At 44.7% G+C, this 281,567-nt stretch overlaps 24 protein-coding genes and 2 long non-coding RNA genes across 33 annotated transcripts; 17 read left to right on the forward strand and 9 right to left on the reverse strand.

Moving 5' to 3' along the window:
• Positions 1 to 5,978: 5,978 nt before the first annotated feature.
• LOC129597214 (uncharacterized) lies at positions 5,979 to 7,005 on the forward strand. Its single transcript, XR_008691540.1, has 3 exons — positions 5,979 to 6,042; positions 6,508 to 6,814; positions 6,972 to 7,005. It is a non-coding gene; the product is annotated as an uncharacterized LOC129597214 (long non-coding RNA).
• A 4-nt stretch (positions 7,006 to 7,009) lies between these two features.
• Positions 7,010 to 11,103, forward strand: LOC129597186 (atrial natriuretic peptide receptor 1-like). Its single transcript, XM_055494653.1, has 17 exons — positions 7,010 to 7,015; positions 7,086 to 7,124; positions 7,259 to 7,465; positions 7,537 to 7,587; positions 7,742 to 7,924; positions 8,003 to 8,135; positions 8,252 to 8,327; positions 8,443 to 8,509; positions 8,701 to 8,865; positions 8,945 to 9,115; positions 9,185 to 9,461; positions 9,555 to 9,858; positions 9,967 to 10,041; positions 10,121 to 10,190; positions 10,263 to 10,337; positions 10,399 to 10,613; positions 10,743 to 11,103. The coding sequence occupies exons 1-17, from the start codon at positions 7,010 to 7,012 to the stop codon at positions 10,945 to 10,947; spliced, it is 2,319 nt and encodes a 772-aa protein (XP_055350628.1). The 3' UTR covers positions 10,948 to 11,103.
• Positions 11,104 to 12,707: 1,604 nt separating this feature from the next.
• Positions 12,708 to 17,383, forward strand: LOC129597187 (atrial natriuretic peptide receptor 1-like). Its single transcript, XM_055494654.1, has 13 exons — positions 12,708 to 12,724; positions 13,128 to 13,166; positions 13,231 to 13,428; positions 14,102 to 14,164; positions 14,612 to 14,922; positions 15,151 to 15,194; positions 15,258 to 15,296; positions 15,383 to 15,622; positions 15,697 to 15,747; positions 16,031 to 16,213; positions 16,285 to 16,417; positions 17,090 to 17,162; positions 17,275 to 17,383. The coding sequence occupies exons 1-13, from the start codon at positions 12,708 to 12,710 to the stop codon at positions 17,381 to 17,383; spliced, it is 1,500 nt and encodes a 499-aa protein (XP_055350629.1).
• A 678-nt stretch (positions 17,384 to 18,061) lies between these two features.
• On the forward strand, positions 18,062 to 29,775 carry LOC129597188 (guanylate cyclase 2D-like). The gene is made up of 13 exons (XM_055494655.1): positions 18,062 to 18,293; positions 18,422 to 18,725; positions 18,807 to 18,881; positions 18,976 to 19,045; positions 19,138 to 19,212; positions 19,276 to 19,469; positions 19,594 to 19,736; positions 26,895 to 26,938; positions 27,001 to 27,039; positions 27,120 to 27,259; positions 27,975 to 28,107; positions 29,345 to 29,401; positions 29,635 to 29,775. Exons 1-13 carry the CDS (start codon positions 18,242 to 18,244, stop codon positions 29,773 to 29,775), a joined length of 1,467 nt encoding a protein of 488 aa, XP_055350630.1. The 5' UTR covers positions 18,062 to 18,241.
• An 805-nt stretch (positions 29,776 to 30,580) lies between these two features.
• LOC129597189 (atrial natriuretic peptide receptor 2-like) lies at positions 30,581 to 31,581 on the forward strand. Its single transcript, XM_055494656.1, has 5 exons — positions 30,581 to 30,675; positions 30,775 to 30,844; positions 30,916 to 30,990; positions 31,066 to 31,259; positions 31,380 to 31,581. Exons 1-5 carry the CDS (start codon positions 30,668 to 30,670, stop codon positions 31,579 to 31,581), a joined length of 549 nt encoding a protein of 182 aa, XP_055350631.1. The 5' UTR covers positions 30,581 to 30,667.
• Positions 31,582 to 32,692: 1,111 nt separating this feature from the next.
• Positions 32,693 to 37,616, forward strand: LOC129597161 (atrial natriuretic peptide receptor 1-like). The gene is made up of 20 exons (XM_055494611.1): positions 32,693 to 32,996; positions 33,198 to 33,261; positions 33,408 to 33,709; positions 33,809 to 33,852; positions 33,992 to 34,030; positions 34,101 to 34,340; positions 34,425 to 34,475; positions 34,557 to 34,739; positions 34,805 to 34,925; positions 35,007 to 35,082; positions 35,175 to 35,241; positions 35,314 to 35,478; positions 35,541 to 35,711; positions 35,777 to 36,053; positions 36,145 to 36,448; positions 36,507 to 36,581; positions 36,661 to 36,730; positions 36,802 to 36,876; positions 36,941 to 37,134; positions 37,194 to 37,616. The coding sequence occupies exons 1-20, from the start codon at positions 32,753 to 32,755 to the stop codon at positions 37,387 to 37,389; spliced, it is 2,958 nt and encodes a 985-aa protein (XP_055350586.1). The 5' UTR covers positions 32,693 to 32,752; the 3' UTR covers positions 37,390 to 37,616.
• Positions 37,617 to 38,262: 646 nt separating this feature from the next.
• On the reverse strand, positions 38,263 to 60,965 carry LOC129597162 (titin-like). Its single transcript, XM_055494612.1, is given in 17 exon segments — positions 38,263 to 38,768; positions 39,010 to 39,159; positions 39,235 to 39,310; positions 39,375 to 39,835; positions 40,009 to 41,045; positions 41,121 to 41,369; positions 41,425 to 44,468; positions 44,554 to 45,654; positions 45,776 to 48,388; positions 48,588 to 49,211; positions 49,286 to 51,826; positions 51,922 to 53,692; positions 53,695 to 55,484; positions 55,562 to 55,837; positions 56,156 to 56,473; positions 56,534 to 58,909; positions 59,102 to 60,965. Coding segments are annotated over 17 exon segments (20,391 nt in total). The 5' UTR covers positions 60,837 to 60,965; the 3' UTR covers positions 38,263 to 38,539.
• Positions 60,966 to 61,030: 65 nt separating this feature from the next.
• Positions 61,031 to 61,667, forward strand: LOC129597190 (uncharacterized; the record flags this gene model as incomplete). Its single annotated transcript, XM_055494657.1, has 3 exons — positions 61,031 to 61,124; positions 61,509 to 61,591; positions 61,635 to 61,667. Coding segments are annotated over 3 exons (210 nt in total), but the record flags the coding sequence as incomplete, so codon positions are not given.
• Positions 61,668 to 63,480: 1,813 nt separating this feature from the next.
• Positions 63,481 to 64,624, forward strand: LOC129597191 (uncharacterized). The gene is made up of 2 exons (XM_055494658.1): positions 63,481 to 63,667; positions 64,391 to 64,624. The coding sequence occupies exons 1-2, from the start codon at positions 63,482 to 63,484 to the stop codon at positions 64,622 to 64,624; spliced, it is 420 nt and encodes a 139-aa protein (XP_055350633.1). The 5' UTR covers position 63,481.
• Positions 64,625 to 65,196: 572 nt separating this feature from the next.
• On the reverse strand, positions 65,197 to 109,939 carry LOC129597192 (titin-like). Its single transcript, XM_055494659.1, has 17 exons — positions 109,933 to 109,939; positions 106,190 to 109,718; positions 105,333 to 105,487; positions 96,775 to 102,770; positions 95,770 to 96,277; positions 90,068 to 95,104; positions 86,548 to 89,347; positions 85,348 to 86,236; positions 81,150 to 84,986; positions 74,596 to 80,806; positions 74,093 to 74,121; positions 73,894 to 73,927; positions 73,648 to 73,727; positions 73,402 to 73,576; positions 71,337 to 73,034; positions 67,242 to 71,029; positions 65,197 to 67,025 (listed from the first exon to the last, which is right to left on the reverse strand). The coding sequence occupies exons 1-17, from the start codon at positions 109,937 to 109,939 to the stop codon at positions 65,325 to 65,327; spliced, it is 36,474 nt and encodes a 12,157-aa protein (XP_055350634.1). The 3' UTR covers positions 65,197 to 65,324.
• A 224-nt stretch (positions 109,940 to 110,163) lies between these two features.
• Positions 110,164 to 134,268, reverse strand: LOC129597193 (titin-like). The gene is made up of 28 exons (XM_055494660.1): positions 134,146 to 134,268; positions 133,103 to 133,225; positions 132,803 to 132,994; positions 132,301 to 132,397; positions 131,831 to 132,207; positions 130,652 to 131,191; positions 130,226 to 130,597; positions 129,936 to 130,148; positions 129,325 to 129,651; positions 129,163 to 129,255; positions 128,948 to 129,100; positions 127,665 to 128,154; positions 123,658 to 124,064; positions 122,350 to 122,686; positions 121,171 to 121,560; positions 120,215 to 120,723; positions 119,777 to 119,988; positions 119,303 to 119,552; positions 117,350 to 117,423; positions 116,996 to 117,303; positions 116,385 to 116,507; positions 115,485 to 116,098; positions 114,523 to 115,081; positions 113,539 to 113,994; positions 112,748 to 112,936; positions 112,463 to 112,684; positions 111,427 to 111,984; positions 110,164 to 110,741 (listed from the first exon to the last, which is right to left on the reverse strand). The coding sequence occupies exons 1-28, from the start codon at positions 134,266 to 134,268 to the stop codon at positions 110,242 to 110,244; spliced, it is 8,808 nt and encodes a 2,935-aa protein (XP_055350635.1). The 3' UTR covers positions 110,164 to 110,241.
• A 12,520-nt stretch (positions 134,269 to 146,788) lies between these two features.
• LOC129597171 (receptor-type guanylate cyclase Gyc76C-like) lies at positions 146,789 to 158,091 on the reverse strand. 2 transcript variants are annotated; one of them, XM_055494629.1, is made up of 18 exons: positions 157,770 to 158,091; positions 157,227 to 157,359; positions 156,812 to 157,157; positions 156,677 to 156,740; positions 156,514 to 156,591; positions 150,912 to 150,989; positions 150,255 to 150,745; positions 149,969 to 150,165; positions 149,353 to 149,674; positions 149,132 to 149,302; positions 148,569 to 149,071; positions 148,365 to 148,505; positions 148,135 to 148,258; positions 147,978 to 148,073; positions 147,761 to 147,925; positions 147,545 to 147,576; positions 147,349 to 147,398; positions 146,789 to 147,262 (listed from the first exon to the last, which is right to left on the reverse strand). In XM_055494629.1, the coding sequence occupies exons 7-18, from the start codon at positions 150,732 to 150,734 to the stop codon at positions 146,946 to 146,948; spliced, it is 2,598 nt and encodes an 865-aa protein (XP_055350604.1). In that variant the 5' UTR covers positions 150,735 to 150,745; positions 150,912 to 150,989; positions 156,514 to 156,591; positions 156,677 to 156,740; positions 156,812 to 157,157; positions 157,227 to 157,359; positions 157,770 to 158,091; the 3' UTR covers positions 146,789 to 146,945. The 2 variants fall into 2 exon arrangements, with proteins under 2 accessions (XP_055350604.1, XP_055350605.1); XM_055494630.1 differs by lacking the exon at positions 150,912 to 150,989 and having other exon boundaries at positions 149,374 to 149,674; positions 150,255 to 150,736; positions 155,760 to 156,591.
• A 3,112-nt stretch (positions 158,092 to 161,203) lies between these two features.
• Positions 161,204 to 170,613, reverse strand: LOC129597158 (receptor-type guanylate cyclase Gyc76C-like). 2 transcript variants are annotated; one of them, XM_055494604.1, is made up of 17 exons: positions 169,707 to 170,613; positions 168,400 to 168,529; positions 167,997 to 168,303; positions 167,462 to 167,552; positions 167,222 to 167,374; positions 166,134 to 166,612; positions 164,641 to 164,840; positions 164,240 to 164,540; positions 163,917 to 164,087; positions 163,330 to 163,832; positions 162,931 to 163,071; positions 162,708 to 162,831; positions 162,518 to 162,613; positions 162,285 to 162,449; positions 162,125 to 162,156; positions 161,952 to 162,001; positions 161,204 to 161,879 (listed from the first exon to the last, which is right to left on the reverse strand). In XM_055494604.1, exons 1-17 carry the CDS (start codon positions 169,900 to 169,902, stop codon positions 161,317 to 161,319), a joined length of 3,702 nt encoding a protein of 1,233 aa, XP_055350579.1. In that variant the 5' UTR covers positions 169,903 to 170,613; the 3' UTR covers positions 161,204 to 161,316. The 2 variants fall into 2 exon arrangements, with proteins under 2 accessions (XP_055350579.1, XP_055350580.1); XM_055494605.1 differs by having other exon boundaries at positions 167,462 to 167,534; positions 169,707 to 170,609.
• A 3,946-nt stretch (positions 170,614 to 174,559) lies between these two features.
• LOC129597216 (uncharacterized) lies at positions 174,560 to 175,471 on the reverse strand. The gene is made up of 4 exons (XR_008691541.1): positions 175,361 to 175,471; positions 175,164 to 175,282; positions 174,990 to 175,076; positions 174,560 to 174,681 (listed from the first exon to the last, which is right to left on the reverse strand). It is a non-coding gene; the product is annotated as an uncharacterized LOC129597216 (long non-coding RNA).
• A 1,295-nt stretch (positions 175,472 to 176,766) lies between these two features.
• On the forward strand, positions 176,767 to 179,181 carry LOC129597177 (zinc metalloproteinase nas-14-like). 2 transcript variants are annotated; one of them, XM_055494637.1, is made up of 6 exons: positions 176,767 to 176,954; positions 177,069 to 177,196; positions 177,290 to 177,374; positions 177,482 to 177,614; positions 177,877 to 178,058; positions 178,134 to 179,176. In XM_055494637.1, the coding sequence occupies exons 1-6, from the start codon at positions 176,867 to 176,869 to the stop codon at positions 178,796 to 178,798; spliced, it is 1,281 nt and encodes a 426-aa protein (XP_055350612.1). In that variant the 5' UTR covers positions 176,767 to 176,866; the 3' UTR covers positions 178,799 to 179,176. The 2 variants fall into 2 exon arrangements, with proteins under 2 accessions (XP_055350612.1, XP_055350613.1); XM_055494638.1 differs by lacking the exons at positions 177,069 to 177,196; positions 177,290 to 177,374 and having other exon boundaries at positions 178,134 to 179,181.
• A 5,908-nt stretch (positions 179,182 to 185,089) lies between these two features.
• Positions 185,090 to 187,211, forward strand: LOC129597206 (uncharacterized). The gene is made up of 5 exons (XM_055494673.1): positions 185,090 to 185,246; positions 185,331 to 185,602; positions 185,820 to 185,912; positions 185,991 to 186,491; positions 186,807 to 187,211. Exons 2-5 carry the CDS (start codon positions 185,377 to 185,379, stop codon positions 186,908 to 186,910), a joined length of 924 nt encoding a protein of 307 aa, XP_055350648.1. The 5' UTR covers positions 185,090 to 185,246; positions 185,331 to 185,376; the 3' UTR covers positions 186,911 to 187,211.
• A 212-nt stretch (positions 187,212 to 187,423) lies between these two features.
• Positions 187,424 to 192,005, reverse strand: LOC129597175 (uncharacterized). The gene is made up of 15 exons (XM_055494636.1): positions 191,776 to 192,005; positions 191,594 to 191,642; positions 191,391 to 191,505; positions 191,281 to 191,324; positions 190,536 to 190,625; positions 190,351 to 190,442; positions 190,146 to 190,279; positions 189,943 to 190,082; positions 189,716 to 189,797; positions 189,449 to 189,646; positions 188,887 to 189,044; positions 188,730 to 188,829; positions 188,209 to 188,348; positions 188,059 to 188,150; positions 187,424 to 187,986 (listed from the first exon to the last, which is right to left on the reverse strand). The coding sequence occupies exons 1-15, from the start codon at positions 191,821 to 191,823 to the stop codon at positions 187,744 to 187,746; spliced, it is 1,725 nt and encodes a 574-aa protein (XP_055350611.1). The 5' UTR covers positions 191,824 to 192,005; the 3' UTR covers positions 187,424 to 187,743.
• Positions 192,006 to 192,186: 181 nt separating this feature from the next.
• LOC129597185 (uncharacterized) lies at positions 192,187 to 194,939 on the forward strand. The gene is made up of 7 exons (XM_055494652.1): positions 192,187 to 192,635; positions 192,699 to 192,872; positions 193,199 to 193,299; positions 193,358 to 193,631; positions 193,707 to 193,826; positions 193,904 to 194,334; positions 194,399 to 194,939. Exons 1-7 carry the CDS (start codon positions 192,330 to 192,332, stop codon positions 194,697 to 194,699), a joined length of 1,707 nt encoding a protein of 568 aa, XP_055350627.1. The 5' UTR covers positions 192,187 to 192,329; the 3' UTR covers positions 194,700 to 194,939.
• Positions 194,940 to 199,000: 4,061 nt separating this feature from the next.
• On the forward strand, positions 199,001 to 202,588 carry LOC129597204 (uncharacterized). 2 transcript variants are annotated; one of them, XM_055494671.1, is made up of 5 exons: positions 199,001 to 199,130; positions 199,884 to 200,114; positions 200,182 to 200,283; positions 200,928 to 201,389; positions 201,752 to 202,588. In XM_055494671.1, exons 1-5 carry the CDS (start codon positions 199,097 to 199,099, stop codon positions 202,264 to 202,266), a joined length of 1,344 nt encoding a protein of 447 aa, XP_055350646.1. In that variant the 5' UTR covers positions 199,001 to 199,096; the 3' UTR covers positions 202,267 to 202,588. The 2 variants fall into 2 exon arrangements, with proteins under 2 accessions (XP_055350646.1, XP_055350647.1); XM_055494672.1 differs by lacking the exon at positions 199,001 to 199,130 and adding an exon at positions 199,458 to 199,563.
• A 908-nt stretch (positions 202,589 to 203,496) lies between these two features.
• On the forward strand, positions 203,497 to 211,276 carry LOC129597173 (sodium-dependent dopamine transporter-like). The gene is made up of 12 exons (XM_055494632.1): positions 203,497 to 204,184; positions 205,168 to 205,302; positions 205,472 to 205,523; positions 205,597 to 205,776; positions 206,101 to 206,239; positions 206,304 to 206,438; positions 207,076 to 207,304; positions 208,716 to 208,828; positions 208,919 to 209,059; positions 209,937 to 210,305; positions 210,397 to 210,471; positions 210,929 to 211,276. Exons 1-12 carry the CDS (start codon positions 203,770 to 203,772, stop codon positions 210,950 to 210,952), a joined length of 2,007 nt encoding a protein of 668 aa, XP_055350607.1. The 5' UTR covers positions 203,497 to 203,769; the 3' UTR covers positions 210,953 to 211,276.
• A 5,991-nt stretch (positions 211,277 to 217,267) lies between these two features.
• On the forward strand, positions 217,268 to 220,387 carry LOC129597174 (golgin subfamily A member 7B-like). Of its 3 annotated transcripts, none has more exons than XM_055494634.1 (5): positions 217,268 to 217,672; positions 218,532 to 218,681; positions 218,769 to 218,921; positions 219,472 to 219,570; positions 220,038 to 220,387. In XM_055494634.1, exons 1-5 carry the CDS (start codon positions 217,655 to 217,657, stop codon positions 220,056 to 220,058), a joined length of 441 nt encoding a protein of 146 aa, XP_055350609.1. In that variant the 5' UTR covers positions 217,268 to 217,654; the 3' UTR covers positions 220,059 to 220,387. The 3 variants fall into 3 exon arrangements, with proteins under 3 accessions (XP_055350609.1, XP_055350608.1, XP_055350610.1); XM_055494633.1 differs by lacking the exon at positions 217,268 to 217,672 and adding an exon at positions 218,060 to 218,377; XM_055494635.1 differs by lacking the exon at positions 217,268 to 217,672 and adding an exon at positions 218,063 to 218,422.
• A 5,748-nt stretch (positions 220,388 to 226,135) lies between these two features.
• On the forward strand, positions 226,136 to 227,967 carry LOC129597194 (uncharacterized). The gene is made up of 4 exons (XM_055494661.1): positions 226,136 to 226,163; positions 226,832 to 227,000; positions 227,075 to 227,201; positions 227,476 to 227,967. The coding sequence occupies exons 1-4, from the start codon at positions 226,136 to 226,138 to the stop codon at positions 227,839 to 227,841; spliced, it is 690 nt and encodes a 229-aa protein (XP_055350636.1). The 3' UTR covers positions 227,842 to 227,967.
• Positions 227,968 to 262,168: 34,201 nt separating this feature from the next.
• Positions 262,169 to 267,624, reverse strand: LOC129597208 (uncharacterized). Of its 2 annotated transcripts, none has more exons than XM_055494676.1 (4): positions 266,393 to 267,624; positions 265,855 to 265,957; positions 262,935 to 263,399; positions 262,169 to 262,688 (listed from the first exon to the last, which is right to left on the reverse strand). In XM_055494676.1, the coding sequence occupies exons 1-4, from the start codon at positions 267,240 to 267,242 to the stop codon at positions 262,370 to 262,372; spliced, it is 1,737 nt and encodes a 578-aa protein (XP_055350651.1). In that variant the 5' UTR covers positions 267,243 to 267,624; the 3' UTR covers positions 262,169 to 262,369. The 2 variants fall into 2 exon arrangements, with proteins under 2 accessions (XP_055350651.1, XP_055350650.1); XM_055494675.1 differs by having other exon boundaries at positions 262,935 to 263,642.
• Positions 267,625 to 268,397: 773 nt separating this feature from the next.
• Positions 268,398 to 271,131, reverse strand: LOC129597212 (nucleotide exchange factor SIL1-like; the record flags this gene model as incomplete). The annotated part of the gene is made up of 3 exons (XM_055494680.1): positions 268,398 to 268,992; positions 269,426 to 269,866; positions 270,430 to 271,131. Coding segments are annotated over 3 exons (1,536 nt in total), but the record flags the coding sequence as incomplete, so codon positions are not given.
• Positions 271,132 to 271,643: 512 nt separating this feature from the next.
• LOC129597210 (uncharacterized) lies at positions 271,644 to 274,195 on the forward strand. The gene is made up of 3 exons (XM_055494678.1): positions 271,644 to 272,216; positions 272,756 to 273,200; positions 273,649 to 274,195. Exons 1-3 carry the CDS (start codon positions 272,072 to 272,074, stop codon positions 274,193 to 274,195), a joined length of 1,137 nt encoding a protein of 378 aa, XP_055350653.1. The 5' UTR covers positions 271,644 to 272,071.
• Positions 274,067 to 276,534, forward strand: LOC129597211 (uncharacterized). The gene is made up of 3 exons (XM_055494679.1): positions 274,067 to 274,413; positions 274,982 to 275,626; positions 276,053 to 276,534. The coding sequence occupies exons 1-3, from the start codon at positions 274,197 to 274,199 to the stop codon at positions 276,151 to 276,153; spliced, it is 963 nt and encodes a 320-aa protein (XP_055350654.1). The 5' UTR covers positions 274,067 to 274,196; the 3' UTR covers positions 276,154 to 276,534.
• The last annotated feature ends 5,033 nt before the right edge of the window (positions 276,535 to 281,567 follow it).

The raw sequence follows: 281,567 nt of genomic DNA on the forward strand, positions 1-281,567 counted from the left end.
GTTTATCCAGTTATTCAGGTGTTGATACGTCACACTACTTCCGTCAAATGCACTACAGTAGTCAAGTGTACGACCAGTATCAAACCATGCTGGTATCGTAGAACTTGGACGGGCACCGGGGTTCAGAACCGGTTTAAAACTATGCTGTTGCACAAAATCCAACATTTTTAAATGTACTCTTGAATGATATCGGGGATAACCCGGTTCCGTACGAGTAGGCCTGAACGCCATCGTACTAAAATCAAACACTACCGGCTTACCAGTCCAAAAGTCGGTACCCAGTAATACAAAATCAACCTTTGTATTTGGATCAATTAGAACGGCATGTTCATAACCAATGCCGAACAATTCGATACGCACAATACCACACAATGGATCAATATCGGTAATATCATTTGCCGCAGTATTTAATGTTACATCTGCTACATGTGCTGGGCATTTTAAAAATGCTTATATTCAACTTTTCCGCTATGTGCATAGGCATAATGGAGATGCTTGCGCCAGTATCCACCAACGTTTTCACTTCATCATTGTCGTTCATAGACAATAACACGTATACGGCTTGTGCGTCCAGAGTCGGTAACGCGACATCAAACCCTTTCTCCACAGCATCTGGATACTGTGAGAGCTGCTGTATTCGCTCTACGGATAGTGCATTCAATTGTACATCCTTGCTAAGTTTGCACACTTCCATTGCTCGAGCTTCCGCTCTTCGACTGTTGTGCCGGGCTAACACGTCCGCGGGCGGTTCACGTGTCGCCTCTTTGAATTTGCCCTTTGAAAGTACAAAACTTTGCTGGGTGCAGCTCGTGGCACTTAAAGCAAATCAGCTGACCGGCATCATTTTTCCACTTATTTAGGTCAATTTCTACATTGCCAATCATGAACGGCCGTCGGCCGCTATTCTGTTGATTTTCAGTTTTTATACTTTCTTCCTTTCCGTACGTGCTTGCAGACTGTTCGTACGAGTTCTGGCGATAATTACCATATCCGCCTCGGCCACCGCGGCCACGATTATTATTACCGCGGTATCCACCGCGTCCACGGTTACCATTATTACCGTAACTGTTGTTGTTTTGATTCCTGGTGTTATTGTATTCAACTTGTTGCGACTTCAAGCTGTAAAAAGTCTTCAGCTGAGTACACACTTCTTCAACTGTTTTTGGTTTGGACTCAGTTAACTTTTCAAACCAGCGCCATCTATGCGGTTTTAATCCTTGAATAAGGATTGACACCCGCTCTTCTTCACTTGTACCTAACGTGTTGAACCAATTAAGGTAACCATCCACATACGAGTTCACTGTATGCGCGTCAGTAAATACACGGGCATACATTGCCTGCCGTATTTCGGCTGGATCACTCTCCGAAGAGAAGTGACTAAGAAGTACTTCCTTCCAGTACTTCCAGTCCTTATCTGGATTCTTCTTTTTGTGGTCTGCGTACCACAAATACGCATCGTCTTTTAATGAATTTGACAAACCCTTATCGATAAGCTGTTTGTCATCCCAACTGTTTAAGTCTTGACAGCGTTCACAGTCAAGAATGAACTTCTCAACTTTTCCACTTTCCTGCGTGCCCTTATAGTTTTGTGGATAGTGAGTTTTTTCTTTCGTACCTTTACCACTCTTCTCAAACTTTTCCATCAGCGCTATACTGCGCTCAATCAACTCGTTTGTACGAGTATTTTCACGCGGTTGTTCATGTACATCGTACTGTGCATCATCCCACTGTGCGTCTTCCGCTCTTCGAATATCGTTCTCATATTCGTAGCCATTATCACGCACAGGTACGTAATCCCGATTTCGGTGAGTTTCGCTGAAATCAACCCGACGGCCGGCATACGCCTGCGACTGTTGACCAGAGGTCAGCTTCGGTGCTGCCTCGAAAGCCGCTTCCCGTTCAGTAGTACTTACATGTAGCCGGGATTCAGCCTGTTCACTGACAGCTCTATTTTTATTTTTCAAACTGTCTTCCCACTGCTGCAGCCTGGCCTCCCACTCGGCCAGCTGTTTTTCACGCGTTTTCGCTTTATCGAATTCATCTTCAATGCATATCCATTGACCTTGCAGATCGTCACGTTCTTTTTTCAGTTCTGCATCGACTCGAGATTCTTCTGCTTTTAATTTAATACGCAGATCATCTCTTTCTTTCTGCGCACGTATAAGGTCACGTTGCAGTTTACCACTGTTGACCATTGAATCATGGCACTGCTTTTCCAGATTTTTGTTTGTATTACGTACACGGTCCACTTCATCTTTGTTTTTGTCATGTTGAGTACGTAAATCAAAGATGTCAGTATTCAACTTTTTCACGTTTTCTTTGCACTGTTCATCGTGCTTCTTAATTTTTTCTTTCAAATCATTTATTTCATCGTCACGCTTTTTCACATCCTCCTTCAAGGCATCGTTGTCATCACTTAACGTATGACACCACGTATTAGCCTTTACAAACTTCATATGCATTTCTTCCGTTGCGTTTAAACCGGCTTTGGCCATTTCTTTCATTTCGCCAAATTCTTTTTCATTTTCTATTCTGCCTTCCCATGCCAGTACAGTATTGTCAAACTGTTCTTGATCAAGAGCAAACTGCTTCACTGCAGCATGTAACGGATGGATCACGTCCATCGTTTTATTCTGTTCGTCGCTCTGACCGGGAGCAACTGTACTACGCTGAAAGAACGGCTGTGCTGATAGTGGTTCAACGCCACCAGTTGGCACATCTTCATCAATGATACTCGCATTCATATCTTTTTCGATATTGGTAGCAGCTGTGTTATCAACTTTCTGCTCCTTATTATGCTGTACAAAAGCAAAAGGGGAAACAACCTTTTCCACAGTTTCACCAGCATTTTCATACGCATCTGCAGCTGCACTTTGAACAGCTTGCACTTGCACGGTAAACTTTTGCATTGCAGCTTTGTACGCTTCAACAGTGAACAGTTTCGTAATATTAGTCGGCAGCTCTCTGTGTTCCAACCACACTCGCCAACCTGTCGGTGGCTTTCCCATTTTGGCTTCATCGTTGTCATATGTAACGAAATCTTTGCCACATATTCCTGATTTAGGGACTGCAACATTCAGTTCATTCAGGAATGCTTCGATTTTAACGCCAATTGGCACGATAAACTTATCCGGTATCAGCTCTGCTGCACCTTACTTTACTGCCTGTCGCGTAAACTTCGGTTGCACTACCGGCTGTGACGCCGCGCTTTTCGAATTTTCCATTGTTAGGTTTTTTCGCTTTTACCTTCGCTTCTTTGTTCAGCGCTCGTTGCACTGACTTCTTTTGTCTAAATCCGAGAAACTTCTTTTGTTTCACCCGGATACTTCAGCTATGTCTTTTGTTCTCCGTGTTCGTTAACACTGGCTTCTTTTGTACAGCTCAAGCACTGCTTTGGCTGTCTACGCTTTAGCTACGCTCAAGATTGTGTGCACACTTGTATGCTTCGGCACTGCTCTCAGCATACGTACTTTAGCTTAAAAATACTGCTTTCGACTCTGTCTACTCGCAGTTTCGTTGCGCAACTTTCACTTTAGATTTACCAGGAACACGTCTGTTCGCTGGCTAAGAATTATTCGGGAACATCAATCTCTGGCCAGGAGAATTGAGTCCCTACTTTAATCAGATTTTACCCAATTTTGTGCTCAGGATCGATCTACAGGTTAACCCTGCATCGATCAGCTGGCAGGACAAACTGCACAGCGTCCAGACAGAGCAAAGCTCCCGGACAATTAGGTTTTCGTCCGGGTCGCAGGCACAGGAGAATTCTCACCACCAACCCACCTGTCGCCAGTACCCGGACTACTTTACTAAGGCGTCCAGTCGGCAGTTACTGCCCGGACATCCGTCCAGTCGGTACCGAAGCACCCGGACTGAGCACCGGGAAATGTTAATTCGCACAATTTCACATGTTTACTTAGCTAGGCCTTAGGAAAGGTTCTTGAACTGACGGTGGGCGCCATGACGGAGAGATGAGTACGATAGGATAATACCGTAATATCAATCCTACCGACCTGACTCAACGACAGAGAATGAGCTGATAATTTCAATGTGGTAGCCAAGAAATATGTGTAAGCTACGAACTACGCGAAGCGAGAATCTCACACTGCATTCCGACGATATTTAATCGAAAACCTGACACTGCCAAACTTGAATGCCCCAACCGATACCCAAATACTGCAACTCTCGGACTTATATAGGCGTGAAGCGCGTCCGGTTAGAAAAGCCAAAAGTATAACCGAAACAAAAGAGAAACTGCGAGAAAGTACAAAAATATAGCCGTAAACGGTAAAGTACGAGTACATATATCTAGAAGTACGTACATCGCTGCTACTGTACACCATATTCCGTCACTACACACAGAAACTATAAAAAACCGGGAAATTTTGCGTATGCTTTGTTTAGTTTTTGTCAGTGTGGAAACTTCTTGCGAGCTACACCGCGTTCGGGTTTCAAACCTCATGTTACCATATTTGTTAGTTTCACGGGCAGGTGACACGGAACGACACGACACGTGCGGCTCTCGAGGAACAACAAGCAAGCATTCTGCGTAGTGCTTCACAATTCCGTGGCACAGTAAAGGCCAAATGGTTCACGATTCACGACTGATCGTTTCGTTTGGTTCACGACCGATCTCACTACGTTCCGGCCCGCGCTCGCGCTCAATCTCTGACTCTGACTGCAAAAAGTCTGACTACTCAAAGTCGGACTCTAACCGCTCAAAGAAGCTAAACGCTATTAGGTCCTAATAAAACCTAGTGACGTAAGAAACCTAAAAACAACCTCAAAAACGTAGGTTATTCTTAGGTTTCTTAGGTTATTCTGAGGTTAACGTTTCTTAGGTTTCTCTGGTTATTCTTAGATTTTTGAGTTTTTTTAAGTTTTTTAGGTGATTCTTAAGAAACCTAAAAAAACCTAAGAAACCTAGGAACCTAAGAGTAACCTAAGAATTACAGAATAAACCTAATAACCTGTTTGAATTAGGTTGGATCAGAGTTTCGGTGGTCAAAGAAGCTGAGGTCAGAGTCAGACTTTGAGCAGTCAGAGTCATAGTTTGAATGGTCAGAATCAGAGTCAGAGCTTGAGCGTGGGCCCTACTTTTACCCCGTGCACTACATGCACATGGTGTATGTAAAGAGCACAATTTACCGGTAAACTACCTTTTCGATTTTCGCCTTTTACCGTCCCTTAAGGTCCGACGTGGGAAAACATTTTTGCAGTGTATCTCCTGCACAATAATTTTGCTATGTTTGAAAAGATGTACGCATTACTGTAACATATTACTGAATTCCGGAAATTATTATTCTTATCAATTCCAGCAATAAATTCTTCTGAAATTCAGAAATTGCTCCAAATTGTATGCCCAGAAATTCACAGCGCGACAACGTAATTGGTATTTTGTCGGACTTTTTAAAGTAGCAGCATGTTTCGGACATTTACGAAAATTATACTTTAGAAATATCTTGACAAATGAAAGTGAATGTACGAGTACAGTACAGCACTATTTTGAAAACAAGCAAGTGTGGTGAAAGCAAATGCAAATGTCGAGCGAAGGAAATTTTGACTTGAACCGTTGGGCCAGGCAGTAAACGGAATGAACGGAGGGAAAAGTAGTACGAGTACCGAAACTCCGAAAGTTTCAAAGCTTTTTTGTGTATTGTACAGAAATACGAGTACGATTGAAAGGCAATGAAAAGGTCAAAAGTGGTGAACTGAGTGGTCAAATTAATAAGTTATTCTCAAATGTTCTAAACGGTGCCACCGCGAAAGTGGTTTTTGGTTGTTCCCCTGACTGGTCATTAGCACTGACTGCTGATAAGTACGTATTTATTACGAACGTAGTGTATTAACGAAAATTAATAAGTATTGTGCGAGTAGATCTCCATAGTTGAATGTTCGTGTAGTTATCAGCCGCTGATTTACTTCGCGCAATTTGCGCGGGGTCCACTAGTATAAATATATTTGTGATGTTTTTTCAAGATGTAACGAACTCTGGGAGGTTTATCCACTGGCCGCTCAGCTGGATTTTCTGATGATTACCAGGTACCTGAAACAGTAGATGGCAGCATTCGTTAAAGTAAACAACAAGAGCCTCGTAATTAATTGTATTCGGGTTTCGACCCAGTGATTTAGCAGCAGGTTAGTAATTACTTGTGTTAGGATTTGGATATTAATTTCCGGTACTATGGAAGCTCTATTGATACTACATACAGCGATCCTGCACGATCTTCTCAACGTTAACCTTTAGCCTTGAATTGTATAGATATTACAAAATGGTGATAGTATTACGAGCTCGAAATTCCATTGGCGGGCTCTGACTTTTAAAGTAATACGTAACAAGATATTAGGCTTAGTATTTAATATGCAGATCTTTAGGTTTGCTACTGGCCCGGTAAAATCCTTAGCCGGAGGCACTACGCTATTCAGCGCAATGTTGTACCCGGCTTGTGTTGCTTGAACGGGAATACCTTGCTCCTGTTGTCGATGGTAATGACAGTGTTTTCACAGTATGGCCGGACATACGCCCATAGTCGGCAGCAAAGCTCCGACGTGGATCGCAACGTCCTCCAGTGCCGTGACCGCCTACATCCGTTTGTTCGGTATTTCCAGTTGACAAACATGTTCGCTTGGCGGTCATTAGTTCTCCTCAGAGACATGAATTCTAACCCGTTCTTTCCCGAGTTCTGGAAGATGCTGTCCGCAGATTTTGCTGTTCGAAATAGCGGCTACCAAATTCATGCAGAAACCGTCAACTCCAGACCTGGGCCAGTTAATTACACACAGCTTCTCACACGTCTCGACGCAGTATCACGCGGTAGGCTAATGGTATTCACGTTTGCAGTAACTCTTTCCCAACACGTCGGGAGCAAATATCAAAACAATGCTATTTCGTTATTATTTTATACACAAGTGTCTTTAAAGAAGTCATGCACCGCAACGATAATGCTACTAAAAACTCAGTTTATCTTCAGTGTACTTCTATTTTGGCGATCCAGTGGAATTCCGGAAGATGATGGTAAGCGGCGTAAAATTACGCACATGTGAATCTAACCCATGTCAGCTATGTCTGTTGGTTGTCCTTTTAGATCAAGGCCTGCGAACTCAATATGACCAATGGCGAACATGTATGTCTATTCCCAAAAATTGCAATATAGCTGTCGCTCCAAGCTTGACATACGTTAATTTACTATAATAATTTCACTGTCCTGATGTTGTAGGTATACATTGTCCATGACCACCTTCAGATTCGACCAATAAGCCGGCATCAGACTACCTCACTTGGGAAAACCGCGATCAGTTTGACAGTATCGCTAAACTTGCGTACCGATCGGTGCTCATTATAGAGCCAGATGATTCGGTGTACGGCAGAACGGGAGCGGATGCCAAGCATCCGTTTTATGCTTACATGCTAAATCGTTCCCGAGTTGAATACAACTATAGATATACGTACGGACCTTTTGAACCGGTAACTTCCAGAAAGTCAGAATTGCATTATAAAACCGCTGATGCGTTCATGAACCTTCATTAAATTTACAGTTCGCACCTCACATGGCGGCTACGTATAATTCGATGCTCATGCTGGCTGAGGTAAACCCGCACTTTGTTTAGAATAAAATTTAAAAACGACACCACTTTTTATTGTAACACCGTAGTTATGATGTGACATATAATTACAGAGTATGTGATTCAAACAAATCCGTCAAATAAGAAACAAAATGGCTTAGGTAGTTTCTGTGATTAGGTAGTAGAAGAACTGCGCACGTCTGGCTTAGAAAAAATATGGCAGTCTGGGAAACAGTTGGCTAAATTGTTCATGAATCGGACCTTTGTAAATGACTTGGGCGAAATATATATGGACCCAACGGGACAGCGCGAGCCTACAATTAATATTAACCAGTTGGACTGGAATACGTCCCAGATCAGAGTAACAACATCTAAATTGTCTTCTTAACATTTTGTTCAAAATCCAATAACGTACTGTACGTATCATTAATCGGTTTAGACTGTGCTTGTTCAAAGAGCCGGTAGCTCGAAGTTGGAAATCGCTCAAAAACTGCAATGGCCCGGCGTTTGGCCACCTGTTACCGAACCGAAATGTGGATTCCGAGGGGACGCTTCTGTTTGTAATTCACAAGGTGAATTTCTAGAACAACTCTTTTCTAGTCCTCATGCATCTAACAGCGATAAACTGAATTTAGTGGCCAAGCCTTTGTACGTAATACACCATGTAATGTACGTGTAACCTTTGCAGACAACATGAGCACGATTGCCGTTTCCGTCACAACCGTAGTGCTTGTGGTGGTCAGCCTTATGACTCTGCTTAGAGGGTACGTACAGATAATCATGAAGTTTTATGCCGCATGGAATTAAAGTATAAGTATGCAGCCTAAATGACCTCGCTCAGAATTATCAGAATGTTTTTTATTATGTTTGTTGCATTAGCTATGTCAAATACGGGAGCCTGCTTTTGGAGTTTTCATGGGAAATTCCATCCGATCAGTTGCAACCGGTATACGAAATAATAAAAGTTCTCGTTAGTGCTGCAATGCAAGCAGAAGCTTCAGTTTTAATTAATTAACCCATGCAGCGAGCAGTATGCACTGCACATTTAGTTTTTCTTTATTCAAGTGGAGAATATAAAAGGGCTAAGTAAATGCCAAAAGACTGCATTAAAATAAATGTGCATCTGAATGGTTTCAGAATGAAAATTCATCGAAAAAGCAAGATAAAGTGTTGTTATACACCAAAGAGCTGCGCATGGTGTACCTCGTTCCATTGGAAAAAAGGCCGTCAGTAATACTGGCCAGTAAGCAGCATTCTCATCAGGTACAGTTCAGTGAGCCGGGACTCAGGATTCTCAGAGAGGTACGACAAGGCGCAATAATGAGGCAGTTTAACCGCAGTTCACAAACTTTGAACTTGTAAAATCCTTTTAATTTCGAAGGTCATGAAGGTGGATCATCCCAATATAAATCGCCTAAATGGAATAACAATAATGCAGATGTCCGGATATTTTGTTTCGGATTACTGCACCCGTGGTTCCCTGCCAGCTTTGTTAAACAAGATGACCTTGGATGCTAATTTCCAAGCCAGTTTGATGCTCGATGTTCTAAAGGTACAGTGTTTGCTTTAATGCTATTAGTTTTACAAAAATTTATCTGTATCCTCTTACCCCTTGTTACAGGGGTTACGTGCTGTGCATCGGTCTGTTTTAAAGTGCCACGGAAATCTCAGCGCTTACTCCTGCTTGATTGATAGGAATTTCACTCTTAAGCTAGGCAAAGTTGGATTCGCACAAATACGCCTCCAACATGTTCATGACATTTCGCAAAAAGGGACTCAAAATGAGAAAGGAAAGCAAGCATTCGCCTCTGGAGCGAAAAAAGACGTGCGGGACATAGCCCATATAATGCTTCAGATCATTTTTCAAGACAACGCCAAGGAATGCGTATTAAATTCAGGTGTGAAACTGTAACGAGCACTTGGACAGCGCTGCATAGTAAAACTCACCAATAGCTCCAGGAAATTCGCATAGAGGATGTTCGTTTTGTCAGAGCCGGTAAACGATTTCACGGCGCAAAGAGCAGGCGCGTTGACAGGACCATTTGCCAATCTTCTGCCATTACTAATTTCCTGCCAAAGCATAGACATGTCCAACCTTCCAGACATCGATCAACTGCTGAAGAATGTCCAACCTGCGTTACGTCCGTTCACCAAAGCAGCATCTCTAGCAGAACAAATCCTTGGTCGCCTTGCAACGTACACCGATGAATTAGACTACCAAGTAGCGCAGCGTACTATTGACCTCATGGAGGAGCGAAAGCGCTGTGACAATTTACTATGGGCTATGTTGCCAAGGTCAGACAGAACTCTCGGCAATTGGTCAACGCCGCAGTGCGATGCGCAGTCTTCCATGTGTACCCGTAAAAGACGTCCATAACAGAAGCATTACTGGTTTTTTTGTAGTGACGTTGTCAACGACCTTCGAAAAGGGCACACACCAGAAGCGGAATATTACCTATCCACATCGATCATGTTTGTGTGAGTGCAAGCGATATTTTTAAGCAATTCCTAATAACCAACCACACTTAAAAGAAAAAAAGTTTGCCGTGTTACCTAGAGAAGTTTCTGGATTTGGTATTCTCCTTGGCCAAATTACACCCGAAGAAGCAATGGTATTTTTGAACGAGGTGCGCCCTGGTTCTTGTAATCATTTAACAATCATAAGCAGTCGCTCTTGTTTTAACATTTAAATCGTGCAGGTTTTTTCCAAATTTGATGGACTTCTTAACAACCATGACGTGTACAAAGTGGAAACCATCAAGGAATCATATCTAGTACGCAAATGATAAAAAGATAACCAGATCTAGGTTGGACTGTACTGCGATTCCACGACAGGTTGCAAGCGGTGTACCAAGGCGAAATGAAAGTCGCCATGTTTATGAAGTGTGTCGCTTGGCCGCTTCTATGGTGAACGCCTATTTGGCGACCTTTGCGCTGCGCTTTAACGGAACGACAACACTGCGAGCTGGAATACACAGTGGAGCTGTTGCCGCCGGGGCTGTTGCCGCCGGAGCTGTTGTCGTCGGCCGCAAAGCGCCTCGTTACTTTTTGTAAGCTATAAGCCTATACCTACAGTAAACAATTGCACTACAACGGGTCTTTCTACTCTAGTACTTTTTTGCGTACTCACTTTATAGTCTACGTTAAAAGAGTCTTTTATGTTAATTAATTGTTTGCAGGTTTGGTGACACTATCAACACAGCCAGCAGAATGATGAGCACCGGCGCGGATGGTAGAATCCACATTAGCCATAGCACAGCGGACCAACTGAAAGATTATTCTGAATTTGTAGCAGAGCCACGAGGTGTCATCGAAGTTAAGGGCAAAGGAATGCTGCCGACGTATTGGCTCTGTACTGTAACAACTGCTAACTGTTCAACCTGAAACGTTTCCGATGTTTATACGTTACTTGTACATAACTCATGGTGTCTGTGCATACGGTCATCGCCACCACATGACCATTAATTAACGGCATTTTGTTTACCAAATGTAGTGTGAATTTTGGATTTGATAATGCTGGTGACAGTTCCCGTGCGAATCCTTGATGTCACCAACACGATTAAATGGTTACTTGTATCGTTTGTGGTAAAGCTGGGAGGGGAACACTGCCAAAACGTCCGCGGGGACATTTTTTGCCAGTCACAAGCGATGGTTTTTGTTACCATTATCAGAATGGGTAGTTCATAATGACAATATCAGCAGAATATACCCGTTTTTGCTTAACATTTTAGAATCTGTGTCATAACTGGATGTTGCGAACAACGTTCAGTTTCATATACGGCTGCTTGACACTTCTGGCAGGACATCCACTTCGGCCATCAGAAATTTGTGCCACCTATGAAAAACTAAGAAACCTAAGAAAATTAGAAAGATCGGCATTTGTGACATGTTCCCACGGACGTTTTTGTCGTACTCCTTGCCACTGTCACCTAAGTATGTAAATGGTAACCGTTTGGCTAGATTCATGACATAAAGGACCTATAAACAAAAGTTGCTTTTTAGGTCAATCAGTTTCCTTTTAAAAACGGTCAACGGTCAAAGGTTTAATCGGTTTCCTGCCATTGGCGTTACCACAACCAACAACTTAGACCGCATTGGGTAGCAAACACCACCGTGCTTATGTGCATTTGTGGGGGTGATCGCGCACAGCACTGCATAAAGAGACATTAAATTATCCACAAGAGCCGAATAAAATATGTTTTTACGGTTTAAAACATTTATTCACAAATTCTACGTACAGACATGCAGACCGGGGCCAAAGACCAGGTGTTCCACTTGTCATTATGCTATCAGTTCTACCAACCGGAATGCGATCATTAAATAATCGAAAAGGACTGCCTGCAGTAAAACGGAGTAACAAGAAATGCCCTGCCAGTCACCCTTTCCAATATTACTCGTACAGTAGTCCTGCTACGCTTTAAATGGTTATGCAGAGCCCGCAAAAAGCGAGTGCACTTTTCTCGTTAATAAAGTAACTGAGTGGTTATTGTGTGTACAGACTTTTCATACACGTACATTTGTACGACCATAATAACAATATTATTATGGTGTTGTGTACGACTGTACGAGTAGCCAAAAACACCGCGAGCTGCGCAAGCCAAAAAGGAGCACAATGATTCCTAATCGCACTCTGCTGTTATAACTCTGATTGTGAGCTGGATCCCGTGCAGAATAACGTAATTATATTCTAGAAATGCGATGACGGGTGGTGTTACGTGACAGGAGGAATGTAGTATTCATGGTCAGACCGGTTTGGCTTCGAAAGGACAGCGCGAACGGTTGCGGGCGGTTCATGAATACACGGATCCCGACATCCATTCCAACCATTCCTTGGAAATATATGTACTTCCGTCACCTTTGGGCGCTCATTTAATTTGTGGTATTACTGTATATCGCATTGCCATCTTGTGGATTAAGGAGAAAGTTATTCAAGAATTCATTTCAAACTGATATAGCTACATACGGAGTGGTCTTTTTTTAACTGCAACATTTTTCAAATACAATGATAAACAAATGAGTGAAAAAAAACTGAAAGGGCTTATAATGCCTATATCTTCACATCTGTAAAACAACACTGTGGACAATTACTTTCCGTTTTACGGTAATTGTTTTCGCGCGTTTTGCATGGGGGTGGATCGAAAGTAATGGCGGCGCACCGGAGGTAACTGAAATCGATCTTTCGTCTTTCGCAAAATTAGGTCAGGTTACTGCGGCGCCTTGTGTTAGTGCCGTAACATATTAGTGGTCGCGTCCAAATTTTCTGATATAATGTGCTAGCTTTAGCATCTCTGAATTGCGACTTGCGCATAATGTCACACTTGTGCCAGCATTCACTAATTGAAGATGCCGTCACTTGCACGGGTATTTTACATATAAACCTGACGTGTCAGCGAGGGCAAACATCTAAGCCGAGTGATTAAAGCTTAACCTACAGATTAAGTCAAAAGTAAACTTAGCCGGTAAGTAATTACGGCACTTCTACGTTATATTTGCCTAATTTCCGAATTACACCTTTTTCAGTTGTTGTCTCAAATTCTGCCTTAATCAAAATTATTTTTTTGTAGAGAAGTGTTCTTTGCCACGGTGAAGAATATCCATGGCCGGTATTTCCGGCACCAACTTAACTGACGTTATATCTGGCGTATCGTTAAACGAACCGCGGTGCAGTGAGGTGCGCTTAAATGTCCTAACGATGATCCTGCTGCGCACCGTGATAATAGGATCTCTGCCACGTCTCGGGCCAGCATATAAACTCTCCCTGCAACGCATCGCTGAGCTCTATCCGCAACTAAAGGTCCAACAAAGTATGCTGGTGGATGACAGTCCCCGTGATTGCTGGGATATGGCTGCCAACTCTGTCCGGTGGTCAGCTGAAACCGTTTTCAACCTTTCACTACAGTCGCAGGGGGATCCGTGTGCTTTAATCGTTTTCCAGTATCCAGATAAGTGCATTCATGCATTACGCTGTCTTGTATCTCAAGCCGTGTACTTCACTTAATTGCCGTCTTCTGCTTATCATATCAGTCCGTATAATATAGTACTATATACTGAAAAAGTACCCTAGTTGCTAGCATTGGGAAGAAACTAAATTTTGGTGGTTGTAGTAGGGGGGGGGGTTGGGATAGAGGGTATATACAGTAATTACTTCGTTGGGGTGGCCGGACAAAATGAGGAGATGCAGCATTGGAACACGTTATGCATGTAACGCAGTAAATTTTCCGGATACCAAAAGATTATTTGTACAATCTTAAGAAAACAAAAACAGCGTACTATCTAAAACAAGTTTTAACTAGCTAATCGTTATCCCGAGAAGAGAATACAAGGGGGAATCTATAACTTTGTAAGGACAAGGGACAGCGAGGGATGCATTAGGTGCCGTGGACATAAACCCATACAATACGGAAAGTGCGACCTAGCCGAACCTGGTTTGCTTATGCTTACATTAAAATTTAAACCTGATTTGCTTATTGTTACAGTTAAAACGCGCGCGTATCAGTAAACTTAAACATGTTTCACGCCGTTTCTGACGTTTTTTAAGGTGTGATGATTTTCCGGAAGTGTATCCTATGACCAATGAGCTGGATCTACTAACGATTACAAGGTATCTGACAGATGGATTCAAGCGTACATGTACATGTAAAACAGCACTCTGTTTGCAGTGGTTAGTTGATAATTACGAGTATGATACTTTATAAATACTTAATTTCATGGCCGGCCAGTTGTTACTCATGGAAGAACCTTTGATAAAAATAATAATACTTATGTTGCCGACTTATGTACTTATGTTACTTATGTTGCCGACTTTTACTAATACATATTTGTGGAAATTTTACGGTAGATTATAACAGTAATAATGTTACATGGTGTCTGTGCTGATGATGTGGAGCCGCACACGTACTCTACTGCTCGACAACCTTCGGGTTTGCTTGTACCCTGTAAATACAAAATGTCGGTTCAGTTTTCAGCGTATTGATGAACGGGCTGCGTGCGCTGCTTGAATACAAATACCGTTATACTATTGTCTATTGCTAATATTGTATTGTTTTAGTGTTCGCGGTATGGACAAGTTTGCGAGCCTAGCCAGCAGCAAGGGACCGACCTGGGTCACATTATCCAGCCAGCCCACGCCCGCTTACATTCGTTTTTATGTACAGCTGACAAACATGTTTTCTTGGCGGTCATTAGTTCTGGTCTTAGACATAAGTTTCAACGGGTTCTTCAACGAGTTCTGGAATAAGCTATCCATAGAGTTTACCATGAACAAGGACGGCTATCAAATTCATGCAGAAACGATCGATTCCAAAGCTGGACCTATTAACTACACAGAGCTCCTCACTCGTTTCAACGCAGTGTCACGTGGTAGGCTGCTGCTAAACTATCTAAAATATGATCGCAGCTCCAGTACGGGTAGTTATTCTCTAGTTTTTGGATTAGAACGCTGCCATTCCTTGTACTTCTGTCGATAGTGACATTACTGACATACATAATTTTCTTACCTTTTAACTTGCACTCGTACAACATACCGGTAAAGTGTCAAGACACAATTGAATCGATAAATCGATAATGCTGCTTAAAATGCAATTCTAGTGTACTTCTACTTTGGCCCTACGTTGGAATTTCGGAAAATGATGGTGGGTGGGTAGGTTACGTAAAACTTTACTCAAATCTACTAATCTGGTGACATGCCATTTCAGATCAAGGCCTGGGAACTCAACATGACCAATGGCGAACATGTAAGGCTGCGTGCGGTCCCACTCACAGCGAAAAGGGACTCCAAGCTTGATCTAGGGCCAATTACGTCATCACTACCGTGTTGCAGGTGTACATTATTCTGTCGACTTTAAGACCCACAAATAAGCCAGCGTCAGGCTACCTTACTTGGGAAAACCGCGATCAGTTTGACAGTGTCGCTAAACTTGCGTACCGATCGGTGCTCATTATGGAGCCAGATGACTCAATGTATGGCAGAACGGGAACAGACACCGAGCATCAGTTTTATGATTATATGCGGAATCACTCTCGAATGGATTACAACTACACGTACGGACCTTTCGAAACGGTAATTTCCTGAAAGTTAGAATTACGTTTGAAAGCCGCTGATGGATACGGAAACCGAGGGTGAACTAATTTTAGTTCTCACCGCACATTTCCGCTACGTACAATTCAATGCTCATGCTGGCTGAGGTACGTACAATGCATTTAGAAAAAAAATATACTTTTTATGCTTTGCTAACCGTAAGAAAGTGAAGATAAAAACCGTCTTGTTGTAATAATAATATGAATGTACGTGAGTAAACCTTATCAAAACCAGAGGAAACTTCTGTATTCAAGCAACCATTTCGTCGTTTCCTTATGAAATCTGCGTTAGTCGATTCTGGCAAACTCCCTCTTTATGAGAGCACAATTCCTTCTTTATGAGAGGAGCATTTGCACGTACGTAGCAGAAACTGTATGCGCGTGTGGCCAGGTGATAGAAGAACTGCGCTTATCTGGTTCCGAAAATGTCTGGCAGTCTGGGCGACAATTGGCTAAACTATTTACGAACCGGACCTTTGCAACTGACCTGGGCGAAATATATATGGACCCAACTGGACAGCGCCAAATTATAATTAATGTAAACCAGTTGGATTGGAACACATCTCGAATTCGAGTATGAAATCACTATTATAAATTATTTAGAATGTCAATAATCGGTATGTTATAAATTTAATCGTTTGTTAGACTGTGTTCGCTCAAAGACCAGGCAGTGCGAAGGTGGAAATTGTTCGAAAAATACAATGGCCCGGCGTTTGGCCACCTCCCGACGAACCGAAATGTGGATTCCGAGGGGACGCTCATGATTGTCGTCCACATGGTGAGTGATTGAAATCCGTATGGAATGCTTGTTGCACTTTGCTTGAAATCAAGGCAAAACTATTGCCGGACCAGGTCGTCATCATGGATTGCGGATTAGGGAACTTTCCGAAACTCTGGTATAAGTCAGACATTCGGCAAACGGGGCACAATGGGACCCATTACCGCTAAGGGATGAGCACGTTTGATGTCTGTTTGTAAATCTGTAAATGCGTACTGCACTACAGTATCTGTACATGGGCATAAATATTGCAATCTCATTTTCTCGAGTTTTTGGCAACACAGTGTTGTGAAGCGCAAACCTCATCCATCATATATCATCCAGAAATGAATTCATGGAGAAAGAGAGTGCAAAATGCTGCACATGCTGTATAAGGAAATGGTCCAGTGCACTGCAGCCGGGTGCTGTGCGCACAAACGATTGTCGGGCCAATGCGTACAAGTTAATAGTCGTGAAATCCTACAAAATTCTTAATTCAAAAAAGTGTTTCGGAGTGCACGAAACACCGCCCGATACCGATATCACCCGCGCCATTTTCACTATTTGGCCGTGATTATTCAGGCAGATGAAATGTTATTTAGGTATATCTGGTACCCGGTTACTCTGTCTTCCTGCAAACGCTGTCTTATTGCTATGTCAGTCTATATCTTAATTTGTATATAACCTTTGCAGACAGCATGGTCACGATTGCTGTTTCTATCACAGTCACGCTTGTGGCGGCTACTGTTGCAGCTATCTGTACAAGGTAAATACATATACAAATTAATTTCTTACCGGTGAAATTTTAAAATACTCTGAAGGGCCAAATGAAAGCTCTTACACGGAATTATAAGAATATCCATATTTTCTTGCTCTAGCTATGTCAGATATGGAAATTTGCTTCTGCGTTTGTGTTGGGAAATCCCATCCGATCAGCTACAACCGGTACACGAAATTTTTATAGTTTTATTGAAAGCTGAAGTGTAATTAAAACCTGATGTCAGTATATACGATTACGGACATACGGTATAGTCTCTGGTGATGTGAAGCGCATTCTGTATATGTCTCAGATAAAACGCATATTCCAAACGGAGGATTGTATTAATTAATATCATTATAAGAAACATATTTAATGTGGTGCTGAATGGTTCTAGCCAGAGAATTTATTGAAAAAGCAAGACAATGTGAGGGTGTATATCAAAGAGCAGCGCATGGTATATCTGGTTCCATTGGATGGAGTGCCTTCTGGGCTTAATAAGCAGTATCCTCGTCAAATTCAGTTTAGTGAAAAGGGAATCGGGATTCTGAGAGAAGTACGAATACCCGTAACAACAAGACAAGCTCATATCATCAAATCCGCTAAGCCATTTTCTTTTCCCAGGTCATGGGACTCGATCATCCAAATATAAATCGCCTTGATGGATTAACCATAATACAGATGTGTTGGTATTTTGTTTCGGATTACTGCACTCGTGGTTCCCTGCCGGAGTTATTAAACAAGATGACCTTAGATGCTGATTTCCAAGCCAGTTTAATGCTCGATGCCCTAAAGGCAAAATATTTGCTTCAGCGCCTTCAATCTTATGAAACGTTACGATAACGTTCAGCGTTTTGTTACAGGGACTACGTGCTGTGCATCGGTCCACTTTAAAATATCACGGAAATCTCAATGTAGACTCCTGCTTAATTGATAAAAACTTTACCCTTAAACTTGGGGAAGTTGGGTTCGCGCAAATCCGTCTTCATCATGCTCATGACATTCAACAGAAAGGAGATCCGACAGCAAACGAAAAGACTGCGTCAATACCTGGAGCGAAAGCAGACGTGCGGGACATCGCTCACGTCATGCTTAAGATCATCGTTCAAGACGACAACGTGGGAGATTTTGCGAATCCAGGTTTACGATTGTAACAAGGCGTTAGACATCACTGGTGTTGCCATTGTTTTGCTGAAGATTAGCAAAGCTAAGGCCACAAACCAGAAAATTTAACAATTATGTGCTAGATAGACTTCTTGTGTTGACAGAGTCAGTAAACGATCCCACGAGTCGGAAAGCGAGCGTCTTGACGGGTCCATTTGCCGACCTTCTACCACTATTAACACCTTGTCGGGGAGGTGACCCGTCCGAACTTCCAGAATTCGATCAACTGCGGAAAAATGTTAAACTAATTTTACGTCCATACGCCAAAGCATCATCTTTAACAGAAAAAATCCTTCGTCGCCTCGAAGCATACACTGACGAATTGGACAGCCAAGTAGCGCAGCGCACCATTGACCTAGAAGAGGAGCGAAAACGCTGTGACAACTTGCTATGGGCTATGTTACCAAGGTCAGGGCTGTCGGCGGTGATAAATTTTTCAGCATCGTCTAAAGTTTTTTATTGCACAGCTTTTACCGGTCTGGTTTATAGTGGCGTTGTTAATGACCTTCGAAGAGGTCATACACCAGATGCGGAGTATTATCTGTCCACATCGATCATGTTTGTGTGAGTTTTATTTATAAATGCAATTTTCTAACAATAAGCGGTGACCACTATTGTCAACCGAATTTATGTGAAGGACGGTTTTGCGTTACTGTAGGGAGGTTACTGGGCTTGGTGCACTCATGTGCCAGATTGAACCCGAAGAATCGATGGCATTCCTTAACGAAGTGCGCTCTGGTTACTGCAATTGAGTTCCATAATAAACGCCAAAAGAATTAGTGAGTCGCTTGGCTTGTGATTTGACATTTAAATTAAACAGGTTTTCTGCAAGTTCGATGGACTTCTTAACAATCATGACGTTTACAAAGTCGAGACCATCAAAGAATCGTATCTGGTAGGTATTCAAACATAAGCATGAGCAGTTCTGAACGGAATTGAAGCTCTGCTTCTACAACAGGTTGCCAGTGGTGTGCCAAGACGAAATGAAAGTCGCCATGTTTATGAAGTGTGTGGTCTTGCTGTTTCTATGATGACCGCTTATTTGAAGACCTTTGCGCTGCGTTTTGACGGAACGACAACACTGCGAGCTGGAATACATAGCGGATCGGTTGCCGCCGGCGTGGTCGGGCGAAAAGCACCTCGCTACTGTTTGTAAGCTGCTCTAAGTACTCGTAATTATATGTACAGACGGCACCGTACCACGGACATGACTGTACTCGTTGAACATTAACAGCCTAATGTTGAAAGCGTTTTTCTTGATAATTCCTTTTTGTAGGTTTGGTGACACCATTAATACAGCCAGTAGAATGATGAGCACCGGTGAGGATGGTAAAATCCACATTAGTCACAACGCGGCGGACCAGCTGAAAAATAATTCTAAATTTGTGATCGAGCCGCGCGGGGTCATCGAAGTCAAAGGCAAAGGAATGCTGCAAACATACTGGCTGATTTTGATCCCGAAAACCAATGCTAACCGAAATTTTTTTTAAGAAAGTAGAATCGCGCTTATAATTTTATTGTTCTTTGATATGTACTGGGAACCGGTGAATTGCTGAAAATGCTATCCTTTGCAGTGTTAAGTAGGTACTTACATTAAAAAATACCTTGACCGCGCATGCATTCGGCCTTTTGCAGACAAAGCTAGACTGGTGCGATTTCTCGTATCCAAACTTCTCTTTGAAAGTTTATACTGAAAAGCGGAGTATTAACTCCATGATTGTGTCATTTATCTATTTTCTTTACAGTTAACCTACCGAAGTCAGGCACCCGAAGGAGTGCGAATATCAAATTGAAAATTTGCAGTTCATAGTAAAATATTTCAATTAAGAAAAATTAATTTTTTGGGAATTTCCGTGACCATAGGTCAAGCAGGGCGATAGCCTGCCAAACTGACAGGGATGGGCATCCTGCCATTTGGCAGGTCACGCGCCGAAATTTGTAGAAAATTACCGGAAGAGGGCACTGAGGAACACGACCACTTAAACAAAACGTTTTAGAACGCCCTACACTTCTCTGACATTAATGTGGTCATCGAGATGACCAGTGGTCAGTAACGCAGAAAATTGTGAAAATATATATTTCTTGGCGGCTAGTTGTTGAAAAAGGTACAGTGTCTACTTTGTTTACATAGAAAACCTTTTAGAATGATCTTAAGTCAGAAAAGAAGCGACAGAATGCAATTTTTTCCAGTGAATTTGCGGTGGTTGTCGCTTAAGCACGCGTTTACATGCGTGTTGAGAACCTGTTGTTCTCTTCGTTGTTGCCGTTTACTTTTGGTGCTGACTAAGCTGACTTTTGGTGGACTTCTAAGTGAGTAAAGGGTACATCAGTAACAGTCTACGCAGCCTACAAGAAGTCTTTGAGCGATAACCAGAGCGACAATCCGCACCGCACAACTAACAGTGAATGGTGTATAGCACACTGGCGGATAATTCATTTCCGCATGGTCATTTCCGGTACCAACCGCTATAGCTCGGCAACTCCACAAAACCGATACGCCGGCAGCATGCAGCAACTAAGTACAATTTCAAAAAGCTGTATAACTACGTTTATACCTAAATTACGTTCACATTAATTAAATGATACTGTTCCGCCGTATGCCGGGCTAGGTAAAGTGCGCATATCATTCACTTTCTGAATGTAAATTCGGACTAGTCTCTGAAATTTCGATACCAAAAAAACAAAAAACAGTTATCTCTCGGTAATTCGCGTTAACTTCTATTATTTACACTGTGTTCGTATATAGTGGTACAAGTTTTTGACCATCAAAACACTAGAGTTTGTCCTACTCTTTTTTCTCAATTTTCTGATTACATGTCCGGTTTCCTATTATGTTTCTAAGATTTTATGTAGAATTTGTAAAATTTATTGTTAAAGTAACACCGTGCCCATCCCTGTCAAACGTGGCAGGAAATTTTTAAATGACCATCCTTGTCCACTGTCTAGCTATTTTGCAGACCATGCAATACTTTTGCAATGTCTGCCACAGGGCTGGCTTAAATGAATTATATGTGAATTATTGGTTGCTCGGGTGGTCGTGTGTACGGCCAAGACCTCCGCGAACCCCAAAAGTGCCATTTTGGTGACATTTGGTCACTTGCTGTGTGCCCCAACCATACTGCATATGATAGCCAAATTTTTAAAATGGCTGACAACATCCCTACTGTGGAATAAAATCACTAACTACGAGGTTTCTGCGTTGTGGGTTGCTACAGGAATTAAGTCCGCCACCCTGCCATTTGACAGGGATGGTCGGGAACGGGTTAAGCATAAAATTGATTAATACAATGAAATTTGCCCGTGTACATTTACGTACACTGTACGGAACTAAGCGATCGTGGTAAAAAATAAAAAAATGCTTTTGATAAAATACAATGTGCATTCTATAACCTTTGAATACTCGACTCAGACCTCTGGAAAATGCTTTCCTTTTTGCCCTTTTGTTGCTAACTGGTAAGTGTCTAATTTTAATATTTGAGCTGCTTAGCAGAGTGACTGCGCTTTCGATACAATTTTGTTATTTGTCATGGAAGTCAGAGTACCGACCACGATACAATCAGAAAAGGAGCAGACTCCTCTTAAACTGGTTGGAGTCCTGGGGATGGCCCAGCAGCCCAGCTAACTACGAAGAAGATCAGGAGCAAGACAGGAGCTGCTGAACCTCAGGAATCCCTACTGAAAACATGAGACATACACAAGAATACGTGCTATACTTACCTGCTCCGAAACGCTAGACGAAAACAGAAGCGATAGACAATACTGGAAATAAAGGGCGAAGCAAGAGCATGGTCAAGTGAGAAACAGAGATCATCACGTTACACGGCTAGATAGTCCGACAGGTGACTGCGCAATGCCCGTGAAAAAATGCATATGGGAACCGAACAGTTGAGTAAAAGCTATCAAAGATCTAAAGTTGTACGATGTACCTCACTCGAAAGCGTAGACCAAAGCAACCGGTGAGTCTAAGTAATCACACCGTGAGATCAGAGCTTGCTGGAATAACAAAACGTTTATCCTACCCTAGTGCTCCGCTGAGCTTGAAATACCATCCAGAACACGAACAACAGCCGTTTGTTACACTACGTGTACCTATCATACATAATAAAAACTATCATACCGAATTACAGATATACAGTAACTGTAAGAGATCGCGAGAGGAGACTTAGACAGACAGTGAGAAGTAGAGAAGGAAAGTACGTACAAGCTTGTCCGGTAATTTCCTACGTAAAGGTACTGACAGCACATATTTAGCGCGTAGTTAGCGCTATGGCAATTGTCACTACACTACGTCATGAATTTGTATATTTCGCTGTATTGATTCGTCAGAAATTACCGGACAAGCTTGTACAAGATGTGTATGTACATATAGAGGGATGCCCTATGCACGTCAGTGGCTAATACCTGCAAAGATTTCCACACGCGCACATTATCGGGCTTTATACAACGCACCCGCATCCATAACAACAAAAAATAGGTGCACAAGACAACAAGGAAGATTCAATAATTCCTCCGCTCTGGAAGTAGATACCCGTGTAGACGAACGTAATTATACAGACGAACCCTCGATTCACGCTACTCAAACACTTTGTTTACCGGTTACTGCCGCATTTAGCAAGAGTTGACGCAACGGATCACGTGGCCCTTTGTAGATACTTGTATGACGACGCATTGCCTCCTTTGCCCGAAAGCCAACACCTGCAACGCGAATGGGATGCCCCGCACTGTTTACCCGAGCAGGCAACCATGCTGCACGAGGCTCTAAATCCCGTCCGGAAAGCCCGACTTATGGCTGTTTCAACCCGGAGACAGGTATTTGGACACACGCACTTGCATCGGCCTCAATCGGTAACCTGTTGGATGACGAATCGTTTCGGATTGTGGTCGCTATTCGGCTTGGCGCACCGGCAGCATCCGACTACCAGTGCAGGTGTGGAAGCGATGTCACCGCAGACGGTCATCATGCTTTGAGTTGGAAGTTTTCGGCGGGAAGACGACCTAGACACGACTGCATCAACGACACCCTGCGCCGGGCACTGGTTTCGGCACGTATCCCCACTCGAACGGAACCAAGAGGCATGCACCACGATACCGAAACACGCCCTGACGAAATCACTACCTTCCCATGGTCAAGGGGACTCTGTTTGGCATGGGATGCAACAGTTGTCGACACGGTCGCTCGCTCTTACTTGGATCATACAAGTGTAAAGGCCGGAGCGGCCGCTGACCAGGCTGAAGCCGAGAAAACAAGGAAATACAGCTTCCTGTCAGGACGATACGAGTTTGCTGATGTCGGCTTCGAAACTTTTGGCAGTTGGGGTACATCGGGAAAGATGATTTTAAGGAGATCGGAAAGAGAATGTCGCTACAAATCGGCGAGATTCGTAGTCGCGAGTATTTGAAACCGAATATTTCCTTAGCAATTCAACGTGGTAATGCCGCTTCTGTAATTGGTACTGTTGAAAATGTTGTTTTGTTTAATCGTAACTAGACCCCGATATTGTTATTGAGCTACTGAAATAAAGGATATGGCGAGTGGCGTTATGTGGCAACAGGAAAAGTAACACTCATGCCGGTTGGCTTCGAAAGGTCACTGCGAATGGTTGCAGGCGGTTCCTGTGTACATGTATACCGATTACCGATATCCATCCTTTATACTCCTCGGAATTAAACTCCCGTTAACCTTTGGGTGCATATTTGCGGTATTACGGGATATCACCGCATTATATTTTGGATTAAAAAGAAAGTGTAGAATTCAGTCCAAATTACCAAATGAATTGCCCATGTTTTGAAGATATTACATGACAAATCTTGGTTTTGATTTTCAAACGAAATAATAAACAAACGGAAAAACCGTTTAAGTGGCTTATAATGCCACTTCGTATTCGTAAAATAAGATTGGTAACTAGAGTTAGGTAGCGCACCTGGGGAGATTTAAATCGATCTCTGGTCCGATTTTAGCAAAATTATGTCAGGTTACTGCGGTGTCTGGTGGGTCACGTTCTAACATGTTATTGGCTGGTTCCGACATTGAACTAGGATTTAGGCATAGTGCTACATCAGCGCCAACATTCTTCACTGATTCAAAATTCGCTACTTGCACGCGCGTCTTACTTTCTTTTATGAAATTCCTGTGCGGGGCAAAAATATATGCCAAGTAATTGAAGCTTAACTGACAGAAGTAAGCTTACCTGTAAGTAAGCTTAACCGGTAAGTGATTACGGTGCTAGTGCTTCTGCAAATACGGTACGAGTACTGTATCCGTCCGCACAAGATAGACCACTGCTTGGTTAGGCTGTTGTCTTGCATTGCACAAGCTACAAGGCACACGAGCAATGAGGCCCGTGGGAGTATATATCCGTACACCACACTCTGTGGTCTAACTTGTGCGGACGGTTACAGTACTTGCGCAGATATTTCCCAGATTCCCTTCTCTTCATGTGCTGTCGCTAACTTTGCATTATCAAACGTTTTCTACGCAGAAATGTTCTGTCCATGACCATCGAAAATGTCTATGACCGGTATTTCCAGCGTCAACTTTACTAAAATTATTGCATCTGGCATATCGCTAAACCAACCACGGTGCAATGAGGTGCACCTAAATGTCCTTACGATGATCCTGCTGCGCGCCGTAATAGTCGGATCTCTGCCACGTCTCGGCCCAGCATATAAGCTCTCCTTGCAACGCATCGCTGAGCTCTACCCGCAACTTAAGGTTCAGCAAAGTATGCTCGCGGATAGCAGTCCCTTTGATTGCTGGGATATGGCTGCCAACTCTGTCCGGTGGTCAGCTGAATCCATTTACAACCTCTCACTACAGTCACACGGTGATCCGTGTGCTTTAACCGTCTTTCATTATCCAGATAAGTCCTTTCACAGATTTACGCTGTCTTGAACATCAACCGTACGTGTAATTCTCCGCTTCTGCATATCGTATACTCGTAAAATCCGTGTATGTTTACTGAAAAAGTGATTGCTGGAATCTTTTTATCGCTATACAGTATACCTTACGGCTTACGGGATAATTAGTCCCCAGAGTTTCTAAATTTTTGCCTTCGTGAGGGGACTATAATGCATAGTGATTGTATTACGGGGGATAGGAAGGACAGTATAGATTTCGTTAGGATTTTCGATGAAAGTCCCGATGCAACCGCAAATAGCGTCAAAGACACAAGAATTACATCGATCGATAAAGAATGTGGGTTGAAATTACGCTTTGTATGCAGCAACAGTAATTTTTTTGGATACCGAGTAAAAATTGTCCGAAAAAGCTTCAACAAACAAAAAAATACACTATTTAAAATAATTTTTAAACAGCTAATTTCGACCCCACAGATAAAAGTTCAGGGGACTCTATGACTTTGTAAGGGTATGGGACTAGGAGACTGTATTAAGCCGACATAAATGGATCGAAGACGATTACTGCATCTTCTGAATATCGTATATACTCGTATGGGACTAGGAGACAAATCAAATCTGACTTAATCAATCTGATTTGTTTTAAATCAACTTATTTTACAGTTAAACTGTGTCTATCAATAATGATTACTTAGACATGTTCCATGCAGTTTCGGAATTTTTTTAAGGTGCCGCGATTTTCCGGAAGTGTATCCTCTGACAAATGAGCTGGATCTGCTTACTATAACCAGGTACCTGCCACAGTGTATCCATTTAAGTGTTCTCGTACACGATGTAAAGGGAGTAACGTAAAACATCACTGCGTATGCAGTGATTGATAGTTACTGTAAAATAATCGATGTCATAACCAATTAATTTCGCAACCGGCCAGTTATTACTGATGGAAGGACTTTTGGATAGTATTATGTGAATATTTATGTTAATACCGATACTTCTAATAATACTTCATGGAAATTTTACGGTAGATTATAACACTAGTAATGTGATATGGTGCTGATGGTGCCGAGTCACATACGTGCCGCTCGACGACCTTTGGATTTGCTATCCGGTAAAATTACGAGCCCGGTAAAATGCTGGTGGAGTTTTCAGCGTATTGAGTGGTGTACGGGCTGCGGTACTTAAATGCAATGCCATGGCACTATTGCTGATGATATAATTTTTCAGTGTCCGCGGTTTTGAAAATTTTGCGACCCTAGTCAACAGTAAGGGACCGACCTGGATCACATTGTCCAGCCAGCCCGTGTCCGCTTACATTCGCTTCTATGTGCAATTGACGAAGATGTTCGGTTGGCGGTCACTAGTTCTGGTCAGAGACATGAACTTTAATGGGTTCTTCCTCGAATTCTGGAGGTCGCTATCCATGGAGTTTACCAGAGAAAATACCGGCTATCAAATCTATGCAGAAACGGTCGACTCTAAACCGGGACCTCTTAACTACACAGAGCTCCTCACTCGGTTCAACGCAGTGTCACGTGGTAGGCGGTTGAAAAACTTTTTTAAAGTTAAAGTTCTCACAACTACGATATAAGTACGCTAGTTCCTCAATTAGGACGTTGCTTACTTCCATGGATTGTGATGTAATTTCTTTATTTCATAGCTTGTATTAACAGTAAAGCAGTCAAACACTCTGAATTGATAATGCTGCTTAAAATTTAATTCTAGTGTATTTCTATTTCGGCGATTCGTTGGAATTTCGGAAAATGATGGTAGGTAATCACTTATACAAAAACATATTTACACCTGCTAATGTAGTGAGGTGCCCTTTTAGATAAAGGCCTGGGAACTCAACATGACTAACGGCGAACACGTAAGGTTGCGTGCGGTCGCACCTGCAGGAAAAAGGCACCGCATGCTTGACCCAGGGAACATATCACTGTGATGTTGCAGGTGTTCATTATCCTGGCGACTTTAAGACCTACAAATAAGCCGGCGTCAGGCTACCTCACCTGGGAAAACCACGATCGGTTTGACAGTATCGCTAAACTTGCGTACCGATCGGTGCTCATTATGGAGCCAGATGACTCGATGTACGGCAGAACGGGAACGGACACCGAGCATCAGTTTTATGCTTATATGCGAACTCGCTCTCTAATGGATTACAATTATACGTACGGACAGTTTGAAACGGTAATTTCTAGAAATCTAAGTTGTTTCAAAGAGCTGATAAATACAAAAACCGAGACAAACTAATTTTAGTTCTCACCTCACATCGCCGCTACATACAATTCGATGCTCATGTTGGCTGAGGTACGTACAATGCATATGCTTTGCTAACCGTAAGAAAGTGAAGATAAAAACCGTCTTGTTGTAATAATAATGTGGATATACGGGAGTAAACCTGATCAAAGCCAGAGGAAATTTCTATATTCGAGCAACCATTTCGTCGTTTCCTTATAAAATCTGCGTTAATCGATTCTGGCGAATTCCGTTATGAGGGCACAATACCTTCTTTATGAGAGGGGCATTTGCTCGTACGTAACAGAAACTGTTTGCGCGTGTGACCAGGTGATAGAAGAACTGCGCTTATCTGGTTCCGAAAATGTCTGGCAGTCTGGGCGACAATTGGCTAAACTATTTACGAACCGGACCTTTGCAACTGACCTGGGCGAAATATATATGGACCCATCTGGACAGCGCCAGATTATAATTAATGTAAACCAGTTGGACTGGAACACATCCCGAATTCGAGTATGAAATCCTTGGTAAAAAGTCACTGTTATGTAATAATCGACCGCTTTGTAGACTGTATTTGCTCAACGATTCGGCAGTTCAAAGGTGGAAATTATCCAAGGAATCCAGTGGCCTGGCGTCTGGCCACCTCTCGACGAACCGAGATGTGGATTCCGAGGGGACGCTCCTGTTTGTAACCCACAGGGTGAGTACGTGCAATCCACACGCAAGTAACAGAACTACGATTCGTTGGTAATTCAGACAAAACTATTGCCCGACCTGGTCGGGTTGCAGTTTGCTGTTCATCGACCGATATGAGAGGGATACGTGATTAAGGAACGGTCGATCATGAAGACATAGTAATCACTGGATGCTCCTCCGATCACAAAAATCTTTCGTCTGCTACGGCCAAAGGGGTGTGACCATTCAGAATTTTAAATGGCAAAACGGCATATCCTTGCAAATTTTTTGCTCCAGTAATCCGAGTTTTCCGTTTCCATTCATTCCATTTCTTTTCTTGTTTTTTCTGTTTATTTTCTTCTTCAAATGCAATTTTTCCGTCCATAATGTTTTAGTAAAAAAAACGGAATCCATTTCCGTTAACAAATAGCAAATCACCGAAAACTGTATTACGTACAAAAAGGATGAACATTTCACTGCTGCTTCCCTTAAGAAAGGGTACTCGCTACGTGCATACGGCAACCGGATGTTATGCTCCAAGTTATGCGAACAGAAAGTTGTCAGGTCAATACCTATCAATCACTAGTTTGCAGAATGATGAATATAAAAAAAGTATTTTTGTATGCGCGAAAGCAACAGTTCTGTGATTGTGTTGATTACTGGTTTCGTGTACCGGGTCGTCCCTTTGAATTTCCGTTTAGCCGCACCTATTCCATGGCAGATGTTTTTACAACTACCGGTATATCCAACGGATATTCTGTTTTCTTGCAAATGCAATTTTTCTGAGCAAATGATCCTCCTGAGATTTATAGTTAAGCCTGAATAAATGTACAACCTTTGCAGATATGGTCACGATTGCCGTCTCTGTGACAGTCGCAACACTTGTGGCGTTTATTGTTGCAGCGCTCCGTTTAAGGTACAGTACTAATAATATTATAAAATTTATTATCCGCTGAGCAGTGAATGTGAATTTGTAAAAATATCTATATTCCATATTTGTTGCTTAGCTATGTCAAATATGGGAACCTGCTTCTCTGTTGGGAAATATCAGCCGATCAGCTCCAACCGGTATATGAAACTTTTATTATTTTAATGGAACCGAAGCTTAATTTACGCGATACACGTCTGGGAATGCGGAATTAAACGAGCACGACGACGCTTATTCGCTGGTCATGTGGAGTGCATAATATACCATTTGCTAAATATGTAAATTGTTAACAACGAATGAATGCAATAACAAATGTGGCGGTGCATGATTCTAGGCGGAGAATTTACCGAAAAAGCAAGAAGTGAGGGTGTACATCAAAGAGCAACGCATGGTATATCTCGTTCCACTGCAAGGAATTCCTTCTGGGGTCGATATCTTCTGCAGGCCGCACTCTCGTCCGGTTCAGTTTAGTGAGCGGGGAACCGGGATTCTGAGAGATGTATGAAGAAGCTTAAAAATCAAACAATGTCACACCATAAAACTCGCAAAACCATTTTGTTTTCCAAGGTCATGGGACTCGATCATCCAAATATAAATCGCCTTGATGGATTAACCATAATACAGACGTGCTGGTATTTTGTCTCGGAATACTGCACCCGTGGCTCCCTGCCGGAGTTGTTGAACAAGATGGCTTTAGATGCTGATTTCCAAGCCAGTTTAATGCTTGATGCCCTGAAGGCAAAATATTTACTTAAGCGCTTTTAGTCTTAAGAAACGTTACAATAACGCTCAGAATCTTGTTACAGGGACTACGGGCTGTGCATCGGTCCAATTTAAAATATCATGGAAATCTTAACGTTGGCTCCTGCTTGATTGACAAAAACTTTACCCTTAAGCTAGGGGAAGTTGGGTTCGCGCAAATTCGTCTTTATCATGCTCAGGGCATTCAGCAGAAAGTTGGTCAGGCAAAAAACGAAAAGCATGCGTCTATCCCCGGAGCGAAAGCAGACGTGCGAGACATCGCCCACATAATGCTTAACATCATCTTTCAGCACGACATCATGGAAGACGCAACGAATCCAGGTTGACGATTGTAGCAAGACGCTGGACATCACCTGTGTTACCATTACCTTGTTGAAAATTAGCAAAGATGTGGCCACAAACCCCCAAGCATAACAATTACATACATATCTTTCTTGTGTTAACAGAGTCGGTAAACGATCCACAGAAAGCGAGCGTCTTGACGGGTCCATTTGCCGATCTTGTACCATTATTAACTTCCTGTCGGAGAAGTGACCCGTCCGAACTTCCAGATTTCGATCAACTGCGGAAAACTGCTAAACTGGTTTTACGTCCATTCGCCAAAGCATCATCTTTAGCTGAAAAAATCCTTTGCCGCCTCGAGGTATACACTATTGAGCTGGACAGCCAAGTAGCGCAGCGCACCATTGACCTCATGGAGGAGCGAAAGCGCTGTGACAACCTGTTATGGGCGATGTTACCGAGGTCGGAGTTGTCAGTGCTGATCAGATCTACAGAGCCCAGAATTGTAGTGTTCCATAACACAATTTCTGTTGGCCTTTAATATAGTGATGTTGTGAACGACCTTCGAAGAGGTCACACACCAGCTGCCGAGTACTATCAGTCCACATCGATCATGTTTGTGTGAGTAAAGAAGTCAGAATCTGTATTTCATATCAGTGGCTCTTACGGTATTGTTAACCAGCCCACATGTATACATGAAAGACTGCTACGTTACTTTAGGGAAGTTGCTGGGTTTGGTGCACTCATGAGCCAGATCGATCCCGAAGAAGCGATGACATTTCTTAACGAAGTGCGCTCTGGTGACTATATATAATTAGTTTCTATGATTAGCAGCTTGCGGTTTGACATTCAATCAAACAGGTTTTCTACAAATTTGATGGACTTCTTAACAACGTCGATGTGTACAAGGTTGAAACCATCAAAGAATCGTATCTGGTACGCACTCAAAATATGTACGTGTTGGGACAAATCCATCTGGACTGAATTAGATTTTTATAATTATGACAACAGGTTGCCAGTGGTGTGCCAAGACGGAATCAAAATCGTCATGTTTATGAAGTATGTGGCCTAGCTGTTTCTATGATGACGGCTTATTTGAAGACCTTTGCGATGCGTTATAACGGATCAACAACACTGCGGGCTGGAATACACAGTGGAGCTGCTGCAGCCGGCGTTGTCGGCCTTAAAGCACCTCGCTACTGCTTGTAAGCTGTTCTTTGTGCGCACAATACCCCGAGCGTGTGTAGTTTTTCGTGATTCTACAGTCTGCGCATTTATGGTCCATGCATGTTGCAAGCATCACTCATGACAGTTAAGTTTTGCAGGTTTGGTGACACTATTAACACAGCCAGCAGAATGATGAGCACAGGCGAGGATGGTAAAATCCACATCAGTCACAACGTAGCTGACCAGCTGAAGAATCATTCTAAATTTTTGATCGAGCCGCGTGGGTTCATCGAAGTCAAGGGCAAAGGAATACTGCAGACCTACTGGCTGATTTTCCTTCCAAAAACCAGTGCTAAATAAAATTTTTTGATAAAAGTGTCATCGCAATTATAGTTTTCTGAATAGTTTTCTTATTCTTTGGTATGTATTGTACTGGGAGCCGGTGAATTGCTGAAAATGCTGTCATTTACAGTTTTGTGTTCAGAAATGGACTTCGCATAAATTCGACCCCTGACAAACGAAGCTAGGTTGTTGCAATATTGGTGCATAAACTTGTTTGAAAATTAATACTGAAAAGCAGTGGATTACTTCCATAATTGTGTTATTTATTCCTCGTTAAACTTATAGTTGATTATTACAATACAATGTACGGGCACGTATACTGTACATAGCAGCATTACTGGGCTGTGGTACGGGTATTACGCGCACGGAGTACTTAAACTACAATCATTACAATGTGTGGAATTCAACGATGTTGTAAAAAATAATGAAGCTTCTTTGATAAAAAAAATAATATACAATTCATCATAATAGGATGTAGCGCATTTTCTTTTTCAAGATGATCCTATAACCCTTTTGAATACGCCGTTCAGACCCCGCACCTAAGCCTTCCTTCGACACAATCAGCGCAGATAGCAAACATCCGTAGCTCTTAACTGTGAATACCAGAAAATTGCTTTCCCGTGATGCTGCGTGGGTTGTAAAAGAAAACAATGCTGCAGTTACACGGTGGAGAGAACATAGTTCCTTTTTAAATGCGTCGATCGATCCGGGATACTTTCCGGACTTGTTCGCTTGACGCTAATCATCTCAGTCAGTGCTTCCCACTTCAGTCAAAAGCACCTATGGTTTTGTAAATAATTAAAAAAGTGCTGATACTTAACGGATCATATTATTCGTATCATAAGTATGATGTCAACATATCTAACGGCTTTTGGATTGCATTTCATTAACGTTCCACATGCATAGTGCATACCTATATATGATGACATTGTCAGACAACTCCGCTGTTCCTGTTGCGCTAGTCGTCCACGCGGGATTTGTCAGGAATCCGCTTGCGCTTAGACTCATTACTAATAAATGCGTTGCCGAATTTATTACAATTGTCGCAACTACAACAATTATTTTTGAAAGTCAATTAGCTTAAAATATGGGCCCAGACGTCACACCAAGTTTAGCAGTTGACATCGCGGCACTGAATAGCTTCCAGCCTCGCTGCAGCGAAGTGCACATTGATATCCTAACGTTAATCATGCTGCCTCCGGTAATATTGGGATCTCGGACATACCTGGGACCAGCCTATGATTTGGCTTTATTGAAAATAGATCAAGTGTACCCACGAGTGACGGTTAATCAGATCTTCTTGACTGGTAAAAAATATCGTGACTGCATGGATCTGGCGGCCGATAGTGTCGACTGGTCGGCTGCCGTTCTGAAAAATTTATCTCTGGATTCCTCCAGCCGACGCTGTCGTGCAACCGTTTTTGTCTTACCAGGTACATACTTAATACACAAATGGATTGGCTTATGAAATCTGAAATTTTGTTGCTTAAATGTTAACATGGTTGCGCCGTTGTGCTCGAATTAGGCCTATTAACCATTTTTGATCAATTCCCGTAATCTTTTACCACACAATTTCGCTTCCACATTGTAAGAGAAGGCAAAATTGCTTATACATCATTGGTTTTGCTTCTCAGGATGCATGGAAATGTGGGAAATTTATCCTTTGGCGACTCAACTGGATTTACTCATAATCAGCAGGTGAACGCATTCAAGCGACGGCATCGTAAACAGATGCCGAAAACCCGTGAATCGTAATAGCTACGAGTATATTGTTTTCTTTGTACAATAAAATGTTTTTAGTACAAATCTTACAGTACATCTACAAACTTAAGTTCTTTGTGTAGCGTGGCGGGGCACACGCCGGTAATTGGCAAAAAGGCGCCAACATGGATTTCCACTTCCTGTAACTCCCTTACAGCCTACAGTCACCTGTACATCCGATTAACAGAGAAATTTCTCTGGCAAACGCTGGTCATCATTACAGATCTGGGCGCCAATATATTTTTTTCAGAATTTTCCAGAACTCTGTATGGCGATTTTATCAGGAGAAACAGTGGATACCAGATCTATCAGGAAAATTTCAATACCAGAACGGGAGCACCGGATTATGCTCAAATACTCAATAGAATCAATGCGTTGTCCCGAGGCATGTGCTCAATGGTCATTAAATAACTATGTAACCAAGGCCAGGGAACTTATGTACATCGATAGCATACCGCCTAAGTTATCAATCTGCTTTTTTCAGTGTATCTGTACTTTGGCGATCCTGTCGAGTTTCGCAGAATGCTGGTAAGGAGCAGAAAACAGTGGCCTATAAAATAACACCATGAGGAAAAATGCGTAATACCGTACATACCAATTTTATTTTCAGTTTGCTTTTGTAAAGCACACGTGAACAAAATCTGGAAGACGAAATTCTGTTTTGCAGGTAAAAGCGTGGGAACTGGACATGGTTAAAGGGGAACACGTAAGGGCTTAATTAAGATGAATGCTCAAAGAAATTATTCGAAAAAATCAAATTGTCCAGGTCTTAATAGGTGTATGTCGTCATGACGCCCTTTAGATTTACTAACAGACCGGGCGCCGGCTACCTGACATGGGAAAACCGTGATAAGGATGACAATATGGCGCGAGCCGCTTATCGATCCGTCCTGATCATCGAGCCGGATAACTCGGTGTACGGCAGTACGACATCGGATGTACAGGAAAAGTATTATGCGGACGTACTTAACCGTTCCCAAGTGGACTACAATTACACTTATAAACCCTTCGAGCCGGTAAAAGCTAATTACTGTAAATTTGTAATTGAAGCTTTTCATCACAGTACTACGCTTATAAAAGTTTTGGAATTTCAATTGCAGGTAACGCCGCATGTAGCGGGAACCTATAACTCCTTGACTATACTGGCGCAGGTAAATAATTGGGATCGACCCACAAACTATGTAGTGTGCCTTTCAGATCTTTTTAATTTTGCTACTATAACGTTTCCCCAGGTGATGGAAGATTTGCGCATATCGGATAAAGAAGAAGTATGGCAGTCAGGGAAAGAGCTGGCCAGGCAGTTCATGAACCGCTCATTTCTTACTGACCTGGGAGAGACATACATCGATCCCAGTGGACAGCGCGATCCTACGATCAACGTCAATCACTTAGACTGGAACAGTTCTGCCATTCGGGTACATAGGTAGTTCGCTATTTTATCATCTGTGATCACTTTAAGTGGTCAACAATTTGTGTCTAGACGCTTTTCGTACAACGAGCCGGCAGCATGACACTGGATGTCGTCGCAGAGCCACAATGGCCCAGCCGTTGGCCTCCTCCTGACGTACCTGGATGTGGATTTCGAGGATGCCTACCTCAAGGTATGGTTAATATTCTGCACAAAAAGCAGTTCTTGTTTCCACAGGATTTATTGCAGACTGTTGATGCTGTCTTTCTTTCAGGTAGATTAGCAACGATTAACGGTTCCGTTCTGATGTCGCTTCTGGTCGTGATCACTGTCACCACGATTTATCTAAGGTGCGTTTACGTCGCCCTTCCTGCTCCAAAAAGATATGACACAATGCGTTTTTCAGCAATAATTAGCGTAAGATTCATATTACTTAAAACAGGCGAGCCAGACTTCGAGATCTGATGAATGCCTTCTCATGGGAGATTCCAGATGATCATTTGCAGCAAGTATGAGAACAACAGTTACTGGCAGTTGTTGTTCCGTACCCTTTGGTTTATGGGGAAATTTTGATTTTTTAGCCAGAAATTAAAAACCAACACGAAGAAGTCCTCCTGTACATCGCAGAGCACCGCCTGGTGTATTTGTCCGCGTTGGGTGCAATGCCATTAATATCGGACAACCGTGGCCATCAAACTTCTACTCGACTTGTTCTAAATCGATCAATGTTCAGATTGTTGAAAAACGTACGTACAAAAACGCATCGTCCAGCACAAAATGTTCCGATGGTTGCAATGTGGCACTGAAGGTAATGGCGATACACTACCCCAACATTAACCGTCTAATCGGCGTGACCGCAACACCGACATTTTGCTATCTGGTATCGGAATACTGTACTCGTGGAAGTCTACCAGAACTGCTCAGCAGGATGACCTTAGATGTAGATTTTCAAGCCAGTTTGATACTGGATGCGCTGAAGGTAGGTATATTGATCAGGGAGGTACAGAGTACGTTACGAATATGCTAAGTGACGTTATCGTACAGGGCCTGCAGGCAGTTCACCGATCGGCCCTTCAATGTCACGGCCACCTCAGCGCTCGCTGTTGCTTGATCGACAGTCACTTCACTCTGAAACTCGGAGCCGTTGGCTTCCATCAGTTACGATATTCTTATTCCCGGGATATGTTGAAAAATGGAACTCTCATCCAGGGAAAAAAGGATAAGCCGACTGCACAGGCGAAAAATGATGTAACAGTGATTGCGCGTATTGCACTGGAGATCATATTTCAAGATGAAAGTTTCGAGACCATTACGAATTTAGGTTAGCGTTACTATTCTGCGCAATTGGTGCTGTGTATTTTTGACTAGTAAAGTCGATACTCAATACTAACCTGTTGGATTTGTGCCGCTAGTGTCAGTGGAAAAATCTCTGACCCAGAGAAAAAGCTTTCCCATAGGACGGTTGGCTGCCCTGTTGCCAATCTTCTCGTCATGCTGGAGCGACGACCCAACGCGCCGGCCTGACATCCACCGTCTGGTTAATCGGGTTACCACTGTCCTACGAAGTTATGCCAAAGGATCCTCCTTGACGCAGCGAATTATTCGGCGTCTGGAAGCCTACACCGACGAACTGGACCACCAAGTGGCAATGCGCACGCACGACCTCTTGGAAGAACGAAAGCGATGCGATTACTTATTGTGGGCCATGCTTCCAAGGTCAGTTGCAATGGAGTTAGCATAATTTACAAAAGATGTCACAAGTGCCGGTTTGTAGTGAGGTCGTGGATGAACTTAGAAAAGGCAACACACCGGAAGCAGCATATTACACTTCTACAACGATTATGTTCGTGTAAGTGACCTACAGTATTTGTAACAATACAAGTAATACGCACAAACTGTATTTTCTTCTGCGATCGTTTTAAATGCAGCGAAATTGCTGGATTCGGCACTCTTCTTTACCAGACTGAGCCTGAAGAAGCTATGGTATTTCTAAATGAGGTACTCGAACAAATATAAATCGCCGCTGCATATCACGTTACTCGTTACACGTTGCCAATCATCTGATGCAGGTGTTTATGAAATTCGACGAGTTGCTGGATCAGTACGATGTGTACAAAGTGGAAACGATCAAAGAATCGTACCTGGTAAATGCAGAGTTGCAGATTGAATAATCATCGGAGTAGGCTTTTGGTCATGACCTTTACGTAGGTGTCCAGCGGCGTGCCGAGGAGGAACGAAGAGCGGCATGCCAATGAAATATGCTGTTTGGTCGTGTCGATGATGGCCGCGTACTCTACGATGTTTGCACTGTGCTTTAACGCAACTACCACTTTGCGGGCGGGGATACATAGCGGAGCTGTGGCTGCCGGCGTTGTGGGTCGCAAAGCTCCACGATATTGTTTGTAAGCGAATCCGTTGTTCTGGTGTTGCGGAAGGTTTAAAACGGATTCGATGCGGTTAGGTTTGGTGACACCATAAACACCGCCAGCAGAATGATGAGCAGTGGCGAAGACGGGAGAGTGCATATTAGCAAATCTTGCGCGGATTTGCTAAGAAAGTACTCCAGGTTGCACACCGAAGAACGCGGCACCATCCATGTCAAAGGCAAAGGAATGTTGCAGACCTACTGGCTCCGGACGACTGCTAATGCAAAATGATGCTTTCTTACATTTCCAATCAAAGCTTCAGAGGTGCTCTGTAGTTTAAGCAGCAAAAATTAACGTTCTTGCTTGAACATTATTAGACGGGATGTTTTGGTGCTTTGTGTCAGCTGCAGCATTCGCAACGGCAACTCACAGCGGACAACGTACGCTACAAACGACCATTGCAAAGGTTGCAGGCACACCAAAGTAGTGCAGTAACTTTGTATCATCTTGTGGACGACGCAAATACCTACATTTCTGCTCAGGCTGCGGCCGCTGCCTACTTAAAATGCAGACAAGACGGTCAAAAAATTTCACGAAATAAAGGTGTGGTAATGGCGCGGCAAACATTTAAACCCGTTCTTGCTAGCTTTGACCGAACACCCAACGGCTATTCTGCCGCACAAAGGATTTTAATCTTAATTATCTCGCAAGACGGTGTTTTGGCATAATTAATTCCGAAATGCGTTTACCGGTGCGCATTGTGCAGTCTACCGAGAAACACGTTTCGGAAACATTTACTCGTATAATTTACCTATATATTAAGTGGTACTCATGATACTACATACGAGTATTATGACAATGATTCTGCAGAATCTGATAATATTTTCCAGATAATGGGTCGCAAAGCCGGGTCGATTTCGGGTTTCAAAAATGTCGAGTTTTAGAAATATTCGGTTTTAAAAAGGTAATTAAATTCGCTTTCTTTAAAGTACCCTTGTACTTCATGTTACGTACTGTAGTATAATGCGTAATATGAGAGCGCTTTCTGATAGAATGATATGAACGTTGTTGCATGAATTTTTCAAAATGGCTGATTCATTGGAATCCAAAGTCAATATGGTATGCTCGATTCGACTATTAAATTACGGTAATCGACTGTATTGATTGTATTATATTAGTTTTATTGCATAATAAACAAGCTATAAAATTAGGCAAATTAAGCGGATAAAAATTCCATGATACATAAATTACAATAGCTCTTTACAACACATACAGCCTCTAGAATTCTTCCAAGCCAACAAAAATGGCCGGAAATTGCAGCATAGCAAGCAAACAAAAACACTAATTTTATGCAAGGGTTGCAATGAGAATAAGCCAGCATTCTATTGGTTGCATTTTAACGGTTCGGAGTTTGTAAGAATGAGCACTTCCAGGATTCAGTTTACAGACGGACACTTTCGCTAACGGCACTGCTCGGCGGACTGGACGGGCGGAACAGTTGTGCGATGGTGTCCGAGGCCAGTTGCCGGCGCTGGCGATGCATCTCGTAGTCGCGACGGAACTGCGACAATCGCATTACATTGAAGACGGTCTTCTCGCGTTTAATCACGTTGAGCTCGGTTGGGGTGATCCAGCGATGCTCCAGACATTCGTCCACCGTCAGACGATTTCTAACAATGTTATAACGCTTGTATAAACAATCATCCGAGTAATAATAATAAAAAAAATTACTCCTATGTATAAATACTAGCGCACAATTTGTTTGGCGGATTAGAAGAATCAGTTATGCATAATCACTGATTATCGTAATATATGCACATAAGAATTTAATCGGTACAACACGTAAAGTAGACGACACCAAGACGTCACAAACTTCGGCTATCATTGGCCGAAAGTTACGGTGTTGCTTACCCAGGAATTGCTTTGAGAACTTGCATTATGAAGCGAGAAGCTTCCGCCGTCAGACCATGATACAATTCAGCAATTCGGTATCGAACAAATCGGATATTCATCGTAGTCTCTTCGTCATCCTCTCCGCGGAAAGGTGACACACCACTTAACCTTTAGAAACATGACAAAAAATGAGAAACCCATTTTGAATTAACCATCGGCGGATTATAATGTTGTATTACTTACAGAATGAAAACAAGAACGCCCATGCTCCAAATGTCCGCTTGGACGCCGGTCAAACGGTCGCTAACAATCTCAGGAGCTAAAAAAGATGAATCAGTGAAAAACTGCAACACAAGCTTGATATATGATATGTAGTCAAGTACCTCGGTATTCTAATGGTGTCGTCAGGTTGTGCACAATGACGCCCTCCACCGGTACACGTCGGGCTGAGCCGAAGTCAATCAGTTTAATGCTAGCTTTCCACGGTGTCTCCAGTACAATGTTGTCCGGCTGCAGGTTGAGATGCGCAATGCCCAGAAGGTGGAGATACTGCAGGGCATCTAGCGTTTGACGCATCATAACGGAGACGTCCTCTTCCGAATACTGGTCACGCTGGCACAGATAGGTTAAGATGTCCATGCCGTCAAGTTTGTCCATGATCAGCACCATGTACTCGTTGTTGATGCGCATGGCTCGGTACAGCTCGGCGATACGGTCGTGTTTGAGGGAACGCAAGGTTTCGTATTCATTTAGAGCGTCCGGCGCGAAGGAATCGATGACCTTGGCGGCGTATATACTGGCGGTTTTGCGGTCCATACATCGGAATATTACGGAATATTGACCGCTGTTGGGAAAACAAATTTTATTTTTTAAACATTTTACCTTAAATAAATTTAAATTGTATAATACTTCTCAATTAAATAATAACCTTGGTGAAATAATAACTTTTTAATCAGGAAAATTAGCTGGTGTTTCATGAGTATTGCTCGAGAACATTATTTTTGTATGACGGCTTACCGTGCAATTTCCTTTCGGAAATCGTAAACTTCATTCGGATCGCCTTCGCTCATCGAGACCGAAACTTTCTCGAACGATCCGGGCATTCTCTCCACCGGTTTCCGACCAACCGGGGAAGCCGTTTCCGTTCCCGACGGCCGCCGAATATGCGTGTGGTGCGGAACAACTTGGGGCGAGGCCAGACTGGTACTGGCTTGCAGATCCAAATCGTGTCCATGGAGATCATCCGGTCGCAGTGTGCGGATCTCTTCCGACGAATAACTAGAATTACTCCAGCCAAAGATGTTATGCGCTGCCACCCGGAAGCGGTAGAATGTTCCCGGCTGGAGATTCCGCACGGTGACCTTTTCGTTAATCAGCTCTTCACTGTACGTATTCCAGCTGTTATCGTTACGACTGCGGTATTCCACTTTATACGCCAGGACCTCGCTGTTACCATCGAAAGACGGATACTCCCAATGAATGTGCACGTGATCATGGCCAACCTTCTCGACAATCGGCCAGCCCGGTGGATCGGGTGGCGTGCCCACTTCGATACGGGCACGGCAAGCTACTTCGCCGAGGCGGTTGCGGGCAATACATTTGTATTCACCGGCATCACTGGCCAGTGCCGGTGACACGTTCAACGTGTAGACGCCGGTTTCCGCGGAATGATGGAGACTGGTGCGGGGATTGCGCTCCAGGGGCGCTTCGTTGCGGTACCAGGTGATCTTCGGTTCCGGGTTGCCGTCGATGACTACCCGCAGAACGAGGGATTTGTTTTCAGCGAAAGCGAGATCCTTGAGTTTCTCCCGGAAGACCGGCGGGAAGTTCTCGGTTTGTTCCATCTGCACGCGTTTCTGTTTACGTCGGGCGGCGAACCGTTCGGCAGCGTATTCTTGCACGGCGGCCGTGCCTTCCTCGTCAACGACATCGTGCATGCGACGACGTTCTTTCACGGCGGGTTTGTAGCCCCACATCTTAAACTCCATCTGACTTTTGACGCTGGCGATGCCCTTTGGATCCATTGCCATACGACGATACTGACGAATACGAACCTACAAAAATCGTTTCTATATCTTTGTACCTCGCTTACGCCATATGAGTACAGTGCTTGAGGATTGTGCGCATACCGGTAAATCAGGGTCACGAAGCTGCAGTAACTCCGAATCCGGACCTTGTTGGTAGTTAGAATCGGTGGCCGTTTTCAAACCACCGCTGCCAGTGGAACTGACGGAAATCTCATCTGGTGCGCCTCCGAAAGGCGTGGATCCTCGGCGGGAACGTTGCATATCTGTCCATGTTACCGGTTCAGGTGATGGTGACCGCATGCGGGTATCGAACTCATCATACGTCTCGACTTCCGGTGGATACAGTATTCCCTACGAAACAATGCATTAGCAAGCGAAACAGCATATAAATCGTATCAGCTTTTACCTGTGGATGGATTAATGCGGCATGGATCGGTCTGAAGCGAGCGAATTTATGTACAACCGCTCGCATCAACTTCTCGCGTCGTTGTAATTGGTACTGTTTTAACCGACCACTGTCCACTTTGATGTAACCCTGATCCGCACGGTCAATCAACCAGGGATGACTCAGCGCATTATCAGCTGACATTCTCTGTCCGGGATCCATCTTTAGCAGTTGTGATATGAAATCTTTTCCTTCCTGACTGATATTACTGAAAGCATGATCGAAATTCCAAGTGCCGGTTTGTACGTTGAAAAGCGTGTCGCGGTCGGTCTCTCCTAAGAAAGGCGATCGGCCTGATAACAGCAAGTACGTTAACGTTCCGACACTCCACATATCCGAGGCGGCGGTCACTGGCTGCTTATTCACGATCTCCGGCGAGATGAATTCGGGGTGACCGAATTCACTGATGTACCGCTCACCGGGGCGCAGTTTGTGCGCCAGACCGAAATCCACCAGGCGGATGCGGTCACCGTCCGGTGTGGCGAAGATGATGTCTTCGGGTTTAATGTCCAAATGGAGAATGTCTTTGCTGTGCATGTGTTCCAGTGCTTCCACCACCTGCCGGATGATCGCCGCGACTTGTCGCTCGGTGTAAGCTTTGCGGCTGGTCAACCGATTGACAATGTTACCACCGCGTGCATAATCCATGATAACCGTCATCGATTTTGTGCCTTCGAAGGCATCGTGTACCGCAATGATATTAGGATGACTGAGCTCGTTAAGGATATGTAATTCATTTTCCAGCATGGGGAAGTCTTTCTGTTCGGCAAACGAGATCTTTGCGGCGTACGCTTTGCCGGACGATTTCTCCACAACCCGTTTAACCACACCCTGGGTACCGCGCATAATCTCTTCATGGAGATCGTAGAAGTCGGTTAGGCGTTTGCGTTTGGGCCGAATACGTCGGATGAACACGTCCGTGTCGGCGTAGGTCGTGGCATGCTGCTCGACATGGACGCTGATGGTGCAGAGCGCGGTGCCGGCGGCATTCTTCGCTTCGCACGTGTACAATCCGGCATCGCGTGCCAACACGTCGGTGATGATTAAAGACGTGTATCCGCCCGGTGCGTGTTCGATTTTAATCCGGGCGCTGTCGACCACCGTCGCCCAGTCTTTCATCCAGCGGATCTCCGGGAACGGCGTCCCATCCACGCGGCAGTCGAATCGCGCCGAGCGTTTCGCGACAATGGTGGTATCGATCATCGGCTCGATGAAGACCGGTGGATCGGCCACGTCGATGCGGATGGGATGGACGTGGTGACCGGATTTGTTCTGGGCCAGAACAAGATACTCCCCGGCATCGGCTAAGGTCATACGGTCAATCAACAGTTGCACGTGACCGCTAGCGTTGACACGGGTGGTGTAGCGGCCGCCGGTGGTGATTTCCTTTCCTTTGAACAACCACTTGACCAACGGTGTCGGATGCCCGGATACCCAGGCTTCCAGCATGACTGGATGATTCTCCGGGACGTACTGGATTTCCGGGGCTTTGGAGAAGATCTTGGGCGGCTGACCGAATTCTTCATGCTCGAACTGCGCGGAAAAGTCGGCGTGGAGATGTTCATGGTACGGGATGTAGATGGGATGGGCTGCCCGCACCGGTGCTTTCTTTTCCGTGCCGAAGAGGACGAACTTGGTGCGTGTGTCCACATCAGCTTCGTGTTTGGTAAACGCCACCGGGGAGGGTTCGCTGGTGCCGTGGATGTTCTCTGCGCGGATGCGGAAGAAATAATCTTCATCGGGACGTTGCACTTGCACCGTAATCAGGTTTGACGTGATGCCTTGCTGGACTCGTACCCAGTCCGCATCCGCTTTACTGCGCATCTCAATGACGTAGAACGTCGGAACGTGCGGTTCAAACTCGGAGGGACGCGGTTCCCATGCGACATTGTAGTAGCCCGGAGCGTGACTGACGACCTGTGGGGCTTCTTCAATGGGTTGCGGCGGCATGCCGTGGATGCGTTGTATACGGCGCCGCAGGCGGTCTTCTAACCGAATCTCGTCAATACTACGTCGCGGTTCGGCGGCAAAGCGTGGCGCATCAATGGTGACCTGTGCGGATGATGTAGCTTTGCCGGCACCGTTATAAACCGTCACGCTATAGTAACCGGTGTCTTTCAGCGTGGAATCGCGGATCTCCAGACTGACTTTTCCATTGGGCAGCTGGTAGCGGTTGATACGGTGATCTTCGTAACCAAGTTCAATACCGTCTTTATACCAGTGAACGTAATATTCGGAATCGCATTGTACGCGACAGTCTAGCTGGAGACTTTCTCCTTTGATGACCTCCGTGTCCCGTAGACCGCGGGTGATATGTGGGGCGCTGATGGGTGCATGTTTGTCAGTCATCTCGATGAAGCGCTCACCGGCTAAGACATTCAGGAACGCCGATGTAGTTGCCTCTCCGTGCTCGTTAGTCGCTTTGCACGAATAGATGCCGAGGTCAGCCGGCGTGACGTTCTTGATAACCAGCATAAAGGTCTTGCCGTGCTCCGTGCTGACCATCTGGATCCGTTCGGAGAAGCTGGTTATGGGTTTCCGATCGAACAGCCACTGAACCTTGGGCTGCGGGTCGCCTGTAATCTTGCAACTGAGACTGATATCAAAGCCCTCCATGATCTCCACATCGGCCAGGCGTTCGATGACCCGCGGGGCGGCACCTTCTATCTTAGGCGGCTCCCGAGGTAGGGCTGGTCGGACGGTCAGTTTGCCGGCGGTCTTCTTCGTACCGGCCGGATTGCGGATGTCCACAGTATATTCACCGGCATCGTTAAGGGTCGCTTCGAGAATCGTTAGTTTCGTGTGGGTGGTTTCCGAGACGATGCGCCGCGTGGTGCTGTTGTAGATCTTCCGGCCTTGGAAGTACCAAGTTACTTCAGGGATGGGGACTCCACGGAAGTCGCATTCCAAAGTCACGGAGTCGCCTTCGCGGACTTGAGTGTCTTCCAATGGTCGGATAAAGGTTGGAGGTTCTTGAGTAACTTCTGCTTTCTTTGCCGGTAATGCTGTAATGGCAAAAATATTTCAAACGTCAAGACATAAAACTTTTTTATAGCAACAGTTCTTCAGGAAATCATGAAATTACCATACCTTGAACTGTGACACTGGCAGAAGTATTGGCATTTCCGGATACATTCTGTGCGGTACACATATATCGTCCCGTATCAACGGATTTTGAGTTATTGATAACCAGGTACGATATCCGTCCAATGGTTTTAATGCTATATTTCGTATCGGTCTCTGAAATCTCCTGCCCGTCTTTTGACCATTTGAATGTGACAAAACTCTGCGATTCTACTTTGACCTCCAGATAGATCTGGTCCCGTTCGCTAACGACCTTATCGACCAACGGCTGCACGATCTTCGGCGGTTTTCCGGCGCCACGGTCCTCCACCTGCTCGCGGTGTTTGACTTTTAGCTTACAACTAGATTCGGCCTTTCCGGCGGCATTGAGTGCCACCACTTTGTATGTTCCACTATCCTCCACGAAGGCCTCTCGAATGAGAAGCTTGTGGACCTTCTCGTTGGCGATCTGCTGGTATCCCATATTCTCCCGGATGACTTCACCATCCTTATACCACAGGGTAGTGGGCGCCGGGTTGCCGATGATCTCGCAAGTCAGGGCGACCATCTCCCCTTCCGTGCAACGGACGTCCTCCAGCAGCCGGGTGAACTGTGGCCGGCTCATGTTCTCCTCGAATTCCGGCATTTCCGCTTCTTCATCTGACATGTCGAGATCCGAGCCGATGGTCTCACTGAGTTCGCGTTCACGTGACGGTGCTCGGCTTGACAATTCGGAAGGTGCACGGAAGTCGCGGCGACCGGGTGCGGGCGATGCGCTGACTCGTGGTCTGAGCAGTCCCTCCGGTTTCGGTGGTTTGCGTTCCACCGGAGCCGCCGGAATCTTGACACGTTCACTCGGTTCACTGGGTTGGCTAAGGCCTTTCTTGTTCTCGGCAATAACGCGGAATTCGTACTGTTCCCCTTCGACTACTTCGGTGACTTCGTGCGTGGTCACGGTAACGGTGGTCTTGGTTATTCGGCGCCAGTAGGTGGATTTGCCGGCGCGCTGTTCGATGTGATAACCAGTGATGGGACTACCGCCGTCTTTAAAAGGTGGTTCCCAGGATAAGGATACGGATTTCGGTGTAATGTTGGTGACCTTTGGTGGAGCGGGAGCCGATGGCACATCTGTAAATACAACACAGTTTATTGCGCACTCGTTGTAAAACCAACTAACGCAACATATAAAATAAGGTTGGATCATAAACGTGACCATTCCAAAACGGGACCATTTGCAAATGTCTCTTACCGAATGAATAATCAGCAACCACCGGCCCCACTTCCGCTGGTTCGCCTTCGCCCTGGTCGGTCTCGGCCTTGACGCGGAATTCAAATTTACTTCCCTGGATCAAATCCTTGACGGTACACTGCGTCTCCTTAACCGTCGTGACCTTCATCCACGTCGTCCGCCCGGCGCTCCTCTTCTCCACGATATACTGCGTCACCGGGCTGCCACCATCGTTCAACGGGGCATCCCACTTCAGGTCGGCGGTCTTTGGAGAAATATCCGTGATAACTAAATTTGTTGGTGGTCCCGCTTTAGTGAGGACTTTCAAAGTCAACTGGGTACTGGCTTCTCCGGCGCTGTTGCTAGCCGTGATAGTATACACACCGGAATCCGATAATTCCGTCTTTTTAATCGAGAACGTCGCCACCATCTCCGAGCGGCGCTCTTCCACGCGCATCCGCCGGGATTCCACCAACGGGCGCCCGTTGAATGTCCATGTTATTTTGGGGCGTGGCTGTCCGGTAAACGTAACGTCCACCTGCATGACTTGGTTGCTGCCCACCTGGATGTCGCCTTTACTGATCTTGATGGTGGGGCCGACGGCTTCCGGTTCCGCTTTACCGGCTTTCTTATCGACCGGTGATTTCTCCTTGGATCTTGGTGTAACACAGCCCACTTCCGCCGGTTCACCCTCGCCTTGGTCGGTTTCCGCTTTAACGCGGAATTCGTATCCGGTGTTCTCCGTTAGTTCCATAATGGTGATCGTGGTGTCGGTGGTCGTTACCACTTTCAGCCAGGTTTGCCGGCCGGTAACGCGCTTTTCGATGATGTAGTGCTTGATCGGTGTACCACCTGTCTCTTTCGGTGGCTTCCAGTTTAGATTCACCGACGTGCTGGTTACTTCGGACAAAGTCAGATCCACTGGTGGCCCCGATTTCGTTGCGATCTTGATCGTTAATTCCGCACTGGCTTCGCCGGTCTCATTCTTAGCGGTCACTCTGTACGTGCCGCTATCTGTCAGTTCAGTGCGCGCAATATTTAACGTAGACACCATATCGTGCTTGCGCTCCTCGATGTAGACATGCCGGGTTTCTGTGATGACTTCATCGTTGCGGTACCAGGTAACGGTCGGACGTGGCTCACCGGTGAACGTGGCGGTTACTTGCACCAGTTGATTGATATTCGATGTAACCGTCGTCTTGTCAACTTTGATGGTCGGTTTGGTAGCCACTGGTTTGGCAGCTTCCTTCACCGGCGCTTCTTCCACCATACCGGGTCGCACTGGTTTAGGTGGTTTACCTTCTTCCGGTGCCGGCGCCGCTGTCCGTACAGCGATCAGCTCCACTCCCTCTCCTTCGCCTTGATCGGTTGTAGCAGTAACCCGGAAATCGTTTAAAGAGTTCGGCAGAAGTTCGGTGACTGTTGTCGTCACCGTGGTGGATTTGGTGGTCGTCACTTTCTGCCACGACTGCCGTCCGGAGACACGTTTATAAATATTGTACTGCGTGACCGGTCGACCGCCATCCGACGCCGGCGGTGACCAGGTCAAGGTGACGGATGTCGACTTGATTTCCTCGGTTACCAGTTTTTCCGGTGGTCCTGGCTTGGTTAGTACCTTCAGTGTAAACTCTTCACTGACTTCCCCGGCAGTATTCGTGGCGGTGACCGTATACGTCGCGGAGTCTTCTATATCGACTTTCCTCAAAGAAAACGTGACGCGCAAATCGCGTTGATATTCCTCAATGCGCAGCTTTCGGGATTCGGTAAGTGGCTGACCGTTGCGGAAAAATGCCACGGACGGGCGTGGCTCGCCGGTAAAGGTCACATCGACGTTCACGGTCGATCCGGCTGGGACCTCTTCCAGGGGTTTGCGAATGCGCAGTGTCGGGATGGTGGCTACTTTCTCAGGCTTCTTCTTCGGTTCCTCTACCGTGACCTCGTCTCGGACACTTGGTTTCCGTTTGGGCGGAGCCTCTTTCAACGTCACCGGTCCCGCTTCGGCGGCTTCTCCATCACCCTGATCGGTGACCGGGACGATTTTCGCTTCGTATCGCGTGTTCTGCGTAAAATCAGTAAATGTGTAGGTGGTTTCCTTCGTTGTCACTACGCGTTGCCACGACTTCCCGACAATCCGTTTATACACGACATAATTCTTGATCGGCGCACCGCCATCATTCTCCGGTTTATCCCAAGTGATGGTTGCGCTGGTCTCAGTAATCTCCGTGAATTCAGCGTTGCGAGGTGGTCCAGACTTTGTTAAGACTTTCAGCGTGAATTCGGCTGTGGCGGTGCCGGCGGGGCTGGTGGCGGTCACAACGTACGTGCCGGAGTCGGTCAACTCGGTTTTGGTGATTGTGAACGTGGACTTCATCTCTCGCTTGGGTTCGTCTGTGCGGATGCGACGCGATGGGAGAATGGCTTCACCGTTGACAGAATAAGAGATAGTGGGACGCGGTTCGCCGGTGAATGTCACCTCTACCTCAACGGGCTGACCCAAGGTGACTTCCTGGGCCGGTTTGCGGATCTTAATCGTGGGCGTCGTTCCGGCAGCTTCAGGTGCCTCTTCTTTAGGAGTTTCCGTGGTTTTTCCTGCTTCCGGCTTCAGACTAGGTTTACGCTCTTTCGCTTCTGGCACTACAAGAAAAGCCAATATATTTAATTTTATTAATTTGTAATTTAATTTACTAAATGTTATTTGTGCATTTTAATTTATTTATTTTGTTTAGTTATATCTCAGCATTTCTAATTTTATTTATTGCCTTCAAGTTAGGCCGCATTTATATTCTGGCAGCATAAAATCATTTTAAAAATGCGATACCTATTTTAGTTTTACCTTGCAATGTTACTGGGCCCACTTCGGCCGCTTCGCCTTCCCCTTGGTCCGTCACCGGTGTAACCTTAACGTTATATTTCGTATCTTTCATGAAATCCGTAAAAGTGAACGTGGTTTCTCGCGTCGTTGTAACCCTGGTCCACGTGCGACCTACCACCTGCTTGTGAATGATATAGTGCGTCACTGGCGTACCACCATCACTCTCCGGCGCATCCCATGTAATGGTCGCCGAAGTGTTGGTCACCTCCGTAACTTCGAGGTTTTGTGGAGCGGTTGCCTTGGTCAAAACTTTCAGCGTGAATTCTTCACTGACGGTGCCGGCTGGATTAGTCGCGGTCACGGTGTACGTTCCCGAATCAGATATTTCCGTTTTAGGGATGGTAAAGGTCACCTTCATATCTCGCCGGGCTTCCTCGATTTTCACGTGACGCGATGGCTCAATTACGGTGCCGTTGACGCTAAAGGTCACCGTGGGACGTGGCTCACCGGTGAACGTCACCTCCACATCGACGGATTGACCCACTGGGATTTCTTGCTGAGGTTTGCGGATTTTGATGGTCGGTTTCACTTCAGGTTTGGTTACTTCAGGTTTCAAACTGGGTTTACGTTCTTCGCGTTTTTGTTCTGAAAAGTATTTGTCCGAAACGAAATTAGTAAGATATATTTTGCGACATCAATTGTTCTGCATTGCAGCTTACCTTTTGGAGTTACTGGACCAACTTCAGCCGCTTCACCCTCACCTTGCTCCGTTATCGGTATCACTCTAACGTTGTACTTCGTATTTTGCAACAAGTCAGTGATCGTCACTGTCTTGTCCGTAATTGTGGTGACTTTTGTCCACGATCGTCCGATAACCTGCTTTTGTATTAAATAGTGTTTAACAGGACTGCCACCGTCGTCTTTTGGCTCGCCCCATGTAATCGTCGCGCTGGTATCCGTCACTTCCGTCACCGTTACGTCTTGTGGTGGGCCGGCTTTTCGTAGAACCTTCAGCGTGAACTCTGCCGATACGGTTCCGGTTTCGTTCTTCGCTGTCACCGTATAGGTCCCGGAATCCGTCGGCTCGGTCTTCGTGATGATAAAGGTCGCTTTGGGCTCCCGTCGCGATTCGTCCACTTTAATGCGACGTGATGGAACAATCGCTTGTCCATCCACGGCAAAGGTCAGCGTCGGACGAGGCTCACCTGTGAAAGTTACTTCAACCTCAACAGGCTGTCCAACCGGTATCTCCTGTACTGGCTTCTTGATGGTAACTGTTGGTAACGCGACAGTCTTAGCGGTTACCGGCTGTTCCTTCTCCTTGCCGGTAGTGACCGGTCCCACTTCGACCGGCGCGCCTTCTCCTTGGTCGGTTTCCGCTGATACACGGAAATCGTAGGTCACACCTCTCTCCAAATCTTTGACAACCACGGTTGTGTCGGTGGTGGTAGTCACTTTGGTCCAGGTTGTGCGATTTGACTGCTTCTTGCGAATAACGTAGTGTTTAATCGGTGAGCCTCCGTCGTTGGTAGGAGCGTCCCATTTGATGGTGGCGCCGGTGGTGGTGACATCGGTGACGGTGCAGTTCTGTGGTGCACCGGGTTTGGTAACGATCTTCAAACTACAATCTGCCGTTTCTTCCCCAGCTTCATTTCTAACAACTACTGTATACGTTCCTGAATCGTCAGGGTTAGTGTTAGTAATTGTTAGTGTTGCCGTGTTAGTTCGGGTGTTGACGTCGGTTCGAATTCGGGCGTTGGTCGGCAGCGGCTTGCCGTTAAGCAACCAGGTGACTTCGGGTTTCGGTTCACCGGAAAACTTGGCAGTGAAGGTCACGCTCTGCCCATCGGGTAATGTAATGGACTGTTTGTCAACGGTAACCGATGGCACTGTCTTCGGTTTTTCTTCAACCGGTTTCTTGGCGACCGGCTTCTCTTCGAGCGTCTCTTTGACCTTTTCCGGTTCTTTCAACGAGGGCTTTCGTTCTTCGCGTTCAGGAATGGAGACGGGTCCGACTTCCGCGTTGTCCCCTTCGCCTTGCGATGTTTCCGGCCGCACACGGAAATGATACTTGGTTCCCGGTTGCAGATCTTCCACCGTGCACGTCTCCTCGGTAACCGTTGTCACTTTCTGCCATACGGTCCTGGTAACCGGCTTCTTCTCGACGATATACCGTTTGACCGCTGCACCGCCGTTATCTTTCGGTTTCTTCCATTCGAGCGTTGCGGATGTTGGAGTAACTTCTGTAACTGTGACTTCTTCCGGTGGACCGGCTTTCCCGATCACGGTCACCGGGACACTCGCGGTTTCCGTTCCCGATGGGTTCGTGACGGTCACAGTGTATTCGCCAGTGTCTTCCTTTTCCGGTTTCGGGATAGTAAGAATGACCTTTTCTTCTTTGGGAATTTCCTCGATACGAACATGTCGTGATGGTGTAACCGGAGTGCCGTTGATTGACCAGGTAACCGTCGGGAAAGGCGTTCCGGTAACTTTCGCCACGAGTTTAATTGGTTGTCCGGCTGGGGTTTCAACAGGTGTCTGATCCAGTGTTACAGAAGGTGCAACGGGTTTCTCCTTCTGTTCTACCGGTTTGGGCTTCGGTGGCTCTTCGACTTTAATCGGGCCAACTTCCGCCGGCGGACCTTCACCCTGATCAGTTTCCGCCTTAATACGGACATCAAATTCCGTTCCTTTCGTCTCTTTGAGAGTGACTCGGGTTTCTTTGGTTGTTGTCACTTTCGTCCAGATGGTTTTGCCCTTGAGTCGTTTTTCGATGACATACTGTTTGATTGGATGGCCTCCGGTATCCTCGGGTGCATCCCAACTGATGGTCTGCGATGTCGGCTTCACTTCTTCAATCATGGCGTCCCGTGGTGCTCCCGGTTTTGTTAGGATGACCACAGTGACCTCCGCGTCAGTAACACCGGCTGGGTTTTCCGCGGTAACGGTGTAGACTCCGGTGTCGGTGGTTTCCGCGGATGTAAGGGTCAGCGTAGTGGTTTTGGATCGATCATCGACGGTAATCTTGGTGCGACGGGTCTCCGTTACTGTGGTGTTGTTGAAAGTCCACGTGATCGTGGGCTTGGGTTCGCCGGTGAATTTGGCGGAAAGCTCCACTTTCTTTGCCGGTGGGGTTTCGACCTTGGGCTTGTCAACTGTGAGAGTGGGTGCAGTGGCAGCTTTTTCGGGCGACGGCTTCTTTTCTTCTGGCGTCGGCTTCCTAACCTTCTCTTCAATTACAGATGGTTTTCGGGATGGCACTAATTCATCAAAACTCGAATTGTAACTGCATTCCCAAATATTTTAATAGGTGAGAAAATTTGCACGTTTACATTAAATATTTCGCGTGTATTACCTTTTTCGTCGGGAATACTTATCGGACCAATTTCCGCATTCTCTCCTTCGCCCTGCGTCGTTTCGGGACGAATCCGGAAGTAGTATTTTGTACCAGGTATCAGTTCCTCCACAGTGCAACTCTCTTCGGTCACCGTCGTGACCTTCTGCCACACCGTCCTCGTCACCGGTCGTTTCTCCACAATATACCGTTTCACTGGCGATCCTCCATCATCCTTCGGCTTCTTCCACTCGATCGTCGCCTGCTTTGGCAGAACTTCAATCACTTGGACATCGGTTGGCGAGCTAGCCGGACCGAGGACTTTCACGCTGACTTTGGCGGTTTCCTCACCCGCTGGATTCTTCACCGTCACCGCATATTCGCCGGTATCGGTTTTCTCTGGTTTCGGGATGGTCAAGATGACCTTACCCTCTTTCGGAACTTCTTCGATTCGGACATGCCGAGACGGAGTGATGGGTGTGTCATTCACGGACCATAACACGGTAGGGAACGGCGTCCCGCTAACATTGGCAACCAGTTTAATGGGCTGACCAACCGGTACCTCGACGCTTTCTTCCTGTAGCGTAACCGTTGGCGCTTTCGCTGGGGCCTTCTGTGGTTCTTCAGGCGCCGGTTTCTTGGGCTCCTCCACTTTGATGGGTCCCACTTCGACCGGGGCGCCTTCGCCTTGGTCGGTTTCCGCTTTGATCCTGACGTCGAACTCCGTTCCCTTCGGCTCCTTGAGCTTGACCTTTGTTTCTTTGGTTGTGGTTACCCTGGTCCAAACGGTTTTACCCTTCAATCGCTTCTCCACAATGTACTGTTGAATGGGATGGCCACCGGTGTCTTCCGGTGCATCCCAGCTAATTGTCTGGGAAGTCGGCGTTACTTCCTCGATCATGGCATCTCGTGGTGCGCTGGGCTTTGTTAGTATAACTAATGAGACTTCGGCATCGGCCACACCAGCCGGATTCTCCACAGTTACCGTGTAGGTACCGGCATCTGTAGTCTCTGCCGACGTAATGGTCAGAGTGGTTGTTTTAGTCTTGTCGTCCACTGTGATTTTCGTTCGTCGAGTTTCCGTCACAGTGACGCTGTTGTGGCTCCACGCTACGGTTGGTTTCGGCTGTCCAGTAAGAGTCGCTGATAATTCAACTTTCTTGGTTGGCTGGGTCTCCACTTTCGGCTTGGTCACTTTCACTGTCGGCGCTTCCATGAGTAGTTCTTTCTTTTCTTCCACAGGCTTCGTGACCTTTTCTGGCGACACCTTCGATGGTTTTCGTTCTGCTGGCTTTTCAGGCGTGGGCTCTCGTTTTTCTTCAGGGATGGTGATCGGACCAATCTCCGCATTATCACCTTCTCCTTGCGACGTTTCCGGTCGCACACGGAAGTAATACTTTGTTCCGGGTATCAGCTCAGCCACGGTACAGGTCTCCTCGGTGACCGTGGTAACTTTTTGCCAGACAGTGCGTGTCACTGGGCGTTTCTCCACGATGTAACGTTTAATGGGGGCGCCACCGTCGTCAGTTGGCTTCTTCCATTCGATCGTTGCCTGGGTTGGCGTAACTTCCGTCACTTCTACAGCGGTTGGTGGTCCCGCTGTACCCAACACCTTGACTTCAGCCATAACCGATTCTTCACCGGATGGGTTTTTCACTGTAACCGCGTAAGTTCCGCTGTCGCTCTTCTCTGGTTTCGGGATAGTTAGCGTGACCTTTCCATCTTTTGGTACTTCCTCAATGCGAACGTGGCGAGACGGCGTAATGGGTGTATCGTTCACGGACCATGTTACGCTGGGGAACGGTGTCCCGGTGACCTTAGCGACGAGTTGTATTGGTTGGTTTGTCGGCATTTCCACAGTTTCTTGATCAAGTTTGACAGTGGGTGGCGTGGGCGGGGCTTTGTGCTCTGCGGTTCCTCTACCGGTTTCTTCGGCTCTTCAACTTTGATAGGTCCAACTTCCACCGGTGCACCTTCACCCTGGTCTGTCTCGGCTTTGATGCGGACATCGAACTCGGAGCCTTTCGGTTCTTTCAGCTTGACTTTCGTCTCCTTTGTGGTGGTCACACGCGTCCAGTTTGTCTTTCCTTTCAACCGCTTTTCAATAACATACTGTTTAACCGGATGTCCACCGGTGTCCTCTGGTTCTTCCCAACTGATCGTTTGTGATGTCGGAGTAACTTCCTCGATCATGGCGTCTTTGGGCGCACCTGGCTTAGTTAAAACAACAAGACTGACTTCCGCATCGGTCACGCCCAGCGGGTTCTCGGCAGTCACGGTGTAAACACCGGCATCTGTTGCTTCGACCGATGAAATGGTGACTGTGGTCGTCGAAGTCTTCTCATCTGTTACGACCTTCACTCGTTTCATGCTTTCCACGGTCGTATTATTAACCGTCCATGTGATTGTAGGCTTCGGTTCACCGGTGAATTTAGCGGATAATTCCACCTTTTTATTCGGCTGACTTTCGATCTTCGGTTTGTCAACCTTGAGGGTCGGCGCCACTCCCGGCTTTTCCTCCTTCGGCTTCATCTTTTCCGGCACCGACTCGACCACTTCCGGCTTCTTGACTACCACTTCCGGAGAAGGCGCTTTCTCCACTTTCACCTCCGGTTTTGGCTTCTCTTTCTCCTTGGGTTTTTCTTCCTCTTTGGGCTTCTCCTCCAGTCCAACTGGCCCCACTTCCACGTTGGTGCTGTCACCCTGATCGGTCACTGCCCGGACGCGGACATCATATTTCGTGCCTTTTGTCAGATCACTAATCACCACCCTGGTGTCGGTGGTGGTGGTAACCTTGGCCCACGCCGTCTTACCGACGATTCGTTTCTCGATGACGTAATGCTTGACCGGATGTCCGCCGGTCTCGGTTGGTTCCTCCCACGCAACCGTCACCGCTTCCTTGGTCACTTCTTCAACCTTGACTTCCGTTGGTGGCTCGGGCTTCGTCAATACCTGCAGTTTAACATCCGCGGTCGCCTCACCGGCCGGATTCGTCACTTTTACCGTGTACGTTTGCGTATCCTTCGTTTCGGTTTTCGAGAATGATAAAGTCGTTGTCTTAGTAGTTTTTCGTTCTTCGATCTTAATACGACGATCTTCCGTCACTTTGGTCTCTTGGATAAACCATTCGACTTTCGGGTACGGTTCGCCGGTGAATGTGGCTTCCAATTTGGCTGGACTGCCCACTGGGCTTTCGACCAAGGGCTTCGTGACGGTCACCGTGGGGGGTGTGCCTTTTTCAGTCTTCACCGGTTTTTCTTCCTTCTTCTCTGGTTTTTCCTCAGGCTTCTCGGGAAGCGATACCGGTACTGGTGGTTTACTGGGCTCACTCTCGCCCTTCTCGTTAATGGCCACAACGTGGGCGTCGAAATGATCGCCCGGTTTCAGTTCTTTCAGGACATAACGGCATTTTCGCACGATTTCCTTGGTGATACGTGTCCAGGACGTGTGACCCTTTTTACGTAGTTCGACATGGTAGCCGATAACCTCGGCGCCACCGTCCGTCGCGGGTTCCACCCAGGTTAAGGCCGGGAAGCCGCTTTCGTCAACGGTTAATGTGGCTTGTTGTGGTTCAGATGGAACAGCTAATTTTAAACAAATAAAATTGAATTACGCACCGTAATTTCACAAGCTACGAGTAAGTATTTTTTGCACAACTTACACGTATCCTTAGTATGGACTTCGGTGACTTCGAACAGCGGAGACTCCTTCTCTTCGACGATGGAAGCGATCTTGAAGTCATAATCCGTATTCTTTGTTAGCTCCTTTACCTTGACCTTCCTTGCCCTGGTTTCTGTGACCTTTGTCCACGTGGATCGACCGGTGTTGCGTTTATATACGCAGTACGTGGGCTCCTGGTCCGTCTCATATTCTTCCCATTCTAAGGTCACCGAGTCAGTGGTGGTGTCCACGACATGCAGAAGATCACCTGGTGGCGCTGTAATAACACCTTTGTGAAAAGTAAAGCAAGCAGAGCAATCAGCAAACCATAAACTTAAAAAAAATACTTTTACGAGTATATAACGTAGAATACTCATTTTTCGACAGCGAAACCACTTTTCGGAATCATAAAATTATGATTCCCGTACAAACGAGTGTTAATTTTTAGCGAAAATAAAAATAAAAATAATGAAGCTGTTTTAGCAAAGCATAGTTTTTACGAATCTCAACAACATTTTCAAAAGAATAAATTTTTAATTTAGATCTGACTAACATTGTTTGTTAAAAAAGCGAAGAAATGGTATGGAGTAATTACCCTCTGGTTTTGGCTTGCCCATTCGGACCGGCTCTTCACTTTCTAATGGCTTGCTAATACCAACAGGATTTTGTGCCGACACTCGGAAGAGGTAGTCGCGGTCAGGCTGGAGAGATTTGGCATCATGTTGCGGAGTATCTGGTTGCGGCTCTGACAGCATACGCCATTTCTTTGTAACGCTATCGTGCATCTCCAGGACGTAGTTGGTCAGCGGCACACCGCCGTCATCCAGTGGTGGCTGCCAGGAGACCGTCAGAGTAGAGTCAACCGGTGTACCGGGTTCGGCACGAAGCGGTCCAACTGGTGACGATGGTGGACCTAAAGATATTTAATTTTTTTTACCTAGGTACGCGATATATCCCGTTTTTTTACTCATACCGGTTTTTGGTGGGATTTTGGTCGGTGTCGAGGAATTCGTTGGACCAGCATCGATTTTATTGACCGCACACACTTCCAGCACATACTCGTGATCCACGGTGACATCGGTCGTCTCGTAGCTGGTCTCGTACGGTTTCGATGTCCGGGTCTTCTTCGTATTACTCGTTGTATCGATCAGCGTTAACCGGTATTCCGTCAGCGGTGCGCCACCATTGTCTTTGGGTGGCAGCCATTCGAAGGATATGATGCTGGACGTGACCTTGCTGACAGTCACTTCCTGCGGCTGACTGGGTGGATTGATCAATCGGCCAGTCTTGATCGGTTTCTCCGTCTGCAACGGCTCACTCGTTCCACGCGGATTGATGGCATATACGCGGAATTCATATTCCGTGTCTTCCGTCAATTTCGTCACGGTTGTGGTGGTATTAGTGGCATCGATCACGGTGACCTTTGTCCATGCACGTTTCAAATACTCCTTCTTTTCGATACTGTACGATAATAAAGGCTGGCCACCGTCGTTTTCGGGTGGCTGCCACTGGATTGTGATGGAATCGGGTTTGACCTCGGTGGCTTCCAAGGGGCCTTGCGGTGCCGAAGGAACACTGAACGGGCTCTTGGGTGAGACCGGTTTATCGGTCTCCAGCGGCTCACTGGGCCCGATCTTATTGACCGCACTGACGCGCACCATATAGTCATTGCCTTCCACTAATCCCTCCACGGTAGCGGTGGTCACGTCACTCTTAACGGTGGTAGCGCGGACCCACGTCGATTTCTTGACATCGCGTCGTTCAATAAGATACTCGGTTATGGGTTCGCCCCCGTCAAATTTCGGAGGGATCCAACTGATCTGGCACGATGATTGTTGGATATTGGTGACTTGAATCGGACCGGTGGGTTGGTCGGGTTGCGAGACCACGGTCAACTCCACTGTCTTGGATACCTCGGCCACTTCGTTGGTCGCCGTTACGGTGTATACACCGGAATCACTGGATGTTGGTTTGCGAATGGTTAATTTTGTCGCGGCACCGTTCGTGTCGAGCACTGCGTCTTTTGTCGGTGTCACTGGTTGGTCGTTCTTCGTCCATGTGATCGTCGGCGTTGGGGTACCGGTGAATTTTGCTTTGAGCGTAGTGGAATCGCCCTTGTGCACCCGGACCACCGGTTGATCAACGTCCAGTTTCGGTGGAGATTTGACATTAATAACGAATTCCGCGGTGTCTTTACCCAGATCGTTCACCGCTTCGACTGTGTAAGTTGCGGTGTGGGTCGGTTCCGCTTTCGGTAAGGTCAACGTAGCGACATTATCTTCCACCGCCATTACCCGGTCTCCGTTTGTCTTGATTATTTTACCAGCTTTTCTCCAGAAAATGTCCGGCACCGGTATTCCGGTTATTTCGAAGCGGACCACGACTTCGTCGCCTTCCACAGCCGGTACGGTTTTATCTTGTTTGGGAGTGATCTTCGGTGGCTCACCCGGCGGTTTTGGCTCTTCCAGTGTCACCGGCTGTGATGCGGCTTTATCGCTAGGACCCATTTTGTTGACAGCCTGCACGCGAAATATATACTCGTTCTTTGGTTTCAGATCTTCAAAGGTGTAGGTCGTCTCCGTGACGTCAGTTGGTACCGGTTTCCAGGTGAGGTCCACGCTGTTCTTCCGTTCCACAAGATAATGCGTGATCGGCGTGCCGCCGTCGTTAACAGGTGGCGTCCACGTAAGGATCACCGAATTCGGACTGTTCACTTCCATAGCGACGTTTTGCGGTGGAGACGGTTTCTCGTACAACGGCTTAATCTTGATGGGACTGGTGCCGACACTGGGCGGTCCCAAGCCGGCTTTATTTTCCGCCACCACCCGGAATTCGTACTCTTGGTGTTCCAGCAACGACGTCACGGTGGTGGTGGTCTCGGTGACCATCGTGTCACTATCCCGTACCCATTTCTTATTCGGCAGCTGCCGGCGTTCCACGTAGTAGCCGGTGATGGGGGCCCCACCGTCGGAGGTTGGCGGGGTCCAGGAGAGCGTTACTTCGGGACCAGCCACTTTGTCAATGGTCGGTTTGGAGGGCGCGCCGGGTACGTCGAAGGGTTTCTTGGCAACGACTTCTTTCGGGGTTTCCAGCGGCTCACTCAATCCCACCTTGTTCTCAGCGAAGACGCGGAATTTGTACGCTTGACCCTCGATTAAATTGATGACGGTACTGCGTGTTTCAATGGTGGTAGCGGAACGTTTCCAGTTGCGGCGTTGCATGTCCAAGCGCTCGACAACGTAACCGGTTATGGGAGAGCCGCCGTCGTCTTCAGGTGGCGACCAGTTTAAGGTTACGCTGTCGGCTGTTACTTCCGTTATTTGTAGATTAGTTGGCGGGAATGGCTTATCTGTACAGCGCAAACATGCAATTATTGTTCCAAGTACAGTAAATCATTTACGTATTACTTATTTTTAGTTAATTTTAGTATTACTGATTTACTTTAAATGCGTCAAGAGAAAGTACTGTAAAACAGAAGTTCATCTCAATATAATTATTACAAAATTTAGATTAATCGATAAAGTTAACTTATGCCGCTTACCCAATACTGTAACTTTAAAATCGAATGTATCCTCTCCCAGCTCATTATAAATGCGCAGCCGGTACGTTCCTTCATCCTTCTTCTCCGTTTTCTTAAGTACGATCATCACATTGGTCTCCTCAATGCGGTATGTCACGCGCTCGGACGGCTTTACCGGCTGCTCATTAACCGTCAATTCCGCCACCGGCTCCGGCGAGCCAACAAACGGGATCTGGAAACGGTGGATCTGTCCCTGATCTAACGAAATCTCCGTTGGCAGTCCTTCAGGGAACAACTTAGCCGGGGCCTGAACTGCCACCTTGCAGGTAGTCGTCTCCTCTTCCACCTGGCACGTGTACACACCACTGTCTTCCACCGTCGCGTCTTTAACGGTCAGTGTGTGCGTCTCGGTGTCCTCGCTCTCGGTCATAACATATTTGCTGGACGCGGTGAGCGTTTTGCGCAGCTTTTTCCACGTAACTTTGACGCCTTTGCGGGTTAACACCGTCTGCAGGACAATATCTTGCCCCACGATGACCTTTTGATCTTCCAACACTTCCGTGAACTTCACCGGTGTTTCTTTGATCACCAATGTTCCGGTCGTTTCCACTGTGTCCACTCTGCACGTGTACTTCCCGGCATCCGTTTTCTTGACCTTTCGAATGATCAGTTTGTGCACCATGCCGTCGTTGATAACTTCGTACCGATCGGTGGATTCGGTTATCGTGAAATTAGCGAAGATCCACTGCACCGGTTTCTCCGTGTTGGTGATCACCAGGATCTCGACGTCTTCCTCTTCTTCGAATACCATGCGTTCGGTAATGCCGCGGGTGAAGACGGTTTCTTCAACTGTCGGCATTTCTTCCTCTGCGGGTTTCGGTGCCGGAACCAGTTCCAACGTTTCGGCAGCCACAGCTTCCTTCATCTCTTCGTCCAGTGATCGTCGTTTCGGACGTTTGATGATGCTCTTTTCGGAGACTTCTTCCTCTTCTGTTTCGGCTGCCGTGGGAATCACAAACTCGGTCTCGACGGGCTTGGCCTCTTCCTTTACGGGAACAGGCTTTTTCTTTAACGCAAATTCGGCAGTTAGCTCTTCCGGCGCTTCACTTTCGACAACCGGCTTCTTTACTGGTTTACGAATTGTTGCAGCTTTTTCGGCCTCTTCGGGTGCGGTTTCCGCGACCGGTTTTTCCGGGATCTTAAATTCCGCTTCAGACACTGGCGCTTCTTCTTTCAGTTTTTCCACGGGCTTTTTCAGTGGCATCTGAGCTTTGTCTTCGACCGGCGTTTCCTTTTTCTTTGGTTTAAATTTCTTGACTTCCTCTTCTTCGACCGGTTTAATTACTTCAGGCTTCTCTTCCGGCTGTACCAGTTCGATGTACTCAGGCAGTTCTTCCGGCTTGATTTCTTCGACCTTCTCAACCGGCTTGGCTTCTTCCACCTTTTCCGTTATTTTGCGTTTTTGCGCGCGTAACTCTTCTTCGGTTACGATGGTCTCTTCTTCTTCGGTTTTGTCCGTTCGGCGTCGAATTGTTTCTCGCAGGTCACGCTCTTTCCGCAAGCGTTCTTCCTCGGTTTCGGTTGCCTCTTCCACAACCGGCTGAATTTCGGCTTCTACCGTAACGGGTGCCTCTTCGACCGGCTTCGGAATTTCTTTCGCTAACGAGATACTTAGCGCTTCCGAAGTGTCCGGTGATTCGGTGACCTCACGCGGTTTCGGTTTCTTCTTTAGCGCCAGTCCCGCTTCTTCCGGCATCACGATTTCCTCTTTGTCAACCGGTGCCGGTATGATAACTTCTGCTTCAGGGGCTTCGATGACCTTTTCAGCCGGTTTCTTCGGTTGGAATTTGGCCTCGGGCGGTGGGCTTCTCTTCTTCCACTTTAGCTTTCGGTTTGGGTTTCTTGGCCACGGTCGCAACTTCCTCGATCACTTCTTCTTTTGGCTTCTCTTTAGGCAGCTCCACTACGGTCTCCGGTACCGCTTCCTTCTCCTTTGGAACCTCGAACACGGCGGTTGGCGTTTCTTCTACCGGTTTCGGTTTTGGTTTGAACGTAACCGGTTTCTCCTCTTCAGGCCACGCAAACTCTTCCTCTTCTGCGGGTTTTTCTTCGACGGGTTTGACCTCTTCCGGCTTTTTAGCTGGTTTCAGTTCTTCTTCCGTGACCTTTGTTTCCACTTCTTCTGTCTTTTCAGTTCGGGTTCGTTTTGTTACCCGCTCACGTTTCAAGCGCTCTGCTTCGGTTTCCTCGATCGGTTTCTCCTCGGGGGATTCGACAACCGTTGTGGGCGTCTCTTTCGGTTTCGTGACAATCGACACCTCTTCAGCTACTTCTTCCGGGGCAGGTGCAGCTTCACGTTTCGGAGCATCTTTTGGCAACGTAAAGGCTGCTTCCTCAGGAGCAACTTCTTTTCCGGTTTCCTTGACAGGTGCAAATGCGACCTCTGTAGTCACGTCCTCGGTTACAGCTTCCTTTTCTTTCGGTTTCGCTGGTTTCAGCTGCACCTCGGCGGCTGGCTGTTCTTCGGTGACGATTTTGGGTTTTGGCTTCTTAGCGATCTTTTCCACCGTTTCCTCCACCGGTTTGACTTCGGGGGCTTTTTCTTCCGGTAACGTCGGCTTTCGAACCGGTTTGGGAGCTTCCTCCTCTGGCCACCGGAATTCTTCCTCTTTTTCTTCCACGGTTTCTTCAACCACCGTTGATATCACCTCAGGAACAATGATTTCTTCCACTACTGGAATTTTTGGAACCGGCTTTTCCGGCTTCTCTTTTTTCACTGTCACTTCTTCCTTCACTTCCTCGATGGTTTCTTCTTCTTTCGTGGGTTTCGGTTTTTCAAATACCGCTTCGACCTCTTTAGTTTCCGGTACCTGTTGTTGCTCTAATTCAGCGGAAACTTCGACTTCTTCGATTTCTTCCTTAACCGGTATTTTTGGTTTCAACACCATTGCCGCAATTGGCTGTTCCTCTTCTTCGGCAACTGGTTTCGGTTTGCGCTTCTTAATAACGGCCGCTTCTTCCGCGACCTCTGGTTTAGTCGGCAGTTCCTCTTTCGCCTCGAAGAACTCTTCCACTTCCTCCTCCGGTTTCTCTTCCGGAACAGTGAGCTTTTGAAGTACCTGCACGGTTTCCACTTCTTCCGGTTTCTCTTCCGGTTTCGGTCGGGGTTTCAGTTTAACGGACTCTTCTTCCGCGGATTCCGACGTCTCCTCAACGGGTGTTTCGGGCTTTGCCGGTACCGTGACCATCTCCGTTTCCTCTACCGTGGCTTCTTCGACTTCATGTTCTTGGCGTAACGACACCTTTCGTTCGGTGGCACTAACGGACAGTGTCTCTGGAACCTGCTCAACTGACTCTTTTTCGGGGACTTCAACTTTTTCAGTGGTTTCAGAAGGCAACGGTTTCCCGGTGGTGGTTTCCAGTTCCTTGACTGGTTTCTCCGTCGGTCTCGCTTCCTCTTCCGGTGACGGGAGCTCTTCGGTGCTGGCCAGCTGCTCTTTTTCCGTTCCCGCCGCAAACGATTCGTAGAAATTCAGGTCGATCTGTGGGGCTTCGTCTTCCGGGATCTCAACGATTTCCTCCGTCATCGACACATCTTCGGTGTCAAATTTCGACTCGGAGACAGAAAACTGTTGGTAGTCTTCAATGATCACCGGCACTTCTTCGATGCGCACCCGGCGTCGGGCACGTTGTTCTTCAGGTATGTCCACACCGACCAACGTGTCCTGAGAAACACGGCGCAGATCTTCAGCGGCGGAAGTGGTCTCCCAAATGTTGTCCTCGATCTCTGCCAGACTATCTTCTTCGCGTTCGTACTCGATTTCTTCTTCTTCACCGACTTTCGAGTCAAGTTCAATAGCGGCTTCAATGCTGGTGGAGACTTCTGGCGCCGGGGTCTTCGGTGCGGCTAAGAATAACTTCTCTTCAGCTTCCTCTTCTTCTTGCGGTTTGGGTGCCGGTTTTGGCTTCCGACCCAAACTGACCGCCGCTTCTTCTACAATTTCCGGGACAGTTTCCTCAGGTTTCGTGGGGATTTCCATAACGGCCTCCGTGGTCTTTTCTTCCGGCACAGATGGTTTGCGTTTGCGAAGCTTGACCTTTTGTTCTTCCACAATTTCCGGTTTTTCCTCCTGAACCACGGTCTCAGTTGGCTTCTGCACCGTAACTTCTTCCGTAACCGGTTGAGCTAACTCGCTGGTTGCAGATTCGGTGACAGATTCCTTGTAAGCCGGCTTTTGTTCTTCGACCGTAAACTGTTCTTCTACGACCGTCTCCGTAATCGCCGTAGTGGTTTCTGCAGAAATCTCGGCCGTTTCCTGCGTGACCTCTTCAATAGTCACGCTTTCCCGTTCTTCCACTGTCTCTTCCGTTACGGCTTCCTTAACCGGCTTATCTTCCCGCATGACTGCTTCTTCTGTGACTTTTGACCGTGCAAAAGTGACCTCCTCTTCCACCGTTTCTTCAGTAACTTCTTGTGGCAGCTTCTTTGGTTTGAACACAGCGACTTCTTCGACGGACTCCTGCACCACTTCCTCCTTAGTTGTCTTCTTCTGCTTGAACACCGCTTCTTCTTCAACTGTCTTCTCGGTCACTTCTTCTGTAACAGTCATTTTTGGCTTAAAAACAGCCTCCTCCGAAACCGTTTCTGTTTCTTCTTTGACCGGTTTCTTGGGTTTCAAGATGGCCTGCTCTTCAACCGTCTCCTCCACTGTCTCTTTTTTAACCGGCCTTTTCGGTTTAAATACTGTTTCTTCTTCCGTTATCTCTTCGGTGACTTCTTCTTTCGTAACCGTCTTTGGTTTGAAAACCGCCGTTTCTTCAGCTACTTCGTCTGTGACCTCTTCTTCAATCGGTTTCTTCGGTTTGAATACCGCCTCTTCTGTGACGGTTTCTTCGACCATCTCTTCCGGTACTCGTTTAACCGGCTTAAAAACGGCTTCTTCTTCCACCGTCTCCTCGGTTACTTCTTCGGTCACCTTCTTTTTCGGCTTTAACACCGCTTTTTCTCCCACAACTTCTTCGACCACTTCTTCTTTAACAGGTTTCCTTGGCTTAAAGACGGCTTCTTCTTCGATAACTTCAGGCGTGATTTCCTCTTCTGCCGGTTTCTTTGGTTTCAGAATAACCTCTTCTTCGACAATTTCTTCCGTTACGGTTTCTTCAACCGTTTTCTTAGGCTTAAAGAGGGCCGTTTCTTCAACGATCTCTTCGGTGAGCTCGGTTTTCCCTTCCTTTTTCGGTTTGAAAACGGCTTTTTCTTCTACGATTTCCTCAACAACCTCTTCGGTTACCGGCTTTTTCGGTTTAAAGACTGCTTCTTCGACGACCGTTTCTTCAACTTCTTCCTTGGGAGCTTTCGGCTTAAGCACAACTTGCTCTTCCACTACTTCTTCGGTGACCTCTTCTTTTACAGGTTTCTTCCGTTTAAAGACCGCTTCTTCTTCCACAATCTCCTCCGTGATCTCTTCTTTCACTTCCTTCTTGGGCTTAAACACTGCCTCTTCAACGACTTCCTCTGTGATTTCCTCCGTCACCGGTTTTTGAGGCTTGAACACCACTTCTTCAGTGACCTCTTCGATGGTCTCCTCTGTCACCTCTTTTTTCGGTTTGATTACGACTTCCTCTTGAACAGTTTCTTCGAGTACCTCTTTCTTGACCGGCTTCTTGGGTTTTAACACGGCTTCTTCTTCGACAGTTTCCTCTGCTACCTCTTCGGCTACCGGTTTCTTGGGCTTGAAAATAGCGTGTTCTTCAACAGTCTCCTCGGTGACCTCTTCTTTTAGTGGTTTTTTCGGTTTAAACACGGCTTCTTCAACGGTTTCTTCCGTTGTTTCTTCGGTTACCGGTTTCTTCGGTTTAAAAACAACCTCCTCTTCAACAATCTCTTCAGTGACCTCTTCCTTTACTGGCTTTTTCGGCTTGAATACCGCTTCTTCTACCACAGTTTCTTCCGTGACCTCTTCGGTTACCGGCTTCTTGGGCTTGAAAACAGCGTGTTCTTCAACAATTTCTTCTGTGATCTCCTCTTTCACAGGCTTTTTAGGTTTGAAGACCGCTTCTTCTTCAATGACTTCTTCTGGGTTTTTGGCCAACGATATTTTTGTTTCTTGAATAGATTCTTCCAAAAGCTCTTCCTCTGGTACTTCTCTCGAGGGAAGCTCCAAAATTTCCAGTTCAACGGCTAAATCCTTCGGTCGCTGCGGTTTCTTAACAACCTTCGTTTCTTCCGGTTGTACAGTGGTCACTATCGGCATGATTTCTTCCGTAACCTCGGGCATTGCCTTTTCCTCAATTTTTCCGTAATAATTTCGTTAATCGTCGTTTCTTCTGGTACCACGGTGGATTCCGGTGACTGCACCACCTGCTTTTCAGCAACCGCTTCGCCCAGTTGTTCGGTAGTGCCCTTTGGTGTAATTTCTTCTTTTTCTTCAGACCGAACTTCTGTCACTGTTGTTTCTTCCGTCACCATGGTCATTCCTGGTGTCTCCGCCGGTATCGTTTCGGTAACAGCGGTGGGGAGCTCTTCCTCCGTTACTTCCGGTTTCACCTCTTCTTTCTTGGTAATAATATCCGCAATTGTCTCTTCCTCAGTAACTAACGACGTTATCGGGGTTTCTGCCGGTTTCTTCTCCAAGGAGATTTTCGTTTCCGGTACTTCGACGGTTTCAGGAGCAACTTTTTCCTTTTCGGGCTGTTCCACTTGGACAAAACCGACGGTCTCAACATGTTCCTCGGTAACCGCCGGTACACCGGTCTTCTCAATCGACACATCAAAGGCCGTCTCGATTTCCGTCGTCTCTACCGGCTTCTTGAAGAAGGCTTCGGCTGTGGTGTCTTCCGGTACTTCTTCCTTCATCCTGAGTTTCGGCTTCGGCCGCTTTACGGTTTCTTCGGTGGGAATTTCGAACGGGATCTCTTCAATTTCCCCTTTGGTAATTTTCTCAATCAATTCCTCCACATCGATTTCGACTGTTTCTGGCACTTCTTCTACGGGCTTCTTTTCTTCCGTCGCTTCCGTCAGTGGTTTCTGCGGAACTGTTTCCACCGCGACCTCTTCGGTAACCGGTTGCTCTTTCTCGTAAACCGTGGTAACATCTGTCTCGGTTGTGGTGAACGCTTCTCTCGGAACGGTAACCTTGACAGACTTTTCTTCCGTCGTAACCGTTGAAACGGACTGGTCAAGCGGTGCTTTCTCCGTAACTTCGACGGTTGCGGTTTCTTCAACCGGCGTTTCTTTCTCATAAGCGGTAGTCACTTCCGTCTCGGTTGCTGTCACCTGTTCCTTCGGGACCGTAACGGTGAACGGTTGCTCCTCACTCGTCACCGTCGTTACCGGCCGACCGAACCCCTCCGTCTCGATTACAGTGGTTGCCTCCGTTTCCGTAACCGGCACTCCTTCCTCGGCGGTGGTCACATACGTCTCCGTGGTTTCCTTTAATTCAATCTCCGCAGTCTCCTCTTCGACCACCGGTTTCTTCGGCCGAATAAACAACGCTTCCGCCTCCGGTTGTTCAAGCTCGATTTCTACCGGTTTCTCGGGTTTGGGTTTGACGGCGAATTCCGCTTCCGGTACTTCTTCCTCCACCGTGATCTTCTTCTTGGGTTTCAGCTTGACCTTTTCTTCGATTTCCTCTTTTACAACGGTTTCTTCGATCTGTTCCTCTACGATTTCTTCTTTGACCGGAACGACGACTGTCGACGTCTCTTCGGTAACGGTTTCAGTAGGCTGCGCGGTTACCAGAGTCTCCTCGATTCGCGTTTCTTCGGCGGTTACCTCGGGCTTTTCGGGAGCGGTGATTTCGCCGGCACTGACAGATGGTGTTTCTTCCGTTGCTGTTTCCGGTTTTGATAGCTCGACCGTGGTTACCGTTTTCTCTATGTGTTCTTCTTCGGGTTTCTTTGGTTTGAATACGAATTCTTCTTCGGTTTCAATCGTCTTCTCAACCTAATCAAAAACATTAAAATTTAAATTTATTTTAGATTGATAAAAATATCAATTTCTTTTAAATTAAATGGCGACAAAAACTCTTTTGCGCCCGTGATTATAAAAACCGGTGACCTTTAATAACACTATTTTATAAATAATTTAAACTCTCTTATTGAAAAAAATTGATAAAAATAGTATTATTAATTAGAGTATTATGCTGAGATTAATGATTACCTTAAATTCAGCAGTTTCTTCAGTAATTTCCTCCACCCGTTCTTTCGGTTTGGTGATGGCGAATTCCGCTTCTGGCGCCGCTTCCTCCTGTGCCTTCGGCTTCTTGCGGCGAATCGCCACTTTCTCCTCTTCGGTCACTTCCTCCACGGTAACACTGGGTTTCTCCGGCGCGACAACGCTCGTCGATTCCAGCACCAACGGCGCAACCGGCACTGCTGGTTGCAGCGCTTCCGGCGTTTCGGTTACCTCCACAGTCTCTGGTTTATCTTCCTCCACTACCACCTCTTCGACCGTTGTAGTCTCCGCTTCGGTTATACGCGTCTCGGCAGTCTGCTGTGGTAGTTGGGGTACTTCCGGAACTGTTGGTACTTCCCGCGTCTCGCCTTCATGGACGATGGCGGCTATGGGAACGGCCGGTTGCATAACGTCAGGGATTTCTGAAGGCTGCGCGATTTCTTTGGTTACTGCTTCCTGTGTGATTTCTTCCGTGGTTACTGTTTCGGGTACCACGGTTTCACTCTCGGCGCTCTTTTCTGGGACTTCCTCGACCGGCTTCTCCACTTTCGGTATTTCCGGTGCGGTGACCTTTTCACTTTCGTGGACGACCGGAACGATGGGCACCGCTGGTTGCAGCATCTCCGGCGTTTCGGATGGAACCGCTTCTTCGGTTTCCGCTACATCAGATGATACTTCGGTTACCGACGGCAATTCCGGTGCCTCGGTTACGTCAAGTTCGGCAGTCTTTTCTTCCAATGTAACCGGCTTTTCGGGAGCGGTTATCGTCGTCGTTTCCAGAACTGTCGGTGCTACCGGCACCGCTGGTTGCAGTCGCTCCGGAATTTCCAACCGCTGAATTTGTTCTTCGACTGGCTTTTCTGGTACGACTTCGTCCACCGTTGGTGCTTCTTCCGCTTCCGTTACCAACATTTCCGCAGTCTTTTCGGGAATCTCCTCTTTTACCGGTTTCTTTTTAGCTATCTTTATTTGTTCTTCTACGCCGAAAGTCTCAGTTACCGTTGTTTCTTCAGTGACCTCGGTAGCTTTCCGTTTCATTAATGCGGTTTCCGTTACCACCTCCTCTTCTTCCGTTACCTTCATTCGTGGCTTAAGTTTCGCTTTCTTGACTTCTTCGATTTCCACTTTCTCTTCGGTTACTGGTTGCACGATAGTTTCCGTCTCGGCTGCTTCCGTTACCGATGGTGTTGCCGTTACAGTTTCCTCGATAACTTCGGTGGTGGTAGTCGCTTCCGGCTGCTCCGGCATCACAATTTCTTTAACGACCGTCTCAGTGATCGTTTCAGTTTCTTCTTCCGATTTCTTGGTTTCGAGCGGTACAACGGTCTCCGCTTCAACTTCTTCAACCGGCTTCGGTTTGGGCTTAAACATAATTTCTTCCTCCACTTCACTCGGCTGGACTTCGAATTCTACGGTTTCCGGTTTCTTTGAAATTTCAAACGCGGCCTCCGTCGGCGCTTCAACCGGCTTCAGCGGTTTCTTTTTCTTAATTGCTACCGCGGTTTCCTCAACGGTTTCAACGTCTTCGGTCACAGTGGTCTCCGTCTCAACGGTAATAGTTTCCGTTTCTAAAGCCTCAGTCGTCGTGGGAACGCCGCGTTGAATTTCTTCAACAGTTTCTTGTATTTCCACTTGTTCCGGTTTTGTTTCTTTGGTAGTGACTTCTCTTACTGTGGTTTCCGTGATTTTCTCCTCAGTTTCTTCCGGTTGCTTCATTAAATTTTCCACTGTTATCACTTCCACCGGCTTCTCTTTCGGTTTCATAGAGACTTTTTCTTCCGTTACCGTTTCTGTGATTTCAAACTCGGAAACTTCCGGTTTGCGCTGCACTTCAAAGGTCACTTCTTCCGGTGTTTCCTGTGGTTTGAGCGGTTTCTTGCGCCGAACTGCCGTCACCTCTTCGGCTTCCGTTGTCTCTTCGATTATTTCTTTGACCGGTACCACTACAGTTTCTGTTTCAAGTGTTGAAGTTTCGCTTGGAATACCAACTCCGATTTCTTCCGTTACTTCTGTAATCACGGTTTCGGCGGGCTGGACACTCGGTGTTTCGGCTTCCGTGACGCTGGTCTCGGTGACCGTTTCCGACACTTCCTCGGGTTTCTTAGTTTCCAGCGGAACTACAACTTCAGCTTCTTCTTCGACCGGCTTCTTCTTTGGTTTCAGTGTAATTTCTCCTTCTGTCGGTTGCGGCATTTCCAGTTCGACTGTTTCCGGTTTCCGGGGTATTTCAAAAGCCGCCTCCGGTGCTTCTTCGATAACCTTTGGTTTCTTTTTCTTCAACATCACTTCCTCTTTGATCTCTTCGGTCGTCTCCACGACTTCGGTCACTTTCGGAACTTCTGTTACAACGGTTTCAGTCTCCAGTGTCTCGGTTTCGGCAGGTACACCTTGTCCAGTTTCTTCTGTTACTTCGGTCAATGTCGCTTCCGTTGGTGCCATCGGTGTGGTCTCGTATTCTTCCGTTATTGAAGTTGTAACTGTGGTTTCTTTTTCTTCTGGCTTTTGCGTTTCGAGTGGTACTTTCGGGACTTCCACAACGACTGTCTCGGTCTCCATGGTTTTTGTCTCTGTTGGCACACCGTGCTCAATCTCCTCAGCAATCTCAGTCACAGTGGTTTTAGAGGGTGCCACCGGCTTTACTTCATACTCTTCAACGGTTATTGTTTCGGTTTCTTCCTTCGTTTCGGGTTTCGGCACGGTAACAACCGTCGTCTGTGCGGTTGTAACGGTCTCTGCAGTGGACATGCCAAATTCTTCCGTGACCTTTTCGGCGATGGTTTCTGTTTCTGGTAACGGCGCCGTAACCGTTGTTGTCATCTCCTCTTGTGTCACTTCCGTCACCGTCTCTTCGGGCTTCTCAACCGGGATCTCTGATGGCTTGCGCTCTACGGCGCGCATCACCACCTGCTCTTCAATGTCCATGCTCGGCTTCGACAGTTCCACGCTGATCTCTTCCACGGTCTCCTTCAGTTTCTGAACAGTTACCACGGTCTCTTCCATGATTTCCTTTTTCCGGGGTTTCTTCAGTGGCACAACTTCTTCGGTTTCACTGACCGGTAGCTCGACGGTTTCGGTCTCAGCGACTTCCACCGGTACTGGTGCCACCGTTTCCATAATCTCTTCGACTTCTGTAACGGTCGTTTCTTCTGTAACCACCGGGGTAATTTCTTCCACAACCGGTTTTTCTATAATTTCCTCACGCTCTTCCGGAATTTCCTCTTTCGGCGCTTCTTCCTTCGGTACCGTATGCACAAACGTGGTCTCTTCAACCGTTTCCGTTACGGTGATCTCCGCCTGCGTGACCTCTTCCGGTTTCGGAGCAACGAACACCATTTCCTCCTGGACTTCCTCCACGACCTTTGGTTTCTTCTTCAGCTTTACCTGCTCTTCGGCCACTTCTTCCACAGTGGTAACGGTCTCGGTCGACTCGGTTACCTTTTCGGGTGTTTCCGGGATTTCGATGCGGAAGGTTTCGTTGATGATGGGCACGATTGGGACGGCTGGTTGTGCCAGTTCCGGAAGGGTTTCCTCCGTGACCTTCTCCAGAGCCGGCTGCTCACCGGTCACTTCTTCTGGAGTTTCTTTGGACATTTCGGGTACTGCTGATTGTTCCGGCACCCTTGGGGCGGTGCTAACGCGACGCGCTTCTATCGCTTCGGCTGTCGGCAGGTCCTCGTCGCGGCGTTCGACAACCGTCAAAATTTCCGGCACCGGTGCAATTACGTCTTCGGCTGCGCTAGTCACGACGGTAACTTCCTCTGTAGTAGCAGTTTCTGAAACAAATATTCCAATTTAGTCAGACTTCAATTTAAAAAAATTAATTTATAAAATTAAGCAAATTATTTAGAAAAAATAAGAACGGTAAATTTAGTCACAAATTTAAATAAAAATTTGATTAAAAAATTTAATTTTTCCCAAAAACATTTAAAATAAATCTGAAATACCGGTATTTGTTCTTGAAAAAACTGATTTTTTGAAAGTTTAGAAAACGAGTACGCAGATAAAGATGTTAAACTAAAACTCATATTATATAAGTGATTTTATTTTAACAATTTATTTTGGTTGAATTCGGTTTCTTACCTTCGGTTGGTTGGACTTTCTTTTCTAGCGTAATAATCTCTTCCACAACTTCCGGCTTCAATTCGAATCGCTCCGTCACCACTTGCTCTTCGACTTTCTGTTCCAAAGTAACTGTAGTGACCTCTTCGGTAACCTTCGGCTGCAGCGTTACCACCTCTTCCACTGGTTTCGGTTTACGCGCGATCTTCACGCTTTCTACTTCTTCCTCAACCGGAACCGGGACTTCCGGTGCCTCTTCCACCGTAACCTGGACGGTATCGGCAAACTCCATCGGCGCAATGATCTCGGCCTTCTCCAACGGCAGCGACTCCACCGGGGCGGCGACATCGGCGTGCACAGGCGCCGGCACCACTTCGGTGACGTCCACCGTTGTTACGGTCGTCTCTTCTTCACCCGGTACCTTCTCCTCCGATTCTGGTTTCAGTGTAACCACTTCATCCACCTTCTCTTCGGTGGTAATTTGAAACTCTACCGTCTCCGGTTTTGTCGGGATGACCAACTGTTCCGTCACTTCTTCTTCGGTGACAATCGTCTTGGGCTTCGGTTTCACCTTTGTCACCACTTCGGTGATCTCTTCCTTGGTCACGGTCTCGGTTCCTTGTTCGGTTACTTCGGGACCGACTTCCACTGTAACCATTTCCGGGAGCTGCACCCCCGTGGCGGTTTCCGTTTCCACAGCCGGCACCGATTTCTTGCGCGTTTCTTCGGTTTCTAATTTTGTAATCATTTCTGGTAACAGCGCTGGAGTGACACCTTTCTCGTGCGTCACCAGTTCCGGTTGTTCGACCGGGACGGGCTGCTCGGTAACAATCTCTGTCGGCGCCACTTCCTCGACGACGGTTGTCTCGGTGGGTGCGATTTCCTTCGGCGCCACCACTTCTTCCACCGGTTTCTCCGGTACTTCTTCCCGGACGACGGTTTCCAGTAGCTGCTCCACTTCCGTGACGGTAACAATCTCTTCGACCTTCTCCACCGGTTTTTCTTGAGATTCTTCCACGACCGTCTCGGTGACCGTTTCGGTGATCTCCGTAGTAATCTTCTCCACTGGCGCCGTTTCCGGTAAGGTCTCAATGACCTTTTCTTCCGGTACTTCCTCTTTCGGCTGTTCCGCCACGACCACCTGGGTGACCTCCACGGGGACCTCTACTTCGGAGATCTTGGCGACATCCTCATCGCGTGGAACGATGATATCCACGTCCGGGACGGTCACTTCCAGTTTATCCTCGGTAATGTCGTGTGTCGCTATGATATGTTTTTCTTCAATCGGTACCGGCTGTTCGATGACGGCGGTTACCGTCTCCATGACACTGACCGCCGGCACCATTTCAGCGGTGAACTTCTCCGGCACTTCTTCCTCGGTAAAGGTCTCCGTTACCACCGTCTCGGTTACGGTCTCGGTAATGGTTTCCACGGTGGGTGTTTCTTCGGTAACGGTGGGAACAGCTTCTTTCGGCGCTTCTTGCGGAACGGTGGGAACAGTTTCCGCTGGTTTGACAACGGTCTCAGTTCCTTCGAAAGGTGTCTGGGTCGGTACGGCTTCGGAGAGTTCGAATTCCTCGGTGATGATGATTTCCTCCTCGGTGATGGTGGTGGCTTGGCTGAATTCGGTTTCGGTTTCTTCCGGTAACTGCAGGATCTCCACTTGCGCGCTGGACATGGCCATACCCAGGTCGTTTCGGGCGGTGCATGTTACCACGCCTGAAACGAGAACAAGTCGGCTTGAAAGGCCGGGCAATGTTCGATGGAGAAGCAAGAAAAGCACTCAAAAATATGAAATTAAAATGTCTGTTAAATTAACTTTAAAACTAATAATATATATATTGCTTGGTATTATGACTGTATAATAATAATTTGAAATACCAGAAACGTTTTCATACTCAAGATATAGTTATTTACTAAACTTTATACAATATTAATTTTGTTTGAATATCTTTTCATAGCAACAATATTCTTATTTGAAATTTTACTGGCCGAATTCATTAAGTATTTTATTATCAAGTTTTTATTATTAATGTATTGGCAGAATTTTATTTGTAATAAATTCGGTTTAGTTTAATTTGCTGACCAGTGAAATCGCCGTGCACATCACGGATGGTCAACGTCGTCAGATCGCGAATGTGCGTAATCTCGATGATCTGCGATTCGTGCAGTATATGGTCATCCAAACTCCACGTCACCACGGGACGCGGAATGCCCTTGACCTCCGCGGTGAACTTCACCACATCCATTTCCGCTGTTTCCTGTCATCAGCCAATTGAATATAATGTACAATAGAGCGATATAACGAATAAAATGTTAAAGGCCACCATACCACATTTTCCACTGGAACAGTGAAGACGGGCGGCCCGCTTTCTTCGAACGTTGGAATGACCATTGGGACAGACATGAAGGCTGCAGCAACAAGTACATGAATACAGTAATACATATACAATAAAACAAATAATATCAGTTATATATATCAAGTACATACTGTATGTACTCTACTGTAAATACATCATGAAACTTCATGCAAAACCAAGCGGAATTAGTGACTGAGAAAAAACTGTATACCACTTACCTTCTGCTTCCTTAACCGGCTTCTTTGGGCGGATCTACACAAAACATTTGCACATTTGTCATATTTTTAGAAATGTTTGGTTTTTGATTGTACCGAAACCGCGTTGCAAAGTAAATAAAACTTATTTATATACTCGTATATCACATAACTTTTTAATTTAAACATTACGTGAAATTATTTCGTAAACTTTAATAATTACCTGCTGCACAACAGCTTCTTCCGTAACTTCTGAAAAATAATATAAAATCCGATTAATATATAATACGAAGATAATAAATAAATCGATTATAAACAGAGAAGCATGCAGACACAAAATGTGATTAAGGGATTTCGTGGCGCTGTTAGATCTGCAAAGCAAACTGGTTAAACAAACACAAGCCGGTTAAGATCCCCACGTTTAGTGACCACGGAATGCTACAGGAACGTATAAACGCCGAGTACCAACATGTAACCGCACCCCCACACTCGCTAACGACGACGTAACCACCCGCAAAACGGTGAATCCACCAGGTGACATGTAACACAGTGGGACGCTGTCAACATTGAGTCACGGCATAATTGTGTAAGACAACGTGTTTTTAGCCAGCACATGAAGCACCCTCAACCGCGCACGCTTGGACGTTTTTTTGGTTTTAGTAGAAGCAGCAGCAGCAGCGGACACGGTGTGCAGCGGTCACATTTAAACGGTCAACTTCCTCTCACCATCCTTTCTCGGACGCAGTACACCCTCCGCCACCTCCTCTTTGACGCGTTTCTTTAGTTTCACCAGCTGCTCCTCCTCGGTTACAACGGTTTCTTCTTCCGTTACGACCGCTTGTTCTTCGGTTACCACCGTAACTTCTTCCGTTACTGTTGTCACCGTCGGCTTTTCTTCCATTACAACGGTTGTCACCTGCTCTTCGACGATCTCTTCAGGGAATTCTTCCAGTTTCTCCAAGATATCCTCGACGATACTGGTGTCCATTTCACTGACGACGAAATCCAGAATCTCCGAGCGGTCTTCCTCCGTGGAGAACACCTCGACGATGCTGTGCTCCTCGATGAGAATGGGGACCTCGTGGACCTCCGGTGGGAAGTCCACCCGGTACTTCTGCCGAATGAGCTCTTCATGCTCCACCTGTTCTACGGGGATCTCGGTGATGGTCGGACCCTGTGGCACCGGTCGCTCCGGTTGAAAGGTCACATCCGTGGTCAGGTCGGCCGTGTACGACACTCGCCGTTTCACCGTGGCCTGCGCGGTGCGCTCTTCGATGTCGATGGGAACGGTGAACTCGGTAGTGGCCACGGCAATCTCCGGTGCTTTGTACTCCACTTCCGTGGTGAACAGCGGCGCCCCCACCGCTTCCTGGGGCTTCTCATACCGCGTTTCTTCCACCGCATGTTCCGGTAACGCGCCGAATTTCAACGGGACTTCCACCAGAACCGCGGTGGCGGTGGTCTCCTTGGTAATGTGGGTGGTGTCCGAGGTGGTCATGGTGGTTTCTCGCAGCGGGACGAACTCTGCTTCCGCGTGTTCCACGGGAAGCGGTGACGCGGTCCGCGTGTCCAGGGGCGTCTCGATAAGCAACGGTTGCGTTACATGGGCCACCGTCTCGATTTCTTCAAACAGCGCCGGAGTCACGGGACGTTCCGGCACCGTCAGCGTTTCAATGGTCAGCGTTTCCTTTCCAGTGACCTCGAAGGTCGTTTCAATGGTGGGAATTTCCGGTTTCCAGACAATCTCGGTGGTTTCTTCCGGCACCGGTTTGCTGACCACGAATTCCGTCTCGCTGACCTCCGTGGTCGTTGGTTTCTTGCGCAGTTTGACGGTTTCGTCCGTCTCCACCAGGACGATTTCCACTGGTCCCTCTTGCTCCATGACCTCTTCCAGTTTCTCAATCAGCATGGTTACCTCTTCTTTGGTCGGCTGCTTGAGTTCTTTGACTTCCGGTTGCGCGGTCTCGATCTCCGTCGGTTTGGCCATTTCCATAATGACCTCCTGAATTTCTTTGGTTACCGCGGTGTCCGTAACCGTTTCGGTAATGAATTCTTCCGGTTGTTCTAAGGGCACCTCTTTTTCTGGTTTTTCTTTGACGACTGTTGTACTCTTTAGCGTTTCCACTTCGCTGATGTCCGCTTTGTCTAGCGGCAGTTCTTCCGTTTCACTCGTAACGACGGCTTCAGTGACCGTTTCGATTATTTCTTTTTCAGGTACTTCAATAGCCGCCGGCATCACAATTTCGCTGATGTCCTCTTTTTCCGGTTTTACCTGAGTAATGGTAACCGTTTCTTCCGTTATCTCCTGTTTCTTCGGTTGTTCAAAAGAAACCGTGGTGACCTCTTCAACAACAAATTCCGTTTCAACTTTTTCCTCTTCTTTGGGTTTTCGTTTGATGACCTCCTTGGTTACCACTTCTTCGATTACCACTTCTTCTTTTGGTTTAACGGTGACACGTTTAACGGTTTCTTCAAGCAGCACTTGTTCGGTCACTGTTTCCAGGACTTCCGGTTGCGCTGGAACTGTGGCTTTTTCCATCGTAATTTCCGGCACCGGCTGCTCTTCTAATTTATCTGTAGTTACCTCCGGAAGTGTGACTTCTTCGACAACCTTTTCCGGCACTTCTTCCGTTGGTTTCGGTTGGGGCACGGTTACCTCGAACAGCGTCTCGGTGATTGTTTCCTGGACAGTAGCGACCGGTTGTTCCGGTGCGTGTTCTACCGCAACGGCTTCTGGTCGTTCCGAAACGGTTTCCTCAATAGTTTCGACGACTGTTGTGGTTTCGGACGGTAGCGCTTCTTTTTCCTCGATTACCGGCTTCTCTAGGACCGTTTCTTCCGGTTTCGTTACAACTTCTTGAGGCTTGGCAATAACCTCCGTAACCGTTTCTTCTGTAGTGGTTTCCTGTGGTACAGAGTTCAACAGTTCTGTTTCTTCCATGGTAACCATGACGGTCTCCGTCACCACAGACGAGGGAACGTATTCACTGACGTCTTCTTTCGATGGAACCGTTGTCTCTTCCGGCTGCGGGACCGTTACGGTGACGCCTTCCATGAGGCGTTCCGGGGCAGTCGACACAGCGGTGACCTCTTGCGGAGTTTCCTCTTCGGTGACCTTTTCTAGTTCTGGCATTTCGGTAACGGCGATTTCAGTTTCCGCTTTGGTAACCGTTTCTTCGCTTTCCATAGGTTTCAGCTGCTCTTTCGGTGCCACTTCCGTAACTTCGCGGACAACTGTTTCAATCTCTTCTGTCACCGGTGTTTCAATATGAGCCATGTCCAACGGTTTCCGCTCTTCTTCCATGGCAGTTGTTACCGTTTCGGTAATGATTTCGATCTCTTCGATCAAAGATTGCTTTGGTTTCTCTTCGGCTTCTTCCGGCATCTGCTTTTCGAAGACTTTTTCCGGTTTCGGTTTTTCTATGGTCGTGGTGACCTCTTCAATGGTTTCCCGGACAATCGCCTCGGTAACGGCTTCTTCACTCTGGATGATTGCAGTTTCCGTTACCTCTTCTGGTTTCTTTGGCCGTTTCAGCATGGCAGTGATTTCCGTTTCTTCCACGGTTTCTGGAACCGTTTCTTGGATAACCGTACGTGTGATGGTTTCTTCGGTGACCACTTCTTCCATCTCCGACTTCGGCGCCTCTAGTGTCACGGTCGCCACTTCTTGCCGTGTAACGACGGTTTCTTCAATTTCTACCGGCTTTTCAACAACAACTTCCGTGATGGTTTCAGCTATCGTTTCCGGTTGTGTCTCGGTAACCAATTCCACAATAGTCTCCGTTACCGTTTTCTCTACTTCCATTATTTTTTCTTCTTTTTCTTCTGGTAACGTTACGGAGAATTCCACCGGTTTCTCTTCTTTAACAACTTCCAAGCCGGCTTCATAAATTTCAGTAGTTTCTGCTGGAATGGTTTCTTGCATAGTAATTTCCATGAGCTCTCTCTGAATGGTTTCACTTGTCGCAGGAACCGGCGCCGACACTTCTGTTGCTTTTTCTGTAACCTCCGTTGTTTCGGTTTCCGTCGGTTGTTCCCTCATACTGGGTGCAACCGGAAACTCCTCAGTGACCTTTTCTTCCGTCTCTTCAACGGTTTGTTTGGGTACGGTTGCTTTCTTGGCCTCGCGGATTTCCATAGTGTCCAAAGGAACCGCTGTGGTCAATTCAGTTACCACCGTTTCACCTGTAACCTCTTCAGTTACTGTGGGCACCGTCTCCAGACCCTCCGTAACGGTTACGTCCAATACCGCCTCTTCTGTTTCCGGTTTCTTTTCTTCAAGCGGAACTGTCGGGACTAATTCCAGCTCTTCATGTTCCGTAATCACAGTTGTTGGAACGACTTCTTCTATGATTGTTTCCACTACGGTTTCAACCTTTTTTTCCGTCACCGGTTTCGGCTTTTCTATCGTGGTCTCCACAATTTCTTCAGTTACAATGGTAACCGTTTCTTTGGCGGTTACTTCCTCTTCCGGAAGGGTCATGGTCACTTCGACCGGTTGCTCTTTCTTAACTTCCAGTGTTACCTCAGCGGTTTGTGTGACCTCAGTTTCGGCCGGTTTCTCCAAAATAATTTCCACTTTTTCTAATGGTTGCACTTTGGTTTCTGTGGTTTCAGCTATGGGAATTTCCTCCTTTGTAGCCGTTTCAAGTGACACGGTTTCAACCGTTTCGCTAACGGTCTCCACGGCTTGTTCCGGTTTCACATATTCTTCGGGGTGTTCTTCGGAGACAGTGGTGACGGTTTCACCCGGAACGTGCACTGGAGCGGTCACTTCCGATACGACCTCACTGCTAAAGGCGGTGACCAGCGTTTCCTTAGTTTCCTCCACCACCGGGGTCACTTCCGGGACCTTTTCACTGGGCAGTTCTTCCACCACCACGCTCTCCACCAACGTCTCGGTTTCCGTTGGTTTCTGCTCCCTGACCTCTTTGGTAACGATCTGCACCTGTGTTTCTTCCGTGGTTTCAATAGTCACTGCCGGTATCAGTCCCGCGACAAACTTCTCCACGGAGACCACTTCGAACGTTTCAAGCTCCAGTGGCTTGGTTCCGACCATCGTCTTGGCCTCTTCGATGATCACCGTTCCAGCGACCGGTGTGAATTCTTCCACGGTCTCGGTTTCGCCGATTGTCACCGTTGTTGTCTTTTCCGGTCCGACTTCTTCGGTGTCATGGTACTTGACATGGTACTCCACTGGCTGGAAATCCAGGAGCGGCTGTTCGATCTCCAAGGTGATTTCCGCTTCCGACCGTCGACGCGGCCGCTCCGCGGTCATTGTCACCTCCTCGGTGATGGTTTCTTCAACCGTTATTTCACTCTCTGGTTTCCTCACCACGGTAACCACTTCTTCAAATATTTCTTCTTTATTTTCCGGTCGCGTTATGAGGACGTCGGTTTCCAGTGGCGCGAACTCTGGGCGTGGCAAGGTCACTTCGGAGACTTCCTTTTGGATGGTTACTGTCTCTTCCGGTTTTTCTTCGGTAAAGGTCACTTCTTCAATAACAACTTCTTCTTGGCGTGGCTGCTCGTACGTAACAGTAGTGACAGTTATCTCTTCGGTAACCGTGGTTTCAGCTTGAGGGACTGGTTGATATGCGATTTCGGCGAACTCAGGTTGCAGTTCTTCCTTGGTAACCTCTGTTATGACTTCTTCGGAGACGACCGTTTCCGTTGGTACTTCAGCCGGTTGGAATGCGATTTCCGCAAACTCCGGCTTTTCTTCCACCGGCACAGCTTCTTCCGGTACGGACGGCCGAACTTCCCGTTTTACTTCGGTAACGATGGTTTCCGTTATCAGCACTGTCTCTTCTTGGGGCTTCGCTTCGGTCACCGTAATTTCTTCCGTGATCGTGGCCACCAGCTGAACTTGTTCGGCCGGCTGAAACTCGATTTCTGCAAATTCTGGCTTTTCTTTTTTCGGAATGACAGCCTCTTCCGGAACCGTTTCTTTTGGTATCTCTTCAGTTGTGGTTACCGTTGTCACCACAGTTTCTTCCGTGGCCACGGTCGTCTCGGCCGGCTGATACGCGATTTCAGCGAACTCCGGTTTTTCTTCGCGTGGGACCACCATTATTTCCTCAGTGACAATGGTTTCCGTTTCCGGTCGTGTTTCCGTTACGATGGTAACCGTGAGCTCTTCCACGGCAACGGCCTCCGGTTGCGGCTGGAAGTCCATCTCTGCAAACTCCGGCTTTTCTTCGGTCACCTTAGTAATCACCGTTTCTTCCACGACAACCGGCTGTTCCGCTGGTTGGAACGCAATCTCCGCAAATTCCGGTCTTTCTTCCTGTGGCACGGTTTCTTCCAAAGTTTGCTCGGTAACCGTTACCTCCGTCGAGGGTTTTTGTTCCGTAACGATCTCCGTGACGGTAATTTCTTCAGTAACAGTGGTCACCGACAGCGGGATGACAATTTCTGCCAGTTCCGGTTTTTCCTCCATCGGTACCACCGGTTGCGGCCGCTCTTCGACTACGGTCGCTTCCAGCAACGTGGGCGCAACAGGCTGGAATTCCACTTCCGCAAATTCCGGTCTTTCTTCTTTTCGGACAATGGTGACCTCTTCGGTGACCACCGTCTCGATTTGCGGTTTCGTTTCCGGTTGGAACGATATTTCCGCATATTCCGGTTTCTCCTCTTCCGGTGCTACTTCGGTAACCACGGTTTCCACAATAGTTTCAGTGGTCTCAGGTTGGAATGCGATTTCCGCAAACTCCGGCTGTTCCTTCACTTCTTTGGTAATGGTAACTTCTTCAACGACGATTTCTTCGTGTTTGGGTTGCGGCTGCGGTTGAAATGCGATTTCAGCGAATTCTGGTTTCTCTTCTTCGGTGATGACGGACGTGACGGTGATTTCTTCGATAACAGTGGTTTCCGGTGCTGCCGGTTGGTATTCGATCTGGGCAAACTCCGGTTGCAACCGTTCTTCAGGCACAACCTTTAAAGTAGCAAATACAATAATTACTATAAATGTGGATATTTATATAAAAATGTATATATGTCTATAAAAATTATTAGTATTCTAAACAACAATGCATACTCGTAATAATCTATTGAATCAATTACTTCCTGAACAGAAAGTCATATATATTAAGTATTTGTAACTTATTAATAAAAACTTATTGAATAAGTTCGAATTTCGATTAATTTCTTTAATACCGTGGTTAATACACATATTAACTGGCCGAAATAAAACGTTTTCGATTTCTAAAAAACGGAAAAATTTAAGTTAATAATAATTTCCTAAAAATAAAAATTAAGTTTAGTAAAAAATTTCGTACCTCAGAAGTGACGGTTTGCGAGATTTCAGTAACAACGGTTGGCACAACCTCCACTGTCTTCTCTACCACCGGCATTTGTTCCGGCTGCACATATTCCACGATTCGCTCGACAATGGTCTCTTCCGTCACCAATTCCTCCGGTTGAATGGTCTCTTTCGTGACCGTTACCACTTCCGTCACCGTTTCTTCCTCTTTCGGTCGCCGTTGAAGTACCACGGCCGCTTCCAATGGCGCGAATTCCGGCTGTCCCAACGAAACATCGAATTCTGCAAACTCCTTCTCCGGCAGAGAGGGTTTCCGAAGTACCACCTCGGTCACTTCCGGCCGCTCTTCCTCCATGACCACTTCTCGGGTCACAGTCTCCGTTATGGTAACGGTCTCCGTGATCTCCTCGGTTTCCGGTACAGTTTCCGTAACCGTCGTCACCACTTGCTCGGTGACGGTTTCGAACGTTTCCGGTGCCGACGGGATCTCCACGGTAATCATTTCAACCGGCGCGAACTCGGGTTTCCCGAGGGAGATGTCGATTTCGGCGTATTCCGGTTTGGTGACCTCCAGAGGTGCAAGTTCCGGTCGGCTGACGTCGATCTCGGCGAATTCCGGTTGTCGGATAATCTCTTTCGTAACGGTCTCAATTACCGTTGTTACGACCTCTTCCGGCTGTTTGGGGGCTATTTCCAGTTGAGCGATTTCCGGTTTCGACATTTCAATCTCTGCGAACTCGGGTTTCGGAGACTCCGGTTTGATTACTTCTTCCGTAACCCTTTCTCCTACGGTTTCCTTGAAGACCGGTGCAAATTCAATTTCCGCTATTTCCGGTTTGACTTCTTCCGTTTCTCGGGTAATAGTGGTAACCGTGGTAACAGTTTCAATGATTTCTTCCACTTCCGATTGCCGTTCAGGAGCGAACTCGATTTCCGCTCGTTCCGGTTGACCCAGCGAGATATCGATCTCCGCAAATTCGGGTTTCGGTGACTCTGGTTTCTTGGTTTCGATTACGGTGACAATCTGCTCGGTTATCTTGGTTTCCTCAACCGGTTTGCGGATCTCGACAATTTCTACCGGCTGCTCCACCTCCTCAGTTTCTTGGGTGACTGTCGTCACCCTGGTAACCGTTTCGATTATCTCTTCAATTTCCGGTTGCTGTTGGGGAGCAAATTCTATTTCCGCCATTTCCGGTTTGCCCAGGGAAATGTCCATTTCGGCAAATTCCGGTTTCGGGGACTCCGGTTTTCCGGTTTTCGTCACGGTTACAACGGTCTCCGTTATTTGGGTCTCTTCCGATGGTTTCGGAGTCTCAATAATTTCTTCCTCTTCTTCAGTTGTAACCTTAGTTATGGTTACAATTTCCGTGATTTCTTCCACTTCCGGTTGTTCTTCCGGTGCGAACTCGATTTCAGCGATTTCCGGTTTGCCCAAGGAAATGTCGATCTCGGCAAATTCGGGTTTGGGAAATTCTTGCTCCCTGATTATCTCAGTACCCGTGGTGACCTTTTCAATGACCTCAGTTTCTTCAACCGGCTTCGTGAAAGTGACGATCTCCACGGGCTGGGGTTGCTCGACTTCTTCTTTCACCGTTTTGACTGTCGTAATAACTTCTATCGTTTCTTCCACGAATTCTTTCTCCTCCGGTGCAAACTCAATCTGCGCCATTTCCGGTTGACCCAGTGAAATGTCAATCTCCGCAAACTCCGGCTTGGGTGACTCGGGTTTTTTCCCTTCGACTATGGTAACCGTGGTTTTCAGCGCTTCCGTCTCTTGGAACGGTTTCGGTACCGTGACAATTTCCACAGGTTGCACGGGTTGTTCCCGCTGCTCCGTAACGGTCGTCACAGTGGTCACGGTTTCGATGATTTCCTCCGTTTCCGATTTATCTTCCGGGGCAAACTCGATTTGCGCCATTTCCGGTTTTCCCAAGGAGAAATCGATCTCCGCCAATTCCGGTTTCGGCCACTCGGGTTTCTTGACCTCTTCAATGACAGATACTACGGTCTCTGTGATTTCCACTTCCTCGACTGGTTTGCTGGTTTGTGTGACCTCAATGATTTCAGTCATCGGTTGTTCGACAATTTCCGTGACCTTTGTCACTGGTTCTTCAATTGGTTTCGGAGCTTCCACGAACTCGACCGGTGCGTACTCAGGTTTACCGAGCGAAATGTCGATTTCTGCAAACTCCGGCTTCGGCGATTCTGGCTTTGTAACTGTTACCATGGTTTCAATGCTTTCAATTCTCTCCTCGATGTGCGGTATTTCGATGACCTCCAGTGGTGCCTTTTCCGGCTGACCAAGCGAGATGTCGATTTCGGCGTATTCTGGTTTGATCACTTCCTGCACGGTTTCCGTTACCGTGGTCACAATGGTCTTGGTTTCTGTTATCTCCTCAACAGGTTGCGGCACTTCCGCCACTTCCACCGGAGCGAATTCCGGTCGACCCAGAGCGACATCAATCTCGGCGAATTCCGGTTTTGGCTGCTCTACTTGTTCCGTGATTTTCTTAGCAGTGACAATTGTCTCTTTCTCCTCGGTAACCATTGGTTTTTCTTCTTCGGGCTTGGTAACGGTCTGCGTCACCGTAGATACAATCGTTTCGACCTCGGTGATTTCGTGCTCTCGGGGTACCTGTACCACTTCATACGGCGCGTATTCCGGCTGACCGAGCGATACGTCAAACTCCGCGAATTCCGGTTTCGGAGACTCTCGCTTAACGGTCTCCATCACCACCGTCGTCACGGTCTGTTCTTCTTCGACCGTTGGTTTCGGTTTCGGTTTGACGACGGTCGCGATCTCAATTGGAGCGATTTCCGGTTGCACGATGTCCAGCTGGGCAAACTCGGGTTTCTTAATGATTTCTACCACTTCCGTGGGTGCGAATTCCGGCCGACCGAGAGACACATCGATCTCGGCGAATTCCGGCTTCGGAGATTCCGGTTTAACGACGGTTTCAGTGACAACTTCCACCGTGGTTTCTTTCACTTCCACCGGGGAGATCTCAATCACTGCCATTTCTGGTTTCGGCGATTCCGGTTTCGGAGCGATCTCGATTTCGGCAAACTCGGGTTTTGGAGATTCTGGCTTGACGATGGTGTCGGTGGTTACTTCGACCACGGTTTCTTCAACGATTACCGGTGAGATTTCAATCTCGGCTTTTTCCGGTTTAGGCGACTCCGGTTTAGCAAACTCAATTTCAGCAAACTCGGGTTTGGGCGACTCTGGTTTTGGAGCGAATTCCACCTCGGCGAACTCAGGTTTCGGGGACTCCGGCTTGACGATAGTTTCGGTGATCACTTCGACTACGGTTTCCTCGACGGTCACCGGTGACACCTCGATCTCGGCCATCTCCGGCTTGGGCGCTTCCGGTTTCTTCACCGGCGCGAACTCGATTTCGGCCAGTTCCGGTTGGCCGAGCGCAATGTCGAACTCGGCGAATTCCGGACGGATGACCACCTCCTGGGTCACGGTCTCCGACGGCCGGCGTCGAATGGTGACCTGTCCTTCGAACTGCGCATACTCCGGGCGTTGCAACCGGATGACCTCCTCCGTGGTCTGTAGTTCGCGGATGTCGTGTTCGATCGCCGGGATCTCCTGGGGCATGATGCGCTCTTCGTAGGTGACGCGGGTCTCTTCGATGGTTTCATGGACTGGTGCCGTTGAGAGTTCGAAGATGACCTCATCGCGCTGGGTAACCACGGGTTGCGGGTGCAGTTGCGGCATGACGGCGTATTCGGTGGAGTAGCGACGGGTAACCGTCGTCACTTCGGTAACGGTTTCCTCTTCCACTTCCGGTTGGCTGGGCTGGATATGGTATTCGATCTCGGGACGTTCGAACGTTAATTTAACCTGCATAACGCACAGTAACTGGAGAACACAGTACTCGTCCTGGTCCATATTGTTTCCGTTCCGTTCAATTAAGGCAAATATTATTAATAAAAAGAATAAAAACATTAGTTGATTAAATAGACTTATATCTAGTTGCATATTACATACATGTGCCACTAATACCATGGATATACAAATGTAATATTAAGTATTAGCACATTTTTACGGTAAAAGTACGATATAAAAAAATAAATACAGTGCTACAATTTACAGCTTGCTGCTTAAATTGAAGGTCTAAATTATTTTCGCAATTATTTATACGTTTGAATTTTTTACTTTTGGTATATGCGCGTTCTCGTTTACACATGTACAATGTACTTACCTCTTCGTATTGCGGTTTCTGCGGCATCTCGACTTCGTTCAAAAACGTCTCTTTAGTGACTTGGACCATTTCAATCTCCGGGAACTCCGGTCCCTCCAGCACCGGTTGCCGTTCAAAGTAGACTTCCACTCGTTCTTCTTTAGGCGCAACCTCCATGGTGACCTGTTCCACTGCCTGACGAACTTGCGTGACAAACTCTACCGGCTGAGGTTCCACTGGCCGCGGTCTCTCTATACTGGTACGCCTAACTACCGTCTCAATAATAGTCTCTTCCTCGTACTCGGGTACCTGCGGCTGACCGCGTGACTCCACTACCACCTCACGCTGCTCGGTGACCTCCATGATATACTCAGGCTGCTCAATGGTCTCGGTTACGACTACCGTCTCGGTTATAGTTTCCTCTACTTCCTCAGGTTTCTGTACCGTTACCGTTGTCTGTATGGGTGCATACTCCACCGGGGCGAACTCCGGTCGCAGTGTGACCGTCTCCTCGAAGGGTGCCACTTCGATACTCGCAAACTCGGGTCTTTCCTCAAACGGCACCACTTCTACGCTAGCGAACTCGGGACGACCGAGCGTCACCATCTCCTCAAACGGCGCAAACTCGGGTACCGCGCGTATTTCTTCGGTCACTCGGGTGACCGTCTCGGTTACCGATTGCGCCTGTTCATGCACCACCCAGGTCGTGGTCTCGGTGACCGACTCAAGCTGCTCCGTCGGTCGTGCCACATCCAGGAGCTCCTCGTCGGCAGCAGGCCATGCTGGGGTTGGTTGACTAACAAATGACGTCACTTCCTTACCTTCCGTCACGGTCACTTCGACCCGTTCGGTGGGGGTCTTTCCTGTGGTAGCTCCGCGGAGACTACCACCTCGGCCGGCTGTACTAGACCTGAAGGCACAGAAACGGTTGACGTCTCCAACGGTCGCACCGCATGCGCGAGGAGCTGCTCACGTTCATGCCAATCCGGAAGTGTCTCACCAGGGGAAATCAGAGTGGAAAGAGGAAACGATAGATCAACATGCTCATGCAGTGCCGCCGGTTTTTCGTCTACCGGCCTTACCGTTACCGTATCTTCTTGCGTTACCGTTAAATATTCTTTTTGGTTTACCGGCTTTACGACTTCCTGCACGCCCGTTACCGTTTCTGTTACTTGTTCTAATGGTAACAACGGTACCGCTTCTTTCTGTTCAGTTACCAACGTTTCCGCTTCGTGAATTATTTCTCGCAGCCGCATTTCGGTCTCTTCAGCGGACGCTTCCGCTATCCGTTCAATGAACTCAAAAATCTTAGACTGTACCAGCTCAACGTGACCTTCCGGAAGCGAAACCGTTTCTTCTAAGACGCTCAATTCTTCCACAACTTTCTGCAATACCGTTTCTACTTCCTGTGGACTCGACACCGGTAATTTCTTAATGATTTCATTTAACTCTTCGACGATGGTTTCGCTCACTGAAACTGTTTCCGATTTCCTTACAATTATATCAGTTACCATTACTTCCTCGACCATCGGTTGCATTTCGGCACTGACCTCTTCCACTGGTTTTTTCGGTAATATTAAGCTGACGTCTTCGCTGATTTCACTAGCGATTTCTTTTAACCGCGTTTCCACTTCCTCGACAGTCAGCGTTTTAATTTGTTCCGATAAGTCAAATATCTGTGAAGCCGTTATTTCAGCGTGACCTTTGACTTCTTCGTTGATTTGTTCCGTAGCAACGGCTTCCTGTATCTGCTCATAAATTTCTTTCAACTTGACTTCCGCTTCTTCGACTGCTAATTCTCTGATTTCTTCAGATAGTTCAAACACTCGTTCGACCAACGTTACCGGTTTCTGGACAGGAAGCGCTTTAAGTTCTGTCTGCTCTGTCAATTTTTCAACGGCTTTTGCTCGTACCAGTTCCTCAAGAATTTCTTCGGAAACTTTGCCGATTTCACTTTTAATCTGATCGAGCGGTGCTACTTCCACTTTTTCAACGATTTCTTCGAGACTAGCGATGATGTGCTCTGCTATATGCAGCTGCACAGCAGAAACCCCGGCTGTGAACAATTCCCCTTTTACAGGAACTTCCCTGTATTCTGCTTCGAAAACTTTCATTTCCTCGATGATATCATGCAGCACGTCTTCGACATCACTCGGTTTTAAAGTCTGTAGATATTCGTACAGCTTTTTTAACTGCGCCACAGCCGTTTTCGGTCCGACGACCACCGTGACCTTTTCTTCAGATGTCTCAGGCTGCATTATGGCGAACTTAACAGTCTCTCTCGCAACTTCTTTCAACTTTTCTTCCGTCTCAGACGGTAAGGTCATCACCGCTTCATCCGCAATTTTACCGACCTTTTCAACAATTTCTTCGATTTGCGGAACCTCTCGAACGCTTTCGGTACCGACTTCTCGCATGACTTCTTTCAACTTCACGGTGACCTCGTCGGTCGTCATGCTTTTCACGTTTTCCGCAACTTCGAAGAGCTTCGTTGCAAGTTGTTCCGCAACACCGCGCTCTACTGGTAGCGCTTCCAGAACTTCGAGCGGCGAGGGCGTTACACCGGTTACCATTGTTGTCACCTCTGTGACCTTAGTTTCTTCAAGCGGCGTCTCAGTCATTGTAATGTATTCTACCGATTCAAGTAACTTTTGCACAAGTTCCATCTCGCCTTCACTTATAACCTCTTCCATCGCTTTCGGTTTTGTTACATTAACCGTTACCGTTGTAACGGTTTCCTGTTCTTCTTGAGTCTCAACCGGTACTTGTGGCGTTACGGTGCTAACTTTTCTAACCACAGTTTCCGTGGTCTCAATTATTTCGCTGGTTTCCGGAATAAACTCTTCATACTTGACAGTCTGCATTTGTCGAACAGGCTGAGTAAGTGTCACCTCCGTCGTCACCTCTGTCGTCACCCGCTCTACTTCTCTTTTATCTTCCGGTTTCGTTGGTACTGTTACGGTAAGTTCGTATGGCTTTTGTTCTTTTACGACAGCAAAACTCGTTTCCGAGATTTCGGTTTTCTTAGCTTTAGCCGGTTTTCTGAAAGTAATTTCGCTGATGCCATGCTCAGGCTTTTCCGTCGCAGTTTCAGTGACCTCAGTTTCCTTTGGTTTTTCAACTTTTTCTTTGACCTCCGTAGCTTCAACTGAAATCTCGCTTGCCACTTCCCGCAGTCTGGTTTCGACTTCTTCCACATTTAATGTACGTACATCTTCGATTAAAGCGAACACTTTGGTATACACTTGCTCAGCGAAACCTTCGCTGGTTTCTTCCGTAACCGACTGTTCTAAAATTTTATCGGCGATTTCCGTTAACCTGCTTTCCACTTCCTCAACTGAAACCGTTCGAAATTCTTCAGCTAAGTCAAGAACCGCTGACGCCAACTGCTCCAAATGCACAGTTTCTACTAGTTCTGTTTCTTGCGGTTGCTCCACGCTTTCAACCGCTTGAGCATGTTCTGCCGGTGCAACCGTTTGCCTTGTAATTTCCTCGATTTGCGGTCTACCTGCTGTTACAAGCTCCTGAAATCTGTCACTAGTAGTCGTCACCTGGGCAAGGTCTTGCACGATGTCTCGAATGGTCGTTGCAGTTTCTTCGGTCGGTATCGTTTCAACGCGTTCAGCCAGTTTCAACAAGCGCTCAACAACCTGTCGCCGAAGTTCCGCGGTTTCTGCTGGTACCGGTTTCAACAAAACAGCTCGCTCTAAAACATGCGCCACTTCTGACAACGTCACCTGAACATCTTCCACCGGTAAATCTGGGATTTTCTCTGCCAATGTCTCAAGCGCCTGTACAGCAGTTTCCTCTGGCTTTGACAGCTGGTAAATTTCTTCCGCTGTTTCCTTGAGCTTTTTGACCACTTCCTCGGTACTTAGTTCCTTTACTTCCTCAATCAAACTAAGCATCTTGGACGCTACGATCTGCGCTTTAGCTTTCGCTTCCGGTACCTGCCCAATTTCGCCGACCTCTTCAACTGGGTGTTCAAAGACCTTTTCCTCCGACAATTCGTTGATAAGCTCTACTAACTTAACTTCGATTTCCTCCGCCGACAGATCTGTCACACTTTCCGATAAATCGTAAATTCTGGAGGCTACAAGTTCCGCTGTACCGAGTTCTTCGACCGTTTCCGTTATTCGCACTTCTACCGGTACAATTCTGGGCTGCTCAGAAACCGGCGCCTCCTCTACTTGGGTCGTGGTACCGATAGGCTTTTCTTCAGGAACTTCCTTTCCGATCTGCTCTGTTTCCGCAATTACCGGCTGCGTAAAAACTCGTGCTTCCGCCACTTCTCGAATGATCTCCCTAACTGCCACAGCTGTCTCCTCTACTGCTAGGACCTCCACTTTCTCCGCTAACTCCATTATGTGCCGCGCAATTAACTCCACCTGACCAGTGTCCATCGAGGTTTCTGGTACCTCTTCTGACACAAGCGTTTTGACTGCTTCAATCAGCTTCGACTCGACCACTTCCGGTGTTAATCTGGGCAGCTCTTCAACAAGTTCTTCAAGTAACGTTACCGCTTCCTCAACCCTTTCCGGTACCCTCTCCGGCTTGACAATAACCGCCTCGGAGACCTGTTTGCTGAGATCAATAATTTCTGTGATTATTTCCTGTAGTGCTTCAGCAGTTTCTTCTCTGGTCTTCTGTGGAACCCTTTTCTCCACATCAAGTATTTCCTCAGCAATCTGCTTAGCGTACGAAATACTAAGGCATACTTCCGCCGATTCAGTAGGCACGCTCTTCAGTACTTCCGCTTTGACCATTATGTCAGCCATTTCGGTGAGCTGCGGCTGAAATTCTTCAGTGACCTTGAGCTTTACGTCCTCGACTAGATCTTGCAGTAAAGTGACCACATTGACCTCTTCGGGTTTTGAGAGAGACGCTATCTCTTTTGCAGTTTCTTTTAATTTTAGTTCCGCTTCTTCACTGGTCAGACTCTTTACTTGCTCGACTAAACTAAGCACCTTTGCAGCCACGATTTCCGCTTGTGCGGTTTCTTTTGGGATCAGGGGCGAGACCTCTTCTACCGGTGCTTGCATAATTCCCTCCGCCACGAGTTCACTCACAAGTTCAGTCAATTTCGTGCTAACCTCTTCAGCTGTGAGCGTTCGAACACTTTCCGAGATGTCATAGACCTTGGTCGCAACCTGTTCAATGGTCTCAACGGTTTTGCTTTCTGGGAATACTTCGACTTTCTTGGACATTACTTTCGTTTCTGTCTCTTTAATTTCCATAACTTTAGGCGTAACTTCCTCAACACTCACGACAGATTTAATCGATTCTAACTCCGGCATTACGCTTTCTAGCTGAACCAATGTGGTACTACTGGGAATTTGCTGTCGTCGCTCGATTACAACCTCCGTTACATGATCCGTTACAACGCGCTCCGCCTTTTCTGGCTGAGCTACTGAAACGCCAACCTCTTCCGGCACAGTCATGACCACTTCGAAAGGCTTACTTTCTGCAACAACCTTAGTTTCCGCCTTAGTTTTAAAGGTCTCTTCAGCCGGTACCGTAGGTTTCACCAGTAGCTCTGCTTCGTACGTTTTCGCAACAACGTCTTCGATCGCTCTAGAAATTTCCCTGATTACGGTAACGGTTTCTTCTACCGGTATCTCTTCGACAACTTCCCCCAGTTCAACCAAGCGATCAATAATCTGCCTCCTGATTTCAGCAATTTTTGTCGGTACCGGGATAAGTACATCTGCCTTCTCGAGGACACGGGTCACTTCATACAGCGTGGCTTGCACCTCCTTAACCTTAATCTCCGGAGCTCTATCTGCCAGTGTTTCAAGAATCTGCACCACATTTTCTTCCGGTTTCGACAAACGATAAATTTCCTTTGCCACTTCTTTGAGCCTTACTTCAGCTTCCTCAACGGTTAAGCTCGTCATTTCCTCAACGAGGCTGATTAATTTCGATGCGACGACCTCGGCTTCAGCCCTCTCTTCTGCGAGCAAAATAACCGGCACTTCCTCTTCCGGTTGCGCGATCAAACGTTCGGCCGTGAGCTCCTTGACAACTTCTGCTAACTTCACCTGAATCTCTTCGGTCGTCAACTCTGGTGCACTTTCTGATAATTCATACACTTTAGATGAAATGAGTTCCACGACAGCGCGCGGTGTCACGACCACTGTTTCCGATACTAACTCAGTCACCTCTGCTTCGAGTTTGCCGGGTTGCGGCGCCTCTTCTCCAACGCTAGTCACTCTTTCGACGGATTCTAACTCTGGGATAGTTCTGCCTAAATGAACAATCGTATCAGTGACTGGAACTTGCTCGGTTCGCTTAACCGTGATTTCTGTAACGTGCTCCGTAACAGTGCGCTCTGGCTTTTGAGATTCCGCTATCGAAACGCTGACCTCTTCAGGTACACTCAAGACCACTTCGTACGGTTTCTTTTCTTTGACAACCTTCACTTCCGCATACGTTTCGAAAGTCTGCGCGGCCAGCACTTTCGGTTTGACTTTCAGTTGTGCCTCGTAAGACCTTTCGACATCTTCAATCTCCTGAGCGATCTCTCGGATGATGGACGCTGTTTCTTCTACCGGTAATTGTTGAGCGTTTTCAACGAGCTTCACGATACGATCTAAAACTTCAGTAGTTTCCAAGGGAGCTGGTTTGAAAGCGGTTGATTTTTCTAGATATTTCGCCACTTCAGACAGCGACGCTTGTACTTCCTCAACCTTCATCTCTGTCACCTGGTCTGCTAGGGTTTGGAGAGTTTCGACAACATTTTCCTCGGGCTGCGATAAGTTATAAAGTTCTTTAGCGGCCTCCTTAAGTTTCAGCTCAGCTTCCTCGGTAGACAGTCTTTTCACTTCCTCAATTAAGCTGAATATTTTAGACGCAACGACTTCAACTTCTGGCCTTTCTTCGGAAATTAAAGCAGTGGGCAGCTCTTCTGGCTGTTCCCGTATTTTCTCAGCAACCAGCTCATTGACCACCTCAGTTAGTTTCGCCTGCATTTCTTCTGTCGTTAACGTCCGTACGCTTTCAGAAAGCTGGTAAATCTTGGACGCTACGATCTCAGCCGTGCCACTGGGAACTTCTTCCACTGGAAGTTCAACTGACTCAGACACCAATTCCATTATCTGGGTTTCTTCTTCTTCCTCTTCGGATTTTGATACTAATTCTTCCACACTGACTACCGACTCCAGGGATTCTAGCTGTGGCACGGTTTTTTCTAAGCGAACTACGGTTTCGGTGACCGGCACCTGCTCTCTTCGTTCGACAGCTATTTCCGTAATCTCCTCGGTTACAATTCGTTCCGCTTTTTGAGAATCCGGGAACGAGACACTGACTTGTTCCGGCACAGTCATGATCACCTCAAACGGCTTTTTCTCTTGTTCTACTTTCACTTCAGCGTGTGTTTCGAAGGTGACTTCGGCCGGCGCCACTGGTTGCACTGTTAATTCAGCTATCCCATACGGCTTCTCTGAGGTAACACTGATTACTTCAGAAACCTGCTCTGCCATTTCTCGAACTAGAGTTGCGGTTTCTTCCGCTGGCATCGTCTGAACGACCTCGGAAAGCTTCCTCAAGCGAGTTACGACCTGCTGCCTAAGTTCCGCGGTTTCCGCTGGTACCGGTTTTAATACTGATGCCCTTTCAAGAACCTGTGCTATTTCCGACAACGTAACCTGTATCTCCTCAACCTGAATCTCCGGAATTTTTTCTGCCAAAGTTTCAAGCGTCTGCACAGCAGCTACTTCCGGTTTCGACAGCTGATAAATTTCTCCTGCACTTTCTTTTAATTTCTTCACCAGTTCCTCAGTATGCAGTTCTTTCACTTCTTCAATCAAGTTGAAGACTTTGGAAGCTACAATTTTCGCTTCGGCCATTTTCATCACCGTATCCTGAATTTTACTGCTTTCTTCGACTGGCTGCTGGATGACCTTTTCTTCGGCTATCTCATTAAATAACTCAGTGAGCTTGGTCTCGACTTCTTCCGCTGACAAAGTTCTCACAATTTCCGATAGCTCATAAATTCTAGAAGCGACAAGCTCCGCCGTACCGCGTTCTTCTTTTACTCTGACAATTTCCGGAGTTTCAACGACAAGGGGATGCTCAGATACTCGTTTCTCTTTTGGTGCTTTTTCTACCACGCTCGGTTTCACTTTCCTTACCTCAGCAACAGTCTCAACTAGTTCTTGTGGTGCGACTACTATTTCTTCCGTAATTTCGTTAAGAATGTCCGTAAGTTTCAACTTCAGTTCCTCGATACTAAATTCGGCAACGTGTTCGCCTAAATCGATAATCTTTGACGACAGCTGTTCCGCATGACCATAATCAAGAACAATCGTGAAAGCCTTTTCTTCCGTGCCCGGACGCTTAGCCACCGCAGTAGCATAAATTACTTCTTCAGCGATTTCCTTCAGTTTTGCCTGGACGGTTTGCACCGGCAGTTCGCTCAAATGTTCGGTCAGCTCGTTTAGTTCGGAAGCAATATGCTCAATGGTTTCTTTCGCTTCTTCGGACACAATTTCTGCAATTTCTCGTACTGTTTCTGTTAACCTTGTTTCGATTTCCTCTATCGATAACTCCTTGACCTTTTCGTTCAATTCAAAAACCTTCATGTACACCTGTTCGGCCGTTCCCACATCAGGTTTATGTGGAACTGCCGTTTGGTCAACCGGCAACATTTCTGCTTCGACAATGTCTTGCGGTTTCATGGTGGCGACTATTTCTTCCAGTTTCGCTTCAATCTCTTCTACACTCAACGTTCGTACTTCCGCAGCAATGTCGTAAATCCGCGAAATAATTTGTTCAACATACGTTAGATTATCCTGCGGACGAACTACGGTTTCTGTGACAGTCACTTTCGAGACACTTTCAACTGCATCAGAAATCTCTTTCAATTTAAACTGAATTTCCTCAGGCGCCAGTTCAGGCACTTGGTTCTTCAGCTCAACCAATTTTGTTATTACTTCTTCCGGCGCTTTTTCGGTCTTAACTTCCTCAACTAATTCTTCCAATTTTGTTACGACTTCATCGGCAGTTAGCGCTGTCACTTGCTCCGTCAGTTCGACAATTTCTTTCACCAAAATCTCAGCGTGACCTTTCTCTTCTGGTCTTATTTCCGCTACCACCGTTTGTGTTTCCGGTTTAACTACTTGTACCAGAATTTCTTCCCGATCTATGGGAGCTTTTAACGCTTCAAAGGTGACTGACGACGTCGGGGATAATAGAGCCTCTGCCTGTTCGACATGCTCTAAAAACACCTGATCACCCAGAAGGTGATCACCCACGTCAATATCTGACACATCACTCATCGTCACCGAGCCTTCTTGTACCGGTAGATACTCGGTTAGACTAGCCAGATTAGAGTACGACGGCCGGCTCTCCATGACCGACATGTCTTCGGTGGAGGCCACGGACGCCAGATCGAACGCAATAGTAACCGGTGCCGCTACCTCGCCCATACTGTCCGGCACACGTGGTGCGGATTCGACTACCTGCTCGACGAGCATCTGTTCATGCTGCAGTGGTGTGACATGCTCGAGTGTCTCATGCGTCTCATACGCAGGAATATCAGGCCGCACTGCAAACAGTTCAGGGCGTTCAATCTGACCTTGCTCGCTGGTTTCCACTTCCTCCTCCATGAGCTCCACGATGGGCATCATCTCTTCCTCCTCCAGCGGTGTCTCCGAGATGTCCGGCATGGTGGAGTCCCATTCCTTGGAGACGGTGCGCTCCACCACCAGCTCCGAGCGTCCGGTGGTGTGGATCTGGCTGAGTGACGCCTCCTCGCTGTCGGGAGTGTACTCGTACTCTGTTAATAAAAGCAAGATACGCATTACCTCCGCACTACCAATTTTTGGCACTATCCTTCGCAGTCGCAGTTTACACAGACTGCTTCCAGGTTTTTGGGCCGAATGACTGTACTTTACCGCATCATCATTATTGTTACGAATTTCGATCAGCAGAATTCTATCCGTTTTCAGAAATACCGAAACAAACCGAAATTATCAAGCCACTGATGTTACTACAGTGATTTCGTAATTACAGTGAGCTGTCAAGGCCTTTTCTGTTAGCATTTATTTTATAGAAAATAAAAGCTGAACAAAAGCGTTGCTAATTTAGGTTAGGAAAAATTATCATCTTTACAAATCGAAGCATTTGCATCGGCAATTAACGAATACCGCTGCATCACTTGTCTTATATGACGGACAGGATTTCGAAAGTGAGCCCTGGCTCTACGATTCATCGTACGCTTAAAATCACACAAATTCATCTCCATTGTGCAGACAAAGCGTAATATTGTGTGTCATGCGTAAAAAGATTAAGAGTTCAACCGTCGACCACAATGCTAATTTATTAGCACAAGCCAGTCAAGACGGACCTACATTTATTAAGAGCTACATCCTTATTTCGGTCCGTATATTACAAAAATTAATAAAACAGCTGTTTTCCCTCATAGTTAAGTTGAGCCCTTACCTTCCACAACAACCATGGATCGTGTCTCCACGACGCCATATTCCGTCTCCAACCGGCAGACATACAGCCCGGCATCCGTGGGAAAGACTTCCGCTACGCGCAGTTCACACAAGCCCGTCTCGTCCTGATAAATAGTGATATCCTCGTTCTCCTGGACCACCTGGTCCTCGTGCAGCCAGATGGCCTCCTGGATCTCCCGCATGGAGAACTGGCACTGCAGCAGCATGGACTGCCCGTCCATGACCCGGACCACCGGGGCCAGTGGCTTAACCACCACCGGCGTATACTCGGCGACAGCCTCCGTGATTTCGGTGATGACCTCCGCTTCCTCTGGCTGCAGCTCCGTAGCCTGCACGGTGATGGCGGTCGTCTCAATGGTTTCCCTGATCTGCTCGATCGGGATGAATTCCAGAGAAAGGTCCAGCTTCTCTTCGTGGCGTTCTTCCGTGGTGACCTTCTCTTCTACCACTTCCGGTAGGACTTCAATTACGACACCAGCTTTCTCGATCTGCCCAAGCGTAAATGTTTGATTCCACCACACTCTTAAGTCAACAATAATCAATTTTTCAAACCGTCCCTACCGTTGCTTCTGTTAGATCCTGATTCTTAGATTAGCGAGAAAATTTTACAAACTCCACCGATCATTTTTATAAAATGTAATAAATCATAAAGACCAGAACTGCGCTGCGCTTTATTACATATTGCAGGAGTACAATACTGTTAGTAAAACAGTAATAGTTGCATGAGGCGTAGATAAAAAATACATCGTCAATAAAAAACTATAAAAAGTTATTAAAGACGAAATGAAAACCCTCACGTATTTAACAAACCGCAGCACCCATTAAAAGGATACTTTTTCTCAAATGCCATTACTCTACGTTTAGCACTCATTCGTTGTTTAAAACTGGCTTCGCGCGGGGCAGATGCCTGATAACTGCTATCTATTTGCGAGTAGGTTTATGCAGTTCTGCGTTAAAATTAAAAGGTAAAAACGCATTCACTTGCCTGGGTTTGGGTAGTGACTGTCAATTCCGTAATCTCCTTCACGTGAAATTTCTTTTCCTCTGTGACTTCTTCCGGCTTCTCTTCCGGTACAGTAAATACCACTTCCATTGGCTTCTCTTCCTTCTTAATCACCATTTCTGCTAGTGTCTCTACCGTTTCCTCGGCAGTAACCGGCTTCACCACGGTGACGTCCGCAATAAATTGTTCCCTCGTAATGATTTCCGTCTCTTTCGGTGTCTCTTCGGTAACCGTTGCCGTGAACTCTTCAACGATTTCTTCGGTAACAATGGTCTGTTCGGTCTCCGGTTTCGGCACGTCCAATTCGTGGATCACCTTTTCTTCACGCTCCTCTTTACGGTCCACCACCGCCACCTGTGTCTCCGGTTGCAGCCGGGTCGGGACGATCTCCTCGGGACCAGTGACTTCCTCCACTGGTGCCGTGACGTCTTCTCGAACAACAGTTTCTTCTGTCAAAATTTCCTCTTCCATTGGCTGGCGTTCGGCTTCAGTCGGTTGGAAGGTGGTGATCCCTTTTACCGTTTCCGTTATTATTTCTTTGGGTCTCTCTTCGACAACGGTGATCTCTTCCTTCTTGACCGTTACTGTCTCAGTGGATGGTTGCTCCGTAAAGGTTATTTCTAGGCGCTCCTCCACTTCCATTGTTTCCGCTGGTTTTTCCTCAACCGGTTTCTCCACTTCCAGCGTTTCTGTTGTCTTTTGTTCGAACGTTTCTTGGCGTTCCGTAGTGGACACGAGCGTTTCCGTGGTCACCGGTTTTGGTACGATTTCTTCCGGTCCCTCCACTTCGTGAACCGGAGCAGTGACACCTTCTTCTACAACAATTTCTTCGATTACTTTCTCCTCTGTTGGAGCGACGGAGACGCCTTCTTCTTCCGTCTTTGTAACCACTTGTGTAACGGTTTCGACGATGGTCTCGGTTTCGACCATCTCCGTTTTCGTAGGTTTAGTCGCTTCAATTGTAACGGCTTCGCTGGTGACACCTTCCGTGATCACCGCGGTTCCTTCTTCGACTGTTTCTTCCGATGGAACACCTTGCTCTTCCGCAGGTTTTTCAGTGACCTTTTCTTCCGGTACGTGCTCTTCGCGCGTTTCTTTCTTATCCGTCAAAGCGACAAAAGTCTCCACTTCCAGTCGTTTAGGGACGATTTCTTCCGGTCCTTCGAAGGTTTCCACCGGTGCGGTTTTCTTTTCCTCGGTGACCACTTCTTCAATAATAATGTCTTCCGTAACCGGTTTTTCAGCGACTTCTTCCGGTTGTTTAGCCGGCACTTCTTCCCGCACCTCAGTCACCGTGGTCACCGTCTCGGTGATGGTTTCCACTTCGATTTCCGGTTGTTTGATCAACATTTCTACGATGGTCTCTTGGGCAACGAGAGCTTCTTGCGCCGTAATCGTCAGCTCGGTCTTTTCCTCCGTGACAACGGTTTTAATCTCCTTTTCTTCCACAATCTCTTGGGGTACTGTAGCCACAATCTCGATCGGCTTAATTTCCTTGACAACGTCAATACCGATTTCCGAAACCGCTCTGGGAACGATTTCGATTTCTTCTTTGACAACCGTTTCTGTAATAACTTCTTGCGGGATTTCCACGACTTCCGTGACAGTTTTCGTTATTTCCAGGTGTTCCCGTTCCCGCACTTTTTCTCCTTCAACTGTAACCGCTTCGCTTGTGACTTCCGACGTCGTCGTTACCACGGGCTGCTCTTGCACTTCTTCGGTAACGGACGGTTGTTCGGGACGCGGCTGTTCCAGCGCCACTTCTTCCGTGACCTTTTCCTCGTATGTCTCCTTGCGGTCCGTGGACGCCACCAGCGTCTCCGTTTTTATCCGCTTCGGGACGATCTCCTCGGGCGCTTCCACCTCCTGCACCGGCGCGGTAACATCCTCCCGGACGGTGGTTACTTCTTCGACCAACATCTCTTCCGGTCGCACCACGGTTTCTTCCTTCTGGGTGGGGACAATCTCGAAGGATTCTTCCACCGTGGTCACCTCGGTCTTCTCCGTTTCGGTGATGACGTCGTACGTCTCCAGTTCGGTCGTCTCCTGGACCATCTCGAATTCCTCCGAGCTGACCGATTCCATATCGGACACCGGCGCTTTGATCACTTCCAGCTCGGAGACTTCCACCGGCACCGGTTGACCTTGGCTAATCTCCATTTCCACCACGCTCTCCGTGACGGTTTCGGACGGTAGTGTCGGTTTCTCGTGGGTTACATCGGCCAAGGGAGCGACACCCGTGTCCACCGCGCTGACGAACTGTTCGGGTTTTGGAGTGATTTGGACGACGCCTTCTTCGGATGGAACCAGTTTCTCCGTCGCTTGTGTGATTTCCATCTTAAAATCTTCCATTTCTTGAAACGCGGACACTTCCGGTGCGACCGTCGTCCCTTCCGGGGCTTCCTTTGTGGCGACTTGCGCGACCGTCACTTCTTCGGTTACTTTTGTTATTTCTTCGGTCTTTGTGATTTCTTCAGTTACCGTCGCGGTTTCCATGACTTTCTCTTCGGTCACCGTGACCTTTGTTTCCGGCGCCTCCGACACTTGTCGTTCTTGCGCCGCGGCCATTTCCCGGTCAATCTGCATGACGAGCTCCATCAGTTGCCGCTCATCCAGCTGCTCTTCGCTGATTTTCTCTTGCAGCGTCCGCAGTAACTGTTCCGGAATTTCCACTTGCATAACTTCTTTCCCGGGGGCGGTTTCTCTCACGGCTTCAAACGATTCCGCCGGTAACGCGGCCACCGCTTGCTGGTCGATAGCGTGCGTGATATCTTCCGGTTGCGTCTCTTCCGTCACAGTGGTAACGGTCGTCGTCTCCACTTCCTCCAACGTTGTCACGCCGGTTTCTTTGGCTGACGGCACCACGGCGCTAACGTCCATTGCCATCAGCGGACCAATTTCCGCTGCTTGTAGCTGCTCCAGCTCCGCCTCCGCAACCATCTTCTCCTCGGTGGGCGCCACCATCTCCACATCGATTATTTCGTAACTCTCCTCCACGGTTTCCGTCTCGCCTTCTTTCGTTACCACGGTCTCGGTGACCGGAACTTCCGGGACAATTTCGAACGATTCCTCCATAACTTCTGTTACTTGTTTGCGCACCGCTTCCGCTTCGAGTGTTTCTTCCGGTTTCACCACGGTTACCGTCTGTCCGGTGATCTCTTCGTACTCTTCCATTGTGGTGGTCATGGCGGTGTCCGTTACTACCTCCGTTCCGGTTTCGTGCTCTTCCACCGGGAGTTCTGTCTTCGGTTTGATCAGCGCCACACTGGTTTCGGTTTCCAGTGTCGGTCTGCGTTCCGCCACGGTTTCCTCGATCTCCGTCACGGTCGTCTGCTCGGAGATGGTCTCGATCGTCGCCCCCTCGACGACCTCGATCAGTTCCGGGTGTTCCGTTGGCTTCGCGGGGACGTGTGTGAAACTCGGTTGAGTTGGGACACCGGGTCCGATTTCCGCTGTTGCCAGTCCCGTCTCCGTTGGGATCAGTTGTTCGCTGGGAGCGGTCTCTTTCGTCAGCTCCTCAATATCGGTTGTCGGGACTTCCGGTGCCAGTGACGGCGCGATAACCGCTGCACCGACATCCTTGGGAACCGTGGGAGTAATTTCCGCGCTGACCAATTCGCCTTTGACGCCTTCGGTGAACTCTTTGGACACGTCGTACTGGAAACCTGGGAGTTCTTCCATTTCGCCGGGAAACGGAACCGGCGCGGTCGGAGCACTAGGCATCGCTGTACTGAAATCCGTCGCTACCGGTAATTTTTCCGCGGCTAGCAGTTCATGTGTAATTTCCTCTTCGCGAGTTTCCTCTCGTGTGACGTCCGTCACCACGGTGATTTCCTCTTCTTCATGGATCAGTTCTTCGCCTTCCGGTTGGTACACCGGTTTTTCTGGTTGATTCACTTCTTTTACTTCAGTCACTGTGGTTACTTCTTCCACTACCATTTCGTCGCGTGGCGCCGGCTTGGTCACCACCTCCGCCTGAAACGGCACCTCCGCTGCCGTGACGACGGTTTCCGTAATGATCTCCTCGGTAATTTCTTCCTCTGCAGGGACAAACGTGGCTTCTTCCTTATCCGCTTGGGCAACGTGTAGTATATCAATGGCAGCCGTCTCCGGTGCCACCAACGCGTGGCTAACATCTGTAACCGGTCGCTCCGGTTGTGCGATCATTGTGGTGATTTCCTCCATCTCCGCTTGCTGGGAGATCGTCACAATGGTGGCACCTTCCGTGACCTCGTGTGTTTCCACCGGTCTGGTGTCCGTTGGCAGCACTCTGGCGACACTGGTCTCACGAGGGACTTCCGGCAGCGCTTCCGCCACCTGTGGCACCGCCCCCGGGATCTGTGCGGACTCAGTCGCCGGCTGAACGGGAACATACTCTTCGGCTTCCATCTTTTCCGTTTCCGGGGCTTCGTGCGAAGGTACCACGGCGGCACCGATATCGGTCACTTGAGTCGGTCCGATTTCAATGGTTTTCAACTCTTGTGGGAGCTCTTCGATAAACTCTTTCGGTTGAGACGGTACTTCGGTGGGAGCTACCACCTGCCCTTCTTCAAACTCCGCAACCACCGTGGGCGTTTCTTTGGGGATCGCGGCGCTGATGTCACTAGGTAACTTTGACGGTACGGCCGTAATCAGTTCTTCCGTGTCGTACGGTTGCGCCTGTTCCATGGTCACTTCCGTGGTTACGTGTTCAGTTTCTCGTTCTTCTTCAGTAACGTCGTTTACTGCTTCCTTCGACGGTCGCTCCACCACTTCCGTTACCGTTGTAATCGTTTCCGTGACTGATGTGATTTCTTCCTGAAACGGCGCAGTTTTTTCCACCGTGGTGATGGTTTTGGTGACCGTCTCGTGGTACTCCTTTTCCGGTGCCATTTCCGCTTTCTTCTCCTCCCATTCCTCCATGATCTGAGCGAACTTATTCTCTTCGTATTCGCCGGCTACTTCCTGAGCTTCGAAGACATGGGTGACGGCCTCCGGGTAGCCGGGAAAAGCCACACCCTGGTCGGTGCTGACCTTTGGCGCCACACCCTGGTCGGTGATGAGTCCCTGTTCAATCATTGCTTCTGCCTGATCCAGCAGTTTCTCCAGCTGGAACGGTCCGCCTTCTTCTTCGTACTTGGTCTCCGTGGTTTTGGAGATGAGGTAGCTGGTGTCCACCGGGACGCCGGGTCCCCTTTGGGCGCTGTCTAGACCAAACTCACTCAACTGACTTACCTCCAGCACCGGCTGTTCCGGCGCTAGTTGCTCTTCTTCACCCGTCACCGGCACCTCCTCACCGGAAACGGAGGTGCGGAAAGTGGCCACCAGCCCCGTGAGCGGCTGCTCTTTCGGCGCCGCTTGGCCGAAGGTCTCCAGTTCGCTGGGGACGGCTTCCTGTGAGGGTAGGTATTCACTAACAATTTCCTTACCTTCTGTGACCATCGCCTGTTCCGACGGTCGTTCCTGGGTAAAGGTCACCGGCCGCTCTCGAATTCCCATCTGGATTTCTAGCTCCTCGACCGTTTCTTCCCGAATATCTTCTTCCGGCATCGGTGAGAGATTCACCGGGGAGACGACGTCTTCCTCGCGCTCTTCCAGACTGTGGAAGCTAAACGCGGCCAAACTAGCCAGGCTGCCGCGCGACGGCGTGTAGAACTTATCCGTATCCGAGGTGTAGATTTCAGAATGCGCGTCGAAGAAGATGTCTTCGGAGATCTCGCTCTCGGCGTACTCCGCGGGGAGCTCGCGGGCCGGGGTTTCCGTGGCCTCGGTGACAAGGGGACCGCGTGTGACTTCCGGTTGGAACAGGTATTCTTCGGGAATCTCCCGCGCCATCTGCGGTCCCCGGGGCGTTACCGGGTACTCTTCGGTGGTGGTTACCGTGACCCGTTCGTGAGTCACCCGTTCGGGTGCGCCGGGGAACTGGCGCGTAGTGACCGCTTCGATTAGCGTGGTCACTGTCTCCTCGGTAAACGGTCTCTCGGGGGCGACAACAAAATCTACCGGCGTAACGCTGGTCAGAGTAATATCTTCCTGTGGATACTCAGGGCGCAGTGTTTCGTGCCGGGTGACCGTGATCAAGGTTTCCTCAAAGCGCGGTTGTGGTGCCTCTATCGTCACTCGCGTCTCCATCGTGCGTTCCACCACCGTGGCTTCATGCGGTGCTTCGTGCAGTACGATTTCTTCTTGCTCTCGCACTGGTTGCGCTTTGCGTGGTGCGACTATGGGTACCGGTTTCGGCGTAATTTCTACATACTCTGATTTTGGTACTTCAGGCAAAGATGCTGGTTGTGGCTGGTAAAAGTCCAGCTCAGCCATTTCGCGCTTAAGCTCAACAGTTTCAACCGATTCAACACGCTCAGTCACAGGCGCCGTGCTTTCAATGCGCGTTTCCAGAGTAACTTCGGTTACCGTTTGCTGCGGCTGAAAGAGCTCTAACTCCGCCACTTCCCGTTTGGGTTGCGGCTTTACCGGTACCTCAGGTGCCACTTTCTTTTCAATAGTAAGTTCTGCGCGTCCGCGCTTTAGCTCAACCGTTTCCTGCTCTGGCATCTCTTCTCGTGTCGTCTTAGTAATCGTTACGGTTTCGACAAACTCTTCTTGCTTTTCGGGCGCAGTTGTAACCACCGAAACCGGTTGCGGGGCGTAATAGTCAAACTCGGGAGATTCTCTCTCAGGGAACGTTATTTCGACCTGCTGTATCGTTTCCGGCGCTGTCTCCTTTATAACTGTCACCGTTTCCGTGACCTTTGTCGTTATCTCTGGTTGCGGCTCGTAAAAATCAAATTCTGGCGACTCACGCTGAGGCCCAACTGCCTCTTCGTAAACGACTGTGGTAACTGTCTCTGTAACCTTAGGTTTCGGTGCAACGTCCGGCACTTTACCGATCGTTTCAAACGTTTCAACGGACTTCGTTATTTCCGACAGTACCGGTTGCGGCTGATAGATCTCGAACTCAGCTGCTTCTTGTGTCAAACTGGTGAACTTCGGTTTTTCCGGTATTTCCGGTTGCTTAACCACCGTCTCAAATCTACCGGTTTCGCGAGTGACCTCAGTTATCGGCTGATAGTACTCTTCCGTTGCGATTTCTCGTTCTGGCAACGGCTGCAGCTCGATCTCGTCCCGACCTTTCTGAACCTGCTGGTATTCAGTTATTGTGACCTTTTCTGTTATCGTCGGCTGCGGCCGAAAGTACTCTTCTTCCGCTACTTCGCGGACTAAGGTGGTAACCACTGGGGTTTCCTCGGTTACAACGGTAATTCTCTCTGTCTCAGTCGTCAATTCTCGAACTTGCGGCACCGGCTTTTCGAGCACTGCGGGTGCGACCTCTTCTTCCGTTATCACAGTAAACGTATCACGTTCCATAACTTTTGGCTGCGGCTGATAAAACTCGACCTCGGCTATTTCTTTAGTCAGCTCAGTTAATTTCGGTTTCTGTGGAATTTCTGGTTGCAGTTTACGCTCTTCGATCGTTACGCTAGCCGTGACGTCCCTAATTTCTGGTTGCGGCTGATAAAACTCCACGTCGGCTATTTCTTTCGTCAACTCGCGTACTGTCGGTTTTTCAGGCATGACCTTTCGCTCTTCGATAGTAACAGCAGCAGTAACGTCCCTAATCTCCGGCTGCGGCTGATAAAAGTCTACCTCCGCTACTTCCCGCGTTAATTCAGTGAGTCTGGGTTTCATTGGAACTTCCGGTTGTTTCTTCTCTTCTTTTATTTCCGGCTGATAGAACTCAATTTTCGCCATTTCTCGAGTTAGTTCCTTAATTTCTAAAGGCTTTTCCTCAGGCATTATCTGCTCTTCTTCGGTTACCACCCTACGCGTTTCTGTTACTCTTGTTGTTTCTGTAACCTCTGGAGCGGGTTGATAGAAATCAACCTCGGCTATTTCTTTGGTTAACTCAGTAACACGAGGTCTCGCCGGGATTTCGGAAGCTACTTTCTCTTCCTCAGTCACAACGGCACGAGTTTCCGTTACTCTAGTTATCTCAGTAACCTCCGGTGCTGGCTGGTAAAAATCGATTTCCGCAACTTCCCTGACTACTTCCGCAACCGGTTTCGGTTTCTCAACGACCGCTTCCTTCACAACCGTCGTGGTGGTGGTTTCCCGCAAAACCTCAGTAATTTCCGGTTGGTAGAAATCAAACTCGGGACTTTCCCGTGCCACCTCAATCACCGGTTGCTCCGGCACCTGAGGTCCCTCTTCCTCCCTAGTAACCGTCACCACCGTGCTTTCGGTAACGACATCCCTAACGGTCGGTTGCGGCTGGTACACCTCAACCTCCGCCACCTCCCGTGTGACATTTTTCAACACCGGTTTCGGCCCGGGTTGCGGCATCTGTCTGCTGTCATAATCAATCACATGCACCACATCCGTAACCTGCGGCAGCGGCTGGTAGAAGTCCAGTTCCGCCGCCTCATGCGTCACCTCCGTAACCGTCGACTGGGGGGCTGCCGGTGCAGCGAAGTCAAGCTGGGCCGTTTCATGCTGAAGGGGCGGGGCATGCGGAAGCAGCGATTGTTGTTCCACGCGGGCGGCAGTCGGCACAGGCTGCTCACCTTGTAAGCGGGTGACCTCTTCGATGGGGACCTGCGGCATGGGCACGGAGACCTTCCGTTGGGGAATGATCTGGTCGGCGGCGCGGAATGCTTGGTCCTGCTCGATGGCGGCGGTGCGCTCGTTGATGCGCACCTCGGGAAGCTCGTCGGGTTGTCTGCAATCGCAGCGATCGCTGAATCACGCCTTATTAACTTGCAGATCTTATAGAAATACTGAAGTGCACCATTCTGTTACTAATTTTTATCTGACTACTATCGTTACTGCATTACATATGTAGTTCTGCTTAATAAAAGTGAGCCACATTTGCGTTAGAAATTTTTATTTTTGCTATTTGGGTAACTCTTAATTCAAATCAGAAACAGTGTGTAAAATAGTTTGTTAAAATATGCTATACTTCGTAGACCTTTTGTGCTATTCTGCTAGCTTCTGTTCTTTTAAATGCCAGGCATCAATTTATTCCAATTTACGTTTTTTGATTAATCATTTTAAAACACTTTTATCCGTTTTTTGGAGCTGCTGATTACGGAGGCATCGTAGTAAAGTGGCTGTAACAAGAGGGCAAATAATCGTTCCGTTCATTTACATACGAAAGCCCACTTGAATTAACCAACTTGCTAAAAAAATAAAACATTCACGATGTAAAAACCTCCAAGAAATTACTGGTTTGTACGGCCAGCATCGACAGCACTATCCCGTTTGGTTCTGCGGATTACTTTTTATTTATTTCCATACTTTTGTGGATTGTGCAAGGCCCCTTAATTTATAGCATCTATCTCGAGGAATTTCCTTTTGGGAGAAATTTTTGCCAGATAATTAATCCGTTAACGTCGACATATTACACAAAATTTTGCCTTACCTGGAATATTCCCGGCGACGCACGGTCTGCTCCAGTAAGTTTACGCTTTCTTCGATTTCGTACTTAAACGGAACTTCCGGCAGTTCTTCCGGCTGTTTGGAAAATTCTCTCCTGCGAATGCGCTGCTCCAGAATATTGGAATCCTCACTAACTTCATACTTATACCTTTGCCGTTCCATCTCCTCAACATCTTCTGCTGACCACTGTGTGACCTCCTTCCGTTCCTCTCCCCGAATATACTGGGACACCACTTTCTGTTCACTGGCAATCATCTCAAACTGTGACCGTTCCGGGGCGAATTCAACCTCCGCCATTTCGGGTTTCGGTGAGACTTCCGGCGCGAATTCAATCTCCGCGCGTTCCGGTTTGGGTGCCACTTCCGGAGCGAAATCAAGCTCCGCTCGCTCCGGCTTCATCGGGACTTCCGGCGCGAAATCCAGTTCTGCCACTTCCCGTTTCAGCGTGGTAATCTTTGTAACTTCCGTCACTTCGCGCTGCGGTTGCGTCTGCGTCACCGTGACGGTCTCAGTGACCTTGGTGACTTGCTCCGGAGCGTAAAAATCCAGCTCTGCAGTTTCGCGTTTCAGTGTGGTGACTTCCATCTGGGGTTTCGGAGCGACCGCTGGTTTTTCTGACTGCGGCGCAAAATGCTCACCCACCGTCATTTCTCGTTCTTCTTCGGTCAGTCGCAGTGTCCGTTCGTCGGTCGCGCGGCTCGTGGCCTCGACGATATGGGGAAACTCCACGGTGCTGGTGACCTCAACCTGTGTTCCGTCCGGCAACTGTGAAAACGTGCGTTTCCGGACAGTCTGCTCAAGAATATTAAAATCCTCGGAGATCTCGTAACGGAGCTCCGGTTGCGGTGCTTCTTGGACGGTGGTCACCGTCTCGGTTCGCTTTGTCAGGGTCGATGTTCGGGAGCGCGGTTTCACATCCACCACGGCTTCAATGCGTTCCGTGATTCCCGCTCGTTCAATGGGGAAATAGTCCAGTTCCGCGGTCTCGCGTTTGGTGGAGACAATTTCGGTAACGGTTATGGGTTGCGGCTGATAAAAGTCCAGTTGTGGACTTTCGCGTTCCGGCATCGGTGTCATAACAATTTCCGTTCGCTCCGGTTTCTTTGCCGGTTGCAGTTCCAGTTGTGCGGTTTCTCGCTGGACACTGGTGACCTCGGTTGTGACGGAGCGTCGCCGGGTCGGTTTCGGGGATTCCACAACCGCTTGGATGATATCCGTAACTTGCGGTTGATAGAAATCTTCTTCCGCAGTTTCACGTTGTAAAGTGGTCACTTCCGTTGTCTGTGGCTGGTAAAAGTCGACTTCAGCGGTTTCCCGCTGGACAGTGGTCACTTCCGACACCAACGGTTTCCGACTGGGTTTCGGTGATTCCACAACGGCTTGAATAGTCTGGGTGACCTGCTCCGTTAATTGGTAGTCCGCACCCGTTGTCCGGTCGGTCACTACTGGTTGTGGTTGCGGTGCCGGTTGGTAAAAATCGATTTCGGCAGTTTCCTTTTGAACAGTCTCCTGTACCATTGGTTTCCGAGAAGGCTTCGGTGATTCCACTATCGCTTGAACCGATGTCGTTATTTGCTCCACCAACTGGTAATCCGCACCACTAGTCCGATCGGTAACCGTTGGTTTCGGTGCGGGTTGTGGTGCCGGTTGATAGAAATCAACCTCCGCTGTCTCTTTCTGAATCGTCTCTTGAACCATCGGTTTGCGTGCTGGTTTGGGCGATTCAACGATCGCCTGAATCGACGTCGTTGTCTGCTCCACTAACTGATAATCCGCACCGGTGGTACGGTCGGTTAAGGTAGGTTTCGGTGCCGGTTGTGGTGCCGGCTGGAAATAGTCAATCTCAGCGGTTTCTTTCTGTAAAGTCTCCGTCACCATTGGTTTCCGCGTCGGTTGAGGCGATTCCACTAGCGCCTGGATAGATTGCGCCGTCGTTTCGGTTAAGCGATAGTCCGCACCGGTGGCTGTCTCCGTCACCGTCGGAGCCGGTTGGAAGTAGTCCAGTTCCGCCGCTTCCCGTTGGACCGTTGTCGTCTCCTTTACTTGGACCTTTCTTGACGGTTTCGGCGACTCTACAATGGCTTGGATCTCCGTAACCGTTTGCTGACGTTCGGCCAGCTGGTAATCCGCACCCGTGACCTCTTCTCTAGGAAGTGGCTGAAAATCCAGCTCCGTGACCTCTCGCCGCACGGTGGTCGTTTCTGAGACCATCGGCTTGCGCGGGATTTTCGGCGACTTGACAACCGCTTGGATGGACGTCTGCTGTTGCTCCACCAGCTCATAATCCGCCGTGGTGGCCTTCCGTGACAGCGTTGGCGACACCGGCGTCTCAAACGGCAACACCACTTCCGACCTACCAGGCTGCTTCGGCTGGTAGTAATCAATCTCGGCCTTTTCCGGCTGCATTTTAGGTGCTTCGACCACCGGTTTTCTTGCCGGTTTCGGCGACTCTGGCATCACGCGACTGACCTCTGTGCGTTTTTCCACCGTCTGGTAGTCCGCACCCGTCGTCCGTCGGGTCAACGTCGGTGACGGGGTTTTGTGTCGCAACTCCCCGGTTTCCTTCATTGTGGTGGTCGTTTCCACTTGCGCTTTGCGCGGCTGTTTTGGCGATTCGACAAGTGCCTGGATTTGCGTGACCGATCGCTCAGCCAGCCGGTAATCGGCTTGGCTAGTGTCTTCCCGGAACACTGGTTCAGGTCGCGGGGCCAGCACCACTTCGGTCCGCTGCGGTGGTTTCGGCTGGTAGTAATCCAGTTCCGCCGTCTCCCGTTCTAATTCCGGTTGTGTCGGGATCAGTTTTTCCATCTCATGGAGAATGGCTTCCGCTTGATCGGCCGCCGCGGTATGGGTGGTTAAAATGCTCTCCGGTTGTTCCGGACCGAAGCGGCGTTTTCGCACTTGTTGTTCCAGGATACTCCGGTCTTCCGACGTCTGGTAGTCGTAGTAGTGCTGCTGTTCGACTTGTCGCTTTCGAACTTGCTGCTCTAATAAATTCTTGTCCTCTTCTGTTTGGTAGTCATAGTATTCCGGCTGCGGTTGCGGTTCGGGTTGGCCGAACCGTTTCTTCCGCACGCTCTGCTCCAAGAATTTACTATCTTCCGATGTCTCGTAATCCCGATATTCTTGTTGTTCAAAGCGACGTTTGCGGATATCTTGTTCCAAAAGACTTTTATCTTCAGACACTTCGTATTGGTATGGGACCTCTTCCGGACCGGCAGATTGCCGGTATTGTCGGGTACGTAGTTGGCGTTCGAGAAGACTGCGGTCTTCCGATGTCTCGTAGTCGTAATATGCTGGTTGCGGGATTTCCGGTGTGGGGATTAATTCGTCGCGTACCCGCACGTTCTGCTGGGTACGGAAACGCTGGTCAATTCGCTGTTGATTGAGGAATGACTGGGTGCTCGTGGACTCGGATTTGGTACTGGTCAGAATTTCACGAGCGGTGCCGGGACGCTCGTAGATGGGACGCTGCTCGGTCGGGCCACGCCGGGCTTCTTGTGCTTCTTTGGCTGTTAAAATAGTTAATTGTAACACAGAGTACTTTAATGGCTGCAATAATAAGGTAATAATATTATTAGCCTCTAAAAAGTTACCAATGATTTGTTTGAGGAAAATGTAAACTGCAGTTATCGCAAAAATTGTACCCCGTACATAAACTGATAAGCATATGGATATGTTGTACTAACGAGGGAGCTAAATTTGACGCCTGCGAATTTGGCATACAAGCCATTCCACTACGATGCTGCACATAAACTGGATTACTATTTTGTGGGACATTCATTCAGTAGAAGTACAGTATGTTAAATGTTAAGCTCAGTATGTTAAACCATGAAATGTTTTAAACCATCGGGTTAATCTTAATAATCCCCATGATAATAAGTACACGACGCCGAAGAATTAATCCAAGTTTCCGGTATGTACACCGACAAAACCACCGGTAACGAACGATGAATTTGTTTTGTTACGCGAAGAAAGCTTTCACAGTGCTTCGGACAGAAGGCACAAAGACAGGACAAGAGGCAAGAGAGCTTTTTAGAAGCAGCCATACAACAGCACCAGACCAACCAGAAAGACAATCCACCAGAAGATCACACAACAATCGCAGCGGGACTTACGAATCACATGGAGTTTGGTGGTAGTGGACTTCTCCCCGGCATCGGAGATGGCATAGCACGTGTACCGGCCCTGGTCTTCCATCGTCGTGATGGTGATATTCAACACCGAGATCTTCTCTCCGCTGACCACATACAGTCGATCCGTCGACTGGGTAATGGCTACACCGTCGCGCTCCCACTCAAAGGCCACCGGCTCCTTGGAGCGGACCTCCACTTCCATTTCCACCCGTTCACCTTCGTAGACGGTCATGGAACTGGCCAGTGCTTTGGTGAAGCGAGGTACAACCGGTCGGATGCGGCGTACAGATTCCTTCATGATGTTTTCTGAGCGCTCTTCTTCGTACGTTGTATCGTAGACTTCGAAGGTGGGCACCGGGCTGGGAGGTTTGATCGCTTGCTGGGTGTCCGCTGCCGCAGCTAGAAAAACGTTAATGCATTTAATTCAAGCTCAGAAGTTCACAATCTCAAAACCGGATGGTTATGGCACTTTTCCGAAATTTAAGGGAATTTAATTTTAAATAAATAAGCGTTTTTTTTTGTTTTAAAAAAATAATTGGTTTCATAATTGCGATTACTGGTACCTTTATTGCAAACCCTCGAACAAACGGATTGTGAGAACCGCATGTACAAATCAGCTCTAACGACAAAAAGAAACGAGTTTCGAATATTTCACAATTCGAAATTAGGGTTCTCGCCCGTTTCTGAATTCTACAATATCCAATCTTAAGCAGTAAGCAGCCCTTCCACTACAAAATTCTACATTTCGCTGGTTAATGCAGGCGCGTCTGATTCAAACCACTCAGTGCGGGTTTTAACAATTCTGCTTCCGTAACCGCATATTGTTCTTTGCCGCTATCCAAAATGTTCTTGTGCTTCAATTAGAGAAGATTTATTAGTTTAAACTGTTTACACTGTCCAGTTTGCCGCTTTTGTTTGAACAAATTGAAACACAGACAGTGAAAAGCTAACCCTAATTATTTACAACGCTAGTCAAGGAAGTTTCTAACAATGAGCGGTACCATTGAAATATTATATTTTTTTATATAAAGTGAAATCGTGTATGAAGCTATCCCAGTTCAAACGATTTGATATTATCACTTACTTCGGGTTTTAACGTTCACGTCCACCCGGCTGACTTGTTCACCCTGATCCGTTCTGGCCCGCACGACATAGTGCCCACTATCCAGCCGGGACGCACTGGTCACGGTCAGCGTCGATCCTTCCGGACCCACTTGAATCTGGTAGTCCGGTGAATGGCGGATCTCCCGTCCATCCACCTGCCAGTCGTACGTCGTCGGCAGATCACTGACGGTTTGAGCGTGCAGTTCATACTGCTTCCCTTCCACCACGTTCATCCGCTCCGGCAGTGCTTGTGTGAACGTGGGAAGGTTCTTGCGGAAGCGGCGAATGGTTTCTTGCATCAGACTGCTGGTCTCTTCGACGGCGTATGTCTCTTCGACAAACGTGTACTCGGGCTCTTCCGGACTGGGAGCCTTAGGAGGCGGCGGTGGGGGTTCGGTGACGGTGATGGATGTTGTGCTCTTCACTAGCCCGAATTCGTTCCAAATGACGCAGGTGTACTGGCTGGCGTCGTCCGGGTAGGCTTCTTTGATGGTCAGTGAGTAGGTCCATTTGTCACCGAAAACCGTAAAATCTCCCGCTGTCAAAGGTCATTACATGTCAGAATTAATTCATTACGGAACGAGCTCAGTATACTGAACCGCTCTCAACATTGGTGGTTTGCAGCAGATCATAGCGCGTCGATACTCTGCCCGCAAAAAAGTTTCCGTTATTTATTAAAAAGTAATACGAAATACGTGCAACAATAGTACTATTAAAATTATTTCACAGTTTGCATGCCGAAGTCGCGATGTTCAAAATGGCTTGAACAGCTTTTCACAGTTTGTCGGAAGTGCAGATTAAGCAAAACGGTAGGTGGTAGCGCAAAAGTGTAGAACACAGGCTCAGTGCCCACTGTGGTGTAATGGTTGTAGAGTCCACCATTTACAGCAAAATAGTGCTTGCTCACAAAAAATAATGTTTGCTCACTAAAAACTTTTAAGGTTTTTTTTAAGTCAAACAAAGTGTAAAACATTCATCGGTTAACTGGTACGTAGCTACTGTACGATCCTTTTTACCTGGATGAATCATTTGATCGCCTTTGTACCAAGCAAACGATGGATGCGGCAGAACATGTTTAACCGAGCAACTCAGTTTGATCTCCTCTCCGCGGTAAGCTTCCACTGTAGGCGGTAAAGGAACATCGATTTCCGGTCCGGCAAAGGGTAAATCTTCCCCTATCGCCACGCGGCGCTCGCCGAGTTTTTCCCCGACTAACTGCACCGCTTCTGATGGAACATCTAAAATATAAAACATTTCATGCACTGAAACATTACATTTTCAAGTTGAAGACCGAGAATTACCTAATATTCGAATGTATGCAGAATCTTCTGCTTGTCCAAACGGATTCTTCCCCACACATCGATACTCTCCTTCGTCAGCGTGCAGCGCTTCGCGGATAACCAGTGTACACACGTTATCCGTCACGAATGTGCGGTAGTATTTGGAATTGCGGACAAGGTGGGGACCTTTATACCAGCGCATTTCCGGTTCTATGAGAAGTAAAAAAAAAACAACATGAGTATGCACCGGGCACCCAATCAACTAAAGTGAGGACTAATGGATAACTTTAACGAAAAACTGGCACCGCTACCGAATTTAAGGCACATATTCATTTTTACTAATTTATAACGCAGAGCATGTGTGATAAATCGCAACCTTGGTAATTGCCCTTAAACTACGCTTACTATCGTGACAAATCTTTCGCTCGAACCAGAGATATCCCACAGAATAGCATAATGAATTACTATGATCCGTTTAATTAGCTACTATTGAAAAGGAACTAAATTTTTCTAATTAAAATAAATTTATGAGAATGCAGAATAAATTTATAGAAATTATTTTTTTAACATTAAATTTATGGCACAAAAAAATTTAACTATCTAAACTTTATAGCTGGTGTTCTCAGTGCGCGCGAACTGACACTACAGATAGATACTTAAATGCTTTCGATAATAAATTTTAATTGTGAAGTACTGTAGTGTGCCCGCGCTTGCAGTTTAATCGTTTCGATAATAAAATGACAGGATTTACCACACCATGCTTTTAAAAAAAACCATCTTCTGCAAATCTCGGTCTATTTAACTTTACTTACTTGGATTGCCTTCAATAGTACACCGCATGGTCACCGCTTCTCCTTCGAACGCTGTCGTATCGGACGGCGGCTTGATGACCTTTGGGGGCTTGTTTTCCTGCTTGACCGGGATCGGTTCCTGTGGCACGGTAAAGGCGCTGATCCCTTCCACCGTGAGAAAAGCTTCCGATCGAGCTTCTCCTGTCTCGTTGGACACGACGCACTGGTACGACCCGGTATCTTCCGGGATGGCATCGCGAATCAATAACCGGCACTGGTCACCAATGCGGAAGATGTTGGTGCGGTCACTATCGTGCAGTGGCTGGCCATTGCGCAGCCAGGTAACCGTAATCGGCTCGGTGCCGTGGATTTTCGCCTCGAAGCGGGCCAGTTGTCCGCCCTTGACGCGGGTGTCGCGTAGTGTGTCCACAAAACTCGGGGCAATGGGCCGACCAATAGCAGATGGTGTCCGAGGTTCTGCAAAGATGACCGATAGTTTGCTCAACGCTGTATACAAAAATACGTAAAAAATCTGCAAACTGAAGTTATACTCCCCCGTTGACCTGCCTGACTACTCTAAAGCAGTTAATCCAAAATATGTACATGTGTTTCTGGTATATAGATATTAACATGTGTTTCTGGTATATAGATATTATGTTATCCGTGGGGTGATTTTTGCCACTTTCGTTAAAAAAAATTTTAAGTTACTTAATTTTAATTGAAGTCGTAACTTTTGTAGGAAGGTCAGCAACTACTACGTATACAGCTTGGGTTGGGGTGTCAATGCCACTGCACTACAAGACGCGCTCATTCTGCTAATTCGATAGAAGTATCTGGCGAGATTTCATTATCTGCCCTTCCATTACACAGTGATCGAAATAGAAAACAAATAATACTGAGTACGAATTTCGGCGAATACCGAAAGCCAGTACTACATTCGTACATTGTTGGTAATCCACAGTTTTGTATTTGTACTGATCATAATTATAAAGATTTCTTCCTTACCTTCTATGATCAGTGTCGCCGTGCTTTCCGTCTCTCCAAATTCATTAATAATCTTCACCGTAAAATTACCACTATCCTCCACAAACGCCTGTGGAATAACCAGTCTAGATGACCGTTCCGTCGTCTCAATATGAAAATCCGTGGACGCCTCAATCAGCGTCTGCTCCCGGTACCATTCCACCCGCGTCTCCGTCGTACTCTGGAATTCACAGAAGAATGTCGCCGGTTGCCCGGATGGTGTCCGGAACGGCTGCAGTCGCTGCGTGAACACTGGTTGGTGGTCGTGAACACTGGTGGAGGGACGACGCCGTGTGGGAGGGGATATTGGAGGTGGCTGGGGCGCCGGAGGGGCCCGCCGTTGAGAGGTAGGGGAGGACGGGACGGAACGTGGCGGCGGCGGTGGTTCTTTGTGTGGCGCTACTGTTAGGCGCGCGCGCGCCGTGCTGGTGCCTTCGCTATTCTCCGCTATGACCGTGATTTCGCCGGTATCGTACTGGCGAGTATGGAGAATCTCCAGACTGCTGGTGAAGTTGTCCGTTGTTATGCGGTAGCGATCGCCCTATATAATTCGAATTTATTGCTAAGTATTAAAAGAGACGAGGAGTTGTCTACATATGTCCGTATTTTTTCTGCAGACCACATAATTTATGCGTGAAAGCACTCCCCAAAAAGTAGATCAATTCTTTGTTTTGCCACCACTAAAAAGGTGCTGGTCAGTAAAATTGGTTTTATTGGTGAACCAGTTCAGCCAGTTCTAAATGTCATGCTCTTCCTGTTCCGCATCAAAATCCTAACTACAGTACATAGTCAAATCGTAGAGTAGTGGAATGGCTGTGTCCCAGAAGTACTAGTAATCAAAGCATTTGCTTCCTGCGCCAGATTACAGAACAAAAATAAATTGGAGTAATTAATTCAAAATATTTTTTGGCCCAAAATATTTCACTGCCTTGCGATTTACTAACCGAAGTCACAAACTGTCCGTTAATTCTCCAGCTGACCCTCGGCCTCGGCGCTCCACCCACCGTACAGTAAAACCTGGCCGGTGTGCCTTCGTCTACTCTAGCATCCAGCGGGGCAATTTGCACACTGGGAATGGTGGCGCGATGCACCGGCTCCAGGGCTTTGACATCCACATTGAACGTCGTATCCACCGTGCCCAACGACGTCGTAGCCCGGCATGTGTACGCTCCTGTATCCTCCCTGCCAGCCACATTGATCTCCAGGATTCCGTAGCCGCCTGAAGTGACGGTCTTGATGTGGGATGAATCCCGCACCACTTGTCCATCCTTCAAGAATTCCACCATCGCGTCGTGGGGAGTGATGCGGAATTCGATGAAGATGGTGTTATTCTCGTGCTCGACCAGTGTATCGGTTTGTGGGTGAATGACAAAGGTCGGCGGGCTGGGTGGCCCTTTGGGGCGCTGGTCCGTGGACGAGATGTGGATGCTAGTAGCGCTGCGGCTTTCGCCGAAACGGTTTGTGACCTTTATTACCCAGACACCTTCGTCGGTGGGCTGGGCATTAGTAATCCGCAGGGTGACTCGCCCGTTTAAATATTCGACGCGAATTCGATCATCTATGAAAAGCATTAATCTAGCAATTATCAACACAAAATAATTATGATAACTGAATACCCTGTCGGTACTCTAAACAAATACAAAAACACAAGCTTGGCCATGCCGAAATTTTCGTATACGCGATGTCTAGGGCCTAAATAAAAAGTAATATTTGCAAATAAAAACATGATGTTCTATTTATATATCGTGCGCGAATAAAATATAACAAGAATAAAACCGTTTGCTATCAACTGATGACAAATGTCATAAAATATTTATAAATACTCTATCGAAAAAGACACTTACCGAGTTTCAGAGGTACTCCATCCTTAAACCATTCGATGGCCAAATCAGGATCGGCAACTAAGTTCACTAAGCATTCAAAATGTGCCCGGTGACCCTCATCGCAGTCAACATTTTTCAACGGTGCTGTGAAAACCGGTCGTTGTGGTTCTATTTGCCGGCGCGAAACATACGGGGATGAGGTCGAGCTAATGCCGGTTGCACTGGATGCGCGGGGATGCTTCGTTACATGACGTAATTCCACTGTTTCGTGTTCTAGCACTCGTTCGGTCGAACGAGAGCGATCTGGAGAAAATCGTCGCTTGTGGCTTTCGCGAATGGAGCCAGTGTAATGTGCAGCTGATGCAGTTTGTTGAATTAGTCTTGGTTTAGCTATAAAGAAGTAATTCGGTTATTTCCGTGTAAAAGCAACTACTACCCTATCAAAAAGTAATAAAAAATAAAAAAAAAACAAAAGCTGTTTTGATCAGTGCGGTTTAGGCATTTTTTCGGTAAAGTTTTTAAAATACAGAGTGCAATATGCAGAGCACACAGTTGCAGGCCAGCTACGCTTCCATCGTACTACGACACTTATGAAGACGAAAGCCGTTCTAAATGAAAAGTCCGACCCTTACGTTCAACAGTCAGTTTGGCTTTGGCAGACGCGACACCGGCGGAATTCCTGGCGGTACACAAGTACCAATCGGCATCCTCCATCATTACGTTGTGAATGGTCAGTGTGGAAGCTCCTTGTTTCGTCTCAATGTGAATTCGATCACTAGGCTGCAGTTCGGTAGCGCCTTTCAACCAACTAATAATCGGCATCGGCACACCGACGGCACGAGCAAAAAACTGGACAGTGGTCTCCTCTTGAGCGGTCATATTGTAGAAGCGTTGCACGAACGTGGGAGCAATGAGCTTATCAGCTTCCTCGACAATCAGACTGAAGTCGATCGACGTTTCCGCTGTGTAGTTTTTTGGCGACACACTGATACTGGCCGGTGTCGTCCAAGCTGGCGTGGGTGATCATCAGCGAGTGCTCCCCCGATTCGTTCACGATTATCTGTGGACAATCATTGAAACTTGAAAGCGATAAATTAGAGCGCTATTAAAAAGGAATTTTATTTACTTATTTATAATTTTTTATTGGTCACTTCTATGCGCCCGGAAACTTTCCGGGCGCATAGTTAATTTGCTATGCGCCCGGAAAATTCTTGGCGCGTAGTCAGTGTGCTATGCGCGCCCGGAATTCCGTCGCCGAAATTTGCTACAGGTAATGCAGATTTGTTATTCTAGCACCCAGTGCCCTTGCAAATATATTCTATAATTTTACTATTTTATTTTAAGGTAATGTGCGATGAATACATATGTTTTGTTTGCGAAACTGCAGATTACTACGAAGTTCCGAAATTGTTAGTGCTTACTAATTTTCACTTTCAAACTTTAAAGCAAGCAGCAAAATCAAAAGATAACCTGAAATCGAGATACGCACAACACCCCGTTAAGCACCGGCCAAAATTCCGTTTTGCGATTATGGTCACTAAAGCGTCAGCCTCAAAAGCGAATTCAGAATTCGAATTCAGAAGCGTATCTGGGCCGTTATAGCAAGCAGTTTTGCGCAAAATGGTTGATTTTCTTGGTGACACTTAGAAGCGCACCGGAAGTTCAGAACCAGCAAACCAGGTATAACAGAAGCTTTCTTCTACATATGCTTGATAAGTCGATTTGTCAGCTTTGAGGCTCTATGGAAGCAAAAATTTCGCGTTGGCTTTTTAAATCTTTCATGATCTTGATTTCTTTGATGTACCCGATTTTATTCCAGAAAAAAAGTTCATATTTTCAGCATCCAAAAGATGTTTTCAGGATGGGTGTTTTTTAAGCACAATAAGTACCAAAATTTTGGTCTTTAAAGACCCTTATATAGTTCCGTAACCATGTACTTTAAACGTGAAAATGCACCTAAAAATGGACTCCATAAGTATTGTACACTGAAACTTGCGTTTTAAGGACGGCGTGTTGTGATCCCACGATTGTTAAGGCAGGTCAACAATTTGTTTGCCGTAGAACCGTGCTGTACGTTGAATATTCCAGAAGGTTGGTAACATATAATATTGTACAACATCACAATTCTGGACTTCCGGTTGCACCGACAATTGTGAGCGCATTTAATTACAGTATTAGTGCATAACAGACGTTTTCCATCGCACAGCTCATTAACTGTTATTAACAGATTTTCAAAATTTATGTCTGAATTAGTAACCTTACTAATAGTGTTAGCAGCGAGGCGCCGAAAAAACCATACAAAAATCATTCCTGTCAGGCCTGTGCGCAAATAACGTGCAGGTGTAGTGCTTCTAATTTTATCTAACTAATAATTTACGCTAGGTGGACATAAACAGCGGGTTAAGAATTATGAATATTGGATGGATTATTACGAATAATAATGTGTATACGTTATTATTCATAATAATCCATTTGCATATGGAAGTTTCAGTTCTGTTTTTGTTTTTTGTTGTAGGAAGGTCTGTGTGCGTGTAATTAAAACATAAACAAACACCCATTTCACAACGAGCCTGGAACTTTCCGGGCGCATAGCAAATTAACTATGCGGCCGGAAAATTTCCGGGCGCATAGCACTTTCGTTTTTTATTTATTTCTCCAGGCGTCGGTAGACTCTGCACACATTATTCTTTTGCATTTCGTAAAGCATGCCTGCTGCTATTATATATAGATAATCCGTACTGCAGTTAATAACTGAAAAATGCAATGAAAAATAATACGAATAATTTTTTAACACTATAATACAATGACCCATTTTTATCATTGAAAATAGTATTTTTGATTGCAATCGTTCACTGTGTAGTGACTGTAGTCTAAGAACTAAGAAGCGGTTCAGCATGGATCGTTCACTGTACAGCCGTTGGACTACGTTCAATCAGTACCTTATGTGTAAAATCGTCGTAAATTGGTTGTCCGTTCCGATACCACAGTACTTCCGGATAGGGTCTGCCGCTAACGCGACAATCAAAGCGCACTAATTGTCCCTCTTTGATGATTTTATCAGGTGGGCAGTGCAAAAACTGCGGTCCTAAACTTCCCTGACTGGATTCCAGCTCCCGGGAAGGCGTGTACGCGCGAACGGGTGAGCTGATACGGTGAGACGGCGACGATAAAATATTGGGCTGAGAAGAGCTGCAAACATAGTACCCGTTTCCGCTTGAATTCTTCTTTAAAATTATATTAACATTATTCTGAAAAATTTAAATGTTATTTATGCTGCTGCTGCTTAATTTGCCACATTATATCTTCACCCTTTGTACAGACGATTTCTCTGGTAACTGCCAGGATCTACGCCACTACACTACAACGCTCTTATTAGTCACCGCCAAAAAAACAGCGGCCCGGTTTTAACCCACCTCTTTCCCTGCTGCCGTCGAAAACTCGGATCAACGGTCAGCGATGCGGAGCACGTTTGCTGTCCAGCGGTATTCTCCGCAACAATGGTGTAATGACCGGTGTCCTCTTGCATGGCCATTCGAATTCTCATAATCACAAATTCTCCATCATACAAAAGCTGTAATCGCGCCGATGGCGACTGTAATCTTGTTCCATTTTTCAACCATGTAATCTGCAAACAAAATCAAAATAGGATTCAGCAAACAATAAAACTTATTACATAAGCATTTGATTGCAGTAAATCGTAAGCTGTTACCGGTATATTCACTTAAGCGCGTTAAATCTAATAAAATAAAGCCAATAAAAGTTTCAAATTAAAATCCGACCTGTCCAGTAAATATTACCAAATTTTGAAAACAATGGGAAAAGTTAAGTTAGATAAAAAACTTTTAACTCACCCTTGGTTTGGGATGCCCGGAAACTTTAGCTCTAAGCTGCACCTGATCCCCCTCAGCACATCTGACAGACGCCAGACTCTGGGTGAACCGCGGCGGATGCGGTGAGGCTTGTTCCGAAAATGCTTCCACCGTCGGTTCGGGCGTGGCAAAACCCATACTGTAGTCAAACTGTGGCGATTCCAGGCCTTCTTGCCACGATTCATCCAAGCCGGTCAGACTGTAATCCAGTTGGCCGAATTCATTGGTGGGCACACGCTGTGGTTTCCGCGAAGTCGGCGGTGCAGATTGTGGTCGAAAAGGTCGTGGTGGTAATGCCCGCAAACTGCGTTCTTCCATAACATCGATCTCCATTTCTTCGGACACACCGCGTTCCGAACTGGCTGGACGTTGGGTGCGAAGACGCTTCGTCCGGTACTCAGGGACGGGGGACTGTTGGGGAGACGGTGAGAGGCCGCGGGGTACGGAAGGCCGGCGTTTCCGCTCTTGTTGTAGCCACTCGGAAAATTTTTCTGTAATGGTTCAATATCCTGAATCAAGTCACGTAAAGAAATATACAAAGCATCCGTAGAATACTACCGACCTTTCAACAAAAACTATAAAGGCTGTTCATAACAGGCCACTTTTTTTAGAAAAAATTCAACATTGAATTATTGCATTTCACCGTGCGGTCTGTTTCTACTGTTTACATCACTACATGTACCGACATGACGCAAGAGTCCCAAAATGCGAAGCCAATATTCTACAATCCACTACTATCACTTCATTAATATGCGTTTCAATATGTTCTTCCAGTTTATCGTACAGATTTTTTAATTTCCGATCGGATTTGAATTCATCGCAGTCCAAATGAAGGTTTACTTTTTTTCTATTTTATTTTTTAATTTCTTTGAATTTTAAATTCTGACCGCATCCGGCAAGCATGTGATTCAGTTAATCCAATCCGCGCAATGACTTACCGGCACTGAGAAGAAACGCCGACGTGGAATCCTCGCCAAACTCATTAAAGGCCGTACACGTATACTCCCCTTCATCCTCCTCCTGCACCCCCTGAATCTGCAGACTATGCACACCGTTACTGGAATTAACGCCCACCGTCCGTCGGGCCGACGTGTACACCGGTTGGCCGTTGTGGCTCCAGACGACGGTCGGCGGCGGAACACCGCTGACCTTGCATTCAAAGTAGGCCGTACTGCCGACCACCAGCTGGGCTGTGCGTAATTGGTTGAGAAAGCGGGGTTTCATGCCGCTTTTGGGCATGGCCAGGGAGACGTGCTTGGTCGGATAGGCTGGCACCGTCACCACTTGCCGCTCGGCGACGGCCGCCGCGTGACTCAAATCGGAAGTGGCTAAAAATTGCAAGCATTTTAACAATCGCGGCTATATGAAGATGTGCTGGCTTACCGCATGTGTACACTTTAGAACGTTGAGGAATGTGTCAGATGCGACTAATTAACGCGACAGACCACCACACAGCTACGTGCATTACCCAGAGAATCACTACAAATAACTTCCTTTATCTCAAAGCTTTCGATAAATTTATTGCTCTGCTTCAAGAAGTTTTGACGCAGCAAACGGATTAAAATGTCGCAATACTTGCATAATACAGCAGAAGTTTGCAGTAAGTATTAATTCCATCCATTTTGCAAGGTTTCTGTATGTAGCATATAGCACAGAAATTTAAAATATATTTCCGTTTACAAATTTCCTCCCTCTTTTCCACGTCTTCTTTTGAAATTTAAAAAAGTAGCAGTTTGTCACGAGGCAAACAGCATTCCAAGTTTTTTTTTTTAAAATCCGTAATTACCCCTTGCCTAGAGTAATTCAGAGCGGAAACCGTCATGATTAGGCGATAGCCACAATTCTACACTTTTTTATTGTAACCGAAAAGTTTGTCACGCCAGTCAAATCTTTCTTTATTGTTTTAGCTCAGACGGTTTTTGAAGCAATCCTGCAAAAAACGTCTTTCACTTTTGCTTCTCGGTTTAAAGAATATTAATGCCTTACGATTTTCGTTTCCCATATATTTATATACAAATTATTTCAAAATTGTCGTTACCTGTGGCCACAATATTGTCGAGACAATTTAGTAAGGAAACTACAGAAAATCAGAGAAACACACTGATTACGCAACCAACCTTCAACAACAACAAACGTCGTGGTCTGGCGCTTGCCGACGGCATTACTGGCATGGCAGACATACTGTCCGGCATCGCTGATCTGGGCATCGCGGATAATCAGCGTGCATGTGCCATTTTGGGAGAAGGTCATCTGCATTCTTGAACTGTCGGCGTCCGTTAACTCCGCGCCGTTATGCAACCAACGAATAACTGGCAGGGGATGCGCCTGTACACTGCACTCCAGGATAATGCTGTCGTGCTCCGTCACGGTGGTGGGATGCAGCGTGCGCGTGAAAAACGGCGGGGCCCGCATCAGGGGCTGGTGGGTAGGGGATGGCGAATGCTGGCGTAAAGCCTGTCGAGGTAACAACGGTAGAAAAGCGCCAATTCGGTTATTTCCCTACACTAGTTTTCCAATCAACAAATATTTTCCAAATTTTAAAAAAAGGTTCTAATGAATTCGATTATTTTATTACGGAGTGCTCGCCTGTTTTTTTAACGCACATTAGTAAATGTAAACTAACCGGTATGCTGAATGTGGATTACTGAATGTGGATATTTCAGTATTGGCTACTCTTAGTATCTGTACTCTAGTGATAAACAAACGAAATCGCTTTTAATGTGGCGTATCGTATTCGTAGTGTAGTGGATCGGCTGCCATAGTAGCAGAATACTTGCTTGAAGTTACGCAGAATATCTTACATGAAACTACTGACGTCAGTGAAATCCACTGGTAAAATAGAAAGCACAAACTTTTTTATACTTTTCAGGATTTCACTACTACACTTATAAACTTTTAAATTCAAAATAATTAGTATGTCGAAAACAACACATATTAGTAAAATTCTGCAAGTGCCGAAAGGCAGTGTTTCCATACAGCTTATAAGACCCGTTTTAATTATGAGACTGCAAATCATGCGGTGTTTTCGTGTTACAAGACCAATAAATACGAGTTTGGGATTTACAAGACTGAAAACTTTTCATGCATTTCTCAAATTCAACTCCAAGCTACTATTTGAACAACATAAATTTTTTGATTAGAAATGCCGAAACAGATGCTGATAGCGGAATGTGGTTAGGAAGTTCGATGTCAGATCACGTAATAAGCAAATAAAGCTATATTTAGGACACTCCTACATGGCAGATTCATATCATTCGGTCTTCAAAGCAAACAACGATAATTTAGTTCCACAAAAAAAACACAACAAATTATAAAAATATTTGTAATGTTATTATCCGTATATATGAGAAAATGTAGAGTAAAATACAAGGAATACACGCCCACCTAAAATTCTTTCAAAACGCAATAAAATTTTAATAACTTACCATGCTGCTGGTTGTGGCTGTTATTTCCTCGGTATGAGTAACCTGTCGGTAGTCCCTCTGCAGGGCTCCTTGCGAAATACGCGGACTCGCGGGGGCAACCAGTAGATCCGCAATACAAATGGCTTCCCCGCCGGCATTGACTGCCGTTATCTTAACAGCACCGGCGTCCAGTCGGTTCACCGAACTGATCACCAACTGGCACAGATCACCGGTGTGAATAATTTGACAGCGGTCACTTCCGCTGGACAGAATCTGATTATTCCGAAACCACGTAATATGCGGGAGCGGTGATCCGGCTACCCGCGCTTCGAACAACACACTCTCGCCTTCCCGAATAACCTTCGATAATAGCTTCTGCGTGAACGACGGGGGGATCAGGGAGGCCTCCTCCCCGGGATGGGCAGAGCCTGTAACAACATCATATATTCCGCTTGAACAGGGTTAAGCAACGATCAATCACGAAGCTTATGAAAATCCGACCAAAACAAAATGAAGGGCAACAGCGTTGGGGATCTGCTGTGATGTGAGCCTGTCCGGGCTAATATCGTGTTACGTATGGGTTGTGCGTTTGGAACGCAGTAAATCTGGCAGCTAAAGAGATGAGTAAGAAGAACCGCGCTGAGATCGATGGCGGTGTCGAAAAAAACTGCATAATGTGTTGTGGCCGGCAGCTGTATGTACGGCGGCGCGGTGACTGGTTAAGGGAGAAACTATTTCCGTCCTGTCGACCTTCCGGTTCTTAAACTACTCATCCCAAAACGAGGCCCGCTTTAATCTCTTGTGTGCTTATATTAAATCATGCGGATGCCTAATATTGTCTACTAATACCGCATCACAAACACGATCATCCTCACGGAGAATGTGCTACACCAGTGAAAATCTCAACCCAAATCTCGGATCCATGAACTAAGCAAAACCTGTACTACTGGTCAAAACTTTTCACTTATTTTACCTGCATGTATTGTAGTCCTTTAGACGGTTGTATTAATTAACACAATACAGCAGTTGCCTGAGTAATCAATGATACCATTGCATTTAATAAAACTGAAAACATCTTGTAACAGAGTTGCAACAGAAAGAAAACATCTCAAATGCCAACGGTCCTAATCTCATTTGCACGAACGTTCGTCCTTAATTAAAACGGCATAGTTGTTGTTGATGTTTGGCTCGTTAGAGTAGTTTAAATACCCTTGTTGGTTTATTATTTACTGCAAGTGTGCAACACATCCACCATCTATGTTCAAAAAGACCAGAACTATAAGTGATAAAAATCTGCTCTTGCACGGCTGGTAATAAGTAAAAAAGTCCTTAATTTTTTTCACTTTTTTAGCGACTAACTAACTGGTAAGTATGGTAGTACTTAGTTCAAGCCATGGAAGCGTCGACTTAATGGCGTGAACGTAGTGCATGCGTTCCTCTATAATTACAGGTACCTTATCAACTTTAGTGTCTTATTTTGAATAAAAGAATGAAAAACGCTTTATTTGTAACTCCTGCTAGGTCAAGTAACTGTTAAGTATTACGTAACAATAGGGCGCAGAGTCGCCGCAGATGCAGTGTAAAACCAACGGCGCAATGGCAGTTCTATCCTACGAGTGTATGTAAAATAAGGTTAAAGAGCGCCTACAAAGCATCACTAGTTTTTTTTGCTTGGCTCATTTTGAATGTATGGGGCACCCACAATGCGGATACAAACGGAGTACAGTAATTAAGCCATAAGGTGACATTTGCATTATGTAGTTTGTAAAAGTAAGTAGGGAAAGCTTCTAACAGCCTACGTGCGCCCGAGCAGACAACTGACAAATCACAGAATGCAAATCCAGGACCAAAACCGTAAAATACCCTCCGTTTACACATTTTTGCTGTTTTCCCCAGTCAACTTAAGCATACAAAAATGAGAAATCCGCCCCTAGTTAAACTTAGTTTTATGCTTCTATGGATAGTACCGCTTGTACCGTTTGCGTAGCGTAGCTTAACCATGTGAGTAAGCGAAGCGGTCAGTATTTTGAAGATTACACAATCACGTTGCTCAGTTTAACAGACGAACAGTAAGTTAAACAAACCGCCAAGAGCCTATTTACAACGGAAGCGACCTGATCACGCTTACATCCACATGGTTTACCCCGAAAGCGTTCATCGGGCGCCATTATTATCATTTTAGCAGCAAGCAGCTGTTAATTGGAAAGGTTACATGACAATAGCAAAAGAACGCACCATGCGCAACATAGAACGGCAGCAGCACCACCGGCGTCGTATCGCTGTCATCACTACTCTGCGAATCATCGGAGGAAAAAGCATTACCGGCGAACTGGCCAAACATTTCCCCCGCCAAAATACTTGCACACTACAGCCGAAAAATGATGAGACACTTTTTCCCCTTCTGTTTACGCGAAACAACCGCGCGCAGCGTTATCCCTCCGAATATCCGCGGTAATTAAGCGTCAGCAGCGATGATATTTCCGGTCAAGTCTCATCTGCATATACGCATAATAATATGACGCGGCGCCCGCAGTGGGGCGCATAGCGATGGCTTATTAGTCAACAACTCGTCAAAAACGGTAACAAAAATAAGATCCAGCTGAAATGGCCGGTTCCCCGTGTATGTAACCGTCATATTGCAACTGTGGAGATGAATAAGAAACACCATGTGGCTAAAAATTCCACCATCAAGTGTAGTGCATGAGAGAACCGGCGACTGATGAACGCGTGCTGTGCGCCGTAAAAAGGCTTGGACGTTGGCAAGAAAAAAATAGCAGTTGTGGACGTCGACGGCGTTGTGCCACACTGTACGGACTTATTTTTATGACCATCCGTATGGCGCGGATTAGGAAAATTCAAACTCGACGGTATGTCAACCTCCTTCTGCAGCGCGACCGTCTTAATTCCGAACCGGCGTATGGGAGCAAAGTGCACTATGTCACATCAGAGTACTACTGCACGACGCAGTTAAATTACGAAAGATGCCATCCTTTGGCACCAGATACGAGTATCTAATTTGCATTACGTCCATAGAAATTCCTAACTTAAAAAATATTGAGTTGCTCATCTTAGAATATTAATCGACGCTTACATAAAACCAATTCAGTGATAGGAATGGGTACTACAGGTGCTTCATGTTGTTTATGACAAAACCCATAATTTCCTGCAAAAAAGCCGGGTGTTCGGCAGCTAGTGTGGTTAATTATTTGAATTAATTTTAGATTTGCTGTCTTGTACTCGTATATATGAGAATGCCTTTATTAAGGCTTTGCCATAAAAATGTTGCCGTCGATTCATCGGCACATCCATATGACAAATTTGGCGATATTTATAAAGAAACACGACACACGATCGTTTGCGTTAAAAGCCAGCAGTTCATTTCATCTATCAAGCACGCGGCTCCAAACAGACTACAGGCGGCTATAAATAACGCGTTCGGGTTATGTTGTAATCCACAGCATTCATCTTCCGGCTAAATCGGCTATACACAACCGTGCAACGCCGTTGCGCGTCGCACTGGCGCAGAACGAGAGAGAGAGAAAGGGCGAATGGATGATCGACGGTCCGCGAACACCAACACTTTTCGCTACTGTCTGGTGGGGAAGCCGTGTTTCCGCCGCTTTAACGTGATGTTGCCACCACCAACAAACAAACCACGTAGGCGTTCTGCGGGCCACTTTGCCGGTTTGCGGAGGCGGATACGCGCGCGCCACTCTGACACACATTTTTCCCGGCCGTCTCGCGCAGCCCGCATGCCACTGACCTAGCCGGCGTGCACGCCAAAAACCCGGTCACGATAACGCCGGGAACCCCCGGCGTGGGAAAACCCCCACAAAATAGCCAAAATATTTTATTTTCTTCAGATTGCGCACCAAAATCTTCTGAGTTTGTGCATTTGGGATACTTGAAAGGTCCAACATTTATCTTATTAAATGGCTATATTTTTAATGCGTTATTTTTGCATGAGATAGTTAAGCAGCTGAGCTGAAAATGTGGTTTGATATAAGACAAAATTATTCGCAACGGACCTGTTTCTTCTCCACGGCTGATAATCGTGCACCGTCCAATGATCGGTGGACTTTTCACACCGGCTATCCGTTCCATCTCCATTTCTTTGGCGAAGGCTTCCGCAAATCCCGGTGCTGTTTTCGCTTCAACGATGGCTTCTGTCAAGGTCTCTTCGCTGTCCTCTTCCTCGATAATCTCGGCAAATGACTCCACATGGACATGACACGTCCACGTGGCCACGCCCACATCGTTACTGGCGGTGCAGACGATCTTGCCGGCATCTTCCTGGCCGGTGATACGGACAATCAGAACATTCTGGGCATTGTGAACCAAGACTTGGTGTTTGGACGGATTGGGTGGGAGATCGTTGATTAGCCAAGAAATCGTCGGTGGCGGTGCACCGCGCACCTGGCACTCGATGACGGCCAGCTGACCCTGGCGGACGGTAATATCGTGGAAAACGTTGAGAAATTCCGGTTTAACTGCACCTATGGAGTCGTCATCTCCACTCTGAAAACAAAAAAATATATTTAGAAACTTTGTAAGAAATCGTTTGTTGTGCAGAGCTTGGACTACAGTGTATTTAATGATTAATGCGTAATTCAGTGGTCAAAGTAGTGAAAGTATGCCAACTAGACCATCGTATTACGATTTACTCGCTGCCGATTCCACATCGTTACCGTTGTAACTTGTCACCTAAATTGTCACAGCGATCACCGCAATGAATGCAGTAAATAACGCTAGCCAACACTTTATGTGTGATATTTGTATCTTCCGGTCATCATACAGTATTATAGTATGTTCTTACTCGTACATCTAATGATCATCATAATTTTACTCATCGTGCAAAGCCTGTAAGTAAGTACGTCTATCTCGATAAATATTTTGCCTATTACTGAAACTGCATTTTAAAAATTTTTAGTATACGTATCTGGTAATTCACTGCATACTCTTCAACAGATATACCTCTGTTCAACAACTCCATTATTGTTATGCCGTGATCCCGGAAACGTATTAAAGAAAAAGTTGTTCAAAATTAAAATTTTTAATACGACTAGAATAAGGATACTTAATACAGAGGACAAGGGCCCGGGGTTAGGTTTAACCCGCATTATAAGCGAAGTTGAATTCACTGAAGTAACTTTCGCACCTATACTTGATGTTTATACAACAAAAACGGTCCAAAGCAAAACTTTCCAAAATTAAATCTGCATGCAAAATGGCATAATTATCTTGTACCTAGAGTAGTGACCCTACTGCAGTTAGTTCAGTGTACAGACTGTAATACAGTATTACTGCCCACCTCGGACGGCACTGCCTCATACAGCCCTTGGCTAGGAGCCCTGGTAAAGCCAGAAGAAAGTACATTCGGTAGGGAATCAAATAGGCGATCTGAATGGTCCTCGATGAAGGCTTGGAATAAAGACTTGAACTTTTGTAGCTCACCGGAAACAAGCTAAAAAGAAGGAATTTAATACTTTCCAAGCAACCGGATCAATGATACTTTCAACAACATACCACAAATGTTTCGCTGAACGTTTCTGGTTCTGCCACTTTTGGAGGTTCAAATTTCCTCAGCTCTTTTCGAATGAGATTAACTTTTCGGTGCACCTGTTGAACGAAAATTGCCATTATGTAAATTTCAAAGCCATAGTTTGGGTTTGCAATTGCATAGCATACCTCTTGGCTTTGCCAGTTGAAATCCGCTAGAACGTTCAAAACTCGCGCCAGATTTACGGGCTTTTCTTGAGTAATGCCTGCTTCGGAAGAGGGTGGGCTGCCGTTGGTCCCACTGGTGACCGGTTCTTCGGTAATTCGCTCCAAAGGTCGTGCATCGGGTGGCAGCAGTCCGGCACCGACGGCTTCAATGCGGAGAAATGTGGACAGCATCTTGTCCAAGGAGGACGAAAGACGATGGATAAACTGCGATTGCTCTGTGTTCTTTAGAGAATTGTAGACGTCCGTCGGTCCTGCGGCGGTTAATTTGTTGGTCAATGAGTCGTTCATCTGCAAAATTACAAACGAAACATCATCATCGTTCAGGGGAAAATGTATGTAGTATGTACTGTGTTTAAGGTGTAAGGTAAGCGGAAAATGTAGTGTAAGGGTTAATCAAAAACCACATCAGTATTCTGAGATTAACTTCCTGTTCAAGAAAGGTTTACTGTACAACAGGTCGCTTTTTTAAACTCGGATTTCACATTGCAAACAGCAAGGTGAAAATTTCCGCATGTATACCAACCCCTTCTTTGCTCAACACAGAATGGCAAAGCGGTGCAGAACTTTCTTACCTGCTCTAAGCGCGACACAAAGTCCACGACCGATCGGCTCATTACGGCTGCAAATTCTTCATCGGTCTTTTGAGGCATCATTTCCACATCAGCGTCATGCTCATCGACTTCCATTGGAATGGTACGAAGCTCGTTAACATCCCAACCGAGCTCTTCACACGTAAGACGCACTGCTTCCCTTAAATTAGCTGTTTGTAGAATATCCTCCGGAATCTAAACCACAATCAACTCAAATGCAACCTAGTGAATAAAATTAACGGCAATATTTCCCAACACAACAGTATCCTTACATCGCTAACCGACACGAACAAATCATGGCAAGCTTTCCTTAACTCCGGCAGTCCCTCCGACTGCAACGGTAACTCCGTTCGCGGAATCTCGCGAATCTGCTCCAGGGTCAGCAGGACATTGCGCAACTGTCCACCAATTAGCAACCGTATATTGACCGCCGCAATCAGCTCATTCCACTCTTCCATGAGAATGCCCACTTCCACCGAGAGTGCACCGACTTGTTCCCGTTCCGGCGATGTCTCTCTGACATCCTGCATGGCCTCTACCATTGTGTCCAACATCTCTTGATGCTCACCGATCTCTTGCACAAACAGATCGTGCTTGCAGAGGAATGTGTCGACAGCGTACAGTTGCGTCTCAATCTTGTTATCCTATAAACGAGAATTTCCCGCAACCGCTATAACATTCACATGAACCACGCCTACCTCGCGTAAATCATGCATTCGTCGTGCAACCCATGATCGCAACAAACGGCAGGTGGAGAACAGTCCATGGAATCCCGTTTCATCTTGCACTTCCATCGGTTGCACACTCAACAAGCCATCCAGCGCTTCTTGACACTCATCCTGAAAGCGATTGACCTCTTCCAGCAACTCCGTGATATCCACACCTACTGGATTCTCCGCTAGGAAGTTGGATTGGTGGAGTGGTGTGCTGGTCAGACCCAGGATATCCTGCACAGCCATCTCGATGCGCTCGTCCATGCCGATGTCACTGTCGCGCACATTCCAGCTGTTGAGACTACGGTCCAGATCAGTGACGATGGTCTTCAGCTCGTGCCGTCCACGCTGGAGTGACTGGAAGGTGTCGACGCACATGTCAACGGTGAAAAGTTGTTGTTCCCATAGTTGACGAGATGTTGAGAGGTTCTGAAAGAGCGTGGCTATGCGCTGGCTCAGTTCGGGATGACCGACGAGGGCGGTGTGGGATTGTTGGGATAATAACGCACAGCGTTCGATCAAGTTCTACGAAAACCAACGATTCCGTTATTCAAGACATTCCATCGGTGTTAAATATTTATCCGACACAAACCACAAAAAAATTAAACTTATGAATGTTTACAATTATGAGAGCTTTAGCAAGTTTATATCTGTCGGATATGGCAACACAGTTGGCAACCTTTGGCAGCTGTGTCGCAAAACCGGCAGGTCCAGAATTATAGAGAATTTCCACAACGGCTTGAAGTGGACTTTGAACTTACGTCAACGATGAAGTGTAAAAAATAAAGGCTTTGTATTCTAATATTGACAACGTTTTGTTCATTTGGCAATAATTAATAATTATCGTAAATGCGCATGTATTGTACAGATAGACTTTTGCAAACAGATAATGGTACTATAATTACGAAGGTCACTCGTTTAAAGACACTGTCAACACTTAGCAGAACTTACTCGTATTTAAAAAGGCACCATGACTCGATTCCGGCTGATTAAAATTTTCACAATTTTTTTCGTCAGTAAACTGATAATTAAGCTTTTGAATTTTTTTTGCTGTACATATTCTGTTTAGCAAAAGCCACTTCATTGACAAAAAGGGCAAGTACCGGCACACCATTTGACAGTTTAACAGTTTTAGCAACAACATATGGAAGCGAGTAGGCTTACTTGGCAGATATCCAATATGTTTTGCAGTTCTTGTTTGACAACCGGGCCCTTCTCGGGTGTAACTGCCCTTGACATAATTCGACCGGCGCGGGCCTTGGCGTTCTCGTAGATGGTGACGATATCTTCGAATTCCATGATTAGCATGCTGCCATCCGCATCCGGCATGCGTGACAGGGATTTCATTTCATGCAGCAGAGCCTTCAACCGGCGCCGCTTATCGCTGAGCTTTTCCAGCATTTGATTGATTTGATTGGTGGCCGGGTACAGATCGCACGCTAATCCGTATGACACTGCATTGTACTGCACGATAAACTCCTCCATAAAGGTTATCAGTTCCTGGCTGTACGTTAAGGTGTCCTTAATGCTTTCCAGATTTTCTGTCAGCGAAAAACAGGACACTGTTTTTTTTAAAACAAGGCACATTGTAGGAAGATAATGGCGCGATAACAATGATTATGCTCTCCAGTTACCTTTTTGAATTTTGCTAATATCAGTCAACGATCGGGCTTCCGGATCATGTTTCGCTTTCTCCAAGTTTTGCACGGCAGTGTCCATATACTCCATGCACTGAAAATGGTTCAGTCTATCATAGCTTGTTAACGATAATATGCAGCATTATCAAATGGGTAAATGAATTTAAGCAAAGCATTAACTTAAAAAAGCGCCGGACGTTGTTAAAAACAAAATTTATGCTTTTTTTATCACAAAGCCCATATCCAACAAAGTTACGATAACTGTTCGATTTCCTCATTTTACTGCAGGTTTGAATTTTGCTTTTAATTCTAATATTATTCGTCATCTCTGTATAACCACTGTGCCATAATGTTTGTTTCAAAAAGTAATTAAGTATAGTTCTATTTGTGCACATCTAATTGTCAAATAAAAATGATATCAGTCAACACAATGTGTCACACATGTTTCCCTGCTATGGACTGATTATTGTTGAAATGGGTAAACATACGTCTGACGTACCCAGTCATACTGCTGATGGAATGAGAAGGCAATATCGAGAATGTGAGCGCGTGCTGTGAGCATGTCGAAGAAGAGCATCCACGCTTTGCCCAGACTGTCGGCCATGGCACGGTGCAGTTCCGGTCGTAAACCTTGGGCCACCACCAGATCGTCGCTCTGCTCCAGGGCCTCCTCCACCGCCATTTCCTTCGCCTTTACGGCGAAAAAGACAATTTAAAAGAGCGTAAATTCGTAATCACTAAGCAAAAGCGTATTTCTAAACCGATACAGTAGTTTCGTGAAACGGAAGAAAATATGTACCTGCAGTTTTACTAAACATTCGTTCAGTTCGATTTGTTGCTCCAGAGTGTCACGTAATGTACGACCGAAATCGTACAATGAAGGCTCCATTTCTTGCAGACGAAGCTCTAGTCGGTCTCCATGCTAAACAATGATAGCAGGCAGAACATTTATTGGATAATTTGACCAGTCCTATTATCTGCCAGTTAACTGGTTAGTCCAGATTTTTTGCGTTACATTTGTTTTCGAAGTACATACTGGATCTTGCTGGGCCGAATTAATTATGCTTACTAATAAATACTTACATCTACGTTCTCCCTAGGTCGCTGAGTAGGTAAAAAAAGCAGAACATGTGTCGTAAAGAAAATCCATTAATAAATCCATATATTTATTAATCTTCATATGCACAGTTAAAATTGCCGGTTTTTTCCAACTTAAAATTGCCGGTTTTTTCCTACTGAAAATTGCCGGTTTTGTACTGTCGAAAATTTTGTCTACATTTTCTGTTTTTTTCTGCATTTTGCTGGCGCATAAGGCAGCCATTCTCATTATCAGTAATACTTGTAGCGAAAGCATAAAAAGCCAACAGAGTCATAGTTAAAACCAAATTCAGCAAAATACACTCTACCAATTACGAGCTACTATTTTCCACTTTGCAGTACAGTAGCCTTGATTTTTGTGGATAACGATTGTAAAGAAATGTGAATACAAGACGACGCGTCGTTGGATACGCAATCATAAAAATATCGATTCTATATTTATCAGTTCAGCGATCCATATCTGATGAGACAGCAAGATTCTGTTGAAACTTTGCGTAACCGGTCGCGGCGTACACGTCTCGTGCAAATATCACTTTACATTAGTTAATTATCAGCAAGTATTCTGCACTCCAGGAGCAACATTCTTACGGTAGATACGATTATTCATTAATCATTACCATAATACAAGTAATTAAAAAACTACTTGTATGGTTTAATTAATCCAGTTTGGAAATTTCAGCTTTGAACTATTGAGAGCCTTAGTTTTTTGTGACACTTATAAATCATCGAAATGTAGCAATTTACCGTTAGGACCGCAACAACTATTCGGGTCCGTCCCACTTGTGCCGCAATAACGCTGATGGTACTGGCCGGAACCTGCGACGCCGTCTCCGGTGTCGGCTGGATAACTTGCAATTCCTGCTCCATGACCCAGTTTGTTTACTGCAGTTTTTCAAATAACAATTCAATCCATCTCCAGGAAAATCCGACACATTTAATTATTATTCCACACACTAATATAATCCAGCGTCATGTAAGTAATAAATTTTTTCAACATTATCGCCATGCATTTGGGCAATAAAATTTGGTTCCCGGCAGCGATATGGCGCTTTTGATAATCGCGACAGACCGCAAAATTTAGATTGAAAGTCGTAAGGAAAAATTACGCTGTAATGACACGCTTGATTATACTTGCATGCTGGATGCATATATGCAATCGCGGTAAGGAAGCTGTGTGTGTATTTTGATCTGGATTTGAACACTTTGCTCTCTGTTTGGCTCCGTAGCGTTTTTCTTACATGTTCTAAAATTAAATTCCCATATGCGAGTCAGAAGCATTACACGGGCTGCTGCTCTGTGAGACAGGCTCTATGAAACCAGGACGGCAAAATTTAAGAAATGCCGGTTGCCGCTACATACGAGTACATGAAAACGGCTAGTGACAAGTGTTCGTATACTTAACATGTAAACTGACCTTCCACCAGGCGGCTTGATAGATTCTTATGAAAAGTGGATCAAAAGATAACAACATGTTCTCCCTGCAATTCGCATCTAATTGTAAGACTAGTTTTTTATCATGAATGTTACATTTTTCGTAGTCCTTACATTCTACTGTTGTAATAGCCCAACTTTTTAAAACACTGGTTTCACAAACGTGACACAACACTTGAATACAATTAGAGTCTACCATAATCTGAATACTAGTACAATTTCGTAAAAATAACCAGTGACATAAACCCATTTAGTTGTGTTCTGTCATGATAGGAATAAAGAGGCAAAAGAGCTAAAATGTTAGGCATGCAAGAATTTTATAAAATTTAAAAATAAATGGATGTAGTTCAGCGTTAATTTTTACATGTATCTTTCCATGATAATTTGGGTTTGGGCTACTCTCCTTCCATTGCGCGCTGCAGAAATCGCCATTGCGATGCCATTGAAATTGTAACATGTGTTTAAATACTAGAACAAGCGAACTCGGAAGCAAAAACTAATGCTCAGCAAGCAATGCTGGTTGCAAGTTGTTACAGACTATCAGTGTTCAAGCCGTATTTCGATAGGTCAAGTCGATTCCTTTATTACGGTACAAAGTAAGGCGATTGTCAAACACGCAGCGACGAACTAGCATTTGTCACGGGAAGAATATTTGTTTTTATGTTTTCCTTGTCCCATGTCAAAAGGGTATATGTGATGAATAATCCCGTCAGCTGAAAAGCAAGAAATTATTAGCACTACATTAGCGGATAAGTGGGACACGTAGGTATGTACATATGGAGCCACTTACACCGATAACAAAATCCCGGTTGATGTTCAGCAATCCGCCAACACTCATCCCAGTGTGTTCCCTGTCCATTAACTGTACTCGCATAAAAGCGTTTCTTTTGTACTCTCCCAGTTTCATCTCCAGAATACGTGTAGCAATAGCTTCAGTCATCGCGGTAGCCTACATGACAACTTGAGTTAATCGACTGGGATTCTCAAAAATTCGTGCTTGGAGAATGCTTCGTTTACTGTACATGTATGACTAATCAGCATACTCTCGATGTTTAATTTGTTAATACAAGTATTCCACCTTTGCTTACCGAATTATTCAACAACACGAAAGCAACAGTTTGGATAACAACCATGACAAGCAGATAAACTGCGAAGATAATGTGGTACTGAGACGTGGCTTCTAGTTTTCCCTCGCGAAGAACAGAAACGGCTGACATGGCCCAGGAAAAGTCCGCTAGGTACTGCGCGAGCAGAAAAGCGTTCATTTTTGTGCTAAGGCTTTTCACGATGGCACTCAGAGCAGCATGGTTGTGCAAAACGATTTCACTATCCTTCTCAGTGGCGCTCTGATAAGACTTGCTCATGCTTGAAAAGGTCACACTGAGTGTTATGGAAATAAACACCAGAAAACCCTGCGATTAGACAGCCAGATTGTCGCTGATTCGGGTACATAAAAACGACAGTCCAAGCATGCAACCTTTCCATAGATAAAAGTTCATACTCTCCATGGAATGTGTTACTTCACGAACCGTTTGGTACAGCGAATGGACAAAAAGAAAAAACAGAGTGATTCCCAGTGCAACGAGTTGTTTTTTATTAGCGGGATTTAAATACGCCACTTGGCCACCTCTTAAAAATTGTTCCAGCCATTTCGAGAAATCCCAAAATCCAATAATTATACCAATATGCATCAAAGGAGGCCATAGTGTATTCGTAACAGCAATAAACGCTTTCATCAATAATGAAGGCGACTGCAGTGCGTAGTCAATCTTGTACGTACTAATCTGATACAAATACTGAAGCACAGTTCTCATCAGAACCAAGGAAGACCAAACTGTTAACACCCGATCCAAGATATAATTACTTTTTGACTGAATTTCCTTTTGCTTCGGTTTACTGACACATCCAAAGCAACGCAGAAGTACCAGCCAAAACTTGCAAATTCTTTTAATATAAGTGTAGGTGCTTCCGTCGGAAAAACCGGTGTCGGTATTCATTTGTCGCGTAACTAAAGGTTCTGATCGACTCGGTGGATATGACCTTTATCTACCACTAACTACAACGCTAAACAACAGCGGCTGATCCGACCCGATGACCTTTAATGCAGATTAGCAGACAACTCGAATGCTAACAAAATGGCATGCAAAGATAAAGGCAGATATTCCAAGAGAAGTTGTTCCGAGGCTGGATGGAGATGTACTAAATCATTTGACAACTTCATCGCACACTACTTTTTTAGCCAGGCACTTAATACATGTTACGAGAGATAAAACATTGCAGACAACAAAGACACACTATTGGTTCACACAATGATTCATTCCTTTCTTCACGCTCAATCATTTGCTTGTTATCGTCAAACCACAACCTTTGACTTGCTCACAATAACAAACTATCCTGCACTCAACCACAACAACCAACCGCATTCAACCGCATCCGCAACTGTATCCATTTTAAGCACGCCCGTTATGATGATGAATATGTATGTGATTCATGATGCATGCTGCTCATGACCCACAGAACACGCTTGCGCTATATACTCGCGCAACACGCCTCTCCTATGGATCATGACGTCCTCGTCATGGGTCGCTTTAACACTCACTCCCGCTCCGAAATCCGTCCAGACACTCGAGTCCGACCGTCCCAGAAGGTGACCACCATCCCTTAACTCGGATGGCACTTGCCCCCTTCCGGTACGGCATCCACCGAATCTGTGCCCATCTCCTCTACCGGTGCAGACTGCATTGTTACCGCATTCGCACTTGACTCAGCCGGCGTTTGGTGATAACCGGCATCATCGTCTAGTTCGCTCACAACTTCCGGCGCGCTCCCTCCTCGCACTAGCAGATCCGCGAAGTCCAGCGTTTTCATTATGCCAGTATAGTCTGCCGCCGCATCCGCTGCGACTTGCGCTCTCCGCTCCGTCACCTCCCGCGTGATGTGTTGAAGGCGCATCTCCGGGAGTGTACTGTGATACAAGCGCGGTCCGTACGTATCGCGAATGGCCTCTTCCACGAACCATTTAAATGGATTGAAGAATCGTGGATGTTCTCCCACTAACACTAGCTCCTTCTGGGCGCCACACTCCTTGTACACAAAGCCGTATTTGCTCTCATAACGCATCGCTCCGTCGTCTCCACGGTAGTAAAGAAACTGTCCATAGATGAACTTATCCAAATCGTACACTACGTGGCGTCCGTAGCAGATGTCGGTTGGTGACTCCAGGGTAAACCGCGCTCCATGTGGGACTAATGCTCTTAACTGCACGCGAATCCGGGCCAACTCATCCGCCATCCATGCAAACTCCGCCGGAAATGGTAATGAGTCTCCCATCCGGTCTACGTATCCGGTTAACAACTCCTGACACGTCCGCAACATATCGTCATGTTTGTTGATGTTCTCTGTATCTGTATTTCCCACGCACACACACTCGCCAATGCCACTACTCGCACTGACCACTCTGCTGCCAATAGCACCACTCGCATTGACACCGCACTCGCCAATGTCACCACTCACATTGGCACCACACTCGCCAATGTCACCACTCACATTGACACCACACTGACCACTTGCGCCGCTCACTCCGATGCCATCCTCGCCAGTACTGCCACTCACACTAACATTGCACTCGCTAGTGTTGGCACTTGTACTGACCGGCATCATCTCCGCAAAACCACCGCTCACACTGGATATCGACTTTCCAGTGTCACAACTGTCACCATTAACCAACTTGCCCGCGCCATAACTCACGCCGGACACATCTACCGCTGTACACTGATTCGCACAGGGTTCTCCTCTCGTCCGCGCCATCACTCACGCCGGACACACGCTACTGTGCACTGACTCGCACAGGACTTCACCTCGCCCATACCACAACTCGCATGGACACTCTCAGTGCTAACACTTGCACTGAATACGCGCTCGCTTATGCCAACACTCGCACAAGCACTCGCAATGCTGTCACCTGCATTGCATGCTCCAACGTCACTACTCACACAATTTTAAAAGATACCGCACCTGCACCAGCACTCGCACAAGTCAAGTTTTATCAGCGCTCTTACTCGAACAAATCACGGCACTCAATATCCCGCGCATGCTGTTACTTGCACTGGCTCACGTCTCTTTAGTGCTGCAACTCGCACTAGACGTGGACACCGCAGCAGCACTCCTTCCGCTGGCACCGCCGGTAGATACTCCTTCCGTCTGGCCACGCTAGTTGGCTGTGCGCTGGTGCGACAAAACAGCTGTGCAGCTTCTTCCGGCTAGGGCGCTGCTGAATGAAACGTTTAAACCGCAGACTATGCAGAATCTTGTTAGCCGGCTTTCCCGTTGTCGTAGGCTGTCCGCTGACAAGTTCTTCTACCAAGTACCTCCCATGCAAGCATAACATTCACCTACTCACATAAGAATTACACCATTACTAGACCCTCACACTGAGAACTAACATCTCCTAGACTTATTGTTGTTACGAGTATCATTTGCACATTGCGCAATCTGTACGAGTATCATAAGCATAATGATTGTTAGTACAAGATAAGCCTCGCGCTTTCATGCTCGCCACGTTTGTATTGGAAAGTTCAGGTTTGAATTTATAGACTGTTCCGGCAGTTGCCGGCTGTTTAGAATTTGAACTACGTAAAAATCCACATTACCCTTTCTGCTGTACTGACAAAAGTGTACTTACAGATCCATATCCACGGTTACAGTACCGTATGTACTTTTTACATACTGTGCTTCACAATAGTAAGTATTCTTGGTACTGCACTTGCTTTTCGCCATACTTAAAACCAACTCCTACAATTTTCTGACCAGAACGTTTTAAAAAAAAATCAAAATTCAGGATAAGTTGGTCAGGAAAATATTGATTTTTTAAGACCAAGTTTGACTTAAACTGACCACACTTTGACGAATCCATAAAAAAAAATTGACTACGTTTTGGACGGTAGGATTGTATGAATATAAAGATACGAGTTGACGTAGTGAATTTGGCACGTTGTACTCTACAAAATTCAATAATAATACAGATCCCGATAATTCCCAATACCAACAACTGTACAGCTGAGGTAGACAATTATTCAAACACTGATTATATAAAAATATAATATATTTAATGCAGTGTAAAGCTTATGAAAGCATATAAAAGTATTACGGCCGAAAGTAAACTTTATTTTGCATTTTTATTGCATCTTGACCAGCAAGTAACATGAAGAAAGTGAAAAAGGAAAGTTAAGTGCTGATGTAAAGTTAAGTGCCGATGTACTAAATATTGAGGCCAATATTTTACGTTAATAAGCGCAGAGCAATATGATATGATTTAGAGCGTACTTAACAATGGGGTGTGGTTCGGGTGCGACAATAGAAATCAAGCATATATGAGGAATCATATGCAACTCGTGCATTGAGCTTTAATGGGTGATGGCAACAATGAAAGGTAGCTATTAATATCTTTAGCTGTTTTAAAAGTTTCGATGGTCAGAAAACTATGCAACAATATTTTACCTTCAATAGCTAAAGCCTAAATAAACGAGCACAACGCAACCAATGTAAACGTACAAAAAAATGCCGCATTTTATCAGATAATTTTCCGATTAGAAAAAAACAAATCGTGGTCCCGACTTCGTGCAATTTAATGAACATGATTTTTTCAATTTCCATTTTCCGCTAATTACCCTGCGCTTTTTTGATTGCAGTGCACCAAATTTGCAAACTGGTGTTTTCATACAGAATTTAGAATTAACCCATACGCTGATTTTGAATCGCTTTTTTTTACTGCGTAATAAGACAGGATCTTTTAGCCGAATGAGCGACAATGTTTTGGAATTTATATACTAATGTACTGTAATCTGAACCCTGAGCACCAAATTCTTCTCTTCTTTTTTTTTAATGTTTCTACAGCCGCTATGAAACAATTTTCTTGAGTGGGCTGCCGGCAAGCTTGCACAAAAGAATATTTGTAGTTGAAAATTGTCTGCCGATTTTTTCATGAATAACCCGAACATATGCAGAGGCGTCCCAGTGCATAAGTAATTGCGATTCATGTTATTAAAGCGTTCTAGTGTAAAACATAACGCATGGTGGATATTTTACCTGAGCAGACAAAAGGTACCAAAACATGATGATATCTTAAAAAACGATGTGAAAATGTTCTCGAATTTTCTGATATGCTGTTATTTAAGCGACAGTGCTTGCGCAAGCTGGAACAACAATAAAAGTGTGCTCAAAATATTGACCCATTTCATTTACTCATCTTTCTCTCACAACATCCTCATTTATTTCTCTTTTCAGCTTTGTTTCACAACTTTAAAACATTCAACTAAATTCCAAACAGAAGTCAGCGATTCCAAAAACAAAATTGTAAAAAAAAAGTCATCACTAACGGCTTATACGCTGTCAAAGATTTTACCTACGGCGATTGTACGGTGCGAATCAATTATTAGACCCGAATTTCAAAATTTTTTATTAAGAAAATTAGTTTTTTTTCATTTAATTTTGACAAACGCTGTTGATAAACCACGACTAGATATTTATGAAAATGCACCCCTTAAACGTCTACAAAGAAAACACTTTGGCACAAATCAGCAAAACTGTTAGAATTAAGCAAAGCGACTGAATCATTCACAGCGCTAAAGTACATAAAGGTTTTACTCTCTTGCATTATTGGTGTACCGATAATTGCGCCACCTCCAAAAGAACATTACTTGCATAATTACAATTTAATTGATTCATACTTAGACTAGTGTTTATGAATTATTAGCTAACTGAGCTAGGAATTATTTCTGTTTTTTTGAATTATTTTTTTTAAGCGAACAACTAGTTGGAAATTCCAGTAGCACGTCAAAACATCTTAGAAAGCGGGAAAATTTTACAATCATCGGGCACCTCCCCATCAGCTTTTAGATATTGACACTTCTTACGAACTTCCTGCAGCCTTTCAGTAAATAACTCGACTGTTTTGGGACGATTTTGTATCATATCTGCTTTGAGCTGCATCGGCAAATTTTCGAAAAGAATTCTGACCTTTTCTTCTTCTCCAGCGCTGACATGGGTTGCAGCAATGTAATCCAACACACCGTATACGTACGTCAAGGGTTCGTCAACTGCGGAATTTTTTGACATGAATTTACTGATATCTAAGTCTAACAGATTTCTACCGAAGATTTTTAAAATACCTGCTCTGCGTCGCAAAATTTTTTCAGTTTGGATTCGCTGTTCTTGAACCATTTTAAGGCAGCATTTGTCAAGCACAAACCGAAATGCACCAAAGACTGTTCATCGCTCCACGAAAAATAGTTCTTAATTCTGTTAAACCTGTCCATAAAATCTTCTGCAGATTCGGTGGACTGTCCACCAAATACTGGTAAATCTCTAAGGCGAATTCCTGCCATCTCACGTACAAGCACTTTTTTTAAACATAAATTTATGCAATCAGAGATTTTTTAATCATCAGCAACAAAAAAATTCAAGAATCGCATTTTAAAGGGGCATGTCAAAACGATCGGTTACGACGATTTACAGATTCGCTCTTTCTGGTACGTCAGCAGGACTTTTGACTTGCGCAGATAAAAAACTTAATTATTCTACAAATCGAGATATTTAAGAGTTAATTAAATTTTTTTCCAAAATTAATGGCATGAAAAGACGGCATCGAAATATACCTAAATACGTACTTAAGTATTACTGTTTCTACTCTGCTGGTCCTGCTTATAAATATTTCCTTCCAAGCGGGTCTCACCATATACGCTGTATTTTTTACATGCAAAAGAAATCGAAAGAATACAGGGAAAATCCGCAAACAATCTAGAGCACACACTGTTAAAATGATCGAAATCCCTTATAGTAAGCTGATGATTTACGATTCTAGTAATATTAGGACTATCTTCTAAGGTCAACTTAATCATAAGATCAATTTTCATCATTAACCAGTTAATAACAAACATTCGTCCGAAGTCAACTAAATGACTATTTTTGACACAAACTTTATTTTAAAAAAACAAACTGAAAGCAACTGCACATCATTATTAACTTATCCTGTTTAAAATATGTCATGAACAAAAGGACCCACGAAAAGAAAGCAAAAATGATAAGTTGCCATACGACTTACAGAGGAATGCCGTTATGTTGCTCCCGTTAGTTGTCGACCACCTGCACCCGCTTCCGCTCCAACACACCTATCGTTGTACGCTCCGACAAAAGAACCGCAGAACACCGGCACCAACTTATGCACTAACGAGCCTTAAAACATTCACCGACGTCGTTTGTAAGCAGTGCAAAGTATTCTTACTTGATATCGCTCTCCCACTCGCTCATACAACGCGTGGCTTGCTGTAAGCGACACTTGTGACCTTTCACAATCCGCACTCGTCGCTCGTCTCACAGCGTCCACAATGACACAATATCAATCAGCAAATATAGCACCAGAATAACTCTCACTGTTGCCGCACAATTAGCACTCATAGTGGTATTGCGCTCACCACTACTAATAAACTCTCACTTGCAACAGGACACACTCACTGCTGCTAGCAAAACTGCTTCTCTAAAAAATCTTGCAGTGGTCATAAACTCACCACTACTAAAATATGCTGACCTTTCCTCGCAGCTCCACACCTTCAGCTACCTTTACTTGCTACGCACACATGCCCTCCATGTCGCGTAACTAAAGGTTCTGATCGACTCGGTGGATATAACCTTTATCTACCACTAACTACAACGCTAAACAACAGCGGCTGATCCGACCCGATGACCTTTAATGCAGATTAGCAGACAACAACTCGAATGCTAACAAAATGGCATGCAAAGATAAAGGCAGATATTCCAAGAGAAGTTGTTCCGAGGCTGGATGGAGATGTACTAAATCATTTGACAACTTCATCGCACACTACTTTTTTAGCCAGGCACTTAATACATGTTACGAGAGATAAAACATTGCAGACAACAAAGACACACTATTGGTTCACACAATGATTCATTCCTTTCTTCACGCTCAATCATTTGCTTGTTATCGTCAAACCACAACCTTTGACTTGCTCACAATAACAAACTATCCTGCACTCAACCACAACAACCAACCGCATTCAACCGCATCCGCAACTGTATCCATTTTAAGCACGCCCGTTATGATGATGAATATGTATGTGATTCATGATGCATGCTGCTCATGACCCACAGAACACGCTTGCGCTATATACTCGCGCAACACATTGTTTTTAAAATTCCACAAAAATTATCAAACTTTAGTGCTGGTCCTGCTGGATCGAAATATGGGGTGCGGAGGGAACACCGTTCGCGGCGCCGCGCTGTAATGTTGTTACGGGGCTTACACCGCCAGGCATTCTCGCAGTGTCGGCCTATTTTGCCCATGTAAGTGTTATAATCCCCGGTGCAGGAAAATACCGGGTATGCAAGCTACTCTTCTGGGAACATCATGTACCTATTGTGTTTACGTACCTCCGTTCTCTTTCGATTCTCCCTGTGGTAAACCTGGTAACAGGTGAAGGATCCACTGTGTATGGTTGTTGCAGTTAACAGCTTGCGGTAATTCATAATATTCATTGAATTGTCCCTCAAGCTTACGCAAGCCCATAGCGGACGACAGCTTTATTAAACAGTTTCACTCTCGAATTTTAGCTGCAGCTACTGTCGCATTAGCACAGTTACTCGTAGTGACGGCGAACTGCTTGGTACATGTTAACTACCAGCAGCTTACAATAAAATAAATTTAAACCTACATAAGAGCGAGCGGGTAGCGCTCGACAGTGGATGACATTGTGAAACATAGGTGACTTTTCACAACGCAGAATCTTATTCCGGCTTCTTGGTTAAGAAATGCATATCGTACAACTGGCGTTTTTAATTTCAGTGCAGACTATTCCTTTATTCTTTTCATCGTCCCATGTCAGAAGGGTGTAGGCAATAAAAACTCCAATGAGCTAAAATTACAAGACGCAATAATTATTATTTACTGATATTCATTATTGTTGAAACCGTAAGTGGTAGCCGACGGGCAATGCCAAGAGGAACCTACGCCTATAACGAATTCCCGGTTAATGTCCAACAGTCCACCAAGGCTCAGGCCGATGTGTTCCCTGTCCATTAACTGCACTCTTACTGCCGCATTTCTTTTGTATTCTCCCAATGGCATGTCCAGAATGCGTGCAGAAATTACTTCACTCATCGCTGCCGCCTAGCGCCAAAAATCGCGCAAACATTAAATTAATAATTCCCTGTCAGACATTCGGAATTATATATACCGGCTACGCACTACAATGGGTGCTACGGTAGTATACAAAAATCCATTGAAATTATTTTGTTACGGAAGTGCTGACGAGAACGCAAGATGCGATCTACGGATGCAGAAGGTACCACACTATTATGCGCTAGCCGTTCCATGAGCCGCGAATACTTACCCGATGATGAGTTAATACAAAAGCAAGTGTCCTAATAATCGCAAGCAGTAACTGATATGCAACAAAGAAAACATATTCATGTGTTTTCATTTTTATAGTACCATCGCTCAGTATGCTGTTCAGAGACATAGCCCATGTAAAATCCGAAAGATACTGTAGCAAGAGGTACATATTCATTCTGTTCCGAAGTTCCTTAACGCGACTGCAGAGCACTGCATGCTGTTTGAGTGCAGTTTCACTGTCTACAAGGCTGGAATCCTCATACGTTTTGCAGAGATTCGAAAAGGTCAGCCCAAGTACGACAGTAAGGAAAATCAAGAAGCACTGCGCCAGTGCGGCCAAACAGTCGGTAATACCAGAGCACGCCAAAAGCATCCATAATGCCTTATCTTTCCAGCTCAAACGGAGCACTCGGGCGGTACTCATTAGTCCGTCTACTGTTGGGTACCAAGAAAACCCAAATAGGCAGAATAATATTAATACTGCGGCACGGAGCTGTTTTCTGTTCCCGCTGCTCAGACGAAGCTCGCATAAAGGCAACGATCGCTGTATCCAGATTTCAAAATCCCAGAAGGCGATTATTAAGCAGAGATACCCCAGAAAAGGCCAAATTCGACTGACAACCTTGATAAAGCTTTTCATTAGCAAAGCAGGCGACTCCAGAGCGAAGCCGATCTCCAATGTCACAAGGTTGTATAGAAAATAAATCATGGTTCCGATCAGAATTAAAGCAGAACAAATCGTCAACGCCCAGTCAAAGAAACACACAATTTTCGGATGCCCTTCCTGTCTCCGTTTTGGCCTTGCTACACTTCCCAGACATCGCATAATAAACAGACATAGAAAACAAATTTTCTCTAGATACGAGTAACTACAGTTATCAGGGATGTTGGTGTTCAACATTTTGGCAAAGGGCATTGTTTGACTGACGTTAACTGAGTCTTACAGCTTTGGCGCAACTATCCAGTCCTTGCAAAAACGCATACATATACTCGTATGATGGCGCATGCTCTCACGCTTTACGCGTAAGGATATTGTTAGCTTTGGTATGTAAATATTTACGGTTGCGGCGAGCAGACCTTTGGGAATTCACCCCATCCCCTCTTGTCAACTGATACAAAGCGACCCAGCGACACTAACTGGGTAATCAAAGCACATTCGAATCGCTACTGTAAGACATGTTGCATGTACTGCATTCTTGTTTGTTTCCTATTCCCGATAAAGATTCAGTCGATTCTGGAATGAGACTGGGCTAATGTACAGTATTTCTTATTATGGGTATAACGTTGTAAAATGGCCCTAGGCCTAAAATAAGCATAAACCTGCCGTGACATTAGAAATGTAGGAGCACCGTTTTACCACCAAAATACAGTACGAGTACTTACTGGTTAGAGCTTTATATAACAGCACGACATATACCTGTTGTACAGTACCTGCATATATACAATACAGAGTACTGTATCACACCGTATGAACGAATTTATGCCAGCATACATGACGGCGCTGAATTCTTCCACAAAGAATATTATTTTCATTATCAGTAGAAATTTGGCAGCATGTTGCGTGCAAAGGAAACCATAAAAAACTTTGTTTTATTTTTGTGTGTAGCAGCTGTGTAGCACAATGCTTCGAGCTTACCAATCCAAAAAGATTGGAGTTCCTGAACAGCAAATAAGCTATAAAAAATAGTACGTACACAAAACTCGTCGCTGCTCATTTTTTCAGATCATCTTGTACAATAGAGTTGCGGAGCGAACTGGTGGTTGATGGATCCTTTTTTAACCGGCTAAATTGCCGCTTAAAGCGATTCCCCCACCTTTGTAGAATCGGGCTGGGAATATTGGGATCGTTTGATAAAGAGATACTTTTTGTTCGACGAGCATCTTTGCGGATTTGATCTTCATCAACGAGCCAATAGGTCAAAAGGTCACCTTTGCCTTTCATGTGCACCACCCCTCGAGGCTCCAGCTGATAGCCTCCTAGACTATCTAGGAGGACCTTACACTGGGGACTGCAGTGAATCTTTTGAGCTGTAATTTACGGACATTGTGGATAAACGAGGTACTGCAAATAGTCTACTCACAAACTTTTGTATTTGCATCCACGGAAAACTTACGTAGACCAGTAGATTCATATCGGGAAGTCGTGTTTACGGTATCCCCAAACCTGCAGCAATATTAAGTAATCAACGGTGTACCTCGTGCAATCTTTGTAATAAATCTTTTACTTGCGATACACAGACAAAGCTTTCAGTGTCCGTACCAGTCTTTACAAATAATCAGATGTATCTAATCAACTTTAATATTACTTACAAGCAATATCGTGGCATTTTGCGCCCGATTACCTGTAAATAAAGTCAGCGCTTCAGTGAAGGGTCAATTGACGACCAACGTCGCTAGCTACAGTATTACACGTTTGCCGCCGTTTGCATTACACGTTTGCCGCTGCCAGTACAAAACCATATCCATTTCTCAGTCTTCTTTTAACAAATGGCAAAGTTCCAAAATTCAACCAACTTAGAGACGTACTCCAGTAACAACAGGACCACTGTGGATCCCGATCCGTAACAGAAGCGGCTGGTCAGGTCTGTGCTGAATACGAAAATGTTGAATTTCTTCCAGGAGATGTAGGGACATGCTGGCCACAACCCCAGCATGAGCATCACCGTTGCGTATAGGTAGCCCACTGCAAACCTAAATTTTGATGTCATTACGTTTTATTCACCATAAACTCGCTCAATCCTACCATGTAGCTATCTCCAATAGTTTCCACTTTGTATGCATCGTAATGCTCCAACAGAGAATCGAACAACGTGTAAAGGTCATTTAAAAACGCCACAACCTACAAAAGACAGAGACTTAAAACATGTGTCTTTTGCTCTTCTGTTAGGGAACTGACTCACCTCCATAGGAGTGCTCTCAGCGCTCATGGCAGTAAAACCCACTAAATCAGAGAAAAATATCGTCACGCTTTCGTATTGCTCGGCTTCCACTTTTCCCTGCTTTATAAGTTGCTCAGCCACCGGCCTGCAAAATATCACTGTTAAACGCTTACCCACAAACGATAAACTCTTATCCACAAACCAAAAATCTAGTAGTAATAAACTGCTATGCCATTTTTTCGATTGAGTACCTTGGCAGTATTTCGAACAAAAGCGTTTCCGTTTTCGTTTTCTCCTTTTCCAGTTCTGTCGTTCTTTCCGCCACTAACCCTTCCAGATTATTTGAATAGCGCTGCAAGAGCGCTAATACATTGTCCATAATGGTGGGCTTCCTACAAAAAGCCACGAAGAATGTTTCTCGTTTGTAAGGTATAGAAGCAAATGCGTTCTCTCACACTTGCAGCCGTTTTTTAATAGTTTGGAAATCTGGCCGCTGTGCAGGATCTTCACTCCAGCAATCAGTCATCACACTGACAACGTAATCCGGAACGTCCGATATTTCTATGAGATCCGCCGGTCGCGGTCGCAACGGTGCTCCAGGTCTTCCCGTTCTTAGAGCATTGATCAAATCTTGAGAGGTTAAACGGATTCTTTCAAACGGACCCTCGCGTGCATAAATTTCATAGAGTATTAGTGAGAACGAATACACATCGCCAGCTGGTGTGCCTGCTGGTGGACGATGCGGATCGCGGAGCAATTCGGGCGCAGTCCAAACCAGACGGTCAAAGTATTGGCGAAACTCGCACAGCTCAAATAGCGGATCGTAACTCGCACCGCGTCGGAATTCGTGCAGACCGTAATCTGAGATTTTCACGGTGAAACGGCTGTCTACCAAACATTTAGTTGGCTTTAGATTACCGTGGCTTTTTATTGGACTCATATGGAGATAGCACATTCCCTAAAAAGTAGCACACTGATGAATAAACGGTCAACCACCCATGGAACGGCTTGACTTTACCCTAACTATATCGCCAACCATAGATTCCATAAAGAGGCAATCTAAAACGGTCTTCTCATCGTACAGTACATCGTGCAAACTTCCTCGTGGACAAAACTCGGTTACAACACACACTGGCTCCAAGCTGGCACCAATAAAATTGCACAGGTTGTCATTGCGTAAACTATGTGCCTAAAAAATGAAACAGTAAGTCTTGACTTTTTTGTATTTTGTAATCTAACCTTTCTCTTTTCCTTGAGTACCTGTATAAGCTCTTTAATGGCTTCCGATGTCAACGTTACCTGCGGTTTCTTCAGTAACTTTACCGCAACAACACGATTATTGTAGAAGCCCAGTTCGGTATTGAGCTTTTTGGGTACCCGTACGTCAACAAAAACCGCATCCAGAAGCCGCGTCACCGAGGTCACACTGGTGGATATGGCGCATTCGCAACCGTCCTGATCCAATCCGTGTTCCATGTATTTTTGCATCTTCTCGACATTCAACTGTTCCCATTCAATCTTCCATATCCACATTGCGGCTTCCCGTTTGGCCAACTGATATCTGCGGCAAAACCCAGTAAAAAAGTAACTATTATGTTATTTATGTACAGTGGTTGCACGTAACCTGCACCAGTACAGTACGTTATTAATTAACTCATTTTCTTGTAACGTTATTAGTTAACTCACAAGCTTCTTGATTACTTGTGGCTTATTCAGCTATAGATATACTTACTCAACTTTTAAATTTAGCGTTTCAAATTTGCGAATTTAGAGTTGTACGGTAACAGAAACAAAGCGAATGATTTATGAAAGCGGGTTCTCTCGAAATGCTGTATAATACACTGCGACTACACACCTGTACAAGATCATTCCCGCAATCAGAGCAAAAACCACCAATACAAAGATACCGGCAATTCCCAGAATAAGGTACCAATGTGAGTATTTTTCGCCTTTAGACTGGCATTTCTGCATATCGAATCCACAAGCCGGTTCGTCAAGGGGAGCACGACCAAATGGGAAAGAAAACGTTTCGTTGTTTTTGTAGGCTAGAATCTGAAACAAAGTTATGCTTTGGTTATTAAACAAAGATACTAAAGTCGCAAACATTTTACGAGCATTTAGCGGCAACTGTGTTGACTGACCGGTAAGTCGCTTCTGTTGCGGTCATTCAGTCGAAAGAAAGCAACATCATACAATCCAAATTCGGAATGGCTCGCATTGACAACATGTTCTTTTAGCGCAAGCAGAGAATAATTCCCCTGGGCGGTCCCATTCCGTCCGATGTAACTACCGAATCCCATGTAACTCTGAAACGGTCGATCCAGAATGTAGTTTACTAATGCCGTTCCGCGTTTCGGGTTCCGACAACCGGTGGGATTAGACAGGCACTCGTTCAGGGCTCGCGCATACATCATCACCGCATCGTACAAATGAAACGCCGGCTCTTTCACGTTGAAATCGTGCGCAGCGCCCAAGGTGAAATTAAATGGCTCCTTCTGTAAATAATAGTTGACCTTTTCGGTAAACTCCGCATGATGCTGGGCTGAGATTGGCGTGGGAATGACGCCCAGAAAGGATTTGAATATGTCAATGGATGTATTCGAGATGGTGTCTTCAAACATACCTGTGGATTCTGAGTTTAGACAGGTAATCAGTATAAATAAGTGTATTAGTTCAACATGCAGCAAAAATGTTAGGCAAACACAAAATTAACAACCGTCGAAACCAGGCACACGATATACTCTAGTACTTGTAATAACATACGATTTTATTTTGTCAGTAATTTTGTGTACAAGTACCTCGTATGTATCTAGGCGCGTCAAATTTAGCACTGGAAATATATCTGTCTAAATAAACTCCAACCACAAAGTATTCTCCTTTGTGTCAGATAGGGTAAAGCTACTGATGGTTTATGGTGGTGAATGACCTTTACTAAACAGCTAACTCAGGCACGACGCTAACCCAATCGTTCTGCTAACGGTGACCTTTATACAGACTCATTCAGACTAACAGTGCAACAACATCTAGGACAAGAAGATATGCCAGAGAACACTTCCCAAGACCAGATATTCCAGAGCTGCTAGCTATGCAAGATGACATTAATTCATTCACAAGGAGTTCTTCTCCTCAAGCACTCAGAAGCGATTTCTGATCCAAAATATGAAAGATGACAGAACACGCCTTCAACTTAAAACACTCATAGACAAACCATGAGACAACATTTTATTGATTGTTTTATGAGAGATCAAAGTACACTTAACACTTTACTAATTGGCTGATACTTTCTGGCCACTTCCTTCCGTTGCAAACCACATCAAAGTATAACTGTCCATACAAAATGTACTTCAACCAGTCGTACTCGTGACACGCTCCTTCTTTGGACCGTGACGTCCTCGGCACGAACGTCCACAGGATCCATCCGAACATCCATTGCTGACGAAACTTAAGACAGCTGACTTACAGCCACGAGAACCGTTGGCTACATGGAGGCCCCGGGTAAAACTCCTGGCGTAATACAGCTGACAGGTGGTGGCACGTGGTCAGGTCAGGAACATAATACGATGTTGAAATTTGAAATAAGATTAGGACAGGAAATGTCCATTGATGGCACCACAGTTAACATCAGGAAAGGTCACGAAAAAATAACGTCAGGTAGTACCACAACAGGTAGCGGTACAGACTCAGACCATCCATAGGTGTAAAAGCGATAGCAATAACTGATGAGAGAACTTCCGCGGCACATGATATGCCGCAGCGCATTCACAAAATACCAGGCGCCGACAGCCAACCTGATATCTCTCCCAAAACATATACGCACTTCAACATGGGCGCTAATGACCACCCTGTTTCCATACTACGGGCGCTCTCGACCAACCCGTTAACCAAATCCAATCCCACTTCGCAATCAGCATCAGCTGTCACTCCGTATCCACATCATGCTGTCCTCCGCATCCACACTGCATCTACTGCAAAGATCACGCGCACCTTCTTAGGCTTTGGTGAATTCCGCTTTGGCAAAAGTTAGTGTCCGCAGACGCTGGACCAATCTGCGCTGAATTATTCGACAAAACATCCCTTATCGGTCCATTCACGGTCAGAACAGCACGCTTCAGTAGCGGATAAAGCTGCATAATTGTGTTGCATCCAGTATATTTACTGCACGTGGCATGTCGCGATTTATCCAGTTCATTATCGACGAACGCATCTCACATTGAACAGCAGGGCTCTTTACTTATGCTGTCCTCGCTGCAGGTCATTGATCTGCTGGCTCATTCTCATCTGCGGTGACTGCAAAAACATTCCACCCAACCTTGGCGCTTCGGCCCGCACAAGGCGCTCATACGAAAAATCGATCGATATAGCCGTGCATGCAAAACTAGGGAAACGGAAACCAATAAAACTGCAGTCCTGCAACTCAAAGAAAACAGACAAAGAAAACAGAAATGTACACTGTATTGAACATGAATACATGCGACAACACAACACATGGTGCAAACCAAACGAAGATGCAATTTTCACTTTGAAAAAAAACGCAAAATGAAACAGAAGAAAATGCCATCTTAACCAAAATGTGGTTGATGTAACTTGAAACCAACATTTAACCAAGCATAATGCGCCCGCGTTAAAACCAAGGAAACAGAAAGGTTTATTAATGCAACATGAGTAATCGAACTTTAGTCACATGCCGGCAACTTGGTGGTTCAGTGCGTTACGCTTCAATGCGTAACGTCTGAGTCAGTGCAGACATCTGACAACATACGAGCGCATTGCACCGCATTTACTGCTGCCGCTGTAATATATTCGCACAAGCCTGTTTTTTTATTTTGTGCGTCCTACACGCAGTTTTGGATGCATGGAACATACAGACAGTTCCGCGTGTTTGGAAAAGTGAGAAATAGACCACTGTATTATAGTCAGTTACACAAATCATTAAAAGGTTAGTCGTACAATTGCGCTGTCTGTGAATTTTAATTTCTAACCATAGATTTATACAGATCACAAATTTTGACATTTTTATTTGTTTTAGGTGAATAAATTCTAGTTCTATTGACAATAATCACCGATTAAATAAATACAAGTAATTGTTCCACTTTGCTTGGCAAATTGCAAATTTTAGAGCCTTCCAATATACAATTTGTTGAAAGCAGGTATACAATAAACTATGACTAAAGTAACTGACTATTAGGGCTTCCCCATGGCCAGTTAAAACGATTGGATAACTAAACAGGAACTTACTTGTACCTTAGTTTCAGTGAAAGTAACGGTATTTTACCACAGTTTTTCAAAAATTTGTAGCAACATTCTGAATTAGCTGATGTTTAGACTGCAAAATCATTACTGACAGATAAAAATTTATAGACAACAGGCGGCAAAATAAATCATTAATTTAACACTATCAACTCTCTAAATTCCTCACAAAAATCTCATTTCTTACATCATCATCATACACAATTTTGTTTGTATATTTTTGAAAATGCACCATTTACAGACCAGGGCCCTGACTGTCCATGGCTAAAATGAATAATACAACTTTATTCACTCAAAGAAAAATTTTATTTTCAACACACAGCTATAACTAATATACTCCATACTGTCCGCCTGTTGCCTTACTGTCATAGTTTTATTTTTAAAGGCTTTGAACTAACACGCAAAAAATTGATCGACGATCATTAATTATTATTATTATTCTTTAGTTTTACACCTGCGCTACTTTGTATACCGTACTTTCTCATTACATTTCGGACTTATTGCCACGTTAGTTTTTTATCGATGTATCATGTTTACCGACAACCGACAAGTACTGTTGTTTTCTTTTAATGTCTTTAAGCCTCTCAACAAACCTATCAACAGTATCTGGTCTGTCTTCGATAACTGCTGCTTTCAGTTCAGGTGGCATGTGCTCAAAAATCACGCGTACTTTTTCCTGCTCTGTTGCAAGAGGGTTTGTTATGCGAAGGTAATCGAGAATCTCGAAAACGTAACCCAGAGGATTTTGTAATGGATTATTAGAAAAGCTTAGTGATTGCAGATCAAGGTCGTACGCACTTTGCCAAACACTTTAAGAAACTCTTTCTCAGTTTCATCCCAGTCTGGTAGCTTAGTTTTATTCGTAATAAACCATTTTAAAGCGTCTTTGTTTAACCGCATCGGAAACATTTCTTTCAACTTTTCATTATCCCATTCGAAATATTCACCAAAAAGTTTGAATTTTATCAGAAAATCTGCCGCCGATTCTGAGTCTTGCCCAGAAAATGACGGCAAATCTGCAAGGTTAACCTTCCGGTCGACTTTGGCAGGATTTAATTTATTTAAAGCATCAGCTAATTTGTTTACTGCAGCTGCATCCATTTTGTTCTGTACAACTGCACCAACAAATTTTCTCTCCTCAAACAACTCTAGGTTTGCAGTAACCGGCAAAATATCGTTATCCTGAGAATTAAGAAACTCGTTGTTATTCCCAGTAACCGTACTATTCAGATCATTGGTTGTAACCTTGCTCGCGCCTGTAACCGGCTCTTTACTGGTAATCGGCTTCACTTTGTTACTTCTACTTTTTATGGCTTTTCGCTTTTATCAACAAGCTCCCTTTCACTCACATGTGTTAACGGTAAGGTGCTTCTTGTAGCAGGCATAGCTTATTGCTATTATTAGCCATTGTAATTCAAGGTTAACAGTTACAATTATCATTAGAATTATTACTTAAAGCAGAGCTAAATTATCATTACAACTGGTACGAGTATATTGGCATTGCCGTGCATGTTAATAAATCACATGTACAGAGTACACAACAAAGGTATGTACCCGTTGTACCGGTATTTATGTACCAACAACAGCTACGAGATTGCGCCGCGCGTGTACATGTGCACAAGCCAGGATGAACACGGCAGTACAGACTTACACAGTGAACAGAAATACAGAGGAAACTCAGCTTTTTTTTTTGCTCAACAAAAGTTATCACTTACATAAGCAAGTGCCGGTAACTGACACTGTTTACTATAAAGTTGATGCATTAAACAAAACGCTGCCCAACAATGCTGAAACGTGTACTTGCATGCTGTTAACTACATCAGGTTACCGGCAAATAATATTGCCGGTCACGCCCAAATAAAATACCGGCCGCGAACGTTACGAAAGCAACAACGAGGCCACAAGAGTTTCATCACATCTACGGTACAAGCCGATAAACAACAGCTGACAAACGCATGGTATGTCGGCGGGTTACACAGACTAGCACAGCTATTGTAGTTAAACGAAAGTTATGATTAGCATAATAATTACTGTTCGTTGACCTTGTACCTCTTTCTATCTCAATGGGTATATCGTTCCCACACTTCCGTCTGGGTTAAAAACTTCGACTCTTTGTACACATGGGACATAAGAACAAATATTACCTACGTAATGCACCAACTGCTGTATCCCATTACTTTTAACACTGACTTCTATCTTACTGAATCGTAACCTGGTATCAAGAACAAAAGTTAACCGATACCATTCACGCTGGTGTTCCATTAAAAGTCACGTAGTAACCACATTCCATGCAATATCGTGCAAAACGGAACAATTTTTTTAACGCAGGGAGAAATGACTCATCGCAACAAAATTAAACAGCATGCTTCACTAGACACGGCTATCGATCTGCCACTTACAAAATCCGTGTGGTTCTTCAACCGCGAATTCACCCGCGTCACCCGGTTGGCACCGTGCTCGCCGGCATCCAGCTGCATCCAATCCGCAAGAACAAACACAAAGGTATCCCACTGTAGACCGGTAACAGGCAGGCGATCCGGGTTCACAGGTAAAATCGCACAGGTGAAATCGGACAGGTAACAATGACTATTGCATTTAGTCGACTCGATAAACCACACAACCGCGCGTAAAAACACATAGAATGACTTTCACCACCAAATGCCCTCCATGTCAGATAGGGTAAAGCTACTGATGGTTTATGGTGGTGAATGACCTTTACTAAACAGCTAACTCAGGCACGACGCTAACCCAATCGTTCTGCTAACGGTGACCTTTATACAGACTCATTCAGACTAACAGTGCAACAACATCTAGGACAAGAAGATATGCCAGAGAACACTTCCCAAGACCAGATATTCCAGAGCTGCTAGCTATGCAAGATGACATTAATTCATTCACAAGGAGTTCTTCTCCTCAAGCACTCAGAAGCGATTTCTGATCCAAAATATGAAAGATGACAGAACACGCCTTCAACTTAAAAACACTCATAGACAAACCATGAGACAACATTTTATTGATTGTTTTATGAGAGATCAAAGTACACTTAACACTTTACTAATTGGCTGATACTTTCTGGCCACTTCCTTCCGTTGCAAACCACATCAAAGTATAACTGTCCATACAAAATGTACTTCAACCAGTCGTACTCGTGACATTTGTCAAGCAGTCCCTCTCGGGCCATATCCCTCATAAACGCTACATGGCTGTCAATGTATCCAACCACCACCACAACTAAAAATAGCGGTAGTTTATTTATCGGTGTCTGTCAAGTGAAAAACAAGCGGCAACGTACTGACAGCTAGATAAACCTACGCACTTCGGGAGGCATTCTTGATGTCTTGCACAATTTGCTTAAACGGTGTAGCGTCAGGGTCCAGTCCCTATGTAAAAACTGCAACTGCAACACGAGCTTTACGAGCCATTCATAAAGTTAACTGCAGCATTACTGTACCACATAAATGTATTTTCTATACATCCGGCTGAGCAGAATTTGTATTCCATTTTCTTCTAAGACACCTCGGATGTTTTCGCCCGCCTTCTCCTCGTCGAGTTCGTAAACGTTGTACACAAACGCGACTTTCTTCCAGTTGTAATGGAGTAGAAGAGAAGCCACGGCTCGACCGATATTGTGTACACGAGGCTGCATTAAGATCAAGGTTGAATATTCCTGCTTGGTATGGTCGTGGTTCACCCAGCGTCCGCGTTCATCCAGCAGAGAAATCGCCTCAGGTTTTGGACAGCCATACGACAGCATCAGTTTATTCACTCTCGATGCAAGGTTGGCTTCATCCAGACATCTGTGGTGCATAACCAAAATTCAGTTCAAAATTTTATTCTATAGTAACCTATTGCTAAAGTATTCCTACGTTTCATAAGGACCAATTATTACGTCCATCGGCTCGGACATCGTCCATTTGCCGGTGATGTTGATACTGTCAATATTGGAACCGAACGTATCTTCGTAAAAGAATTCCAAGGTGTCATTAAGCAGTAGATGATCTGGAACAAATATGCCGGTCAGTTATGCTAACTATGTGCACTTATTTCAGAATGTCAGGATCAGCGAGTAATCATCAGGTTGCAACGCTTGCTGCTGTTTTTTAACTGTTCAGCATCTAAACCTCGGAATTCTGTACAGATACAGTACTGTTATGCTGCACCTCCATTATTAAAAACTTCACGTGGCTCTGAAGATCTTCTAGTACCGCAAAAACTGGACGATTACTTGTTAGGAAATTCAATTCAAGAAATATACCTACATTTTTGAACTGGCGATACTTCGTGGTTTCAGAATTTTTTGTACAAAAACCTGCTCGGGTCTGTCGATACACGCCAACGTGCATTTTCTTAGCATATTTTCTATTCAAGCGTATTAAATAATGCATCAGTTCATTAAGAGCGGTACATACCAGGATGATTTTGATTGATCTCGTTAACCGCCAACGAAATTGCTCCGCTAATCCGATGGCCAATTCGGTCGTATATGATCGGGAAGGGTTTAGCGTACTGGGCTCCAGTGATGTATCCTATTTTAAACACTTTGCCTTCGGCAAGTTTCCAGCATATGGCAATTATGCAGGCACATATACAAACATGAAATGGCATGCGGCTTAACGATAAAGTTGACGGTTGAGAAGTCATGTTGCAACCGGAAATACCTAATTAAATTAGCATTTTCAATCGATAAAACCCACAAAAACTAAAATAACAGAGTCTGGAAGAATAAATAACACGTACTGTAGCATGCGTTTCACTCCAGTTGCTTGAAAATCACGGGGAAGGCAGTTCACATATATACAGATAAAAGATTCTTATCGCGCATTAAAATTACTCTTCGGTACAAAATGCAACACACATGAACTTTTAACTACCGCTGTGTTAAATGTGCGCAGCGACGGTTTGCCTGCGTACGACAGAAGCCAAAAAGTTGTACAACTTAAGCCCACATTCGCGCCCCGACTGTTAACAAGTCACGAACATCTTATGCCGCTTCCGCTTGTTCCATATGCAAGCGTCACTCATAAACCATAGCCACTGCTGGATTCCGGTGAGTATCAATCGAATATCGGCTTTCCAATGTTGTTCATCAACAAGCCGCTAAAGTTATTTATCGTCACTGTGTACGACGCCGACAGGGAAGAGATTGCCGTGGATGCGGTATAGTTGGCAGCCAACAGACCGCTTGGGAACGCCTAATACACCCGATCCGTGATCTATAGAGCCTAATTTCTGTGGTGCACAACCGTTTCTTCGTAGAGCTAATTGCGGTATCAGAGTTTCATGAAGGAACACAAGTACTATTAAGCAAAGCGTTTACACTTTAAATTAACATAAGAGTTTTTCGTTATCCGCAGATTCTGTGTTTTCCGCTCAGTTACAGCATATTGCAGATATTACGATGTTTTAGTGACTTACGATATCCTAGCGTAGTGAAAGGCGAAAATCGATTGCAAACATGATTTTGTTATTCAAGTTTAAGCGGCGTCTTGGATCATTTGTAGTGCTTTTTGGCGATGTACCAGACAGCCCTCTTTGATAGACGGCAACGTCAAATCCAGCACTTTTCGGAGCATTAATTTCCGCATTTTGAGCATTTGCTGCTGTACAGGTTACATACAGTGAATTGCGCGTGTTAATATTCAGCTCTATTCTAATCATATAATTATTAAGTTAAAGATCCAAACACAGATGTAGTTTGAACAATAATTAAACAACACGTAAATTAAAAACTTAAAAATATCTTTGTTTTGTGCGGCCTTCAAAAATATGTGTTGCCGGTGTTTGTTTTGTTTATAAAAAAATTCTGTGGTACGTGGTCGAAAGTATACTTTATCCTCAAACAGAAACTCCGCCCGGACAACGGTTTTGTGACAAGCAGAAAATTTTGTGCGGGCTTTAAATACCGCATGGCGACAGTCGCCCTTATTGCTAGAAAGGGCCTAATTGCTTTTTGCAGTTCTTAATATTTCTGTTTGTTTTTCTTTCCTGTCAGTTGTTAGTTGTTACTCGTACATCATTGCGATCGCACGGCTGATATGGAGTTTACAGTACAAAGTGCGATCAAAAGAATCAAAATTATGCAAAGGCAGATGGTCGCGGCATGTCGAGTTAAACAATGAGGTCAAGCGAGGACTAGAAATTGCGGGTTATCCTTGTCAAAACGAACCGTTGGGATTGTCTGCACGCAACAACAAGCGGCCGGACGGTATGACGTTGATTCCGGTGCGCGATGGTAAGGCGCTTGTATGGGACGCGACTTGCTGGGACACGGTGGCTGTATCTCATGTGCATGCTAGCTCGAAGAAAGCGGGAAGTGTAGCACAAATGGCGGAAGCAAGCAAGCGTCGGACGTACGATTTTATCGAAGATATGGGTTTTCTGTTTTACCCGCTGGCAGTCGAGACGTTCGGGACTTTCGGAACGCCTTTCGCCGAGCTGATCCGTTTCGTCGGCAGAAAGATTCGTGAAGTTACCGGAGAACCTCGGTCTACCGCCTTTTTAAGACAACGTTTCAGTCTAGCGGTAGTCCGTGGAAATGCAGCAGCTGTTTTGGGTTCACTTAACGCACGTCCCAAGATCATGCGTGACACTAACGATTTTGGATGTTTTTTTAATGTTTAAAAATTTGATGCTTTTAATTAGTGTAAACCTGCGCAGGCGATTTATTATGTATGCTGGCCGAAGCCGAATAAAAGTACAGTTTACAAATTATGCAAATAAGTATCAGCTGTGAACTAGTCCATATAATATATTTAGGTGGTGAACGAGTATATACAGCGAAATGGATCGATATTGATGGTTTTGTAATGTCTTGTTTATGTGCGTACTTTTGGGTTGCAAGCCTGATTAATGCAGTATTCAAAGCCTGATTAATTCAAATCCCAAATACAGTACATACGTTGACGATCAGCCAGTACTGTGCTTGTTGCGCTTTGGCAAGGTTATAACCCTGCAGGATTACAACGTGAAATAAAGATTGCAGTCGCAGACTTGTCCCAGACCTAGCTCATCGATATCCCCTTTTGCAAACCGCTACCGTAACAACACACATTGATACTACGTACAATAACAAAATACTCTAATTCAGGATGAACGGCTAATTGGAATCCTTTGGATGCATTGAACGTTTGCTCGGAAGCTAATCGTCCAAAGTGTGGTTTGTCCCGCCCCCTAATATCGAGGTGGGTAAATGGCAATTTGTCCCTAAAGGGTAGTAGTTGTTTCCGTACCGTTATTTTCATTTTACTGGGATACTTCAAGTGAATTCTTAGTATTCATCATCCTGCCCTGCCCTATGATCATGATAATGCACTATTTAAGCAGGTATGCTCTGGGACTGCACTGGAAAGTACTATAGAAGTACCGAAAGGTCCGAAAGTATAGATTGCAAGGTTCCAGATACGGTAATATTCAAGCTGATTTTTACTGGCAGTAGTTGCAAGCTCTGGCGCGCTACTTGATGGTTAAATCTAAATATAAAAAAAAAACAAAATCTATCTTCTCTCTGGTCGAAATCAAAGCAACATACAGAGTACTCAGAATAGCCCAGTACCAACAGCTTCACTTCGCTTGTTGAGAAAACAGTAGAATGCGCTGGAAGACTGGAAGTCCCTAATCCCTCGAAACAGCATTAAGATACACTGTGTATTTGCAGCTGCAAGTACAGCCACAGTTGGACACACATAGCTGCGCTTACAGGTTACTATAAAATGCAATGACTTGTATTACAATAGTACCTAGACATTTTCACTAACGTTTACAACAGAGCACTGTAACCGTGATGTGCCCATCTCTGCTAGTATATCGGCTGAAAGTCGCCAAAGGTCAAACCGGCAGCTTTCGAACAGTTTTTTAATGAGCCCGGGGAAAAAAGCAGGCAACAAAGCCAAATGTTTGTAATACAGCAAATTCCATAAAGCCATAAAAATCACGAAAAGGCGATATTTATTCGGCAAATCATAGAACCATTATGACGTCACCGTTCAGCCGTTCACGACTGTTAGCGCGCGAACACGCTGCCGATAAGCTGCCTTGTCGTTCCAGCTTGGTCAGCAGCGGCATCCCCTGTGTAACATCACCGTTCTGATACTTGGTGCACTGCAACCTCAGATCCTTGGTGAAGGTGGTGATGATATCCTGCAGTGATCCACAGTTGTTGGCTGACACCTCATCCCGCACCGGTGTATGGTTGGCACTTGTGGGTAAATCGTTGACGTCCAACTTGCGGTTGGAACCGCGCGGCGAATCGGCGGGAGACATTTGTTTCTTGAAGCAGCTCAGCCGCCGTTTGGCCTGCATCATGCCCCAGCGTGCCAGGATCGGACTGGGATTCTGGTCGCTGAACATGGACAGATCCTTGGAACGGCGCGCCTCCTTGCGCCATTCATCTTCATCCACCAACCAATAGGTCAGCAGATCACCTTTCCCTTTCATGTGGACTTTTCCCCGGGGCTCCACTATGTAGCCGCCGAGGCTGTCCAAAAGGGCTTTGCATTGCGGACTGCAGTGAATCTTCTGAGCTATAAAGGTCATATTCGGCTTGTTTTTGTATAGTCAGTCTGATGTGCGATAGTAGGAAATCATGCACTTACGCGAACCAGTCGATTCGTATCGCGAAGTTGTGTTAACCGTATCACCAAATCTGCAATTCAAGCTTGTAGCTTTTATATCACACCTCAAATGTACAATGGTGATTATGGTGTATGTGCCTGTTCCAAATAATATTATCTGTTGCAAAAACTGTATTGGCACAATTTTAACTTACAGGCAATAACGCGGCATCTTTCTCCCGACAACCTGTAAAATAATACGATAAAAATGGTGTAATAAGCCAATTGTCAGTATAAGTACACCTGCATGCAGCCGAATGTTTTTCTTAACAATAATTTTGCGACTCTTGGTTGACATGGTATTACGATTCTTACCCCAGCCACAACAGGACCACTGTGGATCCCAACACGCAGTAATAACTGCTGATTAGGTCTGTGCTGAATGCGAAAATACTGAATAGCATCTAATAGATGAAGCGCCATACTGGCTATCACACCGGCATGTGTATCACCGTTACGTATGGGAAGTCCACTGCAAACCTATATAATGCAAATCAGACTAAGTCAATAATACATCGATTTTCACGAATATACAACGAAATCTTTACCATGTAACTGTCTCCAATCGTTTCCACTTTGTACGCATCATAATGCTCCAATAAAGAATCGAACAGTGTGTAAAGGTCATTGAGAAATGCGACAACCTGTACATCGAAAATTGGTAATTAGATCAGTCATCAATTCTCGGCTTTTCTTGGTAGCTCTCGCAAAGCCTTCAGATGTTTTTTTCAGCGTTACCTCGAAAGGCGTGCTTTCGGCACTCAGTGCAGTAAAACCAACAATATCCGAGAAAAATATAGTGACGCTGTTAAACTGTTCGGCTTCCACTCGTTCTTGTTTGATAAGCTGTTCAGCAACTGGCCTACAACAAAATTCAAATCATCACATTTTAGTTCATTTAAAGCTCACATTATTGCTAGAACTGCTTTCTCAAGAACTAACATTTACGATTATAACATACCTTGGTAAAATTTCATACAAAAGCGATTCTGTTTTCTTTTTCTCTTCCTCAAGTGCAGTTGTCCGTTCAGCCACCAGGTCTTCCAGATTGTTGGCGTACCGCTGAAGAAGGCCGAGGACGTTGTCCATAATTGTGGGTTTTCTGCAAACATTCTCGCACATATTTTACTACGTCTTGCTAGGTTGAAAATAAAACTATAGATAGGACAGGCAGCAATCCCCAGTAAAAATACTCCAACGGTTACATTTTTACGCAAATTCTGCATTTAACCTGACAGATTAGTTTTTCATGCATTTGCTAAAGTTCTCGCATTTTCGATCATGTAATGCCACTATTCTACGGTGCACTCCTTGAAATGAAGTTTATCTACGCCCGTTTACTGCGCAGTAAAACACTTACACCTTGAGTCGTATCTTAATCGTCTGAAAATCTGGCCGCGCCGCGGGGTTCTCATTCCAGCAGTCAATCATGACACTCAGTACGTAATCCGGCACATCGGTGACCTCCATCAATTCCGCCTGATTTGGTCGGAACGGCTCTTTCTCCCGGCCCAGTCGCAGCTCGGTGACAATCTCCTGCGCTGTCATATTGACCCGCCCAAACGGCCCATGTCGTCCGTACACTTCGTAGACAATCAGCGAGAAGGAGTACACATCGCCGGCGGGTGTCCCGGCCGGCGGAGGATACGGATCTCGTAACAGTTCCGGTGCCGTCCACAACAGCTGCTCAAAATACTGTTGATACTCGGATACTTTGAGGAGGGGGTCGTAGTTGACATTGCGCTTGAATTCGTGCAGGCCGTAATCGGTTATCTTCACCGTAAACCGGCTATCCACTAAGCAGTTGGTTGGCTTAAGAGTCCCGTGGCTCTTTAACGAGCTCATGTGCAGATAGCACATGCCCTGCCGAAGAATTAGTGTATCCGTAATGCACCAATAAAATTCCAGGTTTTATTGCTAATGTGATCATTGTGATGTGAATCTTACTCGCACAATATCGCCCAGCATTGCTTCCATGAACATAGAGTCAAGTGACACATTCTCGTCGTAAATGACATCCTTCAAGCTGCCCCGCGAACAGAATTCGGTGACAATACACACTGGTGCCAGACAAGCGCCAATAAAACTGCACAGATTGTCATTGCGAATTTCCCGAAGCTACAAACCAAAATGATGAAGGAAAGCAGAAAGTAATGAAACCCAATGAACAATTATCAAATAGGCATACGTCCAGTGTGCAAATGCAAGTGTAAACGTCGGTATTTCAAGGGAAATTCCGCTTCTTCAGGCTATCAGCAACGAGTCCTTACCAATTTTAATTCCTTCAGGATTTCTAGTGTCAGGCTAACGTGGGTTTTCCTCAAGTGCTTAACCGCCACAACCTGGTTTTTATAAAATCCCAGCTCGGTCTGCAGCGGCTTAGGTATACGCAAATCAGCAAAGACCACATCAAAAACCCGATATAACGATGTTAGACTGACGGACGTCGCACGACACGCCACCTCCGGCTCCAACATCGCGCGTAAATACGCCTGCAGCTTCTCCACATTCAGTTCTTTCCATTCAATCTTCCACAGAAAGCTGGCTTGATCGCGTTTACTTTGCTGACTTCTAGAAGATACGAACTAACACCACTGCAGTTTCTTGCCAGGCCAGTGACCTTTTCAAAATTCTATTTCAGACATCTAATTTGAGGTTTGCCTTTCGATACCTGTAGCAAAGTAACCCCGTGATCGCCGCAATCACCACCAAGACCACACCACCGATGGCGCCCAGCGTGACATAGAAGCGAAAATCCTTCTCGGCATTGACCTCTTTGCACTTGGAGTTATCGAATCCGCATGGTGGTTCATCCGCCGGAACGCGGTTAAACGGCCATTGAAGCTTTTCTTGTGGCTTGAGTACTAGCGTCTGAAAGCATTAAGTACAGTACGTATAACGTATAAAGACTAAGGTTGTTTAATACAACTTAATTTGCCGAGTCTCGATTATCGATTCATTGGTACCACATCCTCAATATCTTACACGTGTACGTAAAGTGCCTGTACTAACAGATGCGAGTAATATGGGCATAACAGTGATCTAATGGTAAGCGCTGCTTGAATAAAATACTGATTCTTCGTTAATCAAATCCCAAAAATTTCTTCTAGGCTGCGTAAATAGTAAAGACATATCTATATACCTCATTTCCTTATAGAAAACGAAACGAGATGTTAATTATAATGTACACATTTCTGATAAAACCCGTTTTGTTCTTTCAGAATGCAGACAAAGGTTGTATTTTATAAGACAGCCCTAAAACCTTCAGAAAGTGTATTTTTCGTTTAATTTGATGTCATAAGTAGTACGCCAAAGATAAACTCATACAGTACACTTTTTGAGAGTGTAGTTTCTTAAGATTAATCCTGAAAACTGAACCCGCTGAAGTCATACAGATATTGTGTACTATAGTACGCATTTCGCGTTCAGTTAGGCTAAGCCGTAGTTATCCCCACCGTAACCGTGGATGTTGGCTGTTACATTAAGGGTAGGACGACCTGCCATCATCCTTCCCGACCCTAGCATGAATACAATCCGGGTTGGCTGCTCTTTAACAAAAATAAACTATTAATGGCTGCTTAGCCCTGAAGTCGTACGATGACCTTTACTGGAAGGGAAAATATTTGCTGACATTTACGCCGCTCGCTCACAGGGCAGAGGGCACATCAATAGTTTAAACTTTTAGGCAACTTTAATTTGACTACGATCCAGCCAGTTCAATTTAACCGTGTCATAAAGCTTGTAGCAAACATAAAAGATTACTTACACACCTCGTCTGCTGTTGGCAATCGATCTGGGCAAATCGACAGCGCAATACGAGCTAATTTCTTACAAACAACGGGCGCGCCTTTTTTTTACCCGAATGCGCTGTCAGCCATTGGAAGTCGACAGCTTTCTCAGGATAAATAAATGTACATGTGTGTCTAATTTAGCCGAGACAGTGGTACATCGTCATAAGAAGTTAATAAGATTTATATTCTATCTTTTTATTAATATAGCCAGCTGTCTTCAAACATTTTTTCGTGCTGCATTAAAATATCCGGTCTATGTACCAGATTAATACTTATTTAATACGTAAGTATGGAAAAGTGAATTTATTTTGTGCAGCAAGATTACTGTCAAATTTGTTTGCTTTCTACAGTTGTCGTTAATTTTATTATTTACCGGTAAGGCACTGCGATTATCATTGTTCAGTCGGAAGATTCCAATATCCAGTAATCCCACGTTCCAGTCCTTGCCCACCGGGTTCTCCTTGAGGGCCAGCAGGGAATAGTTGCCCTGCGCATTGCCGGTGGGGTCAATGTAGCCGCCGTAGCCCATGGCGCTCTGGTAGGGCCGATCGATGATGAACTTGGCTAATTTGCTGCCGTCGCGCGGATTGGGACACTCGCTGACATTGGCCAGGCATTCGTTGAGGGCGCGTGCGTAGATCATGACGGCGTCGTGCAGGTAATAGGCTTCCGGCTTCACGTTCTTCTGCGGCATATCGTCCCACATGAAGTAAAACGGCGGTTTGGGCAGATAGGCATTGACTTCCGTGGTGAATTCCCCTTGTTCTTTGGCCTGTGACGGTGTGGGAATTACGGCCAGAAATGAACGGAAGGCTTTGATTGTTTTCTTGGCTATCTCCTTCTCAAATACACCTGGTTAAAAGGTTAAAATTAAGGAAAATTAAAAAATATCAACCTGGTCATGCACACACGTATGTACTTCCATGCGTTTACTGTGAAAATGTCATTACCATATCCTAGAATGATATTTCACTGCTTGCGTAAAAAAAATGACGCATTTCGATCTTTAACGTGGCGACGGTTAGCATGAGACGGGACAGACAGCAGGTATTTACATATGGCGAGTATTTACATGTATATAAAAAGCAACAAAAAATTCGAATATTTTTTCTGACCTGTAGCACTTGACATTATTAACCAAAAGAATTTAAAGTGATCCAAAAGAATAATGAAAGCAAATGGTTTGAGTATCGTTGTTTCCGCAAAATAAAAATTGCGCCGGGAGTTTAATTCAAAACAATTAAAGTTAAGCTAGAGTTTTTAAATAAAGAACTACTTATTTGAAAAATTTTGCGGCTCTCTGTGATAACAGCAAGCCATACGCATCGAAATGCAACCTTCTGAAAGTAAACCTCTTGCTTTTCGCAGTTAAAATTAACCATAAATGATGATGGGACACATTTTTGTACCGCAAAAAAATGCACGTAAATTGACGTAATGATCACATGTACAATACAATACCTCTGATATACTTGGCTGGATCACTTCCACGGTCTTTATACTGCTCCAAGTAGACCCCCACAACAAAATAGTCCCCACTATCCAGCAAGCCCTCTTCTTCCATGGCATTCATAAATCCCACATGACCATCAATATACCCGATAACCACAATGACTAAAAATAGCGGCATATATGTCAGTACGCAGGCGCGGACTCAATGTGGTGTTACGTAAACACCCCGGCCAAGGTCATCAGACATACTGCGCGCGGCATTCTTGATTTCCTGGATAATCTGCTTAAAGGGCGACACAAAGATGCCATCCGTATCGAATCCCTGCCAAGCCGGAATAGGCTACACTCGGGTTAAAGCAGCAATACAAACAATCTAATTGTACAAGCTCATTCCGAAATCCGGTGATCGCTGCGGTAAATGAAAAACATCCTTCCAGAACTACCGCGTGCTAAGCCATTACGCAATATGCAGTCATAAAAACCTGACCTTATTAACAATAGGTGACATTCTTTACCCTACGTATTGACCACAATATATCTACGGTAACGTATTCCAGCTGTGAACAGTGTGACTGAAAAAAAGGAACTCTTGCTGATCCATTCTCTATATATCGATGAGCAAGGGTCCTGTTTCTTTAAATATATGCCGGTATGTTAATATACATATATGCAATCCATTATTTTCGTAAGGCAGTCGTGCAATGCACCTTTTCCACCGAGCAGTCAGTGGCATTTCGGAATAAGCCGGTACAATATTTTGTATATTTTAAGCGACGGATAGTACCACATAGTACGTCTCGGCCCATGTCCGGCTGGTGACAATCTGCACGCCGTACTCCTCCAGGACATTCTTGACCGACTCCGCCGTCCGCCGCAGATGATCGCTCTCCACACTGTACACAAAGGCCACCTTCTTCCAGTTGTACTTGAGCAGGAGCGACGCCACGGATTTGCTAATCTGCTGCGCATGCGGCTTCACGTGGATGAAGGTGGAGTATTTGTTCTTCTCGTCGCGGAAGCGGTATTCTTGGCAGAAGTAGGACAGCATCAGCACATTAAAGCTCGTCGCAATGCGCGCCTCGTGGAAGCATCTAATAAACACACACAGGCGGTGCCGTTTTCTAAGTGGATGTATGGTTAATGGGTTCGTAAAATATTTGGAAATTGATAGGAGGGAAGTATATTACGTCTCTTGTGGCCCGATAATGGCACTAATGTTCTCCAAGCATAATCGGGCGGTATGCTGAATACTGAAATCTTCACGACCGTATGTCTCTTCATATTGGAATTCCAACGTTTGGTTAATCAGTAAATGATCTGCAATGATTTTAGCTCGAGTGAGAAACTTTCTTAATACATAAATAATAATAGTAAATCACTACGTATCTGTACAATTTAAATACGAAAAAACATTTTATATTAACAACGATATTAAATTTTATCTGCTCCGAACGGCAGCTATACGCATAGTATTTACTCACAATTTTTTGTATACGCAGGAATACCGTCACCTCAATTTTAAATTAAAATGATTCGTATATTTGTGACGATTTAATACTTAGTTAACAAACTTTGTTTTCAGATCTGCATTAGCTGGTATCGAGGTACGAAATAAAGGATAAAAAAATTTATTGACCGATATCTTCTGTTTGTATTTCGCTGTGATTATTATACGGTTGCCGCTGTATAAGTCAACAGCTGGATGGTGTTACGTTGCCGGGGCAAATACACAAGACAAACACACTTTTTACCAAGTATGTCACAATTCAAAACATTGATCAGGCCAAACACGCACATGCGCCTCCCTTAGAATTAGTGTTTATTACTCTTGAGCTAATGTAATCAAAATCCATTTCCACACTGAGCACAGCGGAAATCAAATAAAATCCACAGGCCGGCCTTTTATTTAGCCATACTGCATAATCAATTTAAGATGCCACCCGGCATAGTACCGCCGCCAATGACCGTATTTACGGAAGTCAAGCAAGTCATCGCTTGTGTGCACAGAAAGAAATATGGCATACGTAATATATTCCTGATAGAAAGTAGAAAGAATAACATAACTTCGGAACAATGCCTCAAACATTCTTTACTAAAACGTAGGAAAACTATCCGAAATTACTGTCATTTACAAATAAAAAAAGGGTGTACTAAAGGCATAATTTTTGGATACAAATGTTTTGCCATGTAATTGAAGCCAACATTGTTTTGTGCATTATTATGATACTGTAGTCTGATAGACACAAGAATTTCGTTTACACTGAACGTTTACCACAAGCAGATCAATAAAATAATTAATCTGCATTTTATTTAAAAATGTATAGCAAAATTTTTAATTGCGGACACTCTAAACGAAACAGCACATGCGTTAATCACGCAATCTTAATCGAATCTAGTCCAGATGATTAATGCAGTAATCGCTATCAATCTACGCCTACACAAGCCCGGCTGGCTTTCAGCTTGTCCGATTACACCGTCACGCATGTACACGTACCGGGATGATTCTGATTAATCCCGTTGACAGCCAGGGAAATCGCTCCGCTGATCTGATATCCCGGACGCTCATAGGTGGATATGGCGCCGGGATAGCGCTTCGATCCTGTAATGTAGCCCAACCGGAAGACCTTCCCGTTGACCAGATAACCACCATACACCACAATCACGATAATACAGAGAAAACTCCCGGACATTCCGTCGCTACTCTAACCATATTCCAAGATGGCGTTTTACACTGCACAGTCAATATATTCGAAGTTCTAACGGAAAAAGACAATGTCAGTATTACACTCGCTGCCGACGGCATGAAAACCGTTCACCACACAGCAAGGTTATTCCGGCCATAAAAACTGCCGATTTGGAGCCGGCTTCGCGTTCTCCCGTCCATAAAAATCACATACACATAATCGAGTGCTTTTAACGATGCAGCAGATAACGCTCAGTAATTCAGCATATGCGGCAACAGTTGAGTCTTGTGTTTTAGAAAGAAAAGTGCATGAGCCAATGCGGCGCGCACACGACAGCCAGATGAGCCGCTGTGAATGCCATCTTGACGATCCACGTGGAAACCATTAATCTCCACACACACACTTGTAGTCAGAAAGCAAAAGGACGTTGTGCGCGGAGATTTCCGGTAATAATGAGTCTGTCAAAGGATCGAGCCCGGTAATTATCCGGGTATGATAACATACAAGTGCGCCTGGATGTTGATTTCACCCCCAGTCACAACAACACATCGGGCCGCTCTGTAATTGTCAACGTGTAAAAAAGATGTCATGAATCTCTCGACGGATAGCGCTCATTTTCTGGCTGACTGGCGGTCGGTGTGCGAGCTGATATGTACCGCACTGGTGCGAGAATATCTGTACGGTCTATACACATATAATACGTGCGCGTCGGGAACGGTTCTCAGGGGCCGCGCCTATTTAGCGGCCCATCCAAAAGCGTTTAACGGGCAACTGTTGGATGGTGTTGTGTGTGTGCCACTGGGGAGCAGCTCATGTGGCAGGCATCATTAAGATGCGTTGTTAGCTCCTTGGAGAATTGTCCGCGACAAATGAAGACCGGCACGAATGATACCGTGCAGAAAACGCAATCATTATAGAGCAATTGTCTAGATTTAAACTCATTAAAGGATAGTCCGGCTATCGGATAACAGTAAAGTGCATACTATACTGATTCGGTATTCAGTACTTAACAGAAACTGTCTTAATACGATCCGATATGCAAATTTTAAACAGCGCTTTTCGTTAAAATGCATTCCGGAAATGAAACGTTGCACATTTTGCATTTAGGTTTCCGCGTATCTCTCTACAACACGTACCGATCTCAGGCGATCTGTAAGGCCAAATCACTTCTGCTGGGATAAACGGGGGTATCGGGATATTTGCGCTTGTTTACTTCAGATATCTATATATTTAAATAATAAAGAATTTCTTCGCAGTGCGAAGTAACAAAAGACCTTTCGACAACGGAGTGCCGAATAAGACGCAAATTCGCTAAAGTACAGTATATATGAAAACTTTTGCACCACTTACTTTGCTTGTTTTTTATATCGGTCATATGCAGTAGATCGATAACATAAGGTATATAGAAATTCATCATTCTGCGGTATTTCTTCAGATAAGGACATGAATACCATAACAGAAAATCAGAAATGTACATTGGTCAACCTGATATCGAACCACTGTAGTACAAATCCTTTACCTCTAGCCTGCCGTTAGGTTTAAAATTATCATAACTCCCCATCCCCGGGAAGATAGCAATCCGATTATCTCCGCCATTAACAGTTATAGGAGAGGCTTGATCGCGAATGACCAGGGCCCCGCCCTCTCGAAGAACAGTCCACGCAGCCGTGAACTACAATTCACTGCCGACGGTCACCTTGCCCTTGGCGTCAAAGTCTGTGGCTTGGACTAGACCATTGGCTTGGATATTAACGGATTCACCCAAATTTGGATAGATTGCCAAGCGGTTCTTCTGGCTGTTGCCAGTCGATACTGTATCGCGGATCACAAAGGCGTTACTTTCCACATGGACCACCCAGCCGTTGAACGACAAATCATTCCCCACTATCACATTTCCACTGGCGAGGAATTCGTTTGCCTGGATCTGACCGTTGGCATTAAAGTTGACGTTTCCTCCCACTCCGGGATAAAAGGCAATACGATTGAGACCGCTATTCATAGACGACTGCAGATCACGAATAGCCAGTACATTGCCGCTTTCCTCCCGCAGAACCCAGTCATCGTTCACGAAAACATTGCTTGTCTTGACGCTGTTGCTGGCGACCAGGTCGGTGGCCTCCACTCTGCCATCGGCACGAACGCTAACGCTCTCCTTCAGTCCTGGATATAGCGCAAAGCGATTGTCACCTCCCGTAAGCTGGTCGCGGAAGACTAGCACCTGATTTTCCGTTCGTATGACCCAATCATCGTTGCCGCCAATGAAGAGCTGCTTCACGTGGAGGTTCCCTTGCGGGTCCAGGACCGCCGTGTCCCCTGTGCCTTCTTTCACCAGAAAGCGGTCACTGTCAGTGTTGGAGTCGGTGAAGACGAGATAGTGTTCCCCGTCGATTTCTTGATCGGAGATAATCCACTGTCCAATCTGGATTTGGTTCACTTTTAATGAATCTGCACAATGAAACGTTGCAATTATTTTAACAGCTTGTTAAACGTAGGTAGGGTACCTTGCACCGCTGATATTACATAAATGATCGAAGCGAAGGGATAAACTAAATTAAAATTACGCTGTACCTCGAGTTGTTAATGCTGATTCTGCGCACTTATATACAGGGTCAATTAATAGTTAAAGTGTGATTATTTTTTTACTAACTTTACAAACTGAGTATCAAAGGAAAAATTATTAATAGTAAATATACATATATTCGTTTCAAAAAAAAACCGTCAAGTTTTTTGTTCCTGATCGACGTAACCGGCACACTTAGTCTCAATTCTCAAACATGGAGGCTCTTTATCTCTGCTTCTAAATAATGTGTTCTTATTGCTTTAAAATATTTTAGATACTAGAAATTGGTACCATGTAAACATTGTAAACGTACCACGAATGACCGTGCAAATACGGACTGCAACTGTACAACAAAAGAACAGAATAATGAGAAAGGTATCAGGGCGGGCTTATGATTCAGCCCTTCTCTCATTGGTTGGTTTTGGGTTTTTTCCTGTCTGGGCATTTGCATGCGCTTTGATGGCTCTATAAGGCAGCTGCGCTGCCTACAGAGACCAGTTGGTTCTTGGCTTGCGCAAAGCGCGGTGTGTCAGATTTCGGCATTAAAGCCTTCATCCGGGTTTGCTTTTGTTTCGCCGTCGATGGTCGATGCGCGCCTAGTCAGCGCCATCTGATATGGTAGCAGATCACGGAGACGTTCGTGTGTTGCACAGCGGGCTTGCCCCGCTCACGGGCCACCTCTGAGTTGTGGACCAGATCGCGTGATCGCGCCCTGTGCCACCCCCGGGTACGGAGCTCACCCGCTCCTCCGGATTTCCCGTCAGTCGCCGGAGCTGTGCCGTCACTCCCGCAGAACGCGGAGGAAACTGCCTCTCCCAGAAGGGGATGGAGATGTCGCCAAGCCAGAAGTGCAGCGATGGACGGACAAACCCACAGCCACACCGTACCGATGACGGATGCCGACGGTGGACGCAACCCGGACCAGCAGGAAACCTGCGGACCCTTCACCACCACCAACAGCCATGCCAACCCCGATCCCCACGGCCGGATCGACCACCATCACCACGCCGAGAAATTCCCCCCCACCAAAACCCTGCCCGTCCTACCTGGGACAACAACCTTTTCCCCCGGCGGAGCAGCTGATTTTCCCTACCCGGAGCAGCGTATTTTTGTGTTTGCAGGGTCATGGCCGTACCTGTGCCCCAAACCCCTGCCCGATTTTCCCCAGACCATGACCTTTCTCCAGACGGATAAAATGCGGAATCTACCGATTTCCGCATCCGACCCTGGATTCTGTCGCGACAGTGCGTTGACCTAGGCACTGGATCGCGTGAAGCCGAACCAGACCGACCGAACCCGAGCCAAACCGACCGAGAACCACTCCTAAGCCGAACCTGATCCGAGCCGACCAAACCTGGACCGAGCCGGACCAAACCTGACTGAACCAGATCCCATACCGGACCACGTGAGCCGACCGAACTGGAACCGAGCCACCCGGTAGTACAGTCTATTAGACATAGTACAGGGACCGTACCGGTCCCTGTATCCACTGTTCTTTTACGGCGCATCACGCCATTTACCTGCACTTCGCAGGAGCTCAGTGTTAGACCGTACAGGGATATCAGGGCGGGCTTATGATTCAGCCCTTCTCTCATTGGTTGGTTTTGGGTTTTTTCCTGTCTGGGCATTTGCATGCGCTTTGATGGCTCTATAAGGCAGCTGCGCTGCCTACAGAGACCAGTTGGTTCTTGGCTTGCGCGCAAAGCGCGGTGTGTGTCAGATTTCGGCATTAAAGCCTTCATCCGGGTTTGCTTTTGTTTCGCCGTCGATGGTCGATGCGCGCCTAGTCAGCGCCATCTGATAAAGGTGACATGGCCGAGTCAGTTACGGAAGCACTGAACCCGATCTTCCAGTCACTGGATGGGTTGTGCACATGTTACTGTACTAAGCCGCTAGATGGCGCGTAAAGTTGTCCCAGTACTACTTCTACCGAGTTTGGTGTGGAGAAGATGTCGCACAGGCTGCTCGATCAGCTTAGATGTTCTTGGTAAAGTGCACACTGCCCAACAGTGGGAGGCAGACCCCGGCCCGGGAGTGGACAATTTCATGTAGCGGCTACAGTATAGGTCGACTAATTTCGATTACCTGCTTCCAGATTCCTAGGTAAAGGTGCTGGCGTTGGCGCAGGCGCTGGTGTGGCAGTGGACGGGGCTGGGGCGCAGTTACATCCCGTAGGCTGTGCGCCATAGCCTCCCGCTTTTCTCGAATTGTCTTCATATTCGTACCTGCGGCATGCTGCACATGTCAAGCTATTCCATGCATAATAAGACGTATTACTGCGCATCGTTGCAATTGTTGTCAATGTTAATATTAGAAAATTCTGTCTGTTGCCTGCGAAGAACACAAAGTGCTGTACGATATACCCGTAACACTCTTAGAATTACATCACTATAGGCATGTGTACTTGTACAATATGAGCGCGCCTAGTATTCCCTTCAGCTGGACAAATATCTTGCAGGATACTAATTGTAAGTTGGTAACATTACTAAACGTGCATTTTATCCCTACCTACAAAACTGACTTGTGTACGTACCTAGGACGAACCGTATCCCGAGATTTCGTACGTGAATAGTCATTTTTGTCTTGGTAGCCGACATCGTAGGCCGCCGGCAAGGATGCTCTAAAACACTTAATGAGTCAAGTTGCTATTAACTACAGTACTTATTCCAAATACAAGAAAGAACTCATTATTATTCAAAAATATTACCCAGAGCCATAGTAGCTTCGCGATGCATTTGTTCTGAAGTGACTACGCGCTCCGTACGCACTTGCGTTCTTCTGGGTTGGCCGTGAGTAACGTTGTGGGTAGTCGGACGCGCGGGCGTTCTATAACAGAAAAAAATCAGGAGGTCACACTTATATGCACAAATAAGGACACTCAATTTTAGTGCCAGATGGTCTTACCATAAAGAAGCCAAGCAAAACACACTGCCACATGCAATAATGCATGTTAAAATCGCAACGACAAAACATCAAGCACACTCCAGCGCACTGTATTATCAGCTGAAGTATTTCTCCTTATCTGCGTAAATAAATAATTAGGAAGCAAAGTGACTAACAGTAACGAAAGTTGAAACGCGATGTCTTGATTAGCAAGTTGAGTGCATCCATGTCTGATGGCTCGAACAGAGTAAGTAGTAGTTAAAAAGATTATATCATCGGTTATGGAAACAAGTCAGGAGATACTGTACTTTGCTTGACATGTTATGGGAACGTCCTAAAAAAATCTAAGCTGCCGTACTCTGTAACTCGTTTATTTAACGTAGGAATAACAAGAGATATTCGCATATGAGAGACCCTCGTACTTTACGCAACATAATACTGCAGAAACTTTCTCGGTTTTTTGCTCTTGAGTAAACGTAGCGTATGTAATTCAGCTATATCATTACACGAAAGATTAGATTTTAACTCCTAATCAGGTCAGCTGAAGACAACACTTACATGCCACATAAATTTGGTGACCTTTGATTCCCGGCTTAATGAACTGTTAAACAGTTTTAGGTTTACATGTGTTTATACGAATACGGCCGTTTGGCGGTACTTCTGTCAGACTGTCAGTGTTCTCCATGGAGCAACCTACTCCTTTGTTAATTGCTAAAAGGGTACATTTTCACACCTAACTGGTACGTCAGGACGTGGCATGAACAAAACATCTTTGCCCTTTCATGTCATATCCGCAAGTGATTGTCTGTAAAATGTGTTTTCATGGTTTTTTTAATAGTTTATAGTGAAAAATTACTCCATCCTGAGACGTACCGGCCTGGTTCGGTAGATCTGCTTCTGCTGTGTTCAGTGAAATTTGCTGGTTACTTCTGAGAATGGATGGTATGCATAATGCACAATGTTTATAGTACAGTACGTAACATATGTACTGAATACTAGTGAATAGTAATGTAAATTGGCAATCTTGATTAAACTAATTTGCACATTGCAGAATATGTACGTGTTTTAGCGTGAAAGGTGGCGTGGTATGTCAGTAGGTCAATATTTAAGTACAGTATGTATACTGTATAGTGCGAGCACTTAAAGATCTAATTGACCGCTTCCTTCAGAACTAAGTACGCAGCGCAATAGGACAGCGTGATCCAACATTCACAATGGGTAACTTAAATGTAGTATAAGCCCGTTCACACTAAATTTGGCTGTAAGTGTATGCACAATAAACACTTTGCTGTTCTTTGGTAAAAGCGTAAACACCCCGCAGATATGGCCAACCGGACGTAAAGTTCTGGAGGCGTTCTGCGGTAATTCACCATCCCGTGTCGTAACTTTACAGTAGCATATTGAGCAACCAGTCTGGTTTCCATTGCTGTATGGTTTTCAGCGATCAAAACTTTGTTTACAGTACATCCTTACGCCAGTCGAAACAGCTGATCCTTCCATTAGTGCAGCCTCATATCTATATAAAGCATGATAGCGAACATTATCGGCATTTGTAGTGCAGCGACACTATTAATTTCTTATGCAAAACCGGAAGAGTTATCGGATCTGCCACCCGGTAAGAAGATTCGTAAAACTACGACAACAATACCACAACTTTTACAGTACTCCATCACCGCACGAATGATATCAAACACCATCTTTAGCTAATTATACTGTCTCGGTTGTATAGACTGGCGAAAGTTTATCGACCCAGAAATACTGAAAGAATCCATGGGGAAAAATTTGCGAATGATATATAGGAAGGACTTGTATGAAGGCGATGTTTTAGGAATAGATAAATCTAGCAACACAAATAGTGTAAGTGAAAATCGAACAAACCGAAATCGAAAACTGATACCGGCCGCTGCAGCGTTGCCCCTTCTTCGGTTTACATAAATATAGATATTACAGAAATTAATGCTTCGTGACGTGATAAGGAAAAGGGATTCCCTGTGGCCCGGAGGACGCGTACCATTCATGATCAGCAACTCTTTCAGTACTTACAAAATTTTAATTCTTTGAATAATTTCTTTGAATAATTTATATTAATTTCCTTATAATTTTAAGACATCTCGATCTTGAAATTTACACATTTCTTTCCAGAGTTCGAGGAAGAGGCTGCAATTGTGAACGCAATGGTAAATCTTTCGCGCGAGACCGGTCCCGATTGTATTACATTTTACCGACACCGTGAATCCGACCAAGAGCCTTATGTTTATTTTTATCGAGGAACAGGGTATGAACGAAGTTTCTATAGAAGTATAGTGCAGATCGATCGACAACAGAAACCAACGTTTGTTAGATACAGTGTATTTAGAAGGCAGTTTGCAGTTGCTCTGAAATTATACATGTATGTAGTTAACGTAGCAGCGCATTCAACTACTTGTACTGTACATAGCAGCGCAGGCAGGCACTGTTCAGGATTGGCGCACTCAGATGACCACGCTGAATAGATTCATTAGATTGTTACCAAAAATTCCTTTTACTTGTTGCTGCAGTTGTCAGTCATACGTTGGTGTTCAAAGCGCGTCGCGACAGGATATTGCACTACACGCGAACTGCTTAGAGGAAATCGGACTTATACAACATGAAATCATGCATGCACTTGGGTTCTATCATGAAATGTCACGGGCAGATCGAGACGAGCATATTACGATTGTTTGGAAGAATGTCGACCGAGGTATGTACATTATCAACTGGTTATGGATGATGTATCTAAAATCACCGCAATTAAGGCAGCGTTTCTTGTGGTCAGAGCAAGAAGACAATTTCAAGCAGTACGGAGGCGACATGCAAGGGCTGCCATATGATTATGAGTCAATCATGCACTACCACTACAACGCTTTTGCGAAAGATTACAGCCTGCCTACCATCCTCCCCAAGGTTGAAAAGGCCCCCATCGGACAGCGTAAACGAATGTCACGGCTGGACGTTGAACGTATTCGGAAAGCCTATCAATGCGATTCACTACCGACTGCACCGAAAGAACCTCTGAAAAACGATATGGATAACGAGCGCCGTGACCCGGCTAGCATCGGCACACTGACGTCACCTATCAAACCGGCAACCGAGACACCAACGGAAGCAATCAAATCAACTGAGTCACGCGCTTCGACAGTTGCAATCTCTGCAACTACGGCAACGTCTCTCAGCACCGCAACAACTAGCCCGAAGAAATCAGTTTTCGATCAGTTTGGCTTCTTCGTACCCTGGCTTTTTACCACGACCTTTGCCCCTATCCCGATGAGCGAAGAAAGTGGCAAGGAAACTGCCTGTGCACACTGCTCCAGCACGACAGCAGCACCGGCTCCATTTGGGAGTTTCACTTTCCTCCCATTTCAACCCTTTGTCAATCCTAAAATTCCTATTACTAATTTCAGTCAACAATTTTTTCCTTTCGGAGCTCCGGATATTGGATAAATGCCTTTAAACTGAACGCAAGAAAATGTAGTTAATCGAAATCTAAGGCAGCATGTCACCGTCATTAAGTCAGCTGAACCATATATTAACACGCTATGCGTAGAAAGCGTGTATTGCGTACGTACGTGCTGTGACGTACGTGTTATCTGTTCTGTTACGTACGATTGCTGTTCTTATCTAACGCATTTGATCACTAATTACATTGGCGATTCTCGTTGCATGTTCAGTGTGTTGAGGAGGTGTTCGAGTCTTGGGCTTGACGAGTGAGAAGAGTCTGAAGACTGAGAAGTTAGCTTTTACTAGAATGTAGGTGTGACCTTCTGGTAGAAGTGCGTTCTGTTCTGTTGATTAAACATTTGGGAAGTTCCTGAGTGTTTGGGTTTCGGTAGCTTTTGTTAGGCACATCCGCAGTACCTAGCGGAAGTAGAGTTTGTTGTGTACGACCACTCATCGGAGTCCAGAGCGTATTCCCACTGTACCGACTGTGTATGGTTGGTCATCGAGTACGGTAGTCGGTGCGACTTCCGTATAGCATGTCATGGCGCCCACCGGATTTTAACAACCCTTGGGAGTCTGGATCGTCTGGTGAGTGTGTGGTTTCTTTTTGCTTGGTTTTGGTTGTGTTGGTTGGCCACGTGGATCCTCAGAGAGTCCCGTGAGGCACGGTTCCTAAGTGAGAGCCATGTGCTAGACCGCAGTTTGTTGCCGCAGTGACTTCAGAAGGTCACGCGAGGCACGGTTCCTAAGTGCGAGCCAGGTGCAGGACGGGAGTCCATAATCTGTTCTTGTACTGTGTATCGGTACGGTGTGTACTGAGAAGTCGTGGCGTAAGCCCGGTTATTTGGACAGACTTACATCCGGGTGCATTGACCTGGATCTCGTGTCTTGTCTGTGCTTTGTCAAGCAGGTAAAATGGATGGTGTACTGTCTGATCCATCAGCATTAACTGCTAGACAGGAGAATGGCAGAGAAGAGCCATCAACTGGGCAAAGCAAAGCATCCAGACGAAAAGGGATGATTAAAGTTGACGAGTTCGAAGCCATGCTGGAAAAGGCGGATTACTTAAGCCCGCCTACAGTGCAGTGGTTTCTTCCCGAAGATGAACAGGTTGGTGAATTTTGTAAGAAGTGGGAAATTGTTCTTCCTCGTACTGGTGAGTTAAGCCAGGAGTGGGTTGAATATGACCTAAATGGTGGTAAAAAACCAGGAGGCTACGACCAGTGGATCCAGGCAGGAAGGAAGATTCCCGCCCGTAGAACGATCCATTTGACCTTGCATGATTACGATCAGCAGTACGGCACAGAACTGCATGAGAAGTGGATGCAGTATCTTGCCCGTAAGAAGCCGGATACGTATGCAGCAGGTGGCAGCAAAGCAGGTCGTCCAGGGTCGGATGTGCAGCAAAGCGGCGCTGTGAAAGCTGCAGTCAGTGAGGGCGATGCACTGTCAGCCAGTGACGCGGGTGGTACTGCGAAGGATGCCGCGGTAACTCAGCATTTGGACCTGACAGAGATGAATAAGGTATTGGAGCAGATTAATAATGCTCCAGATCATTCAGCCGTATTGACTCGAGATAATGATGGTAGTAATACTGAACTGGCTGCTGTTGATTATCAGCGATATAATGTCGCTGATGACCGCTACAGTAAGCCTGTTGCCAAAGAAGGCGATGAGTCATCAACCGCTATCATGGTCGATCAGTTACGTAATGAATTGGATGCAGAAAAGGCTCGATATCATGCGCTCATTTTGAAACATGATGAATTAACTGGAAAGTATAACGATTTAATCGAAAGATATGACGATGTTGTTGATCGCCATAACAAGTTTGCTGATCAGGTGAAATTGCTTGGCATTATGCGTACGCGAGATGCAAAGTTAATGCAGGACGCGTTCGAGCATGTCAATAAAGAAAGCGAGAAGTTGCAACTGGAAAAACAGAAATTTCAGTTGGAAAAGCAACAGGCGCAGAAAAGTTTTCAAGAAGGCACAGCTGCTTTGAATAAGAAGTATGAAAAGTTTCTAGCTGAGCAAAAAGCTTTTAATGCTAAAGTCGATAAGTTAAAAGCTGATCGGAATAATAGACGCCATTCAGTGAATGATGACGTCACCTTTGTCCCGCATGTTGAGGCAGGTCGACGCAGCGAAGTAGTACAGGATACGATTGATCCTATACGAAAGCTGTACAGTGCAATTCAGAAGCCCGTCTATGTGGTCAAGGATAACTACAAACTGGATGAGTTTCTGGATTTGCGTGAACGTGCTCATAATATGCAGGAATGTTTGGGTGAGTCGCGTAGTCCCTCACCTACGATATCTGAAGTCAGCACAATTGCTTTGACCAGAATGGAAGCAAAGGTAGCTGAGCTTGATCGCCGATTAAAGGAACAGGAGGCCAAGGGCGGTAGTACTGTTTCTGTTCCATTCGATATGGAGAAGTTTACTAGTGCGATGAAAGGGGCATTCAGGACAGATACAATGTATCCTGAAAAGTTTGATGGGAAAACAGATACCAATAAGGTTGAACAGTTCATCCAGAGTGTGGATAACTGTAAGAACCACAACAGCTGGTCGGATAGTGACGTCATCAGTAAGTGCCTGTCGCGCTGCCTTACTGGTACGGCGCTTACCTGGTACTTAGATAAGTATGATTTGAATAAGAAGTTAAAATGGTCCGATTGGAAAAAGATGATCCGAGAACATTTCTCGGATGAAAAGGATTTGATGGCCGTTCGCGATAAGGTTGCTGATCGTCATTTCAATAATGACGATACTCCGAACTCCTATGTTGACTGGTTTACGACATCGTTCAAAAAGTTAGACTTGAACGAATCTGAACGTGTCTACTATTTGAAGCAAGGTTTGAAAAAGAACCGATTTAGCTGGTTCAAGTACATGGAGGAAAAAAGAGTGACAGATGTGGAAGAGTTTTTGTCAGAGCTGAAACTGCAGTTTAAACTGCGAAATAGTAATCCGGGTTCGGTTTACTCGGATGTGAAGCAGTTCAGTGGCAAGAAGCCAAGTGATGGTAGCAGCAGTACAGATAAGACCGTTGTTAGTGAGTCGAAGAAGTCTGACGGAAGTGCAAGTGATAATGGTAAGCAGGTTACCATTAATTACGCAAAGTGGTATTTTCCGGACGGGCAGCCGATTTGTTTCAAGTGCCATGGCGCTCATGTTGGAAAGAAGTGTACCAGCACTGAACCACGGAAGCCGGTGACAGTTGAACCGCCTGATCATGTAATCAAGGCTTACATGATGAGAAAGTCGACAGGGAAGAATCCCGAAAGTAATAATTTGGGATTGTGTTTACTGCGTAGGCCGGAAGTTAATTCTTTCAGTGTGCAGATTAACGGTGAACAAGAAGTTAATGCATGGAAGGGAACTTGCAGTGGGGGCGGAGCCGCCCAAGTGCAGTTCAGCTCGGTACGCCGTTCAAAGGGGCACTCGCTTTGCAGTGGGGGTGCTCGGGCTCGCGGAAACTGGCGTCAGAAGCAGTTAGGAAGTGCTTATGTAAAGCGCTTGACGTTCCTGATCGAAAATCCCGAAACGGAAATGAGTCGGGATGAAAAAGTAAATGTGAAACAGTTTCACATTTATCGTGGCATCGTATACCGTAGCAAGGGCGGTAGGTACGGTCGACACCGTATTGTCGTACCGGAAGTAAGCCGTCAGGACTTGTTACAAAACTGCCATGAGAGTTATCATGCTGGTGAATTGCACGATTGTTGGTCAGTCCGTAAGCATATTCTGTGGAATTATTACTGGCCGGGAATGAATGCACAATTGTGGAAGACGGAGGTAGAATGTGTGCATTGTCATGCTCACGTTTAAGTTCTGACTGCAACGTTGTGGGTGCGCTCTTTCTGTCACGGGTGTGTTGACAGTAAACTTGCTTTTAATCGCAGCCGCAGAATTAATCAGCAAAAAGGGGATGCTGATTGTGAAATGTGATTGATAGTAAACAGTTATGGATTATGACTGTTTATAAATTGAAATTTAGTACTTATAGTGTAAGTACTTGGTGTGTTGTGCCGTACCCGCCGGTGTTGCAGTTACGTGCTTTGCTGCGGTGCAGCGTTTGCGATTTTCGAAAATGATTTTAGTAAATCATTTTGAACTTCTACAGTTATAAACAGTACAGTTTACTGTTTGATTGTTTACGAACTGGATATGGTTAATCCAGTTCTGATCGATCATGCCTGAGCTTATTCTGGATGAGTTTGGCTGTAATGGCCGGGTTTGTTTAATCGATGCAAGAACCGCACAATCGTGTTGGTTCTTGTGATCTGCTCGGTTCTGATTTGGTTTGAGCGTTTGACTGCAAGTGCTCATTTGCAGTGGGGGTGATTGCCCGCAGCAAGTGGTCATGTACTTTCCACTTTGTGGCACGCTAAAGATACTGAATAAATGGATTTTATTTATCCATTTTGATTCGTGCTGTTGATTGATTTTGCCAGTGTTATCAGAAATTTTGCCATTTCTGATGTGTTTGGCTGGTTAACTGTGGATCCTTGAGCTCTATGGAGGGAAAGGATGGATGAAAAACTTTGCTGGATGGAAACGGACGGAAAAATCAGCGTTGGACGATGATGATGGACGCGTGTGGAACCAGGAACTCCGGAGGACGTGAACGGATCGCTGATTTGGACCGCTCTTCGAATCCCCGTTATACCCCGGATTCCACACACGGATGAGGATGCACGGATGATGCGATGGATCCTCCAGGATCACGGTACTTTATTCCTGGATTTTGAGTTTTTGTTTCACTGGTTCTGTTCTGTTTGTTTTGCTTTTGATTAACGCGGACGTTAATTCCCTGCAGTGGGGGTAACACGCTATGCGTAGAAAGCGTGTATTGCGTACGTACGTGCTGTGACGTACGTGTTATCTGTTCTGTTACGTACGATTGCTGTTCTTATCTAACGCATTTGATCACTAATTACATTGGCGATTCTCGTTGCATGTTCAGTGTGTTGAGGAGGTGTTCGAGTCTTGGGCTTGACGAGTGAGAAGAGTCTGAAGACTGAGAAGTTAGCTTTTACTAGAATGTAGGTGTGACCTTCTGGTAGAAGTGCGTTCTGTTCTGTTGATTAAACATTTGGGAAGTTCCTGAGTGTTTGGGTTTCGGTAGCTTTTGTTAGGCACATCCGCAGTACCTAGCGGAAGTAGAGTTTGTTGTGTACGACCACTCATCGGAGTCCAGAGCGTATTCCCACTGTACCGACTGTGTATGGTTGGTCATCGAGTACGGTAGTCGGTGCGACTTCCGTATAGCATGTCAATATATTTCCCAGTTTACACCAATTATGGCTTTAGGGAGCTCGATTGGTATGACTGGTTCTATTAATAAAATAACAAGTGCCTCGTACAATCAATAACGGAGTCCTGAAGAGTTGTAGAATAAATTTAATGTTTAAATAATAAAAAAGACTACAGATAATATTAATAATATCACCATGTCACGATTTAATATTTATCACCATGTCACGTATGTCTCGTATTATCCCCATTTATCACCATGTCACCGGACACCGGTGCATGTGACATGGACTCATGGTTTGTACAAGAGTACGAGTAAGACTTCTATAGTTTGGTACTTACAAGTTACAAGTACAAACTACAAAGATCTTGATCAGTACTAGTAAAACAAACTTTTTTTGGGTGTTCCCGCGTTCTGTCTGACTGTAGGCGGTCTATGAAGTTTAAACTTCTCTTAAAATTAATCCACATTCTGCCGGATATCAAAATCAGTATATCTAATAAGTATCCTGCATTCCCGTATCTGTATTTTATTGTAAAAAAGTAGCCCACATATAATTCACAAGTTAAATGTTAAACAAGAACAAAAATCCGGCCATGACATCACTTTCAATCATGTCGCTAAATGTACCGAGAACAGAAACTGCATTTCCTCGCTGAATTTCGGTACCAATTCTCTGGCGCAAAAACTCCCCTGAGAGAGGGTTGCCTGCACATTCACTAAATCTTTCTCCTGTATTCCTGTGAAATCTACCTAACTAGTACAGTAACTAGTAACTAGTACTCACCATCAGTTGAACTACTACTAGAGTAGTACTAACTACAGATACTCGTACTGCTTTTGGCAGACGCCCTAGCGCGTGGCAACGTGAAAATGTAGAATGCGGGCTAATCCCGTGTAACCGTTCTCTACCCTAGAGTCTAGAGCGTAGTACGGCTGTACTCGTACTGCACAGTAGTACTTGTATCATCAGTAGAAGTAGACAAGTTAATTAAGTCCGCCAATTGCTAATTTAAACCCCACGGGCACTGAACTCGGAAGCGTTGTTGCTTATTTCAGTAGCTCTTCAGTAACTCCTAGACCTGTTCTTGCTTTTCCCTGGCCTTTTTGAACCTTGGTTATCTGGCCTATCTTGAAGTTTCTTCCCTTCACTTTCGCAGAACTAACTGGTGGCATTTCTCATATGTACGGTAAAATTAGACATTGGCAATGGCCAATGGTCAAATTTTGTATGACTAATACACACACAACAGCATTTTTGATCCGCAGTATCCTCCGCCATTCGTGTTTGCTGATCTCTACAGTTGCTCACAGTATGTCTGCGTCAGCCCAACGGACTTTGGACGAAACCGTCCGCCAGATCCTGCAGTGCATCGACCTGATGCTGCCGTCTGGACGCGAGGAGGAGGCGCTGCGTTCCATCGCGCTGCACATTCTGAGCCGTCTCCAGCTGGGTGTCCAGCTCGATCCCACGCAGCTGAGGGGCCCCGCAGCAAATTCTCCATCGCCTAGCAGTGATGTGTCGAATGAAAACACACCAGGTAAGGAGCTTCTGTATGCATTTTCGGGTTTTAGACGATAGCTGAGTAGCAGATTCTAGGAATCTAGACAGCTATGAAGTATTGTACAGCAGTCATTTAAGTCATTTATTCAGTCCTCTATAATTACTTTCTGCTAATTACGGTAAATATCACTAGACAGTCGACACTAGTTAAATAATTTAATAACCGTCCATTGTATAATTACCGTACTTTATAGAAAACGACGGACCTGCTGACTATCAACCTGGCACATCAGCGAACAGTTCACAGGAATCAGCAAATTCTTCGTTGAAGAGACCTTCCCGACCGCGTAAGCAGGGAGCACATTGCTTTATCACGCTAACGATTAGCGTCGGAATAGCGGTTAATCATGTTCCTTGTGTTACAGTGTTGATCGACGGGATTCTGTCGATGCGACGTCCCCGGGCACGTTCGGAAGAAGGCGGCAGCGTTCCATCCTCACCCAAGCGTATCAAGCGCACGGCGGCGCAGCGTCAACGCGGCATCACCTGGGCCCAGCCGGTGGCCAGCCCCCTCCTCCGTGCACCGTTCATCCGTCGTGTCGCTCCCAACAACAACAGCCGCGAGCCCATCCCAGTGCGCAATGCCGAAGGGAAACTGCTGACCTACCGCTGCCCGCGCTGTCCCCAGACCAAACCGGCCAAGGCCAAGAAGGTCATCGTGGAGCACATCAGCTGCCACGGGGCACCTGGGAGTTTTGGATGTCTGCAGTGCGATTACACCACCAACTCCAAGATGGTCCACGTCTGGCACTTGAAGATGCACGCCAAGGCGGATGCGGAACAGGCTAGCGCGGGCGCTCTGCGTGCGCAGCCGTTGACGGTGCCGAATCGCGGGATACTCCGCAATGCATCCGCTCCGGCTCAGAGTGAGTGTCGAGAATTCATTATAATTGGTCGATGATTGCTTTGTCAATAGCTGTTTTGTCAGTAAGGTTTCGATGGATAATTGTGAGCAATACAAACATTATTCATCCGTTACAGACAAATCATTCGTTAATTTGATTTTTAGTTTGCCTGGGCACTCCAGTGTGTAGTAATCTTTTTGTACTCATTATTCACAAATCTGATGTCAGAAAAAAGTAAATACTCTATACGTGGAATATCAATTAATATTGTCAACTCTGGATACTTGTATACAAATATAGCCATCGAAAGTAACTTTAAAACGGTTCTCTTTGTAGAATCTCCGGGAAATTCCCTGGAAGGGTCTCCTGCCGAAAATATGGAAAGCTCACCGGATGTTGAAGATTCCGCGGATAGTGCTTCGGACTCGGAACTACTGTAAGCATCGTGATCTTTTGTACCATTTGTAAGTTAGAACATGAGTTTGATTGAAGTTGTGGGACACGATCTTCTGTATAGATCAGCGATTCGATTTCATAGAACTGTTAGATTACACGAAATGGGCTACTTCATATTTTTTCTACTGACTTATTTGATATTTACGGAGTATTAACGCTGATTTGTTGTTTATTTATCAATGCTGATTTGTTGTTTATTTATCAGTGCTGATTTGTTGTTTTCTCAGTTTCTACTGATTAGCTTCCATTTTTTTACGCTGTTGGAAACTTGGTTTTTAGCCCGGATTTGAGCACATAAGATAAGAGCTGTGATTATCCCAGTGCAGACAATTCGGTAATAAAATTAATGAACTCTGAAATAGCGAATAAAGCTTCGTTAACAAATTGTAAACCAAACTTGCTGGTTTGCAAGACGTTATTTTGCGAGTTAAATAATACAAATAAATCTGGTTAGATAAACCTTTTGCTTCACATAAACAAGTAAAAGCAATCAGCGCTATCAATTTAGTTGTCACTGTCAGTGGTGAATTTATACTACATAGCTTGTGACCTGGCACTCATTTCACCAAAATAGCGTAATTTTCGTAATACAAGAAAGAGCAATCCATAAAAAGTGTTTAGCGCATTCTGAACACGGTGGAAACAAAAACCTGATGATAACGTAACCACGAAATGAAATAACTCGCTTTGATCGCACATATCAGGGCTCTCAATACAGCAGGAAACTATGCTCTGTTAGAAACCATCTCAAAACACATGCAATAATACACTGTCAGTAACAACTACAATCCATGCACTTTCACCTTCCGCAGCGCTCTTAAATGGGCATGGGCTCCGGTTGGTCCATCTCGGGATGCGGTGCCGACACCGTGAACTGCCCGTCCACACTCTCCGCGTCGCCGCCCGTGACATCCCCCTCAAACTCACTGTCCTCTTCCAGATCGGTTATCTGCAGATCACTCCGGTCCCCGACCGTCGATTCCCCGTCAGCCAGATCTTCCGGATGCAAGAAGGCGCATCGGGCGGCTCCCATGCGACACTGCGCGCCAAACGTGCATACCTACACGGTCGCCGCGAGAAATTAGCTTTAATCAAAAATTAAATTAAGACCATACGATTAGCGAATTCTTACCACAGGCTGCTTGTGGAGGAACTTGCAGCGCGGCTGCGTGCAAAACGGTGCGTAGATACAGAACGGGATTTTGGTCGGCACGGGAGGAGCTTCTGCACAACGATCACAATGTAAGAATGCTTTATAAAATGTCGACGGGAAAATGCATACGTTTTTTCGGTCCTTCCGCCGTTGATGCTCCTGAATGATCGAACACACACGTCGCCCCAAAGCGACAATGTTTTCCGTTCCGGCAGACGGGATGGAAATACGGACAGATTCCTGCTTTTTTAGCACAGTGTGGCAAAAACCTACAAGTGACCATACGGAGAAGACTCTCACCTAATTACTTCTCTAATTAATTACCTCTCTGATTACCTTCCTAATTACATAATTATTATTCCAACCTAAGTGTACCGCCACTACCGTGCCTTGTGCACAGTAATTGTCTATGCAATTATCCTATAAATTGTATTCCAAACTTGCTGGTTTGCATGATTTTATTTACGAGTTAAACAATAAATAATAAAAAGTATTACATTACACTTTATGGCTTCGCATAAATGAAAAGCTTCAATCCCAATTTGCAGCTCGATTCGTATTGCTTAAATTAAACAAGGAAATCGCTGGCTAAACTGATACGGAATACACAGCAGGATAAACTGCGATTAATTAGTAAAAACAAACCATACCGGCAAGGTATAGATGAGGTATCAACAGGAGGCTTGCCACCCGGTCGCATCCGTTTAGCAGGAGGCGGTCCATCGACATCCATTTCATCTCCGCCCATCGCTGCAATCAAAAACAGTCAAGGAAATGCAGTTTTCAGCAGTGAGTTGAAATCTCCACCGTGCTGAGATGGAGGCTGGAACGGTGGTCGGCCGATGCCGGACACGGTGAACTCCGGCTGGCTGAACATTCCCCATCGATTGCGTCCGAAGCCGTGCTGACCCATGATTACACGGCTGGACGGGTGGGACGGCATAACCACCAGCAAACCCGGAATTCTGCAATGGCAATAACTTAATCGTAAGAAGAAAGGTAAAAACAAAATTAAAATGTCACCTAAGAAATGAAATGTGCAGATACTTCCCGCAGTTCAGTGTTAGGTGTTAGTTAGTATTTGAATAAATTTACAACAATTAACGGGTGAAGCGTTCTATGTATACAACCAAACAAATGTTATAAATTATACATCACTATATCGTTTGACTGCCATCGCAGATTGCTGTTGTGGTTATCACTAGTTACAAAAAGGAACCCAAAAACGTAACAGCGCTAAGCGGTAGTTGTTGATTGATTATTCAATCTCAAGGCGAAAGCAATCAGCATAAACAACAAGGACAAAATTAATTAACAAAAACAAATTAATCTGGAAAATACTGGAGTACAATGCTGGTGTCGGACTTACTCTTCGGAATCCTGATCCAGGACGTTCTCCGTTTCCTCCTGATGTCGGTAGTCCGGAACAATCAGCGGAGAATCCGCCCGCGTCGGAGCTACCGGGGCGGGCACGGGTGCCGTAACACTGCGGATGTCCCTTTCCCGTTCTTCATGTGCGCGCTTCTGACCGCCACCACGACCGATTTTCACCGCAATGGGTTGACCACTATCAAAGAGACAGACCATACGTAAACGTAATTCTGATTTCCGAAAGAGAATAAAACATAATCTTTACCGAGATTCATCGTCGGACTTCAACGCCTCCTGATCTATTATAGCCTCCTCGGTAGCATCGGCTTCGATAACCATTATCTCTTCTGCCAAGAGAAATTAACAAAAAAATTTATCAAGAGAAAACAAATATTTTGTCACGACTTGTAGTTTATTGCACACTGGCATCACAGCGAAGAAAATGTTGCCTCCGAGCCTCTGATTATATAAACGCAACGTCAATCTTCATACCCTCAGGTTGGACCACTTTTTCCTCGCTCTTCTTCTTCTCCACCAAAGGAACATCTTGCTGGGCGGCGCTGACGGCTTGTACGGACTTCACCGCATCACGCGCCGCTTTGGTGAGAATGCGCGAAACTCCTGACTTCGGCCTAACACAAGCAACAGCTACCAGTTTCGTCAGTCTACTCCCAAAAGAAACGATGAATACTTACTGCTCTCTGTTTGGATCCGCGTTGCCACGATGCTCTCGTCGCCGGCCGGAGCGATGATGGTGGCGCGAACGGGACGGATCGGATTCCCAATCGTTTTCCGCTTCCGCCTCACGCCGTTTGTCCGCCTCCGTTTTCTATGATTCACAACAGAAATCCGTTTAGATACTAAACTGTTCAATTGATCAATATGCGGTTGATAACGTACATGTGGAGATTCAGAGCCGGAAGTGGCCGCCGGGATTGGTGGCTGAGCTTCACTGGGCGGATCCGTTTTCACAGTGGGAACGGTGGATGTATCTATACAATGACTGCGAGTGAAACTAAGTTGAAAAAGAAAATTATCGCGGTGAAAGACTCTGCATCGCATTCTCCTCTGCATTCAGCGATTACCTTTTTCCGGAGAGGGAGTGGGTTTGGTCGTGGCAGCGGTGCCTTCCGGGGCGCCAGCAGACGACTGCTTGCCAGCTATCTCCGATTGCGCTGCAGTCGATGAAACAGACGAAATTATTACATACTGCATTGATTTAGATTTTCGCCCAGGGATAACTTCACATTAAGACTTTTCGAGGGAAAGAGGCACTATTAAAAAGTATTACTATAGATATACTTCGTATACCGTACAAAGACGACTGACAGCACAGGAACAAAATAAATTACAGATACTATATTCTAAAATTACAGAAAAAATAAAATAAATTACAGATATTCTAGAATAACGATTTTTATTACCAGTAGTGCATGAAAAGACGGAGCAAAACGATGTTCAATGAAAAATGGATACCCATAGATGACAGAACATAAATCAAAAAGAATATTCAGCAAAAGCTAACTGCCAACGGGACGAAATTTAACAAATAACAAAAACAACAATTTAAGAAAATTCTAGTTTTGAAATTAGACTGCTTATTGAAATAATTATCAAATCTTTTCAGATACACGCAGTGCTTTTCAGTGGGGCAGCGATAAAAAAATCTCAAAACAATTTCTAACTCATGACAAATCTCAGCAAGCCACCTTTCTGCATATCAACAGATTAAAATAATGAACAAATGCAATTAATAATGACTAAAAATTCTAGAATAACTTATAACGAACTACATTAACGGTGTCGTGCAATCGCTCAATATTTGCATACCTTTTGTCACTTGATTATCCACCTGTGACACCACTTTAACAAACCTTCAAAAAAATGCCAAAGTCAGAATTTTGCGCGTTAGATGCAGAAGATGACAGCGAAGAACCCACCATTCGACGAAGACATCCGTTTTATCACCTAGAAAATCCACCAGTTTACTCCGCAGGACCGTCGCATCGTTGCACGGATCAAACAGCACGAAGATATAATCCACGAGGGTTTTGTCTGCATCAGCAAGAAAAACAAAGTTGTTTATCCGGGTAAATCAATAGAAAGCAGCACAGAGGGTTAATAGCAGCAGCGCAGTGCTCACTGATTTTATCCTTCTGTTGAATTTCCTTCAGCTTGGCCTGGATTGCATCCTATCAAACGGAGTAAGAATCAATCAACAAGGTAGGGAGCGCCAGGAATCACATATTTTCATTAATGATTGCGATCTAACAGAAAACTATCGCAGGGAAATAGTAAGGAAAGTCCAGAATGATTTCAACGCACCCAAATACGACAGCCAACTTGTTTCGACAAACGCTGTAGCAATGGCATTGTGCTCTACACCGTCGCGGCGTTTCAAGGATAGTCAGATAGAAAACTCTCGCAGAATGTCCTTAAAAATGTAAATACCTGACAGGTAATTTATTAGTAACTACAGATATACCAACTAAAAAGCTCTCTGAAACGGGAAAACTAATGAGCTTAAAGAGCTTTCGATTTTTTGTAAACTGCAAGAACCGCTGTCGAGAAAATTTTTCGCTTTGCGCAGCGCTTCGTCTAATTGCAGTTTGCAGCTGACGTGCCACCCCAGGGTGGCAGCTGTGGTCGTAATCCAGTCCCAGTGCCGGCCTGATTCGGACAGAACAACAGTCAAGACAGAATGGTCACTATCAGTCATCGGTTATGAGTCAGCAAGAGCACCCATGGAAAACAACAACTGTTGTATTGCGAATTTGTGAGGAGCCAGTTTTTGTCAGTGTAAATTTTTCCAGAAATTACTCTGCGATATTAAAAACCTCGTCGTACTTGCTTAACTTTATGTGGGCATAATCGGTACAATGCTTTTCCAGTCCAGTAGAACGGTCCTCCGTCGCGTACTACCATCCGTTTGTCGCTGGAAACTGGGTGTTCCTTTTCCGTGTACATCTGCACGGTTGTTCAGCAGCCAGCCACGTCCACCAGTATCTCCCAGTCCCGGCCGTGCCATTGCCGCAGGAGATCTGGTACAGTCGGCTGATCCCTGGCTGTGGGCGTTCAACGACACGGCATACAAAAAACGCTGTGCCCACTGCTTCCAAGAGCGCGGGCATCTGCACGAGTGTCCCGGGTGTCGCGTGCATCGCTACTGTAGCACTGCTTGTCAGGTGAGTGGTCCTCGTTGTGGGCAACACGTGTCGGTTCCCGGGTATACTAACTGTTCCCCACAGGAAGCGGACTGGAAGAAGGAACACGAAGTGGAGTGTGCGCTGATCAAAGGCATTGAGTCCAACATGGACAAACTGCAATCCATGTGGGCACTGTTCGGTCTGTCTCGTCTGTCAGAACACGACCGGATGCCTGCGACGTTTGTTCTGCTGGCCAAACTTGCGCACAAAGTTAAGGTACTGTTCATGCCCAAATTTAAACATAAAATTTTTAAAAAATTCGTTACCACGTATCTAGAACTATGACGTTCTCATGCAGTAACTATTGAGTCTACTGTGCATAATTTTCGTAATTTTACGGTTACATGAAAGTGCTTATTTTAAACAGGACTAGTAAGTCGTTTTGGCGGTGTCAGAACAGTGTTTATAGCTTAGGCATGAACTTGCATAGGCGAATCTGCTGGAAACGCATGGTTGCATGTTTGTACATAGTTGAAATTATTGCAAGTACTTTAAAAAAAATAATGATGATCGATGACGCACCGTATTGCATTCTTTCACAGGAGAACGCCGTGTCGGATATTCCCGATCTTGGCCAGTTGCCGGCAAAGGACATCGTTAACTTGTTCCGCTACCGCCCCATCCTGGACCCCGAAGATCCAGTGTACGGCGTTGCATCCACTACCACGAGCATTCCATTAACCTTGCATGTTAATTTGTAGTGTGAACTTCACTAACATGCAGCTGTCTGCATTGGGTGATTTGTTGGGGACACCTGGTTCGAGATTAGCGGACTACTCCCAAATGATCCATTACGATGCCTTCCCCATTCGACAGCCAAGCGGAACCCTGGCGGGTGTGGCCATGTACCCGACACTGCGCTATCGTGCCATGACGCCGGTGTGTCTGGATGTCAACGTGACCATGGGGATGCATGGCCGACGTTTGATGGTGTTCGCGACGGAAGATATTCCCAATTACACCGGGCTGCGCGACGTATGTCTTCTTCGGCTTGTTTGCAATTTGCTCGTGCAGCGGTCATCTCGATTGTTGAGCATTTTGCGTTTTCAGTTACGCTGCAATGTAACGAGCCACCGTCCTTACGCAGAGTCGCGTGAGTCGCGTCGTAACGGTTTTGAATACTATAACCTCGACGAAGCTTGCACGTGCCAGAAATGCACGCGAGAATTTGTAAGTAATGCACTGAAATGATCTGTCTTGGGCTAGTTCGTAACTAGTGAAGTAGTGACTACCTTTCTGATTTGCAGGAAGCTGAGATGAATCCCTTGCAGTGCGTGACGCCTGGTTGTATTGCGCGCATTCCCAGTGATGCGCGGGCCGTGAAACCGTGTCCGCAGTGTGGCGCGAACAACAGCGGACAGCTCCTGCGCTTTCACCGGCTTGAGAAGAAGCTTGATAACGCTCGGAAAGATGAACCGAAAACCAAACCGGTCCTCGGTGCCATAACAGGCTTAATTGTAAAGAGAAGGGGCGAAATCATCTGGAAGCAGGACTTCGGTCATGAAAAGGAAGAGAAACCCGATGCGGGGTGCTTTAAGGAAGTCGAAAATGCCGGGATTTTGCAGTCCGATGCCCATCTTCGTTACGTGTATGGTTGGGATGTGAAGAACTGGTTTGCTGATCTGAAGCATTTCGAGGATGACTGGAAACTGATGCAGGAGATGGTTGCGTGTGTGCGGTAATTAATGAGTTTATTGTCGTTTTAAGTCATTTCAACAGTGAAATCAATCACGTTGTTGCAGGAAATTCCATCCACGGTATGAGCTGACCCGTGCTGCCCGTCTGATGATGGCGGCTAATTATGGTAGCGCTGCACTCGCTAAGGTCAAGTTGGAAGCGACATCCTTAAGCTCTGAACTGGACCGAATCCGCCTGGAATCCGCTGTAGCCAGCGCTCTCCCGATCGTTGTGGATTACGCCAAAGAAGCCCGCGATATCTTCGCTAAACTGTATGGTGAAGACTCATCCGAGGTGAAGAACATGGATCACATGTTGGCGTCTTGCCCGAGCGGGAATGTTGGGAAGAAACACAGTGACATCTGAAGTCATCGGCAGAGATTTCTCCCCTGTGGAGCGACTTTTGTGCACTACGAGTTTCTTGTCGGCACTTTGCGGCTGCTGGTGATGAATTCGGTTGCTGTTTTCACTTTTCATTACAAATATCTGGGTTACCTGCTCCGAGATGAAACTATTAACTATTGAATGCCTTTACTTAACTTTGCTCACATACAGTTAGCTTACAGATTACAGGGTATTGTAGAAGGTAGTAGAAACGCTCATTTAGTAATATCCTAATAAAACTGGCCCCGATCGATTTTTGTCATTGAGTGCTTATCTCGCCGGAACTTGGATCGACAATATCTACAGAATTTAGTTAGTTTACTTCGTTTGTTAATGTTTAGTTACACAGTAACTGATAATTATTCGCATGACGGAATAAATATAGCATATTATACTATAGTATGCTGTCAAATGTAGCTACGGTAGCGGCAAGCCTGCCTTGGGTCAGCGAGCTGGGCTGATTTCTGTAGAAGTATATATACTTCGGAATCGCCGTCACTTGAGATCACTGATCCGATCAGTCAAGGCAAGAAAAATCAACGCTTACTACACCGGCACACACGTATTGTCAAATTTATTTAATCCTCCGAAACTGCCAAACTTCAGAATCCGAACAGAACTCCTGCCAGAGTACTATAAGTACTTATTGCAACTCGCGGATTTCGATAAGCGCGAGGCGCATCCGAATACCATAGCCAAGTAAAAAGTTTTCTACTAGAAACTTTTACAAAAGCGAACATTCGAGAAAACACTAAGTACGAGTAGAAAAGCAAATGGATACGCACAACCGCGATCTCGAGCGGTTGGCGATCAAAACCACATTTCGATCCTAAACACTTTATCACCCTCGTACGGCAATTATATTCCGACACCGCACCCGAACGTCAACCCACCGCCCATTGCAAAATAAAAACGGCGTTTGGCAAACTATCCGGTAAGCCCGCCGGGCCGCCACGTGGAGCGCACCAGCAGCGTAGTGACCGGTGGTCACTGACCGCCGCCTCTGGTTCTTTAAGTTTACCATCACCTGAACGGAATTCGCCTCAGCCCGTGCTGGCCGCACAACCGATGCCACCGGTGGCTTAGACTTCACAAACCAACTCGGACGTGAAACGCCCGGGATGGAAGGATACGAAATGGGCCGGGATCGCTTTCAGCAAGTTGTCCTGAAGGCAATTGGGCAGACCTGCCAAACTGGCCGGCAGGTTGATCTGCACCTGCAATGTCAGAGCGCGGAACTCAGCACATTAGGCGTTTAATTCATGACCGAGATGACATACACCCTTAATTCTAATCCGGCACTGAACATATGAACACCAGTCCGTTTTGAATCGCACGACCAGTGAACTTTGAACCAATGGGTAATCAATTTGCCGCCCATTTCATACGCATGCATGATAAAAAGAAGTTCAACGCCATTGCGGAAACTAGGAGCTCTGGGTTTAAGCACGGACAACCCCCAAGCCCATTAAGAACCTATACGATGCCATTATGAACATTCAGACGCATGGTGAACTGGCGACTTAACAATATTCTATTTGCCTAGTTATGTCCTAGACCGGCAATTCGAAGGCGTCTTTAGTATCCGAAAGCCCAGAACTATGAACAAAGCTCAGGAACTGATACGGCCGGATTTCCCCATCGGCAAACCAGTGCACGCTTGGATTCGAAGATAGCACCAAGCATGTCGCCATTTGCACGGCAGTGCCCGCAACGGCTGTACCGCTCCAGTCGCCGGGTGCCGGGTGGGTACCCGCGACCGCAGAAAGCGATTTCGCAATCGGTCTATTAAAACACGCAAAGGCGCATACGGGCAGGCAGCGTAAGCTGGAACATCGCCAACGATTGTCGATGGCACAGACCCAGGTCGAACAAACTTGTGCCGGGAAGCCAACTATCTGTCTGAGCTAAGAGAGTCGCAGCTGCCAGGGATCATAGCCCCGTCGTCCCGTACAACTACTTATGTACGGTGGCGCGGGAGACTCAGAGCACAACCGGAGCACCGCAAGTCCTGGCTACAATCAGAGCCCAAACCAGGGATTCGGCGGTGGCAAAATAGCTCACTAGTTATTGTGCCGGACTACTGCGGCAAAGGTTGTTTTAACGCAGTGTGTTGTAAAAATAGTCAACAAACTATTTCGCTCACCATTAAGCGCGGTAAAATAGCCAAATGAATAATCATTATACCGCAAAGATTGCGGCAAAATAGCCACTTCGTAAAAATTAATATGTAAACAGCTAGCTGACGTAATATACGCACCGCGTATGCTATACCGACATGACCGCAGCAGCAGAGAAAGAACTCTGGAGATTGGTTTTTTTCTGTTGCCTACTTTTGTAGACACTACATTACCAAACGATGTCGATGTCACGATCTCATTACACTCACAAGCCTGTACCACAACGCTGTGACAACAGGAATACCAGCACGTAACTTCCGCCTAGGTATACAATAATACACTACTGCTTAACCTAAACGAAGGTCACACAGCACCAACACCAAAGGATTAAGCTCATTAAGGTGCTGTTAACCACTTTAATAACATCAATGTTCACTCAGACCAAGTCACACCGTAACTCTCCACAACCGGCAGATGCTGTTTGAAGACGAAGCTCAGCTTCTGATTGGAGGCTACCGATAAGAACACGGACAGTCTACGTCATCGCTAGTACAACTGTTAGCGTAAGTACTGTACGTACTACGTCGTAGTCCAGATCTGGGGTTGTGGATGTTATTGAAGCACTAGACACGTAGAAGGTTAACGCGCGATTACCAGAGCTGCCCGAACCAAGTTTTCGTAATTCGCAGACAATATGGGATTGCCTTTATGCAGTTTGTCCCTGTCCATTCTGCTGGAAGTTCACCGCAACGATGAGAACCATAAAGGCGTCTTCTTGCGCAGTCACGACCGAAGGCCGGCATTTGGCTTAGCGCACTACCGTCCGCGCCCACATCGGGAACTTGCTTGATGACCACATGTTGAACATTTCAGTCGCGCTTACCGTTAGACCTGGAGCTGTCACCTGTGAACCGTGTGATTGTATGAAATGCTGCAAGCCTGTTGGCTGTTTGGCACATCATGATCTGCCTGCCCTTTCCCTGCCGACAGGGATCCACAACATGGCAGTCTCACAAGCACTGTCTGCCGCGCCCTTGTATCAGTCGGAATCCCAGCTAAGCTTGAACCTCGTGGCACTTCTCGTACGAACGAACGACTCCCCGACGGTTGCGCAACTTTTGCATAGCAAAAGGGAATATGTCACTTTTTGAATGTCACTTTTGTCGACACAGTCGCTGTCGGTGACAAGTCCTCATCAACATATTTCGCAACGGGATGTAGATATTGTAGCGATTGAAATTAGATGAACCCCCAGTAGGAGTGTCAGTTGCCTTTCTCTACTGGTTACGGGTTGTTGTGTTATGAGATCAGAATCCTTCTTTCCTACATTTTACCGACCGCATCTCAGGGTCAGAAACATCTTGAAATTAGTCTTGCTGCAGCTTGTTTCGCGCCTTCCGCGCTTCTTGCCCCTGTGCTTTATGCAATATGCACTTCTTGCTACGCGCTAGCCGAGCTTCTTGCTCCATGCTTATGCGTTCTTGCTCCTCAGCTTGCATTGCTCGCTGATTCTTGCTTCGTGTACTTGCTAATAAACACCTGCGAGGCTGCGATGACCATGTGCAGTGCTGCCTAACCGCCATGGGATGATCGTGCAGCATTGTCACCCTGCAAACGGTAGTCAGGTTCCGGTCAGCATCGCTGGCGACCGTGCTAGCCTTTCCCACACTAACAGTCGACAGATCTTGGTAGGTGGATTAACCAACCCACTAGAACAGCAGTCAAACCGGGTGCAATTGGCAATTGCAATATACAATACAACTGGGAGACGTGCCATCGGTTACTGGTACAACGGATGGAGCGGAAACGTTTAATGAGCTTCTACTGTAGTACAGTAATGGTTACTTTACCCGGTAGCTTCCATTTGTTTTGTTTCACAACGTATCGTTTTACGCAGCAAAGCTTCTTCGTGTACGTACATACAATTAACCGGTTATAATAATACTTAAATTATTATTATCATTTGCACACAGCCCGTATATTACGTAATACTGTACAGTCACTACAGTACATTGGTTCAAAACTTCAAACCAGTACGTACATCATGTGGGCATCGTCATGCGCCTTGGTGTGGCAGCATCTTTAAGAAGCTCTTACTGGTTGCAGAGTGGTTGGCCGAAGATCAGTTCGATTGGTTTCACAAACTTTCTTTCGATGTGAACCAACCGTCTTACGGTTACTTAACTACGACTTCGCGACGTTTGTTTGTTTTTGCATTATCTGTTGTCATTCGTGAGATATAAGTGGTTGTTGGAAAGAATGTCCGATACCCGCACCCAAACGAGCGGATGCAGTAAGTAAAATGAATAAAATCGTCTTGCAACATGGTATGTTTGTGAATGAATTAGAAATTGCATAGCTGCAGTCGTATTGACCAGAGGAGTAGCCAATATAGTTAGCTAATGGTTTCGTCATGTTTACCTCTCAGATAACTTCATCGTCTTCCATGATATTTTGAAACTACGGGTGGGAAAGAGGAGAAGTGCACAATTAGCGTTGGTGGTAAAATACTAGCAAGAATCATGAGCACCGGTTCATGCAGTTCTCTAAAATTAAAACCCTGATGAACCTGTGTCACTGAAGTGGGAATGCAGTCAGTGATCAAGATAAGTACTTTTAACTTTTGGTGTGGCAGAAGACTGTGAAATTTAACGTTTTCCAATAACTTGTGTGATTGCGTTTGCAAGATCTTGTCATTTGAAGATCTTAAAAAAACATTGCAGATGGTAGTGTAGTCGGACTGAGTTATGTAACTGCAGTTGTGTAAATTGGGTGGTTTTCAGTTTTGCCAACCTCCCGTATCTTGGTCTTGCCTAGCAGTGTCGCTAATCCATTTCTCTGCAGTTTCATTTGAAGTTCAGCAGTTTTAGCTATTAGAAAATAAAAGCACTTTAGGACAAACTGCTTACGTTTTATGGCGTTGTTAGTTTGGTATCAAGGTTAGTACGTTATTGAGGAGCCAGATTGCAAGAAGTGTTAGTTGTTGCACATGTCAGAAGCATTAAATTTTGACAACACCCAGTATCTGATGTTTATTTCACCGCAGTGGCACCAGCCATGAAGCAGACCGTCGGGAAAATCATGGACGCCATCAATCTGATGCTGCCCAAAGGAAGCGAAGACGCGGTTCTGCACGACATCATGCAGAGCATCAAACGTCGACTCCACCCTGCCGATGTTGCGCCATCAATCCACCCAGAGCGTTTGGAGAGTGCTTCATCAATTTTCTCCGACATGTTGCTACAACCGACTCTTCTGCTGGCTGAAAACCGTCCAGGCAAGCATATGCGCTCGTACGAAAATCAGCGACTACATGTAGTAATAACATGACGGCTTTCTTCTAGGCGATCGTGATCGTAGTCCTTCACCCGATATGAACGATGCAGCTCTGGAAGCGGTCGGACTCAAGCCGCGAATCCGCCTACTGACGTCTGTCATGCGCAATCGTAAGTTTGGTGTGCTTTGAGTTTTTATAAGCGTCTGTTGTTGGAACTAGTTATAGTAAGTTAGAAACTTAAAGATTCTCCAGGCTCTGTACTGATTACGTAAGGGTGTGTTGCGGGACTCTGGTCTGGCTTCAGTTAAGCCGCAAGCATTTTCGCTGCACTTTGACGGTTTTTACATTCCGCACATCTTTATAATATGGATTCGCGTACCGATCACCAGAGACACGGTATACTGTACCTTTTTCCACATGACAAAAGCTTAAGAAAATTGATTGCGTGATGATAGTGTTTTTTATTCAAGATTGTACACGAGGTTAACAATGAATATCAAGTTTTCTGTTGGGGACCAATGCAGGGAATGCCTGAAGCCCCTGAACTTTGGTGTCCAGTACGCGAATCCGAGTTGTTAATGTGTCGGAAATGCGATAAACGTTAAAGTAATTGCAAACACTTCCCTTTCCTTTCGGATGATAAGGTCATTAGAGAACTGTTGTTATCCGCAAAATAAATAAGTTTAAAGTTACGCTTGTGTTGATAAGTGTTGAGAAGGAGTTTTCGGGTGTGGCGTACTACGGGCATGTCCCCGAACATAACCCGTAAAGGCAATATGGTGAAATCTTAAAGTGCCTGTTAACTACGTGCAGGATCGGAGAATTGGCAGCCCCTGCAGAATGCCCTGCCTGGTAGTGGTGATCGCGGAAAGAACATGACCTACGAACATCGGCAGCGTAAGCGTCACACTCAGCGCAGTCGGACGGTCGCTATGCCGGTCGCTTCTCCCCACAGTCGAATTGTCGTCAAGCTGCCGCAACCAGAGGCGGCACGCGGTGTTTTGAGTAACGATCCCATTCAGGTGCGCAACGCGGCGAACAGTATCATCGCGTACCGGTGTCCGCGGTGTCCGCAACAGAAAAGCACCAAGAAGGAAGTGATGATGCATCTGGCGTTTCACGGCATTAGCGGGAAATTTGCTTGTAACGAGTGCGATTTCGCTACCGACTCCAAGGTGATGTTCTACTATCACGCCATGGCGCATTCCAAGAAAGAGACTGGTCAACCGGGTGCACGAAAGAAGCGAACCACACTGCGCAATCCGTCGGCTGCTGGTAAGCAACACACTATAGTGATGTAATTTGATAACTCGACGCTTTTCCGTTTTCGCAGTCCGGACACTTTCACAATATTAGTTCGTGCACCGGACACGAGAGATACGGCATTCGCTGCATTGTTCCGCATTAGAGAACTTGGTAACTTTTTATTAATCAGGTGTACAACTTGCGTAAAAAACAGTATTTATCGTGTAAATAATTTTTCAAAAGTTGTTTGTCATATGGAAGAACGCGGAGAATACTGTGTCTCTGGTGTCCATCACACGACTCCCTATTGTGAATGTGCGTCCTTCGGTCCTTCTCTCAGTTGTAACCACCAGCAGAAGGTAACTGGATGTTTTTGTCGTTTTAATTTATAGATGACCTGTTTTCCAATCCAGCCAGTCCCACATCCTCGGCCGCAGAAGAGGGCATCGCGTGCGTCATCCCCAACTGTTCTTTCATGGGTCCGGACCGGCAGTCCATCGCGGAGCATCTGCGTAAGGAACACGGCCCGTGGCACCGTGTGCCTCCCTCCATGAAGGTTGCTGCAACGCCGAAACCCCCGATGAAAGGACCCGCCGTGATCTTGACGGGAGGCCGGAAGAAAGGCGCCAAACGGGGCCCGCGGGTCCGTGCCCGCGCCGTGACCGTGGCCAGCGCGGCCATGTCCAGGCACCAGTGCGTGGAGTGTCCGGATGCCTTTGGCTCCAAGACGCAGTTGTACCTGCACCGCTGCCGGGCGCATCCGCGCCGCCGCGGTCGCAAGCCGAAGGAACCGAGTGCCCAATCACTGGCGACGGGGATGCCGCCGCCGTTGGATGTGTCGGTTGCGGAGAGCAGCGAAGTGTGGACGGGTGAAGTGCAGTCGATCGGGGAGATCGAGGTGGAATAACGGAGCCGGTATGGGGTGGGTGTCCTTGGTGGATTTTTGTTTGGCTATGAGCCGGTTTTACTAAGAGCTGCTAACTGCAGCAGGACAGTCATTTTGCTGGGTTTTAGTTTGTTTCGTTTTTCATTGTGTAACCCTAAAAAAGAAATAGTGCAGCTGTTTTCCTATGAGTTTCGCACATTGTTCCAAGGTCGTTACCGAAAATCCGAGGAATTATTGATTTCTGTTGGACATTTATATATTGCGCCGTATAAGATGAGATGCGCTGGATACGTTTATATTTTTCTGTTGTTCTTGTTGTTTAGTCTACGAAAATAATAATAAAGTCTCATTTACATTGGTATTTACTGGCTTACGCAGCATTAACGGCTTGTAAAATCTATACGGCGGAATACAGTTACAGTATACCGATGAATGGCGTTATTAATTTTCGGGCTCAAAATTTTAATTTACCTGCCCTAGATCGACGCGGCAGTTTTGCTCAGCGAGGATTGCCGCGGAGTTTATTGCCTTGCGTACATTCTTTTATAATACGAGTATACAGTCGTACATTCTAATGTAAAAATTACAAATTAGTACTTCTACGGTAATATTTCTAAAATATCTATACGTGATACAAATCTTCCAATTCTACAGTACATATCAATTCTACAGTAAGCTATTATTCTGTCAATGTGTAATTTTAATCTATGTTTTCCCATGCAGTCCCCTACGCCGTGTGGTATTTTTAATTGTTAACGGTATCTTATTCTTTCGTACGACAATTACACCCAAAATTATTTCTGCTTGTTATAAGTACAGGTAAAATGCACTAAGAGAACCGGTTTTCATAGGAAGTGTTTGATGAATCCTTGACATTAGAAAGTTACACAAAAACCTTTGAAGTTATTTCAATCGAACAATTCCGCAAAGTAGGAAAAGACGTTAATTTCGTTTGGAGATAGATGACACGCCGAACAATGGGCCAACTGTCCGGCGTTATTCCGGTGAACAATGGCGAGAAACGCTCTAAGCCGCCTTTGGGTAATTCATCGCGGTTGATTTTTGGCAGAAGCTGATCGGTTTGTTAACAAGCTGCCGATATATACTGTAATCGAAAATTGAGAAAACTTTTTTAACGATATCACTGCCGATTTAGTATGATTGTACATGCTTCGTACACAACTACACATATTTCCGCACATTTTCAGCAATTGTTGACGGGGGTTTAACAAGAAAAACGCTCCCAGCTAGCATATTGTCATGATCGTTAAGTAGTACTACAAACGTTTTAACGTTGTGTGAACATTTCTCATAATCACTTCATTCTGGCCACGGCGATAAACTAATACAAACACTGTGTTCCTCTCCTCTGGTGTGACTTTTATATTTCACGCCTCAACGATTTATTACAGCAGCGCCGGAGATCGCGCACACACACTATGCACACAGTATCGTCGCAAATCAGCAGTGTTTTTGTATTATGCCAACAATATATTTTGCGGGTAAATAATTTTCTTCATGTGAATGGAGGACACCAAGCATAACCGGGTACATCCGGCGTTGGTGCGCTTTGAGACGATCCCCAGTTTCGACACGGACGAGAGTGCGGAGGGGTCGCCGGAAAATGTGCCGGTTAAGGTCATCGACGGTACGACATCGCCCATGTCCAACGGGAGTTATGGCGGCGGCACGTCGCCGGTCAGCGCGGTGAATTATAATGTCGATACGCAGACGCTGAGTCTGCTGGAGCAGACGCAGATCGAGAATGGGGCGGATGAGCGGACGCGGCTGCATCAGCGGCGCCGGTCGGGAGGGGCGCCGGAAGATGGTCGCGAGACGTGGACCAGTGGGATGGACTTCTTGCTCAGTATTATCGGGTTTGCCGTGGATCTCGCTGCCGTGTGGCGGTTCCCTTATTATGCCTACAAGAATGGAGGCGGTAAGGGATGTTCACCTTGCACCGCCATATAGTACAATAGTTTGATACGGTGGCGAAATAGTTATGCGTATATGCTCTGAAACAATCGAGAATTATGTATGGCAGTGTCAGATTGAACATTCGGTGGAATTATGATTCGGTGATTCACCCATGCGGTGAAATTATACAGTCAGAAAATGTGCGCATTAAGGTGGTGAGCTGAAGGTCACCGGCTAAGTAATCTTAAATTTCTGGACGATCGAGCGATCTGTCAGAGGGGCAAGCGTACAGATAAATTATAATTATAAAATCTGTAGATAAATTATAATTTATAAGTGCCAGCCTTTATTTACGTATTTCTTTTCCAGAATTTTTCTTGTTCAGTAGCCAGTGCACACTTTTGTTTGCAAATTTCAACTTTCGTTCACTTCGAATTTTGATTTTTGTTTCGTATAATTATAAGAAGTAATCGAATAAGCCAAGGTTGTTATAGAACGTGTTAGAAACGATGTGAACGCACTGCTGCAGGTAACCGAAAAAAGTAGAAGTTTTACTAGTTTTTTGTGAAGCGTGAACTGATCTGCATTGTGGGATAACCTTCTTGGAGAACTGCCACTTAACTACGATGGGCTGTTAATATTGTACATTTACACTTTTAGGGCAGAATTGTGCAGTTGAGCCGTGAGGATACAGAGTTATAAACTACAGTATATAAGTACCTCCATGACCTACCGTGCTTAGGATCTGGTAAAATAGTTTAATTAACTGTAAAATATGTTTCAGCTGTGTGTGCTTAACTGTGTGCTGCGCGTACTTAAAAATCGACAGGTATATTATGGTGTTATTCATTTACAAACTATTTCAATAAATTCCTATTATTACTTTACCTAATTTGCTAAAACTAATACAGAATTAGGATCAGTCTGGACGTGGTAATTATATGCCGTGTTGTTCAAAACATACAAAAGGATGCACAACTGCATACGCCTTTGCCGACTGTTTAGGTATCTTCCTAATACCATATTTTACGATGTTATTTATTGGAGCAGTGCCCTTATTATATCTGGAATTAATTATCGGACAATACAATCGTCAGGGCCCGGTCAGTGTGTGGCCATTACTGGTGCCAATATTTCAAGGTGTGTGCAGTACTGTATACAATACTGACTCGTGAATTACAGACATTCGTGCAATTGCAATCGCCAGGGTTGCTTGTTTTTATTTCTTACAGTTAGAGCGCCAGTTTCGCTGTATTTTATGGTGTAATTAATATTGTTTTACTATTAATATTGTTTTACTTGAATGCAGGAATCGGTTTTTGTGCCATATTGGTGTCTTTTTACGTTTCCTTCTATTATAAGTAAGTAATATTGTATTGCTTATAAACTTATGTTTATTCTTTCTGTCTTTAATAATGTTTTGCTTGATTACAGTAATATATTAGCATGGTCATTCTTCTATTTATTCGCCTCGCTCAACACCGAACTGCCCTGGTCAACGTGCGGCAACCAGACCTGGGTGACGCCCCTGTGCAATGACAACGACACCGTTCCACATTACGGAAATGCTTCCGTCAGAAATCTTTCCCGTTCACCGGCACAAGAATATTTCGAGTAAGATTACACTTAAATTAGAAATCTTTTTTAAGAAACAAGTTGACGCCCCACACTTGCGCGCTGATACTTTTTGTGAATTATTATGTCCGTTATTCTTTTCGTTGTAACCGTTGAACTGAGGCATGCTATTACTTATTTAAAATACGGTATTGTTAAATATATGTATGTACCGCGGTTTTATTACCTGAATTCATCGTAACTTCTGGTTTCGTATTTTATATGGATTAGGTGTGCGTAAAATCATATTGTTCAAAATTAATTCACTGACTGTAAAGGTTGAGTGCAATACGAAGTATTCGTACATGACATTTTTCTTCTAAGGAATCATGTTCTGGGCCTGCATAGCGAATCCGGCTTCGACAACATCGGCTGGCCCCGATGGCAGCTGGTACTGTGTCTGGCGTTGACCTATCTGCTCCTCTTCCTGGCCATGTTCAAGGGCGTCAAGAGCAGCGGCAAGGTAGCGTTGACTTGGCCATCATCGGGGCGTTTTTGGGGGTCGGTTCCTTAAGCGTATGTTCTAGGTAGTGTGGGTCACGGCCATAGCGCCTTACGTTATTTTGCTCATCCTATTCCTACGCGGCATCTTCCTCCCGGGAGCTCTCACCGGCATCCAGTTCTACATGACGTTTGATTTTAAACGACTGTTGGATGCCCAGGTGCGATATAAGGAGCACGATAGAAATATGCGATTTCGTACAATATTACTCGCGTGATTTTCTATGCAGTTAATTAAGTTTTCACAGTTACATAATATACTGTATTGTACTGTACAATAATCTGAGCAGCGCAGCGATGTGATTAGTCAAGGTTTGTAGATAAGCGGCGATTCGACGATCGGCTGGCCTGCGCCGAATAGTAAAATTAAAATGCATCAAAACGTTTTCGATTTTTAATGCTCCTGCATAAAATTTGATCATTTTTGCTCGACTTTGAAACTGTATATTGATGCCACGACTTAGGTTAAATGTCTTTTGAAAATATCACATGTTACATGTTCCGCTTAACGAGTTTGCTTCCTTTATATTAAAAAGCAATGTGCTTTTAATTTAAGCATTTTTAATTTGCTTTTAATGCTTTACCTTCGCTGGGAATCGGTAGAAAGTTCTCTAGGAGCATCTGTTAAAATGAGGAAAACATTATCGATATTACGCCGGTTGCTTAAATACTCTAAATAATTTTGTAGTACGTAACTAGATACAGTAATACCTCTACGCTCTACATACACTCGTCTACGCTCTACATCTGGAGACCTGCTAGCTTGTATATTATGTGTTACTACGCTACTGTCTACAGTTGTGGATCGACGCGGCCGTGCAGGTTTTCTATTCGACAGGCGCCGGTTTCGGCGTCCACCTGGCCCTGTCCAGCTACAACCAGTTCCATCACAACTCCCAACGCGACTGCCTGATAACGGTGGCCGCCAACGCGGCCGCCAGCCTGTTCTCCGGCTTCGTCGTCTTCACCTACTTGGGCTACATGGCCAACAAGCAGAACCTCCTCATCGATCATGTGGCCAAAGCCGGTAAGAAGGCTGACAAGTTGCTAACTTGTTTCTCCTCTTACGTGAACACTTGAGACAATACGCTCCCTAATTGAAGCCGCCACGGAACATGTCACCAACGGCTGATGGCGACGTTGGGCTAATGAGGCACTCTTTCCCCAAATTGTGAAGTAATCGTGTATATAACGCGTAATCACGTTGGGAGATTGACGCGGCGCCCGGCTGTGTATAGTGTATACTGTGCCGGTATACTTCTATGTATAAAATATATGTATATACGGCATTGCTGCTGTTGAAGTTTCTATACTGCCTGCAGGCGCTTCGCGGTCGATGCCGACGTGAAATCAATCAGGATAGTTTGGCGGAAAAAACAATGATTTGTGAAAATTTTTAACGCCTTAAGTGTCAGTGCGGCGGTGTTGGAGACGACAGGCTGGTTGGCACATGAAAAATGTGTTGACAGGTTGTTAGCGCGTTTATTACAGTGGATATGCCTAAACGGCGTAATTGTGCAGCGAAGCAGTTTTCTATTTCAGTAGCATAAATTAATATTTCGTACTGTGAAAAATCAAAAACAACGTGGATAGCAAACAGTGTTAATTGTGTGGAGAAATAGCTGTAGTGTTCTACGGCTTTCGGAGGGATACCGAAATGAAAATGTTCGAGCACAAAATACAGACACGGTACAAATCGTAGATGAGTGGCGTTTAGGGTGAGAATCCTATTAACTGACTCGTGTCACTTCCATATCGAAACGCTTTAATTTTACAATTCTTTTTAATTTTGAGTTTCCGTAAAATTTATTTTTAAGTGCCCAAAGTGTGAAGTAATCGTGTATATAACGCTCAATCATGTTAGTATATTTAATTGTTTTTGCTCAACTTCGAAAACATATTTTGATCGGGAACGTCCGACCATTTTCCATAAAAACACAACATTCTTTTCTAATTATGTTTGCTACTGCCTAATTAATAAAATATGAAGCATATTGTGCTAACAGAGAAGGTGAGATCTTTTTTATGATTGTTTGTGCATTTATTATTTTTATGAGGTTTTATGTGCCCCGCACGACTTTTCAAATTTCGTGCAAAAACAAAATTAATAATTATATTGATTGTTGTAGACCTTTGTATGTTTTAACACGGGATGCCAGTAATAAGTATGTATTGACTATCGTAGTATGGTGGCACGCTTTGATGCTAAACATTATCGTCTATCAAGTTAAACATGTATTTTATCAAGCCTGTTTTTTATTCTTCTGTATGAGACTTTATGATGACTGTAATGGTCGCTAATCCCATAACAACCGCGTCTGCTGACCAATATTCCATCGTAATAAATTACTGAAATAAGTGGCATTTAGCAGCGGACAATGCAATCACCCCCGCGATTACATGCCCATTACTTCCTCATATTTGCTCTGATTAAACAGGTCCCGGGCTGGTTTTTCAAGTCTATCCGGAAGCCATCGCCACGTTGCCGGGTGCGCCGCTGTGGTCGGTGCTGTTTTTTATCATGTTATTAACGCTCGGGATGGACAGTTCGGTAGGGCACGCTGATACAGTGTATATTGATTCCCTGGTGAAATATGATTGCATTTGAGTGCAATATGATCAGCAATGTGCGCATTAATAGATGGGCGGCATGGAGGCCATCCTCACCGGCATGCTGGATTATTTCCATAATTTCTTCCGTCGCTTCCGCTACGGCCGGGAAGGATTTACGGCATTTGTATGCGGCCTGTCCTTCCTCATCGGTCTAATCAACTGCACACCCGTATGTGGTCCTACCGGTTTGGCTTTACGTCTGTAATAATTAGTTTCTTTATTAAGGTCATCGGGGAAAGAAACTTGTTCGGTTTAGCCGACAACGTTCTAATCCAGATTTACATAATTAAATGGGTACAACTTATAGTAGGATGATATTCCAAATAAGCTCAAACTGTTATAAATTTGATGCATTTTACTTGCATGGTTAACCCTTTTACATCATTAATATTGAAAGCTGCGGTCTTATTATTGATTTTAGCATCAGAAAATAAAAATCACTCATTAACCGAGAACAGGATAATTTTATTTTCGAAAATATATGCGCTTTTTAAGTAATTTCTTTTTTGAGTTTCGCATTCATTTTTCCCATAGACGCACAAAAAAACTGGCATAATTTCATCCTATTTTATTATTAATTTATTACCGTTTTTTACGAGAATTTAATACCGTTGCTTTACATGCTTTTTGGTGAAAGGTGTATATTCCACAAAACGGTTTTCGTGCCCCCAATATTTAATGAAGCTTGACGTTAAAGCGTCTCCTATGACTGTATACGTTCAGTTTGGTAGAGTAGCGGCTAATACACATGTCGGCAGATTAGCCTTGCCGATAACAATAACGCTGTGGGAATTCGCTTAAAAGAGTTCATTTTTTCGTTTCGTTTATACGCAAAACTAGATTTGAGTTGACTTTTCCGTCTTAATTGCGTCGAAACCACAATAATTTTAAGCGCAGAGTGACGGCACACGTAATCATGCAGGCTTCATGGGAAGCGATAGATACAGTATAATCGTGTAAGAATTAGACTGAGCGTTATACGTAATTAGCACGAAAATTAGCTACTTAATTCCAACTGCTCTATTTGTTAATAAAATACATTACAGGCCGGCATATACACGTTCCAATGGTTCGACACCTTCTCAGCCGGCGTCTCCCTGCTCTTCGTGGCCTTCTTCGAAGCCATCGCCGTCGCGTGGTTCTACGGCATGACGCAGCTGCAGTCCGACATCCAGGAGATGTTGGGCCGGCCACCGGGATGGTTCTGGCGGGTGTGCTGGAAGATACTGACGCCGGTGTTTCTGCTGGTGGTCATTGTGCTGGCCGCGGCCACTTTTCCGGCATTGAAATACGATAACTACATCTATCCCGGCTGGGCCACGCCGGCCGGCTGGGTGTTCAGTCTGTCCAGTACGCTGCTCATCCCGGCGGTGGGTGTGTACAAGGTGGCCCGGACACCGGGGACATGGCGGCAAGTGCGTTGGCGTTCGGGGAAATTTGATAGATGATTGCGTCAGGAATGCGTTAATCGGTTGAGTGCAGTGATTGCTTTTTTTGCGTTTGTAGAAGATTGCTCTGAACATCTCACCGGCACGTGATCAGCAGGAGATTATTAAGAAGAACTACGTCAAGCGATTTAAGGTCAGGCGGGAAGTTTTTTCACGTAAACGTTTTGCAATTGACGCGATTCTGTGAAGAAATTTTCATACTCGTATGTGAATTAGTTTTGCATGCTGTAATACATTTTTATAGGTAGTATTATGTATGGTAGTATTATGAAAAAAGCTAAAGCAGCAGTACATACCGACGATGATACCGTACTTAATGGTACTGTTAAGGACTTCAGATACATGATTTAACGATCAAATACTTTCCGCGTTTTCTTGAAAATCCAGTAATTTCCAGTTTTAAGTGAATGAATACTTTCAGTCTTTGGTTTGTTACTAGTTTTGGGCGTGCTGTTCTGTGTACAACATCGGTCATACCGGCGTCAATTTGATGTACCTCATTAAAAAATATAGATATATGACGTAATTACTACCATCGTAGTGTATTGTGGTTTCATATTGCACGCTTGAATGAATGATTGTTTCTGCAGCGGAAGCACTGGTTTCAAATATGATCACTGAATGCGCGCTTCACCGCCCGTGATGTTGTGACAAAGCATTCCTGGGATCGGCTAGCCGGAAGTTGTCAGGGAGGATTGTTTGTTTCTGCAACGGGTTTTGTATTGCTATAGAACGATATGACGTAGAGCACGGGCTACGAGTGCACACGAAAAAGCGACAGTTTTGTTGTCAGAATTTAACTTTAACGCATTGAATCTTCATTAGACAGTTTTTGATCTTTTATTCTTCTGTGACAGTATTGTTGCGTAGTTAATAATTTTTAAATCCGCACATTTTTATCATAGTAAAATGTGTCAGGTATAAAGCATTGGCGTCTGCTGTCGGCAAAATCAATTTAGCGTAGCGAATGTAGTGAAGTGGCATTTGATCGCATTTAGTCCAGTCAACACTGCGGGGATGCCGCCACACTGACAAAATTGTTGGAATATAAAAGTGAAAGCTAATTTTTGTAGCTGGCCGTAAGTGTAAATAGCAGCTCTAATAAAATAACAGTAAACAGATGAATTATACAGCAGCTAAAATATATTGACAGTAGTTTTTCGTTTCCTCTAACTATCAGTTGTCAGTCGTCATTGTTACGGCCGATGTTTCTTGCGATAATTTGGTTCATATATTAGACTAAGTCTAATCCAGCATGAAAATTCACATTATAATATGTTGCGTTGCGTTTAGTGTGCTCTATCTATTTTTACGATCCCGATACGTAAAACCAAGTAATTTTTTAAAACGTATGTGTATATGTAATTACATTACTTAATCTTAATGTGGTTAACATTCGCGATAAGAAGAACCTTGTTTCGTGTTCGCTGCATTAGCAGTTGTTGGGAAAAAAACATGTACTACCTGCATTACGCGAAACACGGGTTTTTGCTTACAGTACATATTGTTGGAGCAAAGCATTATCGAGATGGCGTTTAATGCTCCTAATGCAACTACTGCAGAGGAACGACCACTATATTATTATTAAGGCTTTGCAATTTTTATTTGCGGGGCAAACGGTGCGGAAACATAAAAGTCCACTAATCATATAAACCAGTCAATCAGCATAAAAAACCTGTGCAGTCAGTCTTCGGTTGGTAAAAAGCAATCCAATATCGATTATACAAAAACAGCATTAAAACACTCCTCCCATCAGAATTACGGAAAACGGGAACAGACACTGTAGCGACAAGGACACCTGATCTCCTTTACAACATAATAATCAACGACCGGCACATATATATTCGCTCGGGCCGGGTTGGACAAGCGTGCACACAAATGGACAGAAAGAAAGAAAGCATATTTTTTTACACACAGCAGAGCAGAGAGAGGCGTTTCCCACGCTCCAACCCGATGGGAACCAGTGTGTTAGCCGCGTCCGAAGCAGGCGACGGCGTTGATGCTGCACAGCCGGAACTTGTTCCGCTTAGCCATTTCCAACTGTATGTTCAAAAAGAGAAAAAACAAGAGATTAGAGATTAACTGCGGGTAAATGATCAGCGCGGATATGTTTGACTAATCGTCGCCGTACCCGGGTAGGGAATTGTGATGCCGCCGAACTGCGTAGTCGTTCCGCTGCTTCGCGATTGAGAATGTAATCGACAACGGCATCATCCAGTCCCGATGCGCCCGCAGATCCGTATCCGCCGCTCTCCATGCCACTCAACTGCAACGTAGACACATCGTACGTTAGTGACCATTGGGAAAAATCCGCAACGTACCGTACAATAAAACGTAAAAGTGCGCACAATAATTCAAGAATCACCAGTATGTACAAGTTCACCTCGCTGCCATTAATGCATTATCTACAATAAATACTGCCTTCATAATTTTCACGCGGGGAATTAACTAGAAGAATATTATTGATACGTAGTGAAAAGTTTTTTACATAATAAAATAACCAGAATGTTTCGATATTACCAAACTATTCTCTAAAGGTAGAAACAATTCCCTCCAAGTAGTAATTTTTAAAAAATGTGTCCAGGTTATACTAAGTTAATAAAAGCAGATTTTGATGTTAATATTATTTCGCAGTAAAATTATGCTGAAATTTTATGTGCTTTATTAACCGAAACCATTTACAGTGTAATTTCTCTGTTTTCTTTGACAGTACTTTACATGTGAACCTGTATTCTGTCCAGACGTGAATAAACGTATTTTAAAGTTAGCTGATTCAATCAATATTGGTACAAGTAATCCGCCAACGAAGATACAAAATAACCTTCCTCATCGTCGTCATGAGGTCTGATCGCTATATGACATAACGGAATCTTGTAACGTCGACGGTACATCTTGGCCGGTGTAGGAAAAAATGTTTTGCGAATGGCATGCATTACATCATCGCCAGGGAATGACCTATGGTGGACTTTTTCGTCGTGGTGAAATTCAATCAGTTAATAGTGGGTTAGGTGCACGTTGTCCTCACTCGACACCATAGCCGTCAACAAATTCACTGTAGCTTGAATGCCAAGCCAACCGGAAGTGAGTGGAGTGGCGCGCCAAATACTGCCCTTGCTCATTGAATTTTCCCCTTTTTTATCGCTGCCGGTAATGTGATCCTTGTGTGGATGAACAATAACACAGTTATGTTATTACAAACTCTGCAACTGTGTGTGACGTAAATCGGTATTTAATTATTCCTAATAAACGGGGAGGAATGCCGTGGGGCATGCTTGTGATATATCGACAATTATAATGGACTGCAGCATAACGATTACCAGAAGGCCATCAAAGTCTTCACAATTCCGACAATCTTTCCATATACCGTATGCATAATTATGCCATTATTTAAAAAAATCTCGCTGTCATTTTGGCAAATTTCTTAATAAAATAACGTATATTATGCACAAAGAATAGTTGCCGTAATTTTTGGAATTTGCTGCAAACTATAATAAACTGACCTTTCGGTTTTTCCATCCAAAACTGACGCAAATTTTAAATGTATATTTTAGGTTTATCAGGTTTAACAGCGAATATCTTTTCGGTTTGTAGGTTTAACAGCGGATATCTATGCAAATATAACGGGGAAACGCGATTTGTGGAATGGGTACGATCCCCAATCAGGATAGCATAGAGGAAGTGTTCCTTTTGTAAATTCTGTTTGTTCTGGTGCATAGTTTGTACTCGTACCATGATACTTATTAAAGGTTTGGGATAAGGTTTATCAGCCGTTTATCAACAAAGAATTGTCGCAGACCGCTGAATTAGTTATTCAACAGTTTGATGTTCACGTAATCGCGGCATTGAATATCTACATCAGCAATCTGCACATCATCGGCTTCGTCAGTTCAGCTAACGGCTGCCCATTGAGGTCATTTGTATCGTTTGACACAACAATGTGACACAGTCCTTAAGCCACGCGCCGCATCCCCACAAGAGACGTAATCTGATACGACAACGTCCTGAACTCGAAAATAGAACTACTCTGGTCCCTGATTCCCTTTTATAAAAGTATAGTCCCCATATCCAGACAAACTGGGTTGGACAGTTTGCCGGTTTCCGTAATGAAAAGGTTTCACAGCGACTTCCGGCTAGTAAATGGCTTACGCTGCGCCCGACCGACACTTGTCCTCAACAAATTGGCCGTTGAGCCAGTTTTTAAACGTCAACACAAACTTACCAACGCACACTCAGCATTTAGTCCATATATTGCAAAACTATCCTAATTACTGCTATTCCGATGCACCACACAATCGATCAGCTAGACAAGCTTTCGGTTTAAAATACATTTAGATTATAACGTAATCGACATACTGCCAGCCTTTAAACTAGTGGAAGTACATGTATTAATAAAGAGGAGCACAATTAATTTGCACCATAAGGTCAACAGCGGCTCAGTATGTTGATGACCTTTCCAACTTTGTCATTAGCTTATGCTTAGTGCTTACAGATACTGCGTACTAGGAAAATCGCTACATCTCCGTAATTATTTAAAACTGTTTAATACATAACATGTATTTGTATTTCAACTAAAAACGAATGTAACACTGTCCATTTTGGTGTTGACCTTCTGTTCAGTAATACGATATCTCTAGTTACTTTTGTCGTAAAAACGCACATTCCATGAATAAAATCTCTTTATTTCTATGTATGATTTATAAATATAAACTCTTGATACGGCGGACGGTTTCTAAAATCATAGATATTCAAATCTAAATTTTCAAGTACTTACATCACTGATCGGCTGACCACGGGCATCCTGGACGAACACTCCAGCGACGACGAGCACAACAGCGCCAACGACAATCAAGGCATTCATATTGGCGAGTGACTAACGGAAAACTGACTCACAAAATAATCAGCGACAACAAGCCGAAAAGGGAAGACAGTGCTGTAATGAATCGCGAGCTGATATTAAAGGTGAGTTAAACAAAAGAATGCATTTGTAAGCAGCGTCAAGTCGATCAGCGCATGCCCTTTTATATATACACAAAAACTTCGTACAGCGGCGCATCTAGCACAGCCAATAAATGGACAATTTAATCAATCAGTTAAATCCCCTTAAAACACACTTATCCCATCGATCTCGGCAGACACACTATATGATTCCTCAATATATAAAGCTGGAGCGTACGTTATGCTCATGCCGGCGCATCAGTGTGACGTACGATAGACGGGTACGGCGCTGACAGGTTCACGGCAGGGATTCCGCGTACAACTTCCGCGTTTTCGGCGTTAATAATTAGATCGTATTGGGATGACGGGGGTGCGCATGCCAGCGTCGTTCGGTTTCCGGAGGGAATCGTACGAAAGTGGGACGACCATCAACGTGCACATACGTCCGTACGCACCTCAACCGGCTTTGCCCCACTTGCATAGTGTAATTTTTGAGTACATTTCATGCACGTAAGAGTATATGATTATCTTGTTGTATTATATTTTTTAGGTGCCACCCTAAATTACCTAAGTGCTATTTGTACAGGAAAAGGCCGGGCGCCGGTACTTATTTGAATTTAATTACAAAATGAATTTGCCTTTCCAGAATATCCAATTAAGTTGTCATGATCATTTGTACAGTCAGCGACAACAACCGTTAAAAAAAATTGCAAAAACGTTCTTTTCATGAATTAAAGGGAAAGGGTGTGTAACGTGCGGGATCGGTATATGCATGACAAAACGTAAATCCAAAACGATAAAACGAGGAGAGTGTTGACTATACCTGATCATTGTCGTGACTTGCAGTGACGTCGGCTTTTTGCTTTTTGTGTAATCAAGCTGTATATACCATTGTTATTATTATTACCGTTGCGGTGTAAGTACCACAACAATTTGTAAAGGTCAGGTTACCCGTAACTTCCATTTTAGCACGAATAATTAATTAATTTGACATAAAAAACTGTGTACTCATATACGTTCTTAACAATGCTGTAGAATAAAATGTTGTTTTAAGCCAAGAGACATTTCTAGAGCGTACATACGTGCATATGGTATACTGCAGGATTCAGATTTCTGGGATAGAATAACATGAGTACGTTGGGCACAATATTTAATAGCAGATTATACATCCAGTAATCTCCACGTAGTTATTAAGCCACCATATTGTACTATGCGTGTCTGTAACTTCTGGTACAATATTTTCGCGGTTAGAATCAAGGATGTATGCGAAAGTCTACCATTATAGAAAACTTGTAAAAATGTTTTGTCCCGCCAATCGGAATAAAGCGTCGATAATGTACTTACGTTCCTACTGACCGGATACAAATCATTATAAAATAATGAAAACTAATTGTAAGCAATAAGAAGCAAGGAACGATTTATATTACGCTTAGAATATAAGGAGTAAAATACTGCTAATGTGCTTTTAGGCAAATCGTACCTTCACTTTAAAAATTCGACATTTATCGAACAATTAATTTTTGATTTCGCGCGCACCATACAGATGCACACGGCATATATCTATATAAAATTTAGATATATCCATATAGAATTTAGGTATTGCAGCATACGGCAGATCTATATAGATATAATAATTATTACCATAATATTTTATACTCAGTTAAAATACTCCGTCACTCGCGCATCTTAACTTCGACGAAAGCATGGTCAAAACGGTCAGTTACTTTTGCGAGAATAAATTTCTTTTGTAATGCTTAACGAACCATAAATATGTATGTCTTTTGTACTCCGTACATACTCTGTAAATTAGTTTGTAAGTAATTTTATTAATACCGTATCTGATTTTAAACTTCCGCATTTAACCGCTTCCGTACACGTAATGTTAAACTCGCAAGTAAAGTGACCGCCGCCTGGTATCGGTTAGATGTTTCGCGCGAGTGCCTGGCAGTCAATAAGCCAACCATACATTTTGACACGCGTTTTGCAGGCTTCGAGCTGTTTGTGAGATGCCTGACTTTTATGACAGCTGCATACATCGTCAGCTTATTTCGTCATTTTATCGCTCTTTGAAGAGTTTTCGGTAATTCCACTTCCGCACTTTTTTTTGTAACGTTCTCTAGCGTGGCATCTGAATGGTACCAAATCTCGTTGGTAGGATGATGCTCTTTTGACCGAACACCATCTGCAGTGGGGGTTCTTGCATAATGTAGGCACGTGCGGAATTCTGTTCTTGGTGATCAGAGAGTTCTAGCTTCTTCACCAGCTTCTTGGGATATATCCTGTCAGCGTTACCAGTGCGTATCAGTTTTGCATATTTTATAAGTTTTTCCATCAACGATATCTGGATTGAAGCCATATTTTCTTGAATTTCTTCTCGGATAATGGACGGGATTGGACATGTAAGTCGACATTCACAGGAATACTTCCTCGCTTCACTTTCAAACTTTAACATTGTACTTTCTGTCACTGTACTGTACAAATGTTACTAGAAGATTTACTGTAAGTGTCGCCAAAAATTAGAAATGTAGGGTTTGAATTTTAGCTTTCGAGAACAAAGAAACTTTCCAGTTTTCTCGAGAGATAGTGAGACTAATTACTAGTAATCGAGAAATGCTGAGTGCGCACGCTAGTGTGTGACTCAACACACGAAAACAAACCAAACATACGCACACCGCAGAGTACTCTTATCAAACTGCTTGCGTAATGAATACCTGATTAATTAATTCATAATCGTTAAATCTCTTTGGCCGTTTTCATCGTCCTGAGATAACTGAAAGCCATGCAATCAAATGGCACCCTATTGTTGCCCATCGAAGAACCGAGGCTTAATTTCGTTCAAACTGTGGTTTTATGTCGCAGTCGTAAAAATTTAATTGTTTTTAATCCTTCCACTGCTCAAATTAATTTCAGTGTCTCTTGCACATCGTTGGCAGTATCAGCAGTGTCATTAATGCGCCAAAGCAGCGGTAGTGATGCTCAGATCGCGTAAAAGTCGCATTCGGATTCTTAATTCTTTTTTCGAATTTATCACGTATTTTATGGGATGTTTTTCTCTGATTTTCTATTTGAACTGGATTGCGTTGATGTGGATATATTTGGAATTTGTAATATTTTATTCATGATTTTCGGAATTTAACTGGTTTTAGCTGGTTTGTGTTGATGTAGACGTATTTGGAATAAATAACAAATTTTTTTATTTATTTATTCAATTTTTCGGAATTGATCCGATTTTAATTGGTTCTGCTTTGGTGTGAGTAGCATAACAGCAACGGGAAGCCCAACAACCACCACATGTCGTCCAACCATCCCGGCCAGCAGACGGCGCGGAGTATCTTCGTGGAGCGCGACTACACGCAGGGCATACAGGTGCGATTTCTGGATAAATTCCCGCCGGAGCTGGAAGGGAAGGTAAGACACGGCCAACAGGGAATTTCCGCGTGTTCGTGGGGAATTCGGGGAATTTGAGTTGATAATGCGTGACGGTGTGATTGGCAGCTGGAGCCCGGGACGTTCCAGGCCATCATCCAGCGTCTGAACGAGATCTACGAGGACGCGGAGACGCCCAGCTGCGCGACGGCCTGGGAGAACTGTATCGGCTGCTGCACCTGCTATCTGGCCTTCCTCTTCATGGAGAGCCGATATAATCACGTAAGCTGGTGGTTTTTGTGTGGTTTAAGACGTTACTGACTTCAACTTCAGCTCTGAAAAATCCGTCTGATTTTTTTATGCAATACCTAGCAAATCAAACGATTCGATAATGTTAATAATCTGCGGAAATTATGGTAAAGTATTTAGCGATCGACGACTAGAATATTCCGACTACTTTTTATTCATCTACCTAACCGCTTTTTTTAATGATATACCTGTCAATACGAGTGCATTTAAATAACTTTTGTCCTTACAGTTTTCGTTTTTCTACCGCTGTGGAACGTCTTAATTAAAATCCGCATTTTGTAATAAGGTTGAATAAATGAGTTAGGTATAATTAGGCTTAGCTTTACGTATTCGCGGTATTTACAGATACAAAGCGAGCTCGCTCAGCAAATATATGTACAATCAAAGTTTATCATTATTGCCGTGCTTTCTGGGAGCCTGTTTGAAATCTTTGACAATTATTTTTTGGCTATGATTGGTTTATCTGTCGAAAATAAATATCTGTCCATGCACTTGAGTGGAATTCTGTGTTTTGTTTCTTTAGTACCTGAAGAAAGCCCGCTCGTACATTGCCGAGCAGAATCGCACATTGTCGGCTCGTGGTGTCACGTTTGTTGATCCGTACGAAAGAGGGATGCGTCTGGTATGTCACGATTTACCATTAGTCTTTTTATTGCCCATAGTGGTGGTTGTTTTGAATGTTTTGCCACTTCCGTCACGTTTTGTTTTACACTTCTGTTGTTTGACGAAAGTAATGTTGCGTGGGCCATTTCCTTAAAGCTTTGACATAATTTTATGTATGTGGAAATACAAATCTCATGCCCATATGTATTTATTTAATTTAAGGTTTTAAATTTTGATGAAAATTAATTTCGGAAAGTCTTTCACTGGGTCTGGCCACAATAAATTTTCTTCGTAGAGCAGTTTGCTGTGTCAAAGCTGTAGATAACTTTTTTTATTGTGACACAGTTTAGATGTTTGTTACCTGTTTTTGTTTGTTTTTCTGGTTTAATTCGATAAATTTTAGTCGTAACTCGTGTTTAAGTATCGTTGTGAAATCCGGCAGTTAGCTCTTGGCGCTTAAACACTTATTCCCGTTTTCGTTTTCAGATTGAAATCCGCATCAAATGAAGTTCCGTGCAGTTTCTGCCTAACTTTTTATGATCTTGGATATTGGTTTCCGGTTGGCTGCTAACACAGTACACACTAGAGTTTATTATTGTGCTGTTGTGTATTATGATTTATGATACAGATACATTTTGTGTTTAACACTTGGATTGTTTTTCATTTGTTTTTAATCGTGCTGTTTGTTGCTTTTCTACAATTTTCTTGCGCATGTGTTTCTTTTATGGCCATTTGTAATGTTCCCCACCCTCGAAATGTGGTTCGTAGATGAATGATGTTCCACTGTAATCCCTGCTGTTTTGTGCAAACGATGAAAAATTTCTACCGCAACGTTATTTTTTACAAAATAGTGTGAATTTGTCATAACAAATTTGAGAAAGAAATTTATATGAACCCCATCGAAACAGAGTAGGCCGAAAAATGGTGTTTCGAGTTCGGCAGAAAAAGATCAGTTCACTTTTTCTGAAACCGTTCGAGACATATCGTTTATTTTGTGAACCGCGACAAAATCGTCACAAGATTGGGTGAAACCGTGAAAGCAGTACAATATTTATTCATCGGCTTCCGTCTCCGCATCTGAACTGGCTTTCTGCCAAAAACATGCACATGAAGGCTGGATCGATCTTCTCCCGGTTGGTCATGGAAACCGGCTGACATACGGTGGAGTGCAGGTGCAGACTGCAGAGCATTATAAGCTTCCAATGGGTCAAACTGCCGTTCTGCAGAAGCAAATACATCTACCAGGGATTCACAGTTCACACCATCCACTGCTGGTTAATCGGCATTCCAGAGTGATTCCGCCATGCTGACCCACCCGTTCACGCTGCAAACCGACGGACATGTAGGTTGCATCAGGAAGGTCAACATTTACATTCAGCCAAACGTTTCTACGAGAAACTGAAACAGCGTACCTGTATGCGTGAACAATGGCAACTTCAGAGTCAGATGCATCGTAGGTCCGTAGTTAAAATATTGACTAATAATTCCGTAATACTTGCTATTTATATTAATAATTTTTATTCTAGCACTTCTCCATCCATCTGCAGAACTGCGAATTACGTAAAACGATAAAATGGTGAAATATTGTATAATAATACAGTACAGTACAGTACTTCTAGTACTGTGTTTGTAACGGTGGACGCTTTGTATCTCTACTTTGCAGAATGTAGTGTGTGCACTTGGACGCGATGACTCTTTTACATGGCGATCGCAAAAAAACCCCTGGAGTATGGCTAATATAGATATGGACTGGCTAAGTACGTACTGCACTGTGCACTCTGCAAGACGGTGGTACGCTGACCGCAAGTCGCACGCACCGGATTGCGAGTACGTATACTTATTTATCAGGGAATTCACGTTCCTGTACGAGAACGTACGGTGGCAGCACTGTCCGCCGTCCGGCGTTTCCGCTTACTCTACCAGTATGCCACCGGATCGGCCATACACTGGCACACAGAGGATTCAACTTCACACTGCACCGACAACATACGCAATACAATTACGTACTTACAATTACTGCAGTTTGTTAATAGCAGATTTTTGCGATGCACGAATGCTTGTAGAGTTTCTGACTTTTGGGTTCTCCACTCTTCCTTTTGCGCTAGAACCTTGACTAACAATTTAGACCATTATCTTCAACATCATCTTTCAAGTACGGATTCTTGTTCGAGCCTATTAGTGATTTCCAGAGTAGACAGCATGGCGGACGGGGTGGGCATCGATCTGGGCACAACTTATTGCTGCCTGTTCGTGTACAAGCATGGCCACAGTCCGCAGGTGATCAAGAATGATTTCGACGATAGGACCACGCCGTCCTGGGTGCGCCTGAAGCGGGACGGGATTGAAGTGGGCAAACATGCCAAACGACAAAGTTCGGACAACAGCAATACAGTTCGGATTATTAAGCGCCTCATTGGACGCAGCTTCGATGTTGATGCAGCGACAAAAGAATGCAGTTAATAGGGACCAGTGCCGTATATGACTGCGTAATATACTCGTATACTGTGCTGACGGAAAGTGAAAGTAATAGTTCTTAACTATAACTTTAATCACACAACAAGCAAGAATAACAATGAGATGGAAAGCAACAGGAAATGGTAGACCGATCGCTGGAATGATCGATATCATTCACAGCAAAGCAAAACCTTATATCTTAGTGCAACCGTGTTGCAACGATTCTAGAAAGTTCGGTAACTTTCATGAGGAAATAAACATGAGAACAATCTCTTAGATTGTCAAGCGTTATGGCCAAAGCCATAACGTGCTCATCCATGCACACACACACGCAGTTAAACAAGCTGTAATAAAACGCATCATGCACAAACACAAGTTTAGCAATAAAGCTCATAAACAGAGTCGCCTTTCAAATGACCGCTATGCGTATACCGGCGTAACATTCTCCCCTCCTTAACGGTTGCGTCCTCGCAACCGGAAACGCCAACTGCCGGGGGCATCAGGTCCATCCAGGTGATCGTAGGCGATGCATTCACGAACGTAAGCCCGCTTGCAACGTTTGCAAATAACCATATGGAACGTTTCCATGACGAGAGAGATGAGGCTTATCTCTGCTTCTCCGCACTGGCTGGAGAGGAAGTGTGGCGGGGGAGGATGTCGCCATCACTGGGCCAGTAAAACTGGCATCGCATTTGGGCACCGTTGCGTCCAACGTTGCGCAACTGAACGTCGAACGGACATTCAGTGTATAACCGGGTGCGTAATCGGTTACCGGTCGGCAACCACAACCGACCACTGGCTCCTCCACTGTACCGCTACGCGCGCGTGACTCACTACAGTACAACGCTTTGTTCCAAAAGCGTTTCATCTCCGGGACATCTGAGTATCTCCGGCCACGGTTTCAGCTGATCAGACTGTCGCCGTTCCGCACTCCATTCCCGGCGGAGCCAAGGGGATCCACGTCCCACTTCCGTAACTTCTGCATGGGGGTTTCCAGGATATGGAACTATCCCGCATCTCGGTAAGCCGGCATTGATTCGGACACTTCGCGACACGCTCCGTGGCTGCCGTAGGTCCAGCTGATCCCTGCACATAACTGACACAATGGACAACGTATTCAATACGCACCAAAAGGCTTGCACTACACAGGCAGCCATCGTTGTCCTCATCGGCCATATCCGCACACTGGCCGATACTGCAATATCGTCCTTGACGATGCCAGATGCACCAAACGTGACATTCAAACTGCTCCTTCTCGTAAGCGGCGACACTGCGTACGACTGTATCGCTTCCAGCCACGACACATTGTACCAGTCAGGATCCGTAATCCCGGCCGTATTCTGCGACCTGCACCGTGTGCAGTCGCTTGCCATGACGTAGTGCTAGTCGTCGTACGTACTGTTTTTGGCCTCCAAATACAGTACGTGCGAAACTCGCTGCATATCCGTAAGGAACTCCATAGGCGTTTTGGCTGTGCTCATGGCAAGGCGCTGACAAAATTCTGGAAGGAGACCATTTCGGAGCCGAGTGATGACGGCATCATCGTCCATGTCGCGGTCGATGCGGTCACACATTGCCAAAACATCATTGTAGTAATCTTCGAGTGGCTCGTCGGGGTCCTGTTTTCGGTCACGTAACTGTCGTTTGAGACGGGTGCAGTAATCTTTGGACTGGAAGCGCTTGACTAAGGCTTCCAGGAACAACTTCGTTGTGGCAAACGGTTTCTTCTCTCCGTCTTCGCTCACCTTGTACCACCATGTTGCGGCAAATCCATCCAAGTAAGCCGGAAGCTGACGAAGCGCCTTGGCATCATCCCACTCCAGGGCGGCAACAATCACTTTGTACCGGCGCACCCACTGCTCGACGTCTTCCCCAGCACGTCCGCTGTAGAGGGGTGGCCTCATATCCGTACCGATACAAAGGTCAGAAAATTGTGTGGCCAGCGCTCTTGAATCTAACATAATGTTACGGTTCGCGCTGTCTTGCGTTCCACCGACTTTCGTCGTCCCTGACTCGGTGGTGGACATGATTGTTGACGACGTGTCAGAAAAAAAATATTCCGCAGCAGCAACAAACAATTACGATAAAGGCAATCAACGTAATCACTGTACGACGCTGGTATCTGTTCGATAAAGGTCACGCGTCGTGACGGAATAAATAGCTGGTAAAAGCACCGCTAAACGAACTCACACTGTGAACGCTTCCGTCCACGGTTTCGGCACCAATAATAGGGACCAGTGCCGTATATGACTGCGTAATATACTCGTATACTGTGCTGACGGAAAGTGAAAGTAATAGTTCTTAACTATAACTTTAATCACACAACAAGCAAGAATAACAATGAGATGGAAAGCAACAGGAAATGGTAGACCGATCGCTGGAATGATCGATATCATTCACAGCAAAGCAAAACCTTATATCTTAGTGCAACCGTGTTGCAACGATTCTAGAAAGTTCGGTAACTTTCATGAGGAAATAAACATGAGAACAATCTCTTAGATTGTCAAGCGTTATGGCCAAAGCCATAACGTGCTCATCCATGCACACACACACGCAGTTAAACAAGCTGTAATAAAACGCATCATGCACAAACACAAGTTTAGCAATAAAGCTCATAAACAGAGTCGCCTTTCAAATGACCGCTATGCGTATACCGGCGTAACACAGTCTGATGCCCTTCGCAATTATCAGCGACGAAGGATCTCCTGCAGTTGAGGTGCGTGAGTGTACTTATGCAACGCGGTTATGATTTGTTAGTAACATGGACTGTAATAATAATTATGATCGTGATTATGATTAATCGATCTAATAGCCGTTATGTTACTTATTAATACTACACATACCTGCTTAAATTAAGTTTTTTTAAAACTTTTTAAATTACTCAATTAATATTGAAACGCAACTACGGTATAATCTTGGTTTTAAATAATACATAAAATAATATTTACCTGGTGATATTAGCAATAATCAACCTTCATTATCATAGACTAATAGCAAATTTACAAGACTACTCGTGTGTTTGTAACTTTTTATTGTGTGAAAATTAAGGCTGGCACTTAGCACTTGTATCCATTCCAGAAATCTTAACACTACGCAGCTGCCGTTAAATAAAAGTCATGAACCAGACCTGGGCAGTTAATTTTAACTATTTAACTTAACGCGAGTTATTTTCGAGTTATTGAGTTATAACTTAACTTCTTAGCGTAACTCGTTCAGAAGAAAACTTAACTCTAACTTAACTCTCATAAAATTTCTATATATTGTCTATGGTAGCGTAGCTCGCGGTGTAACTCGAAACTCGGTTTTCCTGCCTAAATAACTTAACTCTTAGCGCAACTCGCAAGCTTCTTGTAACTCGTAACTTTAACTGCGGATCGATTTTCTATAACTGCCCAGGTCTGTCATGAACATAGCAACTGCCAATTGCAATTTTTTTCTGCCAGAAGTGACAGGGAATAGAAACTAGTGCGTCGTATAATACACCATGATTGCTAATTTTATGCTGAAGCACTGTTTAGGTTTTGCCTACAAAGTTTTCGGCTATTTTGCAGGTGAATCAGGACAGCGAGGCGGGTAAGTTGATGTGGTCGAAGATGGTCGGTCCGGAATATATCAGCGAGAAAATGTTGGAGTATTTGAAGGAGATGGCTGAAGGGTTTCTGGGCAGCAAAGTGACCTCCGCGGTGGTGACGGTTCCGTCCAACTTTAGTAAGGCCCAACGCGCTGTCACGTTGGCTTGCGCCAACGTGGACCTAAAACTGCACAAACTGAACGGAAACCTTGATTACGATTTAGAGCTGACAAAAGCGGCCTTTAGCAAGATGTTTCATGGTCTGCTCGAGAAGATCCTCGTCCATGTGAAGAACGCCCTGGATGCCGCAGAGCTGTCGCGGAACGATATCGACAAGGTCATCTTGGTGGGGGGCAGCAGCCGGCTGCCGGTGGTGAAGGAGACGTTACAGGCGTTTTTCGGTCGTGACGGCGTGGTGTGCGCGGACGCCGATCCGGATGAGACGATAGCGCGTGGCGCTGCCATACGTTCCTATCGCCTCAACAATGGCCAGGCAACCAGCGTCCATGAGGAGCTACTGGACGATATGCTACGGGGAGCTGTGCAAGTCCCAAGTCCGATGGACCCCACCTTCGAGTTGTACAAAGGTTGGACATTTACTGTCGTGGTCCAGCGTGGCAAAGGAAATTGTTGTAAGAAATCTGTATGCAACATAATTGATGAGGTCGTCAGTAGTAGACTCGTTACTGTTACTGTGGCGCTTTACGATTGCATATGATTCAAGTTTACGATGTCGGCAGCGGCATTAATTATTTGCTGCAGATTACTTCTTACTGTTTTTAAATTCAGAAATTTTAAGTAATTGAGTAATGTGAGACTGGTATCTGTAGTGGAAGCCCGTGTACAATTGTACCTGGGAAATGAATAAGCTGCGTAGATTAATGCAGAAGAATTATCGTAGTGCAATGGCAATCGTAACCAGCGCTGTATATAAAACATTGTATAAGTTTTAAAACCTTTATTTCCGTAGCCACACGAATAACACATATAATGTTTATATCAAGAATAATGCTTATATCTGTTGCCTTACTTGATATAAACATTGAAAAAACAGCCAGGTCTGTGTTTGTATAAGAAATAGTGTATAACTTGCAGACTTGTACGTATAACGTATACATGTATACATCCGTAAATAAAATTTTATGACAGTCAGTGTCATTTGCTCGGGAAGCGCCATTCTACGTGATGCATGCTGCATTATTTTGTCTTCGATTGGAAAGTACTTATAATTCGTCTAATCGGTGTTTGACTTTAGGGTATAAAGAGTTTTGCAAGGCCGACAATAAAATGGCTGAAATCAAAGGCAGGGTCGAGATGCAGGCGCAGTCCAGTAGCACGCGTAGACCAGATGTTCATGTGATTTTTGGTAGCAAGAATCCAGCAGCTTTGAAGACCTTTATACTGACTTTGTTGACATCTGATGTGTAAGAGATTTTCCGCCAAAACCTGCAAAAATTAACCGGTTTTCTGTTAGAGCACAGCACTGTTATATTTTCAGAGGATTCATTGAAGAGATTGATTTCAAAAAGAACGGTCGGAATGGCATTTACACGGAGACCTATCTTGCGCAGACGAAAACTTTGTTCGAATTGGATGTGAACGCGAATGAGAACTTTGTGTACTTGGTTAGTACTTACAATTAGTACGTAACAATTTATCCCTGCTTGTGTGTATGCTGTATCTGTATAACTCCGAACTTTTTGCACAATCACAATAAGCGCCCTAGAATTACAGCAACTAAAACTTGAAATTGATAATTACGACGCTATGAAATAAACGAATTTTATTGTCTGTACTGCAGTTCTAACAGGTACACAAACAAGAACCAATGTATTCAAATAGCACCTGCATTTTGTCGGTATTAGCAGTATCGTGACTCTTGTTAATTTTCTCCCCCAGGCTGGACAGAAGCCCCCAAATCCGGTGCACAAGAAAGGTTTCCCCTACGAGTGGAGCCTTAGTAATCATCCTGGGAAAAACCCCCGGGATACGGTTAGCCCACAACAACATCGCGATATGGAAAAGAAACAGCAAGCCGTTCGGCAGAAAACAGGATCAGCGGCTGCTGGTGAAACAGGTGGACGCGGTCAAACCGGAACAGTAGGACAGTCCGCCAACGTGCCGGGAGGTGATGCCGCTTCATCTGCAAGACGCGCCATAAATGCGCCCACCGGCACATCAACTGGAGCTGGGTCTGGTGGTTCTTCAAGCAGCGTACCCGCCGTCGCTAGTGAAAGCGACAAGAAATGCTGTTGGATTACTTAGGTCCTTCAATAAACCAACCCGTATTTGCTTTTTATGTTCTAGCTCGGGTGCAGTACTCGGTAACTTAGCGGCTTAATTTTGTAATAAGGTTTTTCTTTTCCGGGAATTATGCAGGTGTGAAACGTGGAAATCACAAATAAATTTTGTCGCGATAAATAACCATAGCCATACACTTAACCATACGCTATGGTTAAGTGCGAGCGTATGGTAAGTGCGGATACCATACAAACTCGTTGTATGGTAGCTGACTTCCAACAGCTCCTCTTAACTCCTGTATACTTTAATTTTGCTTGAGGTAGACTTTTCAAGTACAGAAAACATCAGAGAATTTAAGTTTTGATATTTCAAAGGATTCCACGGCACATAGCACGAGGAAAAAAAATAAATTCGAAGACCCCTAGAAATCAGTTGCGGTTGTTGTAAGGTATTCTGTACACTGCCACTTCGATGGCGGTCGTCCAGCTACCCGATAAGCGATGGTTAAGGTATGGTTATGGTGTTTTTTGCAAAAAGCCTCGACAATAAATTTAATGTACAGTGCGTACCTCGCAATTTTTTCTCGGAAATCGCAAACTATTCAAATCGAACTGGCTCATTGAGAGTGAAGCTTTTTCGATAGGCACGGTATACTTTTTTACAGTTTTCGTCCAACAGGCGCTGTTGGTTCTGTTCCGAACTGCCGTCGACTACGCGTACGATGCGCGACAACTTCGGGCGACGCCAAACCCAAACCCGCCGTCGCTAGTGAAAGCGACAAGAAATGCTGTTGGATTACTTAGGTCCTTCAATAAACCAACCCGTATTTGCTTTTTATGTTCTAGCTCGGGTGCAGTACTCGGTAACTTAGCGGCTTAATTTTGTAATAAGGTTTTTCTTTTCCGGGAATTATGCAGGTGTGAAACGTGGAAATCACAAATAAATTTTGTCGCGATAAATAACCATAGCCATACACTTAACCATACGCTATGGTTAAGTGCGAGCGTATGGTAAGTGCGGATACCATACAAACTCGTTGTATGGTAGCTGACTTCAACAGCTCCTCTTAACTCCTGTATACTTTAATTTTGCTTGAGGTAGACTTTTCAAGTACAGAAAACATCAGAGAATTTAAGTTTTGATATTTCAAAGGATTCCACGGCACATAGCACGAGGAAAAAAAATAAATTCGAAGACCCCTAGAAATCAGTTGCGGTTGTTGTAAGGTATTCTGTACACTGCCACTTCGATGGCGGTCGTCCAGCTACCCGATAAGCGATGGTTAAGGTATGGTTATGGTGTTTTTTGCAAAAAGCCTCGACAATAAATTTAATGTACAGTGCGTACCTCGCAATTTTTTCTCGGAAATCGCAAACTATTCAAATCGAACTGGCTCATTGAGAGTGAAGCTTTTTCGATAGGCACGGTATACTTTTTTACAGTTTTCGTCCAACAGGCGCTGTTGGTTCTGTTCCGAACTGCCGTCGACTACGCGTACGATGCGCGACAACTTCGGGCGACGCCAAACCTATTTCCTAGGCTGAAGTGGCCTTTACGCTCACCACCTCTTCACTGCATTCCAGATAATATCATTCTGCTGTGGTATTTTGTTTCATATGCGCCGAAAGTTCTTTGTTGTTATGACATCATTCCGATGATGTCAGATGCTTATATAATTTGGTTTTGATGATTGCATAATTGTGTTTTGATTACCTAATCTTGTTGTGGTTTAGTGTTTGTGTGTTTTGCATTTTTGAATTCGCTTTGATGTGCCGCTAATAAAAGGCGCGCTTGCAGAGCGCCTGAACACCAGTGTAAAATCAGTTGCAAAGAGTTTTGATTAAAAGTCGAACCTGCCTTGAGTTGTGTTTTTCCCCCATTGTAACAAGTGGCGTGAGAGGATTAACTACGAGCTTGTGGATATAGCCCATTGGATTTATAACGGGAGGTAAGTTGCTGACAAAGGTCAGCTTTAGAGTTGATTTTGACCTATAAAGGTCAGAAGATTCTGGTAAAAAGTATCCGGCCTAAAGTAAAGGTCAGGATTTTTGTGGATAATATATCCGACCGAATAAAGGTCAGGACTTGCTGAGAGTTTAGAAGTGAGCTGTAACAAACCAGGTGACCTTTCACCGGGACTTGAACGGATCCGTATAATTTAGAAAGGACGTCCATCAGACTCCGTCAAATCGGAGAGTGTGGTTCTTTGGAAAACTTGAAGACCCTAGGGTAAAACACTTGGGTGTAGCGCAGTCTGGCTAATTGCGCATAAGCACTCACGCAATTTGTTTAAAGAGAACCGCCAAAAGAATACAGAAGCGTACGCAAAGTGTGAATTTCATTTCTGCAGAAAATAATTTGTTGATTGCTTTGAAAAAGGTCACAGGACCAAAGGAAAATAAAGCGAAGAGTCATAAGACGAAAAAAAAATTAAGCATATTTGAATTTTGATTCAGAAGATAAAAATTGAAAGTTTCTAATAGAAAAGGGGAATAGTAAAATAAATGTGAGCCAAAAGTGGCGACAGACAGGAATAAAGGCAGGAAAAGTCAGTCTAGTAAGCCACCAGTAAAACCTACCGGTAGTGGATTAAGTGGAATTTTTAAGAGCGCAAGGCTCAATAAGGAGAAACCAGAAATTATCCCTGAAGAACTTAAAAGAAGTAAATACTGGGGAGCTGGGGAAGGAGAGGCTAGCGGCTCGACTCTTCAAAAAATACAGAGAAAAGCGGAAGAAGAGGGAAGTCTCAGCGAAGCGCTCCCCCAAAGTTCCAAAACAGACTTCTTATTAGAAAATACGGAAGTCGAAAAGGCAGAAGAGCAAAAAGAGAGATTACCTGAGTTTGAGGCAAAATTTGAGGAATTTCCTTTTACCGAAGAATCGATTTTTGATAAAACTTTAATTGAAACCCCAGATAAAGTAAAAGATAAAAATACAGCGGAAGAGGATAGTCCTCTAGATTACGATAGCATTCTGCATTCGAATCCAGAATCTGATCGGGATTCTAATCCAGACCTGAACCAAACAGTCTTAGAAAGGTCAGCGGAACTGCCCTTGGTAGATAATTCCAGCGTTTTAGAAGATAAGAGAAATATCGAAGAAATAGAAATGACTAACGGAGATGACAGAATCGTTGATAATGTACTACACGACGAAAGGCGTGAAAATCGTTTAGAACAGGAGGAAAAAGGTGAAGATAAATTAATAAAGGCAATGACTGGGCCTAAAGTAAAATTGCCGACACCTTTTTCTGCATCATCCCATGAGGACGCTGAGCAGTGGTTGGAGTCATTTGAAAGGTGTGCGGATAGTTATCGATGGGGTGATGTCGAAAAGGCAACCAGGTTTCCTGACGTATTAGCAAATACTGCTCGAAAATGGTATAAAAGTTTAGAAAATGAGGATAAAGATTGGGAATATTTAAGATCAGGATTCTTAGAGGTTTTTGCTAAAGCAGGAAGTAAAGATAAAGCAATGGAGGAGCTTTTGAAAAGACAGCAAAGCCCTAAAGAAGATTTTAGAACGTATTTTTTTGAAGTCATTGATTTATGTAACAAAACGGACATGGAAGAAACCGAAAAAGGGTTTTTTGTATTGAGAGGGATGAAGGACCAAAATATAGCAGCGCAAATTCGATTAATGGGGAAGAAAACGCCTAAAGAAATTTTACAACTTGCACAAGAACTTTACCCTGTAACAGGAGAAGAGAAAAAGTCCGATAAAGTATATTTTTCCCAGAATACGGAAAAGAAACAGGAAAGTAACGATAAAGTAGATAATTTGGTCTCGCAAGTGCAAAAGTTAATTAATACAAAAATTTATGTGCCGTATAATAATAATAATAACAGAAACGGTAATTTTAACAGGAGTAATCGATTTAATAATGAGGCGATAGAGGAAACGGTAGAGATTTCAATAATAACAATAATAATAATTTCAATCGCCGTACAAGAACCAGTAACGGCAGACCTATCTGCTTTAATTGTAATAAACCAGGGCACATCGCTGTCAATTGTTGGCATAATAAAAATAGTGGAACCAATAACAGAGGAGGAGGGAATAACTTCAAAAATAATGACAGGAGAAATAATTACGGAAATAATTCTAACGGAAATTTCAATCGAAATAATTATAATCGCGATAATAATTCCAGTGATTCAACTAATCAAGATAATCGTAGCGGAAATAGGGAACATAATAATAACAGGAACCCAAGACCTACATATCCTACACTTCCGCCGCGTGGGCAAGTCGGTCAGATAGATCATGAAGAAGCCTTTGAGCCGTACGAAGAGGATGATGACAAAAATTCGCATAATGTTAATATGATTGCCCGGGTTAGAGATAAATTTTTTCAGCAAAAGGATAAAAAGAAATTTAAAAGCTGTTTAAGGACCGACGTTAAGGTCAGCAATAGCCAAGTATCAGCGTGTCTGGACACGGGTGCTGGACCTTCGTTAATAAGTCATAAATTGGTTGAAAGATTAAAATTAAAGACTATACCATGGGAAGGCTCTACCTTGAAATTTGTTGAATGTACGCGAAAGGTAGAAAAGGCGTGTGAGGTACCAGTAGAACTTTTGGGAAGAAAAGTAATTGTTTTCGCTGCAGTATTAGAATCTAACCATTTTGATGAAGAATTGCTACTTGGCAACGATTTTTTAGACAATATTAAAGTTGTTATTGATTACCGTACCAACCGATTATATTTTATGGACCACGGTCCATGTAAAAAATGTGTAGAAAAAAGTAAAAGTGTTGTTTTTGATAACACGTATGACGGAGAAACCCACGTTAATTTTGGAGAATTATTTAGTACGGATTTTATAAGGGAAATCGAAGTGGTTCCAGATAGTAATAAAAAAGAAGAAAAACCCTTTACGGAAAGTCACGTTGATTTCGAAAAGATTCATATTGCGGAAGGATTATCGAAAGAAAATAAAATTAAGGTCATAGCGCTAGTCGAAAAATATCAAAAATTGTTTCCTAAGAAAGGGGAGTCTATAGGTCGTACGCACTTAACTGAATTCGTGATCGACACAGGCGACCATAAACCGCTCCATTGCCCACCGTACAGGGTGTCCCTAAAGCAACAGGAAATAATTCAGCAGGAAGTTGATAAATTGTTAAAATTAAAAATTATCGAGCCTAGTTTTTCGAATTGGAATAGCCCTCTTTTGTTGATCCACAAAGGTGGAGATAATTACCGACCAGTGTCGGATTTTCGCGCATTAAATAAAATAACAAAAAAGGACAATTATCCGCTGCCCAACATCCAGACTTGTTTAGATCTACTAGGAGGTGCTAAGTTCTTTATAGTACTCGATATGACGGGTGCCTTTTGGCAGATCCCGTTAGAACACAGTTCGAAGGAAAAATCAGCATTCGTCACACCAGGAGGTTTGTTTCAGTTTACATGCATACCACAGGGCCTTTGTAACGGCCCTGCGGCCTTTCAGAGGCTAGCAGATAGTATACTGGCCGGCCTTAAATGGCGTACGTGTTTAAATTATTTGGACGATATTTTGATTATTGGAAAAACGTTCGAAGAAACCCTATATCGCCTAGAGGAAGTTTTTGATCGAATTTTACGATCAGGGTTAACCCTAAATCTTGAAAAATGTAAATTTTTTGAACCTGAAATCAAGTTTTTGGGGCATATAATAAATGAAGAAGGGCGTAGGCCCAACCCAGAAAAAACTACCGCATTGTTGAATTGGCCAGTCCCTAAAACAGTTAAAGATATTCAGTCCTTCTTAGGAGGGACTGGTTACTGGCGAGCGTATATTAAAAATTACTCGAATATAGTTGCCCCGTTGACCGAGTTGTTAAAAAAGAGCATCGATTTTCATTGGGGAAAATCCCAACATGATGCTTTTGAAGAGATAAAGAAAATGGTTTGCAGCAATGTTATATTGTCGCACTTTGAACCAAATCTGCCGATCGAGCTTCACTGTGATAGCTCTACTATCGGTTTAGGTTGTATGTTGATTCAAATCAAAAATAATATGGAAAAGGTTTTAGAATTTGCCAGCAGGAAGCTGAGCGCACCTGAGCGATCTTATTCAGCGTCTGAATTGGAATGCTTATGTGTAGTGTGGGCGGTAACAAAGTTTCGCCCGTATGTAGCAGGCGTACATTTTACCATTGTTACTGACCATAAAGCATTGGTATATTTACTGAACATCCAAGATCCGACCGGCAAGCTTTGCCGGTGGGCCCTTAAGCTCTCGCCTTATAACTTGACGATAAAGCACAAGGCTGGAAAACTTAACTCCATGCCTGATGCTTTAAGCAGAAACCCTGTAGGCCCGTATGAAGATAATGGTGAACTGGAAATAGAAAGCCTACCGGTTTTTGCCGTTAATAATGTAGACAGTCTTCGACAGCTGCAAGAGGAAGATCCATATTGTCAGAAAATTCTTAAATCGATTCAAGAAGGAAGTAATAACAGAATGTTTTTTGTGGAGAAAAATATTCTTCAAAAATTTAGAAAGAATATTTACGATGGTGATTCAGTTACCATGGTGGTACCTGCTAAGCTCGTCCCTGAGATTTTGTATAGCTGTCATGATTCGCCCGCGGGAGGCGGACATTTAGGGTTTTTGAAAACTTATGACAAAATTAAACGTAAATTCTTTTGGCCGAAAATGGCTGAGGACACAAAGAGGTATGTTGACAGTTGTAATGACTGCCAAACGTACAAAAAGAAAGTGGGTAAGCCCTACGGGCTCCTGCAGCCTATACCCTGTAATAAAGTAGGCGAACGATGGGAGTTAGACCACCTAGGCCCATTTAAAAAAAGCGGTGCTGGGAAGAAATTTATTATTGTAGCAATAGAACAGGTGAGCAGATGGGTCGAGGCAAAAGCAGTAAGTTCGGAGACCGCAAAAGAGACAGCTAAATTCTTTATTGAGAACATCCTATGTAGACATGGAGCACCTCGATACCTAGGCACGGATCGCGGCTCTGGGTTTTGTTCTGAACTCATGGAGCATATTTTAAAATTTTCAGGAACAATTCACCAGCGTAATACCTCTTACAATCCCAGAAGTACTGGGTTGTGCGAAAGAATGAATCGAACGATTACATCCGCAATAGCAATGTATTGCAGCACATCCCAGCGGGACTGGGATGTGTGTCTACCTCTTTGTGTATTTTCGATTAACTGTTCGATTCAGGAAACGACAAAATATAGTCCTTTTGTTTTGACGTATGGCCGGGAGCCTCGACTTCCGGCCGAAATTTGCTTATCGCCAGACTTGGCTGGAGACGAAGAGGTTAATTATGACGAATATGTTGTAAAGCTGCAAGATGCTTTAAAAGAATTGAGGGAGCTTGCAAAAGCGCGAACAGAAGACTCAGCGTTACTTGCCGCTGAGAGGTATGATAAAGCACATCAGGATAAGGAGTTTAAAAAAAAGGCGACCTGGTTCTTATTTTTAATCCCCACCGAAAAATAAAAACAACTAATAAATTAAACCATAGATTTTATGGGCCGTTTGAGGTACTTGAAAAATTATCAGAAGTTAATTATAAAGTTCAAGCGCTGTACGGGAAGAAGTTAATAGACACGGTTCATGTCTATAGAATGAAAAAGTTTAATAAAAGAGAGGATTTAGTTGAACGATTTTAAAACCCGTGAGAAAGAAGCTACGTTTGGCGGAGAAAAGAGGGAAGACTATTTTAGAAAAAATAAAAAGGTGCCAGAGGTAGAAGGTCTTCATCTTTCGAATACTGATGACGGCACTGGAAGTAATAGTGATTCTAATGATTCTACTTCAGAATCTGAAGAAATCAAAAGACCCCAGAGAAACAGGAAACCGCCGAACAGATACGGTTTCGAGAACCCAGTTCCAGTTATGATGATAAAATTCGCAAGCGTGATCACGGACAGTCCGTGTCCGCCGGTATTGTTCCCTGTGAAACCAGGAACATCATTGACGTTGGCAGAAAATCTGGCAAACGCTACCGGGTTATCGATAGCATTCAATTATTGCCTGCCCGATGTTCCAATGATATGTGATGGGACAGCAAATGCAGTTGTGGAGACGGTAAATGGAACTGTGGAAGCAGATAAAGGACCGTCACACAACTCACAGAAGCTGTATCATCCGGAAATCAGTCATTTGCCGCTATGTTCGATCAGCTAAACTGCAAGGAGCAAATTATCCAGAACCAGCATAACAGTTTGGAACAGCAAAGGAACGAAATCAGACACTGGAAAACTCTGTACGAAGTCGAACACCAAAAAATGGAGGACATACTGCAAGAAAAAGAGAATTGAAGCAAGTGCCAGATATCTCGACGATCTATTCCAAGAAGACTGCTTTGGACGAGCTGCCGGAACTGACCGAATGGACACAGAATTTGCACCTGCAATTGGACCCCAACTGCCCGCTGCCAATGAGGAACGTGAACCTTACATCTCACCGGTGTTCAGTCCGCGACGAGGAGGCGACGGACTGGGATGGACATCAAAAAGCACTTTGTTTCCGGCAATAATTTGTGTCCTTGGACTGATTGGCATAGCTGACGGAACCAGATTTAAGGTGTGCGACTGCCATGCCGCACGTTATGTCGGGATTGTTTCTCTTCAAAACTACAATACGTGTCCGTTTCTGCCGGCTGTCCTAAAAGATTCAACTATCAATTACGAGCTCTATGAAGAGGAACCTAAATCCCTGACCTTTAAAGGAATCGCATGTAAGCAACAAGTCAAAGCAAAAACCGTCACATCCTTCTTCTTTGGTGGTCACGACACCATATTTCGGAGCTATACCCGAATCGTACCACCGGCCGAATGTTGGAGCATGCACAAAAATACCTTATGTGCCGGCCAGACCATGGCAAAGGACGGATCGGTTTGGAAATTCGATGCAGAACCGGAAGGAGATGGATCCTGGATGCGGGAGGTCACTTATACAACGACTTCCTGCATAATGGAGGAGACAGAACTTAGCCAGGAATGTCGTGGATGTCCAGTTATGACAGCAACAGGAGAGATCGCGACTTCACGAAGCAAGGGAGAGGCAATGTCTAACCAGATAACCTACGTGTGGAATGCGCAGGAAACTCCTGATGACCAGAAATGTATCAGAAGAAAATATTCCTCAGTCGGAGTCCTAAGAAATGATGAGACCTTCCAAAGACTGCGAGATGACCTCAGACAAATTGACTTTTACCTTGGGAACCTATCCACTGTATGCGGACTTCCCAAAGCCAAAGCCTATAATGTTAAGGGAAATCCGAACTTGAAAATTGTTCTCGGAGATATTGTTCAGCCGACCGACACCGGAGCATCCCGGAAGTTTTGGCAGAAGCTGCATAATTTTACTTTGGATGTCATGAGGACAAAAAGAAATGCTTCCGAGAAACTCCAGCTGTCCAATTATTACTCGCAGCATTTTAATTATTTTCGAGATGATATGACGGATATTGGTAACACCTTAGCACTCACCACTGAAAATTTGGACTGCCGGATGGACAAGATTGCCTTGTACCAGCTCATTTTATTATCCCGAATTAGCCCGATCTTGGCTGGAAAATCAATGGGTTACCCGGATTGTTTCGCCATCGATACTATGGGACTTAATCAGGCAGTAATCTTTAAATGTGAATCTCGACTGCTGGACTTTGCTGTGGATTCTGAGGCTTGCAGATACCCACAGCCTCGATACAACCACAGCACGATTGCCTTGGATGGATTAACGTTGATTGACTTTATTTGTGTGCAACCAACTCCTTTTCTAAATATCGACGGCGAAATACGTGTATCCAAGAATGGTAGCTGGGTCCCAGTTAATTCGACCATGCAAGGAAACCATATCCATATTGCAACACGGTTTGCGCCAAAGTACGATGTATCAGTGAATTTTCTACAGACGGAAGTTATTAGGCGACCACTACCAGCCTTCGACTACGTGAATCAATTAAATAATTTGGATATACGTACGCCGTACAAGTTCACCACTGGTACTGGAGTGCCAGTTGTTTCTACCTTACCCGATCTAAATTATTCATTCCTCGGAAAACTGCGTTACGTCGTTTATTGGCTTGTGATTATTATTGTTTTCGTTTTTCTCTTGACCGGAATCGTTATTTCTGGATTTTATATAAAAGACATGCGTTGGAATGCGCGCTTGGATGTCCGTCCAGAAAGTATGGAGATGGTGGATGCTCACGAATTTCATCACGAACGAACAATGCCTGTGAACATGGTGCAACGGAAGCTGAGTAAACGGCCAAAGAGAAATAAATCCAACGGCATGAAGAAAGAAAGAACCAGTCAAGTGGATTCTGGAGTTGTGATTGCCTACTGCAAAGCTGTACTGTGTAAACTGCGCGACATCTACACCAGACTGTTAAGAATGGAGCGATCTATCTATCGCGGTTATATCAACGATAATGGAAGTCATGCCATGATATTGCGGATGAATACGGGACCAGTTAACCAAGAGATGGAAAACCTTGATGAAACCCCGCCAGCTATCTCCAAATTATCGCTGCACCTGGCACGAAATCGTATCGCCACATTTATGGAGAGGCCAAATCATGCCGATATAGCCGATGCTTTGAAATTGTTGGCTGATCAGCAAGAGACTGGAATTAACGTGGTGAACGAAATGAATAAGGAACAGCGAGCGTATGCGTTGCATGCTGGAGAGGAGTTTAAACGTATACACCGTAAATTGGACAGCCAGACACTCCGTATCGATGCATTTATCCGCACATGTGAGCGCAAGAGAAAGAGAGACAGAGAGGATGTGCGTTATGTTGCTGATAAGGAAAGAGACACGCGCAATGACGCGAAACGGATGAAGGAACAGTTGGCCATTCATACCGAAAGGCTAGACATACACGTTGGACGATTTACGAATGTATGCGGTCGGCTGGATGCTCATGGACTGTCGCTTTCAACACACACCAACACCTTGAATGCACAGTATCGCACCATCAATGGACATAATGGTGCAATCGGAGAATTGCGTGGTATTCTGAATGGATTACGCCTGGACTATGACAACGAATTTACGCAAGTCAAAGAAAGACTGGAAACTCTGCGCGCTACTGTCCGGGTGATGGAAACTGTTTACCTGAACGGAGAAAATGGACGTGCCATGGGAAACGAGAACGTGGATGATTTTGAAGATACCCGCTCCGGAGGATCGGATCAGCCACCACCGCTGATGAGTCCGGAATCCCCGGAGCCGGAGGAGAATATTGACGTGGAATGATATTCCCACGCCAGGACATCCCAGATAAGCAACTGAATTAATGCTTTTTGTACGCTTAAGATTGCTTAATTAAATTGCTTTTTAAATTTTGTGAGAATTTTTGATAATTGATTTTTAATCGCGAGACGCGATTCTTCTACCGGAGGAATTGTTATGACATCATTCCGATGATGTCAGATGCTTATATAATTTGGTTTTGATGATTGCATAATTGTGTTTTGATTACCTAATCTTGTTGTGGTTTAGTGTTTGTGTGTTTTGCATTTTTGAATTCGCTTTGATGTGCCGCTAATAAAAGGCGCGCTTGCAGAGCGCCTGAACACCAGTGTAAAATCAGTTGCAAAGAGTTTTGATTAAAAGTCGAACCTGCCTTGAGTTGTGTTTTTCCCCCATTGTAACACCGAAAATGGAATAATAATATCAGTACATGTGCACAGGATTATGACCGGCACTGTGATTAGCAATCTGCCAGTTTAGCGGATCATACTAGTATGCGAGTATGGGAGTTATTGCTACTCCACCGAGACTGTTGCGGGCGATGCACTTTTGTTCACCGGCATAACTGGGCAGTGCCGGCGACACGTTCTAAGTGTAGCCGCTTTCTGCGGGATGATGGAGGCCGATGCGAGGATCGCGCTCCAGCTACAGTGGCACTTATTTGTAATTAATTTCCCACCGTGGGAATCTTCGGTTCCGCGTTGCCGTCTAAGAGCATGTACAGGACCATAGATTTGTTCTCAGCGAAAGCGAGATCCTCGGCTTCCTCCCGGAAAACTAGCAAGAAGTTTGCGGGTTACTTCATCTGTACATGGGTTAGCACACATACATCGCGCGACAACCCCTTCAACGATCTGTTCGTGCAGAGGGGCCTTCTGCGTCGACTGAGTCGTGCTCTTTAACAGCGGTGCTTGCATCACAACATGTTGAACTCCAGCTGGCTTTTGGTTCTGTCGATGCCCTTCGAACCATTGCCATAAAACGCTGATGGAGTGTTGATCGACTTGTGGAATGCCGCGGATGAGTACGACATGAAGGAGCTTCGAATCCAGTGCAAACTAAAAATGCTCCATCCCGTCACGCGTGACGGGATGGAGCATTTTCCAGAGCGTTTGTCTAGCGTACGCTAGACAAACGCTCTGGAATATTTCGATTTCGCTCGCGATCATGGAATGAAAAACTCCAAATCGAACCCGCAAAGATATTTCAACAGCAATCTCAGTGAAGGGCTGGACGTTGATACACAGAAATGCACCCTTTTGAGTACTCTGCATTGGCAGCATTGCGGACTAGTTTTTTCTGATAAAAAGTATCCGAAGACTGTACGAGTATTAAAATTATTACACAGTAATCTAATTTATTTGTTACACTTGTTACTGTACCTACCAACTACACGGTGCAGATTGTGACACCGAGTTAACTCTCGTTTTACAACTGATGTGAACTTTAAGGCTTAAGCTAAAGTAGTAAATTAAATGCATTCGTGGAAGGACCCAATAATTACAGTACTTCTACTCGACGTTTGTAGCCCTTTTGGTGCTTTGTAAATCAGTGGGGTTAATCACGAATACCGCAGTATTTTTACCTATTAATTACCGTGCTGTAGTATTTTGTACATGTATTGTACGCACCCGTTTAGTATAGAGCAACATGGAATAGCTCCATGAAAAGCTAAAATCAGCTTCGACAGAATAAGGAGGTCATAATAGCTGTTTTCAAAGGTCATCCCGAAGCCAGTATTTACTATTATTACATCGAAATAGATATTTAAGTTGATCGATGATCTAGCAGATCAATGGATCAATGTAACTGTCAACTTTTAGAGCTCGATACATGCTTTTCAGTACAGCTGAAAACATTCGTAGACAACATGAACTTGCCTCTAGCAGATATTGCAAACTAACTGAAACTATAAAACTTTCTTTGGAGGAGACCAATGAACATTTTGACCAGAGACAGATCCTGCGGTCATGGTCATCAATCCGGTTCAATCCAGCGCAGTGGAAATTGGCTGAAGTGAAGGCCTTTCCCCAAGCCATACATTTGCGTGGCTTTTCACCTGTCAAACACTCCTGACAGTGCAGTCGACACGGCCTTATTGTGCTGCGTCAATGACCTCGCATGCCCAAAGATCTTATTGCAGGTTTGACACGCATAGGGTCGCTTGTTCCCGGTGTGGGCCCGCCGCAAATGCACGTCCTCAATCCGCATATGTACATGAACAGCTTGCCGCACTTCTGTCATGAATAAGAATGATCACCGCGCAGTGCTACCGCACCGTCCCTGCCCGGCGAATGGGAACGGGAAGAATCCGCTGAGGTCACCAAGCGGGGCCGGACCAGGGTTTACGCCGGAGGGATGCCGGGTGGCGGGAAGAGGGTGGCCATTTTGTTATGCCCGGTGAGTGTAAGGGGAGGGGCAGGGAGGCGGACAGGCCAGCGCTTCTCCATTCCAGGGGTGGGTTCAAGTGGGGAGGCCAGAAGAAGGTGGGGTTGGAGGGCCCTTTCGACGACTTCAGTGCCTTGCATGGTGCGTGGTCACGGTAACGACGGTATTAGTTATGCGACGCCACTCCACTAGGTGTATTGGCTGCTCAAGGTAGTAAACGGTGATGAGATTGCCACCATTTTTAAATGGAGGTTCGCATTAAAGGTACACGGATTCCAATGCAATGTTGGTTACTTTTGGCGGAGCCGGAGCGATGACGCATCTATAATTATAATACAATCTACCACGTTTTATAGAAACACCGATCTGATTTACTGTAGTAAAGTTGCGCCATCAAGTGAACAACTGCAAAGGCGAATGTAGCTGACCAGATGAATAATTCGCAGTCACCGGTCCCAGTTTCGCTGGCTCGCCTTCTCCCTGATCAGTCTCGGCCTTGACGTGAAACTTAACAAATTTATTGCCTTGAATTCGACCTTTGACAGTATACTGGGTCTGCTTAACCGTCGTGACCTCTATGCAGGTAATTCGTCCGGCGCTTCTCTTCTCATCGATATATTTGTGGCGTAGTGCAGTGGCACTGATATAACGAGAGCATGTTGTGTCCGCTGTGACCTCTATGTGGTGTGTTGTCCAGCATGGCAACTGCGGTGGCAGTGCCATTGTTGTCCTGATGACAACGATCAGTTAGCGCGTTAGCGCTGACTGTTAACGTTAGCGCCCTCAGTGGCGGTTCATAATAAATACATTATGCCGCCACCTCAATTAAGTCGTGACAATATTGTACTGCGTCACAGGGCTGCCACCGTCATTCAACGGATCGTCCCACTTCACCTCCACCGTCTTGGTGGAAATATCCGTAGTCACAAGATTCGTCGGTGGTTTCTTTTATTGGCCGAAAGTCAAATGGGGACTGGCTTTTTCGCCGCTGCTACTGGCCGTGATACTATACAAACCGGAATCAGGTTATTCGGTCTTCATAACCGATAAAATCACCACCATCCCGGAGCCCTTTCTAACCGCTCGTTAATGCGCCGGGTTCCTATCAACGGGCTCGTTTTAAATGTCCACGTTAGTTCGGGGCGCGGCTGTCCGGTGAACCAAGTAACCAATGCAGGAGGGACGTCACGTCCACTTTCTTTACTTGGTTGCTGCCCTAGCTCTTGAATGTCGCCTTTGCTGATCTAGATTGTCAGCGTAACGGCTTCCAATTCCGCTTTACCGGTTTTCTTATCCACCGGTGACTTCTCCTTGGACTTCAGCGTAATGCAGCCCACTCCCGCCGGACCATTCTTGCCCTGGCTGGCTTCGGCTTTAACGCGGAATCATAGCCCGTGCTTTCCGCCAATTCCACGACGGTGATCGTGGTATCGGTCGTCGCCACCACTCTTAGTTAAGTCTGTCGTGCGGTAAAACCCTTTTTCGATAACGTAATGTTTGATCGGTGGTACCGCCAGTTTATCTTGCATGATGGCATGCAGTTCAAGGTGACTGACGCGCTGGTGACTTTAGACAAGGTCAGCCCCACCGGTAGCGGATTTGTCCACACAGACGTTTTTTTACCCGCGCAACTCCCGTTGGTATTCCTGAATGCGCAGGTTCCGGGATTCTGTCAGCGGCTAACTTTACGGCACCGAGGAAACCGCCACCGAGGAGCGGTGAAACTGACATCGACGTCCACGGATAACCCAGCGGGAACTTTTTCCAGTTGTTTACGGATGCGCAGTTTCGGGGGTTTGCTAATTTCATCGGCTTCTTCTTTGGCTCTTCCATCATGACCTCTTCACGAACAATGGGCTTCCGTTTGGGCGGAGCCTCCTTCACCGTGACCGGTTCCGTTTCGACCGGTCCCGACCGCTTCACCCCCTCTGATCGGCGCCCGGAACAATTCTCGCATCGTATCGCGTGTTCTGCATAAGTCAGTAAACGTTCTACGTATACGTATCCTCATTCGTGTTCGCCACTCGCTGGCTCGACCTCCGGACATTCCGTTTATACACACAATTCTTGATCGGAGCACCTCCATCCTTTTCCGGCTTATCCCAGGTAATCGTCGCGTTGGTCTCGTTGATCTCCGTGAGTGCGGTGTTATGGGTGGTCGGGATTTCGTAAAAACTGCCATTGTGAACTCAGCTGTTGCGGTGCCGGCTGGGCTGCTTGCAGTGACAACTTAAGTTAACCGGAATCAGTCAATTCGGTTTTGGTGGTAGTTAATGTTGACTTCATATCCCGTTTGGGCTCATCCATACGAATGCGTCGCAATAGGAGAATGACTTCACCGTTGGCGGAGTAAAACATTGTGGGACGCGGTTTCCCGATGAATGTCACCTCCACTTTTACCGTGTGACCGAAGAAAACCTCCTGGTTCGGCTTAGCGGATCTTAATTGTGGGCTGAGAGGGACTCACGCCCTCGTCCCAGCAGCTCAGACGCAGTGCAGTGGCTTTCACGCTTGGATCGCTTATACCTGATCGCAGGTATTACGATCCGCCCCTTCCGCTCTTATCCGCCAACGGCGCTTCGCGCCGTACATATTCGGCGGTTACGTCAGGCTTATGCATATGGCTTATGGTAGAGCAGCGTTAGCGCAGGATTATCGGCAGTTATAGATTGTCAGTTGTCATGTTCACGTTTTGGTGTTATGCTTGCGGTTATTTTTCCGGATAAAAAGTTCCTTTTTATCGTCCTGTATTCCCGTTTCCGGTAGAGCATATAGTAGAGGACCTCCCCAGTAGAGGAGAGGTTCCTCACAGGGCGCTGTTTGGGCTGTTTCTGATGCCCGTTCTTTGGACGCTTCGTGCTTTTATCAGATTCCGGCTTCAGACTGGGATTTTTAAAAGTTTTTATAAATTCGATTTAATCAATTTTTGTTTAATTACAGTATTATACAAGTAACTTAACCCATTGCATTCATTTTCATAAATATTTTATTTTACTTTTTATTATTTCTTGACTTTGCGCTAACTGTATCAGTTTTGATAGTACAATATGCTTTACCGGTATAAATGTAATTTTTGATTCAAAATAAATATACTCGTACCTATTTTATTTGTTATAACATTTATTTTACTTATTTTTAAAATTTATTTTTTTAAAATCTGGTTTTAAGGGTTCTTCGTTTATGGCGGCACATACATATACATTATACAAGATGCAAGACAAGGCAATACTTAAATATTGGTCGATGATGGGAAACGGGAAAAATAATAAATATTAACATAACACTGCAAGGTAACAATTAACAACGGTCGTGTCGGTGGTCCAAGTTGTTCGATTCGACTGCTTCTTGCGAATAACTTAGCGATTAACTGGTGAACCTCCGCCGTTCGTGGGAAGGCCCATCACGCCTTCTTTCGTGGGAAAGAAGGCGTGATGGTGGCGCTGGTGGTGGAGACATTGATGACCGTCAACTTTGCTGATGCATACTGTGTGTAATTGTCTTCAGTTGTGAATTATCATTCGCCTACTCGGATTTTAAGAAACAAAGAGTTTTCGCGGCTGACAATAAAATGGCTGGAATCGTCGAAGGCCGAAATGAAGCCGCAGAACGATGGTATGGGTCCTGCAAATGTTCATGTACTTTCGGCAGCAAGGATCCAGCCGTCTGCCAGCCTTTGCGATGACCTTTGGTGCTACGAGATATTTCGCAACAAACTTCAAAAGTGAATCGGTTATCAGTTAGCACATCACTGCTATATTTTCAGAGGATTCACTGAAGTCTGAAGACAGTAGTGATTTCAAAAAGAACGGACGAAACGGCATTTATACAGATGCGTTAGTTGTGGTTACAAAAATGTTGTTCGAAGCAAAAGAGAACGCCACTGAGAACTTTGTATATGTATGTATTGTACAGAGTACTTGGTTAGTACTTGGTTAGTACATAATAACTCTGTCATGCTTCTAACCAGGGACCGGTCAAGGCTCTCCCTCCGAAAAATTTTATTTTTTGTTTGAAGACAGAATAAGCAGTGAGAAAATTAAGAAAAACATTGTCACCGGTAATGTTTTAGTGGGCGTGGCCAAAACCAATTTTGATGATGCAGGTATCCTTTATTCCTAAGTATGTATTATCAATGTAATACTTACTTAGGAATAACTTGCCATACTACATGGTCCTGATTTAACAGTTAAACGCTATTGAAATTTTTACGTGAATAGTGTTTGTTACCCCTAAATGCTATCGCTGCAAAATTCCAATGATTTTATTTTTGAATAACTGACTAGTCAATATTACCATTCTACGTAGGACATCTTGCCACTTATCGAGCTAAATAGTAAATACGTACCTGCAGATCATCAACACACAAATATTGTAGCTTCGTTAGAATATGTACGAGTACTGTAAATGCCGACACATCAAGCCGATAATTTTACTCGTAATAACAACACGCAATACGACGCATGTTGTTATCAAAAGAAATTAATGCCATTAAGCCGATAAGTGACAAACACGACAAGCGTTATTTTACCAAACAAGTTATAACGAAAGGAAAAAAGGGATGGGGCAAATTTACAGCGTTAACGGGTAACACAATGGCTGGAAAATATATTTTCACAGGCGACACAAGAATATCTAGAGTAGGGTAGTAATAGTATACTAACGAACGTAAGCAGTGTACGCTGCCAATGCCAATATATGTAACTAGATCCTTTTAAATTGGTTTTTGTCCACGGCCCACTGGACCATTGCCGATGAAATGTTTCAAGTGTTTTCAATGCTCTGCCTTCAAAAACAAATTTAGATGTTTCGGAGGGGGAGCCACCGACTAGGGCTGGGCACAGGACGGCTAAGCTGCCCTGAACCTGCACTTTTTCGTTTTGTCTCTCCCTGAACCTGTCCTGTCCCTGACACGCGCCGCAAAACGCATCCTGACCCTGTCCTGAACCTGAGCGGCTCCACCCCGGCCCTGTCCTGAAAACCTGAATAATTTTCAGTCTTGCTGACATTTTACGGGATGTTAGCTCTATGCAGTAAATTCTAAAAATACTTTATTTTCTCAAGTTATCTCTCCAATACCACTTCACAAATAGACAATCATCCAGCTTATCTGGCTTAAGACTTGTTCTAGTACTATTGACGACATATCCGCTTTGACTGAACAGCCGTTCCGCGGGGACACCCAACATTCTGGCAGCCTACGGACAAAATTTTACCACCATTTCAACAGTGTATCTTGCTTCACATCTTCCGTTACAGTAGAATCTTTGTATCTCTGCACTTCATCACAGCTGATTCCCACAGAAGATTGCAGCTCAAATTCACTAAAATCCCACAGCGACGCAGCTTTTGAAGTTGACGGTGCCGGCACAGGTAACGCGGTAGAAGCAGAATTTTTCGGCAAGTTTCGACGGACGAAATCTTCGATTTCTTTTTTCTCAACATCGGTGAACATGGCCAGATGCTTCATACGGGGATTAAAGAAAGTTGCAACTTTATGCAGTATGTCCAGCTTTAACTTTTCCTCTGCAACACGGAGACAGTGGGCTTTTAGGTGTTGCATTTCGGGGTATTCAGACGCGTCCGGGATTTTTAAGCCTTGCACAATCTTCGAAAACGTTGGCGCAACTAACTGCAAGGTCGGCCGATCGGAATAACTGAGCAGCTCTGTCGCCGATTTAAAGGGATACAACAGGTCGGCCAGGACTTCCAGCTTGTCTTTGGGGCCAGGAAGGAATTCAAGCTCATCCCTTTCTCGTAAGATTCCTTCTAACTCGGAATAAGATTCAATAACGGACCGTAACATGTCGTACTTGGTGTGCCATCTACATGCAAAACAGGCAGAACTGATTTACTGAATATACGTAATACTCAAACCTAACCAGTACGGGCAACTATATTCAACTAAATTTACCAAATTTAATTTTTTTAAAATTATTGCAAACGAGATATAACAATTTTTCCATCGGGAAACCATTGACATAGCAATTTACACTAGCATATACCTTGTTTCTACTTCTTGCTTCAACGTCTTCGGCAGGGAACGGGATATGTAAGTCTTTTTGCAGTGCGCTACTAAGGCTTTACATTTCGATGATCGACGGAGCAGGGCCCGGCATCTGCAGCGGAAAATTTCTTTTGGTTAAACGTATTCTGAAGAACGGTGTTAAGAAGATGTCCACTGCAGTTAAGCATTACAATCATGCTAATCACATTAACGCCTCCATCTCGGTAATATCGGATAAAAGGTCCTTCTCCTTCCCGTATTTTGCTAACCGATCGAAAATAAACTTTCGTGTATTGACTCCGGACTTCGAAATCATGCAGTCAAATTCGCTGCAGAACAGCAGTTTCTCTCGTAAAATCCAATCGTCATCGACATACATAAACGTTGCTCCTGTGAAACATTATAGCATAAAGTACGAGTACTAATGTAATGCAGCTAATTATAACAGCAAAATTATTATTACTGCAATTTGAAGATATTTTACGGCAGTGTTGTTGCGTATGCGTCTATATTTAAGAGTAATAATGGTACAAAAAACGTTTTACTGAAAGTACATACTACATAGTACATACTGCATAGTACATATCTAAGCGGCCACTATGTAGCAAATTTGTTAGGTGGTGTCGATTATAGTACCTAGATAAGCCGTCTTGGTGTAGTCCTCTGTCCAGTAATCTGTAGAGACGCTCCCTCCGTACTGTTTAATTAGGGGTACAATCTCTTTAGCCAGTTCCATTCGGAGTGCCTTGGCTTCGTTGCCGATCCGGGTGCTGACAGTCTTATGAACAGAAATAATTCACGTACATTATAGACGCTTTTGTCTTTCGCAAACTGGTAAGAATGACGTCCATCATTTCCAAAATCCATCCGATTCGGCAATATTAAAAGGCTTCGACTCTCGGGCACAATAGCGTGCCACAGCGCCTGTGACAGTATCTTTCAGATGCGGAGGAACGCTCGTCGCCAATCCATTTATCCAATCCTTAGCTGAACAAAACCACTTGATGGTTAACAGGGCCTTGGCACCAATATACTATGGTTCGGCTATGCCCAAATGGCTAAAATCGCAAACAGGAAATTCTCTTCTCGGTTGAGCCGATATGAGACAGAGGAACGGGCGCAACATTGCTTGCAAGTCCGCTTGGTCTGTTATTTCTGTAAAATGCGGCAAACTTAAAACAAAATGAATAAATCGCCCGAAGCAGGAAAACGTACTTGTATGCATCGTATTGTGAAGGTAATGTACGGAGTCGCTTCGAAGATCCATCAGCTTCCTTTCGAAACTTTACCCGTAAAGGCCCCACATCAGCATCATCAGCCGTTTCTGGATCGGACTCGATCAAGATAGCGTCAAACAGTGACCACTCATATTGTCGATTCAGCTTTACCACAAACGATAACTTTGTTTGAACATTAATTCATTAAAATTTCCGATTAGAGACTTTAAATAAAATAAGCTTCAAATTCACAGGCGCATATAGCGTAGCGAACTAATACGTCAAATACGTCAGCCTATTCATCATCAGTGCTTTTTAATTGTTTCAACTGCCCCGAAATATAATAGACACAGTGCATGTAACTTTGTCTGTTTCCGGTGGCAATGAGTAGCTGCTCTCCACGTGCGGAATGAAGTTGTATAGACTACAAGTGCGCCAGTAACCCGTGAAATTTGTTAATGCTTTCGCATTTAATTTTAATTAACTTCCAACCTGCGGGATTAATAACCTCCTGATCCTAACTTTCAGGGCATTCCTTGCCTGAACCTGACCCTGAACAAAATTTCAGGCTAGATTTTTGCCCTGAACCTGTCCTGCAGGGACAGGATCCTGCAGGTTCAGGACAGGATCCTGTCCTGCGAAAGCTCTACTTTACGTCTTACAAATACAGAAATGACTTTTCAAAAACATTACAATGATGACATACAAATTAAATGCATACTGCTAATACCGGTGCTAATTTCGTAACAGAAATAAATCAGTTTTCAATTATGTACGCAGTACCTATAGTATAGTATGTAGCAGTACTTATTAGTTTAACTTACTGTTAGCAGATCTAAAACCGTTCGTTACGACTCGACGGGTAGGAAAGAAGTCTTTAAATGTAATGTCTACGGTCTAATATTTTACGAAATGGCTACGCGCGAGAGCCTCCCGCGCCATGAGTTTTGGGAGAGTTTTTCCCCGCCCAAAAAATTACTAACAAAAAGTTTCAATCTGTGCATTTATTACGATATGGCAACTAATAATTACGGAAAGGTCACCTTTTATTGAAAGAAATAAAAAATCTGACCGTATCGGCGTTTCACATTTCTGATAATTCGAGTTTTCACATCTCTTAGCCGTTATGGCATCAGAACTTAAAGTGGGAAATAGATGTGAAATAGTGGGTTTTTTTTGCATTTGCGGGGATTTGGCGCTAAAAATTTGAAATCAGTTTGCTTACAGGAAATTATCTGATTGCTCCTACACGCCACGCGAAAACATCAAAAGGTGGACTCGAAATTTACTTCCTTTGGGCAGTTATGCCGAAGATGACCGGAAACGGCCCAAGCCATCACAAAGACAACAAAAACAGAAACATTTATGCACAGCAAGTGACACATGTTAGCGTTTAACATTTCCCCGTTTAATTCCTCCGCCTCGACAACGGCAGCGTCCGCCGTGGTTCCCTGTGACAGTTTAATCAGCTTTAAATGCGATGATGCGACGGAGGAGGAGCCCGGCAACGCAGCGGAAAATGCGGTATGGAGTGCCCGCGACGAGCCGTTGATGGATGTGGCTAATGGCGCATTACCGCATGCTAATCACATTAACGGCCTCCATCTCGCTAATGATGCCCGGATTAATAGGTACGTGTGTGCGGGGCGCGGAGGCGGCTGGGAGCGGGGACAAGTGGTGTGTTTGTTCGAATAACAGTTGTGCGTCGTTAAGAGAGGAAATATTGTAGCGTATTGGCTACTAACTGTATGAATCGTTATGCAATCGAACGGCGAATTCTCAATTGTACTCGTATTTATTCGGAAATTGCAATTCGGAAAGTCGGAAAGTTGGAAGTGAGTAAAGCTTCCTCTGACCAGTGGCCAGCTAAACACATGCACACTAAGAAACGTTCAAGGAATGCCCAAAGGCGATTCTAGTGAATGTCCACACCTTTGCTCAGAAGATGCACAAATAGGAAAACAGGAATAACCATTAGCTGTACTCGTATGAATATACACGTATACACACAGAATGTGCGGATGTTAACGTACAAGCGGTCCATTGCCCCCATATGAATCTGAGACGTCCCCGTCGAAGCCAAACAAAACAAAACAGTTAACAGGAATACATAAAACGCAGGAATGTTGAGAACGATTAAGACAGGAGATATTAACACTAAATCCTGAAACGTAACGTCCATTAGGAAATCCAATTAAGTAATCCGGTAGCCGTAATGAGAATCCATTATCCATATCCTTAGATGAACTGGAACCACTATGAGTGGTTAACGGGGATAGCGCACCAATATACGTCGTGGCTGCGGCGGCTCCAATTGTGGCTGAGAAATAAACGGGATAATGACATCGTCCGGTTGAGCGCGATATGAGACAGAGGGAACGGGCGCATCATATGTTGCATTCCGCACTGGTCTGTTATTTCGTACACCTGCGGAAGACTTAAAACAAAATGAACAACACGCCCGCAAGCAGGCAAAACAGCACCGAAAACATCCAGTGCGAATGCCGACATAGGGAATGCCGACAGTTATTGCAAGTGACACAATCCCTACAGATACAGATTTTATCCTTTCAATAACAGACATATGTACTGTAGCTGTTTCCAGTTGATTAGGGTTCAACATTAATTCATTAAAAACTGCCGATTTCGAATTTTGTAACAAAGCTGACAATTCTGCTATCATATTTAGAGAAAAAGATTCTTTATTAGAAAATTCGGACATTGATTTAAAAACGTGATCAACAGGAGAAATATAATAAGAACGCATATGTACTGAAGCGGCTGACTGTGTAATTTGTAAAGGGAACCAACTGGAATTATTAAAGTAATACGCTATACCGTGGAAATTTGTTATGCCGTTATTCCAAAAACAACTAGAGAAAGGATGTAAGGTATACCCATCTTTACCAATAGTAAAATTTTTGTGATTTATTATAGTTACTGGTTCAGGGCCGCATTTCGTATATCTACTAGCGAAAGTTACATTTAGCGTCTTACAAATACGAAGTATCGCTGTTTCTCTAAAAACATCTAAATGATGACATAGCGGAAAGTTAAATGCATGAGCTGCTAATACCGGCGATAATTTCGATAACAGAAATAAATCAGTTTTCTTATTCTGTCGCGCTTTACAAAATAAAGTATTAGTTTCACTTATTAGGGTATTAACTTGATCTGTTACAGTATCTAATAACCATTGATTATGCTGATGTACAGAAGAGGAGTAATATACCTGCATTCGTACTGTCAATTTTGAAATATCTACATGTTCAACAACACCCGGAGTACTTAGGAGTAGTGGTTTACGAGTAGAGTAATTAAAAATTTGCAAGATCAAGGTCTGATCATTAAGTAGCGGATAACTTGTAATATTTGTTGCCGGGCAATCGGAAACGACCGAGGCGTTAAAGTATATATCAGTTTGTCTGAACTTGTCTCTGACATATATAGAGTAGTCAGTTTTTACTAAAACACCTGAACCTTCATGAAGTTTTGCAAACTTTTCACAACTGCGTTGTTCGCGTGCCTGAGTATTGGGCTGCCACACATATGTAGTGTGTCCATGCGTACCATATCCCGCAGAATAATGGCCGGAGAGGTTACCCTGCACGGAGGTCACGACGCTGTTGTCGTGGCTCCGCTCGAGGGTAACCTCCTCAAAAAGACAGTTTGTAGATTTGTATTCACTATTTCGCAACCATTTGGCAGTACCATTTGGTTGTGCCTCGAACCGAAAACCGTTGCCATCGTGCAATATAGTATTGCCACTACAGTCTAGAGTTTGTACTAAGTGCCAGCAGTCCGCTGGTCCTACTGCAACTGGGTATGAACGATCGTAAGTATCCGTACTACCCCAAAAGAATTCATTGATAAATAATACATTTACCCAAATCCGACATGCATAGCCTACAAATGTAGGCGTATTACTTACCACAGAGTAAAGATGGTAATATACCGGAAGTTGAACGTCCGTGTGGGAGTCGGGGACATGACAGCTGTCGTACGTACTCATATCAAACACTCCCAAAAAGCGCGGTGCTTGACAGTCACACGCAGAGATTGTGTGAGCGCCCGCGCGATGCAAAATTAGCGATACCAATAGAAACAACGCAACATTTGCAATTAATTTCGGCGCACGGAATATAGACGTTTCGAACGGAGGCGGCGGTTGCGGCACTGGTGCCGTCTCAAGCAGTTTTGGTGCTCTACGTGGTGATCTGTTATCGATGGGTACCCAAAACGCGGACACTGAAAAATCGCCGCTATAAACACAAGTATGGTAGGGTGTAACTGTTAGAATAAAATTGTTTACAATCTCCAGCTTCTCCTCTGGAGAGCACTGATAATCCGGTTCATAATTTTCTAAAATATAAAGCCTTGCTTCCAACTCGGTTCTAACGTAATTCGCCACAAATTCTTCGCCATTTTTAGGGAAGTAAAATCCATAGTTTAATGGCCGCTCTCCGTCGCAGAGAAAGGAATATGGATTTAATAATGGGTGATCGATGGAGTCTGAAGTAACAACGATACGCGTCGGCGTATTTATAAACTCCTCGTAACCTGGCAGGTCGTGGCCCGCAATCAGGACGGCCTGATCCAGGATTAAGTTTTCTAGCTCTCGCGGGGAACACCCCGGTAGTGCTAGACCTTGGATACGTCGTTCGGAATACATTTGTAAGTTATTTAGCTGGTGAATTAGCCGGTCGGGTGGTCGCGTCTGGCGCGTGCTGTGCCGCTGTATTCTATTCTCAGGTTCTCCTGCCGATATATTAGGATTATCATTTAGCGCGTATAATATATCGCTATCACTGTCACTGTCAGAAGACGCAGAGTATTCTGAGGATTGTTTTATATCAACCTCTGAATCGGAAGTAAACACTGATCTATCTTCAAAAACTCTAAGTCGCGAGATGTGCGCTATTTCTTGCTTTTTGGCGCCTTTTATATTTTCTAGTAGGAAAGTCACTGGACCTAATTGTTTAATTATTTTATAAGGACCTCTAAACATATGTGTTAATTTTTTACTAGTTTTTACTTTAAAGGTAGGTTTATGTAACAGAACTAGGCCTCCTACTTTAAAAGCTGTATTTTCTTTCAGAAACTGATTTTGATAACTAAGGTTTTGATTCTGAGAATGTTCTACATTTGCTATGACTAGCTCAGAAATTTCTGAAAACCTGTCGTAAAGATTGCGCGATGTCAACGTGGCATCGGTAGGTAAGACTAAATCGACTGGTAATATAGGTTCTCTTCCGAACATGAGAAAATATGGGGTAAATTTGGTAGTACTATGCAGTGCTGTATTATAGGCATAAATCGCATAACCTAGCACTAAGCACCAGTCTTTATGATAAGTGTATATATTTTGACACTATTTCTTGCACGCTCCGGTTGACACGCTCAACCGGAGAGTTTGCCTGTGAATGGTATGGTGATGAATGCACATGAGAAAGATTTAGTAACTGTAATACTTGGTCAAAAATTCGATTTGTAAATTCTAAACCGTTGTCGGATACTATCTTCCTTGATAACGAAAATATTAATAAAACGTTACTGATTAGAAAATTAGCGATCTCCGTCGCTTCTTTAGTTTTGAGTGCACCAGCAATAGCATACTTTGAAAAATGGTCAACAGCTAATATAATATACTTATATCCATTATAAGACAACGGAAGAGGGCCCATTAAATCTACTGAAATAGTTTCGAAGGGAAATTTCCTTATGGAATAATTTTGTAATAAACCTACTTGGGTTTGGTTATTTACGTTACGCGTCTGACACGTTAGACAACTAGAAACATATAATCGAACAGAAGTTACTATATTTCGCCAGTAAAATCGATTTTTAATTCTTTTCCACGTTTTAGTGAACCCTAGATGGCCGGACATTTTATCGTCATGAGATAAAGCGAGCACCTGCCTACGTAGCTTTTTTGGAACGTAAAGTAATTGATATATTTCCCTTTGACGAATAAAATGTTTAAATAACATGTCGTCCTTGAGGGTGTACGAACGAATATCCTTTTTCTCCTGCTCCGTCAGAGAATTGATGGGAGCCTCGAGTAGCTTGATTATTTTAAAAATTGCTTTGTCTTCTCGCTGTAAAGCCGGCAGATCATAAGCTTCTAATACGTATAAGGGATGAAGGGAATTTTCGACTGCAATATCTTTAGTGGGGCAGCGACTGAGACAGTCGGCATCCCCATGATTTTTACCACTGTTGTAAAGGATAGTTATTTTGTACTCTGCTAAAAATAGTGACCATTTGTTTAATTTATTATTATTAAAGTTAGTACTAAGTAGATAACATAAGGCATGGTGATCAGTTACTACTGTCACCATGCCTGATATTAGATAAGGCCTAAATTTTACAAAACTCCAGTAGACTGCAAAACATTCGCGCTCTGTCGCACACCACCGTTGCTCGGTGTGCGACAGTCTGCGGCTGGCATAAGCTATTGGATGTAATACCTTCTCAAACTCTTGGAGAAGTACTACTCCAATTCCATAGCCGGAAGCGTCGGTATGAATAGTTACCGGCGCTCCGGGAATATAATGCCTTAATATAGGAGACGACATCAGACAGTCCTTAAAGTATTGCAACGCTGTTTCTTGCTACACGCCCCATACAAAAGGAGTATCCTTCCGATCAAGTTTGCTAAGAGGAGCAGCAATCGTAGAGAAATTTTTTATATGCTTACGAAAGTAGTTAATTTTTCCGATTATGGTTTTTGATTCTTTTATATTTTTAGGTGATGGTATTGCAAGGATAGCTCTTACCTTATCGGGATCAGGTTGAACGCCCGTAGGACTAACTAGGAACCCTAGCAGCCTGACCTCGTCGCTCACAAAAACACATTTTTCGGGATTTAAAATTAAATTAGCATCCTGTAGTCGGCTTAAAACGAGTCCTAGATGCTGTATGTGTTCGTCGAAAGTTTTACTGTAGATGACAATGTCATCTATGTATGCTAGTACAAAATTCCATAAATACCCTGAGAATACTGTGTTCATAGTACATTGAAAAACACTAGGCGCGTTGCAGAGGCCAAATGGGACTACCTTATAATGGAAATGCTGCCCATTAACAATGAAACCTGTTTTTTCACGTGCATTCGTGGAGAGAGGAATTTGATGATAACCGCTTTTAAGATCTAAGGTTGTAAAGAACATACACCCACTTAACGCGTCGAGTATATCGTCTATACGAGGTATAAGATAGGCCATCTTCTTAGTTATTGAATTTAGTTTAGAGTAGTTTACGACAAAACGCATGTTTTTTATTTTTCTTAGGTACTAAAAATGCTGGTGAAGCCCACGGGTTGAAAGAGTATTCAATTAGGTCTAATTTCAGTAGCTCATTAATCTGCTCTTGAATGTGCTGCCGTTCTGTCATGTTGGTTCTATACGGTGCACAGTTAACCGGCATGTGTGTACCAGTGTCAATATCCATTTGAAAATTCAAAGCGCAACCTAAAGGTTTTTTATTCGAGGGAAAGGCATTTTTGTGAAATTTTAAAAGATTTAATAAAGCCATTTTCTGGTTAGTCGAGATGTTTGTACCAATAGTTAAAGAGCCAAATTTAAATTCGTTGTCTGCATCAATATATGTCTGGTTAATAAAATCAGAATCAGATAGAGCAGGTGAAACTATTTCTGTAATAGCCGGTGTAGCTTTATTAATCGTTAGATACTGCCGAGAAGAATAAATTTCACGTGTACCGCAATTAAATATAATACCAAAAAGTCCTAATGTGGGGAAGCCTAAAATCACGTCCTTATCGTGACCTAGTGTAGGTAAAACGTTAATTGTAATTGATTCCGTTATTCCAAATAGCGTTACTGATGCTACTACGGTCCCCCGAATGGAAACCAGTGCCGTCAATTAGGATAACTTTCTGAGTTACGCTATCTAGTAATAGTCCGCACTTATTTAGCACATACATAGAACATACATTAATACCTGCGCCGGTATCTAGCAAGGTTCGGCAGCTATAATTATTAACAGTTGCTTCAACGATCGGCAACTCGATCTGCAGTTTCACTTCTGAATTAATTACGTTACCTTGCTGGTACCCAATAGAATTTAAAGGTCTGGGCGTATATACCGCGTTTGTGAGAGGTTGAAAATTATTTTGTGCATTTGGGTTATGATGATTTGGTTGTGGGTGAGAACTCGTTTCCGCTCGCATATTTTGAGTGCTAATTTGAGCGTTTTGGCGTCCACGGCACAGGTCCGTGGAGTGACCATACCTTTTGTGGAAATCACAATAGGGCCTATTAGCTATTGACCTCGTAAAATGGTTCAGGTTAGGAGCACTGTGCGAATTAAAAGAGGCCTGTTTATTGTTTGGGTTATTATTATTATTGTTGATGTTGCAGTATCGGCTAGTGTGACCCGGCTGGTTGCACTTATAGCAAATATTGTTATAATTATTAGGATTATTATAGTTATTGAGATTAGTGTAGTTATTATTATTATAGCTATTATTGTTTTCGGAAAACTGTCTACTTTTGGTACGACACTCGTTTTCGGAGTGTCCAAACCGTCCACAAAATGAACACCGTTTGTTATTGAAGCCGGCCGCGTGGGAGTGCGGGCGCCGGCGACAGTTATCCAGATTAAGACCTGGCATGCGACAATGAGTGCAGTATTTAGCATGAGAAGTACCTGGACCTGAGCTATGATAGGGAGAGCGCCGGCGACACTGAGAAATTTTATGGCCGATACGTTTACAGTAAGTACAAAAAATACTACTAGTGTTACGTAAAGATTTAGCATGAAATTTGTTTAATGCATAATGTTTATCGTAATATTTATTTTCAACGTCGGGTAATGTGACCTGCTCTACCGGAGCCATATCTACATCAAAAAGTTTGCGACGCATTAAGCGCTGTAGTTCAAACACTGTGTTACAATCTGATAGAAACTCCTCCGGCGTCTTGGATTTCATCGGTAAAACCTTCTCGAGAAGGTCACCGTGCAGCCCTCTGGTTAGATGATCGACTTTCTCGCTATCATCCATCATTGGATTCACTGAGTTACACATGTACAGAACATCATTAACGTAGTCTGTTACATTTTCGTTTTCTTTTATTTTTCTATTGCGTAGCTGTCGTTTCATGTTTTTAATAAAATCTAGGGGACGGAATTGATTTGTGAGAGCTGCCTCCAAGAGATCCCGATCATCGGCCGTGCCGACGTCGTTCGCTCGTAGTTTAATATACCAACTACGAGCGAAAGATTCGACGTACATAGGAAAACGTTTGCACTTTTTCTCACTCGACCAATCATTAGCAAAGGCTGTTAAATTGAAGTGTTCAAGCCAAGCAGTAACATTTTCGCCTGCCTTTCCACCAAATCTTGAAATTTCTACCGTTGTTCCCAGGCCCGTACGCTCAAGCGCGCGGGTCAACGCGTCAATCTCTACAACATCGGCGTAGCGCACCGCACCAATCCGGCCTGCAGAGATGGGGTGATCATCACCTGGCAGGCCGGCCCGACTATAGACGCGTACTCTGTCGTTTGATGTAGGATGCGGCGTAGGCGCACGATGCTGATCCGGATCAACCGACCGTTCGCGGCGATCTTGATTCTCGATTTCTTCCATTCGTTTGCGAAAAGATGATCGCAAATTGTTAAAAGTGTCTTTCAGAGTATCTCTGATCATTTAGCTACCCGGCTCGTGGAGGGCGTCTATTTGAAGTCTGATATATTTTTTGATTGTAAAAATTATTTTTATCCGATACTTACTATGTACGCCTGCTGGTAAACGTAGTTTACACGCCTATAGTAAGCCGACCTACGGAGCACGGAAAACCCAACCCTGTAAGCTAGATCAGCGTGAACGCCGCAGAAATGCGGCATAAACTAGGCGCGTTGATCAGCACACCGGAGCGCTTGTGTCGGGAACAGCGGTGGGTATTGCGCGGCTATTAAAAGCGACTGAACTTGGTTCAAACCGGATACCTCGTATAATTGCTAGTGATAGCGCTGAAGGACTGTATGATGCACAAAAATGTAATAACTGACGTTAATGATGCTTTTATGCCTGGGAAAATCTAAGTATCCTGACGGCTGGGATGCCTTCAGTAGATCTGTGAGTACTGATATTACTACCTAATATATGCAAGGAATGCTAATTGACAAAAATTATTAAAAGGGAAAAGACCAGGGAACTTTTGGAGAGGTAATAACAGGGCAAAGAAAAGTATACAGTAGTCTAGAAGATTTATGACATGGGAAACGACTGCTTCTGAAGATTTTATGATGCTATTAAGTGAGCGGTCGAACTGGACGCAGGTGGATAATAGCTAGATAATGGGAAGATATCTTGATGGGAAAAATGCTAACGACCCTGAGCAGGTGCAATTATAAAGGCGAAATGCAAAAAGTGCAATCAAGCCGTGCCACCAATTATTTATGCGGAATGTGCCTGAACCGGCCGGGGTGCGGCCGACTAAGTCCTGCTTTAAGGTCACCAAAGTTGATACAAACTATCTATTCTTGCTTGAAACACTAAGAAAAGAAATGTTTTTGTGTCGTTTGTGAATTTATTTAGTTGTAATGCGTTGATTGAAATTAAGTGTGCAAGTGACAGATAGCTGCCGTTTATACGCCCATACATGTAAATAACAGTGAATTATTCTCAATGCACAGTAGAGTATGCAATATCACACTGGAGTACTTGGCATATACAGAGCACAAAGTAATCGTGTACAATTTAGAGTAATAATTCACGAATACTGTTTAACCGCAACGTTAGTCTGGTAACTGGAGAGTTCACTTTATAATTAGATGAAAAAGTATATAAGTTATGTATTAAATATGTACTATGTAAGTATTAGTACCGATTAGTAGTGCTAAGATTGTAAAGTTAGCAAACGAATTAACTAATATTGAAGGTCAGCAACAACACACGTTTTTTACTAGTACGGCACAGCGCAGTCGGAACACAGGTGCAACTAATCGCAAAAGACTTTTTTTTTATTTTGTTCAGAAACTAGGTAGTAAGTAAGTAGAGACATTATATCACCTGAATAATAATACTATTGTAATGTATACGAGGAGGGGGTAAATACACGGGATAGACAGAAAAAAAGGCAATAATAAGGGATAACCATTCAGGTGTTGTGCAGCATGGCCAGCCGCCAAGGGAAGGCAGTCCAGCGACACTGCACAAAATTCATGTTTTGAGACCCGTAGCTGCCTTCTCCGTAGACTCCTATGTTATACTCAAACACCTGCGTCTTGGACATTTCAGAATCAAACCGTGCAATCTATATCTTAAAAGAACAAGAAATAATTAACAAGATTTTCGATACCACGCAAGCCGTGATTTATAAGAACAAGACAAGTTAGAGCCAATTAAGTTTCCCATAGAAAAGCATAGGAGCTCCGTGAAAACAAATCATCCAGCTGCTATGCTTAGTCTACGAGAAACTCAAATGGCTCAGACTTGCCTCAGTTTTAATAAGTGGCGAGTTGTTTGGTATCAAAAATCTTGTGAATTTTTTCTTGTTCTTTTGGGCTATCGATTGTGCGGATTAGTTCTGAAATGTGCAAGACGAAGGTGGTTGAGTTTAACATAGAAGTCTACGGAGAAACAGCTAGAGACTGGTGTTTCAACGGCTGTTCTGGACTGTGTCACTAGAACTGCCTTCCCTTGGTGGCTGGCCGTGTTGCACAACACGTGAACGGTTATCCCTCATTATTGCCGTTTTTTCTGTCTATCCCGTGTATTTACCCTCTCCTCGTACTCGTAGTAATTGTTATGCCGGTAACAGTAGTACTTTAATATTGTATCAATAGAGATAAAGTTATTATTGAATATGCAGTAGTATGTACGTAGTAGATATGATAATAACAAATAAGAGTAAAAGTGGTGACACTAAGCGTATTAATTACGGTGTATAACGGGTATGCAACTTGTAGATAAGTAATATATAAATATGACTTCCTCGAATTCCGATGCGTTAGTTTTTTTGAGAGATTTTACGGTGCAATTTGTAATTACCTGACGGCTGTGGTCGGTGAAAACGTCGAACGTGCGCCGCTAGAGCCGGAAAGTGGGAGATGCAGGGGAGAGGAGGATCCGGATGATCAGGCCGGATGCAGAAAGTGGGAAAGCGAGGGTTTGGGGAGAGCGATTGGCAAAAGATGCGTAGGCGGCAGTTCGGGATGGGACGCAATGCGTCGTCGTAACAAACGTCGCTGCACGGTAAAGGTCAACGTCGTGTCAAACGGGACTCGGCACCAAATGTAGCGTATTGGCTACTAACTGTATGAATCGTTATGCAATCGAACGGCGAATTCTCAATTGTACTCGTATTTATTCGGAAATTGCAATTCGGAAAGTCGGAAAGTTGGAAGTGAGTAAAGCTTCCTCTGACCAGTGGCCAGCTCAACACATGCACACTAAGAAATGTTCAAGGAATGCCCAAAGGCGATTCTAGTGAATGTCCACACCTTTGCTCAGAAGATGCACAAATAGGAAAACAGGAATAACCATTAGCTGTACTCGTATGAATATACACGTATACACACAGAATGTGCCGATTTTAACGTACAAGCGTTACAATATAATGGGCTTTTTTCTGTGTAGGGATTTTTATTAGTACGTAATTAATTGGTAGGAAAATCAAGGAAATTGCTGCTGTTGCTTTTCACGTGACCACGTAGCCACGCCTTTCGCCTGGACTTAATTCGATCGAAGCGGCTCATTGAGACCGAATTTTTTTGGAAGGTACGGCATATTCTCTACCCTAACAGTTTCGCCTAGCCCGGCTGCCGTCGAATATGCGTATAATAAGAGACAACATCGAGCGACGCCAAACGCATGACCCAGAGGCTGGAGTATCCGCAGATTGGTGACCTTTTCTCTAATCACCTCTTCACTGTATTCCAGAAAATATCTTTATCCCGCGGTATTTTGTTTCATATGAGCCAAAGGTTTTCTTTGTTGGTTCCCCTGAAGGACGGATATTCCAGTAAATATGCATTTGATAATTGGCAACATTTTGAATCCTGATCAGCACGTCTGCACGTTTAACGCATCGTCGGCACTACCCGTGCATGACCAGTTGCTCCGGTGGATAAGAGTATAATTACAAAGGGTGATTTCGCAATATGCTTCCGCTTTCTTTATGAATTTATTGCAATCATCTCCGTGCATGTTTTATTTCCGAGACATTATGTATGGAAGCCCTTCGTCTTAGCTATCATCACAAATTAATTTAATTTTTAGAAATAGAAAACAATTTAGAATACAGTGGAATTTTGCAAAATCGACATGGGTCTGTGCGCCACAATAAACAAATTTTTCGTCCGTGTGTGCTGGAAGCATATTGCGAAATCACCCTCTGTATATATATCAACATGGTAGGCACGCAAAATGACTCGTTAGATTGGCTAACTTGTTTTCGCCGAATGATAGAGGCGATCGAATGCCGACCATCCCGTAGTATAAGTACGAGTATTTTGCCTCCGTGATCAAAACACTTCGCGCTCCACGCTTTGAGACAACAAGGAACTGAAGGACGCATTCGTTTGCAACATATTTCAGTTCTCTTTGAACGCCAAAAATTAACTTAAAGACACAAAGTTGCAGTAACAAAGACCTCGTACAACAAACAGAAGCAAGTAATTCTCACGCTTAACAAGATAATTTTAACGATTAATGAAGTTCAAACAACCACGCTATGCCAATTTCACTTTCTAAATACAGAAAGAAGCCATTCCTTCGACAGTTTCTTTAGTCTACATGCCCGTATATGCAAACGTTTGAAGGTTCCGTATGACGTGACAGCATTATCTGCACCTGCTGTAGAATTCGGCATAGACGTTAACGTTGTGTCTGGATTAACTGGAAAGCTTGCTGCAGTGCCTGAATCAGCCGATGAATACGATGCCGGTAACATAAGAATCATGGACTGCAACACTAGTTTTCCTAATTGTAAGGGAATTGTCTCTGGATTGCGCACTTGGAAGCGTAGGGCGTGGATATCTTCTGGAAACGGTAACTGCCATCTGCGAACAAATAAACCAGTTTGTTATTTTGCCATGAAGTGCAGTATCTTAGTGTCCGGGTGCGGTAATATAGTATATCTTAGTGAACGTCCCGAACACTTGCTGTCCAGTGCTTTCTTTCGTCCAGTGCTTTCTTCCGCTTCATCGGAACATTGAACTGCGTCGGCACATTCGAACATGCGTGCTGCGCTTTATCAAACAATCGCAGCAACAATGTGATAAGAACATAAATCTTGCTAGACTCACATCCAAAAGGGCACACACAGCCACGCCCAGCTATACGGGCCGTCCCTCAGCTCTTCGTCCGTCAATGTGTCCAGCCAGCTCATTAGCGTATCAAATTGGCACTCGGTGACCTTTGGACAGAATTTTTCCAACATCGCACAAATAGCATATTCGAAGCTTTCCTGAGTTGGTTGCGGAAAACTGTACGACCAACAAGGGATGTGGATAAACAATGGATTGCGGGAGCAGTTCAATTTCCAATGAGCGTCGTCGTAATTAGGTTCTAGTTTCCTGTTTGGCACTTTGTAGCAAATTGAATATGAACTGTCGAATAAACAGTTTTTGAGAACGATACGGTGGCAAATTTGGTTAAAAGCGAGTGGGGTCAGCACATCGCAATTCCAGATCAGTCTTTCGTTTGGAACATTGATAAACTTATCCAGAAAAAATTCTTTATCGTGAGCTATTACAAACCAGTCGAGTTTCCTGTGGAAAACACCCAGGAAGTCAAACATCGAGTAACCCCAACGACATGTTAGATATATTATGCTTAAGTCGTCGGCTAATGCGTGCGATAAATCGTAGTTCAGCATAAACCCATCCTCATGCAAGCCATAATCAGTGGAAGAGCTCCTATGCTTTTTAGAGTAGCGGGGGTAATGATCAGGAATAATGGCGCACTTTCGTAGAAATTTGGAGGATAACAAATCCACAAATACTTTTCCAACCCTTTGTAAAAAAAAGAAGTAAATGCCTTTTTTGCTACTAATAAGCACGCTTATATTAATAACGTTTTTGCGCAAACAATAGGCAACCGACAGTTTTGGCACGAACCCTTTACCCGTCTTTTCAATACATCGAAACCGAATTAATTTCATTAATTTTATAAATACTTAACTGATATTCTTAAAATTCGTTCAGCGGCGTTTGCATTAAAACAATAAATAAACAAAGCTGTTTTTGCAATAAAAAGGTTTATATATTATGCCAGCGGAAGAAATTATTCACTTGGTTCCATAGTACAGTACGGATTAGTGCCCCTCCCGACTTAGAGGTTAAATTCGCCTACGGCTTTTGCCGTAATGGTTTTTGTAATGGTAATATTTCTGCATTAGAGAAGCGAGAATGTCGGCCTCGCAAAAGCATGGCAAACTAAACGCCAGTATATGGTATACCATGGCAGATGTAATTCGTCTGACCAGAATCGTGCCGACATATTGCAGCAATCGATCAAACCCACAAGTTCACCTTGAAACTTCTAGAAATTTCAACTTATTTGGAGCATCATTACACTTCACACTTAAATTCTTTACCTTACACTTAAATTCTTATGTACCTAAAAGTATAATGGTATCAATAATGTGGCCTATGTAAGGTAGTGTGTACAATATGCCGTATGTGCTGTATCGGGAACCGGAAGTACGAATCTTTATTGAATCGTAACAAATCGCAACTGAGCATGAATCACAATTGCAGGGAGTACATCATATCGTTGGTACTTGGTAGGTAGGTAACACAGAATCTCGAGAATCTCGTGACGTACATGTCGTACGTACACTCGTACATCATAAAAATTTAATGTGGAAACATGAATTTTGTACAATATGATTGTATCATCATATTGTATGTACAACATAAACTTTCGCGCACCCCCAAGAACATTTTTGAATTTTTCCTCTCGTCTATACTTTTAGTCAAATGATTTGTTAACAATGATTTGAAAACCGTTTATGCGCGCAACTTCCGGTTGGGGAGTTACATGTAAAACAAAATTCCAAAAGATTAAACGCACAGAAGTGCACACCAGAAAAAGACTTATTATAAACCGATCCTTTCGAATTCTGCATGGACGCACGATTACCACAAAGATCTATTTTACACCGCACCAGGTTTCCACCATTTTTTTTTTAAATTTTGTCGCTTTTCAAATTCATTGTACAGTTTGAAAATCACCGTTTTTTCAAATTCTGAAACAGTTTACATAATTTTGTTTCCAGTTTTTGAAATAATTTTTCCAGTTTTTTTATAAAAGCGATCTGCATGATTACATGCGTTTTAATGCAAAATCTAAAGAGGAGCGATTTATAATGAGACTTTTGTTACTCCTCCGTGCATTTCCCTCTTGGAATTTTATTTCATCCATAACTCCCAATTGGATACTGTATACAGTTCAGTTGACTATAATATTTTGGATACACTAATGCAGAAAAGGGTTTGGGATTGCGCGTAGTGGAAGCTTTTGCATATGTATGTGCACAAGAATTTGGCACCATATACCGACACACTTTCCTTAAATTATATTGTTGCAGTGCATGAAACTTCTTGCGAAACCTGCATCTTGGATACGAAATGTTACGCTTATGAATTGTTGCGCTCACAAGCGCTATACTTTATATACGTATAATGCAGCGGTCATGAATGTAAGCGGTGAAAATACGTTACGCTGTAAAATGTCATGTGACGGTCACCACAATATGCACTTCATTAATATTAAAGAAATTGCCGGCATAGCGGCAAACGCTGAAAAGGTTCGACAGGTAACGTACCACACCAATGTAATCTCAAGGTTAGTAAGGAATATCTATATTCATATTCCAAGCTTCGCCTACGTACTTATAGTTACATAGTTTCTACGTTAGTTTATTCGGTTTTTACGATTTTTTTGTATTAGTTTCTTCAGCCTACGTACTCATGATTAATTTTAACCTTTAAAAAAAAAACAGAAAACAAACAGAAACACATAATTTGGCGAATGAAGCGTATCATTATCCTGCTTGATGCCGACTGCTAAGAGAGACTGTACTTAAAATCAACATGAAACGTTGTTAAGTAAAAATTCAATCAGATGTATATGACCTTGTTCAGTGTCCGAAAGTTACTGCACTTGCGCAAGCTACGATGATGAGCACTTTCAAAATTGAATAAGTAATGCTGGTTGTACCTTTTAAAATAATGCTGGTTGTAAATATCCAATTCCGACAGGATTAACAAGTGCAGTTCCAAAGGCATTTGCATGAACGAAGGCTCGCCGTGAACCTTCAGCACTGAAAATTAAATATCTATATGTGCGAATATCATGAAATGTTGACAAACAAGCTAAGGTTATCCACTGGACAGTAGCACAGTACTAGGATAAAAGCTCAAACATCACCGCAGACGGCAGACGTGATACTGACTTTTGTACTTTATCATTGCATGCTTCTGTAGTCAAGAAATAATATTATTGCGCATTAATCAAGTACAGTAATTCGTATCTGTATGAGTACCTGTACGAGTACTGCATGTATAATTGTGTACTTACAATATGAATGTATTCATATAGCACCGCAGACTATTATTATTATTGTTATTATTACATCAGGAGCAGACAACCCGCTAAACGGGACTTCAACGTCTGGTCGGCAAAAAGCTAAACAAATGAGAATTGCTAAGACGGTAGATAATTATGGATACGATCCTGTGTGTGGCATAGTACGTACCTTCGCTTTCCGCTGCTATGACCAAGCCGTTTAACACATTCCTTGTGGCCAGATAAACCTTTTTAAGATATTCTTCTGAAAACCAAGTTAACGCTCTCAGAATTCGAAACACTCCAGGGTGCTTTTCGGTCTGCAACAATGTTTTCAGTTCTTTTATATTTAAGTGCGAGTAGCCTTCAAAAAGGACGGTAATACTGTGACGGTCGGAGTTCAGAAACATTGTTCCGGTCATGTACAACCATTCACTTCCGAACCATGGAAAACGTTTCGCCTTTCGAATAACCTCTTCCGGATATGGAAACTGTTCACTCGGTTCAAACATTGGCATCTGAACTTGACGGAACGTGTCGGCCGTAACGGGCGTACCTTGCAACCCGAGTCTGCGGAGATTTTGGGAAACGATACTAGAACCGCTCATAATGTTAAGCGTTGTTGGTTTTGAAGTAGCGTGAGGGCCGCATAATTCCACTTTTGCCATGGCATACTCCGAATACGATGGACTATACGATGGATTATACGATGGACTTCTTTTGATTTTCAAAATGCGCGCTTGCTGCCACGACTCAGGCTGGTTTTCGTTGAGACTGAGTAAAATTTCCACATTTTTATCGTCGTCAGACAGCGAAAGAGTTTCCATACATGGATGCGGCTTAGTTATTCGATTGAAGGGAACATACTGGATTTTTTCGAGGGAACCAAGTCTGATGCACAATTCCTTTTTCCCAGCTGTGCCGCATACATAGCCACGGCAAACGGAACCATTTTCTGTTTTCACGTCCACGACAAACGGATCATAAAGCGCATTGGCGTATATGGGTCTGTGAGCGGGCAGCACCAATACGCCGTCCATTTTGGAGAATGATTATCGAGCAACACAAAATAGCGTTGAGCGTTAATTTGGATCCCGTTGTCAGGATCCCGGAGTCTAACCGACTGTATTAGTAACTGCACATTGTATTGAACGTGTACAATACACGTAAATTTATAAGTTAATGGGAAATTGCAATGGAACAGCAGATACCGAAGATGTAGAGTGATGGCAGAAACGTGATTCGTAAAGACAATTGCTGCTTGGATACATACATATATTAAGTATAAGTATCATAAAACAGAAATGTTATTATCTAACTATTGCTAACTATACATATAAGTACGCGACGCAAAGCCGCACGCGTGAAAGTTTTACTGGTGTACCGACGGTCTATCGTTTTCGAGCTAGCTTACATTTTGCTAATATTATTGCAAAAATAATATGATTTCTCAACTGTCACCGAGACACATCCGGCGCCTGAAAGCTTGAAGGTTCCCATTGCACGATCATAACAGATTGATAGCGCGAATAACTACTCGGTAAAGTATTGCAGAAGCACGCCGTCCGTGCGCACTGCGCAGTACTTACTGTAAGTACATACATGTGTGGTTAAGGGAAGTTGCCCGGGCACATAGCACGGGAACATTTCAAGGACTCGTGTAAACTGACTGGATTTGATTTCTCTGTCCAGCTCTCTCAGACACTTTTGATTGTTTTATGACATTCGGCACTCCCCTAAACTGGACACTGCACTGCTTTAAAAATTAAAAATTTTGCACTCGTATGGCTAAGTGACAAAGTTTAGAAATTCGTAACTAGAGCTTGAGAAGTTAAAAACTTAAAAGTAAGTAAAATTAAATAAAATTATTAAATTAATGAAAATCGCTCATATGACATTAATTTGTGTCACTTTGCTTTTCAAATTGAAATCTGCATCAAATGAATCCGTGCGTTGTCTGTCTGTCAACGGTTTGTGATCTTGGATATTAGTTTCCGGTTGGCTGCTAACTGAGTACCTACATAGTTGAGTTCTTATTATTATAATTATTTGAGCTGTGGTATTAGCTGTGGTCTGCTGTGTTGTATCACTCATGCATAATTATAACTTTTTTCTTTGATGCAGGGAGTGGTTTTTCATCTGTTTTAATCGTGCCGGTTGATGTTTTTTGCATACACATTCTTGAGCATGTGTCTCTTTTATGGCCAGCAGTAACGTTAACAATAAAACAGAAGATTAGTTCGTGAATGGTGGATATTCCAGCATAATTCCTGCTGTTCTGTAGTACTGTAAACAACGAAGAATTTCCACAAAATATCGCAAGTTTTCATACTTAATTAACTTGATCAAAATGTACAAGAATACTACGCAAACAAATACCGTACGGGCAGATGAAAATCACAGTTCGTCTTTTCTAACGTCATCAGGGACGTCACTAATTTTGTAAACCTTAACAAAATCATCACAAGATTTGGCAAAAGCAGTATAATATTCATCGGATTCTATCTCGGCATCTGAACTGGCTTTCTGCCGAAAAAATACACACAAAAACTGGATCTTCTCCCAGTTGGCCTTGAAAATCGGCTGACATGTTGTGCCGTGCAGATGCAGGGCATTATGGGCTTCCGATGCATCAAACTGCCGGTCTGCAGAAGCAAATACATCCACCAGGGATTCACACCATCCACTGCTGGCTAATCGGCTTTCCAGAGGGATTTCGCCGTACTGACGCGCCCGTTCACGCTGCAAATCGTCGGACTGTTTGGTTGCATCAGGAAGCCCAGCATTCATCTACAATTAAAGAAACAATCAGCTAACTGTTAACACCAAACTGGCAACGAACACGAAAAGTAACATAACAAAAACTCATAACGGATATGAAATCAAAACGGTGAGACGAGTACTTTGACTGAAGCAAAGACAGCCGTCAAACTTTATGCAATTCGCAATGATTTCTGTGATCTAAAAACGGTACACCATCATAAACTCCCGAGCTAATCCTAGTATGTTAATTAAAAAAAAATAACTGACTCTTTGAATCATCCAGCCGTCTTGAACAACTAAAACTATTTCAAGAAAAACTTATGTGAATAAAACGAAACACAAAACAGCAACCAATTATTATTAATAATGTTAACTTTATTTTGCTTTTATGACAGCGAATTAGCAAGCGAAATGTTTCGTCCACTAGGATCAAAACAGAAAGCGCGCGTTCAAAACCTACCCGCTCCATAAGCAGATCATTGAAGAACGCCATCACTTTCCGCTGCAACTTGGGCGTCTCACGGCTATTCCGCATAACGTGTACCAATTCCGCCACACCATTCGCGGCAACAAAACGCTTCTGTGCCAGCGGAAAATGCCGCACCAACGCTGATACAGCGTACAAGAAACGAGCCAGCGTTTGTTCGCCTGGAGCGGAGAGTTTCTCGGCATGCGAAAGCGAGTGAATCCCCTTCAGAAGGATCTCCAGCAAACCCTCCTCCAAAACAGCAATCTGCACTTTGGCATTGCTCTGCGCAGCCGATCCCAGGATGTGGGCGGATTCGGCACGGATGAGAGGTTCGTGTTCGGTCATCAGCAGGAAGGGCTTCAGGATGCGCAGGCCTTTCATATCGACAAAATCCCGGGCGTTGTCCACTTGATGCACTAGATATTCCACATCCTGCATGAAAGGCAAAATATAATAAGGTTGCTATGTATTAAATGCATTAATCGTCGAAGATCGACCATAATAATTGTTAGCCCTACGATGCAACAGTGACAATACGTTAACCATTCTTGGAGTAAAATAAACTTATATATTTGTACGAATTAACGATAAACAATTTCCCGCAAAAATCGAAAAATGGAAAAATTTATAATTGTAGAAAAATCGTAGTGGATAAAAACCTTCAACTGACAAAATGGATAAAAACAAATTATTATTAAAATAAAAATATCGAACGCATAAAACGAGCACTGAGCGCCATATAATAATAAATAAGGTAAAATATTCTGAGCTCTCGAAAATTAATGTTTGTGACTGATGGTGATAATAAAATTTCGTGGTATATTTGTAGTCTGTACCTATAAAATAATAAAACACAAATTTCTTGACATCACTTCTCTAAATAATATGTCGTGGAACACGGTACACAGTACACTGAGTATTATGATAAGTTATAAATTTTGGTTTTAAGCCTTTATTTTAAGTACCCACACACACCGTTTCCTACTGGATTTTACCTGCAGAACATTGATCAGCTTATCCTTCTCTGCTGCTTCTCTGTCGCGCTGCATCACCGTCAATTGCTGCACCAATTCCTTCAAAATCTCCCGATCCGTCTTGATAGCCAGATTCATCTCCGCAAACTCCTTCTTTAATTCCTCCATACTGCGAAACTGCTTCTTGACCCTCTCCGCGTCTTCTCCCTCCTTTCCCTGAGTATCCTCAGCATCCAGCTGCTTGTTAATACCTTCCAAAGTCCGCTGCAGTTCGTCGCGGAGCAGCGTCCGTGAGGACGTGTCGTCCTTCTGCGCTCCAAGATACAGCCGTTCCTCTGCGGAGAACGCCGCCACCTCGTGGGCAGCGGGCTCCGCGGGATCCATAAGTTTGGCATGACGCTGTCCGCTGGCCAGATCCAGACGAACGTGCAGACCAGCGGGGATGGACTGGCTCTCCCGAATGGGCTGCCATTCGCGGGTGGCGATGAAGGGCTCGCTGGAAGATGGACTGGTGATTGCGCCAGGTGGGGGAGAATGAGACTCCTGCCCAGTACGATTGTTACGCTGGAGGTGGGTTCGCTGCGGATAATACAGAATATCCCGCACAGGATCGCGAGATAAATTGGTAATATCTGCAGCATGGTGGTACAATTTGCACTTGAACTTGTCCCGCACTTCGGGTGAGCTTCCGCAAAGGCTAACGTTAAACAGCCAAAAAGTTACTTCAGTTTACTGATAGAAGTATTCAATATTCAGCTTGAAAATAAAATTTTCGTTGCAAAAAGAAAAAGATTTGATTTAAGAATAAATTTTCTGACTGAAATGCTGTTCGAGCGGGTTTTTGTAGGCACCGTAAAGCTGTATGTATATGTAAAACTTAAAACTTCAAAAAGTGTTAACCATCGACTGCGGCTAATCACTGTATTAGTAAGTAGTCTGCGGTGGCGCGTCACGATTGGACGGTGTCATTGCGGTGAGACTTTGAACGATCTCGACTATACTACTACAGTAATTTTTTACCTGAATTGCGTGACGGTTTTACTTATATTGATGAAATTATGAAATCCGTTTTGAAACTTCCCAAAAAAGTGTGCCGTTAAAATTTTTTTGAAAATGTGTTTTACTGTGACAATTTGACAACAAATGATATTACAGTCGCTAGCGTATCAAACAGCTTTCAGGAGACTTACCGTCACTTACGTAGCACAGTGGCATCGGAGTAGGCGATACGCGACAGATCTAACTGATGGACGCGGGCGGCCGTAACCAGAACAGCTTGTAAGTTGCGCCTTGCAGTTCGTCTCGCTACGCCACAAGTGGCAAAGCAGCTTGTGCCTTGTGGGCTGTGCGGTCCAACGAATGCGTGCAACTTGTCCCTTGTGTACTTTCGGAATTCTCCAAGCAGCGAGTTTTCTTCGATTTGAAAATCGAAAACTTCATTTTTTCGCAGCTTCAATTTGGTCAGTAATCTCCTCACCTGCTGGAGATTACTCCGGTTATCTGACAATTCGCATTGTATACAGTTTATTTGTACGTGTTAACGGGTGCGTGGTCGTGAAGTTTCGTGGAGTCAGGAGCTTCGACGCCATATTGCCTATTGGGACAAGTCTCCATAAGTGAGAATCGAGAACTAAATCAGCGGACAAATCAGTCCACTATCACTATGGCATATAATGCATCACAGCTGGAGTCCTGGGGACATTACCGTGACGGAGGAGGATCATATTATGAGAACATCGCGTCCACCGTGAAGCCTTCCCAGTCCAGTCATTCGAGGATCCAAGGCTATGTGGAGCCCTCACGAACCAGTACGTTCTCTCAGCTTTCTCTCTCGCTGGGTGCTGCTATCAGTTCTTACAGTTAATATTTCTATTTTTATGGTATATCCTAGTTACCTGGTATTATAATGAATGCAGTTTTGTTCGAAGGATGAAAACTTATTAAATACATTAAAATACTGTTCAAACTTGGCTTGGTTGGTTGCATCTGCATTATGCATATGAATATCAGTTGTGAAGTTGCGATCGTCACCCAGGAAGGCAAGCACCATACTGGCAGCTCTTCGTTATTTTATACTTCCTTTCTTTGGATTTCCATTTTTAAAAAATTACAAAATTTTTGATAATTTGTGGGAATATTTTTGGACCAGTTTTTGTCGAGTTCTCTCGAGATTTCTTAATTATAGGAATTTTTTTATTTTCAGTTTATTCACAGTTTATTATTTAAATTTTTCGAATTTATTATTTAACTTTTTAATTAAATTATTCGATGATTTTCTGCCCGGTGGGAGCTGGGAGTTTGAAATCTTCGCGGTGTGTAATACCAACTTGTAATCACGTGTACGCAGGGAACGGCGACGGCTATCAGCGCGAAGCCTACCACCCCGAGAACGTGGCGCAGCATCAGCGCGAACTGGATGCCTGGTCGCGCGGCGGCGGCGGCGGCGGCCCATCCACCGCCGCCCCCCGCAGCGGCAAGGAGTGGTACGGCGATGCGTCCTACAACGCACCAGCGTTGCCGATGGCCGGCCACACCACCCACGCCGACGAATACAACCCCTACGGGTCGCGCACCGTCGCTCTGAAAGCGGATTTCCAGAACCGCCGTCCGCGCTCTCGCTCGGTCTCACCGCAGTCCAAACGACAGCGACAGGACAGCACCGCACAATACGGATACGGGGGACGCGGGGGACAGGAGAAGGCGGAGTACGGAAGCGGTTGGAATGAGGCCGGGGGGTATGGAGGGGCCGCGGGAGGGTACGAGCGACAGATGCAACGCACCGCTCCTCATGGGTGAGTAGTTTGTCATATCTGATGGGATAGTTTTGGTCGTAGGTTTTGCCGCGTTGCTTTTCAACCTGCTTTCAAAAGGCTAAAATATTATTTAAAATCGAGGAACTTTTTTTTAATTTTTACGGTTTTCTTTCTGGCATTTCATTTACAGTACTATCGAACTTTAAATGCTTTTTTATTTTCTAGTGTATTAGTTTTAATTTGTGAAACTAGTTGTGATTGGATCATAACAATTTTTTATGTATAGGATGATTTTTCTTTTTGGGCTGTCTGCTTTTTAGTGGCCGATTTATAATTTTATTAGTACAGCACTTCCGACGAAGTAGGGTTTTTGTGTGTGATAACAACAGATTTAGGTATCATTGGTTTAATCATTTTAAATGACCGACTAGCAATTATCACACGATCCAGTAATAAAAAATTTTTTGATTGTTGGATTTCTTTTCAGTGGTTCAATGCGGGACAGTAGCAACCAGCGCAGCTCCTCCCAGTACTACCAGGCCACCCCCGCTGCCGCCGCAACCCAGGCATCGCCCACTCGATTCCGTGGCAGCAACGCCCAGTTAGGAGTGCAGGCCAGTCCTTACAGCTACAACACCGGGGCGGCTGCCTCCACTTCATATTATCCAACCACCACGTACTTCACCCAGCGCTCGCCCACCAACATTCGCCCGGCCCGTATCGGCCGCCCCGTCATCCAGCAGAACATTCGTCGCGATCTGAACGCACCCAGTCGATCTCCGGTCAAGCCGGCACCCCCGCCCCGTCGGGAGGTGAAGCCACCACCGCCGGTCAAGAAATCCACCACCAGCTCGTCGACATACAAACCGGCCCCGAAAACGTCGACAACCGCAGGAAAACGTCGGAGCCGTCGTCCGGATCCTCATCCAAGTCGGAGGCGAAGAAGGAGCGACTGCGGAGACGCGCCGCCAAACGGCGCGAGAGCAAAAGGCCGAGGAGGCTACTTCCGGTGGGAAGACGACAGCGCCGAATAATATGCGGAGACCGAGCGATAAAGTGCCGGCGGATACGAGCACACCGGATGTGATCATTCTGAAGACATCCAAGAAGGAGGGGGAGGCCAAGGGCGGAAAGGGTGCGGGAGCGGGAAAACCGAAACCGGGATTCTTCTCGCGAGTGCTGACTAAGACGGATGGCGTGGCGACAGCGACGAAGGAGGGGGAGTCAGCGAGCGGCCAGACTGCCGAATCAAGTAAGTAATTGTACAATCAATCGGCATAGTCGGTGTTTTCTGCTGTGAAACGAAAGTCAAAAAATATTTTTTTACGAATTTCCGTGGGCTAGTCTGAAGCATTACCGTCTATACGTTTAAGTCATTTTTTACCGCTTTTCATAATAAAATTGAAAGCTTTCTTAGCATAAATGAAAGCATAAATGAAAACTTTCTTAGCAGTTTTTAAATATTTTCTGAACTGTTGATATCTACAATTTTGCTTCGATATTTTAATGATGTAAAACCAAATTTCAAAAATTGTTTTCCATGATTTCAGTGGGATAGTCTGAGTTGACCATTTTTCCTGTATCTTATTTTATTGTTTCGCAACGAAATTGAAAAATTCAGGAACAATTTACGAATATTTTTAGAATGATTGACATCCACAATTTTACCCGATTTTTTATTTTATGTAAAATCAAATGGCAAAATCGTTTCATTGATTCAGACGGATAGTCTGAAGTGCCCCATTTTTATTTTATTAATGTGTAATGAAAGTGGAAAATTCCTGCATATAATTTTATTTGTATTTTTATTAATTTTGTAGAAGCTGTCAAACCGGTCGCCCCGCAATCATCTTCGGTCTCCGACAAGCCGACAACGTCGGCCCCCGCTGTTTTTAAAGAGCCGGTCGTTGATGTTGCCAACTTCAAAAAACCCAATGCCCCGGCCGCTGCGAAGCCCGCCGGTGTCCCCGGCGCGCCGCGACTGAAGCCCTCCCAGCTGGAATTCCACGTCACCCCGCACATGATCAAGATCAAGCACCCCTACGGCACCTGGTCGGCCTGGTCCAACCGGCAGAAGATCGCCGCCATCCGCTGGTTGAGCGCTTATCCGGAAGGGAAAGAGCCTGGTCGACTGCAGGAATGGCAGATGCCGGCCGAACAGTGGTGGCCGTACTTTGAGGACGGAGCGTGGATTGTGCCGGTGGCGCACCGGGAGACCGGGGGTGCGCCGGTTCATGAGAAGGTCGTGACAGCGGAACCGTTGCCGATTAAGGCGGCTGTGTCGGGAGTGCAGGAGAGTGTGAAAGGGGGTGAACAGGAGAAGAAGACGGAGGGCGGGGAAGAAGTGGATAACGCGAAAACAGCGGACAAAGTGGTCACTGCGACAAATGTGGAGGATGTTAAGGAGGCGGCTCCGCGGGAGAGTAGTCCGGAATTTAACACGCCTGTTGGCAACAATACGACGGGTGAGTGGAATTTCTTACGGAAGATGAATTAATGGTTATGCGAAATTGTACAAATTTATTACCAAAATTACTTGTTTTTCCTGTGGAATTTTTTTCAATGAGAAGAATCGAGCGAATACATACAGGCTCTGTATTGCTTAATATTTAAACTGAGTGGCAGAAGCAGGTTGAATATTAAGTTTTCTCATTCCAAATTTTGGAATAAACTTATTCGGTAAAATTTGACAGACTTCAGGAAGAAATATTATATTTAATGAAGAAATATTTTATTTGATTTTGGGTTAATCAGACATGCATAGTTTGTATACCGCTGAATACGGACGTATGATCAGAGGTTTACCTTTGAACCGAGTTTCTTCAGGATGATTTTGTGTTGATGGCCAGCGAATAGCGTATATCTATATAAGGGATTTTTCTGTACAGTAGATGTGGAGATGCGAAGTGGCAAAGCGGAGAAGGAGGGCAGTGGCGTGATCTCCGGAAAGGATGGCGATGAGGATGAGGATGTTGTGTTGGATTCCGCTTAAAGATTTCAGTCGTATCTAACCGGATGTTGCGTTATTTAATGGATATTAATTTAGAGAAGGGCGAATGTTGTTGATTATTACTTGTTGAATACTTGTGTGAATTATTATACTGAAATTACTTGGCTTCTAAGCAGCAGTTTAAAGCATCTCGAACTTGTAAAGGATCATGTATTTATCTTGATTGTATTATTAATTTTGTTTCTGATCGCACCGGCTTCTGGAGTCGTAGACTTGTTGGAAAATGTTTAAAAACGTTTTCATTTTGTTCAAAATTAATCGCATCTGTTTTTCTCATTTAATTATTTCCCCTTCGCAACAAAAGTCGTGGTAAGCAGAATACTGTGTACTACATAATGTTCAAAAATAAAATCGCTTCTGGTACATGCGGTCTTACATAAATGACAATTTCCTAGCGAGATGTACGCGTAAACTAATCAGTGTACAGTACAAATCGACGCCATACACGTCGTGATGCGCATTACGCAATTGACTGATACTTACAATAAATTGACATTTTTTTGCGAGCACCATCCATCGAAAATATTTAATTAAGCGCGGTGCGATTTCTCCCTGGGTCAATGATCTCGAAAACTCGTAAAGTACTTTATGTGTTGCTTCGTGTTACTTTATGTACCTTCTAAGTTCTTACTTCTTACTACTGTAATACAACGACATAACGCCATACTGCAGAGCGGCATATATTTTCAGTTTTTGCTCTAAATTGCGAGACTTTTTACATTAAGGGGGAAAGAAATTCTCAGACTCAGGAATATTCGACGCAGGCAGCAGCAATTAAACAATCTTTCGGAAGATTTCAAAAAATCGTAATACTTTTACAACACTGTCACTGTGCAAGCCACTTTAATGGCGAATAGTCCTACTCATTGACAATATGTACATATATCTGTATTATCATATCTATATACAGAGTACATACATACAGTACCTGTCTGTCGCTGCTGGTATAATACTATAATGTTAGCTGGTTCTCAGTACTCTGTTGTGTATTAACATTCGCAGGAACTCACACAAGATGTTTAAAAAATATTCAGAATACCGGGTAAGCTTTGTTAAAAATTGGTTGTAAGGTTTTAAAGAAACTTACATTGAGTTCAATCTGACATTGACTACTTTAAGCAAGGCCAGCGCGGTTAGCAGAACGGCTAGTATCAAGTATGGAAGACTGAAAGCCCATACGCTGCGACATACTAATAACTACGCAAGGAATAACTGAACGGAGCTCCTTAAAAGATGTTTTGATTTCGCTTTTGGGATTGCGTCAGGACAGTGCTTTTAGATAACTGCGGACGTCAGATTTCGGTAATTTTTAATTGGATATGTATTATTTGTGCGTGCCAGAATCAGTTAATTAAATTGTTACGGCCGTTTCCGGTAAGCTTTAGATACTGTAATTTCCGTTTGCTCTAGAACCATTAATGACGCATTGCACACTCCAAAGTTTAAATTTTTGTTTAGGCTGAATTTCCATAAAGTACTGGTTTAAGATTCTGCCGAACATGATCTTACACTGGCAGCAGAAGCGCTGATTAACCTGCTCAGTGGAGCGGATATCGTAACAACTGAAAATTAACAACGCCATACAGGGCAGCCACCTACAGCCAACTTCCGCAGTCATTGTCAAAATGGTCAACTGTCGCGGGCAAAAGGCAACTGGCCGCGGCTGCATGCTCCCGATTATGATTGTACACAAACGAATTATATTCATAAGTATAACCGAAATATAATGCGTATACATATATATACATCAATGTATGTCGATGCACGGGGCCAGGTGTAGTTGAGCCCGGTTAGATTAGCCATCGCTGTGTAATTACCGGTTAACCTGTGCGCGTATTGTCCGTGGTAATTTACTCGGGCTGCCTCCACTCTGTCAACAATTCCATCGCAACCTTTTTGTCCTCAATTACGCTGATACATACAGCATGTACAGCCGCTCGAGTTGGAGTGTGTTTAAAATTAAAATGCAGCTGACGACGGCATCCTCCGCGCGATAATGGAGCGGATAAAGAGGAGCACGGCTGCTGCGGTCAATTAAGTGGCCGAGGCGCGGTCAACAGGGGCATGCGTTAATGGTGATATGCGCGGTACCGGTATTGTTCCGTTGGACAGTGTGTTTGTCATCCGAGCGCCACATCCGGTCAGCCATGTGGATCCAACCGGGGTCAAATACAAATTAATTGAGTCAACTCATTTTCCGCAACACAAATTCGTGACAATCGACAGCATCAACTAACAAAATAATATACATAATGGAAAATAAAGTAATTTGGACAAATTTGCGTTCTGTATATTTCAATCATAGCGTTCACCTTGATGACCTTATCGTGCTTTGTATTTTATTAAGATATACAAATGCGACGAAAAACCGTTATTCCAAAATTTCCTAACTTAGACAAACGTAATTTAAATCAAAGATAACAACTGTGACCTTAAAAATTTCCTAAGTATCCATAAGAAAACTAATCGCTTTATATTCTAGCAAGGTTGAATAAAAATTCATTGCAATTTTTTTCTTTTCCTTATTCTGATATTGCAAAATTTCTTAAGTTAGGAGAACGTAACATGAAAATAAAAATTGCAGCTGTAACCTTTAAAAAATTGCTTAAGTAGTCATAAGCAAATTACCCATTTTAATTTGAAGCGAGGTTCAACAAAAATACATGAATGTTTTGACGTATTTCCAGTCATCCTATCCCTCGAGTGTAAATGTGTTAAAATGCATTGGATAAACAAACCTTTAAAACGTACATTCAACACTTAGCACACACATTCGCATTGTGCAACACGACATTATAAAACGTGAAAAGCTGCGTACATAAGAATTCGAGTCAGTGGATGTGTGTGTCGTGTGTGTTTACTTTGAGCCGGCTGATCAAGCCGGGATCAGCCGCATCCCGTTGCCGCATAGATAGACCGGCTTCGGGAGTCAATAATGCTGATTTTCCTAAGCGCTGCACCGCATAAACGGGAATATATGCGCTCCCGTGTTCGTCGTATATGTAAGCGGCAGCAGCACACCAGATTTGCTTAGTCCCGGCCGGGGATTCTGCCGGCTGTCAGAATTAAGTGGCAAGTGATGGGCCCCCGGGGATTCCTGTTGAGAAAACTAATCAGTTAAATTGCACTTTAATGACGGCATCATGATCAGCAATTCCACCACTAATGATGCACCACTCGGCCTCGCTGTGTGACGGAGAGATCGAGTGTAATGCAGTGTAAAGTTAACTGGACGATGTTTATAACACCAATCAGTTATGTTTTTCAATTGACTTTATAATTTATATGTACATTTTTACGTTCTTTAAAGAATCAAGTTTGTAAGGATCCCACTTTTCGGTCATGTTTTGCTGTATACTTCGAAGTATATTTAGAGTAGTGTACACTGGTACCATTTACCGTAGTGTACTGCCAGTACTGGTATCTGCCATGCAACGTATAGTGTAAGATTCACTGCGTATGGTTATAACCTACGAAGTATAATACGAATACGAACCATGCGTGCAGTAATACAATCATATTTTTTGTAACATTACTCGTAACATAATACAGTCCAGTAAATAATTTCGGTAATCTCTATGCATGCATAGCGGTGGGTTCCAGAAAAGTGGCGCGTATACTGGTACAATGCGAAGGAGCACAGAGTGAGGGAGGCGATGCGGCCCGGAGCCGGCAAATACACAGTCGTTTTAATTTACGTTAACGATTTCCCACATTGACTTCCGCTGGCATGTTCTCCTAAGCTGTCCATCCCAATCCATATGGCTTAGGCAATTATCATGATTTACGGACATTTGTAATTCCGGCTAATCTGCCGGAATTGCAGATATTTATCAATTACACGCTGCTCTATTAACAGGACTAGTGTCCAATTTCGACGGCCGTGTGCGATCCACGTAAAAAGCGCACTGTGCCTGATAAACGCGGTCATGATCGCCGACTTTTTTATTTCCTCTCTCAGTCAGCGTTCATTACACGATATGGCATAGAGTTTTCCCTTCTAACAACCGTTAAATATTGCTAGAAATGACACTTCATGTGTTCTTTTTCGATTTGCCACTTCGGTGCAATATTTGAACACCCTAATACAAGAAAGACCACAGAAACATTTAATGCAAAATCTGCATACTGCATATATAAACATTTAATGCGCCGTACGAGTACTACGAATCTTCAGTACAGTGCGAACTTCATACATGCAAATACTTAGGCAAGCTTATTAAAAGTAGTTAAAACATCCAGTTAGCTTACTTGTATCTCAGCATCGCTCTGTATGTGATGCACTTATGTAAATACAGGATCGTGTTACATATGAAGGAGACGATGTTCATATATTAAAAGAATAAGACAGATAAAAGAAATATACGCGGATATTTATATACATGTATATTATATGATATGCACTACGATTATGGTTTTATATGCATCACGATTTTGTTTTTTATGTCTTATGGTTCTTGAATACCCGATACAATCCAAAACCTTAAATTCAAGATAATTTTTTAACTGGAGTTATAATAAGCTTTATCTTATATTAAAAATATCGATCGAAGCCGTACACACCAGTGACACCACTATAACACTGCACCAGATTCCAGAAGTCCAAATCACAAGATCAAGTAATCAATGGACAATGCACATTGTCTTTGCGATACGTGTGCTCTAACATTAATTCACAGAATAATTACTTTGTCCCGTTATCGCTGCTTTTTAATTGTGCGCTTATACTGCATAATTACTTCGATTCTCCTAACCTCTCATATCGAACAATTACCGGCGAACGCCGACACTGTCAAAGCAGCACACAACCTGCAAATCAGAATCGAAAATCCGGCAAACAAACACACCGATAAGGAACGGTCCGGATAAGATGCGACAAACACGAGAACATATTTTGTGTATTTATATGCAGCCGGCGCACAATCAGAATTCTTTGCGGGAACTGATTTGGACTTGAGCTGCACGGTGTCTAGACCTTGAATCAACACACGGTGACAGCTGCAATCGCGGGTCCCGTTCGCGGGTGCCTTGATTTGAGCAGTGCGCTGCATAACAGCTTTTGGAAAATCAGAAAACGGTACATTTTCTGTGTCCACCTGATAAGGAATTGCGAAAATATTATCCGACGCTGGAGAGATTGGCTCTGTGCCGTTATCATGCCGCTATCGCGCTGCACTCAGCCATGTTCACTCAATCACTTCTATGTAGAAAGCTTGTTATAACATTTTTACAAGGATTACCGGGTTCAATTGCAGACCGCAGATTATGTATTCTGACGGTTTAATAACCTGCGAGAATTTTATTAACATCATACTTAGAACAATCAATACGGCACAGGGAAACCAGTAGCATATATGCGTTACAACAGTAATGTTCCTTTTCTAGGTACATATATC

This window comes from Paramacrobiotus metropolitanus, unplaced genomic scaffold (genome assembly GCF_019649055.1).
Source record: "Paramacrobiotus metropolitanus isolate TYO unplaced genomic scaffold, Prichtersi_v1.0 Parri_scaffold0000101, whole genome shotgun sequence".
NCBI lineage: Eukaryota > Metazoa > Tardigrada > Eutardigrada > Parachela > Macrobiotidae > Paramacrobiotus > Paramacrobiotus metropolitanus.

Bases quoted from the DNA above. Each gene is read 5' to 3' on its own strand.
- LOC129597194 (XM_055494661.1), top strand. From the start codon at position 226,136: ATGGACCCCACCTTCGAGTTGTACAAAG. The intron at 227,001-227,074 runs GTAAGAGATTTT...TTATATTTTCAG, and splicing joins ACTTTGTTGACATCTGATGT to AGGATTCATTGAAGAGATTG. The intron at 227,202-227,475 runs GTTAGTACTTAC...TTTCTCCCCCAG, and splicing joins ATGAGAACTTTGTGTACTTG to GCTGGACAGAAGCCCCCAAA.
- LOC129597188 (XM_055494655.1), top strand. From the start codon at position 18,242: ATGCTTAAGATCATCGTTCAAGACGACAACGTGGGAGATTTTGCGAAT. The intron at 19,213-19,275 runs GTAGGTATTCAA...CTTCTACAACAG, and splicing joins CCATCAAAGAATCGTATCTG to GTTGCCAGTGGTGTGCCAAG. The intron at 27,040-27,119 runs GTAAGGTTGCGT...GTGATGTTGCAG, and splicing joins ACATGACTAACGGCGAACAC to GTGTTCATTATCCTGGCGAC.
- LOC129597174 (XM_055494633.1), top strand. From the start codon at position 218,246: ATGCTCAGATCGCGTAAAAGTCGCATTCGGATTCTTAATTCTTTTTTC. The intron at 218,922-219,471 runs GTAAGCTGGTGG...TTGTTTCTTTAG, and splicing joins TGGAGAGCCGATATAATCAC to TACCTGAAGAAAGCCCGCTC. The intron at 219,571-220,037 runs GTATGTCACGAT...TTTCGTTTTCAG, and splicing joins ACGAAAGAGGGATGCGTCTG to ATTGAAATCCGCATCAAATG.
- LOC129597189 (XM_055494656.1), top strand. The intron at 30,845-30,915 runs GTGCGCTCTGGT...TCAATCAAACAG, and splicing joins CGATGACATTTCTTAACGAA to GTTTTCTACAAATTTGATGG. The intron at 30,991-31,065 runs GTACGCACTCAA...TTATGACAACAG, and splicing joins CCATCAAAGAATCGTATCTG to GTTGCCAGTGGTGTGCCAAG.
- LOC129597187 (XM_055494654.1), top strand. The intron at 15,195-15,257 runs GTGGGTGGGTAG...ATGCCATTTCAG, and splicing joins TGGAATTTCGGAAAATGATG to ATCAAGGCCTGGGAACTCAA. The intron at 15,297-15,382 runs GTAAGGCTGCGT...ACCGTGTTGCAG, and splicing joins ACATGACCAATGGCGAACAT to GTGTACATTATTCTGTCGAC.
- LOC129597173 (XM_055494632.1), top strand. From the start codon at position 203,770: ATGGAGGACACCAAGCATAACCGGGTACATCCGGCGTTGGTGCGCTTT. The intron at 205,524-205,596 runs GTAAGTAATATT...GCTTGATTACAG, and splicing joins TACGTTTCCTTCTATTATAA to TAATATATTAGCATGGTCAT. The intron at 208,829-208,918 runs GTAGGGCACGCT...GCGCATTAATAG, and splicing joins CGCTCGGGATGGACAGTTCG to ATGGGCGGCATGGAGGCCAT.
- LOC129597192 (XM_055494659.1), bottom strand. The intron at 102,771-105,332 runs GTGAGCAGCCTG...TTACGCCGGTAG, and splicing joins AGAGGTCACCCGCTTACAAG to ATTTTGTTGTCGCCCCCGAG. The intron at 84,987-85,347 runs GTAAGTACATTG...TGCGTTATGCAG, and splicing joins AGAAACCGCAATACGAAGAG to GTTAAATTAACGTTCGAACG.
- LOC129597191 (XM_055494658.1), top strand. From the start codon at position 63,482: ATGACTGCTTCTTCTGTGACTTTTGACCGTGCAAAAGTGACCTCCTCT. The intron at 63,668-64,390 runs GTCACTTCTTCT...TTCGGTTTAAAG, and splicing joins CTTCTTCAACTGTCTTCTCG to ACTGCTTCTTCGACGACCGT.
- LOC129597211 (XM_055494679.1), top strand. From the start codon at position 274,197: ATGCGGAGACCGAGCGATAAAGTGCCGGCGGATACGAGCACACCGGAT. The intron at 274,414-274,981 runs GTAAGTAATTGT...TTAATTTTGTAG, and splicing joins CGGCCAGACTGCCGAATCAA to AAGCTGTCAAACCGGTCGCC. The intron at 275,627-276,052 runs GTGAGTGGAATT...TCTGTACAGTAG, and splicing joins TGTTGGCAACAATACGACGG to ATGTGGAGATGCGAAGTGGC.
- LOC129597186 (XM_055494653.1), top strand. The intron at 8,136-8,251 runs GTGAATTTCTAG...TAACCTTTGCAG, and splicing joins TTCTGTTTGTAATTCACAAG to ACAACATGAGCACGATTGCC. The intron at 9,859-9,966 runs GTCAGACAGAAC...GTTTTTTTGTAG, and splicing joins CTATGGGCTATGTTGCCAAG to TGACGTTGTCAACGACCTTC.
- LOC129597185 (XM_055494652.1), top strand. From the start codon at position 192,330: ATGCTTTTCCAGTCCAGTAGAACGGTCCTCCGTCGCGTACTACCATCC. The intron at 193,300-193,357 runs GTACGGCGTTGC...GTTAATTTGTAG, and splicing joins CTGGACCCCGAAGATCCAGT to TGTGAACTTCACTAACATGC. The intron at 193,632-193,706 runs GTATGTCTTCTT...TTGCGTTTTCAG, and splicing joins ATTACACCGGGCTGCGCGAC to TTACGCTGCAATGTAACGAG.
- LOC129597208 (XM_055494675.1), bottom strand. From the start codon at position 267,242: ATGGACGGCGTATTGGTGCTGCCCGCTCACAGACCCATATACGCCAAT. The intron at 265,958-266,392 runs GTACGTACTATG...TTTAATTTTCAG, and splicing joins CATAGCAGCGGAAAGCGAAG to TGCTGAAGGTTCACGGCGAG. The intron at 262,689-262,934 runs GTGAGTCTAGCA...ATTTGTTCGCAG, and splicing joins CTGTGTGTGCCCTTTTGGAT to ATGGCAGTTACCGTTTCCAG.
- LOC129597206 (XM_055494673.1), top strand. From the start codon at position 185,377: ATGTCTGCGTCAGCCCAACGGACTTTGGACGAAACCGTCCGCCAGATC. The intron at 185,913-185,990 runs GTAAGCAGGGAG...CTTGTGTTACAG, and splicing joins GAAGAGACCTTCCCGACCGC to TGTTGATCGACGGGATTCTG. The intron at 186,492-186,806 runs GTGAGTGTCGAG...TTCTCTTTGTAG, and splicing joins TGCATCCGCTCCGGCTCAGA to AATCTCCGGGAAATTCCCTG.
- LOC129597177 (XM_055494637.1), top strand. From the start codon at position 176,867: ATGATAGCGAACATTATCGGCATTTGTAGTGCAGCGACACTATTAATT. The intron at 176,955-177,068 runs GTAAGAAGATTC...TCGGTTGTATAG, and splicing joins GTTATCGGATCTGCCACCCG to ACTGGCGAAAGTTTATCGAC. The intron at 177,375-177,481 runs GTACTTACAAAA...ATTTCTTTCCAG, and splicing joins CATGATCAGCAACTCTTTCA to AGTTCGAGGAAGAGGCTGCA.
- LOC129597171 (XM_055494629.1), bottom strand. From the start codon at position 150,734: ATGTTTGAAGACACCATCTCGAATACATCCATTGACATATTCAAATCC. The intron at 148,259-148,364 runs GTACTCAATCGA...GATATTTTGCAG, and splicing joins TTGTTCGAAATACTGCCAAG to GCCGGTGGCTGAGCAACTTA. The intron at 147,399-147,544 runs GTAAGTAATATT...ATATTGCTGCAG, and splicing joins AAAATGCCACGATATTGCTT to GTTTGGGGATACCGTAAACA.
- LOC129597193 (XM_055494660.1), bottom strand. From the start codon at position 134,268: ATGGAGCAGGAATTGCAAGTTATCCAGCCGACACCGGAGACGGCGTCG. The intron at 124,065-127,664 runs GTCCGTTGCGAA...ATGTTGTTACAG, and splicing joins CAGCCGTGGAGAAGAAACAG to GCTCTGCCCATCCCGGGGAG. The intron at 122,687-123,657 runs GTAAGTTATTAA...TTACCTCGACAG, and splicing joins CAGCCACAACCAGCAGCATG to GCTTTACGCCAGCATTCGCC.
- LOC129597158 (XM_055494604.1), bottom strand. From the start codon at position 169,902: ATGTCCGGGAGTTTTCTCTGTATTATCGTGATTGTGGTGTATGGTGGT. The intron at 167,553-167,996 runs GTACTATCCGTC...ACCCGAGTGTAG, and splicing joins GGGCCGAGACGTACTATGTG to CCTATTCCGGCTTGGCAGGG. The intron at 162,614-162,707 runs GTAACGCTGAAA...TTCGATGTACAG, and splicing joins CCGAAAGCACGCCTTTCGAG to GTTGTCGCATTTCTCAATGA.
- LOC129597175 (XM_055494636.1), bottom strand. From the start codon at position 191,823: ATGCCATTGCTACAGCGTTTGTCGAAACAAGTTGGCTGTCGTATTTGG. The intron at 191,643-191,775 runs GTGCGTTGAAAT...TCCGTTTGATAG, and splicing joins AAGTTGGCTGTCGTATTTGG to GATGCAATCCAGGCCAAGCT. The intron at 190,443-190,535 runs GTAATCGCTGAA...GTCATTGTATAG, and splicing joins CACTCCCTCTCCGGAAAAAG to ATACATCCACCGTTCCCACT.
- LOC129597210 (XM_055494678.1), top strand. From the start codon at position 272,072: ATGGCATATAATGCATCACAGCTGGAGTCCTGGGGACATTACCGTGAC. The intron at 272,217-272,755 runs GTACGTTCTCTC...ACGTGTACGCAG, and splicing joins TGTGGAGCCCTCACGAACCA to GGAACGGCGACGGCTATCAG. The intron at 273,201-273,648 runs GTGAGTAGTTTG...ATTTCTTTTCAG, and splicing joins CAACGCACCGCTCCTCATGG to TGGTTCAATGCGGGACAGTA.
- LOC129597204 (XM_055494671.1), top strand. From the start codon at position 199,097: ATGTCCGATACCCGCACCCAAACGAGCGGATGCA. The intron at 199,131-199,883 runs GTAAGTAAAATG...ATTTCACCGCAG, and splicing joins CACCCAAACGAGCGGATGCA to TGGCACCAGCCATGAAGCAG. The intron at 200,115-200,181 runs GCAAGCATATGC...GCTTTCTTCTAG, and splicing joins GCTGGCTGAAAACCGTCCAG to GCGATCGTGATCGTAGTCCT.
- LOC129597161 (XM_055494611.1), top strand. From the start codon at position 32,753: ATGCTGCCTCCGGTAATATTGGGATCTCGGACATACCTGGGACCAGCC. The intron at 34,740-34,804 runs GTACATAGGTAG...ATTTGTGTCTAG, and splicing joins GGAACAGTTCTGCCATTCGG to ACGCTTTTCGTACAACGAGC. The intron at 37,135-37,193 runs GTAAGCGAATCC...CGATGCGGTTAG, and splicing joins AAAGCTCCACGATATTGTTT to GTTTGGTGACACCATAAACA.